The sequence below is a fragment of the Capra hircus genome, chromosome 23 (assembly GCF_001704415.2).
Source record: "Capra hircus breed San Clemente chromosome 23, ASM170441v1, whole genome shotgun sequence".
NCBI lineage: Eukaryota > Metazoa > Chordata > Mammalia > Artiodactyla > Bovidae > Capra > Capra hircus.
Genome location: NC_030830.1, coordinates 43,964,306 through 44,195,914, shown reverse-complemented (window position 1 = coordinate 44,195,914; position 231,609 = coordinate 43,964,306). Strand labels below are relative to the sequence as shown.

At 38.3% G+C, this 231,609-nt stretch overlaps 1 protein-coding gene across 1 annotated transcript; it reads left to right on the top strand.

Moving 5' to 3' along the window:
• On the top strand, window positions 21,486–161,885 carry BMP5 (bone morphogenetic protein 5). Its single transcript, XM_005696188.3, has 7 exons — window positions 21,486–22,718; window positions 98,137–98,329; window positions 116,983–117,131; window positions 140,355–140,549; window positions 153,123–153,199; window positions 155,002–155,112; window positions 159,873–161,885. The coding sequence occupies exons 1-7, from the start codon at window positions 22,229–22,231 to the stop codon at window positions 160,020–160,022; spliced, it is 1,365 nt and encodes a 454-aa protein (XP_005696245.1). The 5' UTR covers window positions 21,486–22,228; the 3' UTR covers window positions 160,023–161,885.

The following is a 231,609-nucleotide window of genomic DNA, read 5'->3' as shown; positions in this document are numbered from 1 at the left end:
TTTCAGGGCATTCTTCCAGCTTTTGTAATCAACTGCTTTTCCATATTCAGAGGAAACTTCCCATTTATGGTTCTTTTCAATGAGGGAGCAATATTCTAAATGGTACAAAGATTTAAAGTGGCAGAATTTAGAAAAATAAAATGGTTTTAGCACAACTCTTACCCCGCTGATCACAATTGTCAGTTTCAGTCTAGGCATTTCAATTTTGAAAAACAATTCTAAAGATTGCTGTGATGTACACACAAGGCTGAGTACTATTGTTAAGTAATCTCAAAGAAAAAAGGAACAAGATCTTTCTTTAATGATCTACATTTTGTTCAGGACATAGCTTAGAGACCATCCTTTCAGAAATTCTAGATTATCTGAAGTCCGAGATATGTACTCACAGCCATCTGGGCTTAGCTCTACGAATTACACTAGATGGTATATTTTTATCTTCACCAAACCTATGGTAGGTAGAAACTATGTCAGTTGTTAAGATAGAAATTGTATCACATTTTGATATTTCCAAGACTTTGCACCAGAGTGGAGAGCATTTACCAGGCAGTTCCTATTGTCTATGAGTGGCTTTATGGAATACAGGGGATTCTTGTTTTAAAAGAGAATGAATAAGTTTCATTTTTTACACAGTGAAACCAAGGTGTCATTGGTTTCTTCCAGTTTTAAGTACTCAGTGGACAACTGGAGATGTAGAACTTGAAGTTGAGAAATAATTCAGGACTAAAAATATTGGTTTGGTCATAACCTTCAGGATGGTGTTAGCTGACGCATGAAAAGTAGACTTTATCTCTTTGGGCAAAGTGAAGCTGAAAGAGGCCAAATAACAGAAGTTTGAGATAAATACATATATGTATGTGTGTGTATATATATATATAAAGCATATTATTAAATTATAGGCATTATATATAACATACTATATTATTACTGTAAAATATATATATATAACTGAATGTAAGTAAAATTGCATACATTGTATATTATATTCAGTTCAGTTCAGTCGCTCAGTCATGTCCAACTATTAATATACTATAAAATTCTATATAATTGCATATATATATTGTATGTGTTTACAGAAACAGTGGAAGACAAAGAGGTAGTACAAAAGGCCAGAAACTTTCCTAAAATACAAAGAAGAGAATCAGTCCCATATAATTCAGCAGAAGAAAAAGTTTCATGTTGTAATAATGGGCAAACATTGTTAAATACTATAATTATAGTGTCAAATGCTGTTGCAATCTATCTAAGATGTTAAGAATGGAGATAATCCATGTTTCGTATAATTAAGACGTTAGAGTTGACAAGTAAGGAAATAGTTTCAGCTAAGTAGTGGAGACAAATCTTAATGTCATAGTTGACAAATGCATAGTGATATAATGGTGGGAGTCAGACTAGGAGAAAGATTGAATGGTAAGGGATTGGCAGGTGACAGCAAAGAGTTTGGATCATATTAAGACCAATATATATTTGGAAGGGGTGTGTATTTGTTCAATGACTGACAATGCTGATGGTAGAAAACCATCAAAAAGCACTGAGTGGGCAAAGTAGGATGCAAGTGCAAGCGGAGGAAACGGGAGGGGCTCAAGGCACCTTTTCACAGGACGAGAAAAAGAGAAAGAAAGTAGACGGAGGCGTGCAACCATCTTGGGGTAAACTGAGGACTCATTTCAGATTTGTTAAAAGTTCTCCATAAGTTATGATATCAGCTGAAGATGGGCAAGATGAGTGCAGACGTGGAGTGGGAGGCTGAGGAGACGAGACCAGTGGAGGAACCACTGGGAACACATCCAACACAGAGTCAGCAATCTGGCAATAAATGGCTGGTGGTGCAGTGATGAGGGCCCAGTTGATAGAGCATGGTGGTCTGAAGAGAATCTGAGAACAGGCAGTGGACGTGACCTGAGGAAATAGATCTGCTTGATGGGAATGTTAATTTAAGATGCACCATTGATCTTTCTGTCTTTGTGCCAGTACCTTATTGTTTGGGGTATTGTAGCTTTGTAATATAGTCTGAAGTCAGGGAGCATGAGTCCTTCAGCCATGGTTGAAAACAGTAAGGAGGTTTCTCAAGAAATTAAAAATAAAAACTACCATGTGACCTAGCAGTTCCATTCCTGGGCATATATCTAAATAAAAGGAAAACTCTAATTTGAAAAGATACATGCAACCCAGTGTTTGTAGTTGCGCTTGCCAAGGTATGGAAGCAACCTAACTATTCGTCAGTAGATGAACGGATACAGAAGATGAGTATATATAAAACTGTTCCTCAGCCGTATAGAAAGATGATATCTTTCCATTTGCACCATCATGGACAGACTATGGTGGGCATCATGCTTAGTGAGATAAGTCAGACAGAGGAAGAGAAATGCTGTGTGACATCACTTATACATGGAATCTACAAAACACAGCAGACTAGTGAGTAAAGCAGAAAAGACTCAGGCTCACAGATGTAGAGACCAAACTAGGGGTCTCCAGTGGAGAGCGGGTGAAAAGGACAGGCAACATAGTAGGGGTGGGGGGAAAGGGTTATTAGGGAATGACATGAAATCATGTGTGTGAAACTTTTGAAAATTGTAAAACACTATAGAATTGAAATAACCTTTCATTCAATTAAAAAAATGGTAAGGAGATGCAGATAGTGGCCCTGAAGTAAGCGATCTTTTTAACTATGAATAAGACAACAAAGAGTGAATAGATTGAGAAATACGGCATAGAAATCAGCTGCAAAAAATAGGAAAAACACAGGATAACAGGCAATAGTATTAGTGGAATGAGAGTAGCTTTGTTGTTTGATGAGTATTTTTCTGTGTTTTAGCTCCTCCAGTGGCCCATATGAAAATGTTACTCTCAGATTCTGTGTGACTCCCAGGTTTTTAGATTTCACAAACCAAGAAAGTTTCAAATTTGACTGACATGAAGTTGCCAGATTTTAAATTTTTTAACTTATTTTTAAGAAATAGGCTCCAATTTAAATAAATGTATTAATTTAAAAAATTTTAACAAAATTAAAAAAAAAAAACCCCGCCATATGCTTTCACTATAACGTGCTAACATAAAAGTGCATTTTAATATAAAAAATCAGAAAAGGCAAAACCTTAGAATGAGAAAATGAAGTTTCCCTAGCAAAGTACATTTTGAAATTATATTAATCCCTGAGCTTAAATATATATGCCCATTCAAATGCTTCTATCTATCTATCGTCTGTCCTTATTGTTGTATCAACATTTCTGTAAATTATTTTCTGTTTAATCTGTCACAAAAGCTCATATATCCACCCAGAACCTCAGAATACCTCTATCTTTGGAAATGTAAATTCCCTGGTAGATAAAATTAATTAAGATGAAGTCATATAGGATTATGGCTTCTAAGATCTGTCTACACAGCCAGATCACTGTTTAGATAACCTTTGTGGGCTGATCCATAACACAGTTCAACGTACTATTTCTACACCATTTGTGGCCCAAATCTGTCCTATAGAAAATCCTTAAATAGCTTTTACTTTATTAAATTCTTGGAATAATAGCCCATCTCAAGTCAGACACTCTCCTTCCTTTTCCCATCATTGGATAAATTAACCAATGGTTTCTTGCCTTTAACATTTCCTGGATGGGAGATGGAAAACTCAACAGTGGCCACAGGACTGGAAAAAGTCAGTTTTCATTCCAATCCCAAAGAAAGGCAATGCCAAAGAATGTTCAAGCTACTGAACAATTGCACTCATTTCACACGCTAGCAAAGTAATGCTCAAAATTCTCCAAGCTAGGCTTCAAAACTATGTGAACCAAGAACTTTCAGATGTTCAAGCTGGATTTAGAAAAGGCAGAGGAACCAGAGATCAATTTGCTAACATCCGGTGGATCACAGAAAGAGCAAGAGAATTCCAGAAGAACATACTTCTTTTTCATTGACTATGCCAAAGCCTTTGACTCTGTGGATCACAATAAACTGTGGAAAGTTCTTCAAGAGATGGGAATACCAGACCACCTTACCTGCCTCCTGAGAAATTTGTATGCAGGTTAAGAAGCAAAAGTTAGAACCTGACATGGACCAATGAACTGATTCCAAATTGGGAAAGGAGTACGTTAAGGCTGTATACTGTCACCCTGCTTATTTAACTTACATGCAGAGTATATCATGCGAAATGCTGGGCTGGATGAAGCACAATCTGGAATCAACATTGCCAAGAGAAGTATCAATAATGTCAGATAGGCAGATGACACCACCCTTATGCAGAAAGCAAAGAGGAATTAAAGAGCCTCTTGATGAAAGTGAAAGAAGAGAGTGAAAAAGCTGGCTTAAAACTCTACATTCAAAAAATGAAGATCATGGCATCTGGTCCCACCCCTTCATAGCAAATAGTTGAGAAAACAGTGACAGACTTTATTTTCTTGGGCTCCAATAATCACTGCAGATAATGACTGCAGCCGTGAAATTGAAAGACTCTGGTTCCTTGGATGAAAAGCTATGACCAACCTAGACAGCATATTAAAAAGCAGAGACATTACTTTACCAGCAAAGGTCCATCTAGTCAAAGCTATGGTTTTTCCACTAGTCATGTGTGGATGTGAGAGTTGGACCATAAAGAAAGCTGAGCACTGAAGAATTGATGCTTTTGAGCTGCGGTGTTGGAGAAGACTCTTGAGAGTCTCTTGAACTGCAAGGAAACCAAACCAGTCCATCCTAAAGGAGATCAGTCCTGAATATTCATTGGAAGGACTGATGCTGAAGCTGAAACTCCAATACTTTGGCTACCTGATAGAAAGAACTGACTCTTTAGAAAAGACCCTGATGCTAAGAAAGATTGAAAGCAGGAGAAGGGGACGACAGAGGATGAGATGGTTGGATGGCATCACTGACTTAATGGACATCAGTTTGAGCAGGCTCTGGGAGATGGTTGAGGTCAGGGAAGCCTGGAGTGCTACTGTCCATGAGGTCGCAAAGAGTCAGACACAACTGAGTGACTGAACAACAACAAGATGGGAGTAACACACCATCTACTACAACCCCCAGCTTTAAGGAACACATATCAAGTTCTCTGATAGATTCACTGAAATCTCTAATTCAGTTTGACATAGAAGCAGACCCATGTCTGACTCTTCCCTCTGAAAAGGAAGGACCCTCAACACACCACAGTTTTCTCCATTTTTGACCACTGACTACTCTTGGGTTGAAGGACTTTAGGGATGATTAATTGATGTTTGTAGACCTCCCTTGAAATATTTTACATTTGATGTCTGATATTTGTCATTTAAGGTATTGATTAAAACTTCCACCTATTGTCTTTTAACTTGTGATCCACTGTTTAATGTTTGCTTCTTCCTTAAACATATTTTTTTTCCTAGCAAATGTATTCCCAGTATGGACATAAATGCCTAACAAATGGTACCATAAGGTAATAAATACAATATTTATTGAATAAATGAATCAGTGTAGTTACAGAAGAAATATTTTCCTTAACTGCTAAATTTTAAAGCTTATATTTCACATGATGTTTTAAGAGGAATATATAGAGACATGGACAATGTTCTCAACATCAGTATCAGAGAAGTTTTATTCTAAAATAGTTTATTTTACACCTCATGCTTAAATCAAATTTTCTCAAGGAGTGAATGGATGACATGTCCATTAGATGATTTTTTTTTCTAAATTAGCTTGATTCCTTAACTATTTTTACAGACAAGAAATCAGATTTTGATATTAATTTATTTGAAGAATTGATATCTGTAAAGCTGATTGGTGGCTGATCCAAACCTTCAGAACTAGACTCGCAGGTGATAACATTTCACATTCCATTTTTGATGTTGAGATACTGGTACCAGTACCTTTTCTAAATTAAACGACATCTTGCCCATGTAAGTAACTACCCACTGCTACATAACAAATAGCTCCCCAAGTTAGAAGCTTAAAACAAAAACATTTACTATTTCATAGTATTTGTAGGTCAGAAATCTGACCCTAGCCTAAATCGATGTCTGTGGCTTGAGATCTCTCATGATGATGCAGTTCACCTGGTGGTCGTGGCTGTGGGATCCTCTGACGGTTTGATGGTGATGGATGAGGGGAGAGAGATGCCTCTACTCTCACTCGTGTGGCTGCTAGAAGCTCTCAGCTCCTTACTTCATGGACCTCCCCATAGACTGACCAGATGTCCCTACAGCGGGGCAGCTGGTGGTTCAAGGGAGAGAGCCAGAGAGGGAGAGAGAGCACCTGCACAGGATAGTTTTTTATAACCTAATATTAGAAGCAAGATCCCATTACTCCTTTTTTTTTAAACCATATTAATTTTATTATCTATTCAGAATTTAAAATTTCCCAGCAATACAAATAATGTTTCAGATTTGAGATGTTAATTAAAACTATACAAATATATATAACCTTTACCACTAATATAAATTACTCTTTAGATTCGAATGTGTTTCAAGATAGTGGGCTGAGTCTTTGTACAAAAATATCATATTCTTTTTATTTTGTGTAATGTCCATAAGTTGATATCAATTGCATTAGCATTTGTTAAGTTACAAAGTCATGAAATACATAAAATGTCAGCAGTTTGATGACATTATTCTTTAAAAGGAATACCCAGTCTGTAAAATGACAGGCTTAAATAGGGTTGCCTTAATTTTGAAATGACTATTTTAAATATCATCTCTTTTTCTTATAAAAGCAACTCAATATGTTCAATCCACATTTTCAGGGAAGCTGTTGCACTGGAGCACAAATACAGAAGAAGCTATTTTAGAGACTGCCTGTCATATTTAGCGGACTTAATGGCAGAGCTAGAATTATCTTGAAGAATTCAAATTTCTACATTGTAGAGCATGTAAAAATTCTTAACTTCAGTAATTTAAAAAACACTCATTATTTGGCAACTTGTACATAAATTCTTTTTTTATTATTTCAAGTAATATTTGAGAGTAGAGCAGTGGTGATAAACAGAGGGGTTATTCCTGAAATCTGCTTATAAATTTTTCATTGAGAAAAAAACACCCAAAGTTTGTTGAAGAGAAACTTGCCATAATAGTTTGCAGAGATTTCCAGCACTCCCTTTCTGCCTGTGTTTCTCGCTTTGTGTTTAGTAGGCCTTTGGGCAGGCTTCCCAGCTAGATCTTCTAGTTCATCACTGTTCTTTCAGTTGTGTCTGGTTGGTTGTTGAAATCATTCACTGATTTTTTTTTTAAAAAATAGTAACAATGTATGGCAAAATCAATACAGTATTGTAAAGCAAAACAAAGTAAAAATAAAAATTAAAAAAAAAAGTGAAAAAAAAATTTCCCCCCTAAATCATCATATTCTTTTTTTTTTTATGTCCTGCTTTTAAAAATTATGATTTCTATTTCTTCTGTTACCTCTTTCACCATTTTAAGCATATTTTAAAACACTGTATTTCAGACGGCTTCACTTCCTCCAGGCTGGCATGGGTGTTGCCTCTAGCTGTTTTATTTAAGGACGCCTGCTAATTGTTAGATTGTTTGCTTGTGCAGTTTGCAATTTATGATTCTGAAGTTCTCTTCAGTAAGGAGTTCCTTTGTTGCAGTATTGTGTACCTTAGGATATGATATTATATACTCATGTTTGCTCAATTGGTTTCACACTAGGTTTTTTTTTTTTTTTTTTCCCTAGACTTGAGGACTTCACTATCATCCTTGGGGATTTGGACACGACTGAGTGACTGAACTGAACTTGGAGATTAGTATTGTGAAGTTGTTTGTTTTAATTTTTAAAAGGGAATATTGTTTTCCTATTTAGATCCTCTAGCAAAATTAAATATCCTTGTTACTTTCCCAGTGTTTTTTTCCCTCTCCTCTACCACTCAGGGCTTCCCTGGTGGCTCAGCTGGTAAAGAATCTGCCTGCATAGAGGGAGACCTCGGTTTGATCCCTGGGTTGGGAAGATCCCCTGGAGGAGGGAAGGACTACCCAATCCAATATTCTGACCTGGAGAATTCCATGGACTGTATAGTCTATGGGGTTGCAAAGAGTCAGACACGACCGAGCAACTTACACTTTTCTACCACTCAGGAGTCATTTTTCCATTCTCCTAGCTTTTTACAAGGATCTCAGGTCCTTCACCTAAGCTCACATATGTCCAAGGTCATGTTCTTATCCCAAATAGACATTTAATCCATTGCATCTAAGAATGAGGTTTCATTTGGATCTACTAACCCCTTCAACATCTACTGAGTCACTTTACAAAGCTTTTGTTTTATATTTCTTTGTTGCTGGCTCTCAGGGATTTCTCTTTCTTTTCTTTAAACTCAGTAAATACATTGTTAATTGCTCATTTGTTTCTAACTCTTCCTGACCCCATGGAATGTAGCAAACCTGGCTCCTCTGTCCATGGAATTCTCCAGGCAAGAATATTGGAGTGGGTAGGCCTTCCCTTGTCTGGAATATCCCACGGACGGAGGTGCCTGGTAGGCTGCAGTCCATGGGGTCGCTAAGAGTCGGGCACGACTGAGCGACTTCACTTTCGCTTTTCACTTTCATGTATTGGAGAAGGAAATGGCAACCCACTCCAGTATTCTTGCCTGGAGAATCCCAGAGTCAGAGGAGCCTAGTGGGCTGCTGTCTATGGGGTCGCACAGAGTCGGACATGGTTGAAGCGACTTAGCAGCAGCAGCAGCAGCAGCAGCAGCAGCAGCAGCAGCAGCCCTTCCCTTCTCCAAGGTAGCTTCCCAACCCAAGGCTTGAACCCGAGTTTCTTGCATTGCAGGCAGATTCTTTACCATCTGAGCCACCAGGGAACTCATATGTGTATTTTAATTATTATTTTGATTATATGTTACATACTGTTTTTCCACTTTTATAGCTAGAGGACTGAGTAATAACTGGACTGAAAAAATATAGTATAATATACTGTTCAACTGGGCTTCACTTGTGGCTCAGCTGGTACAGAATCCGCCTGCAATGTGAGAGACCTGGGTTCAATCCTTGGGTTGGGAAGATCCCCTGGAGAAAGGGAAGGTCACTCACTCCAGTGGGCTGGAGATTTCCATGGATTCTATAGTCTATGGGGTCCCAGAGTCGGACACAACTGAGTGACTTTCACTTTCATCACTTTCATACTGTTCAACTACTTCTTTTCTTTACCGTATTTGTTGTCTGTCTACTCTTCCATTCTTTATTTTCCTTGTTTTGTTCTCATGCTTAGAAAAACATCATAATTTCAGATCTTGCCCTACATGAACTCTATGTCTCCATGTAGCCCTTCATTTCTTCTCACCCACCAATTATTCCCTATACGCACCTAGGCACCCACTGTTTCATTTCTTTTACCCTATAATTTAAAACTGTATACATAAAACACTTATGGGTGAGAAGACATAAATCCTTCTAGCTGAAAGAAATGCAATTAGTGATTTGGGGAATTTGAGTGTGCCATTTCAAAATCCTCTTCCATAGAGTAGCGGTGTGGTTTGGTACAAAGAGAAATAAAAGGAATATTCACAACAGAGCCCTGGGATATAAAAGTCTCATTGTGTTTTTCATTACTGGGTCATTACTTGCCATTTTTTTTTTAAACAAAATAAACAGGAAGAATTGTTTCCAGGTTTAAAGTTGAAGAATTTGGGGACAAGCTTGAAAAATGGAGATTGAAATGCCTAAAAAGTAAAAGACGAAAAGAATAAAAGTCTAAAGATGGGTGTTTTCATGCTAACAGAGAGAGCATTACTATTTCTAAAAGATGGAAGTATGTCTACATATTTAGAATGAAAAAAACTAGCACTGAACTCCTGCAACTTTACAATTTATATAACCAAAAGGTGGCAGTGTTCCATTTGGTTTCCTCCTGAGCCTCATTTTTCTAGAGGTAAAATTTTTAGATATATTCTGTCTCTAATTTACTTTTAAAACAAACATTAAGCAATATTACTATTATCACATGCGCCAGAAGATAATTATGATTGAGAAGAAAAAAAATTTTTTTTGACAACAGGAACTTTAAAGGATTTATTGTATAGAATACTTTAATCTGGACGGCCAAAATTAAAAAAAAGGATAGACATTTTAAAGATCAGCCTATTGGTGAGTCATATCTCAAATATTTCATTTGTTATTTGATTACCTCTTTGGTCTACTCTCTCTTAAATATTGATTGATTGATTGATTTTATAACACTGTGGAAGATCGATTTATTTCCAGGTCTCACAAATTAACGAGGGAAACGATTTGGCTTTTGTGTTTACAGAAGACAATATGTTTTCATCACCATGATTAAAAATTTTCTTCAAGAAGCAAACAATAAATATTTATGGCCATTGACAAATAGGTTGAAAATATATGCAAATATATTCTAAGCTATTAATATTACAATGAAAGCAACTACAATAAGCAATTGAAAAAGCTTTCATCCCCAAATCCTAAATCTGCTCCAAAATCTTAAATGAAAGCTTACACGAGGCAAAAATTCTTTTATGGGTGTATCCTGGCAAAGAATTGACCTAACAGTCAATTATTATAAACAAAGTCCAGCTTTCTTAATTAAAATACAAAATATTGGCTGTCGTTCTTAGCCTGAAATAAGTTCTGTCTTAAGGAAACTGCAATTATGGTGGCGCCTTCTATTGCCACTGGTGGTCAGATCCTGTCAGTATTTGTATAAAACCCTCTGTTTTAGAACTTTGCAACAGTGCTGCGGATTGTTACTTCCTTAGCTAAAGTTTGGCATCAAAATTCTAAAACAGAAGTTTAGGAATTTTGTTTTGAGTTTGGTCTGAACACCAGAAGACTGTCGTTTTTATTCTCATAAATGTGGGGGAAAAATACTCTTCTATTTATTATGGTTACATTTTTGGACTTGGAGATTTTATCTCTGTTCACCTACTATATATAAAAATATATATAATTGGTTATATTTGGCAAATAATACTGAATATAAATTAATGAAACATTCATAGTACTTTTCACTTTAAAATGACTTTTAAGGACAGCCTTCAGGTAGTTAAATAACAGCTATTTTTAGTTGGTAAACCAAATTAGTTTTTATACCTGATTTTATCAAGATGAGTAAACATTTATTTTCCAGTTATCTGTGTTAGTGGCAAAGTCCTTTTAAATGACTTGACTTATTCCTTTGAAGCTCCTTTACCATCTAACCTAAGAAAAAATTTGTAGGACAGAACAGGTTTGACTGATTTTTATTCCATTTTCTTCTGAGTCCTTATTTCCCAATTGAAAGAATGCAATGATAGTAAAATTGACTCCAGTTTGTCAGTGAGAAGAAGAGGAGTGAAAGTCACGCACTGATGTTTTTACCTTATTCTCATATTATGACTGTTTTTTTCCCCACGGAGTGTTTCTCTGGGTATTTATACAATTAAAAAAAGTAAAACTGTCTTTCCAACACAGGAACACTACTGTTAAAGGCATGTGTTTCGAGATTCTTTTGTTATAGCTCATCCGTCGCCGTTGACTAGTGATGGTACAGTTCATATCGGCACAAGAAAATGTCCTTGAGGAGATAAGCTTTGGGCCTTTTGTGTATTCAGCTGTGGGATAAACTTCGTTGTGCTTTGTTGTTTCAATGTGAAACACTTTTGTGGACCAGTCACAATCATGGCCTATAGTTAGATTGCAGCTATGTGGGTCAGGTAATTAGATGCATAAATACCTGCTGATTTAACACTGTCATTTACCTACAGATATATGCTTAGTAAACATTTTTGAAACAGAGGAATGAACATTCATTCTATTGGGTATTTATGTGCCAAATGCTGTGTACAGGCATGGAGGAGGTGGTGTGGGCTGGGGGTCTTGTGAGACACGAGAAGAAAGCCCTGAAGGCTGTCTTTTCACCTTGCTTATAGTCTCCTTTGTGGTGCAGAAGCTTTTAAGTTTAATTAGGTCCCATTTGTTTATTTTTACTTTTATTTCCAATATTCTGGGAGGTGGGTCATGGAGGATCCTGCTGTGATGTATGTCAGAAAGTGTTTTGCCTATGTCCGGGTTTGATGTCCGGGTTTGATGCATGATACCTGATGCTTGGGGCTGGTGCACTGAGACGACCCAGAGGGATGATACAGGGAAGGAGGAGGGAGGGGGTTTCAGGACGGAGAACACGTGTATACCTGTGTGGATTCATGTTGATGTATGGCAAAACCAATACAATATTGTAAAGTAATTAACCTCCAATTAAAATAAATAAATCTATTAAAAAATAAATTAATTAAGTGATTAAAAAAAAAAAAAGCCCTGTCCTCCAGAAACTGGTCACTAAGCAATGAAATCTAATGGCAATTGGCATTTATCATTCATTATGTGCCAGGCCCTATGCCAAGTCTTTTTATACTTATATACTTGTTTAATCCTTATAAAATCCTTGTAGGAGGAAATTTGATGAACCCCATTTTACAGATCTTGATACTGAGACAAAGTCTGTTTACACAGCTAGGAAATAGTGGAGCCAGGAATCAAATTCAGTTTGATTTCTGAGGCTGGACTCTTGATCACTGTTTTATCTTGCCTTTCCAGTGATAACAAGGCACAGATTAATTCTTTCCCAAAATGTGCTGTTTGCAGACCAGTCTTAGGATGTGTTTTGCAAAATAGTAATCAGCTCCTTAGAAAAATGGTAACATTTGCTTGGAAAATACTGTATACTATCACTCCTCTTCATCACCAGCACTATTAAAATATCCTCGCTTATTCTATTGCTAAATACTTCGGGTCGTCTCTCTGTAAAGGTGTGAGAATTGTCAGCTCATTCTCAATGACGGCATTCTGAGTAGCAAATGTGGTGTCTTTTTATTTTTTTTAAGGTGAAATAACTGAGGAACTTTCTTGGTGATCCAGTGATTAAGATTCTGAGCTTCTAATGTTTAGGGTCACAGGCTCGATCCCAGGTTGAGGAACTAAGGTCCACATGCCAAGGGGCACAGCCAAAAAAATTTTTTTAAGTTAAAAAAAAAAGATGAGGTAACTGAAGCAGGGGTGTTAAGCGAGCTTTCTTACCTGGAACAAAGTGGGCAGCCCAGAGACCTCTGCTTGGCTTAGTTCCCCTGAGTCAAAGCACGCTGCTCTAGGTTGTGTAAAGCAAACCTCTCCCCAGCCTTTCATCTGCGCCAGTGTGCTCTGGACTGCCCTCTGTCCAAGTCCTCGGTTATGTGTTGCTTATCTGAGTCAAAGGTGAACAGGCTAACTCTCCCTATCTCTTCACTCACCAAATTTCCATTAACATAAGCAGAAAACCTCAGGGTAGAGGTGCATTTTACACTCTCTTTCTTGCGCAGTGGAGGAGCAGTTAGCCAAGCAAAGCTCTTGTTTTCTTTTGCCACCGCACTGGGATACTAACCACCACGATGGAAATGGACGGATCAAAGGAGGAGTGAGAAGAGGATGTCACCAAGGAGAGAGACGCTTCATGGCTTTGTGGTGGTAGGAGATTGTGGATGAAATTCCTGGCCTTGCCTAGCTTTGTCTATTTGTAGACATCACAACCTTCATTGAGGGAATGATCTTTCTATAATAATTCTTAAGTGATTTTCCTCCCCATCCAGTGATTCAAATAGGAATACAAACATTGTCTCCATTTATCAATGTGCATCGACCAGTGGAAAAGCTTACAGATGGAATTCTTTTGGGCTATGTGGACATGATGAGTTAAGAAATATATCAACCTTTATGAACCATTTATTCATGTAGTCTCTTCTTTAATGGGCTCAGTCTTACCCACGGTGAGGTGGTTTTGTTGTTTTTTCTTTTTTCCCCATTTCACAGATGAAGAAATTTAGATTCTAAAAAGTGACTCCTTCCTGTTTATTCTCTGATTGGATGATTTCAATTTGACCTTCCTAAGATCATTCAGACAGTTAAAGTGGCAAAATCAAGATCTAAATCTAGGTTCCTGGCTGACATTCTCTGAGCATGAGTTAAGTAATAAAATATAGTGGATCCCCAGGAAAACATTCAAACATCCATTCAAGATGACATTTGGAAACTTGCCAAGAAAATAGCATACAGGTTATGGGCAGTGAGATTTAAGCTCATACCCTGTAGTTATTGATTTTATCCTTATAAGTGGTTCCAAATAATTACTTTCTTTTGGTAGAGGGATTATGCCAACAAATTCCCATAGAATCAAACATCCATTAACATCTATAGATTTGGAAGAGAAAAGTCAGGGTGACTGAGCTTCTCCAGACTTCCAAGAAAATAACTTTTGCCATCTAGAAAACACTCGAAAAGCTTAAGGAGTCCTGAACGCTGCATTTAAGCAGCTCTGTTTAAAGAAGGGATCTTATCAGATTGATCTTTACCTAATGAGTCTTTCACTGATTCAGGAAGCTTGTTTGAAAATTTATGTAAATGAGCTTTATATCTACATATAAGGGATTCTTGGATTATGTGAGAAATTATATATGCTCTGGCTTAACTTTATTTCCTCAAAATAATTGGAACATATCATTGATAAGTATTATATCTAGATAATTTTATAGAAAAGTATTAAAAGGCATTTTAAAAGATAATATTAAATTATATTACATACAAAGCCTCCTATTAAAAAAAGTGTATCTCATGTCAGAATATATATAGACATTGAGACTAAGAAATTAATGTTTTGGACTCAAAGGTAATTATCCATTATGTGAGATATGGACTGGCAGTGAGGTATAATTTCTGTAGCTATTTAGATTATTTTCTTGTATTTTCACTGTAATACTGAACACACATTCAAAATCATAATTATTATTATTGTTTTTAACATTTTAGCCAGAAATAAACTTGTGAATGTAAAGTGTTTGTGTCTGCATCTGAAAACACTGATGTGATGGATTGACAGGCTACAAAATTTACTTCTGGTTCTCCTAAAGCAACCTAAAAGTAAAGTGAGTTTGTCTAATGGGAAGAATATTATTGTATCACCATTTGATGTTATCACTGCCTTGCTAATGAACATGCAGTGATGGAAAATGCAACTCTTCTAGAAGGAAGAAAGAAGTGGAGATTAGGAAGGCGGGGGAGCAGGATTACCCTGCAGGAAGAGAGAGGTGGTGAAAGGTGAGAGATAAAGGAAGCAGTTACACACTTGAAAGAGAGTTCTAGATAAGGAAACCAGGCAGGATAAGGTTTTTAAAAATGGAGACACTGAGATAAAGAGTTTATTGTAAAATGGAAGAACAAAAGATATCAAGAGAATGCAAGGGTGACGAAGAAAAAATCAATAGCTTTTAAATATAGAAAGTATCTGGGAAAGAAGACGACAGAAGCCCCAGTGCCAGAGGGAGCTTCAGAAGTGCATGTGCTCCCCTGAGGAGCGCCATGGCCTCCATACACAGACACAGGCACACACAACTCTCTAACAACAGCAGGCGTGTTCAGAACGGAACCTGCTGCGGACAGGCATGAGGGGCATCACTCTGTGGTTTAAGATGCCTTTTTTTTTTTTTTTCAGTTGAATTTTAAAGTTACATAGTGGAGCAGGCCTTGCTATTCACCTCACATTATCGTACAGGAAGGAACTGGAAATGTGAGCTAAGAGGAAGGTGTAATAAACAGATACCATTTTGAAGGATATATTCTTTCCGTCTCTAAGAAATTGCATTTTACGCTCAGCATTCAGGTATAAATACTCAAGGAAATCATTCTAGAAACAACTAACCTCCCAATTTGGAAAGATTGGAGCCTGTGTGTTTTATTCATTGCCATAGCAGATGCTGAATAAATTGTATTTAGTATATAAATAAGTGCAAATGTTTTTCTGGATGCAAGCATTGTGTATTTCTTTAAACAATTTATCGCTTACCTGGGACTCTTAGCAGCAATCAAGGACAAATCAAAAGCCTTGTTCTAATTTGGAAATGCTATTATGATACTGAAACATCCTCATGTGTGTAATGGGTTGGAAGCTGCCAAGACTATTTGTTAGGGGTTCTTAAGTTTGGCTGTTTATTCATCAGTATTAAAAAAAATACTAGTGCCTCCTTAAGAGATACGATGTAGTTGGTCTTCTGGCCTAGTCATACTAATGACTAGTGACCCAGTCATTAGTATTTTTTTTTTTTCTTTTCTAAATTGAGGCATAATTGATATACATTACATTAGCTTCAGATATACAACATGATTCAATATTTGTATATATTGCAAAATGATCATTAAAGTCTAGTCTAGTAAGATCTACTCCCTTAACAGCATCAGTAGTATTTCTCAAAAGTTCTCTCTGCTCCCCATTTGTGGTTATGTAACCTGGTTTGAGAACCTTTGTGTTACACAGCTAGTGTTATACACTTACAACTTGGATATTAATCATTTTTGTCCATCCTCCTCATTATTAGCTATATTTGCTTGTCATATTACATCTTAGGGAACAGAGTTTGTAACCTCTATTGACACAGAATAGGAATGGGTCTTGGGTGATATATACACAGGTTTTTTTGTTGTTGTTGCTGTTGGACACTTTTTGTGGTATAACTGGGGCTAATTTGTGAGGCTCTAAATTTATCCTATAGCTTTACCCTAAAGCTATTGATGGGGATGCTATGAAATAGTGTCTGTTACCTTAAAAAAGACAATATGGAAAAGTAGGGCTATTTAGGCTTCCCAGGTGCCGCTAGTGGTTAGAAGATGTAGGAAACGTGGGATCGATCCCTGGGTCAGGAAATCCCCTGGAAGAGAGCACAGCAACCCACTCCAGTATTCATGCCTAGAGAATCCCATGGCCAGAGGAGCCTGGCAGGCTACAGTCCATAGGGTAACCCGAATGGACTGAAGTGACTCAGCACGCACACAGGGCTATTTAATTAAAGCACTACTGCTATCAAGGCATGTTTGCATTAGGTAAAGTACTTTAAAAATTTCCTTTGAACTGTCTCATTTTGAATGTATCAGTGGGAAGAACATTTATAGGTTATATCTTCCACTGAGGACTGAAGTACCACTTGTGGGAATTACAGGGATATGTTGACAATCGTGCCTTTCATTCATCTGTGCTGCTGCTGCTGCTGCTAAGTCGCTTCAGTCGTGTCCGACTCTGTGCAACCCCATAGACGGCCTCCCACCAGGCTCCCCCATCCCTGGGGTTCTCCAGGCAAGAACACTGGAGTGGGTTGTCATTTCCTTCTCCAATTCATTCATCTGCGAGACACCTACAAATTTTGAATTGGTTAGTATGCTGGTGAGATACTTCTAGAGTCTTCCACCTGCTAAAGTGTGAAGGATGGAAAACATGGGTTGAAAGACTTTGACTTTTGGACACCCAAACCTGCTTTATCAAATGCCCCTTCCACCCTCCACGTGTGTTCAGACTTCACCTCATCCCAGTGTGTGTCTCAACACTCTACACCTACTTGAATCTTGGCAGGTGTGGTGTCCACTGCTAATGTCTGTTAAACAAAAAGTGGTCGCCTTCAGGGCTTCTTGTAATTTGTGTCATAAAACAGCACCCAAACTCAAAACAAATAAGCCATTACAAGCCAAAGGTGGTATTAATTGACAGGAACAGAAGTTGCTCTTTTGGGTGAAGGGCCAGTTTAATTCAGTGGGCACTCACCTCATCAGAGCTCCCTGTGATGATAGATATTTTGTAAGTGCTGACACAATTCACTGTTGTTTAGTCCCTAAGTCATGTCTGACTCTTTTGCGACCCCACAGACTGTAGCCCATCAGGTTCCTCTGTCCATGGGATTCTCCGGGCAAGAACACTGGAGTGAGTTGCCATTCCCTTCTCCAGGTGATCTTCCTGATCCAGGGATCAAACTTGTGTCTCCTGTGTTGGCAGACAGATTCTTTACCACTGAAACACCAGGGAAGCCCTAATGTGACTCATTATATGATGCTTTTAGATATTTGCACTCTGATTCTTGGCTGTGGGATGAGGCCTATAATAGGCTAGTTTCCTTACAAAAGGAGACTTTGGTACTGTAGGTGAGCCTTCCTATTAACAGATAGAGGAACTTGTCGGTGAGTATGTCTATGAACCCTTACAATTTATAATGCTTCCAGAGAACACTGCTCTTTGAAAGAATTCCCTGAAATATTGTTCATCTTTGTTAAAAAGTCAGTTGTTCAACAAATATTAACTGAGCTGCTAATATGTACTGTTTAACAGTGATGAACAAAATTAACTCAGCCCCTGCTTTTATGGTGCTTGTATTCTAGCTAAACTCTCAAGAAAAAAGTGAAATTACCTTTTGAGTAACAATAACATTTAAATAATAACTTTATGCCCTTAAATCAACTGAATCTATAAAACATGATTGTAAGCTTTCTGAAGACAAGTATATTGTTTGATTTGTTTTTACTGTATAAGCAAAACAGATAACACATAATAGTCATATATAGGCATTCAATAAATGCTTGTTGAATTAATAAATTATTCCAAATGTTCAGTCATTGTGAATGAATTTTTAAAATTATGAAGCATACTCTATAAATGAAATTATTCTTTAATGGTTAACTAAATAACAGCTTAATGCTCAATCTACCTATGTAAATAATCTGTCAACTTGGATGACAGATAAATCCTCTGCCTTAGTAATTTGTTTTACCAATCTCTTAGGGTCAGTTAATTAGAGCCTGTTTGTCAGATGAATCCTTAGATAACTATTTCATTAACAGTTTTTAATTTCTAATGATTAAATGTTGGTTCATTCTTCCTTAAGTAACTACTAGACTACCTACACTCATGAAATAAAATAAAAAAAAACTTAGGAACATGGACTAATACCAAAGTGTATTGATGTATTTCTGTTCACTTAAAAATATTCAATAATGTCACCATTCATTAAAAATAATACCAACCAAAAGTTTCAAATCTTTTGGGTAGCTATCTTTCACTATTCACATTCAATATTTCTTTAACAACTATTAACCCAGCAGAAGGTGGAGGCTATATCCACAATTAACATCGCTTTTGGGTTATTGCAGGCGTGTCCAAGTCAGATGGAATGAAACAGAAAGACCTTTCCAGAACCACACAGATTTATAGATACTGCAACCTTCTTTTGAAAGGCTGGGGAAAATGGATCTGTCTACTGAATGCTGTTGGTTTGCATATCTGTGGACTAAATGTGTCCAATTTTTGTGAGGGATAGAGAAAAATGAACAGGAGGGACTGTTCCCTCCTGGGAAGGACTTCTTCCATGTATTCAATCATCTCTGTTTCCAACCAGAAGGCCACTTATATTAGCATATACCCCAGGCAAAGACTACTCTGTGAGAGGTGGGTTTTTACCAAGGCCTCTCTTCTTGGAATGTGCTTATCTTTAGGAACGATTCTTGTGATGCCGTGGATTTTTCTCCTGTCCCAACTTCTTCCATACTGAGTGCATTTCTTTGGTCTGTTCAATGACTTATGCAGCTTTTAAATATATGCTCTGAAATTTGGAACATTAATACGTTGCCATTGAAAAATGCTTAATCTTCTAAATTGCCTTCACATACTTAGATACACACCCACCCGGAAATCCAAAGATGTGGGATAACACCTTTACTTTTAAGTTGAAATAAATCTAGCTTTTCGCTTGATGGTTAGCATTTCCCCTCTCTTTCTGGTAGGTTTTTTTTCTTCTTTATTTTCTTTCCCTCTTTACACATGTTGATCCTTTTGAAAATGAATGTTTGCCAAATCTAGTCTGAGTTGGAAGGGAGGTGGGGAAGAGTTGATACCAAAAGTTCTGACTAAGAACGCTAGCAACTGATTTCCAGTCTAGAGGTGGGCTCTGTGCCTGGTTAAGCAATTAAATTACAATTATACTGATTGATATTATAAATCAGACTTTGGGAAAATGAATTTGGGGACTGGTGACATCTAGACTCATTTTTATTTTTCACTTGCATCTTAGGGAGAAAAATCAGCACCTGTGGAAGATAAGAGTTGTTTCTTCCTCTAGGGTAGCCAGTTTTCACTTGTAACTCTAAGCTGTGCTCTAGAGACAGGAAGCAAATTCATAACCTTGACCATCTCTTCTAAAATGTAAAGAGAAAAACTGCAGTATCTTTTATCTGGGGGCATGTTAAATAAATTCAGGGGAGAAAGTTTTTATCTCCAAGTAATTGATTTGAATCCTCACCATTGGCCAAAAAAATCTTAGTTTGTTTTGGATGTGAAATCAAGGAGTTTAGTGGTTTCAATCATTTCATACTGAAATGGTATTCTTTAATTCACTTTCAAGCTGCACTACTGCTGTTCATGGGATAGCTATGTTATAAAAGTGTGTCAGTATTTGGGTCTGCTACTGTGGCATGCTACTTGGCTGTTAATAAAGTATTGTCAGTAGGGCAAATATTCAACAGCGTCATCAAGTTTGAATGCAATAAGTTTGTGTTAGAAAAATGATGCAGACAATAAGATTCCACAAGCCCTTTTGGTATCTTGCCTTCACCAATAAATTGTAGAGTTATGAGAAATATGACTTTGCTTTAAACCCTCAGAGGAAATATTTAAAAAGAATTAAATAAGAAACCAGGCGCCTCTCGGTAAAGGAAAAACATTAAAATATCATAATAGTTTGAGAATTTGTTTGATAAATCTACACTGGTATCAGAATATTCTCCCAGACAATGAAAGCACTGTGAGCCCTAAGGTTAAGGGAGAGCTTCTAAGGAAAATTATAGCTGCACAGAAACATTGTAGATTTCCAAATTTTTTAAGGCATTAAACATTAAGGATAAACACGCACTTCGCTCATTTCCCTGGATTAAGTGTGGTATGTTAGAAAGGTGTGCGCTTTCCCCATTATACCCATCAGATTTTGAAAATGCAAATCTGCATATAGTCAGAAAGCATATTTGACTTCTGTTTATTTGTACGGGTTAAGGCAAATCAAAATACTGAGTACAACATATGGGAAATATCTAATTTGTAAATCTGCTTATATTTCAACTGAAATGACTTGAAAGTTAAGAATCATGACACCATATCTTAGGCTATTTGTATTTCAAATGCGCTGCATTAACTAGAGAAGCATGAATATACTTTGCTGCTTAAAATCATGATATTCAAAGATCACTAAAGCCGGGCTCTCTCATCACCATTATTGAATTATTATAACTACGGCTTTGGGAACTAGAATATATTTACTGATGATGAATTCTCTACTGTATTTTATTCTGAAAAGATCTGGCTGTCATTAGCAAACAACAAATTAACCTTCATTTATGAAACTTCCTTTTCTTTGGTAAGAAGTAAACTTTTAACAACTTGTAAAAACTAGAAACAATCTCAAATATAGGATAGAGACATCTCATGTTAATTCAGCCACAACCTGAGACTTAATATAGGAAATGTACTAAATGTGTACTATTAGAAAAAAAAGAACTGAAAGGGTCCTCTATAAAACTGGTGACCAAATTTTCAGCCTGCTGCTTGAAAACTGGCTTTCCCCCACTAGAACTTACATGCTCCATGCGTCCCTGTGCTGTGTGAGATGCGTGTCTATGAAATTGTGAAAATGGAGGCTTTTCTGGTAGCAAAGGGGTTAAGTTCTTTTTGCTTTACCAGTTTCAAATTACAATGAGAAGCCTCTTCTTTCCCAGCAGGGTTGTGCTTACATTACTCTTTAGATCTCCCTTGAAGAGGGCTGGTATATTTGTGTCTGCTGGAGGTGGAATTAACACTAAGAAGGAGAAAGAGAGTGAAGGGACTTACAGGAAGGTTTGCAAGTAAATTCAGGAAAACACATTGACTTGAATAGTACAACCTTGAGTCTTGTTTTACACTAAGACGACACAAAAGATGTTAAAGTTATCACCAAGCTGCCGGACAAATATATATTCCAACACCAAGGTGCAGATCAGCATAGATCTGTGATTCAGAAATCAGGATTTATCTTGGAAAGAGCTCAAGGGTTGAGAAGAACTCAAGAGCAAGTGAAGATCACTGTGGGAACTACAGTTTATTAGAAGATCAACTTTCGTTCATTCCAATACCAAAGGCCTGATTATCATATACTGATATAGGAATGCATAGGTCATCTGATCAAATAATATTAGCCGCCTTCTGCTCCATCCATGCAGCAAAAGCTCTTAACAACTGTGGATAATTGGAAATTCGAGTTTCAGCTTTCTTAGAAATAACTACTCTTGACATATTTCAAAATACTGAAAATAGAGCAGGAAAATCAGTGAGGATGTGTGTTCAGAAATGTCACTCTCACTTCAGAAATGAAGAATAGGTAAATTTGTTTTTCAGCTACTGGAAAAATATACCTCCTAAGAACTTAGAAATTTTTTTTTTTTTTCTTTCTGGTAAGAGGACAAGAAGGACTAAAAATATCAACTTTTGCTTTTGGACAAAAATGCATCTGACTGTATTTTTACTTAGGGGTATTGTGGGTTTCCTCTGGAGCTGCTGGGTTCTAGTGGGTTCTGCGAAAGGAAGTTTGGGAGACAATCATGTTCACTCCAGTTTTATTTATAGAAGACTACGGAACCACGAACGACGGGAAATACAGAGGGAAATTCTCTCTATCTTGGGTTTGCCTCACAGACCCAGACCATTTTCACCTGGAAAACAAGCTTCCTCTGCACCTCTCTTTATGCTGGACCTGTACAACGCCATGGCCAGTGAGGAGAACCCCGAGGAGCTGGAGTACTCCGTGACGGCGCCCCTGGCTGCAGACTCCCGGGGATCCAGGAAGGGCTCCCCAGCCTCTCCCAATGGGTACCCTCGCCGCATCCAGTTGTCTCGAGCGTCTCCCCTGACCACCCAGAGTCCTCCGCTAGCCAGCCTACACGATGCCAACTTTCTGAATGATGCTGACATGGTCATGAGCTTTGTCAATTTAGGTATGTTGTTCATTTATTTGTTAATCTATGTTATTGCAACGTGGACGTTTTCCTAATGGCTAAGTAGCTGCTTGGTAGGTGGTCATGTTTATGTAAAGTCATTTTCTATAACTCTCCTCTCCAGCTTCTGTTTCCTTTTTTTCGTTGATGTAATATCAGATTTTGCTTTAGGCAACAGAGTCATATGTACAGATATATATTATTTTAATATAAATAGTTAAAATTAAACATGTGGTTTGGGTAGATTTGGGTCTTTTCACATCTTGTTAAAATTTCAATTTTGTTTAAATGTATGAATAAATAGGCAATAGTCTGAAGAATTTATGAAGACAGCTAATCTATGGGCCAAATAATAATAATGCAGGTATTTACAGATGGAAAGGTGAAAGTGACATTCTGAACCTTTTTTTTTTTGGTTAGTAATTTAAAAAGCATATAAATGTAACTTAAATGCCACTTAAGAACTCTCATTTCAGGGCAGAAACTACTGTGAAAATATTGATGTGAAACTAATTAAGATCAAATAATATTGTAAACGATTACTATCAGAGACTTTCAGGGACAGATTCTGAAATTCTGTGAAAAATATTTTGGAAAAGAATTTTAAATCTAACATTTTTTTACTAGAATGATTAAAATACATCATACTTACTTGCTTTTTTTCAGAGGCAAGAGAAATGTAAAGCATGCTATGATGGTCTTTACCTATGTAAAACTTTCCTTGTCATTTAAGATAAAAATATGTCAATCAAAAAATTATTTAATTAAAAGAATTCTTAAAGAATAATTTTTAAATTATATTTTACTGAGTGCTGATACTGACAATACCAAAAAATTGATCTTGGCAATATCAAATGATAAATTAATGCCTTGTTTTCATCTTGCAATATTATTAAAGAGTCTTCACTTTAAAATGATTTTACAAGGGCTGTGATTTTCCTTAAATTTTTTGGTAGCCACTGAAGGTAAAAGTTTGTTATCTTTAGACTCTAAAAAAAGGAACTAAATAGAATCAACAAATGTAATCAATTCTTAATGTTAGAGTGTTTAAAACTTAAAGTGCAATCTCCTTGGAGTTAAAATTGACATGTTCTATTAGACACTTAATTAAAAACTTCCTCATATATTAAAAAAATATTCTTTGAAAAGTCAGATAGCAACAAATCTTAATGACACATGAAGCTTTTATAATATGTGTTGCTTAATATGCCCCGTTCATTTGCTCTGAGCAATCCTAGTAGGAAAGATAAGGTGCCTGATAAATCATATGTTTCATGTTATGAGACAAAGCTCTCATTATAAGCTGTAGTAAGTCATTGGTGGTTGCCTTAATCAAGTGTCCTGGGGGCCTTTTCTTCTCTATGTAATTAACAGGTTCCGTTTGGAACTTTCAAGCCATCAAAATATGTCTTAATTCTAAATTAGTTTGATTGCTTTTTCCTCATAAGAGTGACATGCAAATATGACTCATGGTATATTTGACTTTGTAGCAATTTCTCAAGATTATTCAATAACAACTTTCTTTTTAACATTTTTATAGAAAAAGTACAATCTAGCATGATTTACATATTCATAAATCACTGAAAAAGCAGTCATTACTTTATTGATTTATAAAACAATAGCTAAGTCTTGAATCTGTCCTAGTAATATATTATATTACAATTGAATACCTTGATCATTCACAAGAGAAGTGTATTTGCTTTTTTAGAAAGGGATGAAATACTATTTTTGAACCCTTGTTCCATTGCTTTTTATAAATTTACATAGAATAAGAAAGCCAACAATAATAATAAACAGTTTTATTCAGGGACTTCTGGGACCATTTTTATCACTGAAGCATATTTATATTTTTAGATCAATAAAATTTTCATTACTTGGATTATAATTACAGAGTAGTAAATTAATTATATTATGAAATATAAGTACTAATTTTACACTAAAGAAACAATACTGGGTATGAGTTTCAGAAAATGTTCATTTATTTATTCATATCATGCTTAACTTGCTGAGTAGTGATTTATCTTAAATAATAAACTGCGTTGCTTTTTCTTTAAAAATTCCAAACTAAATGTCTCACATGAAATTATTGACTAATTAATTGTGATACTAAGTGAGTTTTTCCTAGGAGTCTCTGAGGAAAATTAAACCCCAATTTTATTTTATTCTCTTTAGACCATGCCTTCTAACACAGCCAAAGCTTGCACTCAATCACTACTTAGTAAAAAGCTTTGACTCCTGTATTTCTTCCATAATAAAACAGGTCAAAGCATACTTATTCAGTGTTTCTTACGGTAACATTAATTAATAAAGACTCAAGAGGATTTTTTTTTTTTTTTAGTGTCTTTAAAGATATATATAGAGTGGAGACTGAGGGCAAATGATCAAATTAGCAAGAGGCAAGGGATCTGTATTGAGGAAGCCACCTGATATTTAAATATGTGAAAAGAATCTGTTGACATTTCCCATAATAAGTTGAATTATATAAAAAGGCTCTAGTAGCATCCTTGTTATTCATGCCTGCCTGGGTCATTTTCAAGTTACATAATGGATTTTCTACAATTATCTTGTCATTTAGAAACACTTTTTTTTTTCCCAACATAAGTTTTGCTCCCCAAGAACAATTAAATTTAATTCAAACTGTGATCAATTTTATGTTCATAAGCAGAAAACAGATTGGAAATTAGTAGAAGGAAAACATAAAATGTGAATAAGTTGCCTCAAAGGCAATATAATAACTAAATATGAAATTAAACACATTATTCTATTCTGACCTTTAAATTATTTTTTGTGATTTGTTCACTTTGAAGAAACAATATTAATTATTGATTGTGTGAAGAGAAACTTTCCACCTAATTTTATTCATTATTCTTAGGCCAGCTTTTGTCAGTCTCCTAGTCAACAGCTTTTACAGATTGATTTCTTTGGTTTGTCCTTAAAGCTATTTAATATCAGTGGAATTTTGCTTATTCAGTTCCACATTATTTTGTTAGTAACAAGAACATCATTCTGGTAATTTTCTTTTAGCTATCACTTTTTCAAAAATGTTAAGGGTTAGTTTATATATCAAATATCTTTGCAAATGAAAGGAATATTAGGTAGCTTGTTTGCAATATCTGAGTACATCTCTAGTTCACATAAAGACAAACAAGCAGTGTATTTCTAAGACCTTTTAGTTAGAAACTAACTTCACTTGATTACTTGGTTACTGTATAATTAAAATGATGTAACATTTGTAGACATTTCAGAGTAAAGTACAGAAAACAGCAAACACAGGAAATTCACTTTAATATTACTCTTTGTCTACATGTAGTTCCCTGATAAAGAACTTTAGGTTTATTAATGGGCTTTGATCAGTTGGCTTGGAGTCCAATACTTAGGTACAATTCAAGAATGTAAACTCATTCTCATGCATAAACGTATGAAAATGTGGTGCTTACATTTTTTTGTTTTTATTTTATAACAACATGTTTAGCATGTTAAGGTATGAAATAGAAAAATAGTTTCACAATTTGAAATGAAAGCCTTCTCCCTTACTCTCCCCAATCATTAAACTCTCCTGGTCCTGGAAGAAAAAAAATGTGCTTATACTCTCAGTTGACAGATTTGAAAGACATCATTGATATTTATTGTTGGTTTTGGCTGACTCAAGTGCCCAGCGGAGAGGAACTTATACACAGATCTACCTAAAGAAGCCTATCCATGTAGTCCCTCCAACAGGGTTATTAACACTTGTGTAACATAAACACACCTATAAACACACGCAAGTTTTTTTTTTTTTTTTGAGGAAGGGGGGATGGGAGGAAAAAATATCTAAAACCATTATAGTACATATTCAAGGTTTATGCCTGGAATAACAAACGCAAATAGCGGGTGAAATAGTCATTGTTTCCCCACTTTTCACTTTTGAAAATAAGTTGCTGAGGGTGGAGACCTCTATCTTTCTTCTCTGTGAACTCTTGGCATTCTTGACCATGCCCCAGGGGGGAACCCTGTTCTTCTCTAATGCTATGTCCTTGTTGATGGATGACATGGCTGCAGAGATAATTATAACCATAGTTTAATTAGAAGTGTTTTGCAGGTTTGAATGGTCACTCACAAATTGCTAGTTTTAGAAGTTTGATCAGGAGTCCCTGCTGGAGAGAAGGTATTGACATGACGACACTCTCTGGAAGGGCTTGGGGCGGCTCACCTGCCGCCTCCAGCTCCTTCCTTTGCATCCTTCCATTTCTGCAGTGCCACCGCCCTCTTCTTTGCCTCCTCCTCCCCCACCCCCGTCTTTCGGCCTTTCCCCTGGAGTTCTAGGGCCTCTCCAGCTCCAGGCTGTCTTGGCTTCCCTCTCCTCACTGCCCCACCTCTCCTGGGGTCTGCCTTTGGTCCTCCTTTCTTCATGGCTGGAGGCTTAGATGAGCTGAAAATCAATTTGTCACAGCTCCATAATTGAGGTACAGTCTCCTGTTTTCTCTCTCCTCGAGAAGGAAAAGGATACTAAGGGCCCATGGCAGCCTCCGTGCATCAGGAGCAAAGCTCCCCAGGGCGTCGGAACCTCTCCAGCAGGCTGTTGAGGCCACTTTAATTGCTCTCTACCATCCCCATTCTTCCTTGCCTCCTCACCTCTCCCTGAAGATCTCCTGGACTATATTTAATTGTTTGTGCCTCTCCTAATTTATAACACGATTAAAATTTAAAAGGGGGAAATTCAAGGACAAGTGTTACAAAAGGGAAAAACCGCATCCCTGAACAAAACTCATGCTCATCAAAAATGCAACTCGTTTTTGAGTTAGAAAACCCTTCGACTGATAGAATTTTTGTGGAATACTCGTCGCGTGCCTGTGAAGAGTGATGGTTTCCTTTTTTAAGTTGAGGAGAGATGTTGAGAAAATATAAAGAGATCAGGAATAAACTGGTGGAGGCAGGGAATAGGGAGGATGAGACGGAGACAGAAAAAGTATTTTTCTAAAGCCCTGTAAAGGAGGAAAATGAATGGAATGAGTGTGAGGGGCCGTCTCTGGGCCTCGCAGGTGGAGGCTGTGGGGAAACCCTCTGTCCGCCTCATCCTGAGATGGCAGCTCACGCCACATCCCCAACCGCATCAGCTCCGGGGGAAGCCCTTTCATCCTTGCAGACTGAAAAATACTGAAATACCGAAGCGGGGCGGAGGGAGGGGGCACTCAGTGTGTGTGTAGGAGCACACAGACGGGCCACTCACATTTGCAGTCATAAATAATGTAGTAACTCAGCTTGAAAAAACCACAGGTTCAAGGAAGAGGCTTCCCTGACGCAGAGAGGGGCTGAGATCAGAGGAGCCACTGAAAGGGTGGGAGGGAGACAATGCGTCCCTTGTTCTAGGGAATATTTATGAGTGCTTCTTTGCACCTTCAGTTCATATTTTATTGGCCGGGCTGTGGGGTTTCCCCATTTGCTCATCCCTTAAAATAATACCCTTGGCTAAGATAGCCTTTAAAATACACCAGTTAGTCCTGACAACTGGCTCGTTTATTCGGGGAGAGGGAAAGGGAGCTGCTGATCTGTCCATGCCTGATGGGGATGTTTAGGTTACAGTCGTGGATCTTAAAAATTATGACTCAGATAAAAATCGTAGTGGGAGTATTCACCTGCCATTTTCAGAGATGTTTACAAGAATCTATGGAACCAAATAGCAACCCACGTTTGTGAGAGTCTTGTTTTAATGGCTGTGATAAAATTGATAATATAATAAGGTATTATAGACACAAAATCTGTTGAAAAGTACAGTGTTCAAAATGAAAAAATAAAATCATTTGTAAGTTAGTAAAAAGTCTGCTTAGTGGTTTGAGGAGAAAAGGAAATAACAAACCTTCATAACCAAAGAGAACACATATATTATACTTGGAAAGCAGTGAACTACCCACCTATTGTAGAAAATGTAGAAACCCAGATCTTGTATAAAGTTGAATTGTTTGGTTGGTATAGAAATTAAACCAAGGTTTAATTATTTTATAATTTCTAAGATGATGAAGGTCCTTGGCTTCACAAGGATGTGTCCTTTCACCTTATTTTCCCTAAACAAGGCAGTCTTGGAAACTGCATTACAAAAAGAATGCTGCGTTTTAGAAATAAATCCATCTAATTACATTATCTCTTACATATTGTGTTTATTTAACTTCTTTCTGGAAGTAAAGAACAACTTTTATTGTGCTTGTGGTTTAATTGCTTTCTTGAAGTTGTTTGCAATAAAGAAAATAGTTTAAAGAGGTCAGATGCAAATCTCATTTAGATTTTATGCAGGCCTAGAAGACATGTCAACATTAAAAGATTTATTAACATTTACAAACCCCTTCAGCTATGCTGTCTTGATATGAGAAATTCAGTATTATTTGTTGTGCACAGATTTCCTGTCCTTAGTGTAACTTTGCAATTAGCCTTCCTATGCAGGGAGATGGAATCTATTTGCAGAATCCTAAAGTCCATGGTATATTACTGCTCAAACAGCTATTAGGTTTAATTATAAATGAAATCTAACTGCAGAATAGCAGAAAAGAAGCCAGAATGCCTGTATTAGAATCCCATAGGCTACACTTTCTTTCAGGGTGACCTCCGGGAAGTTATCAATACTTACATTCTTGAGGTGCCTCTGGTTCTTTGACTAAGAAGTTCTGAAGATAATAATAACACCTTCTCCCTGAGTGTTGAGAGAATTAAATGAGTTAATTACATACAATTTTAAGAAGAGTATTTGGAGCATGCTGCAGCTAAGTCACTTCAGTCGTGTCCAACTCTGTGTGACCCCATAGACAGCTGCCCACCAGGCTTCCCTATCCCTGGGATTCTCCAGGCAAGAATACTGGAGTGGGTTGTCATTTCTGTAGACCTCTTGAAATGGCAGTGATTGTTGTTGGAATTATATTTGTAGCCAACATCTGTCTTGCATTTGCAGGAGCAGCTAAGTAATTTGTGGAACTCAATGTAAAATGAAAATGTGGGGCCACTTGTTTAAAAGTTATCAAGACTTCCAAGATGGTGGCTGCAGGGTATTAGACCCAGCATAGGGCCCTCCTAAGTGCATATTTGATGACATGTAACACTAGCAGGAATCAAGCCCTATTCATCCATTTTTATCCCCAGTGGAAAGAGACAACTTGCACAAACTGAGGCATTTGTGGGGAATTTAACTAAGGTTATAATGTTTCTAATGTAGTGGGTGGGGCTTTCTGGAAAAACTGGAGATAATGCGGCACCTGGACTTGAAGCGGAGCCCTCCTCCCCAACTGCTGGGATGGGATGGGAGCAGAAACAGCTACCAGCAGAAGAGCTGTAGGGGAAGTCACCCTAATGGGACTCGTGGTCTTTGTGAGAGGGGTGACAGGCAGCCAACTCTAGGTGCTCAGCAGGGAGCGAGGCCTGGGAGTAAACAGCACGCTTCACTCCTCCGCTGTATCTCCTGTTGGCTGATCATCACTGAAAGCCCAGGGTCATGGGGCCCATTGGGTCGGCTCCCGAAAAATCAGCCTCTTGGTGCAGACAGCTGAGCAGAGAAATGTGGAGAGTGGATCTTGAGGCATTAACTGAAGATCTCTGGGACAAATGGATAAATGTGTATTGAGTGTTTAGTCAACAAGAGTTCTAGAATCACGTCAACTTCAGTGCAACTTACTGACATGTTCGTTAATCCTTGTACAGGTTAATTACAAAATTTAAGAGATAATGATTTATTGTGAGAGCTGATTACATCACAAATTCATTGAATGGTGAAAACAGGCATGGGATGCTGAAAAAAGTTCTTAAATTGTATCTGGATCTGTAATTTTATATTATATATTTAAAGTATTGTATAGCAAACTAAAATTAAAATCAAAGACCCACAGGAACTTCCCTGGTAGTTGAGTGGTTAAGACTCCAATTTTCCAGCACTGGGGGTGTGGGCCCTATCCATGCTGGGTAACTAAGATCCCAAGTGACAGGTGACGTAGCCAAATTTCTTTTTTAATTAAAAAAAAAAAAAAAAAAAAAAAAAACAGAAAACAAACCCACAGTATAAACAGTAGACTACCATTGCCAATCACAAAACTGTATAGAAAATGCTAGCATAAATGCAGGGAAAATATAAAGAGCAGTATATGTTTGCAATCTCAGGCTTGTTAATTCTCAATCCTATGTCATTCTTCCTCACATGGCCCATGAGTGTGTGACAGGTTTTTGAATTCTGAGTGGAATCACGTGATGCCATCTACAGTTCCTGTTGCAGGCAGAAATCATTTCAGGTGGAGGTAAATTGGAATAATTGTCTTTTCCTTTGCTACCTCTCTTCCCCTCTGGCAGAGTTCCTGTGACTCCCAAATGTGTAATTTCATGGGGGAACAGGTGTGTCTGCTGTTTAGTTCTCATAAATAACCAACTTCTAAGCCTGGAGGCCAGAGCATCCCCTATCCTTTAATCCCAGATGAGCATCAAGTAGAAGTGCTTCTTCCCAGTATAGACCCTCAGTTCAGTTCAGTTCAGTTGCTCAGTCATGTCCGACTCTTTGCGACCCCGTGAATCCCAGCATGCCAGGCCTCCCTGTCCATCACCAACTCCCGGAGTTCACTCAGACTCATGTCCATCGAGTCAGTGATGCCATCCAGCCATCTCATCCCCTGTCGTCCCCTTCTCCTCCTGCCCCCAATCCCTTCCAGCATCAGAGTCTTTTCCAGTGAGTCAACTCTTTGTGTGAGGTGGCCAAAGTACTGGAGTTTCAGCTTTAGCGTCATTCCTTCCAAAGAAATCCCAGGGCTGATCTCCTTCAGAATGGACTGGTTGGATGTCCTTGCAGTCCAAGGGACTCTCAAGAGTCTTCTCCAACACCGCAATTCAAAAGCATTAATTATAGACCCTGCTCCCCTTTAAATCGCCAAAGAATGGTTGCTTTTAACCTGAGTTTACTTCTGTAGTTATCAAAAGCAGAGGAAGAGAGAGTTACATTTGGAAACGTTGTAGGCTTCTCAGCGGATAATCTTGATGTAGACATTGACAACTAATTTCATGAGGAAGAAGTACAGGTCATCATTTATATGGGCCTTATGGTTAATATTTTGCAGATGTTTTCTTTGCTGAGAGTGAGGACAGGTTACTTGGTCTCCTAACCATCTCAGTAAAACATTTTGGAGTCAGAATGGCTTGAATATCAACTTTGCATTAATACGTGTGTATGTTGCTTCCCTGGTGGCTCAGATGCTCAAGTATCTGCAGTGCAGGAGACCTGGGCTTGATTCCTGGTCGGGAAGATCCCCTGGAGAAGGGATTGGCAACCCACTCCAGTATTCTTGTCTGGAAAATCCCCCAGACAGAGGAGCCTGGTCGGCTACAGTCCACGGGGTCGCAAAGAGTCAGATACGACTGAACACTAACACACACACACATCTTTGAACAAATTATTTCACATTGTTGGGACTGTTGCCTTGTCTGTAAAGTGGAGATCATGATACAGAATTGTATTAATAGTTAGAACTTAACAAGGTGGGGTTATAGCTCTTTGAGCCAACATGAGTTTAGTTAACAGCTATTGTAACAACTTCTGCTGGAGTAAGGTCCACGGGGTTCTAATGCTGGAGTTGGTGTTTTAAGCCCAGTCCACCAGATCTCATCAGATCGTTTTCTAACTGAAACTGTGGGACATTACCCACATGAATTTTGCTCTATCCAAAAAAAAAAGAACTTGAATTTTCAGGGACTCTGTTTTCAAGTTGGACAGTTGATGGACTCTGCTCGGTCCTTGGGGTGTCCAGGGAAATGTCAGTTCACAGCTGAACTTTTGGGTAACAGGCAAGTCTCCCTGTGATCATCTGAAGGCAACACTTTCTGGGAGGGGCTACTGAAAGATGCTTTTTAATTACTTTTGGACCCATTCCTAGAAGGAACCCAACATTTTACTTTCATTCCAGATAGTCCCTGTTCCATTTCCTTGCTTGTTGTGGAGAAGGGGAAATTGCTGGTAGGCCAGTGTTGTAATGAAGATGTGGTCACTCTCTAAAAGACCCTTTGAAAGGATGGAAAAAACTCTTGAGTTTGAAAGTTTGTTTTCAGAAGCTAGCATTTTTGTTTTGTTTTAATTTTGAAAAAAAGTTGACTCATGATGAAAATCTTAGTGAATAAACTTCTGAACTCTAAAAAGGAAAACCACTCTGTTCAAATAATCATGCAATCCTGGTGTTTTGAGTGTTATCTGTTTCTCAGATCATGTTTGGATTTATGATTTTCTAATTTCTAGCTGTTCCCATTACTGTTTGTATCATTGTTGAAATTTTGTTTCTATTTTACACAATCCAGCCTGAAGCATTTTGACTTTTCTAGACTATGAGTTTGAATTTTGTTTTGTTTTCTTTCTTTCCTGATGACAGTTGGATCTTTTTATTAATTTTTCTTGAATTGTTTCTTGTTTTAATATTTTAAAGCAAGATGGGAATGCATGGATTTTATCCAAAAAAGTCACACAAAAGGCCTTGCATGAACTGTGGACCTCTTCTGTTTACACTATCCATATTGTAAAGTCATCACATGGACTTTTGTTATTTCCTGATATGTTGAGTGGAAAAATATGGATTTATTGTTTTTTCATTATTTGATAACATGCTGAAAGATAAGTCATCATGATGCTCTTTGCTAAAGTTTTCATTGTGATGAGTTAAGTTCTTATAATATGGATTCCGACATGTTCTGACATGTGCAAATCAACAATTAAGATTTTTTTCTTCTACGCTGTCATATCAAAAATGGTCAGCATTTTACAGTTGTTCACTTGGAGGAAGAATTTATCAGAATTACGCAAGCTTGTTATCGTTGTTTTTTGTGTACGTGATATATATAAAGTATACATTTTCACATAATTTTATTTTACTTAAAAAAAATCATTTATGTATTTTGCTACACCAGGTCTTAGTTGTGACATGTAGGATCTTCAGTTAAAGTAGCATGTGAACTCTTAGTTGTTGTAGCACTTGGGATCTGCTTCCCCAAAACCAGAGATCGAATCTGGGTCCCCTGCATTAGGAGCACTGAGTCTTAGCAACTGGACCAGCAGGGAAGTCCCTGTCACATAATTTTAAATGATAGTATAATTGTAGCAGTAGTCTTTAAATCAACAATAACAACAATTAAATATAATTCCTCTGCCTGGACTGGGCTAAGTGATTCACATGCTTTTTTTCGGTTAATCTATGTCTGAAACCCACTGTTATGGGTAAATATCTTTCTGTTCCCATTTTTTTTTTTTTTTTTTTTTGGTGTGAAGATTGAGACTTGTTAGAAGTTAAATAACTTACAAAGTTCACTCAGCTGATAAAGGCAGAATCAGTATGGGGAGCACAATCTGTCTGGCTATGCATTTTTTTGTTCTTTGCTACTACTCTTTAGGTAGGTAACCTACTTTTGAAATATATAGACAGCAGTGCAACTTCTAACAACAACAATAATCATGGTTTGCACTTTTGTACATCATCCTTGCATCCAGCACTCAGGGAAGCAGATAGGACCACAATACACATCTGTGGGCTCTAGAGAGCTGAGATGTTTGTTACTCATTCAGTGACTGGGCCAATGCAGCTGACTACTGGCTGTTGGGTCAGGCACTGTGGAGAGGCTCTGCCTGTCCCACTGCCGAGATCACAGGGCAGGGGAATCGAGGTCCAGGCCCTTGATTCTTATGCCAGGATTTTTCTTTTTTCTTTTTTGCTTAATGTCACCTTTCAAAAAATCACAAAAATTCCAGCACCAAGTTAAAAAAAAAGCATTAACAAACATTCTCTAAAACGGTGTGTTCCTTTGTTATTGAACTAACCAGGTAGAATTAACCTCTTGTGTACAGAAAAAAGTTTCCAAAGCCCCATCCCTTTAAAGAAAATTTTTAAAAAGAAGAGGAAAAAAAGCTATAATCTTATCAGCAAACAGAACCTAAGGAAGCCCGTTAGTCCAAAAAGCATAATGCAGGGGTAGACCGAGGCTTCAGCACAGCTTAGAGGCTCTCTCTGAAATCTGCTCTGTATCACATAGGACCTTACTATGTGAAAGTCCAGTGATTTTAGGGGCGATATATTTTGCACCACATGCTTACTGTATGTTCCAGAGAAGTGTGGCTTAAACATTTATTATTTATTGTGCTGTGCTTGGAGAAGGAATCGTGCTGTGATTAGAAAACAGGGGTAAAGATCACACAGTTTTTCAACATTAGATTATTGGATCTGTCTGAATTTTCACCCCAGACCCTACGTTACTTCTTCACATGTGTGCTAACAAGCTTGTGTTTGCTCTCTCCTCTGTTATTATACATATTGCACATAGTATGGATTCAAGATATAATCAGTCACTGAAGACACACTTTGTCACGTGCAGAATAACGGAAATTCAAAAAACTGGTATACACAACTTTTGGATATGCCGCTTTGAATCTTCTCAGGATCCTGGTCAGTAGACCATTATTATTTCAACTTGATTATTGAGAAACATTGCTCAGTGGTTTACCACTGCTTGACTCTTTCCTAGTAATCTTCTGTGATCATGAAATGAATATATACTGCAAAAAGTGAATCTAAGTCTCCTGGGACACCATCCCTGTGATTGGTGCTTACCCAAGAATTCATATCAACACAATACCAGATCGTCAAAGTGAAATCGTAGAGGAAGGACTTAAGACTTGCCCTGATTTCTGCTCTAGCGGAAGGCACTGTCTTCCTCGGCTAACTCTTACTCGGTGCTGCTAAGGTGCCAGCCAGTGTGCCAATAGTATTTCAAGTGCTAACATTTAATTGCCACACAATGACCTTATTTTACAAATGAGGGAACTGAGATCCAAAGATGTCACTGGTCCAAAGCCCTGCATCCTGTAAGAGGAGGAAGTGGATTCAGAGTGCAAGCTGCCCCCTGCTCCGCTGTGTCTCCTTTGTAAATGCTGTCAGGAAGGCTGTTGGTTGGGACATGGTTTGAACTCTATCAACTTCTGTAAATTTTTCCAACATTTCCCATATTGGACTTGGGATAGTTTCACTTCATTAGCAATGCTTTAGATTTTAGAGGGGAAAAGTCCCTAGGAATGAGCTTACTAAAAGTCTTCTCCCTGGAGCTGGGCTCCTCTAAGCCTTCTCCTGAATGGGGAGGCGTGGCCTTTTGAAGAAGGCAGACCCTCATGACACTCGCAAGGCAGAGGGAAGCAAGTGCTCCGCAGGCCCCAGGGATGCTGACCTTTGTGGCATTTGACCAGCTGGCCAATAATGAATGAGGGAAAGGGGATCCGTGTTGAGTCCTACCTTCAAAAGTCAGACTTGAGAGGAACAGGAGTAATGTTTGGCCAGAAAGAAGAGAGGTAGACTAGCAAAGCTGTAAACACTAATAGGCCTCAAAAGCAGAGGTTGGAGGGTGGAATAAAATTCATTCATTTGGATCCTGGAAAACTACCAGATTGCTGGTCAATGTCGAAGGGCACATAACAGGTCTGCCCTGCAGCTAGGATGAAGGCCTTGTCACAGCTTTTGTGACCCAATCTTGGCCTGGCTAGCAAATGTCATGCAAATGTCACCTATTAAACTAGAAGTTTCGGCTGCAGGACCACGTGAACCTACAAGTTAGGAAATCCCTGCTATTGCAGATGGGAGCCCTGGCAGCTAGCCTCTGCTCCATCCTGCTGGTTATGGCTGAGGTCTCCTCTGTGTTCTATATAACACTGAACACTCCACATAGAAAGCACGTCTCCTGGTTTGTAGCAGCTACAGCCCTAATCTCTTGCACGTGTAAAGTGAGTGCATTTCACGCAATTCATTCATGGCCCCTACATCACACCAAAGCTAAATCTATTGTTTCTGCTTTTCACATAGCTTATGAATTTAAAGCTAAGGCCTTGGGATATTTAGGGCTTCCATCTGGTGGCTCAGATGGTAAAGAATCTGCTTACAGTATGGGAGACCCAGGTGAGATCCCTGTGTCGGAAAGATCCCCTGGAAAAGGGAATGGCTACCCACTCCAGTATTCTTGCCTGGAGAATTCCGCAGACAGAGAAGCCTGGTGGGCTACAGTCCATGTAGTCGCAATGGGACATTTAAATAAATAAATATTTGTTTATTTAAATAAATATTAAATGAATATTAAATAAATAAATATTTATTTATTTTCTCTTGTTTTCCAAGAGCAAATATTTTGGGGACAAGGTGCCTGGGGACTCTCAGCTGCCCCCAACCCTCAGTGGGCTTCCCTGGTGACTCAGATGGTAAAGAATCTGCTTGAAATGCAGGAGTCCTGGGTTCGATCCCTGGGTCTTAATACCAAGCCAAGAAATCAAAAAAGGACTTGTAAAAAGCAAGGGATGTTTATTTATGTATTAAATTTCAGCAATAAACCTGAAGACTAATCTCTGCTTTGAAAGGCAAATCAAGAAGTAGCTGCAGCATAGAGGTGAACATTTAGGATGGAACCTACTTATTTTCAAAAGTTCTATTTTCTTTCTCTCTCTCTTCTTCCCTTTACCTGACCATTCCCACCCAATCAACCCACAGCCTGTTTGTAACCTAAGGGGAAGTATGAACAATCTCAGTATCTGATTTCGAATTATTTAGACTGAGATATACTTAGAAGGTCAGAAGATAAAATTATTGTTTATGACTGGGTCATAAATCATATTTAATTTTAATTCCACTAACTTCATTGATATACAATAACTCAGTTCAGTTCAGTCGCTCAGTCATGTCCTACTCTTTGCGACCCCATAAACCTGGGGTTTACCCAAACTCATGTCCATTGAGTCGGTGATGCCATCTAACCATCTCAGTCTGTCATCCCCTTCTCCTCCTGCCTTCCATCGTTCCCAGCATCAGGGTCTTTTCAAATGAGTCAGCTCTTTGCATCAGGTGGACAAAATATTGGAGTTTCAGCTTCAACATCAGTCCTTCAAATGAACACCCAGGACTGATCTTCTTTAGGATGGACTGGCTGGATCTCCTTGCAGTCCAAGGGACTCTCAAGAGTCTTCTCCAACACCACAGTTCAAAAGCATCAATTCATCTGCGCTCAGCTTTCTTTATAGCCCAACTCTCACACCCATACATGACTACTGGGAAAACCATAGCCTTGACTAGATGGACCTCTGTTGACAAAGTAATGTCTCTGCTTTTTAATATGCTGTCTGGGTTGGTCATAACTTTCCTTCCAAGGAGCAAGTGTCTTTTAATTTCATGGCTGCAATCACCATCTGCAGTGACTTTGGAGCCCCCCCCAAATAAAGTCAGCCAGTGTTTCTGCTGTTTCCCTGTCTATTTACCATGAAGTCATGGGAGCGGATGCCATAATCTTAGTTTTCTGAATGCTGAGTTTTAAGACAAAATTTTCACTCTCCTCTTTCACTTTCATCAAGAGTTCCTCTTCACTTTCTGCCACAAGGGTGGTGACATCTGCGTATCTGAGGTTACTGATATTTCTCACGGCAGTCTTGATTCCAGCTTGTGCTTCATCCAGCCTAGTGTTTCTCATGATGTTCTCTGCACATAAGTTAAACAAGCAGGGTGACAATATACAGCCTTGACGTATTCATTTTCCTATTTGGAACCAGTCTGTTGTTCCATGTCCAGTTCCAACTGTTGTTTCCTGACCTGCATATAGGTTTCTCAAGCGGCAGGTCAGGTGGTCTGGTATTCCTGTCTCTTGCAGAGTTTCCACAGTTTATTGTGATCCACACAGTCAAAGGCTTTGGCATAGTCAAGAAAGCAGAAATAGATGTTTTTTGGAACTCTCTTGCCTTTTTGACAATCCAGCAGATGTTGGGAATTTGATCTCTGGTTCCTCTGCCTTTTCTAAAACCAGCTTGAACATCAGGAAGTTCACGGTTCCCATGTTGCTGAAGCCTGGCTTGGAGAATTTTGAGCATTACTTTACTAGTATGTGAGATGAGTGCAATTGTGAGGTAGTTTGAGCATTCTTTGGCATTGCCTTTCTTAGGGATTGGAATGAAAACTGACCTTTTCCAGTGCTGTGGCCACTGCTGAGTTTTCCAAATTTGCTGGCATATTGAGTGTAGCACTTTCACAGCACCATCTTTCAGGATTTGAAATAGCTCAACTGGAATTCCATCCCCTCCACTAGCTTTGTTCGTAGTGATGCTTTCTAAGGCCCACTTGACTTCACATTCCAGGATGTCTGGCTCTAGGTGAGTGATCACACCATCGTGATTATTTTGGTCATGAAGATCTTTTTTGTACAGTTCTTCTGTGTATTATTGCCACCTCTTCTTAATATCTTCTGCTTCTGTTAGGTGCATACCATTTCTGTCCTTTATTGAGCCCATCGTTGCATGAAATATTCCCTTGGTATCTCTAACAACTCAAGCCCCTGCTGAAACATGATTGTTTAAAGCTGTTGGGTGCCTTCAATCACTGACTGTTTTAAATCAGAATTCTTAGCATTTGTAAGGTGATTTTCTTGAACGTGTTTTAAGTTCTTCCCTAAGGGGTAGATCTGAAATTTTACAGTCAAATAAATTTGAACTGTGCTGAGAAACAGTCATTATAGGTTTGATATTTCTAGGAGAAGACTTTTCAGTCTCTTTATTATGTTAATGAGCATTGTGCATCTCTGCAAGGAGAACATGGGTTATGAGGTTTCCAAGGCACATGAACTCTGGAGCTCTCCTGACAGAGCCATGGATGCCCAGTGTTACAGCAAACTCACTCTGAGAAACACTCCTCCATGAGAAAATTCTATTATATGAAATCATTTTTGGAAACAATGGCAAGCAAAGTATTATGATAAGTTAGTTTGTTGACACTATGACCGCTTTATTTCCAAAATTAAAAAGAAGCGGCAAAAAAGTTTAAATCTATTATCTAGAACTGCTATTGTTGATATTTTAATATTTCTTCCCATACTTTTCAAGCATTCGCTTTTTTAGAATTAAGCAATGTTTATGCAATGTTGTGCCCTTAGTTTATTCTTGATTTTTGAAGTGTATGACTATTCTCATTTTTTCATGTGCTCTTTATGAGCATATTTTTAATGACAATATTTCAGCTGAATAATTACAGTTGGGCATGTAATTTTTCCTTTTTGCTGTTGTTGTTTATTGCTGCTGTTTAGCTGTGTCCAACTCTTTTGCCACCCCATGGACTGAATACTGCCAGCCTTCTCTGTCCATGAGATTTCCCAAGCAAGAGTACTGGAGTGGGTTGGCATTTCCTTCTCCAGGGGATTTTCCCAACCCAGGGATAAAACCTGTGTCTCCTTCATTACAGGTGAATTCTTTACCACCGAACTACCAGGGAAGCCCTTTTCCAGTTTTCACTATTATATAATCTGTTGAAATGAACATCTTTATATATGTGTTCATAAACATTTTTGACAATTTCTGATCGGTTTCTTAGAATCTGTTCTTTAAAATTGAGTTAGAATAAAATTATCTTTTAAATCTTCTGAAAAATATTACTAAATATTACTAAATTGTTTTTCAGTCAACTTGTTTCAATTACTATTTGCACCAACCGTAAATGCTAGTACTATTTTATCGTGTGTGTGTGTGTGTGTGTGTGTGTGGTGTTAGTCGCTGAGTTGTGTCCAACTCTTTGCGACCCCATGGACTATTGACCGACCACCAGGCTCCTCTGTCTATGGAATTCCCCAGGCAAGAATACTGGAGTGGGTTGCTATTCCCTTCTATAGACTATTTTATTATACTGAAATCTAAATTAAATCTAATATATTTACATTCTTAACTATCTTAAACCTTTTTTCTTTCTGAATTTGTATTTCTTCTGAATTAAAAAAAGTTCAGAAAAACTGGAAAACACTTCCATTATTTAACAGTTTGGGAAATATTTCATCCACATCCCTCTCCAGAAATAACTGCTTGAAGGTGCCATGTAGCTGATTACTGGAATGGAAATCACTAAGAATGGAAAGTACATAGTCTTCAAGGAACTATATTTTAGAATAAAATTCAGCAGAAGAAATAAATTTTGGCCGAAATAAACTAACGCCCTAATAATCTCCTGTAATTTAATTATAAACCATGCATTTGTAGCTAACCTAAGAACAGGGGTGGCAGAGGGGTGTAAGTATCTCATTGATTACACTATTTAAATGTGGCATTTGGGAACTGGACGGAGGAGCACTAAGTAAACACACAAATGAAAAAAAATATTGTTTTATTTTTGGCTGCACGCGGGCTTTCTCGAGCTGCAGAGAGCAGGGGCTAGTCTTCCTTGAGGTGCGCAGGCTTCTCAATGCAGTGGTTTCTCTTGTTGGGGCACACAGGCCTAGCTGCCCTGTGACATGTGATATCTACCCGGACCAAGTATCAAACTCGTGTGGACCACCAAGGTGGTCTCTACACAAATTATTTTTAATTGATTATCCATTGCCTGCATTTACCCACAAATTACATACCTTCTAGTTTAGTATCAAGTTTGATTATTGGTCTAAATCTTTTTCACAGAATCGCAAGATGTTTTGGAATCACTTATTGCTATCAGCTGTTGTTTAAATGATCATATTGATGAGGAACATTCATGACCTACTTTCATCAACTGGCCTTTTTAGCAGCTTCTAGGCTGATCTGAGGTTAAGGAAGTATAGGATATGCCTACAGATTTGTTTTGGCTAAATCTGGTCTCTAAATCATGATTTTTCATTACACATGTTCATCATCTTACCAACATCTCTTAGCCCTGAAAAGTTCAATGCTATATCATAGTGTAGTCTTTAAAAAAGACATTTATGCAACAGTTAGAAATCTAAGTATTAGTACAATGGTGTCCTAACTGCAAAAATAACTCAGCTGAAGTGACAATATCAAATAATTAGATAAATTCTGAATCAAGAAATAGGTATATCAGAAACATACAAGCAAAAGAAATCAGGGGTCATAATTTTATGTTAGCAAGTTTAAGATGCAAGGGAAAATGAATGACATAAAACAGAGCAAGTCAGTATAACACAGACTGTATAAAACTTGACAGAGCTCCAGGTTTGCCAAATCTTTGTATGAGAAGTAATAAATCAAAATGCATGGAATAAAAATTGTTAGACGTGTAAGTAAAAACTGAAGCAAAGTTATAGTATGAAAACTTACTATGCAGTTAAAACTGCATAATAAAATACATACATATACAAATATAAAACAATGATGTACTTGAATAACACAGCCAATAAAGTTAAGTTAATTGAATTACCTCAAGGGCTGTACTTTGAAATATATTTAGTTGTATCAAGTTGTGTATATACTTTTTCTAAAATTTAGTGGACTGCGTATATAAATCACTAATTGGATAGCACGTACATTCAAAATATTACAGTACTTATTGGTAGATGATAGGCACAAACCGTGTTCACCATCATCAGTCATTAGGGAAATGCTAATTAAAAGCACAGTAAGATAGCACTACACATCTTAAAAAAAAGCTAAAATGGAAAAAGGGGAAAAAAAACAACAGCAAAACCTCCCTGTGCCTGCACTGGTAAAGATATGGAACTCTCATAAATTGCTTATAGGAATGCAAAATGACACAGCCTCTTTGAAAAAAATATTGGTAGTTTCTCATAATATTACACATACAGTAGCCCTGTGACCCAGATATATCACTTCTAGGTATTTATTATAGAGAAATGAAATCTGTACCTGAATTCACATACATAAAAATCTGTACATGAATGTTTACAGAGACTCTCTTCATAATTGCCCCAAAGTACAAAGAATTTAAATGTTCTTCAATGGCTTAACCATCTGTTCAATGAAATTCTCAACAGTAGAACTATTTATACATGCCAAGATTAATTAATGGTTAAACATCTATTCAGTGGAATTCTCAGTGATAGAACTATTTTATACATGCTAAGATAGAGGGGCTTCCAAGGTGGCGCTAATGTTAAAGAGCCCACCTGTCAGTTCAAGAGACACAAGAGACCCGATTTTGACCCCTGAGTTGTGGAGATCCCCTGGAGGAGGGCGTGGCAACCCATTCCAGTATTCTTGCCTGGAGAATCCCATGGAAAAATACCACATGACTGAAGTGACTTTACGTACTAAGATACAGGTAAACTTAAATTACATTTTTAAAGTGCAAAACCACCAGACCCAAAGGCTACATACTGTATGATTGTATTTATATGTAATTCTAGGAAAAGCATGGAGAAGGAAATGGCAACCCACTCTGGTACTTTTGCCTGGAAAATACCATGGATGGAGGAGCCTGGTAGGCTACAGTCCATGGAGTCACAAAAAGTCAGACATGATTGAATGACTTCACCAGGAAAAGCAAAACTATGGAGATGGGGAATAGATGAGTTTTTGCCAGGAATTAAAGATAGGAAGTGTTTGATTACAGAGAAGCTACAATACTGAAAGCACTTCTGTGAATCTAGATTGTGGGGGTGATTACAAACCTCTGCATTTGTCAAAAGCCACAGAGCTAGTAGCAGCTTATTTGTGAAAATAAATTGCAAGCAGGCAGATAGTTAATATGTCATATTTATAACTGAATATTCATAGGCCATATAATAACTATATAAATTTCATGACTAAATTAAAAAGAAATTAGATGTTTAAGGAATCAGTTCAGTTCAGTTCAGTCGCTCAGTGGTGTCCGACTCCTTGTGACCCCATGAATTGCAGCATGTCAGGCCTCCCTATCACCAATTCCCGGAGTTCGCCCAAACTCATATGCTTCGAGTCGGTGATGCCATCCAGCCATCTCATCCTCTGTCTTTCCCTTCTCTTCCTGCCCCCAATCCCTCCCAGCATCAGGGTCTTTTCCAATGAGTCAACTCTTGACATGAGGGGGCCAAAGTATTAGAGTTTCAGCCTCACCATTAGTCCTTCCAGTGAACACCCAGGACTGGTCTCCTTTAGAATGGACTGGTTGGATCTCCTTGCAGTCCAAGGGACTCTCAAGAGTCTTCTCCAACACCACAGTTCAAAAGCATCAATTCTTTGGTGCTCAGCTTTCTTCACAGTCCAACTTTCACATCCATACATGACCACTGGAAAAACCATAGCCTTGACTAGACGGACCTTGGTTGACAAAGTAATATCTCTGCTTTTTAATATGCTATCTAGGTTGGTCATCAGTTCAGTTCAGTTCATTTCAGTCGCTCAATCATGTCCGACTCTTTGCGACCCCATGAATTGCAGCACTCCAGGCCTCCCTGTCCATCACCAACTCCCGGGGTTTACCCAAACTCAGGTGCATTGAGTCGATGATGCCATCCAGCCATCTCATCCTCCGTCATCCCCTTCTCCTCCTGCCCCCAATCCCCAGCATCAGGGTCTTTTCCAATGAGTCAACTCTTTGCATGAGGTGGCCAAAGTATTGGAGTTTCAGCTTTAGCATCAGTCCTTCCAATGAACAACCAGGACTGATCTTCTTTAGGATGAACTGGTTGGATCTCCTTGCAGTCCAAGGGACTCTCAAGAGTCTTCTCCAACACTACAGTTCAAAAGCATTAATTCTTTGGCACTCAGCTTTCTTCACAGTCCAACTCTCACATCCATACATGATCACTGGAAAAACCATAGCCTTGAATAGACGGACCTTTGTTGGCAAAGTAATGTCTCTGCTTTTGAATATGCTATCTAGGTCAGTCATAACTTTCCTTCCAAGGAGTAAGCCTCTTTTAATTTCATAGCTGCAATCACCATCTGCAGTGATTTGGGGGCCCCCCAAAGTAAAGTCTGACACTGTTTCCACTGTTTCCCCATCTATTTCCCATGAAATGATGGGTCCAGATGCCATGACCTTAGTTTTCTGAATGCTGAGCTTTAAGCCAACTTTTTCACTCTCCTCTTTCACTTTCATCAAGAGGCTCTTTAGCTCCTCTTCACTTTCTGCCATAAGGGTGGTGTCATCTGCATATCTGAGGTTATTGATATTTCTTCCGGCAATCTTGATTTCAGCTTGTGCTTCATCCAGCCCAGTGTTTCTCATGATGTACTCTGCATATAAATTAAATAAGCAGGGTGACAATATACAGCCTTTATGAACTCCTTTTCCTGTTTGGAACCAGTCTGTTGTTCCATGTCCAGTTATAACTATTGCTTCCTGACCTGCATATAGGTTTCTCAAGAGGCAGGTCAGGTGGTCTGGTATTGGTCATAAGTTTTAATAAAAACACCATTTATGAAAATTTATCAAAACATAACAGTGGTTGCCATAGCTATACTCTAGGATAAATTCATGCCTTTATAGCTTTAACACTAAAAGGAAAAGAATAGAAATGAAGGTAGATTAATGAATTAAGCATTTTATTGAACATGCCCCATTAAGTCCTAAAAGGATAACATATAGAAATAAAAAAAATTCACTGAATAGAAGACAAAGTATGAATTGATTAATTTAAAACGATTAATTTGAAAGATGAAGTAATCAGTGAACTTCTGATAAATATAATTAAAATGGAAATAAAATCGATAAATGACATATAATTATTTATCAAATTTAATTTATGGAGTACTACATTAATTCTATGCCAATAAGTTGAAAATGAAATACCTTAACAATGAGAAGTATGAATAGGTAAGCATTGGTAATTATTGAAAATTTAATCAAAATATTTTTTCAGGGAATTGAAACTCTGTCATTGGGGCAGAGGAGTGAAAAAATTAAGAAACAGAGAAGCAAATGCTAATAAACTGGTCCAGAATACTAAACAAAGAAGTCATCGAGTAATTTTTAATAATTTAACAAACATAGATAGAAAATATGAAACAGAGGTTTTTTCTTAAAATTTCAATTAAAATTACTTGCAAATCAAATTAAGAATCCTGTGGCAAAATTTTAATTAAAATATGTGCAAATTGAAATTAATTTAAAATAGCCATATATCTTTATGAAATGAGTTTGATTCTAAAAATGAATTGATATTTAATATCAGAAAATCTGTCAATTCAAAGAATTACATAATCTTGATTGATGGCACGCATAAAATGCTGACACTCAGAGTACATGATACCTAGCTCCTCTGACAAAATATATTCAATAGTAATCATGAAATTAATTCAGCAAAATAAGACCACAAAGAAAATACAGTGAACAATTTCCTTATTGAATGATACATGTGATCTATGTCACTAAAATAATAAAAAAAATATAAAAATAGTAAGAAAAGAGGTACTGGATTAACACTTTAAAATTGCATTAAAGAGTTTGTTGAAATAAAGTGAAGTGAAGTCGTTCAGTCGTGTCCGACTCTTTGCAACCTCATGGACTGTAGCCTACCGGGCTTCTCCATCCATGGGATTTTCCAGGCAAGAATACTGGAGTGTGTTACCATTTCCTTCTCCAGGGGATCTTCCCAACTCAGGGATCGAACCCAGGTCTCCCACACTGGAGGCAGGCACTTTAACCTCTGAACCACAAGGAAAATAAAAATACTGACCAATATCAGTATTATATTTGGTAAAATCTTCTGAAATTCATAATGGTTCAGAATTTTTCAACCTCGATCTAGGTTTTACTTATGTCGCCAAGTCATGTGGCGCTATATAGTCTCCATTTAAATAGTGGATTTGGTATAAATGTACAGTGAATGTAAAGAAAAATATGTAATTGAACTTAATTTCTTACTCGCTCAAGTGCATTAGGGCTCACTGTATAAACAGTAGTTCTTCACAGTAACATCCACAGAGTAAGATGTTTATTTAAGGATACATAATAAAATGTGCTAATTTGAGGCTTACATGTGTATTATGAAAATGCAACAGTAGTAATGGCAATTTTTTGAACACTGATCAATACAACATTTTTTCTATGAGGCGTATTCTGTCACTGACACTGTTTAGAATTGTGAAGCGTGGTGATAATAAAAAGCAGAATGACTTATAGTGGGTTTTATTATTATCCTTAATTAATACCTTTCTTTCCTAGACCCACTGTAGATTGCTCTAACCGCCTGCTCTTGGTACACCAATGATCTTCATAAAATTAATGGTGTACAATAAAATTCAATTCCCAATCCTATTAGAGAGCAAGAGGAAGAGAGAGAGAGCTGAGAATAGAAAGATATTTTACTCACATGATAAAATCTATCACAAATCAAGAACAACATTTTAATACTTTAGTCCTTTTTTTTTTATGAACAAACTAAACAGGAAAACCACAACAGCAACAACAAACATTGTGCTGGTTATGATCATGAGTAATAAACAGAAGTCTGGGAGTTCTGGAAAAGCAAAGTCTAACTATACACCATTAACATTATTGCTCACTTTAGAAATCAGCTGAAAAGGTACCAGGATAAATTGCTTCGGCTAAATGAACAGAAATAAAATGAAAAATATGCATACTTCTTGAAAATAACAACAGCCAGTTAGAATCTATAATGAAAAATTATATCCCAGTTACGGGAGAAGTAACACCACACACCAACACAATGAGGTAAAAAGTTCAGTGGAACCCTCAACTGAAACATGTGCAACCTTTGTGAATAAAAAGCTTTACATAAATTAAAAAATAGTATTAAAAAATATATAAATCAGTTCAGGGACAAGCTGTTTCCTGAATGAGGAGAGATATAAAGAATTGTCTTTTACATACACATAGGTTTATTATTAACTGTACTCACCATGCTGTACACATTAATGTTTACTTTGAAGGAAGAAGTTCTGCTCTTAGTGGGAGTGGAAAAAAACTTGGAAAAAAGTAAGATTTAACTATATCACAAATGAGCAATTTCTCCACCTAAGAAAAGGGAAATAGAAAAAGAGGATCAACAACCAATTGGATTAAAAAAAATTGGAATCAATATAAAATATAAATTTTGCATGCTAGCTATATAATGAGCTTATATAAATAAAAATAAACACCAAGACTCTAACTGAAAAAAGAGGGAATATATTATAGATATGGATCAAACTACTGTTATGGAATATATAACTACTTATTAATAGGTTTTAAAAATATATTACAGAATGCCTAAAAAAAATGAACCAAGCTCTTAAATAGATTAATCTCTGGAAATTAAATCAGTGATCTTCTAATTTTATTCTTTATATACTTTGTTACTGTTTTTTCAAAATATAATGAGGTTGTATTTTTATCATTACAAATAATTTTTTTTTAATACCTACACCAAAATCTCTTTCAGTCCAGTTCAGTCACTCAGTCATGTCCAACTCTTTGTGACCCAAAGGACTGTAGCACACCAGGCTTTCCTGTTCATCACCAACTCCCAGAGCTTGCTCAAACTCATGTCCATCGAGTTGGGGATGCCATCCAACCATCTCATCCTCTGTCATCCCCTTCTCCTGCCTTCACTCTTTCCCAGCATCAGAGTCTTTTCCAGTGAGTCAGTTCTTTGCACCAGGTGGCCAAAGTATTGGAGCTCCAGCTTCAGCATCAGTCTTTCCAATGAATATTCAGCACTGATTTCCATTAGGATTGATTGGTTTGATCTCCTTACAGTCCAAGGGACTCTGAAGAGTCTTCTCCAACACTGCAGTTCAAACTCATCATTTCTCTGGCATTCAATTTGTTTATGGTCCAACTCTCACATCCATACATGACTACTGGAAAAACCATAGCTTTGACTAGATGGACTTTTATTTTACTTTATTCTAGAAAAATCTCTTTACTTTCTCTATTTTATATAAATTCCAGAGTTTACTCCATATCTTTTTCCTTCTATTTTTTTCTTCTTTAATGATCACTTATTATTTGCAACTGTATAGTAATTTCAACAATCTTTGGCATTGCCTTTCTTTGGGATTGGAATGAAAACTGGTCTTTGCCAGTGGTGGGGCCACCACTGAGTTTTCCAAGTTTGCTGGCATAATGAGTGTAGCTCTTTAACAGCATCATCATTTAGGGTTTGAAATAGTTCAGTTAGAATTCCACCGCTTTCACTAGCTTTGTTTGTAGTAATGCTTCCTAAGGTCTACTGGACTTCACACTCAGGGATGCCTGGCTCTAAGTGAGTGACCACACCATTGTAGTTATCTGGGTCATTAAGATCTTTTTTGTGTAGTTCTTCTGTGTATTCTTGCCACTTCTTCTTAATATCTTCTGCTTCTGTTAGGTCCATAACGTTTCTGTGCTTAACTGTGCCCAGTTTTGCATGAAATTTTCCCTTGGTATCTCTAATTTTCTTGAAGAGATCTCTAGACTTCCCCCATCTATTGTTTTCCTCTATTTCTTTGCATTGTTCACTTAAGGCTTTCTTATCTCTCTTTGCTATTCTCTGGAATTCTGCATTCAGTTGGGTGTATCTTCTCCTTTTTCCTTTGTCTTTCCCGTCTCTTCTTTTCTCAGTTATTTGTAAGATCTCCTCAGACAACCACTTTGCCTCCTTGCATTTCTTTTTTGTAGGATGGTTTTGGTCATCACCTCCTGTATAATGTTATAAAACTCTGTCCATAGTTCTTCAGGCACTCTGTCTCTAATCCTTCAAGCTAGGCTTCAGTAGTACATGAGCTGAGAATTTTCAGGTGTACAAGCTGGATTTAGAAAAGACAGAGGAACCAGAGATAAAATTGTCAACATCCATTGGATCATAGAAAAAGCAAGGGAATTCCAAAGAAAATCTAAATTCTTTTACTGTGTGGAACACAACAGACTGTGGAATATTGTTGAAGAGATAAAAACATCAGACCACCTTACCTTCCTCCTGAGAAACATCTATGCAGGACAAGAAGCAACAGAGAGAACTGAACATGGAACAATGGACAGATTCCAAATTGGGCAAGGAGAACATCAAGGCTGTATATTATCACTCTGTTTATTTAATTTATATGCAGAGTACATCATATGAAGTGATGGGCTGGATGACTCACAAGCAATAATGAAGATTCCTGGAAAAATATCAACAACTTCAGATATGCAGATGATATCACTTTAATGGCAGAGAGTGAAGAAGAGCTAAAGAGTCTCTTGATGAAGGTAAAAGGGGAGTTTGAAAAAGCTGGCTTAAAACTCAACATTCAAAAAACAAAGATCATGGCATTCAGTCCCATCACCTCATGGCGAATAGATGGGGAAACGGTGGCAACAGTGACAGACTTTATTTTCTTAGGCTCCAAAATCACTACAGATGGTGATTCAACCATGAAATTAAAAGACACTCTCTCCTTGGAAAAGAAGTTATGAACAACCTAGACAGGATATTAAAAAGAAGAGACATCACTTTGCTGACCAAGGTCCTTACAGTCAAGGCTGTGATTTTTCCAGTAGTCATGTATGGATGTGAGAGTTGGACCATAAAGAAGGCTGAGTGCTGAAGAATTGATGCTTTCAAATGTGGTGTTGGAGAAGACTCTTGAGGATCCCTTGGACAACAAGGAGATTAAACCAGTCAATCCTTAAGGAAATCAACACTGAATACTGATGATAAGGACTGATGCTGAAGCTGAAGCTCCAATATTCTGGCCACCTGATGCAATAAGCCAAAAGACCTTGATGCTGGGAAAGATTTAAGGAAAGAGGAGAAGGGGACAATAGAGGATGAGATGGTTGGTGTAACACTGACTCAGTGGACATGAGTTTCAGCAAACTAAGGGAGACAGTGAAGGACAGGGAAGCCTGGTGGGCTGGAGTTCATGGGGTCGCAAAAAGTTGGACATGACAGCTACTGAGCAACAAATTATTTCAAAGCAAGATTTTATACATTTACTGAATTGGATCAGTTTCAATATAGTGAGGGCAGATATATAAACATAAACTTTTTCTTTTTTATGTTTTTGTACTAAAGATGTCTAGTACTTAAATTTATTTTAAAAATTTGATAAAGAGATATGAAATTTTAAGTGTCTTTTTTTCTGAATTTATTGGGAAATCAATAGAATCTTCAACTTTTTTGTAAATTTATGCTCACAGGATATCTTTGCAATAAAATATACTTCTTACAAATATGACAAAGCCCAATCTTAAAGGTTTTTATAATTTTAAAGTCATTTTTAAATTTACTGTAGGAAACAGGTAGACGAACTCTTTTTAGATGCTTTCTATGACATCTGATCAGTGTCATAACACTATAGACATGATTAGGGCTTAAAATGAACAAGTACCTTTGGAATTCTTAATCCTTCTAGGTTGATTTTGGTTTTTACCAAAATTATACATGCACATTTTAAACCATGATGCAAAGTCCTGTTAAAACCAAAAACATGCTCTATTTTCCAAGCCCACAGGTTCCTATAAAGTGCAATGTCCCTGTGCCAATCTGTCTCTTGAGAAAGATTCCAAGAACATTCCCTGGGATTGAAAGCCCACTTTCCATACCCCTTTCAGTATGTTACCACCTACTGGCTCTAAGAAGGACCTGGCTCTGGACTCCTTCCACTGTCTTGGGGAATCTTTCTGCTCTGTCTGTGGTGCCTGTCCATCTCCATTCAGAAGCATTTTTTTAGCCTCTGTGTCCTCATATCTGACATACTTAGCATAGTCCCATCAATACCATTAAGTTATAAGCCTAAAAAAGCCAAGAAAGGATTTTTGTTTGTCTGTCATAAAACACAGTCATTCCCTGAAAGAGAAGTTTGCATAAAGCTCTACATAGCTTCTTGGAATGGGGAGAGGAAAATTAAGAGAAGAAAATTATGAACGGCTTTATTTTTTTCTTTATTAAAACAGAAAAATATGCAAGCAAAACACAACAGAAAGATGCAAACTATAACTTTGGTAATAACTACCTGATAACATGCCCCTGGCTTTGCAATCCACAAAGTGACTGATGCTGCAGATACATCTTATCCTTTGAACCAGTTCCCATCCTGTTATGTAAGTCCTGGTGCTTATGCGATATTTGCAGAGGAAGGAGTTGAGGCTTGAAAAGGCCAGGCAAACTGCCCAAAGTCATACTTCTCATAGATTAAGAAGATGGGATTGGAAATTATTCTACCCATTCCCATGGCAGACAGCCTCGAGATATATACATTGAGTCGATGCTAAATAAATATTTGATGAAAGAATTTATGATAATAAACACATAGCTGATAGCATACGGCAGTGCTGCTATCAAATATTTGTGAGTGCTTTTGTTGGAAAAGAGCATCTGCTGTGAGTAGGCAGAGGAGATGGTGGAAAACACACACTGAATAAGGCTAACGTGAGGTCAGGTTTAAGGTGGATGGGAATAGCAGAGCTCTGTGGGGTAGAGTGGCGTGGAAATAAAGGAGTGTTGCATGTGTGATTGGGGCCAGCACCCCTGCTTAGGGATTTACACGGGGGAGTGATAGATTTTGATATAAAAAAATCTGAAATGCAGATGTTGTCTGTAAGGGCTTGCCAAGTGGTGTTAGTGGTAAAGAATCCACATGACAGTGCAGATACCAGAGACGTGGGTTAGATCCTGGGGTCAGAAAGACTCCCTGGAGTAGAAAAGGGCAACCCACTCCAGTGTTCTTGCCTGGAGAATTCCATGGCCATAGGAGCCTGGTGGACTACAGTCCATGAGGCTGCAAATGTTGGACATGATTGAGCAACTGAGCACATTATCTATTCAGTTCAGTTCAGTCACTCAGTCGTGTCCGACTCTTTGAGACCCCATGAATTGCAGCATGCCAGGCCTCCCTGTCCATCACCAACTCCCAGAGTTCAATCAAACTCGCATCTGTCAAGTCAGTAATGCCATCCAGCCATCTCATCCTCCATTGTCCCCTTCTCCTACTGCCCCCAATGCCTCCCAGCATCAGAGTTTTTCCAGTGAGTCAACTCTTCGCATGAGGTGGCCAAAGTACTGGAATTCAGCTTTAGCGTCATTCTTTCCAAAGAACACCCAGGACTGGTCTCCTTTAGGATGGACTGGTTGGATCTCCTTGCAGTCCAAGGGACTCTCAAGAGTCTTTCCCAACACCAGAGTTCAAAAGCATCAATTCTTCAATGCTCAGATTTCTTCACAGTCCAACTCATACATCCATACATGACTACTGGAATAACCATAGCCTTGACCAGATGGACCTTTGTTGGCAAAATAATGTCTCTGCTTTTGAATATGCTATCTAGGTTGGTCATAACTTTCCTTCCAAGGAGTAAGCGTCTTTTAATTTCATGGCTGCAATCACCATCTGCAGTGATTTTGGAGCCCCCCAAAATAAAGTCTGACACTGCTTTCACTGTTTCCCCATCTATTTCCCATGAAATGATGGGACCAGATGCCATGATCTTAGTTTTCTGAATGTTGAGCTTTAAGCCAACTTTTTCACTCTCCTCTTTCACTTTCATCAAGAGGCTTTTTAGTTCCTCTTCACTTTCTGCCATAAGGGTGGTGTCATCTGCATATCTGAGGTTATTGATATTTCTCCTGGCAATCTTGATTCCAGCTTGTGCTTCCTCCAGCCCAGAGTTTCTCATGATGTACTCTGCATATAAGTTAAATAAGCAGGGTGACAATATACAGCCTTGATGTACTCCTTTTCTTATTTGGAATCAGTCTGTTGTTCCATGTCCAGTTCTAACTGTTGCTTCCTGACCTGCATATAGGTTTCTCAAGAGGCAGGTCAGGTGGTCTGGTATTCTCATCTCTTTCAGAATTTTCCAGAGTTTCTTGTGATCCACACAGTCAAAGGCTTTGGCATAGTCAATAAAGCAGAAATAGATGTTTTTTTGGAACTCTCTTGCTTTTTCCATGATCCAGCAGATGTTGGGAATTTGATCTCCAGTTCCTCTGCCTTTTCTAAAACCAGCTTGAACATCTGGAAGTTCATGGTTCACGTATTGCTGAAGTCTGGCTTGGAGAATTTTGAGCATTACTTTACTAGCGTGTGAGATGAGGGCAATTGTGTGGTAGTTGGAGCCTTCTTTGGCATTGCCTTTCTTTGGGATTGAAATGAAAACTGACCTTTTCAAGTCCTGTGGCCACTGCTGAATTTCCCCAAATTGCTGGCATATTGAGTGCAACATTTTCACACCATCATCTTTCAGGATTTGAAACAGCTCAACTGGAATTCCATCACCTCCACTAGCTTTGTTTGTAAGTGATGCTTTCTAAGGCCCACTTGATTTCACATTCCAGGATGTCTGGCTCTAGGTGAATGATCACACCATTGTGATTATCTTGGTTGTGAAGATCCTTTTTGTACAGTTCTTCTGTGTATTTTTGCCACCTCTTCTTAATATCATCTGCTTCTATTAAGTCCGTACCATTTCTGTCCTTTATTGAGCCCATCTTTGCATGAAATGTTCCCTTGGTATCTGTAATTTTCTTGAAGAGACCTCTAGTCTTTCCCATTCTGTTGTTTTCCTCTATTTCTTTGCATTGATCACTGAGGAAGGCTTTCTTATCTCTCCTTGCTATTCTTTGGAACTCTGCATTCAGATGTTTATATCTTTCCTTTTCTCCTTTGCATTTCACTTCTCTTCTTTTGACAGCTATTTGTAAGGCCTCCCCAGACAGCCATTTTGCTTTTTTGCATTTCTTTTCCATGGGGATGGTCTTGATCCCTGTCTCCTGTCCAATGTCATGAACCTCATTCCATAGTTCATCAGGCACTCTGTCTATCAGATCTAGTCCCTTAAATCTACTTCTCACTTCCATGTATAATAATCATAAGGGATTTGATTTAGGTCCTACCTGAATGGTTTAGTGGTTTTCCCTACTTTCTTCAATTTAAGTCTGAATTTGGCAATAAGGAGTTCATGATCTGAGCCACAGTCAGCTCCCGGTCTTGTTTTTGTTGACTGTATAGAGCTTCTCCATCTTTGGCTGCAAAGAATATAATCAATCTGATTTCGGTATTGACCATCTGGTGATGTCCATGTGTAGAGTCTTCTCTTGTGTTGTTGGAAGAGGGTGTTTACTATGACCAGTCAATTTTCTTGGCAAAACTCTATTAGCCTTTGCCCTGCTTCATTCCATATTCCAGGGCCAAATTTGCCTGTTACTCCAGGTGTTTCTTGACTTCCTACTGTTGCATTCCAGTCTCCTATAATGAAAAGGACATCTTTTATGGGTGTTAGTTCTAAAAGGTCTTGTAGGTGTACATAGACCCGTTCAACCTCAGCTTCTTCAGCATTACTGGTTGGGGCATAGACTTGGATTACTGTGATACTGAATGATTTGCCTTGGAAACAAACAGAAATCATTCTGTCGTTTTTGAGATTGCATCCAAGTACTGCGTTTTGGACTCTTCTGTTGACCATGATGGCTACTCCATTTCGTCTAAGGGATTCCTGCCCACAGTAGTAGATATAATGGTCATCTGAGTTAAATTCACCCAGTCCAGTCCATTTTAGTTTGCTGATTCCTAGAATGGCAACATTCACTCTTGCCATCTCCTGTTTGACCACTTCCAATTTGCCTTGATTCATGGACCTGACATTCCAGGTTCCTATGCAATATTGCTCTTTACAGCATCAGACCTTGCTTCTGTCACCAGTCACACCCACAACTGGGTATTGTTTTTGCTTTGGCTCCATCCCTTCATTCTTTCTGGAGTTATTTCTGTACTGATCTCCAGTAGCATATTGGGCACATACCAACCTGGGGAGTTCCTCTTTCAGTATCCTATCATTTTGCCTTTTCATACTGTTCATGGGGTTCTCAAGGCAAGAATACTGAAGTGACTTGCCATTCCCTTCTCCAGTGGACCACATTTTGTCAGACCTCTCCACCATGACCCTCCTGTCTTGGGTGGCCCCACACGGCATGGCTTGGTTTCATTGAGTTAGACAAGGCTGTGGTCCTAGTGTGATTAGATTGACTAGTTTTCTGTGATTATGGTTTCAGTGTGTCTGCCCTCTGATGCCCTCTTGCAACACTTACCATTTTACTTGGGTTTCTCTTACCCTGGACGTGGGGTATCTCTTCACGGCTGCTCCAGCAAAGTGCCGCCTCTGCTCCTTACCTTGGACGAGGGATATCTCTATAAATGTACCTAAATCCATCCCTATATATGTATAGGCTTCATGTTAGGTGACAAGAGTTAACTTTTATCTACTGCTTATCATTCATTCACTAGGCATGTTCTAAGCAATTTATATCTACCATCTAAATCCTCAAGAGCATCATTATTATATAAATATAATTGTTAATCTTCATCTTACTGATAATCAAAATGAGATTGGAAAAGTTGAGTCATGGGAAATGCCAACTAGTAAATGTCAGCTCTGATTTGAATCCAAGTCCTCCAAGAAAAGGAGACATATTCAGGAGAAACTGAAAGCTTCACTCTAGGTTGAAAACAAGAAGCAAAATACAGCACCTAGAGATCTTGACAATTACCATGTGTGTTTCAAAAGACTCCAGAATGTTCTTTGACTCCAAGCTCAGTGAAAAAAAACACTTGTTAGAATGTAAATGTGATTTAATGGAATACAATTTAAACTTTATTTATAGAGTAGATTATCAAAACTTGGGTGGAAATAGTCCTATTCTATGTGCTTCGCAGGTAGTGCAGTGGTAAAAAAAATCTGCCTGCCAATGCAGGAGACGTGAGATATGGGTTTTATTCCTGAATGGGGAAGATCCCCTGGAGTAGGAAGTGCAATCTACTTGAGTATTCTTCTGGGATATTCCATTGACAGAGGAACCTGGTGGGTTACAGTCCATGGGGTCACAAGTCAAATATGACTGAGTGACTGAGCACACAAGGCCTATTATAGTTTTTGATCAGAGTAATTAGTTTTGTTTTCATTACCTTTCAGTCCCCATGATTTAAAAGACATGTAGAGATAGTTCTGTAAATTCATGGGAGATCACTGCTGGATGTGAGCCTGTTCTAAGCCATTTTGTTAGTTCAGGAGAGTTTGAAGGAAATCAAAAAGCTTTCCATTACAAAGAATAAAATTTAAACTCCTCATCTGTTCAAAAAGACTTTAAGTAATTCATTTTCTGGCTTGTTTTCTTACATTTTCCTTTGACTCTTCCTGCAGTTCACTTGACCCTTGTCTGGTTGCCCTTGAGTGAGTCAAACACCATCGTGCCTCAGGACCTTTGCACCTGTCATTCACACCACCTAAATATTCTTCCCCAAATGTATGTATGTGGCTTATGTTCACCTTACTAAATTGCCACTTCTACAGAGAGCCCTTCTTTTACCAGAAAAAAAAATAGCACCTGTATTACTGACTATTCACTTATCATTTGTGAATGTATGCATATATACATGTATGTATATGTACGCCCACAAATTGCATTTATCACCATCTGATGTTATTTCTGCATTCATCAATTCTTAGTCAATGTCATTGCAGCTTTCACTAGTGGAATATGAACTTGAACCCCATAAAGACTGGGATTTTTCATTGTTCCACCCCCTAAAGCTATTTTTCCAATAATCATGTATGGATGTGAGAGTTGGACTATAAAGAAAGGTGAATGTTGAAGAATTGATACTTTGGAACTGTGGTGTTGGAGAAGACTCTTGAGAGTCTCTTGAACTGCAAGGAGATCCAACTAGTCAATCCCAGAGGAAATTAGTCCTGAACATTCGTTGGAAGGACTCATGCTGAAGCTGAAACTCCAATACTTTGGCCACCTGAAAGAAGAACCAACTCAATGGAAAAACAAAAAAAAACCTTGATGCTGGGCAAGATTGAAGGCTGGAAGAGAAAGGGATGACAGAGGATGAGACGGCTGGATGGCATCACTGACTCAATGGACATGAATTTCACCAAGCTCGGGGGGTTGGTGATGGACAGGGAAGCCTGGCATGCTGTAGTCCATGGGGTCTCAAAGAATTGGACATGACTGAGCGACTGAACTGAAACTGAATCACCCCTCCAACCCCCAGAACTGAGTGTGGCACACAGTGAAGTGAAAGTGAAAGTGAAGTTGCTCAATCGTGTCCGACTCTTTGCGACCCCGTGGACTGTAGCCTACCAGGCTTCTCTGTCCATGGGATTCTCCAGGCAAGAATACTGGAGTGGGTTACCATTTCCTTCTCCAGGAAATCTTCCTGACCCAGGGATTGAACCCAGGTTTCCCACATTGGAGGCAGACGCGTTAACCTCTGAATCACCAGGGAAGCCCTACTGTGTGGCACACAGTAGGCTCACAATAAATATTTTCTGGAGGAATAAATAACTGATCAAATGATTAGGCTGGAGTAGGTAAAATGCAGCATTATCCTTAAATATTTGAGTTGCTTTTGTACAGATGTATAATCTGACATAATCAGATTATATAGTTGAGCTCAAGATGAGGAAGCACTCTAACAGTCCCAGCTGTCAAAGATGAAATGCACTGTTAGGGGAGTGTTTGTTCCCTGTTACCAAAGATATTCAAGCAGTGTCTGCCTAATTTCTTAATTAAAATTTACACACGATCCTGCTCAGACTAGAGGAACATTAAAAGCTCATTTAATCACCAGTCTTTTATGACTGGGTAGAAGAGGAAAATGCCTTCCACAGCACAGTCAGAACCATAACAGTTTAGGGCTGACAGACAAGACAGATCTTATAGAAAATTAAGTTGCAATCCCTCTCTGGCCATCCACCAACCACAGATAAAGTCCTGGCTCCTCACTCAACAACAAACATTTATTAAGCTCCAATTACACCAGGCGTTGCTTTCCATCCTGGGGTTGCAGCAGGGAATGAGATAAACAAGAACTTTCTTCTCATTGAAATTCCATCCATTGTTTGGTAGCCAGACTTACATATGTGTGCAAAATGTATGTGTATAATTATACGGAGTTTATGAATTGGATGAATATATCAGACTATAAGTGGTAGACAAATCAACTCAACTTTGTGTGTTATGATGAAACAAAAGATAAAGAATAGAATGTAGTGGCTGGGATGCAGCGTTTTCTCCGTTTACAGATTTGCATTCTTTTGGCCTTTGAATGATTACACCAAAGTGACAGCAATTGGTCAACCAGAAACCAGGAGTCAGCTGAATTTTCACAGGATATTTATTCGTACATTAGGGTGGTCTTCCAGGAAACAGAACAACAAACAGAACGTTTTACAAGCAGCATTATAGAAGTATATACAAAGAAGCCTTCTGGTTGGAAAGCTGAAACTTGGTTTCACACTGGGAAGTCTAAATGGAATTTAGGCTACCCCAGAAATTTTGACTAAGAAAGTAAATAGGTTCAGTTCAGTTCAGTTGCTCAGTCATGTCCAACTCTTTGCGAAAAGTTATGACCAACCTAGATAGCATATTCAAAAGCAGAGACATTACTTTGCCAACTAAGGTCCATCTAGTCAAGGCTATGGTTTTTCCAGCGGTCATGTATGGATGTGACAGTTGGACTGTGAAGAAGGCTGAGCACTGAAGAATTGATGCTTTTGAACTGTGGTGTTGGAGAAGACTCTTGAGAGTCCCTTGGACTGCAAGGAGATCCAACCAGTTCATTCTGAAGGAGATCAGCCCTGGGATTTCTTTGGAAGGAATGATGCTAAAGCTGAAACTTCAGTACTTTGGCCACCTCATGCGAAGAGTTGACTCATTGGAAAAGAGTCTGATGCTGGGAGGGATTGGGGGCAGGAGGAGAAGGGAACAAGAGAGGATGGGATGGCTGGATGGCATCACTAACTCGAAGGTTGTGAATCTGAGTGAACTCTGGGAGTTGGTGATGGACAGGGAGGCCTGGCATGCTGCGATTCATGGGGTCGCAAAGCATCGGACACGGCTGAGCGACTGAACTGAACTGAACTGAATTGCAGCACGCCAGGCCTCCCTGTCCATCACCATCTCCTGGAGTTCACTCAAACTCATGTCTGTCGAGTCGGTGATGCCATCCAGCCATCTCATCCTCTGTCATCCCCTTCTTCTCCTGCCCCCAATCCCTCTCAGCATCAGAGTCTTTTCCAATGAGTCAACTCTTCGCATGAGGTGGCCAAAGTACTGGAGTTTCAGCTTTAGCATCATTTCTTCCAAAGAACACTCAGGGCTGATCTCCTTTATTTATTTATTTGTTTGTTTGTTTGTTTATATTTTAATTTTTTAAAAAATATATTTATTTTAACTGGAGGTTAATTACTTTACAATATTGTATTGGTTTTTGCCATACATCAACATGAATCTGCCACAGGTATACACGTGTTACCCATCCTGAACCCCCTCCCTCCTCCCTCCCTGTACCATCCCTCTGGATCATCTCAGTGCACCAGCACCAAGCATCCAGTATCATGCATTGAATCTGGACTGGCGATTCATTTCATATATGATATTATACATGTTTCAATGTCATTCTCCCAAATCATCCCACCCTTGCCCTCTCCCACAGAGTCCCAAAGACTGTTCTATACATCTGTGTCTCTTTTGCTGTCTTGCATACAGGGTTATTGTTACCATCTTTCTAAATTCCGTATATATGTGTTAGTATACTGTATTGGTGTTTAGAATGGACTGGGTGGATCTCCTCGCAGTCCAAGGGACTCTCAAGAGTCTTCTCCAACACCACAGTTCAAAAGCAAATTGGAGTCTTTAAAAAATTGTTTTAAAAATAATCGCTTAAGAATCAAACCTCACACATTAGAATCATTTATCCTTCTAAGGAAAATTAATTGGAATAACATTGAAAGTACTCTTTATTGAGAATATTGGTGATCTCTATGAAAAAACTATCAGTTCAGTCAGTTCAGTCACTCAGTCACCTCCAACTCTTTGCGACCCCATGGAAGGCAACATGCCAGGCCTCCCTATCCATCACCAACTCCTGGATCCTGCTCAAAATCATGTCCATTGCATCAGTGATGCCATCCAATGATCTCATCCTCTGTTCTCCCCTTCTCCTCCCACCTTCAATCTTTCCCAGCATCAGAGTCTTTTCAGATGAGTCAGTTGTTCGCATCAGGTGGCCAAAGTTTTGGAGTTTCAGCATCAATCCTTCCAATGAATATTCAGGACAGATTTCCTTTAGGGTTGATTGGTTGGATTTCCTAGCAGTCCAAGGGACTCTCAAGAGTCTTCTTCAACACCACAGTTCAAAAGCATCAATTCTTTGGTGTTCAGATTTTTTTATGGTCCAACTTTCACATCCATACATGACCAGTGGAAAAACCATAGCCTTGACTAGATGGACATTTGCTGGTAAAATAATGTCTCTGCTTTTTAGTGGGTTGTCTAGGTTGGTCATTTTGAGCATTACTTTACTAGCATGTGAGATGAGTACAATTGTATGGTAGTTTGAGCATTCTTTGGCATTGCCTTTCTTTGGGATTGGAAAGAAAACAGACCTTTTCCAGTCCTGTGGCCACTGCTGAGTTTTCCAAATTTGCTGGCATATTGAGTGCAACACTTTCACAGCATCATCTTTCAGGATTTGAAATAGCTCAACTGAAATTCCATCCCCTCCAGTAGCTTTGTTCATAGTGATGCTTCCTACGGCCCACTTGACTTCACATTCCAGATTTCCCTGGGTGAGTGATCACACCATGATGGTTATCTGGGTCATGAAGATCTTTTTTGTACAGTTCTTCTGTGTATTCTTGCCACCTCTTCTTAGTATCTTCTGCTTCTGTTAGGTCCATACCATTTCTGTCCTTTACTTTGCTCATCTTTGCATGAAATGTTCCCTTGGTATCTCTAATTTTATTGAGTAGATCTCTTGTATTTCCCTTTCTATTGTTTTCCTCTATTTTTTTGCATTGATCACTGAGGAAGGCTTTCTTATCTCTCCTTGCTGTTCTTTGGAACTCTGCATTCAAATGGGTATATCTTTCCTTTTCTCCTTTGCCTTTAGCTTCTCTTCATTTTGCAGCTATTTGCAAGGCCTCGTCAGACAACCATTTTGCCTTTTTGCATTTCTTTTTTTGGGAATGGTCTTAATCACTGCCTCCTATACAATGTCATGAAACTCTTTCCATAGTTCTTCAGGCACTCTATCAGATTTAATCCCTTAAATCTATTTGTCACTTCCACTGTATAATCGTAAGGGATTTGATTTATGTCATACCTGAGTAGTCTAGTGGTTTTCTCTACTTTCTTCAATTTAAGTCTGAAACTTGCAGGATCTTAGTTTACCAACCGTGGATTGAACCTTTACCCCTGACAGTGAAAGTGCAGAGTCCTAACTGCTGTATCACCACGGGTGAACTTTAGAATGCATTGACTTTTCATCCAAGCTTCAGAACTTTCTAGTGCAAACCTCGACAAATAAATCCCTTGGAACCTCAGATTCTACACCTATAAAATAGAAATGTAATTCTCACTATAGGAGATAATGGAGTTGTGGTTACACAAGGCTGGGGACATGCCTGGTCCATAGCTAGCCATCAGGGGTCACTTCTCCCTACTTTAGACAAGAGATTTCATCTTGAAATTACCTTTTAACTCTAAATATTTACTTTTCTGGAATGAAAAGCATCTCAAAACATAATCTGCTGCTGCTGCTAAGTCACTTCAGTTGTGTCCAACTCTGTGAGACCCCATAGATGGCAGCCCACCAGGCTCCTCTGTCTCTGGGACTCTCCAGGCAAGAATACTGGAGTGGGTTGCCGTGTCCTTCTCCAATGCATGCATGCATGCCAAGTTGCTTCAGTCATGTCCGACTCTGTGTGACCCTGTGGACAGCAGCCCACCATGCTCCTCTGTCCACAGGATTCTCTAGGCAAGAATACTGGAGCGGGTTGCCATTTCCTTCTCCCATACCATAATCTACCTACACCTAATTATAAAATGTCAGCAGATGTTTAAATGTGGTTGATATATAGGAATAATAAAATGAAAACTTCCAAAATATTATATATTTAGATATATAAAACTTGAGTCTTGCTTCAGTAGATGAAGCAATAAAATCGGTGCTTGAACTTACTAGAAATGAAAATATTGAAATTGAAGAGACATGATGTCAGAAGCTATTCCATGGGGAAAAAAGTAACCATGTTGAAATAAAAGAAGATATTCAGGGAAAGAGGAGCTGGTTAAGTAAAGTGACACAAAACTGAACCATGTGCACAAGATAAGAGGAGGAGGATGGTCATAAGTGTGTGGCTCAGAGTTCAGGTTTAACTGAAGACAGAATACACACAAAACAATTACCAACTGTTGATAGGGAGAAAATGAGGGGCTATTAAAATCTTCCCAGTGAGAACGTAAACAATGCTCTTGTGAGCCTCTTGGGGTGCCGTCTGTTCTAGTCTGCCTAAGGTGGTCAGCATTTCTCTAATAATGTAGTGAGGATCCTCCCAAACAACTATCATGTGACCTCATAATAGTAAGCAAAATATGAAGAAAGCAAAATTTATCCAATTAAACTTGCAATTTCCTTTCTATTTTATTTTACCATCAATGCATAGCAAGTTAGATTATACAATGGCTACAGTATAGAGTAGCAAGTCCATACTTCACTAATTTCAAGATATTGCCTTTATTCCACTTAGACTTCCCTTTCTGTGTTGAACTTTTGCTGAATTGCTGGTGTTTTTTGTGTAAGTAGGACTTCCCTTGTGGCTCAGATGGTAAAGCGTCTGCCTACAATGCAGGAGACCTGGGTTCGATCCCTGGGTTGGGAAGATCCTCTGGAGAAGGAAATGGCAATCCACTCCAGTACTCTTGCCTGGAAAATCCCATGGATGGTAGAGCGTGGTAGGCTACAGTCCATGGAGTCACAAAGAGTCGGACACGACTGAGTGGCTTTAATGTCAATGTCAATGTCAATGAAGATAATGGTGACCTTTTCCCATGGATTGAGCTATGGATCTACGCTGACTTGCTTTAGCATCATCTGTGTGCACAAGTTCCCTGAGGGCAGTAGCAGCTATGAATATAAACTTGAATGTTTTAGAATGATCTCCATAGTGTTACTGTGGCTAATATTTATCAATCTTAACTTCAGTATTAACTTTACAAATTTATGAGTCAGATAGGACTGAAGCAACTTAGCACGCAAGCAATGAAACAATATACGCTTTCCAAGAAGACTGACCCTGGGAAATCCAATACATTGAGCGAAAAGGGTACATAGTTTTCCCTCCAAATTACAGAAGGATGGAAGCAACATAGCCTTGTCCCTGTATGAGAGAAAACCCAATTCTCACTTTACATGAGTTTTTCTGAAAGGCTTCTTACTGTGGTTTTGTGATATATGTGTTAGTCACTCAGTCATATCCAATTCTTTGTGACCCATGGACTGTAGCCTGCCATGCCCCAGGCTCCTCTGTCTGTGGGATTCTCCAGGCAGGAATACTGGAGTGGGTTGCCACTACCTTCTCCAGGTTTGTGATATGAGCAACCTCATATTTTAATCCAAATAAGTATTTTGGCTATTTCAGTAATTTTCAAGTAGCAGTACACTATTGCTATCATCTGTAGCTCTGCTCAGTAAGTGAAAATCATCTTAAGCTGGTAGAAGATGCTCATCTTCATAGTAAATGAAGCATTGTGTATCCACACATTCATGGAAATCCCTCCATATTCTGATTGCATCTCTCCATCAAACCATCCAGACCATAACTTGGATTCAAGAGTTGCTTTACAGACTCATTCAACTTTTCAGGTGAACTTGCTGCAGGATGACTCAGTTACTTACAGATGTCAAATAATTTGTATGGTAAAATTTTATCTTGGAATAATTTATAAGGTTTCATGTTTATTTTTCATTGTCTCAACCTATCTCACTTGTTGTGAAACTTGGATTTCTTGGCAAAAACAGAAATCTCATTATAAATGTCCATTGAAGTAAATATAACAGCTCTGTTTCTCATTACTAGCATGTGCAGTGTAAAGACATTAGCCGTAAAATTTGGTGAACGCCCTCTAGGGATTTCAAATTTTACTATGTTTCAAATAACTTGCAGAATAGCATTTGTTTATAGTTTTTCATGTGTATAGGAAATAATAAATACAACTGACAGTCATGTACATGGTGAATTAAACTGAAGCTATGTGATATATACAAGGTGTCATGCTTTGGCTTTTGGAATAAACTTAAAATGAAATTAGCATGTCAAAATCACTATTTCAAAATGTACCTTTTTAGCTAAACATTTAAGTCTTCTGGAAAATATTTTGGTAGGTGTTAAACAGCATTATCGCCTTTTTTTCTTAGATAAGTTATTATTTGGTATGAAATCATAAGTATTTATCTGTATAATTTCAAAATTGCTTATAGGAAGAGTTAGACCGTACATTTACTAGATTTTAAAGGGCAAGAAAACAAAATTTCAAGGGATCACGTAATTTATAAAATTGTTAACAAAAAGTATTACTATTGCATTTATTGACAAGCAATTGAATTATAACAATATGCTGTGAGCTTTTTTGGAGTTTGAAGTTTGGAAAACAATGTAATCTCCAATTTGAAGAACTAAAAATATCACTCTCAAGGAAAAAGGTGATCATAAAAAGGAAACTGCTTCTAGTTTAAATACATAACCTTAAAAATTAATTCAGAAATACACATAATCTGTTGCAGGTATAAAATTACATAACTTCATGATACTGTGTCTTCCCTCATCTGATAGTTTTGTTTGAATTTTGAAAAAGTTTACACTTTTTAGATTGATGTCACAGAGAAGGAAACCTGAGGATGTTTTTATTCAGTTATCCAAGTCAAAATCAGATTGATGAGTCATGGTGATAGCAGTGCAGTTAAAAGAACTGATAAATTATCAGTGGACTGTCTTCCAAACTCTGGTTGCAAAACTTATGAACACAAAATCTTAGTGGGGAAAGTAACTTAATGGAGAAGACAGAGCAATCAACTCCTTGGCTCCTGCTGTGCAGATAAGTAATAAGATGCTTTATCCAAGGGCAGATGGAAACTTCATTAAACTAAAAGCAACTTATCCTGTGGTGTAAATACTGATTCCGCTAAAGACTCCCCCTCTGCCCTTTCCCTCAGTGTATGTGTTGGTAGAGACATGAAAAGAGCTACTGAGGGTCAAGTTTGGCTTTCATTAAAAACCTGGTCACTAAGACCTAAGTAAATTAAAGGATTTCCTTTTTTACTTAAACACAAAAGTACAATAATCTGAATTTTAAAACTATTCAGATAATTCAAGCTTCTTGCAGGATATTATTCATGCAGGATTTTGAGTCATGCAAACCTCCTTTTGAATCTTGGCTCAGGCAGTATTGAAAAGTCTTGTCAATTTATTCAAAATTCATTCATTAAGTGAATGCCATGTATCAAAGATTGCACTTGGTATGACAGAACACCAAACAAATCATTTCTATTCGAAATTAGCTTTTTTTTTCTGAATATCAGATTACTCCACTGTATACTGTGAATACTAATTCCTCCATTTTATTAAATAAAATAATTATATAAAGCCTTAGCTCAAAACTAGTGCCTAATTGTTATTATTATTAGAATTTAAAAAATTCACCAAAGTAGATACTTGTCTAGTATCCATTTGTGTTTTTCAGTTAGTGATGTTGAAATAACAAAACCTATAAAATTCATATAGTATCAAATTCATATAGTGCTCAAATTATCTTTAGCAGTAACTTGACTTATTACAAACACTTTTATCCAAATATATTTATATCTATTTAAATTTTATAGCTTTTAATATTTTTAAATGATTGAACTTAGGAATCATGTCATTCTTTAAAGCAGTCTAACCAATGTGAAATAAAGGACATATATATTACAGTCATGCAGAAAAAATATAAATTCCGCACTTGGGAGAAAAACATTACATCAAGCATGATCAAACGGTTTTGCCAGTATGTAAGTAATTGAAGTTTTTGCTCCAAATGTCATTATAGAGATGTACACTTATGCTTTAGTTGGCTATATTTCTTGACTGCAGACATGTATTAATTTATACAGTTTATAACATGCTTAAATGCTTAACTATTTAAAAGAAACTTAAAAAAAATTATACTTGTACCAAGCAATCCAGTGAATCAGCCAGTCTGCTTTCAAAGCTAATCTTTTATCAGTAAGTCTTAAAATCATGTATGCGAACTGAGGATACTTAGAGAAAAAATGAAAAGGTGTTTTTACATGATGGAATGTTTTGTCGTTCTTGTTGTTCAGTTGCTAAGTCACGTCTGACTCTCTGTGGCCCCATGGACTGTAGCACACCAGGCTCTCCTGTCTTCCACTATCTCATGGAATTTGCTCAGATTCTTGTTCATTGATTCAGTCAATGATACTGTTTAACTATCTCATCCTCTGCTGCCCCCAGTTCCTTTTGCCTACAATATTTTCCAATCAATTGGTTCTTCACATCAGGTTGACACAATATTGGAACTTTAACTTCAGCATCAGTCCTTCTAATCAGTATTCAGGGTTGAGTTCCTTTAGGATTCACTGGTTTGATCTCCTTGCTGTCCAAAAGATTCTTAAGAGTCTTCTCCAACATCACAATTCAAAAGCATCAATTCTTCGGCACTCAGTCTTCTTTATGGTCCAACTCTCACTTCTGTATCTGCCTATTAGAAAAACAGTAGCTTTGACTCTAGGGACATTTGTCAGCAGAATGATCTGTCTGCTTTTTAATATGCTGTCTAGGTTTGTCATAGCTTTCCTCCAAAGGAGCAAGCGTCTTTTAATTTCATGGCTGCAGTCACCACCTGCAGTGATTCTGCAGCCCAAGAAAGTAAAATGCATGACTGCTTCTACTTTTTCCTCTTCTGCTCGCCATGAAGTGATGGGATTAGATGCCATGATCTTAGTTTGTTGTCGAATGTTGAGTTCAAGCCAGCTTTTTCACTCTTCTCTTTCACCATCATGAAGAAGATCTTTAGTTCCTCTTTGGTTTCTGCCATTAGAATGGTATCATATAAAGAGCCTCTTGATGAAAGTGAAAGAGGAGAGTGAAAAAGTTGGCTTGAAACTCAACATTCAGAAAACTAAGATCATGGCATCCAGTCCAATCACTTCCTGGCTAATAGATGGGGAGACAATGGAAACAGCAAAAGACTTTATTTTGGAGCTCCAAAATTACAGGCAGATGGTGACTGCAGCCATGAAATTAAAAGACACTTGTTCCTTGGAAGGAAAGTTATGATCAACCTAGACAGCATATTAAAAAGCAGAGACATTACTTTGCCAACAAAGGTCCATCTGGTCAAAGCCATTGTTTTTCCAGTGGTCATGTATGGATGTGAGAATTGGACTATAAATAAAACTGAGTGCAGAAGAAATGATTCTTTTAAACTGTGGTGTTGGAGAAGACTCTTGAGAGTCCCTTGGACTGCAAGGAGATCCAACCAGTCAATCCTAAAGGAGATCAGTCCTGGGTGTTCATTGGAAGGACTGGTCCTGAAGCTCCAATACTTTGGCCACCTGATGTGAAGAACTGACTCATTTGAAAAGACCTTGATGCTGGGAAAGATTGAGGGCAGGAGGAGAAGAGGATGACAGAGGATGACATGGTTGGATGGCATCACTGACTCAAGGGACATGGGTTTGGGTAGACTCCGGGAGTTGGTGATGGATAGGGAGGCTTGGCGTGCTGCAGTCCATGGGGTCACCAAGAGATGGACGTGACTGAGTGACTGAACTGAACTGATCTGCATATTTGAGGTTGATATTTCTCCTTGACAATCTTGATTCCAGCTTGTGATTCATCCAGCCTGGCCTTTTGCATGATGTACTTTGCATATAAGTTAAATAAGTAGGGTGACAATATATGACCTTGTTGTACTCACATAAATCACTTTCTTTTTTAATTTAATAAGTTTATGGAAAAAGAAAATTTTGAAAAATATTACTTTAATTTTTTGGCTTTAAAGCTTTCATAAGAAGCAATATCAATGTCCATGGGATAGATTTAATGATATGTATTCTTTTTTTTAATTTTTTTTTGTGATATGTATTTTTAAGAGACTACATCTGGTACAGGCAAGCAGTTAGGTTCTTTTCAGCCTCATAGCAAAGAAGTGAGTGGATGAGTGAAGAAAATAACTCTTCAATATGATATATATTATTTTAGCTGGCCATTTGAAAATCACATAAGTAATATATTTTTTCTTTAACTATAACATACTAACTGCTATTAGATTTAGAGCTTTAATGTTGAGAAACAAAATATAACCAAACAAAGTAACCTATAAAACTGGGAAAAATACATATAAGGCAACTTGTCCTAGCACTAGACATCAGGCGGTGGAAGCTTATGATCACCAGTTGAACAGGGAATACGTAAGGGAAACTCACACCTGGTTCTCTGTGTGGAGCATTACGGGGGCCTTGATGCAGGAAGATGGAGTTCAGGCCGAGAGCAGCAGCCTGGGCACAGAGCGGGGAGCTTGGAGTCTGGGGCCCCTAGGGCAGCTGCAGTTTTCAGGGAAAAGCTGGGTAAATAACTGAGCTTTGTGGAGGTGCTGAGCTCCCCTCCAGAACTTGGTCAAATGTTGGCCTCTACATGTGCAGGTTGAGGTTCTGGTTAGACAGCTGAAAGCAGCTGCCACCGTTAAACCAGACACTAAGTCCTGGGCAGCTCAGGAGATCCAACCTAGCCAGTGTGGAGAGACCTTGTTAGGACCCCAAATAAGTCATACCTTAGGAGTAAGGATGCTTAAAGTAGGGCTCACATCGTAGAACTAAGGACAAACTAAGATCTACTCTAAGAGATCATGATTTCTTAATCATGAAGTCTGATAAGTCTATCAGATTTATCAGAAATTTAATTTTCTATCGAAACAAAACTCAACAGCTTTTAAAGAATGAAAATGTACAGGCTCTTTATAATGCATCATTCACAATGATGGCTAAAATAATGATATATTTTAAATAAAGAGGAGATAGTTCAAAGCATCTTAAGAAATACTAGAAGAAAATAGCCAGGGTCAGGCAAATGATATCACTCTTATGAAGGACATCTGCATAAAAGCTACAGTTAACATTACAGGAGAAGGTGAAATTCTGAGTGATTTCTAAGTTAGGAAACAAGAATGCTTCCATTGTCTAGTCAACATTGTTACTGTAGTTCATAGCCAGGAAATAAGCCAGGAAAAACAAAAGAAACAAAAGATTAAAAAGGAAGGAGTAAAACATCCATTATTTGCAAACAACATCACATTGGACAAAATTCCTTTAAAAATTCTACACCATCACTAACAAAAAAATGAGTGGGATTAATAGTCACAGAATATAAAGTCCGTATAAAGTGATAATTGTAAATTCATATCCTGGCATCAAATAGTTGAAAAATTAAAATTTAAAACAGCATTTGCTGTAACATCAAAAAAAAATTTAGCAAGACATATGACCTCTATACTGTTTTTGTTCTTGTTCAGTCGCTCAGTCATGTCTGACTCTTTGTGACCCCATGAACTGCAGCAGGCTAGTTTTCCCTGTCTCACCATCTCCTGGAGCTTGTTCAAACTTACAGTTGAGTCAGTGATGCCATCCAACCATTTTGACCTCTGTCATCTCCTCCTCCTCCTTTATTCAATCTTTCCCAACATCAGATTCTTTTCTAATGAGTCAGCTCTTCCCATCCGGTGGCGAAAGTATTGGCGCTTCACCTTTAGCATTCATCCTCCCAATGGATATTGAGGATTGATTTCCTTTAGCATTGACTGGTTTGATCTCTTTGATGTTCAAGGGACCCTTAAGAGTCTTCTCCAACAACACAGTTTAAAAGCATCAATCTCTCGGTGCTCAGCCTTCTTTATGGTCCAACTCTCACATCCATACATGACCACAGGAAAAACCATAGCTTTGACTGTAAGGACCTTTGTCAGCAAAGCAATGCCTCTGCTTTTTAATATGTTGTTTAGATTGGTCATAACTCTTCTTCCAAGGAGGAAGCATCTTTTAATTTCATGGCTGCAGTCACCATCTGCAGTGATTTTGGAGCCCAAGAAATAAAGTCTATCACTGTTTACATTGTTTCCCCATCTATTTGCCATGAAGTGATGGGACCGGATGCCATGATCCTCATTTTTCGAACATTGAGTTTTAAGCCAGCTTTTTCACTTTCTTCTTTCACCTCCAGCAGGAGACTCTTTAGTTTCTGTTCACTTTCTGCCATCAGGGCGGTGTGTCTGCATATTTGAGGTTATGGATATTTCTCCCAGCAATCTTGATTCCAGCTTGTGTTTCATTCAACCCAGTACATCCATCATGTACTCTTCATATAAGTTAAAAAAGCAGGCTGGCAATACACAGCCTTAATGTACTCCTTTCCCAATTCAAAACCAGTCCATTGTTCCATGTCCAGTTCTAACATTGATTCTTGACCTGCATACAGGTTTCTCAGGAGGCTCATAACGTGGTCTGGTTTCCCATCTCTTTAAGAATTTTCCTTAGTTTGTTGTGATCCACACAGACAAAGATTTAGCATAGTCAATGAAACATAAGTAAAAGTTTTTCTGGAATCGTCTTGTTTTTTCAGGGGTCCAACAGCTGATGGTAATTTGAACTCTGGCTCCTTTGCCTTTTCTAAATCTGTCTTGAACATCTGGAATTTCTTGGTTCACGTACTGTTGAAGCCTCACTTGGAGAATGTTGAGCATTACTTTGCTAGCATGTGAAATGATTGAAATTGTGAAGTAGTTTGAACAGTCTTTGGCATTGCCCTTCTTTGAGACTGGAATGAAAACTGACCTTTTCCAGTCCTGTGGCCACTGCTGAGTTTTCCAAATTTGCTGGTATACTGAGTGCAATGCTTGCACAGCATCATCTTTTAGGATTTGAAACAGCTCAACTGGAATTCCATCCCCTCCACTAGCTTTGTTTGTAAAGATGCGTCCTAAGGCCACTTGACTTTGCACTTCAGGATATTTGGCTCTAGGTGAGTGATCACACCATAGTGGCTATCTGGATCATTAAGATCTTTTATATAGTTCTTCTGTGTATACTTGCTACCTCTTCTTAATATGTTCTGCTTCTTTTAGGTCCATACTGTTTCTGTCCTTTATTGCGCTCATCTTTGCATGAAATGTTCCCTTGGTATCTCTAATTTTCTTGAAGAAAGAGATCTTTAGTCTTTCTTATTCTAATATTTTCCTTTATTTCTTTGCATTGTTCAATTAGGTAGGTTTTTTTTTTTTTTAAATCTTTCCTTGCTATGCTTTGGAACTCTGCATTCAGATGGGTATATTTTTCCTTTTCTCCTTTGCCTTTTGCTTCTCTTCCTTTCTCACCTATTTGTAAGGCTTCCTCAGACAACTATTTGGCCTTTTTGCATTTCTTTTTCTGGAGATGATTTTGATCATTGCCTACTATACTCTTTCACAATTTCACACTTTCCAGTGTTACAAATGTCCATCCACAGTTCTTCAGGCACTCTGTCTATCGGATCTAACCTTTTATTATTGTATCTATCAAGTATAAATCGGGAGTTCCCAGGTGGTGCAAATGATAAGAATTTGTCGGACAGTGCAGGGGACACAGATTCGATCTCTGGTCTGGGAAAAGGAAACATGCTGCAGAGCAACTGAGCCGCCGTGTCCCAACGACTGAGCTAGCTCTCTGCAGCCTGTGAGTCACAGCCAGTGAAGCCCCAGAACCTACAGCCTGTGCTGCACAAGACAAGCCACCAAAGGAAGAAGCCTGTGCACCGCAAAGAGGAGCAGCCACGGCTTGCCACAACTAAAGAAAACTCATGCAAAGCAGCAAAGACCCAGTGCAGCCAAAAAGAAATTGATTTAAAAAATCTGTTTAAGTACATAGCTGGAATAAACAAATGAAGGGCTAGACTGACTTCACCGAAATCTCAATATTGTTAAGACGACAATCTTCCCCTACTTGAATTATATAGTCAACATTACAACAAATGGAATACCAATGGTCTTAAAAAATATAAATTGACAAACTGTTTCTGAAATGTATATGGAAGCAGAAAAGACCGAGCATGGCCAAAATGATCTTGGGAAAAGGAGAAACAAAGACGGAAAGCTTGTATTATTCAGTTCAGGCTTTAGTGTGAAGTCACAATGATCAGGGCTGTGTGGTACTGGAATAAGAAACTAACAAATAGAGTAAAGGAGCAACAGATGCTGAAACCAACCCACAGGATTACAGTAAAGAGTGTTTGACAAAGGCGCCAAGGAGAGAAGGAAATTCAATGAAAAAGGATAATTCTCTGGACAACAGGACTAAGACAATTGGGAAACATTTAGGAAAAATGAGCTTCAATTCCTGTCTCACGCCATATAATAGTAATTGATAATTAAAAATGGATCCTAGAATTGAAAGAAGTTAAGTTATCTTGCTTCTAGCCAAAAATAGGACAGCATCTTTATGACTCTGAAAGAACTATGTAATTAAACCCCCTATCTCTCTTTCTATAGATTATGTGAATGGGTGGTTAAATCCCCCTCTACCATTGATGAAAACAAGCATGTTGTTAAGAGTGAGACTACTCATGTACTCAGAACAAAATGTTTTAAATGAGATTATCAATATGTAGACTTTGGAATAAATTTTTCTACAAAGAGACTTCCTTTCTAACTCACACACACATGTGTGTGTATATACATATAAATATATATGTGTGTGTGTATGTATATATATATATAGAGAGAGAGAGGGAGAGGGAGAGAGAGGGAGAGATGGGAGGGTGGAAGGAAGAGGAGTGGAGAGACGGCAAGAGGGAAGGAAAGAGGGAGTTATTTTGAGGGTGGATGGCCTATAGTAGCTTTTGAACGAATGAATAAGAGTAAGTGTTAGTCTCTTAGTCATGTTGACTCTGCGACACCATGGACAATAGCCTGCCAGGCTCCTCTGTTTATGGAATTCTTCAGGAAAGAAAATTGGAGTGGGTAGCCATTCCTTTCTCCAGGGGATCTTCTTGACTCGGGGATCAAACCTGGGTCTCCTGCTTTGCAGGTTGATTCTTTACCATTTGAGCCTCCAGGGAAGCCCCATAGTAGCCTCTGCTGCTGCTGCTAAGTCACTTCAGTAGTGTCCAACTCTGTGCAACCCATAGATAGCAGCCCACCAGGCTCCCCCATCCCTTGGATTCTCCAGGCAAGATCACTAGAGTGGATTGCCATTTCCTTCTCTAATGCATGAAAGTGAAAAGTGGAAGTGAAGTCGCTCAGTCGTGTCTGACTCTTGGCGACCCCATGGACTGCAGCCCTCTAGGCCCCTCCGTCCATGGGATTCTCCAGGCAAGAGTGCTGGAGTAGGGCCAAATACTGTTGTCTTCATCATTTCAGGTTTTCCCTCTGTTTCGTGTTAGAAAATATTTAAGGCAGTCTAATCAAAGAGACAGGTTAAAACATCAAATGGAATAATAACTGTTAAAGAAGCTATGGTGAACATGTTACACTGGGAAAATTAGTCAATAGTCCCATAAATACCATAGTACACTTCAAACACTGAAGGATTTTCTTTTCAAAATAACTCAATCTAATGGTACTATTCTAAATTTATCCTTGCTGTCATTTCTATACACATAGTTTTTAAAGCTTTCTTTATTTTTTTTGAGTTGTATGAAATTACAAAATGCAATTAAAAGGAAAAGGGATATGGAACATGTTGTTATTTATAATTTATAAAATTCCACAGAAATGCAGCAGGAAAAGCATGACAAAATATGTGATTTATTGATATTTCTTTGAGCTAATAGTGAGACAAAGAAATATATTTTTAAAAATATGAATAACTTGGAGTTATAGATCTGGAGAACATCTCCAGAATTTCTGAAAACATTATTTAATGTGACAGCTTAAAAAGGTTGGACTGATTTAGTTCAAAATAACTACCTATCTTATCTATATTTCCATCTTCTATTTATCCATTCATCTATCTAACATCTATCTATTCATTTACCTGTCTAAATTAGTTATAAGATGTAAATGACTATTTAAAAATGAATTTTCAGTATTTCTTCCCATACTCTCAATACCAAAAAAAGCACAATTTGCTCTAGTAAAGAATTTTGCTTATAGTGTATTTATTCTAGTTTTCTACAATATTTTTTTCTGATTTGATTTTTTGTAAACATCAAGTACAATGGAAAAAGTGTTTTTTAAATTGTGCTGTAAAATGGTACTTAAGGTAGGTCTGTGAACATCCTAACACTGATGTTTCATACTGAAATAAAAAATTACAAAGTCCAGCCACATGAGTCCAGAATTGACAGTGCTTTCTGAAATGTTGGGGTTTCCATGGTAAAGAATCTGCCCGCAAAGTGGGTAACCAAGTTTGATCCCTGGGTTGGGAAGATCCCCTGGAGAAGAGAATGTCAACCCACTCCGGTTTGCTTGCCTGGGGAATTCCATGACAGAGGAGCCTGACAGGCTATAGTCCATGGGATCGCAAAGAGTAGGACACAGCTGAGCCACTAACACTTTCACTTTTCTGGAATGTTAGTTGGCATCAGGCTGAAGGAAGGAGGGCAAACTAGATGATCTGGGAGGTCTTCCAATGAGTGATATCTACTTGTGTGTGTTTGCGGGGAGAGAGGTTAAATCTCTACAGCCTAGAGCCTGTCAACAGGGAATCTGGTGTCAGTGGACAAAAGTCTCATTCTTATTATTGATTCATCATAAAACTTCATTCACCAAGATTAGATTAGATTTTCAGTCTGGTGATTGGTACTCTGAGTTTAAGACCTAAACCCGCTACAAGGATGGAGAAAGGTGCTTATTTGTTTTGCTTTCGAAATACGCACTCCAGTCCTTGCAGAAAGTTCTATGCGTGTAGAAGGTCCAGGACGTGGTTAATGTTTACTCTTTATTGTTAACGGTTTTGCTGCAAAAATGTCATAGCAATCACTTTTAAGGTTACTTTGAATTTTATAGATTTTATACAGTATTTAACAAAAAGGCATTTTTAACCTTTAATTCATGGCATAGTTTAAATGCTGAATAAACACTTGTAATTATAATAATTATTCATTCCATGATTTTTATGAACCTTTCTAGGTATCAAAATCAACTTCACAGAGTGTCAATTGGACATTTGTTTTTGCTTTCTTTTGTTTTCGTTGGAAATACTGAACTCTGTAGGCTATACTTAAATAATTAACATTGCAGTGTTATTACTCCACTTACTACTGAAGGAAGAAAGAACAGAATCAGTACTTTATTTGTGTAAAATCAAAATGTATTGCAAACATACCAAGAGTGATGTAGATGATATGTCTTTTTTTTTTTTTTTAATTTCTAAACTAGCGCCATTTACCTTTAAATTCAGCTCTAACTTTGGCTTTAAATTTAAATTGAAAACTGTTTGTAACACTTTCCCCCAAATAGTTTCTGACAGAAAATTCCTTTCTCAGTCCCTTGCCACCGAAGTGGTTTTCAAGTGTTGCAACTCTGCTCTCTCTGCTGCCTTTACTCTTGAACACCATGAAGGCTGGAGCTGGCATTCTGGAAGGGAAAAACAGGTTCCTGAGAACTGGACGGAGACTCAGACAGAGGGAGGCGGGAAAATAGAACTGTATACCCTTGAGCCCTGAACAACGTAATTTAGTCTCGAACCCCAAAGCAGTGTTTATAACACTTATTGCACTGCCCCTTCTGCAGCTTCAAGCTGAGGAACTGATACCAAATAGGTGCTAAGGAAATACGAGTGAAATTCACTTTGCCACTTATTTTCAAGGTAGTAAGTAAAGCAAAAGGTAAAACAGCATCACTTAGCCAAATCCAAGTTGTCCTGTACACGTGCATTTACAGTCAAAGAGATCACCCCTGTTCAATTAGGAAGTTTTGCCCCAATCCATGTTACACTTGTTTTTGATGAAACCTTGCATTCTCTTACGTATTCATTGTTCGGAATTCGGTGGAGGGAATTTGGAACAGGGTCTTGGTTCTCATACAACTATTTTTTTAGATGGTAAATTAAGTAAACGGTGACTATTTCCCTGTCAATTAGGAAAATTGTCCTAATCGTCCCTGTGTCAGAAACAGGAGACTAATTAGGTTAAACACAGGAGGCCTTAGGCTTCACTTACCCATCTAATCTCCATAACATCAAGAATATTTACTTTTATTGAATTCTTTTCTCTGAATATAACTAGGAGGGAAAGAAAAGCAGGATTCTAGGACAAAGAAGAGGCAGTGTTTGGGCATGAAATCTAACTGAAAGTAGCCCTAAGTGAACACACAATTTCATGTTTCAATAATCAAGGGATTCATCACAGATGGAAAAAGTGCTCTGATTTAATTAACAGGAATTTCCTGTTTATTTCTGTGATCTTTATTTCTTCTGGACTTCCCTGGTGGCTCAGACGGTAAAGTGTCTGTCTACAATGCAGGAGACCAGGGTTCAATCCCTGGTTTGGGAAGATCCCCTGGAGAAGGAAATGGCAATCCACTCCAGTACTGTTGCCTGGAAAATCCCATGGACAGAGGAGCCTGGTAGGCTACAGTCCATGGGGTCGCAAAGAGTCGGACACGACTGAGCGACTTCACTTCATTTATTTCTTTTAGTCAAAACAACGTTGGAGTATAAGAGACACTTACAGGCAGATAACATTTAAAAAGCTTTATTTTATTGGCGGACAGTTGGTGAACAATGTTGTGTTCATTTCTGTTGTGCAACAAGGTGACCCAGTTTATACATATGTATGTATACACACATATGCATATGTGTTCTTTTTCATATGCTTTTCTGTTACAGTTTATAACGGGTTGCTGAGAATAGTTCTCTGTGCTCTGCAGTGGGGCCTTGGTGCTCACCCATTCTGCATATGATAGCTTCATAATCAGGGTTATTAAGTCATCTACTAATCCCCGACTCCCAGTCCATCTCTCTCCCACTTCCTGTCCCCTCGATATCTACGAGTCTTTTTCCATCGATAATTTTTGGTTTCTACCTTCTCCTTTCTGTCTGTTCTCCTTTCTGTTCCCTAACTGTCTCTGCTGAAAATGGTGACTGAATAACAAGCATTCAATTAATGTTAGCTGAATTTCTCTCTTCTCTCACTAAATACATATTGCATTAAATAAGATTATGTGCATTGGGTATAAAGTCTCATAAATGTTAGTTATAAGTTCATAATAATTATTATTACTACTTAGTCTGAATAGTCTAAGGCTTTGAAGCTAATCTTCATAAGTTCATCATGATTGCATGATTGAATACAGAGTGTCCTGTATGATTTGAGTGAGAAGAAAGGCGATCCTGACACAGACACTGCTTTATTTTTTCTGTGTTGCTGTTGATTGACATATTCTTTTGACATCCTTGCTTGAAAGTATCAAGTCGTGAATATTAATAACCCTTATTAACCTCTTACTCTCTCACATGCAATTTCTCTTTCAAATGGGTTCCTCAACCATTTCCATGACCATTGTCGGCTCTCTTTAGGTGAATGATTCTTTCCATGGTTATTTTCAATTTTAGCTGGTTTCCTTCAGAAGCAAAAAAAAAAAGTAGGTAGTTTAACTGGAAATGTGTGAAACATTTTAGCTTTGGGATTGCTTTTGTTCTCAGTGTGTTAAGAGCAGTGCAGAATAAAACTGCTTGGTGACATTCCTATGCTTTCAGAATTATGCTTTGGTTGCCCTTGTGAATGTGCATCTAAGGATGAGAAGACAAAACAGAACTTCAAGTGTATTTTCTGTTTGCATGTAAGAGCCACTCTTGGTGTACTTAAGTGTAATTTAGGAATCACACTTGCATTTTGCAAAGTCTAAATATTCTGTGCTGGGATCAGTACATGAGGATGGCTGAAAATCCTTCCTAGTGTTGGATATTCCAAATCACACTATGGTTCCTTTATAAAGGAAATATGTCCAAAGGAAAAGTGAGGAAAAGTAGAGTTTTGGAATTAATATAAATACTGGTGCAGAGGATAAAGAGAAGAGTTCAAAAAAAAATTCTGTAGCCTCTTGGAACTTTTCTTAAGAGGTGCTGATGTGGTTCAACCTGCCTTTGAATCCATGCTTTAAGAATCACTGTATATGTGAACTTGAATGAATATTTTTCTCTACCTCAAAGAGAGTTTCTATTTTAATTGGATATATGTCACATAATAGCAAATATAAAACCAATTATTATTAAAACTAGTAGGAAACACAAGCTCCTTAGTTAAGTGGAAGCGTTTTGGTGACTGTTGACAGAAGATGAGCTAAGCACGCCTGTGAGTAACTTATGGTTCATTTGCTTGGCGGTTTTTAAATGCCCTTCCTAGCGAGTGGTGTCCTGGGAATCTGGGCAGCTGTAAGGTGGGGAGGCCGGGTATGACCCAGTCCACTGAAGCCAAGAGGGAGTATGGGCTGTGATGTCATCTCAGCTTCCAGGTTTAGTGTCAACCGCCAATTTGGAGGAATATGGCAAAAGAAAAAAGGAAAACTCAAACTATTTTTATGGGAAAAGTGAGTATTCTCACGTGACTTGGGCAACAGGACTTTGAAGAGAGAGCAGGAACTTCATAAATACATGTCAGGAAGGCTACGTCTGTGTCCAAGTGTGACTCAGGCTCACTCAGACTTTGTTAAGGTCAAAGGCTGGCACCAATGGGAAAAGAGATCTTTAGCCCTAAAGTGTCTTTCTGTGGAGTCACACTGCTTCAATTCGGACTGTTCGCCTCTGTACCCAGAGCACAGCTGTCATCCCGGGATTTCCTTCATCGTCATTCTGGGAATTATCTTTGCTTCTCCCACATCAAGCCTCCTTTTTTCCTGTAGCCTATGCCTTCACCTTCTTTCTGGCTGATGCTTTTTTTTGTTTGTTTCTAAGATTTTTTTTTACTTGAAAAGAACTTTTTATTTAAATTTGTTTTTATTTTATTCAAGGATAGTAGGTCTTTGTTGGTTATCTGTTTATTTATTTTTTAATATAAATTTATTCATTTTAATTAGAGGCTAATTATTTTACAATATTGTATTGGTTTTGCCATACATCAACATGAGTCCGCCACACGTGTACACATGTTCCCCATCCTGAGCCCCTCTCCCACCTCCCTCCCCATATCATCCCTCTGGGTCATCCCAGTGCACCAGCCCCGAGCATAGCAGTATATACATGGCAATCCCAAACTCCCAATCTATCCCTCCCTTCTCACTCTTCCCCTGGTAACCACAAGGTTTTTTGTTTTTTTTTTTTTTAATATCATATCTCTCTGTGTCTGTTTCTGTTTTTAAGTAGATTCATTTCTATCTTTTTTTTGTCTTTTAGATTCCACATATAAGTGATATCATATGATATTTGTCTTTCTCTGTCCAACTTCACTTAGTGTGATGCTTTTGATGGACCAAAGTCTTCAGGTAATTCCTAAGAAATGTTTTATGGGAATCAAATTTTCGATCCCCTGCACATCAGGAAGTATCCTTGTTATACCTTCATTTCGATGATGGGTACTTGAGTTGAAATACATTCAACTCAAAATATATTCAAAATATATTTTCATCGTGATTTTGAAGTCATTGTCTCCTAGTCTTGTAGATGGCAATGTTGTTTTTGAAAAGTCTAAATCCTTTTTGATTCCTGATCCCCATGTATGGAGCTTATATTTTGTGTCTGGAAACATGTAGAAACTTCTCTTTGTTGACAGAGCAGACATTTTCAGTCTTGAAACTTTTGCATTTGGCTCAGTGAACTGAATTATTTCTTTTGTGATTTCATCACTTCCTAACCTCTCTTTCTGGAACCACTATTATCAGGGCTCATTCTGAACTACTCCCCTAATTTTTCCTTTCTTAATGTCTTCCTTCTTTCCTTTCTTTCTCGTCTATTTTTCATTCTTTTGAATAATTGCTCTCCTTTTTGAAAATTTCTTCAACTCAATCTTTCAAGCTGAGACTGATTTTCAGCTTCATTTTCAAGAGATGTTTTGGCATTGAATATTTGTCTTTCATAGCATCTTGTTTCATGGATGTGAAAGCGTCTCTTAACTCTCAAAGGCTGTTTGGTATTTTTTAGTAATGTTTTTTTAATTGAAATACCTCCAAGTTTATTTTTAAAAAATCTCCTCGTCTCTATATTTCAAGGGAGAGAATTTTCTCAGCTATCTAGTGATCCTTGCTTGTTAGCTCTTACTTAATTTCAAGAGATTAAAAAGCTGATGAGAGAGTGGGTGGCTGAGTCCCTGATGTCTCAAACAGTGAAGTATCCACCTGCAATGTGAGAGACCTGGGTTGGGAAGATCCCCTGGAAGGGGGCACGACAACCCACTTCAGTATTCTTGCCTGGAGAATCCCCATGGACAGAGGAGCCTGGTGGGCTACAGTCCTTGGGGTCGCAAAGAGTCAGACACAACGGAGGGACTAAGTACATCTTAGAGACTCAGCATAAGGGTGGAACTTGGTATTATTTTCCAAGATATTTTTGCATTGCCATTTTGTGGAGACATTTTTTTCTTCTAGGAATGGTCAGATTTCAATAAGAGGGCTCTTTTATTCTCTTGTCTGGAAGGCATGGGCCTGGTTGTCAACATTCTGGAAACTGAATGGGGAAAGAAACCCAGGACTCAGCATCAGTCTGCATGGGTTGGTCTAGTTCCTCTGTTTGCAGAATACTACATTCTCAACTGTGCTGGTGATGCCAGTTCTCCAGAAAACTTCCAAACTTCTCCCCATGTGGCCAGAGCACTAAGTACCACAGGTGTGGAGGGTGATCTAGACCCCACCAGCTTCTTAAACGTCTAATACTCAACCATTCTTGCTTTAGCCTCATTCTCACACCTGTTCTGTGCACTCACTTCCAGGTACTAGGTCTCACCAAGTGCTGCCATTTGGAGGAATATGTAGGTTAAATGAGGTTGATATACAGCTTTTCTCGTAGCTGAATTTGGTTCTTTATGTGACAGCATATATGGGTAGTTGGATGGATTATGAAATAACATTCAGAACAAATCAAACTATTAGCAATAAAAGCATCAGAAAACAGTTCATCTGATAATTAATATAAAATTGAATTGGAGACTCAGGAAGTTATTAAATTTGAATCTAAAATGGGATCGTCAGAGCTGGATCTCAGAAGACTTATTTTCTCTCCAGGTGTGCGTCCGAAGAATCTTGGAGGCTTTGTATAGTTTGAACTCAAAACCAGATACTGCTCAATGATTCTTCACTGAATTTTGCTCTGAGTTTTGTGGTTGACCTGAAATCCCAAAACAAAGGAAAAACCCAGGAGTGTGAAACCAGATCAACCAAAATATGAAACTGTTCATATGAAAACTCTGTGACCTGAGACCACTAAGAATCCCTTGACTCTAATTACAACGTGGTCTCATTCCATAAATGTGGGAAGGTCATGTGATTTCTTTATTGATTCTGGCACCTGTTACATCTTTATTAAATCTAGCACATGTTCTTAAGTAGGTCTCCAATTATAAAAAGCATTTTTAATACAATGTATTGATTCATCTAACACAATTTTAATAATGTGTTGCAAAGAAATGTTTAAACAAGTCATGTATTATGTATTCCAGTTCCTATCTTTAAACACTCAGACTGATGAAATGAACTTTCACTTTCAAGGATGATGCTAGAAAAACATACCAAATAAAAACAGTTCTAATAATTTTTATAATGAAAAAGAAACTAAAAAAACAAAGCATATTTCTGAAAGAAGCAACTATTTTCATTATTTTTGGAAGAAGATTAAAAATATTATGAACATGTTACCAAATATTTGTTTATATTACATATTGCAGAGGAGAAATTCATGTTTTTATAGAAATAGAGAAAAATGAACAGAATATATAAATTATTATATTAAAATACATAAATGTTCTTTTCTACAGCATATGATTCATTTTGCAAATTATTTTAAGTATAATTTTATTGATAACCATAAAATATACCAATGTTAATTTTTCTATTACCTTTTTCTTCTTTCATAAGAGTAATATATATCCATTGAAGAATAAGAGATTCTATTATTTCAGCATTTGTCTTTAAGTATCATTCTAGTTGGTGGAAACAAAATAAATATAAAATATTAGGGTTATAAGTTATCCTTATTTATGTGAATCCCTTTCAAAGAAGAAAGGGAAAAGAAATACACCATTAGGAAGAATACTATTTTGAAACATGAGCAAGACTCATTTAAGAATAAATGGTTAAACTGTAAATCAACCAGACTTCAATTTTTTGAAAAAGAACAAATGGTTGAGGGGCTCTTGGCTTAGTTGGATCAATGGAAAAGTGAAAGTGAAAGTCGATCAGTCATGTCCAACTCTTTGAGACCCCATGGATTATACAGTCCATGGAATTCTCCAGGCCAAAATACCAGAATGGGCAGCCCTTCCATTTTCCAGGGGATCTTCCCAACCCAGGGATCGAACCAAGGTCTCCTGCATTGCAGGCGGATTCTTTGCCAGCTGAGCCACAAAGGGAGGCCCAGTTGGTTCACTTTTTGGAGTTTGTATTTATTCTCCCTCCTGAAACAAGCAAAAAGAAACAGAATCGGACATAAATGCCTATATTCTCATATTTATTCTCTTCCCATGTATATTCCTCACCTACTGTGTATCAGAGATTGGAGAAGGAATGGAGTACACAGCAATGAGACAAGCAGAACTATTGTTGTCAAGCTTAAAATCTGGTGCCAGGGGCAGCAATAGCAACTATAGGAAATAAACTTGGGCCCCCATGACCACGTATGGGCTTTGCCTAAGCAGAACAGATGAATTAGTTATAGAGCATATAGGTAATACATTCATATATACCATTTTATTCCTTTATTAAAAACCTATACAACCACATAATTGTGTTTCTGATAACTTCATATGGCTTTAAGTCCAATCACATTTCTCTGTGTCCTCCTTCCTGTACCAAACTTCATTGATGCAACCCATTAGGCAGAAAAAATATAGTTCGGCTTGAACCACAGATTGAACTTGAGTGAACTCTGTAAAAGTTATCATATTGATTTCAAATTTAAAGCAGCTCACTCGAGAAACACATTTATTTGTTCAGCTACAGAAATTCTCATATCCTTTAAACAATGCAAATGTCTTAAACTTCCTTCATTTCCCCCCATAGAGAAATTTTGAACACACTTAATGGCAAGTTTTCTAGTTTTCCTTTTTTTCCGCTAAGGATGATTGTTATTCTTTTCCTGGACAAGATGTTTCTGAAATTCTCCAAAATGAACAACTGAGTACACTAAAAATGTGATATGAAAACAGTATTTCTTTATTGTATAAATAAAAACTTGCAAACCCTAACGACTGATACACTAGGGTGAGTGGTTTCACTTTGACATCGCATGTATCATGGCATCAGGATATCTCTCAATTATAACCAAAACAAGTGAGAATGGATTTCAGGCCTGGAGAAGAGCTCTTAAGGGGATAATAGACTTTTGATGTTTGCCTTTTCACAGCAGCACAATGGCTAATTCCTGTACCTCCTGACCTTGTAGTGTCTCCTAACCAAGTATTGACATTAATCTACTGCTCTTCTGTCACCCATCGCATTTGGGAGTCCAGCCTCTGTTTCCAATTATCAGTCATTAGCGAAGACCCTGAGCAATTTCAGAGAAAACTCACAAAACCTTTGACCTGTTTTTGTCAGATAACTACAAGTATTTGCTGTAGATAAACTATCATTTCATTTCGTGGTATCCAAGATGTAAAAGAGGGCTCTTTGCTGTATATCATTTACTGTAACCTCCGTCACCTTCAGGTGGTTAAAAATGAACTGTGTTATTTTACCGATGGAGCAGACGGATTCATGAGGTCATTCAGTGAAACCTGGTGCGATTGGGATGGTTGACCTCTAGCTGCCAGGCAATCTACAAGGTCCACAGATTTTTCCACTAAAGAACACAAGATAAATATTTACCAAAAGGTGATTATCAGATAGTTGTGTTTTTACATTGACTTCTTGTAGGTAAACACAAAATTTCTCAAATATTTGTACACAGTTTAACTGAAATCCATTATTTACATACTAAGTATATTCACTCATCATTAAGTAATCATTTTTTATTACACAGAATGAATTAATCAGGTACCATCCTCTGGGGATATTAATTCTAAACTGACTTTTGAAGTTTAATATTAACATCCAACCCACAAAAGATGAATATTTGTTTTAAAGTCCAAATAATTATTTCCTGTATAAAACATCTATAATAAAAAAGCAACAAAATGTTTTCTACATGTCAGGATGCATTATTGTCTTCAGGGTAAAAAAGCTAAGTGACTTTCAGACTCCCTTAAAGAGGAAATGTTTCAGGACTGCTAATTTGACTGGATTGATGAGTAATGAATCTCAAATGAGTATGTTGAATGAGTATGAATGTCAAAATGTATGCTGCTGTGTCCTCTATCTTGTAGATGTGAAATATTTAAAACAAGATATCGAGTAAATACAATTATTTTCTAACTACCCACGGTTGTAAAAATCTAGCCTGATTTTCTTTGTTGCTGTTGTTCAGTCACTAAGTTGTGTCTGACTCTTTGTGAGCCCTGTCCTTCAGCATCTCCCAGAGTTTGCCCAAACTCATGTCCATGAATCCATGATACCATCAAACTGCCTCATCTTCTGTTATCTCCTCATCCTCCTGCCTTCAATCTTTCCCAGCACCAGGGTCTTTTCCATTGAGTCAGCTCTTCATATCAGTGGCCAAAGTATTGGAGATTCAGTCCTTCCAATGAATATTCAGGTTGATTTCTTTTAGGATTGACTGGTTTGATCTCCTTGCTGTCTAAGGGACTCTCAAGAGTCTTCTCCAGCACCACAATTTGAAAGCATCAATTCTTCAGCACTCAGATTTCTTTATGGACCAACTCTCACATCCATACATGACTATTGGAAAAACCATAGCTTTGACTATATGGACCTTTGCTGACAAAGTCATGTCTCTGTTTTTTAATATGCTACCTAGGTTTGTCATAGCTTTTCTTTTTTTTTTTAATTTTTATTTTTACTTTATTTTACTTTACAATACTGTATTGGTTTTGCCATACATTGACGTGAATCCACCATGGGTGTACATGCGCTCCCAAACATGAACCCCCCTCCCACCTCCCTCCCCATAACATCTCCCCAGGTCATCCCCGTGCACCAGCCCCAAGCATGCTGTGTCCTGCATCGGACATAGACTGGTGATTCGTCTTCCAAAGAGCAAACGTCTTTTAATTTCACAGCTGCAGTCACCATCCTCAGTGATTTTGGAGTCCAGGAAAATAAAGTCTGTCACTGTTCCCATTGTCTCCCCATCTATTTGCCATGAAGTAATGGGACTGGATGCCATGATCTTCGGTTTTTGAATGTTGAGTTTTAAGCCAGCTTTTTCACTCTTCTCGTTCACCTTTATCAAGAGGCTCTTTAGTTCCTCTTTGCTTTCAGCCATTAGGGTGTTATCATCTGCATATCTGAGGTTATTAATATTTCTCTCCTCAGTCTTGATTCCAGCTTGAGCTTCATCCAGCCCAGCAGCATCTCACATGGTGTACTCCGCACAGATGTTAAATAAGCATGGTGACAATATACAGCCTTGATGTACTCTTTTCCCACTTTTGAAACAGCCAGTTTTTTCAAGTCCAGTTCTAACTGTTGCTTCTTGTCCTGTATACAGGCCTTTGTTCTGCATACAGGTTGCTCTGATTTTCTTAATGCCACTACAGCAACATATGAAAATTTAATTATATAACTATAACTAAACAAATAAAAGTTAAAAGGAACTATTACACTGTAACAAAATTACATAGCAAAATTAGAAACCAAAAAAATGTGTCTTTTCAATTTGATAACAAGTTAAACATTATAACAAAATTAAAACATTATAATAGTCATCACCTTTATTAATATGTCTATAGTCCAGATATAGAAATGGACTTTTTGATCATCAGCATGGCTGTGTTTCAGGCCAGGTAGCAATTTTGTGCAGTTAAATTTTTATTGATCATTTACTGTTTTTGTGATATATGTATAAATACAAAGAAAAGGGACAAGACAAAATGGATATTCCTCTAAACTATCTGATTCAATGGGATTAATATAAAGTGACATAATAATTATAATGTAAATGGAAAGGAATTCACACGAGACCTACTTCTTTTTGAGAAATTGCTCTGTTTCAGAAACTATGTAATGATCCTCTCTCTCAAATATTATTTAACCTCTGTAGTACACTGTGGAGAAAGCCTTTCCTGATCGATCTCCATGTTAAAGACAGATAAATAAAGTCTCAGGGATGTTGAAAATCTCTTCTAATATCACCAAAGTGTTAGAGTGTCAGTCCTTCCAATGGCTATTCAGGGTTGATTTCTTTTAGGATTGACTGGTTTGATCTCCTTGCTGTCCAAGGGATAGATTGGGGAACTAAAGTGAAAGTGTTAGTCGTTCAGTCGTGTCCAGCTCTTTGCGACCCCATGGACTGTAGCCTGCCAGGCTCCTCTGTCCATGGAATCTCCAGGCAAGAACACTGGAGTGGGTAGCTATTTTATTCTCCAGGGGATTGTCCCCAGCCAGGGACTGAAGCCAGGTCTCCTGCAATTAAGGCAGACTCTTCGTTATCTGAGTCACCAGGGAAGAGCTAGGAAACTAAGGCTTCCAGCAGGAGAAGTTAATTTGGGGGAGATTTCGAAGTAGTCTTTGAAGAATTCGAACTAGAGATTTTAAGGTCAGTTCAGATCAGTTAAGTTGCGACCGCATGGACTTCTGCACAGCAGGCCTCCCTGTCCATCACCAACTCCCGGAGTTTACAAAAATTCATGTCCATTGAGTGGGTGATTCCGTCCAGCCAACTCATCCTCTATTGTTCCCTTCTCCTCCCACCTTCAGTGTTTCCCAGGATCAGGGTCTTTTCGAATGAGTCAGCTCTTTGCATTAGGTGGCCAAAGTATCGGAGTTTCAGCTTTAGCATCAGTCCTTCCAATGAATATTCAGGACTGATTTCCCTTAGGATGGACTGGTTGGATCTCCTTGCAGTCCAAGGGACTCTCAAGAGTCTTCTCCAACACCACAGTTCAAAAGCATCAATTCTTCACTACTCAGCTTTCTTCATAGTCCAACTCTCACACCCATACATGACTGCTGGAAAAACCATAGCCTTGATTAGATGGATCTTTGTTGACAAAGTAATGTCTCTGCTTTTTAATAGGCTGTCTAGGTTGGTCATAACTTTCCTTCCAAGGAGCAAGCATCTTTTAATTTCATGGCTGTAGTCACCATCTGCAGTGATTTTGGAGCCCCCCAAAATAAAGTCAGCCACTGTTTCCACTGTTTCCCCATCTATTTCCCATGAAGTCATGGGACCGGATGATCTTAGTTTTCTGAATGTTGAGTTTTAAGCCAACTTTTTCACTCCCCTCTTTCACTTTCATCAACAGGCTCTTTAGTTTTTCTTTGCTTTCTTCCATAAGGGTGGTGTCATCTGCATATCTGAGGTTATTGATATATCTCCTGGCTATCTTGATTCCAGCTTGTGTTTCCTCCAGCCCAGCATTTCTCATGATGTACTCTGCATATAAGTTAAATAAGCAGGGTGACAATATACAGCCTTGATGTACTCCTTTTCCTATTTGGAACCACTCTGTTGTTCCATGTTCAGTTCTAACCTGCATACAGATTTCTCAAGAGGCAGGTCAGGTGGTCTGGCATTCCCATCTCTTTCAGAATTTTCCATAGTTTGTGGTGATCCACACATCAAAGGCTTTGGCATAGTCAATAAAGCAGAAATGTTTTTCTGGAACTCTTTTGCTTTTTTGATGATCCAGCAGATGTTGGCAATTTGATCTCTGGTTCCTCTGCCTTTTCTAAAACCAGCTTGAACATCTGGAAGTTCATGGTTCACGTATTGTTGAAGCCTGGCTTGGAGAATTTTGAGCATTACTTTACTAGTGTGTGAGATGAGTGCAATTGTGCAGTAGTTTAAGCATTCTTTGGCATTGCCTTTTAAATAGAAGATTTTAAGGATATCTAAGTAGGAGATTTTAAGAAGTGGAATGTGGACTTTGAGCATATGGGAAGCATCTTAGAGGATCTTAGGTCTAGGATCTAGGTCCACCCTCAACCCACCGTGTGCAAGAACAATGAACTATTTATTATTCACTCCTGTGGCCCTAAATTTCACATCTAATTCCACCTATACAAACTCCTCTCTCTACGTGGTGATGATTCTTTAAGGCCAAGTTCAGAATGACCTCCCCTTGAAGCCTCCTGCACCCTGTGTTGCTCCTTCCTTCTGGCCCCACACATGTCTTCCTCAAAACTCCACCCCACTGTGCCGCATGGTGCTTCTCCACGTCTGTTCTTCTCATCCTGAGCTCCTAGCTCTTTGCTTCTCAGATCTCCTTAACTATTAGGGTCTGACCCAGAGCAGTTATGCAATGAATATTTTTGGCTTGAATAAAGTTAGAGGTAGCACCGCGGCTATTTTCAGGATAATCAAGATGTGTGTATATGGAAGGCCAGAGAGAGAAAAGCAGCTCCCTGACAGCCAGAACTGGGACTGGATCAAGGAAGGGAGAAAAAGTTTAAAATGAAAATGTCTTAATCTTATGAAATCAACAAGTACTTAATTTATTGCTATTACTGTTTATTATTTAACATATCAGTTTTTATTCCAATTCTTGATTTAGCTATTATTATTGAATTCTAATAACCACTGATGGCTGAGTCCTGGGCCCCATCCAGTCTGATAAGTGAGAGGAAACCTTAAGACAATCTTCCTTCCAGTTCCAAAGCTCTTTTTGTAGAAGACTTAATGAACTATAGTTGATTTACAAAGTTGTGTTTAATCTCTGCTCTACAGCAAAGTGACTCAATTATGCATATATATGCTTCCTCATATTGTTTTCCATATGATTTATCACAGGATATTGAATTTTGCTCCGTGTGCTCTACAGCAGGACCTGTTGTTTATCCATCCTGTATATAATAGTTTGTACCTGCTAATCCCAAACTCCCACCCCCTCCCTCTCACACCTTCCTCCTACTTGGCAGTCACAAGTCTGTTCTGTATATCTCAGGTTTAATTCTTTGGGTCCCTAAATTGCTCATATTTTTAAAGCAAAGTAATATATAAATATTGGATCAGTAATTTGATTTTGTCAATTTCAAAATTGTGTGCAGCATTCTTTTAATTAATTCAGGAAATTTCTTTACCTATCGCAGGACAAAATTTAAATAATTTAACCATCTCACAATTGTTTTGCAATTTTCCTCCTTATCAAACTCTATTCATGAAGCATTTATGAGCACCAGTAGGAAGACTTCAACTATAGGACATTCAAAAGTCAACTGAAATTGCTCTTCCCAATAGACCATTCCAGGGGACGGTTTTCCCTTTTTCAAGTCACACATGGCTATGGTATTAAGAGGCTCTTAGGGTTTCTGGAATCTGGAGTTTACCACACTCTCTGGGATGGTTATCCTTTCAAAGAAACATGTAACGTGTGCATTCACTGACCAATGAATAGGCCTTTATAGGCCCAAGTTTATGTTTCTCGATGGACTAGTCAGTGAGGAATGCCTCGCAGAGTGAGACATCTCGGGAGTCACATGACAGCTTTGCTTTCTTTTTCTCACTTTAAAATGTAATACAGATTAATAATTCTATGAGTAATCTCTTAATGATTTTTTGCACTCAGCAGCAAACAATGATCTGTATTCTTTCAACAGCTGGCTGTGCTCCTGGGAAAATGCTATCTTTGCCTTGCAGCTACTGGTTCTGTTTGAATCTTCCAAGTTCCAGCCCTGTGTGGGAGATTAAGATTGATTACCCATGGATGCATCCCCTTAAAACGGCAGATAAATCACTAAATAGATAAAACTGCAATTCTCTGTTAATTAGCCCTACTCTTCAGATATTGCAGACAGCAAAATATTTAGTCAGGACATTTCTATCCAATTTCTACTTATGATAAAGTCATTCAGAGAGGTGTCTGTTTGGAAAAAAGGGAATGCCATCAGTCATTGGCTTCTGTAGAGTTATATCTCAACAAGAAAATGCCTCAGTGTATGTCTTGTCTTTGAACACAAGAAGCTTAATCTTTGCAGAACTTTGGCAATTTAGAGCATTTAGAATGTCATTTGGGGCTTCTATAAAGGCAATCCTGTTTCTTTTCACTCTCAGCCCATTACTCATGGAATGTGAATCTTCTGATTCATATATTACCTCTTGCATGCTTTGATGTTGCCACTTTTAAAATAAACTATAAAAATAAATCCATTCTCTGTTTCTGTCAGTGTAGGTGACCTTTCAGTTGTTCTAGGTGGTTTGTAGATGGAAGGGTTTGGAAGACACAAAACATGCTTTCTGAAAGCAGAAGGAGGTACATTTCCCATCATCATTACAATTCTGTTTTGAGTGGTAAGCTGTATTAATTCTGCTGACTTTTTGATGTTTTTTCTGTGAGTTGGTGTGTGTGTGTGTGTGTGTGTAGGAAGCAAATCTTTCATTTTTGTAGAGAGCGCTGTGGGCCACCATCAGCTCAAATGTTAAATAAACAACCCTGTGTTGATGCACTTGTTTAATGTACGGTGATCATCGCTGGTTTTCATGTAACAATCTTCGAAACAAGAGTGTATCCCAAACAACAGTGGGAGAGGAGCCTGTGGCATTTGGGTTGTATTTGCATGGCTGTTTGGCAAAATATAGCCCGTTGATCTGGTTAGATACATAGCAGATAAGAAAATAGAAGTCTAGGCAGGTTGTCTTTTTCTCTTTTTAAATACAATTTTCAAAGGTGAATCAATTGATAAAGATGTATGTTTTAAGTCTAGCTATATTTGTTCCTAAGGGCTTCCCAAGTAGCTCAGCTGATAAAGAATCCACCTGCAATGCAGGAGTCCCTGGTTTGATTACTGGGTTAGGAAGTTCCCCTGGACAAGGGACAGGCTACCCATTCTAGTAGTCTTGGGCTTCCCTGGTAGTTCAGATGGTAAAGAATCCACCTGTAATGCGGGAGACCTGGGTTCAGTCCCTGGTTTGGGAAGATCCCCTTGAGGAGGGTGTATGAGGCAGCCCTCTCCAGTGTTCTTGCCTGGAGAATCCCCATGGACAGAGGACCCTGGTGGACTACATTCCTTGGGGTTGCAAAGAGTCAGACATGACTGAGCGATTGAGCACATATTTTCCCTATACTCTCTTGTGCATTTCATATGAGAGAAACAGTGAAGTGTTGTGGGATGAAGAAATGATCCCCACCAGAAACAAGTGTTAACCTCCTGGTCTCAGCCTGTTTCAAGCCCTGTGTCATTTTATCCCCATGGACAAGTCTTGGTGTGACTTGAGTGAGCTCACTGTTTCACTTTTTGTTTTTATTTGTCTTGGCTGCCAAGGAGATCTTTTCTACTCTTGAATAGGAATGTATTGACAATTATGGTTTTTATAAGATCTGGCAGATCTTAATCTTGTAACACAGACTTTATTAGAAATGATAATAAGGTTGTATTGGAAACTCATGCATAGCATTTGTTGATGTAACACAGAAGTAAAATAATGAATTGTAAGATCCAAATATTTAATACATTGTGAATCAAATCAAAACCTCCAAATATTTTGTACACATTGTAATGATTTTTCTACTTGTTTATTATCTTTTAGGCTTTCCAAGCCATTTACAATTGCATTGAGTTATGTAGCACAGTGTTATATACAGAGAAACACAATATATTTAATATAAAAGTAATCACAATATGAACAAGGCAAAGATGGCTCCTGTAAAAAGCTTACATTTAAAGAATATGAAATGTAGTGTTCTCATTCATCTATTTTGGAAGTGTTGCTTTGGTAGTAGTTCTGATGGAGAAATCTAAAAGCTAGTGAGTTACAATTATTTTAAAATGTAGTTGTAGGAAAAGGATGACCTTGTTTGCTAATAGATATATTATATAAAGACTTTTCTGGCAGTCCAGTGGTTAGACTCTGTCTTCCACTTCAGGGAACCCTATTTGGAGAACTGGGATCCTGCAAGCCATGCAATGTGGCTACAAAAAAAAAGAAAAAGAAATATTATATAATATTAATTCAACTTGTGAATACAATTGCTTGCTTGTTCATAAACATCTCCTTGGATAAGAAGTGGAGTAAGTATTAAACAAGTGAATATAATATAATGTTCTCTAAGATAAAGGTTGGAGGGAGTGATTTCTAGAATGAGTGGAGTTCAGAATGTAAGGCATCCTTTCTGGGGTAGGAACATCTCATAGAGGAGAATGAAAGCATTGAAAGATCAACTCTCCTGAGGGATAATTAGACGAAATGAACAAACAAAATGACGTCCAGGAAAAGCAAACACACAGTGTCTTGCTGGGGCTTGTGAAGTTGACATCTTGCTCTTGGGTTGAAATCGGCTCTCTCCCAATTATAGGCTGTGGGCCCCTGAGCCAGTAAGAGAAGCTTAAGGACATAAGTAAAGTTGCGAGGAGTAAATAAGATATATGTCCCCCTCCCCCCAAATGAGAGGCAAATAAATCAGGATGCCCTCAGTCAGTGGGAAATGTGGCTTGATGGTGCTGAAGGAAAAGACGGAAACAGCCTTTCATCTATTCATAGTCTTTCATTCAACCAAAGTTTATTAGGAGATTTCTTTGAATCAATATTTTGTTGGGTTAGATGCTGATTATACACTGGTGATCAAACCCTTGCTACTTCACCTGTCCTCCACATTCTTGTGTATTGCTCATAAAGATTGTTGAAATATACAGTTGACCCCCAAAACAACACAGTTGGAACTGCATGGATCCACTAATATGCAGATTTTTTCAATAAACATATTGGAAACATTTTCGGAGATCTGAAGCAGTTTGAAAAAGCTCAGACATGAACATAATGACCTAGAAAAATCAGAAAAATTAACAAAAGTTAAGTATGTCATGAATGCATACAATATACATAGATATAAGATACAAAATATGTGTTAATCAAAAGTTTATGATATAAATAAGGCTTCCAGTCAACAGTAGGCTATTAGTAGTTTTGCAGAGTCAGACTTACACACAGAATTTTGACTGTGCAGAAGGTCAGTTTTCCTGGCCCCTGTATTGTTCAAGAGTCACCTGTACTAACAATGAATGAGTCCCTAAGTAGGATGTCATTATGTAGGTGGTATGGACATTGAACAAAGATTTATAATGAGCTTTAGAAGACGGACATCTGTTACTGCCTAGCTGTCATCACCCAATTTCTTATTCTTAAGTTGGGGATATTAGTACTTGACACTTCCCTAAGTAACTGAGATTACCTTGTGAATATTTGTGAGCATCATTAGGAGTGCAAGGCTATATAAATACTACTTTTATTCCATTACTCATTGCAACATGTCCCCTGGAATTTACTGGTGCAATTATAATTCAAAGCAGTAGGATATAGGAATTTGAATTGCTGGACAAATCTGCTCTGCAACTTTATTCTGTGTGGTATATTTAATATAAAATTTTATTAAACTCTTTGAAAATCTGCCCCCTTAAGGGGTTAGGTTAAAGAGCCTGGATTAGAAAACTGAAATTTTATAATAACAGCTGAAACTCTAGCTTTCCACTTTATTACACTAACATCTCACAGGGGATTCCAGAACAGTAGATGACTTTACATAATATGAATTCAATACTTGTCCGCATCGTGCAGGTGCATGCTTTAGACTGGACCGTAACAACCTCATGTCAAAGTTCTGATGTCCAAAATTACAGTTACTTTTGTCTAAATTTCAAAAGCAAAATTGATTGTTAATGGAAAATTGAATAACGGTTGTTATCACTCAGAATTTTGAATATTGACTTTCAGAATAGAGAATATATACTTTGGAATGACTGATGAGTACTTAGAGTCTAAAGTGTGGAATTTCTCAAGCAGAGTCTGGATCAGTGCCACCCACTCAAACAAATAGAACATTTCTGCAGCAAAGCAATAAATATAAAGTGGGGATAAATGGGGACTTTAAAAATCATCTCAAATTGGTTAATTTTCAGTTTTTCTGCCAGTTGAAGCTAAAGCCAAAATTTCAGTTTACAGAGGTTTTTGGATTTTGGACTTGTAAATGCAAAATTTCAGATCTTTTATTTCCTTTTTTTTAAAAATGAAATATTGTTTATTTACCATGTTGTGTTAGTTTCAAGTGTGCAGCAGAATGATTCACATATATATATATATATTCTTTTTCAGATTCTTTTCCATTATAGGTTATTACAAGGTATTGAGTATAGTTTCCTGTGCTATAGAGTAGGTCCTTGTTGTTTACCTGTTTTATATATGGTAGTGTGTATCTGTTAACCCCAAATTTCTAATGGATCTGATCTTTATTAAAGCATAAATAGTTAGGACAAAGTAACACTCTCTTAGCACAAGCAGCCCAGCCTCCTGTTAAGAATCACAGTTCGGTTCAAGTGCTTGGATCTATCAGGTCAGTTTATTTCTCTTCCTCGGTTCTTATCTTGTCACAACAAAAATTTGGAGCAATGGAGTAAAAGGTATAGAACAACAGACAAGTTACAGCTCAGTTCAGCTCACAGATCTTTTATAAGACAGACACTCCTAAGACATGGGAGCAGGCTGACCCCAAAGCAGTTCTCCTCCTTCCTATTGATCCCTCTTGGCTTCCCCCCTTTCATACTTTCAGTTCCTACTTTTGTCCATGCCCTGTGCAAAGAAGGACTTGTACCCACCACCAGTCAATTAAAGGGAATTCAAATGGGCCTACCCCCAAGGCCAATTGAAAATTGCAAGTTATATAACAACAAGCTGTGTTGTTTATGTCTTCGCATAAGATATAAACAAGCTGTGTTGTTTATGTCTGTTATAATTAAATGTAAAATATTCATGAGCCCTTAATGGACTCCTTTGCCCAAGGTTCCTTAGAGGTTATTTTGCACCTCCTGTGTACCTAGGGTGCCTGTGCAGGAGTGGAAAAAGTCTCTGTAGTTACTTTGAAGCATATCTGTGAGCCCTCCTGGGTGTGCCTGGCATGGAGTTTAGAGATCAGCCTGCATCCCTTTTAGACAGGCCACCCCTTGTTGCTGATGCCTAACTTTCTACCTAACAGATTCAAATTATTTGGTAAAGTTTCTTTACTCTGCCTCCTCAGTTTCTTCATCTTCAAAATTAGGATGATAATAGAACCTACCCCACAGATTGTTGTAAAGTGTAATGTGTTAATGTTAATAAAATGCTTAAAACAGTTTTATTTTTAATATGTTTCATTATGTCATCTGTTTTGTCTCAATTAGGATCAGAAAAGAAGAAATTTACAGTGAATTAAATGTAGTGCTATGTAAAAAAAGAGTTTTGGCTAATTTTAAATTCATATGTACACTCTAGCTATAAGAAATCCTGTTTGTAGGTAATTTTCTGCCCTTACACTTTGGAGGGGGAGACTTGTTCATAGCAGACTACACTATAGCCAGCTGAAGTTTAGACAAAAAAGCGATTTAATTTATGGAACACAATAGGATATTAAAAATGCAGTCTCTTCCTTATTTAGGGAAAGGTAAATTAATTTCTCCAGGAATGAACCTCTTTTAGGACCAGTAAAAGTTGCTAAGTCATGTTCAGCTCTTTGCAATACCATGGACAGTTAATGAAATTCTCCATGCCAGAATACTGGAGTGGGTAGCCTTTCGCTTCTCCAGGAATCTTCCCAACCCAGGGGTCAAACCCAAGTCTCCCACATTGTAGGCGGATTCTTTACCAGCTGGGCCACAAGGGAAGCCCTTAGGACCAAGATAATGATATTTAAATAAAACAAAAGTTCATGAGTCATGGGAGATAGTGTTGGTGTAGCCAGGCAGCCTGAGAGCACTGTTCTCTCCAAGTTCATGGGATGAAGATGCCTCCAGGCATAGCTTACCTTTTCCTTTTTGCTGGGCTAGGTATCTAAGGTGGGAGTGGGGCTGAGCTTCTTGCTCTCCTAAACCACCTGCTACTCCTCTAGGGAAAATAAACCAGAGATTATTTTTGAGGATAAAGGTGAAGAATTGTGGGTGTCTTTATCATGAGCTTCCTCTCAGACTTGGAACCTGTCTGATGCTGGTACTTAAGTGTCCAACAGCCTTGATTCCCCAAAATCACTCCTCAATGATCATGACTGCCTGCTCTCTGTCTTAATCCTGACCTTTTCTCTGGTTTAGGACCCCAATGTCATAAATTTCCAGCAACTTTGGTAATGACATTTCAATTAATCTCCTAAAAATATTCTTGTATCTTAATGCCATTAACAAACTTTGGGAGTCGTTTTTATAGCATACATCTTTTATCTTCTTTAATGACATTTTAGCAATGAAATATCACTGATGTATGTAAAAAATATTATTATAGGTTTGTGAGACACTTGGAACACAGTACTTTGCAGTGGATTTTTTGTAACCTGTCCTACGCATGCTAAATTGCTTCAGTCATTTCTCTTTGGACCATCATCTGCCAGGCTTCATTGTCCAATATTATCTGAGATAACTGAGATTGTAAGAAACCTACCAATGCTGCAAAACTTAAATTCCATCAAATGATACGTCATTACTAAACATGTGCCCTTTCATTAGGTGGCTCTTTAAGAAAGACTTTGGTACCCAGCATGAGACAAGGTGGGATGCAGGCCTCCTCACTGCTGTGCCTGCCCCTGGACTGGTCTTCTTGAGGAAAAAAAATACAAAGAAACTATAAGGGGCTAAAAATAACTATGTGTATGCCAGTTGGGGCAAAATAGAGACAACCAATACAAAAAGATCAAAAACTCAACTGCCACTTCTAAAGAGCCTGGAGCAAAAACAGGGTGTTGAGAGCAAAAGCAGGGTCCTACACATGCCCTCTGCACACAGCACCACCTGAGCCATCCCTCTGGCCTGACCCGGGACCCACTTCTACCCTCAGCTCATATAAGGAGCCAGCTCACTGCCACCCTCTGCTCAGCACCAAGCAAGGGCATCTGTTGCTTTTGCTCCCTGCTGCTGTAACAGGGGCCCCAGTAAAGCCTTGTCTGACCTCTGATCAATTTCTCTTGATTAGGGAAGGTCAAGACCCCTGGTGGATAACAAGCATAGACTGTATCAAGCAATACAGCATTTTATAAAGCCAGATTATGTAGTGATATGCCTGACACTTCCTGTCCTGAGTTCAACACTCCTTCACATTCCCAAGAGGAAAAATTCTCTGACCTCTTTTGGTAGGAAGGTTGCCGAAGGCGGAATCGTTCCTCTCTCAATTACAGAGCCTAAAAACAGGCGGAGGGCTTTAGGAGACTGGATGCTGCTGCACCACTGGTGCAGAGGCCAGGGGCGCGGGGGTGGGTGGGGGGCGATTGGGGAGGTTGCACTCAGTAACCACTAAGAACTAATGAAAGTGCATTAAAAAAAAAAAAAAAAGAGCACTGCATTTGCTAAAAGGAGGAAAAAACTCTCCTGGGAAGACATTTTAGAAATAATCTTCCTTGTGAAAATGAATTTGTTTTATTTCCTTGACCTCTAAAATTTCATAAACACAGTCCCGCTGTGCCGGCAGCTCCCTGGGCCGCCTTCCGATTTTCCTCTCTTGGCTGTACTAAATCTCACTGCTGACCTCACCTGGAACTCTGGAGCTTTCTATCACAGAGTCTTAATTCTTGTATGAAGCCTCCTCTGTTCCGGTACTGGATACACACACTAGTAATAACTTCACAACCATCCCTTTAAAAAACATTTTTGGATAACCTTTCCATTTAGGAGCCAGGAATTTGTATAAAACCGCAGAGGTTATATTGCTTTTGAACTAAAGGCTGTTGGTTTGTGGAATTTCCTTTAACTAGAAACACGTATGAGTCTGTGGTTTTAGTGTTTTCCCAGTTTTATAACATCCTGCTTGTTTGTTTTCCAAAGTGAAAGAATTTACCATTAATTTCCATACTTAATAAAGGACTAACATTTTACTTCCTTTTGTGTTTGCTGGTTTCAGTTGAAAGAGACAAAGATTTTTCGCACCAGCGAAGGCATTACAAAGAATTCCGGTTCGATCTTACGCAGATTCCTCAAGGAGAAGCAGTGACGGCTGCAGAATTCCGGATATACAAGGATAGGAGCAACGGCCGGTTTGAAAATGAAACGATTAAGATTAGCATATATCAGATCATCAAGGAATACACAAATAGGTATCAGTATTTCATTTGACTTACCATCCTAGCAGATGCACGTTACACGGTAGTAAAATCCGTTGATAACCTGTGTCAGGGGTCGAATCATGCTTGTTTGCATGTGATGGCACCAAGGCATGCATAGACACGTGGAAGACGCATGTAACTGACTGAAACGTGCCTCGTATATTTCACAGCTTTTTCGTACTCCCGACGCCGTGTCTTATGCTCCCCTGTATGTGTTCTCCAGGCCCGTTTCCTCGTTTCTAAAATGAGAAAACTTCCATTTTAATTCTGCGCATATGGAATGTATGATTAACATTATTTAAATCACTTGTCTTTTCAGTAACAGTGACTTTATTTTTTCCTGGTGTTAAGTGTAAACTGTGTATACTTGTTAAGTGGATTTTGTATTTGCAGTAAATTCGGACAGCTAATCTGTATGTCTTCTGTCTATAAAATGCTTAATTCAAAATGGTACAAAAATGGACAGAGAATCTGAAATACTAAATGTATGAAAACCCCAGCTGATAATTACTGCAAATGAGCTATCAAGTGTAAGAATTAGAAAGAGACTTTAGTGGTATTTTCAGACCTTCCACCAATATAGAAATTGGTAAACCTTTTATTTATATAAAACGTTTGACAACTGATAAGCACTTTTGTTGGACTGCTCTTACATTTTTTAAAAAAATTCTAGTTGAGATATTATGTTGAGGTGGATTTTGTTCTCCATTCATTAAATCTAGATTTCCACTTTGATGAAATATTACGTCCTTTGTTGACAAGACAAACATTTAGAAAGACACCTGTCATGAACCTGCGGAGGCCTCTCTCTCCTTATTGAATATTTCTAGCTCCTGACATTTGCTTTTTTGTTTTTTTTGGTGTTAGAGTGTACAGGATTTTCCAGTGAGTGTTCCATAGAAACTAACTCCTTATAATACTCAGTGAAAGAAGAGAATAAAATGCTCCTGGGGTCAAATGCATTTCAAAAGTCTACTTGTCTGACTGTGTTTTAGGTGCTTCACCATTAATATCAGAATAGTAAAGTCTTGTCAACAAAGAAACCTGTCAATTTAGTTTTACCTGGTCTTCTTCAAAATTACTCAACTACAGAATCTTTTCCTTTGGTTTTGCTTAATATCCTATGAAACGCTAATTCAACAGGACACACCTTAATAGAAGCTTATCTCTGTACACTGTTATTTTCTGAGCAGTGATTTCAAAGCAGAAACATCTCTGCTCTTTTCTCAGCTGTAACACATACGAGCTACTTGTTTATGGGTGAGTTTTTTGTTTGTTTTTAAATCTCAGTCTGGTGGTTCCATTTATAAAAAGATACTAATTATTTTCTCACTACTTTATTCTTTAAAAAATACTAAATAATGGTGGTCTTTTAAAATTAAATGACTAGAATTGAAAATAATGATCCAAATACTATTTAGTTACATTGCCATAGTTAATAAATCCTTCATTTATATTTCTCTTGTAACTATGTCTGTTTTGACGTTTGGGCTTGTGACATCCTGAAAGAAGGAACAGTGTCGTAAGTAATTTTTTGTTTTTAGAATCAAAACTATGAATTTGTTTGATATGATTTACAATTTTGAAATTATCATTAGCCATGAATGGGGTACTTCCTCCATGCTGCTGCTGCTGAGTCACGTCAGTCGTGTCCAACTCTGTGCAACCCCATAGATGGCAGCCCACCAGGCTCCCCCGTCCCTGGGGTTCTCCAGGCAAGAACACTGCAGTGGGTTGCCATTTCCTTCTCCAATGCATGAAACTAAAAAGTGAAAGTGAAGTCGCTCAGCGACCCATGGACTGCAGCTACTTCGTCCATGGACATATCCTAAAATGCTTGAATTATCTTACTTTTTGACTATTCGCAATATATTTTTATGTATGTTAAATCTGTACTTGGTTATTCAACATGCCAAGTATTTTTTACAGGAACAATTTGTACACCAGGCCCCTATTAATTTGTTTGAATCTAAATATAGACATTTACACTGACCACAATTAAAGGTCCTAACTTTTATTTAGGTCCATTGCTCTATCTGCTCAGGATATTTTTGAATGTCCTCCACTGAACTAGCTATGCTTTGAGCTTGTTTTCATTCTATGTTGTAAGTATGTTAACTACAGTTACATAATTTAAGACATAATAACAATGATGAGAATAAAGGACAAATACACTTGTAATTAGAAAATAATGCTAATATTTATAATTATTTAATAATTATTCATTGATATTTATAGGTTTATTTATAAATGAACATATGCTGAGTTTTATTAATAATACATTTTGAAATATTTATGACTATTGATGCTTAATCAGATATAATAGTTTTGGAAAATTTCATTTCTCTCCAAAAATAAAACATCTGTCTATTTTGAAACTATGGTATTTCTCTAATTATAACTGGTAAACATGTACTCTGTCTGACTGCTCTATCACTATTCTTGGGTATAATTTGGTTAAATCTTTACTTATTTTAATATGTGTTTAAATCTACTATAAGATCCAGAATTTCACTGATATTTTTCCTAACTCTTTGAAAATGATTTCTGAAATCTATACTACATGTATCTCCTTGATTGATATTTTCTCACCCTACCATTCCAGACTCTAGAATGGCATAACTTGGATAGGATTCTATTCAATTTAATGAATATTATTTTGAAATATCTAACTCAGTGAATTCAATTGAATATTAATTCAGTTCTACCAAGTTCACATTTTTTAATATTTACTATTAAGTACTGTTGCTGCTTTGTGATTTTGTCCTGTCCAGTTCAGTTCAATTCAGTTGCTCAGTTATGTCCGACTCTTTGTGACCCAAAGGACTGCAGCACTCCAGGCTTCCCTGTCCATCACCAACTCCTGGAGCTTGCTCAAACTCATGTCCATCGAGTTGGTGATGCCATCCAACCATCTCATTCTCAGTCTTCTCCTCCTGCCTTCAATATTTCCCAGCATCAGCGTCTTTTCAAATGAGTTAGTTCTTCACATCAGGTGGCCAAAGTATTGGCGTTTCAGCTTCAGCATCAGTCCTTCCAATGAATATTCAGGACTGATCTCCTTTAGGATGGACTGGTTGGATCTCTTTGCAATCCAAGGGACTCTCAAGAGTCTTCTCCAACACCACAGTTCAAAAGTATCAATTCTTCGGTGCTCAGCTTTCTTTATGGTCCAAATTCACATCCATACATGAAAAACCATAACCTTGACTAGATGGACCTTTGTTGACAAAGTAATGTCTCTGCTTTTTAATAGGCTGTCTAGGTTTGTCATAGCTTTTCTTCCAAGGAGCAAGCGTCTTTTAATTTCATGGCTGCAGTCACCATCTGCAGTGATTTTTGGAGCCTAAGAAAATAGTCTGTCACTGTTTCCACTGTTTCCCCATCTATTTGCCATGAAGTGATGGGACTGGGTGCCATGATCTTAGTTTTCTGAATGTTGAGTTTTAAGCCAGCTTTTTCACTCTCTTTCACGTTCATCAAGAGGCTTTTTAGTTTCTCTTTGCTTTCTGCCATAAGGGTGGTGTCATCTGCATATCTGAGGTTATTGATATTTCTCCTGGCAGTCTTGATTCCAACTTGTGCATCATCCATCCTGGCATTTCACATGATGTACTCTGCATATAAGTTAAATAAGCAAGGTGACAATATACAGTGTTAACATACTCCTTTCCCAGTTTGGAACCAGTCTATTGTTCCATGTTCAGTTCTATCTGTTGCTTCTTGACCTGCATACAGATTTCTTAGAAGGCAGGTAGGGTGGTCTGGTATTTCCTTCTCTTTAGGAATTTTCCAGTTTGCTGTGATCCACAGTCAAAGGCTTTGGCATAGTCAATAAAGCATAAGTAGATGCTTTTCTGGAACTCTCTTGCTTTTTCTGTGATCCAGCGGATGTTGGTAATTTAATCTCTGGTTCCTCTGCCTTTTCTTAATCCATCTTGAATATCTGGAAGTTCTTGGTTTTTTCCTGTAGGGTTGTGCTATACTTATTGTCTTCTGTATATTTGCTAATGTGTATGGAATTTGTTCCCTATTTGTTTAAATCACTAAAACATACAAATGTACACGTGCGTACCTGACACTTCAATTTTATGTATCATTCTCCAGGTGGGAGAATCTCTTGCAAAATGCCTTCCTTATATGTGAAAAAAACATTCATCCACTGCCAATGGTTCATTAATCCAAAGTGTGCAAGTGTGCTAAGTCGCTTCAATTATGTGCAACTTTGTGCAACGGTATGGACTGTAGCCCGCCAGGCTCTTCTGTCCATGGGATTCTCCAGCCAAGAATACTGGAGTGGGTTGGCATGCCCTTCTCCAGGGGATCTTCCAGACCCTGGGATGGAACCAGTGTCTTATGTCCCCTGCATTGGCAGGAGGGTTCTTTACCTCTAGCGTCACCTGGGAAGCCCTATCCACAGTGCAATAAAATGCAATCCTATGCTGTGCCATTGTCTGTAAATCTAGGACCCCCTTTTTGGACTCCGGTTTCTCTGCCAAAGAAAGACATTTAAGGGCCAGAAGCTGCAGAAAGGCCACATACACCTCGTAGTGTATTTCACGTTTCTATATAGGATTTCAAAGTCATTGTAGACGATGGTAGTGTATAGTAATAAGAGCACAGTCTTCAGAATTCCCATATGGAGAAAGTACATCTTGAAGTTTCAGTTTATAAATGTAACCAAAAATAAAAGCAAAAATAAGCATTTCAGAACAATAAAAATATTTCAGATGTTGTTGGAAAGACTGGTGCTTATCACAGTGCTAAGACCAGAGTTGATACTTAATAAATATATCAACAGCTTTCTAGGATCATCTATTTTACTAGGATTTAGGGAGTTGTATACAAAGGGTAACAAAAAGTAGGTGGTTAGTATAATAACAGTAGCTACCTTTTGCTATTATTTATATCAAGATAAAGTAAGCAAAATGATGATAGTTGATTTTCTTTAAAAAATTACCTGATCCTTGATTCCTATGAAGGGAATTGGCACATTCTTAAGTCTAATAATACAATGAACACCATCCAGCTTATGAGCAGTGGAAGCTATTTGTGTGCTTGTTCCTGAAAACCCAAGTTTTAAATAAATAATCTAATTGCCCTGTAAAATACAGTCAAAGCGGGTGAGAGACTGCTTATCCATGAATTTATTTTACAGAAATATCAGAGATATAGAAAATTAGACAAAGATTCACATATAAATGTTTATCACAGTATTATTGTTTACTATTGCCTAAGTTGAGAATATTTCAGTTTTAAAGAGAAGAGAAAAAGTTGTACTTTGTTTCCTGAAATGTTGACATGCTACACTTTATACAGCAAATAGAAATTATGTTTTAAAGATATTTTATTTAATAGTAACACTGGAAAGTGCTTAGGCTGTAATGTTAATTCAATGAAAGTGAAAGTGAAAGTCACTCAGTCATGTCCGACTCTTTGCCACCCCATAGACTATACAGTCCATGGAATTCTCCAGGCCAGAATACTGGAGTGGGTAGCCTTTCCCTTCTCCAGGGAATTAAATAAAAGTATGAAAGAAATTTTATTTATACATTATACATATATTAGTTAGAATAAATTCATGTGCAAAACGAAGGAAGCAGCAAGCTTTCATTAACCGCTCGGTGGTAACTTTAAATTTTAATTCAGCCCCCTTTCTGTACTTTCTAAATTTTTATAGTAAAAATTATTTTTATAATCAGAAGCAAGCATAAGCATCGTTGAGTGAAAGAAGATAATGAAACAGCTTTACATGTTTCTTCACAAAATAACAATCCAACATTTCCAGGCAGAGGCAAAGAGCTAAACTAAACTGAACAAAACACCAGGATTTAAATTAAAAAAAAAAAGTTTCTCTTATTTTTCTTAGGCTATGAGAGGCATAGGATGAACACAGATAATTTATTTCTTTCCATTTTTTATGGAAAATGTTCTTGACAATTAAAAACCTTGTCTGTAATTCTCTGAAAGTGAGAAGAATGTATTAAAAATACTTCATTTATTTATCAGGTGATCACAGTTAAAATGCAAAGAATTTCAATTTGAAAAACTAATTTTAATACTGAATTGCTGTTATTATTTCTGGAGTGCTAATTATTTGTGGCTTCATATATTTCTCAACTTAAGAACTGAAATGGGAAAAGAAACTAGTACCTTCAGACAGTTTCAAGTCTTGGTCACCTCTTAAAACTCTTGTTGTCAAGCATGTGGGTTTTATGTATGTACTTCGTTGTTGTTGTTCAGTTGCTCAGTTGTGTCCGATTCTTTGCGATCCCATGGACTATAGCACGCCAGGCTCCCCTGTCCGTCACCAACTCCCAGAGCTTGCTCAAACTCATGTCCATCGAGTCAGTGATGCCATCCAATCATTTCATTCTCTGTCTTCTCCCCCTGCCTTCAAGATTTCCCAGCATCAGGGTCTCTTCCATTGAGTCAGCTCTTTGAATCAGGTAGCCAAAGTAATGGAGTTTCAGCTTCAGCATCAGTCCTTCCAATGAATACTGGACTGATCTCCTTTAGGATGGACTGGTTGGATCTCCTTGCAGTCCAATGGACTCTCGAGAGTCTTCTCCAACACCACAGTTCAAAAGCATCAATTCTTCAGCGCTCAGCTTTCTTCACAGTCCAACTCTCACATCCATATATGACCACTGGAAAAACCATAGCTTTGACTCTATGAACTTTTGTTGGCAAAGCAATGTCTCTGCTTTTTATATGCTGTCTAGGTTGGTCATAACTATACTTCCAAGGAGCAAGGGTCTTTTAATTTTGTGGCTGTAGTCACCATCTGCAGTGATTTTGGAGCCCAAGAAAATAAAGTTTGTCACTGTTTCCATTATTTCCCCATCTATTTGCCCTGAAGTGATGGGACTGGATGCCGTAATCTTAGTTTTCTGAATGTTGAGTTTTAAGCCAGATTTTCACTTTCCCCTTTCACTTTCATCAAAAGTCTCTTTGGTTCCTCTTCTCTTTCTGCCATAAGGGTGGTGTCCTCTGCCTATCTGAGGTTATTTATATTTCTCCTGGCAATCTTGATTCCAGCTTGTGCTTCATCCAGCCTGGCATTTCTCGTGATGTACCCAGCGTATAAGTTAAATAAGCAAGGTGACAATATACAGCCTTGATGGACTCCTCTAGTGTTTTTTTAGTTTTTTTTTCTTATTTAAATACAGTTGGTTTACAATGTTGTGTTAGTTTCAGGTGAACTGCCAAGTGTTTCAGTTACACATTTGTACGTACATATATGTTGCTGTTTAGTTGCAAAGTCTTTTCTGACTCTTTTGTGATCCCACAGACTATCGCCTGCCAGGGTCCTCTCTGTCCATGGAATTTCCCCGCTAAGAATACTGGAGTGGATTGCCATTTCCTTCCCCAGGGGATTTTTTCAAGCTGGGGATCAACCTGTATCTCCTATTTGGCAGGCAGATTCTTACCTCTGAGCCACCAGAGAAGCCCAACATGTTCGTCTACATTCTCATCTATTACAGGTTATTAAAATATATTAACTGTAGCACTGTTCTTGGGCTATGCAGTAGGTCCTTGTAGGCTGTCTGTTTCATATATAGTATAAGATGTAATAGTGTTTTGAATTCAACTAAGAAAAAATTAACTTCTCATCTATTAAAAGGAAAACTCCTACAATTATGGGGGAGGATCTATATGGTTAACACCATGCTATGGTCATTTAAGTTTAAAGGCTCCCCTATGTTGGGAATGGTTAAATCATACTAAAAATGATCAACCTGGTAATTATGAGACAAGGCTGGGTGCTTTATGAACTATGCCTGTTATAACCCTTAGAGAGAGTGATTGGTAGAGAACTCAGTGGATTTGTGGCACTCATTTATGGCCTTGACATCTACAGGCATGATACGAAGGTGTAGCCTGGGATTCCCATGAATTTAAGGTCATACATGTTAACAAATTACAGGTAACCACAACCAATCTACCATTGGTATGATCCCAGTGGGTCAAAGATCTGTATTCTACTGGTATGACCATTTAGAAGCTTGTGTGTGTGTGTCTGTGTGTGTGTGTGTGTGTGTGTGTGTGTGTGTGTGCCTTCAATGGGGTTGGAGGATGTAATTGACCATATCTAAGCCTCGACAACTTTCATAAGCCTTAAATGATAGTAACCAGGCTATTAGCCTATTGAATTCTGAGATCCCTATGATGAGAAAGGCAGTGCTACACAACTGCAAGACCCTTGACACCTTACAGCATCTCAGGGACATATCTGTGCTATTCAGTTCAGTTCAGTCGCTCAGTCGTGTCCAACTCTTTGCGACCCCATGAATTGCAGCACGCCGGGCCTCCCTGTCCATCACCAACTCCCGGAGTTCACTCAGAGTCACGTGCATTGAGTCGGTGATGCATCCAGCCATCTCATCCTCTGTCGTCCTCTTCTCCTCCTGCCCCCAATCCCTCCCAGCATCAGAGTCTTTTCCAGTGAGTCAACTCTTTGCATGAGGTGGCCAAAGTACTGGAGTTTCAGCTTTAGCATCATTCCTTCCAAAGAAATCCCAGGGCTGATCTCCTTCAGAGTGGACTGGTTGGATCTCCTTGCAGTCCAAGGGACTCTCAAGAGTCTTCTCCAACACCACAATTCAGAAGCATCAATTCTTCGGCACTCAGCTTTCTTCACAGTCCAACTCTCATATCCATACATGACTACTGGAAAAACCGCAGCCTTGACTAGACAGACCTTTGTTGGCAAAGTAATGTCTCTGCTTTTGAATATGCTATCTAGGTTGGTCATCACTTTCCTTCCAAGGAGTAAGCGTCTTTTATTTATTTATTATTATTTTTTTTGTATGTTGAATTATTTTATTTTATTTTTTAATTTTTTTTAATTTCATGGCTGCAGTCACCATCTGCAGTGGTTTTGAAACCCCCCAAAATAAAGCCTGACACTGTTTCCACTGTTTCCCCGTCTATTTCCCATGAAGTGATGGGACCAGATGCCATGACCTTCGTTTTCTGAATGTTGAGCTTTAAGCCAACTTTCTCACTCTCCTCTTTCACTTTCATCAAGAGTCATATAATTCAAACTGAATGCTCTATTTTTTTACCTCGTAAATCCTTTAATGTAACACATTTGAACCACATGAAAAATCAGAGATCTGCTCTAAGTGACCCATTCCCTAGTCTTGACAATCTTTAAAAAAACACTCGTGTGGGAGGCTCATGGCTAAAATATTTACTTTTAATTCCTCTAATGTTATTAACTATACCATTTGTATTTTGCTTGTTTCACAAGATTATTATTTCTTGTATTACCAAGTATATGACTGACCCTTCAACGGAAATGATGACTAGACTTGAAGCAGTTGATCAAAGGTATAGTTTGATATATGGTTAATGATTGTAATAGTGTACCTCTAGAAGGCAATGGCAACCCACTCCAGTACTCTTGCCTGGAAAATCCCAGGGATGGGGGAGCCTGGTGAGCTTCCGTCTATGGGGTTGCACAGAGTCGGACATGACTGAAGTGACTTAGCAGCAAGAAACAATTGAAAAGTCAGTGCAGGCTGTACTCTTTAAGGCAGTGCCTTTGATATTGCAAATGTGCACGTGTGTGTGTGTGTGTGTGTGTGTGTGTGTGTGTGTGTGTAGGTGTCTGTGTGCTAAGTTGCTTCAGTCATGACTGACTCTGTGACCGTATAGACTGTAGCCCGCCAAGCTCCTCTATCCATGGGAGTCTCCAGGCAAGAATACTGGGATAGGTTGCCATGCCCTCCTCCAAGGAATCTTCCCTCCAAGAATCAAACCCACATCTCATGTTTCTTGCATTGGCAGGCCAGTTCTTTACCAGTAGCGCCACCTGGGAAGCCCATGTATGCATGTGCATATATATAATTTCACATATTTAAAGCTTACTTCCCCTAAGGTACGTCTAGGAGTGTCAGGGTGGGGGTCCTTGCAGTAATTTAGGTTTATGCTTTATCGATATATTTTATGTTCAAGACACTGTCTGATCTATTAACCCTCTACTCTATAAATACTTTGATAGTGTTATGTAATCAAATATGAAAGAGACAGACACATGATGTCATCTCTTTTCACACTTATTTATCTTAGCAAGACCCAAAACTCTTAAAATTATATATTTTATTCCTATCATCTCCCACCTCCTTCATTTATTCATACTGCTATTTAAATGTGTGCCATTTAAAAGGGTGTTCTGATATTTATCCAAATCTTTATTTTTCTTGGTAAAAATTTAACATGCTTTGCATCATTTCACTTATTTAATCTTTTCGTGTGAGGCAGACAGCCTCATATTCTGTATAGAAAGCATCACTTTTCAGTCACACCTCATATATCTGGCCTTATTGGGAAATGAGGTTTCCACATGATTGAATTTTCCAGATAATACATCTGAGTTGACCAGGCTTTTGCTGAGCACCTTGCGCATGGCCAGCACAGGGCACACAAGGCAAGTAAGTAAGATTCCCACAGTTCATAGCCTGAGGCTGGGGGTGAGGTGGGCTTGCCACACACAGGCTTTAATAACTGTAAAACAATGCGCTAAGCAGTATGATGTAAGTATGTACTACGCGTTGTGGAAATACAAATGAGGGTAATTAATTCTTCATGTTGGAGGGTGAAGAACCTTGGGGAAAGCCACTGGGAGGCATTTACTCTTGAGCTGGGCCTTTGAAAATGAGTAAGAACTTTTTTGAATGTCTAACTGTATTTTTCTGACTCTTTATTGAAGTATAGCTGATTTACAATGTAGTGTGAATTTCTACTGTGCACTAAAGTGACTCAGTTATGTGTGAGTATATATATATATATGTATATATATATATATAATTTTCCATATCCTCTTTCATTATGGTTTATCATGGGATGTTAAATATAGTTCTTTGTGCTAGACTGGAGGACCTTGTTGTTTATCCATCCTATATATAATAGTTTGCATCTGCTAATTCCAAACTCCACTCCTTCCCCCACCCCGAAGTCTCCTCAACCTTGGCGACCACGAATCTGTTCTCTATGACTGTGAGTCTATTTCTGTTTCATAGATGGGTTGATCTGTGTCATATTTGAGATTCTGCACATGACTGATATCATGTGGATTTGTCTTTCTCTTTCTGGCTTACTTCACTTTGTATGGTATTCACTAGATCTATCCATGTTGCTGCTGGTGGCACAAGTCTGTTCTTTTTACAGTTGAGTAGTATTCCATTGTATCTAGGTACTACATCTTCTTTATCCATTTCCTTATCAATGGACGTGTAGATGGTTTCCATGTTTTGGCTATCGTGAACAGTGCTGCTATGAATGTATGGGCACATGCATCATTTTGAATTTTAGCTTTTTTTCTGGATATATGCCCAAGAGTGGGATTGCTGTATCATATAGTAAATCTATTTTTAGCTTTTTGAGAAACCTCCATGCTGATTTCCACAATAGCTTTACCAACTTATATTCCCATCAATAGTGTAGGAGAAACTTCTATACTGAGAAGGAGTGGGGTGGTGGTTGGGAGAGATGTGAGAGAGATCCTAGGAGAAATATTCCTAAGCACTGACATGTCTAAGTACATAAAGAGTTGAATAATTAAATGGTAAGAACAATGCCACCAGTCCTGCTACTAAGCAAAGCAGTCAGCACTTGTCCACTTGGGGGTGCTCACTGTGTGTCTAGCACCGTGCTAAGTGCTTTCCTTGAGTTAATGTTTTTCACAAAGAGATACATTTATATATTCCCCGAAGAAAATGTGCTGTGTAGAATTCAACCCCGTCCTAATGTTCTACTGTGAATATAAATGTCGGTGCCCCATTGCAAAAGCATTTTAAGCCGGCCTGCTGGCTGTCATTCGCCACCTTCCCTACTTGGATATCTTTAGTTGAGCTGTCATCATTCCAATCCACAGTCAGTTTCACGTTGACATCATCTCACCCTCCGGCTTCTCTAGGATTTGTGACTCTTCTGTGGACGTACTTCAGGATGCACACTGACGGTAACACCCAGGGGACCTCATGGGCTCTTGAGAGCAGTGGAAATAACACTCAGATGGGCGGTGCCCTTGGCTCTGAGGATACAGGACAGCGCCCAGGCGTGACTTGCGTTCCTGCACTTGCAGAGATCAAGCTCTAGCTCCAGTTCTCCACCGAGGGGAGTCACCCCCAGGAGACGTTTAGTGATGTCTGGAGGCATTTTGGGGTTTCACTGTTGGCGAGGGTGGAGGCCTACTGACATCCAACGGGTAGTAATACTGGGGTAACGAAAGATGCTGCTGAAACTTCTGCCATAAACAGGGTACCCCCACCCAACAGAGAACGGTCTAGTCAAAATTTTCCATAATGCTGAGGTCAAGAAATGCTGCTCTAGCTATAGATTTACGTTATAAAGCTAAAAATGGGAATAATTCATGCTCTAAAACCTCATTTTCTCCTTGACTATTTCATATCCATTGGGGTCATAAGAGTCATAGCATAGAAGAATTCTTAGGAACTTGAACTGGGCATATCATTCATTCATTAGGGAACTTAAAAGTAGTTGGTTTGTGTATGTAACACTTTCACTTCTTTGTTTCTTGTTGAGTGAGGGACTCTCTCATGCTGTGCGTGTGTGTGTGTGTGTGTGTGTGTATTCAGTAGCCCATGTATAGATCTCTCTGCAAGGGAAAAATATGAAATGGTGTCGTGCCGGGAAACCTACTAATATTATCAGTATCTTGGCAATTTAAAAAAATCTGCAAAGAGAAAAGTGGTTGAATTTTCATAATGGGAATTCAGCTTGTTTTCCATTTTTGCCATTTGAGTCCATGTTATATTACTATTTTACCAGTTTGCATTGATACCTTTTCAATGTAAACACAGCATTGAATTAGATAATCTGAAAATGGGTGTTCTGTGAGATTTACAGAAGCTTATTATTTCTTATTTGTTTTGGGAGAAACAAAAAATTATTATCTGAAAATACCAAAGTCAAATTCTAACACTTTTAAAGTTGCTCATGATAGAAACTATCGACATTATAAAGTCCAGAGAATAACATTTGCATCCATTGTTAATATGTCCCATGCTTGAACTGTATGTCACATTCCTCAGATGGTGTGTATTTATGGTCGGACACCCAGAAAAAGATGGATGCTTTCTTCTTAGGTGGTCATCGTTACATTTCTACTAACCATGGAAAGCTATTCAGAGACAAAGGAGATGAAAGGAGTTGAAAAAGTTATAATGGAGAAAGTTTGGGAAAAGTGGAGATATCACTGTGCTCTGTAAGGTTCTTGCCTCATGGAAATAGAGTATTTTAACTTTTGCCTGGAAATTTATCTCTGTATCTTCTAGACAGTTTCCCAAAAACTTTTCTTGACCAGATTTAGAGCTTTTTGGTTAGACAGTAAAATGTCTATGCTCCTGGATAACTGCTTCTTCTTCATCTTCTCTCTGTCACTCTCTCTTTCTCTCTCTCTCTCTATATATATATGCATATTTGTGTGTCTATATATATATACACACACATATACATGAGTACATATGATTGAAACTGTAACAATATGAAGACTATGTCTCTTTCACCATCTCATTGTTGATTGCATGAATAACTTTACTTTGGATGTTTTCAACTTCATTTTTTCCTCTTGTGGCAAAAGATTCAACTATAATTTCCCTCTCTTCCAAACAGAGATCCAGATTATATTACATTTGGTCTTCAAACACTTTTTTTAAAGCAGGGATTATCATACTCTTTTTCTGCATGGGGAAACTGAGGCTGAAGAATTCCTTAATTGTTCAAGCTCCGTCTGCTCCCTACATCTTTATTTACTTCATTATAATACATTGATATTTATATAAAGATGATAAAAACTGTTTTAGCTCTTCTGATGTCATAGTCTTCGATGTGCATGCATGCTCAGATGTATCCAGCTCTTTGTGATCCCAAGCACTGTAGCCTCCCAGCGCCTCTTGTCCATGGAGTTTTCTAGGCAAGAATACTAGAGTGGATGACCATTTCCTGCTCCAGTGGGTCTTCCTGACAGCAATCAAACCCATGTCTCCTGTGTCTCCTGTCTTGGTAGTTGGATTCTTTACCGGTAGCACCACCTGGGAAGCCCAATGTCATAGTCTTAGATATGTAAGACTATTTTCAGATGTGTGGTTTTAGGATGATGATAACTCAACTCTTACTGAATTTGGCTCCTGCTGCTCAGTCCTTAGCTGAAGTTCCTACCCTTTTGGTATTTCAAGACTCCCAAGGCACCTTTCCTCTGTCAGTAAAATAAACTGTATTCTTCTAAACTATCATATTCAAGCCCACCAATTTCCCATGAATAGACATGTTTAAACCTCTGGTCATGAATGTAGTAAGATATGCTCACATGTATTTGTACCAAACTCTAACTGTGTCTACACATTTACATATTTTTTTTCACCTGTAATTACATTTACTATATCTATATATTTCATATCTAATATATCTATTTGCTCTGCAAATCCTTTATCTGTCTTGTGTGACTCTATATTTAACAACTGCATGATAGCTTAATTTAGCTTTATGAGGAATATGTATGCAAATCTGTATCATACTCAATACAAAGGTTCAAATGTTACCTGAAAAATAAAAATACAAATTTTAGTCATTATGAGTTATTTTGGTCAATGTAAATTGACTTCCATGTATTCGTTTTTGAAAACATTTCAGTGTTGATTATTGCTGTAATGTCAATAAACTGAATGCTCACATCTAGGATTATTCCTGCCTTTTAAAATTTTTTTCAAAAAATAGTATTATGGGTTAAACTCTGCTCGCCTCTTTGCCCCATCCATATGTTGAAGTTCTAGCCTCTAGTACCTCTGAATGTCACATTACTTGGAAACAGTCTTTAAAGAGATAACTCAAATATGCTTTAAAGAGGTCATTTTAAAGTAGTCTTTAAAGAGATAATTTAAAATATTCTGCTATTTCCAGGGAGTTAAGTGCTGTTCTTTAGTGGACTAATTTTATATTTCTAAAGAAATCACATCTCAATTTCTATAGAATAGATAGGAATTTATTTTTAAGATGCTGCTGTGAAAGTTGCTGTATGACTGAAAACGATGTAATTATTAACATCGTGCTTGTTAAAAATAGATTTGATTCTCCTAAAGCATATTCTCTTGTCTGTAGTTAATGCAGAAGAGTTCTTTATGCAAAAAGAAAGAGGAGAAATTTAAAAATAGAAGTTAAGGGTCAAAAATAAAATAGCTTTACTCAAGCTTATGAAGGTAACTGAATGTTTATAACTTTTCAGAGGTGGACTAGAAATATATAGATTTTTCAAATCATACTATTTACCTAGATTTACCTTCTAATGCCTTGCGATTTGCATCACAGAAATTCAAGTATGTAGGCTTTGCTTGGATCTGATGGCTGATGCTTCTTCTAAGTATTTTTAAAACTGAAACTATTTTCCTCATAGACTTGCTTAAAAGTTTTGAGACTTGAATGTTAATAGTTTGGGAATTCTTTTTTTCTGGAAAAGTAGCACAATTTAAAAATAATAACTACCTACCTAAAGGTAGAGCTTCCCTTGTGGCTCATCTGGTGAAGAATCCACCTGTAATGCGGGAGACCTGGGTTTGATCCCTGGGTTGGGAAGATCCCCTGGAGAAGGGAAAGGCTAATCACTCCAGTATTCTGGCCTGGAGAATTCCACGGACTGTATAGTCCATGGGGTCGCAAAGAGTTGGACACCACTGAGCGACTTTCACTCTTACTTCACTTTCACCTAAAGATATTTGTTAACTAGTTGAAATTGCTCTCAGAACTTACCTCTTTGTTCTGTTTTGTTGTTCGAATATTTATTTATATCATGCCAAGGATTGGTAATGCTTTGCAGGGTTTATTAGAATAGCTTTACCACATTTCAAATAAAATCAGGGTAGCACTTGAGTAGTTTCAAACCTACAAGTTGGATCCTTCTCTTAGGAAGTTAGCAATGTGATTAAATTAATTCCAAGATAACAGTCTCAAAGATAGTTTTAAAATATATCAAAATTTTAAAGATAATCAATATTTTCTTAGATTCGGTTTATTTGGTAGATTTTTCAAGTTATGAGAGGCACGGAGAATTTTACTTTTGTTCAACCACAGTGTGAATATGATAGAGCCTTAAAATTCAACTGGGGACAAAGTAATCTTTCTTTGCATTGTATTATATGCTTGTTGTATGTCTGTAGTAATTCAAACTGAGTCCTGTATTGGACGTGAAAAAGTGTCTGTAACCCTTCTTTAGTAAGAAAATTGTGAAGGAGAATGAAAGCTGCATTTTGGGGTGTATGGTAGCTGGTCAGTTTAATTGATTGTAACATTAATACGTTTATTTTAACTTCTCTAGTTTAATGGAAGGATGATTTAAATCAAGTTTAAGTAAAGAAATGGAGCCTCTAAAATATTGACTGAGATTCTTTACTTCTTTTACGGTTCAATTTTTAATGATCACTGATGACTTTTTTCCTAAGGAAATAATAAATGTACATGATTTTATTCAAAATTAATTGTTTAAATTTTGTAAGCCATTGTTGAAGTGACTTCTAAGATACAGATTGATGGAAAATACAATAGAACAATAGAGCATAACTTATTATGACAGCTCTGGTCTTCCTCATATGGATGACATGCCGCCAAATGCAGCAGTCATCAGTGCATAATAGTATATTTCTATTCTACTTTGATGGATTTCCTTTGTTTTTACCACCAAACTTCCCTAGCCTCAGTTTCATCAATATAAGAGATCTGTAAAGACTAAATGTCCGATAGAGCACAGGTTTGTGATTGCCAAGAATGAGGGGGAATGGCAGAGGGATGGAGTGGGAATTTGGGATTAGCAGATGCGAACTATTGATATAGAGAAGATGGATGGACAACAAGATCCCACTTTATAGCAGGATCTTGCTATATGAAAGAGAATATTTATACAGATATATATAAACATATGAAAAATAATATATATGAAAAAGTGTGTGTGTGTATATATATATATATATATATATATATATATATATATATAAAACTGCATCTTGTTTCTGTATCAGTTCAGTTCAGTTCAGTTCAGTCACTCAGTCATGTCCGACTCTTTGCGACCCCATGAATCAAAGCACTCCAGGCCTCCCTGTCCATCATCAACTCCCGGAGTTCACTCAGACTCACATCCATTGAGTCCGTGATGCCATCCAGCCATCTCATCCTCTGTTGTCCCCTTCTCCTCCTGCCCCCAATCCCTCCCAGCATCAGAGTCTTTTCCAATGAGTCAACTCTTCACATGAGGTGGCCAAAGTACTGGAGTTTCAGCTTTAGCATCATTCCTTCCAAAGAAATCCCAGGGTTGATCTCCTTCAGAATGGACTGGTTGGATCTCCTTGCAGTCCAAGGGACTCTCAAAAGTGTTCTAGCAGAAATTAAAAGAACACTGTAAATCAACTATATTTTGATAAAATAAATTTAGAAAAAAATTAAATGTCAAAAATATGTAGCATTTGCCTCAGAGACTGCCTATAGCAAGGAAATAATAAAATAATTCATTATACAGATACTCATACATTTGTAAAGTTAATACTAAAGTTAAGATTGATAAATATTAGCCACAGTAACACGGTGGAGATCATTCTAAAACATAGAAGCTTATATTCATAGCTGCTACTGCCCTCAGGGAACTTGTGCACACAGATGATGCTAAAGCAAGTCAGGGTAGATCCATAGCTCAATCCATGGGAAAAGTGAAAGTTGCTCAGTCATGTCTGACTTTTTGTGACCCCATGGGTTATACAGTCCATGGACTTTTCCTGGCAAGAATCCTGGAGTGGATAGCTTTTCCCTTCTCCAGGGGATCTTCCCAACCCAGGGATTAAACCCAGGTCTCCAGATTCTTAACCAGCTGAGCCATCAAGGAAGCCCAAGAACTCTGGAGTGGGTAGCCTATCCCTTCTCCAGCATATTTTCCTGACCCAGGAATCGAACTGGGCTCTCCTGCATTGTAGGCGGATTCTTTACCAACTGAGCTACCAGGGAATCCCCAATCTATGGGACTTCTCCCTTAATCCAGTGATGTATTTGATGCCCTTCTTTTGGCCTCTGGTATCCATAAAATAATTATATAACAAAAACAGAAAATGAAATAAAAATGGGAAAAAGCATAAGAAAGTGGAAATGAAAGAAAAATGATCTCTAAAAGAGAAAATGATCTCTGGAAGGCTTGTATCACAGACTGCCTGCCCTACACCTCCATGGAGAATCCACAGCCACCCAGACTGGAGCAGCTGTTGTCACTTCCACTCTGTTCAGCTCAACAGTTGCTCATGAACTTGCCAGTGTCCTGTTCCTCACAGGTAGTGGTTTGGGGAAATACTGATTGCCAGGGACTAAATCAAGACCACTAATCCAGTTTGTAAAGGAAACTTGACAGTGAAGAGCAGGAAAATGGAAATTACTTTCAGATATTCCTAATCTGCCCCAGATTTGGGATGGGATTCTAGCAATAAAACGTCCTATATCTTATTACTCATCACTTGAGTCATTTGTTCCGCTTGTCCATTAATCAACTCTTGTCATTTTAAGAGTGGTTTTATAGTTTTTTCACTTAAGTGTAGGGAATGATGATTTTCATTCAAACCTGTAACTGTTTCTGTTGTTGTTTTCTTTCTCCTTAGGGATGCAGATCTATTCTTGTTAGACACAAGGAAGACCCAAGCTCTCGATGTGGGTTGGCTTGTCTTTGATATCACTGTGACCAGCAATCATTGGGTGATTAATCCACAGAACAATTTGGGCTTACAACTTTGTGCAGAAACAGGAGATGGTAAGCACTGAATTTTGTACTGGTTTGTGCACATTGAGAGTTACAGCTGTTTGTGGGGTTTAACCAATGTATTTTTTATACACACAATGTGCAAAGTGGTGCATTCTGTAAGACAGAGCAATATATTGATTAGTTAATTGATTTATAACCAACATGCATTTATTGTCAGGCTCTGCAATGGCTGTGGGAAGTGAAAAAAACTTAAGCCTTATTCTTGCTCTTGGGGTTTTTATTGTGTTGAAGGTCTGTATGTAAATACGCAGCACAACTGTAATAGAGCAATACTGAAAGAAAGCGCTGTGTGAAGTGCTGTGGGTCTATGTCTTAACTGTGGTGGTGGTTACACAGCTATGTAATTTGTAAAAATGTATAGGACTGTACTCTAAAGAAGAATAAATATGACCATAGTCACAGAAAATCTCAAAACTTGACTTAAAAAAGAAATATATATCAAAGCAGGTGATAGGGAAACAGACAAATGACCTACCATAATACAGAGGAGGATGAGAATGGAACAAAAGACTCACGAAAATATGCAGAAGATGTTATCGAGTTAGATCTTAACATACTGTAATATTTGGTCAAAAAACAAGAGCTCCAGGATCACTTCTGGGAGAGATTTGTTGACTTAAAAAAAAAAGAAAAATGCAACCTAAAAGTTGAGAGTTATGTTTTACTTGGTGGACAAAACCGAGGACTTAGGCCTGGGATGCAGCCTCTTATATGACTAAGTTCAGTTCAAGTTCAGTCGCTCAGGCGTGTCTGACTGTTTGCGACCCCATGGACCGCAGCACGCCAGGCCTCCCTGTCTGTCACCAACTCCCGGAGTTTACTCAAACTCAGGTCCATTGAGTCAGTGATGCCATCCAACCATCTCATCCTTATATGACTAAGGGACTGCTCTAAAGAGGTAAAGGGGGAGCCAGGATATACAGAGATTTTTTTACAACAAAGACCACATAGTTGGAACATCAAGGGATTACTGTTAATTAAAGAAAGCAAGACATCTCAAGTTAGTGAATTTAGTGCTTTTCTATGTATGGGACGATGCAAGGGTCTGGGTTCATTGAAATCATTCCTCTGATATCCACATCAGCTATCGGTGGTGGTCGGCGGGGGGCAGTATCCTGTACTTTCTTATCTGAAGCTCCTCAGGTGCACTGCTGTGAGGGTGGGGTGGCTGTGGCGGCTGATAGTTTGATAGGGAGGCATCCTGTTTCCCCCCCTGAGTTCCCTCAGGGCTCATCGGGGCCGCTGTAATGGGATGGCTTGATTCTGCAACGACCTCTATTTACTGATACGGCAGGTGGCATTCTTAGTGCACAGGTCTATAGGAAATCTTTTCTGAGAAGCTTCAGAAGTTATTTTTATGCTCAGAAGTACTCGTTGAATAAGGATGTGCTATGTGCTTGTCTTAATGCTGGAGATAAAATGGTGAGCAAGTGTAGAGGTGGCTTCCTGAGGCTTGCAACTGAGTGAGGCAGAAGTAGTCCGCATGTAACATCACTGAGTGCATGTTGCTACATGCTGAGTGTCAAACAGTGAGAAAATTCTAGCTGCAATCATAACGTTAAGGAAAACGTGATTGCCGAAGAAACTGGAGGGCAGGCATTTTGGGCAAACAAAAGAGAGTTCACAAAGTGATGAGAAGAATTTTGGCCTGTTGATAAAGAGGTCAGGGAGTGCAAGGCTTTGTTCACCTTTGATCACTCAGAGTCTAAAATTTTAAATTCAAATCTAGGCTTCCAGGTCATTTAAAATTATATTTGCCGCAACAGGAGGATAAAACATCGTTTAATGATTTGTTACCTTGATCAGTACTTTCAAAATATTCAGAAGTCTACCAAGTGGGCCTAACTTATGCTTTTGCTCCACACCCGAAAATAGTAAGATCATGGCTGCAGAGGGTGGTTTTAAAAGTGATGATTTATTAGAGAATGTGCCCTATTTTAGTTTACTGTCTTTAGTTTTTTGCAGGATCCAGCAATAGAAACATCAGCCCTAGAATCTGTCTCCGTCCTTTCTCCTTGCTCTGTTACACTAAAACCTTGCTTAATAAACTGCTGAGTGAAGTAGAAGTTGTTAGGTCTGCCCTGGGTCTTTTTCAAGGTGGATCATTACTGATGCAATTGGACTTCATGGTAACATTGTTTTACCTAAAACCAGATTTGTAGCCTGAGAATCAGACCATGCCCAGTGCTGTTACTCCAAAGATTGCGTATGTGGAGTGAGGTTGACAGACACAAATCAAATATATTCCAGAGTTTGTCTACTGAACATTTCACGTGCCTCAGATCTTGAGCTAGAAAAGGAAGGCTCTTATTGAAAGTGTTACAGACCAGTTGAGACATCTGCTCCCAACCCCTCCCAATCCAGACTTTTTCATAGATTTTAATTACATTGCTGACGTTTTAAATTTTCATAAGCAATTAAAATATTTTGAATTATAGGATATTTTCCATAATGGCTTTGAGACTATCATTAAAGATTTTCAGAGTTCAGTCACTGTAAATGTAGACAGAAAGGCATACATCTAAATAATCTCCCTTAAATTTTTACAGTGCTCAACTATTCTACATTTATGGTCAGAAATGTGACAGGGAAATGTGCCCGGAGGGGCTGAGCCAGGAGTCTCTTCCCTGGTATGTGGTCCAAAGAAGAAAAATTAAATTAGTGGTATGTGCTTCCCCCAGTCTTTTCCTTGGAGATATGCTGAAATGTCTAACTAAACAAAACTCAGGAGATCTGTGAAATATGACCCCTGTTTCTTTTTAACTTCCTCACCCTTCCCTCTCAACCAGAAAATTCTGAAATTTCTCCTCTATTTTTTTTACTTCTTCTCTTCTGTTTGTTCTCTTTCCTTTACACTCTAAACTGTTTAGTTCTTTCTTGCTTCCAATTTATCCTTTCCTTTGAGAACTACTTTATATTTTGTTTATCCTTTTCCTTTGATTGATTTCTCTTATATTTTAGGAGTAATTTTACTTTAAATGACTCATATTATTTATGGGTCTTTTTTGGAGCCTAAAATAAACTAACATTTAACTTATTTCAAAGGTTTCCAAATTCTTTATTTAAAAGTTAGGCTTGAGATCGCGTTTTGTTGCTTTTCTTTGATTTTTTAATATCGTCTGATACAAAAATGTTAAAAGGATTAAATATGCTAGGCAACCTGGCCTTTTGTATTTAAACGATACTTAACTTTTAAACACTTAACAGATTTTAACCAGCCATTAGAGCATATATGGCCCTGGGAAAGCAAGTGACCCTCTGGGGTCATCTTCGTTTTATTAACTACAGCATCATGGAAACTAGGCTTGTGGCATGCTTCTGTAAACATAGATAACCAGATGCCCCAGCTTACTGCTCCCTCATCACTGCTGATGTTTTCAGTGTTCTATTGGAATATTGCTATTGGAATATTGCTTCAAACGGATTAGACAGGCATCTTTTATTTGCAATAACGGATTCTGAATATGTTTACTTCTCAGCAAAGTAATTGGAAATCATAAAAACATGAAGCTCAGGAAAGTCCGAGTCAGCTTTCAAATGCTTTTGCTGACTATTATTCATTTATTGATTTGTTCGGCACAAAATCTTCCAGTGCCTAGACATGCAAGACAAAGTGTTGGGAACGTCCTGGCAGTCCTGTGGTTAAAACTACAAACTTCTAACGCAGGGGCCAAGGGTTTGATTCCCTACTTGGGGAACTAAGATCCCACACACTGTGTGACACAGCCAAAAAGTAAAAAAATAAATAAAGGCAAAGTGTTAATGAGACTATGAACTGGGAGATAGACATTTGTAGTTACTTTAGAACGAATAAAGTGCCTTAAATCCTAAAAATAGTAATACAATCAAGACACTACAGGAAAATGTGAGAGAGATGGTTAAGTGCAAATGGAGCGAAAAGCACCATGGCCCAGGTGACTTTTCTGGGCTCAGTCACTTGGCTAAGATTTCAAGAAATGAAGATGAGGAGGGAGTGGAGGTGGTGTAAGGAAGGAGGAGTGAGTTAGTTCCTGGATGAGGAAACAGTGTGAGTAAACACGTAGAATGGCAAAATGGCATGGTATCCTTCAGAAAAACCAGAAGTCCAGACTAGGCTAGAACAGCTTTCATGTATTTCTACGGTTGCAAGTGCTGTTACTTTATGAAAATGACTGGGAGATCAGTTATGGACAAGCTGTGACATTTATGTCTATATTCTTGTAGCTTGACCACAAGTCACTGAAGAACTAGACTTGCTGCTTTAATCAATCAGAGTAACACTTTCATGATTACATATTTGAATATCTGTTTCCTAAGATCCTAGATGTGTATTTCTGGCTCACAGTGGTACCGTTGGTATTTGGTACTGTGCAGGTTGTAGGTATTAAAAACATGTTCTGAAGGATCACTGAATGAATTTGTGAAGGAAAAGATTCTTGCAGACCACCTGTCCTTGAACATGTTATTCTTTTTTTTTTTTTTTTTAAGTTGAAGTATAGTGGATTTACAGTGTGTTTGTTTCTGGTGTGCAGTAAATTGTTACAGTTATATAAATATGCTTTTTCATTTTCTTTCCCATTTTGGTTTATTACATGATATTGAATACAGTTCCCTGTGCCATATAATAGGACCTTGTTGTTTATCTATTCTACATACATGAACATGTTACTCTTAAGAAGAAATTCCAAACTATAAATTTGGGTTGATTATTAACCAAACAATTTTGGTTTAACACAGGACAACTTTATACCACAAACCACAGTACAGTAGTTAAAACTGCTTCAATCTTAAAGTGAGGAGGAAATCACTGATACGGATTGTTAAATTTTGTTTATTCTGCTTTCACAAAGAAAAAACAGCTAAGAAGCCTAAATATATTTTGGAAATCAAAAGACTGTTGAAATCAAAAGTAACATCATGATTCCTCAGAGGACATGTGGAAAGTATGTCAGTTTGTAAAATATTCTCTTTAGTAATTTGATAAATGAACTGCCATGGATTTGGCAGGAGAGTTTAAGGATATTCTATTGATTTTTTTCAGGCAGAAGAAAATTCCCTGAGTTCCATATGTCTGTTTCAGCTAAACAAAGCAAACATATGAGCAAGCAAATGGAAAAGAAACACTGCTACTTCTTAACAGCAAAATTTAGAAATTCCATACAAGTGGTTGTACCAATTGTGCTAAATCAGTTTCAGAATTCTCGAACACTCTCTCATAGTAGTCAATAACCTGGTAAAATAGTTACTCTCTCTTTGTGTTTTTTAGCAGGAAATGAGTAGGTTTAGATTTATCTTAAAATTTAAGATTTTCAGTTCCCTGATTTATAAAGATACATTAATTGCATGCCTTGTTAGATCTTTATTAAAATTGCTAGTAAATCTGCAGTAATTATGATCATTTACATATATAAATATGTACATACTCACGCACATATGCAAACGCATAGACAAATGTGTATGTACACAGAGTTTATTATCCAGAGAGCAATTTACTCTAGCTTTTAAGACTTGGGTTTTCTCTGCAAACACTATAATTTTCCATTGTTTGATGCTTTATATAGTTTAAGCCTTCCAAGTAAATTAATTCTTTTTTTTTTTTTCAAATTTGGGTTTATAGAATAATTTAAAGATGGAAAACAAAGATAGTATTTTGGGGACCATTAGAATGTCTTTTTAAAAATCCTATGTTTTCAGACGTTTTAGGTTTGGCAATACTCAGGGTAAATTTTGCCAATGACTTTTTCCTTTCTATTCAAACCCACTTATGTGTCAAGGAAAATTCAATCCGTATGTTTCTGATTCATTTGTATTCAAGTCATCAAAATGTTGTTCTGTCAGAGTATTGTTTAATGTCCAAGAAACAGTATAAGGTTCTTTAAAAAAAATAAGACTCTAAAATCCGTTTTTCTTTGAACAAAGTTTGTGGCATAATTTCCAAGTGTATCAAGGTAAAAAATCAGATTTTAAGTCAGGGATTTCAAAGTTTTAGTAAATTTTGTAGCTAAATCAAGGGCAAGAAAATTTCAGAGGTATGAAACTATCAAATTAGATTCATTATAATGTTTAATATAATATAAAGAAATTTATAGGCTTTTTAATGATAACTTAGATTTTAAGGTTTTGATACTTAGTTTAAATAAGGAGGATAAACAAAGTAGAAAGCTCCATTCTGGAAATACAAATTCTAGAAAGAGATCATTAGGAAAACTAGATTAAAATCTTGGCTCTGACAAACTATTTTACATTTTAGCCATAGCATTAGCTAAATGAGTGAAATGGTAACAACTTTCAAGACTGGTGCACAATTATATTAGGCAATAGTACCTGAAACATGGTACGACAAGAAAAAAATCTCTGGGTTGAATTGGATGAGAAAATACACAAAGACTTACTCCACATGACACTGTTTTAATTTAGGGTCAGTTCTTTTATTGTGGAGATTTTACAGATGATTTAATAGGGTTTCAGATGAATTCACAAATTATAGTCCACTGGAGAGAGGCTGCATTGCAGGAGGATTCTTTACTGTCTGAGCCACAAGGGAAGCCCCAAGATTATTGACATATGTTCTTAAATCTTGAGTTGGAAGCATAGTGTATTAGGTGCATGTCTAATAACTTCGGTTAACATAATGATTATTGGTCGGAAGCTTTTAAGTACATTCAGATCTAGGGTATGAATCCAACAGAAATGAACATTCAGTGATATGTGCCATGATCAATTGAATGCTTATATTGGCTAGGTCTTCATAGGCATCAGAAAATATCAAGTTATTAATACTTAATATGATAGCTTTAAGAGTCAACAATTTAATTCTTAATAAAAAATAATATAGTTATTTGGGAAATAACTAGTTACATCAATGAATATAAGGGAAACAACTGTGTTATAGGGTAATGTGTATTGTACAAGCATAATTGATTAAAGGCTGAAAAGGCTGACCTATATAACTATAAGAAAAAAATTTCAGCCCAGAGATACATCAGTGTAAATTACTATCATTTGGCTTCATAACCCTTCATAAAACTATTAACAAACCTTGCACATCAATATGGCTTCTTTCAAAGACAGTTGAATTACAAACAGTATTTTAATGGTCATAGAACACATGATTAAAACACGCTGGTTGTCTTTGTTGAAGAGTTGGGCCCAAGAGCTCCTAATGTGTTAAAATTTTTAGCAAATTGTATAAAATCCCCACTACATAAATAATATTTTCCATTAAGAAAATCAGAAAACTGAAGATACTCTATGCATTGATTGGAAAAACATCATAGAAGACCTCTCTGAAAGTCAAGGAAACGAACTCTTGAAATTGTTGCTTTCTCAGGTTATAACCCATATTTGTTAGCAGCTGTAATTCCCAGACATCGTAAAGGGGTAAAGTCATGGCTTAAAACATTTTTTTTCTGCTTACTGTGTGCTCAGTCTTGTTTGACTGTTTGCAACCCCATGCAGAGAGCCCAGGCCTGCCAGGCTCCTCTGTGCTTGGAATTTTCCGGGCAAGAACACTGGAGTGGGTTGCCGTTTCCCTCTCCAGGGGACCTTCCTGACCCAGGGATCAAACCCGTGTCTCTTCCCTTTCTTGTGCCACCTAGGAAGACTGTTTTTCCTGCTTGTTGGTACACAGAAATTTCTCTATTCCATGTAGAGAAGGCTGAGTGTTCAATAATTGATGCTTTCGAACTGTGGTGTTGGAGAAGACTCTTGAGAGTCCCTTGGACAGCAAGGAGATCCAATCAGTCAATCCTAAAGGATATTAACCCTGCATATTCATTGGAAGGACTGAAGCTGACATTGAAGCTTCAATACTTGGGCCACCTGATGTGAAGAGCCGATTCACCGGAAAAGACCCTGATGCTGGGAAAGATTGAGGGCAAGAGGAGAAGGGAGTGACAGAGGATAAGATGGTTGGATGGCATCATTAACTCAATGGACATGAGTCTGAGCAAACTCCAGGAGATAGTGAAGGACAGGGATACTCCATGAAGGATACTACATGGCTTTCTGTAGTTCATGGAGTCCCAGAGAGTCAAACACGACTTGGCAACTAAACAGCATCAGAGCTTTTCTAAAAACACCAACAATTTAATCCTCTTTTATTTTCACCAACATAATTATTCAAACTATAAAAAAGGTCTTGAGTTAGTGCAATTAAATTGAAAGTGCGTATTTTTCAAACTTTTATTACCCAAGTTTTCACCATGCTCTCTACTCTTCACTTGTGGAAATTTTAGGTTTCATTCCTGGAAATTGATAGCTGCCACACTTACACAGATAAGAAATGGGATTCCATTTGTTTCTCCAAAAATATGAATGGGTTGCTTATTTCTATTGTCGCTTCTTAGGTGTAGAGTAATTTAACATACTGATAAATTTTTCTTTTCCAAAATTGCAGTATTTGTGAGGTCTTCTTAATGTGTTATCTTAAAAAATTAGATTTTGCAAAAATTCCATGATATATTTTGAATTAAAGAATATGTACTCGTAATTAGAAAAATCTATTCTAGTATCTAAAGTTTTCATGTCACCATACATTAAGCAAATGTGGCATTCTTTTCCTTTTATTAAATGTGAGCATGTCTGTCTGAGAGAGATGTGGCGTTCTAAATGTGATATCTGCTTAAAGTTAGTAAGTCCTGGAATCTGTTTCTTTTCAATGCAAGTATCTGATTAAATAAGTTTGCTGAGCTATCCCTGGATTCCCTAACACAATCTTTTGTACTTCAGGGGGAAATTTTCCAAATTAAGCCCCTGTGTTGTCAATGACTATCTATCTGTGTTAAGGGTCAGATGATCTATATGGGTGCTTAATCTGACTATCAGCTGACATGGTGCTAATAAGTAGCAGAAGAAATTCAGAGATCATGTGTGATATTTTTCTTTTTGTCCTGCTGTTTTGACTACAGTTTCTCACTATTATGCATCTCACTTCAGAAAGTTGAGGTATTTCCCCTTATCAGAAGATCTCTTAAACATTTTGAGATTTGATAATAGCTTTTCCCTTATCTGAACTTGACATTTTAAAGCAATTAAGTCATTTTTGTTCATAAAACCATATGCTTCCCTGCTGCTGAATTTATAGTGATGACAATTGGTTTCTGTCTACTTCCAAGAAAATGTAAGAATCACATATCTTGCTAAATGTTCTAATAGGAAAAAGGAACATAGAGTCCTATGATTTGTTTTCAGTAAATATGACTATAAATGAAGTGGTTCTTTATGTACTGTTTACTGTTGAGGATAATTAGAGCATACTTGCTTGACTTTAGGATGAACATTTAAGAATAAATTAGGAAGATAGTCAAGGAATGCCTGTGTGTGTGCTTAGTCGCTCAGTTGTGTCTGACTCTTTGCGACCCCATCAACTGTAGCCTGTCAGGCTCCTCTGTCCATGGGGACTCTCCAGGCAAGAATACTGGAGTGGGTTGCCATGGCCTCCTCCAGGGGATCTTCCCAATCAAGGGATCTAACCCAGGTCTCCTGCATTGCAGGCAGATTTTACTACCTGAGCCACTATGGTTAGTCAAGGAATCTTCAAAAACTTAAATGCAATGAAGAAGTAAAATTAAAATTTCCCCTTAGTTCAGAAATTAAATCCGTGTGTGAAAAAGGGCAGGTTGAAGGCATTAGATTAAAAAAAGTGCCCCAAGACCTGGGTGTTAATGGCTATGGAATTGTTTGTATCATGAAGGAGTGAGTTCATGTGACTAGGAGAATTCACTGTTTATTTGACCTTTGTCTAGGGATTATTATATCTCCTGAGATAATTTCTCAGATAACTGCACTTTATAAGCATATATTTATACTTTTAGCATGATACATATATAAATATTATATTCAGAGAGGGTATAGTAAATAGATATATACCACCTTAAGGTGTCTAGTATCAAATAGTTCCATTCAAAACAAAACTCAAGATATTATATAAAGTCAGAGATGGAGAAATAGGTAAAGGGTAATAAATGTTAGATATCCCATGAACTGTCTTTTGGGGTAAATGTGTGTGTATATGCAAAGAGGGGGGATACTTTGGCATAAACAGATTCCCAGCTAATCATGTGAAGGACCAGATAAGCTCACAGTTGAAAGTCTATAATTATTAAAGTATCTAGAGGGCTCTTATTACAGCATTGAGTAGGATTATATTTTTTCTTTAAGTGCCACAATGGAAACCTAAATTTCTCCGAAACATTTTAAAAAGGCTTCTATTTCTATAAATTTTAAAACATTAAAGCATAAATACATCTATGGCAATATGTCATTTTTCAATTTTTTTTTTTTAATAAATCAAGCCAAAGTGAGATTTAGAAGATAGCTAAACAAAACAACTGCCTAGGTCAATTCGTGTGAATGATTTAGAAGAGTTTCCATTGAGAAGATTTTTTTTCTGTATCTTTATGGCAAAAATGACTAGATTTCTACTAAAAATAAATATGACATAGATTTCCTTTGGGGTTTAAGATCAGTATTTGTTAATTTTCCAAACCCATGTAAGCTGTGACCTATGGATTTTCTAACTTGTGTTATGTCTTAAACACATCAGAGAACATAAATCTTTCCTGGCTTTAGATTTTTGCTCTTTTCCCACTGCATAAAAATGAGCAAAATCATCAATATGCCTTTCATGGCTAGGGTAACTAAACAGAAACATTGAAACACTGTTAAATTTCTACCTTGTTCAACCTAACATCTTATTAATTCTCTTCTTAGTCATATACTATTTTTATAAACTATACTTTATGTATTTTCAAATTGACTCAACCTAGTAAAACGTTTTCTGTCTATGCAAAGAACTGCTTTTTAATAATCTGATTTTGTCAGTGTGTTGAATAATTCCATACTAATATTTTGTATTTTTTTAGTTTTCATGATCAATTCCGGTTTTATTTCCTAGGTACATCTGTAGCTCATATAAAATAAGCATTCAAACCATGTATTTGCTGTGGTGGTCAACCAACATAGTTTTAATAACTTATGGAAACTAACATTTCCTGAGAAGGTGCTAGATGTCAGCCCATTTAGTGAGATTTTTAAATGGAATGTCGGCTTTATTTTCACTATTTTCTCATTTTGCACACGAAGAAAGAGTCTTACAAAGCTCAAGAATCTTGCCCATGAATCTAAAAATGATTCGTCTTCCAAGTCAGACCTTACATACTATGACTCTCACAAATGAGATGAATTTTATATAAATTCCAAACTGAAAAACAATGCATTTTTATAATTTCCAAACAGAACAGTGGATTAATCATGTTTGTTATGGGACAAAATTGACCTTTATGTTGGATTGTTGGGAATTACCTTTGGGTTTTATATTGTCTGCCTGGAATCTAACTGTGATCTGACCGACAAAAGATAACTGCATTTTTGGCCATTTTTTTGTTTTTTAAAATCTATCTACTTCAATATTTCTTATAGCTCCATACATAGTTACTGTTAACTTGATAATTTGTAGATTGAAAAAAAGAAAATGTAACTTTTTCTGCCAGTGATCAGCTTCAACATGTAATTAAATTTAGTCAAATTTCATTTCTTTATTTTGATAACAGACGTCTCCTTTTCTTTGTGCCCTGGGTTGCTCACTAATGTATTTTTCTAGGTTCTCCCTCCCACTCCTCGTTTCCTCTCCTTCTGTTTTTGTACCCTTAGTCCAAACTTCCCATCATGGAATCCTCAGGTCTGTTTTCCCATCATCCTTTATTAAGTCTCAACGGGTACCCAAGTTTGTAGTTTCAATCACGGTGCAATGAACTCACTTGAGGTCAGTCAAGCATGCAGTTTCCACCGTTTATTAATTATTTGCAAAATTTCAGTATGAAATTCGTCCTGTGTCTTACCTCACCAATTCTCTTCCCAGCATCTAGGCTGATGGTGACCTGTTATTATTCCAGTCCTAAAGAGGATTCCCTGAATTATATTATGGGGAGCAACAAATTGGGATAAAATTTTCCCCCAAAATTGAAGAAACCAAAGTATCTGGCAGTGAATCACATTTTTAATTTGTCAGTGTGCTTAGCTTTGCTTTCTAAGAGTTACACTGGGTTAGCCATAAAAGCTTTTCTAAAAACATGATATTTTGAACAAAATTGTTTCAATGTAAATTGCACATCCCTTAGTTCTTTTGGATATAACAACTCATGCTGCTGGTTTCTTTTTAAATATCTATTTTGCTAACTCTATTATTACATTTTTATTTAGTTGGCATCTGAAATGAGCCTCCATAGCCTAGTTGAGTTTTGTCTAATGATCAGTAGAGGGAAAATAGCTTTTCTTTAAAAATAGATTTGACTGTAGTATATATTCAGTAATAAATGGAAAATCTTGATTGTGGTGTTTTATGTCCACTATGTATATAGTGTTTTAAAACCAAAATTTAAATCAACTTATTTGTTTTATTTTATAGTATGTTTATATCTGAATAAGAGCCACTTGGAAACATCATTTACTTATCCAAATTTTAGCATCAAACTCAGAAACACACATGAAAAATAGTTTTGAAATCAAACAGGAGTTAGTGCTGCTTCGCTACCTGGTGAAAGAGGTATTTTACCATTTTTTAGATTTCCCTTAATGAAAAGGGAAATGGAAGTGTTTGGCGACATCTGTACTCCTGGTTTTGATTTTCCCTAATTCAAAACAGTAACTATGGAGCACCCATCTTGCCAAACAAATGCCAAGGTCAGGAACATACTCCAGTTTTTCTACACTCTAATTCTGCTTTGACTGATGATCTGAAGGGTGAATATTTTCATGGTAATATTTCATTTAGGGGCATGAAGAATATGAGATTACCCTATTCTCATCGTGCACAGAAGTTAACTCTGTCTCTTCCATTGTTCTTTCCCCTATAAGTTGAACATTGTTGAATGCATTTCTTAAAGACATATTGCAGAATAAGGGCAATGCTGGTTTTACATCTTGAGTATGGAGTACAGTGGGAAGAAGTTAGATAATTAGTTCAGTCACTCAGTCATGTCCGACTCTTTGCAATCCCATGGACTGCAGCACTCCAGGCTTCCCTGTCCATCACCGACTCCTGGAGCTTACTCAAACTCACGTCCGTTGGGTCGGTGATACCATCCAACCATTTCATCCTCTGTCGTCCCCTTCTCCTCCCAACTTCAATATTTCCAAAATATTCCAATATTTCTAAATCCACCTTGAACATCTGGAAGTTCCTGGCTCATGTACTATTGAAACTTGGCTTGGAGAATTTTGAGCATTAGTTTGCTAGTGTGTGAGATGAGAGCAATTGTGCCGTGGTTTGAACATTCTTTGGCATTGCCTTTCTTTGGGATTGGAGTGAATACTGACCTTTTCCAGTCCTGTGGCCGCTGCTGAGTTTTCCAAATTTGCTGACATATTGAGTGCTGCACTTTCACAGCATGATCTTTTAGGATTTGAAATAGCTCAACTGGAATTCCATCACCTCCACTAGCTTTGGTCATAGTGATGCTTCCTAAGGAGGCCCACTTGACTTCACATTCCAGGACGTCTGGCTCTAGGTGAGTGATCACACCATTGTGATTATCTGGGTCATGAAGATCTTTTCTGTATAGTTCTTCTGTGTATTCTTGCCACCTTTTCTTAATAACTTCTGCTTAGGTTAGGTGCATATCATTTCTGTCCTTTATTGTGCTCATCTTTGCCTGAAATGTTCTCTTGGTATCTCTAATTTTCTTGAGTAGATCTCTAGTCTTTCTCATTCTATTGTTTTCCTCTATTTCTTGGCATTGATCACTGAGGAAGGCTTTCTTATCTCTCCTTGCTATTCTTTGGAACTCTGCATTCAAATGGGTATATCTTTCTTTTTCTCCTTTGCCCTTTTTCTTTTCTCAGCTATTTGTAAGGCCTCACCAGACAACCATTTTGCCTTTTTTCATTTCTTTTTCTTGGGGATGGTCTTAATCACTGCCTCCTGTACAATGTCACAAACAGGTCCATAGTTCTCAGGCACTCTATCAGATCTAATCCCTTGAATCTATTTGTTACTTCCATTGTATAATTGGAAGGGATTTGATTTAGGTCATACCTGAATGGTCTAGCGGTTTTCCTTACTTTCTTCAATTTAAGTCTGAATTTGGCAATAAAGAGTTCATGAGCTTAGGAAGAAGAGAGCGCTCTTAGTCCATGAAAGGCATCAACAGTCACTGGCGATTTGGCTAAACTTTGGCTCACTCACAGGAATAAAGGAAAATCATAACAAACTAAAGCATCACCCACCTAAGTCAACAGTGTGTATTGTAAGTGAGGATCAAAACTTGAAATTAGAGGGAAGATGCTTCAATAGGAAGATTACAAGTCCCTAATCCTTACACATGGGTTATAATTTCTCTGTAGTTAAACTTGTCAAGTTTTAATTTGAAGGGAATGGAAAGCGGTAGGGGGGCACCTGTGTTGTTGTGGGTAGAGGAAGTGTTGAGTGGTCTTCCCCTTGATGTTGTTGTTGTTCAGTTGCCAAGTTGTATCTGACTCTTTGTGATACCGTGGACTTCAGCACGCCAGGCGTCCCTGTCCTCTACCTTAAACTTCACAAAACCAGCAACTAGCACGGCATCCTTGATAGATGCAATGTAGATGTCACTGCCAGACCCAGGAGATGTTTGGATTTCCTCCAGTCTTCTCAAGGTGGGGATCAGAGACCCAAGAGGAAGGCATTAGCCCTAAAGAATCTCTAACAAAAGGGAACTCTGTGTGCTGAAAGGGATAGAGTGGGCAGGGGTGACTTAAAAACATGACCCTTCTCTGACCTTCATTTCTTCCTTTAAAAAGTGTAATCATTATTTTACTGGAAAGAATACATAAGACATTGTGTGTAAAACAACCGTTGAATTACCGAGTGTCAATATGGCAGCTACTGCTTTCTCTTTTACTGCAAAAAGGTTGAATCAGCTCCTCTCCTCAATACCCAGTTTCCCTGACCCCTCTGAAAGGCTTCCTGGTTGTGACTTTCGGGTATCAGCACTATTTATGAGTGGAGGTACTCACATGATTTCTCTGTGAGGTGATAAAATGAGAGAAGCATGACAGTTCAGGTGTGTTTCTGACTCGAGAGGACCAATAGGTAAACACCTGGGAAGTACCTGTTATTTAGCTTCTAGACGGCTCAGTAGGATGCTTTTGCTCTGGGGGCCACCATGGAATCATGAGGTCTCACTTGGTCCCTTATGTGTAAGTAAGTAAGGCTCTACTTTTCTTCACTCAAAAGAATGGTTAGTGATCCAACCATCATATGTGAAGGATTAAACTAAGTCCCAAATATCTTAACTCCATTTTTTTCTTTTTTGACAAAAAGTAGACACTTATCATGGTATATACATTAGGTATTCAGTATCAGGCCCTCACTATGTGTATTTTGGAAAGTATCTTTTGCTCCTTTCACTCTTTCTTTTTATTAAGTGTCAGAATGATTTATTTCTCTTGCATTTTGGTAGTCCTGCACTATTCTAAGGCTTCTAGAAGTAGCTTATGATCATTTCATAGGTTCATGTATCAAATTGAAAGGGAAGGTCAAACATTTAATGAACTATGTTTTTCTGTATGATAAAAGTTCTTTTTGCATAATCTGTCATATAAGCTGGTAAAAAAGAATGTTTCCTTTAGAGACTCATAAATTTCCCAAGTAACTGCATTAAGTTCATTGCAAAGACCACTTTCATCCACTACAGATAAAATTCAGCGTCTGAAATTAATTTCAGTGCTATGAAACAAACCCAAACGAGCTTGACGTCTAAAAGCTTTTCTTCACTGATATCTTAACACGTAGTAATATATAGTTTTTAAAAACTTTTTGGTTGATTTCTGCTGAAATCCTGCTTTCATTATAGTTTTATTGAACTCTCCTGTGATTTTAAAGGAAAGAAGTGCATGTGTGTGTACACATTTCTTATTTCAAAAAGTCACATAAGAACTGGAAAAGATACTAAAAATAATTCACTCTTCCCATGGTTTTGTGAAAAGAATGTTTCTGCTTTCTTAAAATAAATGAGACCTGTAAGGCCAACTGTAACCAAGCTTTTGGGGGCGTGTGACAGATGATGTCTGTAAAACTCTTAGGGCCCCAGGGGAAAGGCTCTATATATAAAGAGAAGAGCTATTAAAAAGTAAGTGCTTATGTGAAGGTAAACTACAATTCCTAGTTTGAGATTCATATTTCCACTAGCTGAAAAGAGAGCCTCAGTAAAAAGCATTTGTGAGACTGGACCTGCCTGAGACGGTGAGTCGCTGTGTTTCAGACAATGTCCCTGGAAGGAGACTAATCCTTTTCCATCACTCAGTCCCACCCTAAGCGCAATAAAACATTTGCGCATTCTGGAAAGCTTCCCCCATGAGGCACAAACCTCTGGCCCTGCTCCTTTATGTTTCTCTTCCTTTCTTCCTTCTGCCCCGGCCCCCCTCCAGAAGCCTCTTGAACTGCAGGTCTCAGCTGTTTGAGTTTCCTTCTATCTTGCCTTGAGCCATGATACCCATATTTCTAACCAAGCATCCCAATTTCTTTTCTCATCTCCATGATTTTCTCAGATGGTAGATGATAACGATTCCTTCCACAAACTTTTCACAAAGAATTGAAACTGCCTAAAAAATCTTTTCCTCCTTCAAACTTCTCTATCCTTCACATATCCCAATCCTAGAGGAAAATGAATTTCTTCCATTGCAATGTTACCAAAAATTGCAACCGCATTTCTTGTCTGCCGGTATAACTCAACCCCAGCTCATGTGGGCTCCTCAGGAGCTGGTCCCCAGCTGTCCTCTGTGGACGTCATACCTCCAATGTTATATTTTCGTCTTTATCATCAGCCACAGAATTCTTTCCTTATTTGCACACGTATTACATGTGACCATTCTTTTGTTGTTGACACTTTCTAGTAATGAACATATATATATATAATTGCTGATATATAATACTTAATATAAGATGAAGTAGTTATTTTTAATTTACTCTTTTAAATTTAGGTATAGCAAAGGGATTGCACGAAGCGCCTGGCTTGCTAAATAGTGTTAAATAGAAGCTCAGAATCACCATGAAGAATCACTAAAAATTCTAACCACCTTGCACTCTGAAGTTCAAGAATATATATAATTTACCAATACCACATTACTGGGAGTTTTCAGTATCACTGAAATAGTTTAAAATCCCAGCTTTTCCTTGTTTTTGTTTGAGATTACAAGGCAATGTAAACCATCTTCACAACAGGAAAATTCTGAGCATGAATGTAAAATTCTTTTTATGATACTTCAAATATCTGGCAATAGGTCTGTGCTTTTACTATAAAAATAGAAACTGCAAATTTTTCATCAAGTTATAACACAGTTGAAATTCATAGCTAGATTAAAAATTGCTTAGTTTAAGATTTCACTGAGTTAAAATGTATATGAAATTTAAGTAGACAAAATTCTATCTCCCCCACATTCCTTAAAATCTGATATAAAAATGATTTAGTCTATATGCCTGGTAGAGAATTCTGCACATTTTAAATCATCTGTTTCTAAAAAAGGTACAATTCCAGTATAATTTAGAGCCAGGGAACTATAATTTAAGAGCACCAAAATCAAATTTAATCACAGATTGAAACTAAGCAAAGAGCAAGAGAGTATGTGAATGAGAAACAGGGCAGTGATTTTTCTGTGAACTAGCCCACAGCAGATGCTGTGAGCTCTTCTGAAGTGAAGAATAGGTAATTTGTGCACAAGTTTCATCACAGGTGTTTTGGGTTAAGCATTCAATTACTGTGGGTTTATAGGGGGAGAAAAAAAAAGTGGAATTTATGCTAACATCTTAGAGTGATATCAATGTTTGGGCTCTGATAAATCCTCAAATGAATGTTTTTCAAATTGTGTATTCTGGAGGGAAACTGAATGCTCATATTTGGAACCACTTATCCTTATAACATCAACATGTCTCTAAAGAGCTGTTTTATGTCAGAGGCTCCTTTAATAACCCTGTTTTTAAAGAAATAAACATTTTGAAAGTCACATTTTCCCCCCAAAAAACAGTCTGAAATACAAAATGAATCAGTTGGGGATGGATCCTTGGTTTGCCAATGTACCTTCTCCATGATTTTAAACTTTAAATAGTTGTGTTCAGAGGCAGACATGAATACAATACTCTGACACCCAGGACTTATATAAAGTCATGCAGATCAGGGGAGCAAATCCGGAAATCTTGAATCTTTACCTTCAGTTATGGCAAAACGTGTAGGTTAAAGCTCCAGCATCACATACTTTCCTGTTGATTCTTGTGTGAAAAGAATAATTATTTCCTTAGAAGATACTATCCTAATTCCATCTTTATTCATTTTGCAGTTAATAAAACTGAGAAATGTGCCAATATTCACTTCTCAAATTCTTTCTCTTCCCTTGATACTGTACAGCAATTTTGGAATGAAAGCAAGATGGTCAAAACAGGAATAGTTCTAAAAAAATTCTCATGGAAAGATTTAACGGGCATTCTTTGTTCAAATGTGAAAGATGATAACTCTGGACTCCCATATTTGTCCTCATCACCCTTTTTATTTTATAATCCAAGAATTCTGTGATACTTAAACCTGGGATAATTGGGTACCATGTTCCTTTGGGTCCAGTTGCCATCAGTGAAATCCCTGAAATGCTGATATATCCTTCAGAGAAGCTTTTCTATCTCCTCCCCCATTTGCGTGGGAGATTCCAAGTGATTTTAAACTGGAACAAATCCCAACAATCAAGTTCTTCTCCCTTTCTTGCTCTCACCCTGCCCGGAAATTTCCTCTTTCCAGTGAACAAGATCAGGACATGGATATGACGTAAAGAAAGTGTCTTCCTGTTCTAGGACTGTTTATTCCCATCACTTGCCCTGCCCCTCACTTTGGGACAGTTTTGGATCTACCTTAAAACCTCCAAAGCCATCAGATTGCTGCTTGGCTCACCTCTGAACTGTTGGAACTCTCTGAAGCTGATGCTCTTATAGTAGATCATCTGAACCCACCTATATCCTGGGGCTACCGTCTTGTACCAGTGTGGAGCTACTTGGAAACAACTTTTCTAATGTAGGAAGAATCTTTGGCCATCACTTGTGTTACATCATTAACCAAACGCCAAAGTAGGGCTCCCTTGCTCTCTCAGGATTTTATAGGAGCTTTGGGTAAAAATAGGTCTGTTAGATTTCCGTGTATCCCCTTGGTTCTTAAGGAATTAATCCTGCAAACATTGGAGCAAGGCCAGAAGGAAGACTGAGTTACAGACTCAAAATCCCTGCTTCCTTATACTCACTGGGACATTATTCTGAATTTGTACTCTAGGGGTTCACCTTTTCCTTACAATGAGTTCTCTCCCTTTAAGTCTTTCTATTCTCTTCCAAATATATGCCTGGTGAATTAAGCTTACCCATGTTCTTCTAGCTATGCCTAGACTTGTCTGAATCCTAAAATGATTAAGCTTGGATTCCAAGCTGGTGTCCCTTATCACCATTTTATTACTCTTTTTATTTACCCAGGTCATTTTTATTTCCAGTTTGTATTCTTTTATATTTTTATTTTTTCAGTTATATATATATTTTCTTTATATTTCTTGTCTGGAGAGTCCCATAGATGGAGGAGCCTGATAGGCTGCAGTCCATGGGGTCACACAGAGTCGGACACGACTGAAGTAACTTAGCATATATAGTATATAATGTATATATTTACGTATATATTCTTTTTCATATTCTCTACCATCATGGTTTATCACAGGGTGTTGAGCATAGTTCCATGTGCTGTACAGCAGGACCTTGTTGTTTCCTACCTACGTTTTCTAATGAGAAGTCAAAAATAAGGATCAGCTTTGAAAAATGAAACCACTGTAATACACGTCTACGTATATAATGGTTTTCCTAAATCACAATGGTTTAGATAGGTTTCTTTACTGATATATTTGCAGTATCTAAATTATCCTGTATCTTTAATAATAAAAGTCAGCGTTGTTAAATAGACTTTATGAAAGATTCCCTACTTTTAATACCTGCAATAGAGTCTGGATTTCTTTAGCACTTCTAAGGAGAGCGACTGTTCAGCCCTATTCAAAAGGTTCAGTCAACATCATCAGTGGAGGTGTAATGTGTCTGAAGGAGAAGGCCAAATAATGCTTCCATGGTGTGGCTCAAGATCAAGACCCACTGAGAAAGTATTAACTTATGGAATCTTAATAGTCACCTCATTGCTGAAGTGGAAAGGAAACCAAGAGGAAACTTAATAATATCAAAAGTTATTTTAAAAGGAGTTCACGTTTGTTTGAAGGGGACTTTGCCTCACACACAATATCCCCCTTTGTAAAGACCAAGAAATCCGTATTTGTCACACATACACACACACATCTTTATAGTTTTCAAAGTGTAAATCTTGAGAGCAATCTTCTTTCTCCAGAGATAAAAATCAAAATATTGAAAGTCTTTCAAATAATTACAAAAGGTACCCTCTTATAAACCAAAGAAATTTGGAACTTTGGGCTCACTGCTTATTTAATGAGAAAAGGGTCAGTGTGTTGTAATGAATAGAAAATTGATTTTATTGTATTCCATTTGTGCATCGTGTGGCAACCTATTTCAATATTAGAAAGATCATCTATTAAAAATGATTTCTACAGTTATCCATGTATACAAGTAAAAAATTTCGTTCCTGTTAAATTAACACTTCATTAAAACATCAAACTCAAAGCTCAACAAATACTTTTTATGTTGTGTTCCAGGATAGGAAAAAAAAAAAATCCAAAATTTAAAGAACAGATTGCCAGTTATTCTAGCCCATCACAGTCAAGTTTCTCAGTTCTGTTTTTCTTTTTTTCTTTTGCTGTGCTCTCTGTCACTGGAAACATCTTAAACCAATTTCAAGTGCTACACCTGAATAAACATGTTGTAAAAGTGTTTATGTATTGAGGTGGGTCAGTTCAAGGTATGGTATTTGGCTGGAACTTCTAATTTCTCTTTTTACAGCAAAAGGGCTGCCAGAAGGAGGAAGTCTGAGCTGAATTAATACATTTGTTACAGTGGAAGTAGAATGGAAACTACTCTGACCACAAATCAAGCTGCCTCTTTCATTTATGCCAGTGATAGAGTTTTTCTAAGAAATATAGACTCTGGCATGGAGCCACTGTAAGTTTGCATTTAAAAGAGAAACCCATAGGCTTATTTGTTTAAGGTTTACTGCTCCGATTATTTTGAAGTTCTTTCTCTGCTAGGATGGAGTGGAGTGGCATTTGGGAAGGGAGCGGCTATTTTCATGTTTGTAGGAATGTAACAAATTTTCCCAATGAGCAATTGTTGAGGACACCGATGAATGCTGTCTGCATTGACACACATGCATTTTTTTCAACCGATATCTCCACGTTTGAAGGACTGCTGTGTCCCTTGCAACAGCTGCACCACCTCACTTAACACAGTCTCGTTTTCTGGCTGTAGAAGGTCCCTGCACAATACAAGTATACACAAAAGTGTTTATGCTGCCAAAATAAATTGTGTTAAGAGCAAGAGTTTATTTGCTAAAATGCCATTGATGCCATTTCAAGGACTTGATTTCTTTCTTCCAAGGTGGGTTAGGTCTTATAATGCACTGAAGCTGCTGCACAGCCTTGACTGAATAAATATTTTTAGAAAACTTGCACATCCCTCCAGGGGCAAGGCATGGCCAATCATGCACGTATTTCTAACCACATGATACATTACTCTGAAAAAATTGGTAACTTTCGTATCTGGAGTAGAATTGTTTTTTGCATGAGCTTTGAGTAATTTTCAACTAAATGTACAACTTAAAGTTAAATACTTCATTCTCTCTGGGTAATTTTCATTGAATTTTTTATCAGTCAATGGTTTTCTTTATATATATGCACATATATACATACAAACACACACATACACACACACATATATATATGTAATTTTCTGGGATATTTATTTTAAATGAGAAGATCATAACAAGAGTGAATTGTAAAATGTATAACAAATGCCTAAGGTATTTGTGAAATCAAATCAAATAATGCATGGAAACCACTAAGAAAAATGCCTATCACAGAGTTAGAAAGTATCAGGGTAGATGCCAGTGGCTGCTGGTGTTGGAAGAGATGGGGTAGGGGAACGGGGACTAGCGTTTAATAGTGACACGAGTTTCACTTTAGGAAGGTGAAAAATTCAGGACATGGATGATGGTTGAAGTTGCGCAACAGTGTGAATGTACTTAGTGCCAGTGAACTGTGCAAGGTATGGTTAAAATAGTATGTTTTATATTAATATTATGTGACTTTTATCACAATAAAAATATTTTAAAAAGAAAAGAATACCTAGTGTAAATAGCAAGTGCTCCAAATGCATTTGATGTTGTTATAGTGATGAGTATTATTTTTGCTACTCCAATGGGAGAAGCACTTATCAACATCTACTTCTAGTCTCTAGGGCAGCTGACTTCTCATCTACTAGAGCGCAGGCCCTGGGCACACTCCTTTTCTGACCAACAACCACCACAGTGGACTCAGAAGGGTCTAGGACACAGACTGCTTTAGACTAAGCTCATCTGGAATTTTTCTCCTTTCTGAGCATTTCCAGGCTTGATCTGCATCCTCTGAAATCCTTTCAGGAAACATCATTCAAGTGTGTCCAAGTGCAGAGAAAATTTTGAAATTTTCATGTTTGCTTCGAAATCCTTTACATGGAGAAAGAGCTGGAGCTTAAAGTAAAGCTCCATGCCCAGCAGGGGCCTCTGGAAGGATCTTTGAAGTGCTTTAAGTGGATCACAGCTTTGTAAAGTTTGCTGGGCACAGGTCCGAAGCGAGGAGGGGTTTATCAACCCTGGAAGGTCCCCAAAGAAGCAGGGAAAAGTAAAAACACCCAGCCAGCTATCCAGCTTTAATCACACGAAGGAAAATTATAAGGCATTTAATGCAGAAGCGCCCGTAGCTAATATTTCTGAAGTCACTGGTTGACACGGACATTTCCAGGCTGGTGGTGGTCAAGTCATTTAGAACATTACCAACTTTCAGGTCTGAGAAAGAGCCCATCAGTGAAGGCCTGGGGGTGTTGTGTGGCTAAAGAGGGATATGAAATGGAAAACCAAGACTGGATAATCGTCTGTAACAGTACATTTTCCACATTTATGAGATTATTTGGCCTGCAAATAAAAGGTTCTGATAGTGTTTTCAAACACTTACCTTTTCCCACGGACCCTCTGAGCTCACCCCTCAGCAGGTGAACTTCATCTCTTCTTGATAAACCCAGTGCCCCTTCCTTGGTTCCAGGTCACAGCATCAACGTGAAGTCGGCCGGCCTCGTGGGACGACATGGGCCTCAGTCAAAACAGCCATTCATGGTGGCCTTCTTCAAGGCGAGCGAGGTACTTCTCCGATCTGTGAGAGCAGCCAACAAGAGAAAAAATCAAAACCGCAATAAATCCAGCTCTCATCAGGACTCCTCCAGAATGTCCAGTGTTGGAGGTAAGATAAAACCAGAGCTGCAGTTCTGCACAGAGAGTTATGGGGTCGTATGTTGCAAATCAAGAAGCCACAGTAAATTTACCCTCTGGTATACCCTCATTTGGTCTATTAAATCATCCAGCCGTCTTTCTTGCGTCCCCCGAATGTTTCATTAGCGAATCATGCAGCAATTCATTTTAAAGTAAGTGGGACTTACCTAAATCTGCTGAAAGATGCAATTCAAATTCAAATCAAGCTGGCAATAATAAAATTATTACATGGCTACATCAGCAAAAGCTAGTCTAAACTGAACTCCACAGCTTGTGAGCTGACCTTTCCCAGGAATCTCACATATGGATGGGTAACAAGTAAATTCAAAATAAAATATCACTTTGGTACTTAAAACAGTACATGTGAATCATGAGCTTAATTTTTCTGACAAAAGAAGCAGGGTAGACTGTATGGAAATTAAGATAATATTTATATTCCCATTAATTATTTAGAGGGATGTTATGTAGATAATTTGCTTTGAGTGTGTGTATATATATACATGCTCATATGAAATCAAACAAAATGTTGTAAATGCGCAGTTGATCCCACTGTGCTTGCAGTTTAATCTATTAATTGATAGAGAGATAAAAAATACACTTGATCTGAACTCATCTAACTGAGAAAATCTGAAGGAATTTAATCATATGCTTTGTACCAGTGAGTACCTTGTTTAGTTCTAGTTGCAAACAAATTTTTATAAGCTGTTCTTAGATGAAAATGATGGCTGTTTTATTCCTAGGAGTTGTCTTATCTATGAAAAATAAACCTATTTGAGGGAGAAAACTTGCCCTAGAACATCCCTAGTTAGTACGAAGTGTTTGTTCATTTGTAAGACGTGTATTCTTCTGTGTTGATGGCCACCATATGCAGTGTACTTGGGAGGCACCGTGAATGAGCTGGTGAACAAAACAGATATGACCTCTTCATAGGTATTTCAGCAAATACAAATGTTTTGCTCTTCTAAACAGACACATTCACACAGTGTTTGCCATTAATGATTATAAATGAAACAAAAATATATAGAATTTTTTTTGATCCTGGGACTCTTAGAAAAAATACCAAGTGGAATTCATTGGAACCCTCCTAGAGTGAAGGCACAGGAGAAGTGTGTTAGAAAGAACACACTTTTATGTATTTTATGTATCTAGCAACAGAAGCGCAGGAAAGAGTTCTATGAAATTGCATTATAGTAAATTACATTCTACACAGAAATCATGCTTTAAAATAATTTTCCATCAAATAAGCTTCACTGTCTTTTTCACTTGAAAGTAAATGTGACATTAGTGCCTTATTACAAGGCTATTTTATAAAGATCTTCATAAGATATTTAGTTTGGCGAAAATTTTAATTGCTTAATATGAAAGACGGAGAAAAATAACTTTCTAAGAACTTTTCTTCCTTGTAAATACTAGCCTGTCAAAGTTGTATATTTTTCTTTTCATATAGAATGGTTCTGAAATGGGTTGAAATGTTTTTAATTTAATGTAGCAGATTGCATTAAGAAAAAGATTTGTTAAATCTTGAATAGAATAGTAAATAATTTTTGAGAAAATTTCAAAGGGAAAAGTCGCCTGCGTATTATTAGAGCTGGTAATGACTCTGGCAGAGGCATTCCAGCAAATGAAATCATCTAAGTCTTTCTCCCTATTGGTGAAATCTATTTATCTTCCCTTCCTGACCACAAGTAACAAATGTGCTTCTATAACTAGAGATGAATAAAACACATGAAGCAGAAATCACGTAACTTTTCACCAGTTTCCTAACACCATTTAGAGTACAAAATTATTCTAATATAGACCAATATTTTCTTTTTAAAAAGTGTGTCATTGGCACCCATTTCTGTGAAATATGTAGTAGGTGGTTTTGGAACATGTTCATATTTTGATAATAAGAAGAAAGAAAGTAGTTGGTCTGTGTGTACGAGACTTAACCTTTCAATAGGTAGTAATCAAGCAGGCAGGAAAAAGTCTCGTAGGATTTGGTCCAAAAGACAGGGGTTTAATATAAACATAAAATCTGATACTTAGGAGACTTGAAATGCTAGTGAAATTTTAAAATTATCCAAATATAAATAGCAAATGCTGTAATACTACTAGGCTTTTACATTAAAACACTGTGTGAAGATGCCGTAACTAAGAAGGGGGTCAGTAGGGAGTAGGGAGAGTTGTTAGAAGTTTGCTTGGTTGCAGGTTTTTTTTTTTTTTTTTTTTTGCAAAGCATATTCTCAAATGTTAAAAATCTCCAACAGTGCAGAATCCAGGTCATTCTTGCTGTCTTTACCTCATCCCTTTCTCCTTTCAAAGAGTCCTGTCTTCTGACTTCTCAGTGCCCTTTCACTATTCTGTGCTCCTGTGGGAGAACCTAGAACAGTGTCCAGCACAAAACAGCAACTTCACCAACACACACTCAGGAGGTTAACATGGTCACTGTATGGGAGAACTAGCTTCCTTTTTCAGCTGTGTATACCGAACCACTGCCCCTAGATTTTCTGCAGAAGCCCTCTATCTTTGCTGCTTCTTAGGTTTTTAGCAAGAACTTTGAGCAGACACTTTGTGAGAGATGTTACTCATTTTACAATGAGCCAGCACAATTGATTTTCCTTTGAACTTGGGTTTAGAGGAAAGGATATGTAGGCAATAGCTAAATATTAACGTTGCCACCCTTTGGGTTGGAGAGGCACTAAGTTGGTAAGATTTTAAAGAAACCACCAAGAGCAAGATGCTATTTTAAGGACTATATCAGTATGCAAAAACAATAGAGCATTCAAAATTTAAAGTATTTGCAAGGCACAGAGCAAGTTCTCATTTACTGCAGAACTGCTTGAAAAGGTGCTTATCACAAGCTTGGTATCATGACCATTGGTGCCCTGCCTATAACTCCCAACTCTGACAGGTGTTATATCTTGCCTAGTGGATACAATGTAAAGTCATTCCTCTTGAACAAACATTTTAATCAAAACCAGAAAGAACAATCTGTTGAAATTATTTGTTTAGAGTGTGTTGTTATGTAATTAATACATAGTGTTCTTTTTTAAAAATAATCATAAATAAAGCTAAAATTCTCCTTTAATCACCCAATTCTTTTAAGATAAGTTATGCTGATACACTGTTATCAACATAATACAAGTACTTCCAAGTTTTTTCCTCCCTATATGCGTCACTTTTGGAGAATATGATTTTATTATGTGTTATATAGATATATATTCTTTTTCAGATTCATTTCTCTTATAGGTCATAATAAGATACTGGATATTGCTCTCTGTGTGGTACAGTAGGTCCTTGTTATTTATCTGTCTTATATACAGTAGTGTATATCTGCTGATGCCAAACTCCTAACTTCTCTCTCCGCTTCCTGCCCCCTTTGGTAACTATAAGTTTGTTTTCTATATCTAAGTCTGTCTTTGTTTTGTACATAAGTTAATTTGTATCTTTTTTTTTTTTAGGATTCCACATATAAGTATATCACATAATATTTGTCTTTCTCTGTTTTGCTTATTTCAGTTAGTGTGATAATCTGCAGGTCCATTCATGTTGCTGCAAATGGCATTATTTCATTCTATTCTACGGCTGAGTAATATTCCATTGTATCAATACATGTTTACTACTTCTTTTTTTATCCATTTGCCTCTTGTTGGACATTTAGACTGTCTCCATGTCTCAACTTTGTAAACAGTGATGCTATGAACACTGGGGTGCATGTGCCTTTTCAAATTAGAGTTTTCTCACTCGGAAGTGGGATTGCTGGATCTTTTTAAGAAACTTCCAGACTGTTCTCCATAGTAGGCACCAATTTACATTCTCCCCAACAGTCTGGGAGGGTTCCTATTTTTATGAACTTTTTTAAGAGCAGTTTTAAGTTCACAAGATTGAAAGGAAGGTACATAGATTTCCCATGTACTCCCTACCCCACAAATGCATAGCCTCCTCCGCTATCAACATCACTCCCCATGGTGGTGCATTTCTTACCAAAGATGAACCTACACGGACACATCACAATCAACTACAGTCTATGGTTTACCTAATGTTCACTCTTGGTATCATATAGTTGGTCTTATGGATTTTTTAAAAAACGTATTTCAGCCATATTTCAAATTAGTGACTTCATTTTTTTTATACTGCTACAATATATTCAATACTGCTTTTGTCAGAATTTATTTAGTCGTGTCACTCTGAAGAAGACATTTTGGCTGTTTTTAAATTGGAGCTTTCAAAATCAATGCTGCAGTAAAAATCCTGCAAGGCTGCACCAGTGAGAACGGTTTTAATCCACATGGTTTTTATAGTAATTAACACTAAAAGCTGTTATCTATGCTCTGAATATGCAAAATTTTGAAAATCCCTTCTCAAATGATAGTTATCTTGTTACATAGATCTAGTTCGATCCATCTTTTTATCTATCTTTTCATCTGTGTGTGTGTGTGTGTGTGTGTGTGTGTGTGTGTGTGTGTGTGCCCGCGCATGCGCACACGCGCTCAGTTGTGTCTGACTTTGCAACACTATGAAATTATAGCCCTCCAGGCTCCTCTGTCCATGGGATTTCCCAGGCAAGAATATTGGAGTGTGTTGACTTCCTGACCCAGGGGGATCTTCCTGACCCAGGGATAGAACCTGTGCCTCCTGCTTGACAGGCAGATTCTTTATGACTGAGCCACCTGGAAAGTGTACCTTTATCTTTCCTTCTATCATTTAACCCTGGGTCCAGTCCATGGGGTCGCTAAGTCAGACATGACTGAGCAACTTCACTTTCACTTTTCACTTTCATGCATTTGAGAAGGAAATGGCAACCCACTCCAGTGTTCTTGCCTGGAGAATTCCAGGGACGGGGGAGCCTGGTGGGCTACCATCTAGGGGGTCGCACAGAGTCGGACACGACTGAAGCGACTTAGCAGCAGCAGCCGCCTCTTAGTAGCTGTGTAATCTTGGACAGGGCATGTCACATCTCTCTATTTCTTCATCTGGAAAGTGGGAACATTAATGATACCTGCCTCACAGAATAAAATTACATGAGTTGCAAGGATTAAATAAGTTAATGGGTATAAAGAATGGAGAACACTGTGTATACTTATTCAGGGTTAAACATAATGATTATTACCAAATTATGGTTTGATTTTTCTGAACTGCTGCCTAAAGAGTTCAGACTTGCATCAGTGCCCATTCCCCTGATCACTTATTGTCAAGTTTCTACCTAGAGAGAATTCTAGAGATGATATGTCTGGGTGTGGTTTATTGCAAAATATTTATTCCTTGTTAAATAAGCACCCACAGTGTGCACACCATTAACTATATAATCATGCAAGATTGGTAGCGTCAGAATCTTGCTTCTGAAAAGGCATTCTCTCAGACGGTGGCAAAGACATGCATGTTAGTGATTATCAGGAGATCAATTCCACTAGAGCAGGTACAAGGAAGTGTGGCAGCAGTAAGGATAGAGCATGACCCCAATGAGAAAAATAGACACTTTTCAGAAATGGAGGTGAAGCCATTTCAGAACTTATATGCAGTTACACAACCACATAGCAGTGTCTGATGGCCACATTGTGCTAGTATTGTTGTATAAGAGCAGTGTGATATCAGCTAGAACATTTTGCAGGGACCAAGTCATAATGGTCAGTAACTGTGGTGTTTCCATGCAGGCATTTGGAAAAAGGAGTGTCACCATCAGATACGCATTTTTAAAAGTTCAATTTGGCATCAGAAAGAAGGATGGGATGCCAAGGGGAGAAACTGGATGCCAAAATCTGATTAGGAATCTAGTCTAACACTCCAAGCAATGAAGATTATAGATTGGAGACAGGGGAAGTGGGAAGCAAAATACATGGAATGGAGCCACAGGACTCCAGAGATGGGTGTGTGAGTGGAATATATAGGACGCAGCCTTGAGCACAGTGGTTAGATGAAGCACAAGACTCAAAGCTGCTATAGAAACTGGAGTAAGAGAGAAACATTAAGGATGGATCCTCCACTGGGAACATTTGTACTTTAAGTAAAGACAAAAGAAAAAAAGCAATTCCATCAACAAGGCAAAAGACTTAAGGTCAGAGAGCAAAGAGGAGTCAGGGATGAAGGGTTATCCTAGGACCAAGTTCCTAAAAAGGATGTTGGGGGAGTATGAGGTAACCAAGAGTGCAAAGGACTTCTGATAGGTTAACTAGGCTAGAGGTTGGTCGCTTAAAGGGACTGTGGATGGATTTAACGTAGGGTAGGAGTGAGAATGAAAGAAAATCAAGAAATGTATTTATTAAATTTTCTGGCTTGAGCCACTAGAGCATGTTAACCAAGTAGAAGGAATGGAAACAGTATGAGGTCAGAAGCCAAAATAGTGAGTTGGAGGCATTTGAGAAACTTTCATGCAGAGACATCTTGCAGGCATTTGGAGACAGGTTTGTGGATGGATTTTTATGTCAACAGGCTCTAAGGTGAGCACGTCCTCTGCATCATCCACAGAGACACATTGCTGAGCAGAGTCAAGCAAACACACCAGACAGTTGTTATGTTGTGGTGTCTGTTCTGTGTCACGCATTTGTACACAAATCCCTACACAAATAAATAACTGTAATTCCTACTGGGTTATATGTCAGTTCGGTGAGGAGTTCCCTGGATGTGGGACTTGGGGATTAAACTAGGGTAGCAGTAGCGTTTGAAATCCCTCATCTTCGGGAGTGGTGTTATTTGTTTGGGATTTATCATGATTTTCTCTACCGCAAAGGCCGTGTCAAAATTTACATTATTGAATAGTCCACAGTAGCACTGCACCTGCCATTTTATAGCCACTTCATACTTCCTTCATTTGACATTTTCATTTTCTATCAATTAATGAAATATCCTGCAGTGTGGAGACTGATGTCTGTGACCTCCCCCAGGGTATTAAGCAAGAGATGTGGAACGTCTCCTCCTCTGTTTTGAGACACAGCATCTCATTATATTTGGCTTGTTTAAGCTGCTGATTGTTTAAATGTTAAATTCTATTTTGGACTTTTTCTTCTTCTCTTTTACAGATTTAACTATATTTTATTCCTCAAAGACACTAATGCTAGATTTTAAAAGACAGAGAATCCTGTACCTGTTTGGGAAGTTTTTTTGGATTTTCTTTCGTGCTCTTCACAGCTTACCTAGCATGTGTCCATTTATCTGGTAGTTTCTTCAGGGACTAGTGGATAAACCATTGAGGCCATGTGTAGACCTCAGAGGTTTTATTTACCATGCATTTCACTGTTTTTCTAACACAAAATGAATTTTAACAAATCAAACTAAGACAAAGATGAAATTTGTATTATTGAAATGAGAAGAGGGAACTGGAAGAAGGCGGTCAAATAGTATAAACTCCCAGTTATAATAGAAATACTAAGGATACAACATGATAAATATAATTAACAGTGTTGTATATTATATATGAATGTTGTTGGAAGAGTAAATCCTAAGAGTTCTCATCAGAAAACAAGAACATCTTTTATTTCTTTAATTTTGTATATATCTGAGATCATTGTTCAGTAGCTAAGTCATGTCCGACTCTTTGTGATGCCATGGACTGCACCACACCAATCTTCCCTGTCCCTCACTGTCTCCTGGAATTTACTCAAACTCATGTCCATTGAGTCGGTGATGCCATCCAACAATCTTATCCTCTGTCGTCGCCTTCTCCTCCCACCTTCAATCTTTCCCAGTATCAGGGTCTTTTCCAATGAGTTAGCTCTTCGCATCAGGTGGCCAAAGTATTGGACTTGATCTCCAGCATCAGTCCTTCCAGTGAATATTTAGGGTTGATCTCCTTTAGGATGAACTGGTTTGATCTCCTTGCTCTCCAAGGGACTCTCAAGAGTCTTCTCCAGCACAGTTCGAAAGCATCGATTTTTTGGTGCTCAGCCTTCTTTATGGTCCAATTCTCACATCCATACATGACTACTGGAAAAACCACAGCTTTGACTATATGAACTTTTGTTTGCAAAGTGATGTCTCTGGTTATTAATATGCTGTCTAGATTCGTCATAGCTTTTCTTCCAAGGAGCAAGTGTCTTTTAATTTCATGGCTGCAGTCACTGTCTGCAGTGATTTTGGAGCCTAAGAAAATAAAATCTGTCACTGTTACCACTTTTTCCCCATTTATTTGCCATGAAGTGATGGGACCAGATACCATGATCTCGGTTTTTTCCATGTTGAATTTTAAGCCAGCTTTTTCACTCTCCTCTTTGTCCCGCATCGACAGGCTGTTTCGTCCCTCTTCACTTTCTGCCATCCGTGTTGTGTCATCTGCATGTCTGAGGTTCTTGATATTTCTCTTGACAATCTTGATTCCAGCTTATGATTCATCCAGTCCAGCATTTCCCATGATGCACTCTGCATGCAAGTTAAATAAGCAGGGTGACAATACACAGTCTTGAAGTATGTTGACTCCTTTCCCGATTTGGAACCAGTCTGTTGCTTCATGTCTGTTCTAACTGTTGCTTCTGGACCTGCATACAGGTTTTTCCGGAGGCAGGTCAGGTGGTCTAGTATTCCGATCCTTTTAAGAATTTTCCACAGTTTGTTGTGAGTCACATAGTCAAAGGCTATAGCGTAGTCAATGAAGTGGATTTCTTTCTTTTTTTAATTCCATTGGTTTTTCTATGATCCAGTGGATGTTTGGCAGTTTGATCTCTGGTTCCTCTGTCTTTTCTAAACCCAGCTTGTTCAGCTGTAAGTCCTTGATCATGGATGTTCACTAAATTTACTGTGGTGATTATTTCATGATGGATGTAAGTCAAACAATTATGCTGTATATCTTAAAGTTGTACAGTGCTGTATGTCAATTACATCTCAATAAAACTGGAAGAAAAAATAGTCAAATAGCTTGTAAAACATAAATTTGCATTTTTTTCCAGAAATTGATCATAAATTGGCAAGAAGTATTTAACAATAGTCATTATTTTGGCACTGGTCTCCCAATATTATTGCCATTAACAGGTAAAACAGAAATACTGTGTCTGTGATACCTGCCTTGTGGTTGAGGAAGGCTTTTCTAGTGTTGGCTCTGACTTCAGAATGTGTTGTGGTTTCTGGTGATACTCTTGAATTCTAGGCAGGTTTGTCAAGAGCAGCATCATGTCCAGCTCATTTTCATATTTGAAGGGTTGCCGATCAATGTTTTTTAAAAATATAAATCTAATTTCTTTGCCTTTCCTCTCAGAGGTTTTCTGCCAACCATTTAGTAAAGCTAACTACAGACTGCTGGTTTGGGTACAACATTTACTCAGTATCCATTAATTTTTATTTCTGACCAACTAAGCATATGGTCCTAACGCTCTATGAAATCAGACTCTTGGAACCAGATTCTGTTATAAATTTCATTGCTCGTTACCTTTATGTGATGTTGCAATATATACATCACTTAGCCTGCATGAAAAGCTGCATAGATGGAACAGATCTATTTTGACTTTTAAGTTTTACTTTCTTTTTTTATAAACATGGAATTCAAATGGTCATAGACATAGTTATGGTTTTTCACATATACTCAAATGTGTTATTGGATATAAGGTCTTTATTCATATTCAGTGTTTTTTATTAAGACAAGGATGGATGAATAAATATTCCCATGACTGTCTGATGCAGGGTTTGGCAAAATAAGCCATTGCCTGTTTTTGTACAACCTAGCAATGTTTTCTGCATTTTTAGATGTGTGAAAAAAACACCTAAAATAGAATAATATTTTGTTTCATGCAGAAATCATGTGAAATTCAAATTTTAGGATCCATAAGCAAAGTTTGTTTGAAATACAGTCACATCCATCCTTTTATCAATACATCCTAAATCCTGCTTTTATCCTACTGGGGCAAAGCTGAATCATTGTGAAGGAAACCCCATAGCCTGAAATATATATTATCTGTCCTTTTTGAGGAAAAATAAATTGCTCTCCCTTGCTCTAATGCATAGCTGACACTTTAAAACTTTTATTTATTTATTTAAAATGTCAAGAAGTTTATGCAGTCAAACTAATACCAGACTTGAGTTCTTCCTTTTCCCTAGAAATGATACAATGTTCAAACCTATCCATTTCATGCTCTTGCACTTACTATTACTTTATGCTGTTTCATTGCTTGGGCGAAGTTAACTTTTTTTGCTATGTCAATTAAAAGTTTACCCAAAGAAGAAGAGTGCTAAATCTCAAACAAATTCTCTTTCCTCCATTTTCTGTCATTATCTATCTATTTATTTTTTTCAGATCTTTTAGTTGATTGTTAATGAAACAGTGAGCATCTTAAGGACAGAAATTGTCTTCATTCTCCTGTGCTCAGTGTTGGCATGGAGGTGCTTACTAAATGTGGTTAACGCATGATTGATTGTATGCGTGCATGAACACAGTGTCAGAGTTTCCTTGCTCGAGTTTTCTGTGTTTTCTTTGACTGATGTGTTTTTGTGATAGGAATGTTTTTTTAACTTATTTTAATTGAAGGATAACTGCTTTACAATATCGTGTTGGTTTCTGCCATACAGCAACATGAATCAGCCATAGGTATACATATGTCCACTCCCTCCTGAACCTTGTTCCCACCCCACCCCATCCCACTCCTCTAGACTGTCACAGAGCTCCGGTTTGAGCTCCCTGAGTCACAGCAAATTCCTACTGGCTCTCTGTTTTACATGGTTTAACGAACGTAGTCACACATAGGAATAACACCGGTCTAGAAGGAAAAGGGTTTCTGCATTCAGACTGAACCTTCTGTGCTAGACTCACATTAATTAAATAATCAGCTGATGTCACTGTGAAAGGCAGATGACAGGATCTGTTAAGACAGGTCTCTTAGATCTTTGACGTGATTTCATTTTCATTAGAGGTTGAGGATAATTAAACTGGAAGGTGACACCTTATGACAGGCTGCTTTTTATAGCAAACTTCTATGTTGATTTGCTAGAGACAACTGTCAGAGTGAAGGTAGTATTTATTCCTAGAAGAAAACATTAGCTGTCTTCTTTTAAAATAAATTATTTCACAGTTCCCATCACCCTACATTTTTTTTCTCTTTCATTTTTTTGGGTTGGAAATAATTAAAATGGGTTCCGTTATAAGGCATAAATAGACATTTTCTGTAATGCTCTGTTTTTCTTTCGTATTTTACTTTTTCCAGATGCAAGTGGAATTCTTCATTTTTTTCAACAATTATCAAAGGTTATGGATTTTTCAGATTATATTCCAAAATAAGTTACGGAAAGTGTGTATCTCCTTTGCTTCAAGCCATTTCTGGAACATTCTGAAGCATCCATTCTTCAGTTCCTAATTATTTAGTATCTACTGTATGCCAGGCCCTGTTTCTGACGTTTGAGGTATCAGAGAACCAAATGGGAGCAGGCAAGATATTTACCCCTAGAGAGCTGACACTCTAGAGGGAGGAAACAGATAAGAAACAGGGTACATGGTGAATGAGTAAGTGGTGTAACATATTAAGGGATGGTAAGCAAAATGGAAAAAAAAATCAGAGCAGGAGGGGAGAGAAATATGAGAGTAAGGGTTAGGATATGAAACAGGGGAGTCAGTGAAGGCTTTGTTGACAAGATGATGCTTAAGAGTTGAGGAAGCTCTGAGCGTTAGCTAAGTAGATATTCAGGGGAAGAGCATTGCAGGGAAGGGTGGGGTTGTCGAGAGTAAAGGAGCTAAGGTGAGAGAAAGCAGACTGTGTGCAAAACAGCGTGGAGGCTGTTTGGAGTAGAGTGAAGGAGAGCAAAGGGGCCAGAGGGTGATGGGACTGGACCACGCAGAACCTTGGGAGCCTTGATGATGCAGGAACCACCGTGAGACTTTATGCTGGAGCGTGACACTTGGTCCGCTTGGCTGCTTTGATGGGATGGGGACGGTGCAGAGCCGGAGGAACAGCAGTGAGGATGTGGCAGTGATTCAGGAAAGAGAGGATAGCGGCGTGGACCAGAGCCGGTCATGGAGCTGGTGAGGGTGGCCGAATTTCAGATGAAGGTAAAATATGTAAGGATTTCCGGACAGATTAGATGTGGAGGGGAGAGGCAAGAGTGTGTTTTAACTACAGTGTTTGTTTTGCCTGGGAACTTGTTCGCAGTTATCTGCAGGTGAAATTGGTCTGGGGGAAGGGGACAATCAGAAGCTCCACTTTGGGGATCCTGAGTTTAAGATACATACTAAGATAACATGTACTTTGGAACATCCCAGTTGGTACTTTCCCAGTGCCTGCCTTATGAAAGAATACAAAACATAGTGTTTGAATATTTTATATGCTTAAGCATAGTAAGCACAACGGTGGTTTGAGTTAGTTAATGAATGAGCACTCACTGAGTGGAAGGTATCAGGCTGCTGTTGTCACAACACAAAGGATCCAACCTGATCCTCGTCCGGACCCCTCAAGGTCTGCATTTTACAGAAGCAGAAACTCAGCACAAGTGACTTGCTTGAAGTTCACATAGTTAGTAAGCGGCTTTCACTTTGAGATTCAAACTCATGTTCTACAAGTTCAACTACAGCCTCCTTTTGACTTTATAAGTGACCTCACAAAAGAAATATTAATATACCCGATAGACTGCCATTTGTTGACAATCTGATTTTCACTTTCAGATTATAACACCAGTGAACAAAAACAAGCCTGTAAAAAGCATGAACTCTATGTGAGCTTCCGGGATCTGGGATGGCAGGTAAGAACGGTCGGTCAAATTGGTTGCTTCTTTTCTGCTTTGCATCAATCCTAAATCTCTTGTAATCTTTGTAGTCTTTCCTATGCAGTTTGTAATTTATTTTACTTTTTATTGGAGTATCATTGCTGTTAAAATAACGTGAATCAGTTATCCGTGTACCTGTATCCCCTCCCCCTGCTCTCCCTCCCACCTGCCCCCAGTCACATCTGGGCCATCACGGAGCACTGAGCTGAGCCCCCTCACTGCCCATTCGACAGATGGTAGTGAACATAGGGCCGCGCTGTCTCTCAGTTCGCCCCACCCTCTCCTTGCCCCGCTGTGTTCACACACCCTTTCCCTCCATCTATGCCTCTATTGCTACCCTCAGGACAGGCTCATCTGGACCATCCTTTTAGATTCTGTGTATGGATACTTGTTTTTCTCTTTCTGACTTCACCCTGTATAACAAACTCTGGTCCATCTGCGTCACTACAAAAGGCCCAATTCTGTTTCTTCTTTATCCATTCATCTGTCAATGGACATTTAGATTGCTTCTATGTCCCGGCTATTATAAACAGTGCTGCAATGAACATACCAATTATTTTTGACATTGACTGTTCCATATAAGGATCATTCACATCATTTTTGTTTCTGCATTATCCTTTCACTATTGAAACATAATTAATAAAGTTTATGGTAAAAAGAAAAAACTTATGCAGAAAGAACAAATGCAACCTTAGGAAGTGAAAAAAAGAAGCCCTGTTGTTTAAATAGACCCCAATTTCCATTTTAGTTCCCATTTTTCAGAGTAACTCAAGCAATTTCCATTTGCCTTCTACAGTCACAAATTATTGGTATAGGAAGCAGAATCCTTGACTATGTCTATGGTAAGTTAGACGTAGAGAAAAAAAATTTTCTTCTGCTTAGAAGTCGTATTGCTATGTTTTACATAAGCTTCACAAACACAGTGAGGAGGAAGATTTAACCACAATAATTTTCATAACTATGCCAAAAGAGTTTAAATTGTTAGCTTAGATTATTTCATTACAATGGATCCTCGGAATACAAGCTATTATATTGAGAAGTGATAGTAACATGTGAGCATTTTCAAATTTATGATAAACCTTCAACATTAATTGTTCAATAATTTTACATCGGTGACAAGTTTTACATCTCTGAAAAAAAATATCAGGGCCACCATCTCAAGTGCCAACATTTTAGCTTCCTAAAATTTTTCATATACAATGATTAGGATTTTTCTCCAACTCATTTCTTCTTAAGAGACTATAAAGCTAACACATGATTGGAAAGAAAAACAGGGCAAGGAACAAATCTTAGAGCCTTAAGAGGTTGTCAAGCTTCTAAAGCAGAAATGAGTTATTAAGAAGTAATGAGAATTATCTCAATTAAGTTTATTCTTCTTTTCCTTTCTGGTTCAGTTGAACTTTGCAGAGTTCATCATTTCCTGTTTAAACAATATTTAGAATGCTATTTCATGATTGCAGCTTTTTTCATGAATATATGGGCTAATACAGGCTGGGGATATCTTACGTAGTGACCTCTGGGAGAAATTACAGAGGACAATTCCTTGTGAAAATATTTATACTTTTGCTGTAAACTTTAACTTAATCATAAATTAAAGGCTTGGAGGAGCCTGTCTTATTAGAATAATTGTTGAACCAAAAAGAGAAACCAATCCAGAGTATTTAATTTCATATTATAGTATATTGAATTATATTAATTATATTTAAGTATTCTTTAAGAACTGTTTTTCTGTGCTTTTATGTTGGTGATATTATTTCTTCTGCTTTCATGCATTTTAGGACTGGATTATAGCACCGGAAGGATATGCTGCGTTTTATTGTGATGGAGAATGTTCTTTTCCACTCAATGCCCATATGAATGCCACCAATCACGCCATCGTTCAGACTCTGGTAAGTTTTCTTTGTGTAGAATAGAAAGTGGTTTATGATGCAGGCTTCTTATAAAGTTGCTTTAAAGAAAAGCATCTATTTGGAGTAAACAAATGCATTTTCTTCTCTTCTCAAACTCCTAACGTAAAAATTGTCCCAGAGTAAGAAATGTGGATATAGTCAGGAAATTCAGGCTGCTCTAAAGAAAAATCCTAGTTCCAAAATGAGGAAAGATTCAGCAAGGAAAATTGGAGCAATCACACAAAATGGTCATTTTGCACTGATTTCTTCAGTAGACAATATGATTAACCACACAGGGGCTGTTTCTAACCTAACCATTCATTAGCAGTCATTACAAAAACTTTGAATAATAGCTGTGCTGAATTTCATCTGAGGGCTTTTAACTCCTTATTTAAGAATGTTCCATAACATACTTTGGTATCATGGAAGCTCTTCAGTGTAGAATATAAGTAGAAGATTGGTTTCCATTTTTTTATATCTTTTTCATTTGTAATCATTAAGGTGGACATTAACCTTCCCTCCCATACTTAGGAATGTACTACTGATTTAATCTCCGCTAATGTAGGCTAATTTTTGTGAAGGAGATAATGAAATGTTAATCTCATGGTCTCTCAGTGATTGTACTTATCTAATGAGCTCAGGAAAACCCTTGAGAGTCTGACTCCAACATCTGTACCTTTTAATGTGATGGGGGAATGGCTTCTGGCAGACGAGGAAGAGGTTCTAGAAGATGCATAGGCTGTGTGATGTGACCGCACATCAAAGCTGGGTTCACAGGAGCATTTCAACTATAAGTAATCATGACAGAAGGAAGAGAACAAATAATTTTGGACTCAAGACACTGATGGAAGTAGCGTTATTTGGTAGATAACAGTAGGAGAGAAGTAGCTGTTAGAAAAAAAAAATCTATCTTTGTGGGTGAGTCTTATTTATGACCAACAGAAAGAGCAGCTATTAGAATGTGTGGAGAGTTGACTCTTCAGAAGGTTATCTTCTTTTGCAATTTATTCAAAACTTAAAGTTGATGGAAATAACATCCCAGTTCCCTTCTGAATAAGAACGGTGTATACACCTTGACAGATGAAATCCTTGACTTGATGTTTCACTGGCGTCTTACTGACCTCAGAGGTACTGGTGGATAGCTAGACCGCAAAGATGCACACCTGTGGCAACTAGACCACAAAACTTCGCCATGTGGACCCCAAAAGGCCCCACCATCAAGATTTGTGTGGGAGATGCAAAGGCAAACGCCTATCCTGTGACAGCACTTTCAGTTTCAAATATATCATTGAAGTGATATATTTGGCCTGTGCTCAGTTCGTCTCCATGACAATGCCTGATCACACATTGTACAACCGACTCTTCAAAAGTTGAATGAATAGGGCTACAAAGTTTGGCCTCATCCAGTATTTTCACCTGACCTCTTGCTAACTGACTACCATTTCTTCAAGCATCTCAACAACTTTTTTCAGGGAAAGCACTTCCACAACCAGCAGGAGGTAGAAAATACTTTCTGAGAGTTGGTCAAATCCAGAATCATGGATTTTTACTTTACAGAAATAAATAAACTTGTGTCTTGTGGCAAAAAAAAAAAAAATGGTGAAAGTACATCACCTCTGGCTTCAGTCACCACATCACCTCAGATTGGATATAGATATTTTTGAACAAAGTTCCAGAACTCTGAAATCCAGGGATGCTGCAGGCCTCTCCCAGCAATGTCCTTCACTTTGGGTCAGTCTCCTGGGCCAGAGGTGAAAGTGCTTTCAAAAATACTGCCATTTCCCCAGCACAGTGTCTTTGATTGCATCCACATATTGAGTTAGAACCCAGTACACCCAGTAGTAAGAGGCTTCCGTGGGGCCCAACTGAAACGCCATGATGACTGTCAGACATCAGCTATAGAGCACAGCTTTTGTCAAAGACTTTGGAAATAACCTTGGAGTAGAGAGGAAGCAGAGAACTAAAACAAATATGTATTTTGAAAGGTAGGCACTTGTAAATATTCTTTTCTCCCCCAAGTTTGAAGAGAAACGTTTATTTCAGAATACAATCATGTAAAATTATCAAGTTGCTTTTTAATAACGAATGGAAAACAGTTGCTCATGTCTATCCTTCCCCAACACTGATCTTTACACCCTAAATTTCTTTAATATATCATACTCAGCAAACTTATAGGTGTGGGGAGAAACTATTATTTCTTTCTTGATTGCAAAATTTATATAAAGTGAAAGAAAACCTTTGTTTGCTACAGCTCTTATTTCGCTGTCTAAAGTGAAGAAATGGAGTCTAAATTTCAACCAGCATTTTCTTTCATGCTTGCTTTGTGCTGCCAATGCCACAGAAATATTCTTCTTTTTGTTGATTTTTGACCAATGAGGTTCCCTTATGCATGTATAGAATCAATTCCTAGGGGTATTCTAAGTTTTGATATGTCCATGCTATGTCTATGATATGTTTTTATGCTATCCATAAAAATAAGCACTTCTTTAAAAAAAATTGTGTGGTTTTTTTTTTTTTTTTTGCCTGCCCTGGTTGTGCACTGCTGCACTTGGGTTTTCTCCAGTTGCCTCAAGTGAGGGCTGCTCTCTAGCTGTGATGCTCAGGCTTCTCATTCTGGTGGCTTCTCGTTGCAAAGCATAGGTTCTAGGTGCGTGGGCTTCAGTAGCTGCAGTGTGCAGGCTTAGGTACCCCTTGGCATGTGGAATCTTCCCAGACCAGGGATTGAATCCCTGTCCCCTGCTTTGGCAGGTTGATTCTTAACCACTGAACCATGAGGGGAGCCCTATAAGCACGTCCTGATATATGGTATCAGTGTTGGGGCAAGAAAGCAGGTATGCAGCACAAGAAAAGTTGTTATATTCAGATGTCCTCCAGTAAGATGAATGTCTGGGGGGGTCCAGCCTTCTATCAGCTGAAGGCCCATTGCAGAGAGAAGGATGTTTCTATTCCATCTGTAGGGCCGCAGCAGAACAGCCACTATTTATAGAGAAATGCCACTTAATTCCCCAGAAATTAAGCTCTTTGTACTGTCATTTCAATGACTCAGAGAGCTTTCGCTGTTTCCTTAGATATGCATCTAACACATTCAGGTTCACTCAGGCTATGCAAAGCTTAATTACTGAAAAAACACTGTCAAATACCCCTATCTCTTTTTTTTTCTTTTTTTAAAAATAAATATATAATTACATACCGTCAGCTTTTAGGACTGTAGTCTAGAAGGCAGCGTCTAAAAACAAACATTTTTTAAATCGCTGACAGGGAGTTGGAACAGGCCCCTCGTCTGTATCGCTGTCCTGGGATGTGGAGCGTAAGTCATCACAGAACTTGAAGGGAACATGGGAAGTTTGGTGTTTCTGTTTTTTTTTTTTTTTCCTGGCATTGTGCATCCTCTGCTTATTTTGTGACGGACATGAAACAAGAACACAGGCGCATTTGTTGTTAAAGGAAAGCAGGTTTGTGCCGAACATGTTTGAGACATGATGGAAGAACAATCTTATTATTATTATTTCTTTTTTTCAGAACAATGGCTGGGTGAGGTGATCCTTGAGGCAGGGGGTTATCCATCCATCACGGGTGAGGGGGTTGAGGAGGATAAAGCCAAGGAGGGCTCCAGGCTGCCTCTGAAATTTGGAGAACCATCCAGCTTGCAGTTTTGTGAGGTCTTAGGAAATTTCACGTCCGTGTCGGATCACCTCATTTTTCCTGCCGTGTCTGTCCATAGGCAGGACTCCTATATCATTTCAGCCAGGGTTTTGCAGCCAAGATTCTAAGAGCTGTATTTTCTCTTTGTCGATCCCGGAGGACTCTGCAGTGGGACTTCCCATAAACTCCTCTGGGGGAAGGGCCGGGGGAGGAGGGTGGAAAGCGGGGAACCGAGTTCTGGCTCCTTCTTTGATTGTTGAAGATCAGAGGTAAACGTGCCAGTTTGACGAAAATGAGAACAAATCCTTTACTTAAGCATTTTACTGTCCATGTTCAGCTACCTTTTCAGGCTTTGTAGAGAGAGAGGTAGGGATGTATATTCAAGTTGTAACGTATCTAGGCTTCTTTCTTCTGATTGAACTTAGCTTGATTTTTGGCGCTTGTCTAGGGGAGAAAGCAAGTCAAAGGATGTTAAACTCTGGCCAATCTGGTAAAACATTATGGGGAGAAGAGTTGAAATCATTGCTTTAAAGCAAGCATTGGGTTTTTACCTGGAGTTTATTTTGCTGTGATTTTTATGCTTCCTTCACCAAAGGAAATGAAGAATTTGCACGCTTTTAATTTTATTGTTTAAAATGCACTGATTTAGTGTTTAGTTATCCTTTTACGAATAATTCTTAGATCCAGATCTTTCTACAGTCAAGTGTTGCTGCTTTGTTGGTTTTGCATTCATCACGTACGTGTTTCTCATGATAGACCTAGAAGTGGCCATTTTAACTAAAAGCAGCCCAGTCCTAGTTGCCATGTTCTTTCCTCCAGGAAAATTTCCACTGAATATTCCATAGAGAGAGTTTTCCTTCCTTGGTAGAATGTTTTCCAAAGCCCCAACACGTAATTAGAACCAGTGGGTCCAGTCTAGGTGTTAATACTTAGGGATACATCCTTCACTACCAGCTCCCACCTCACTTCACCATGGAGCAAAAACAGAAGAGAGGGAGGTAACTTAAGAGAGTGCCTGATTGTCAGTGATAAAACAAGAATGTCACCTTAAAACTGCAAACAAAATATCTGTTTTATTTCTTAAAGAGTAAATCATTTTCTTCCTCCCACCCAACCAGGTTCACCTGATGTTTCCTGACCACGTACCAAAGCCTTGCTGTGCGCCAACCAAACTAAATGCCATCTCTGTGTTGTACTTTGATGACAGCTCCAATGTCATTTTGAAAAAGTACAGAAATATGGTCGTGCGTTCGTGTGGTTGCCACTAATAGTGCATAATAATGGTAATAAGAAAAAGATCTGTATTGAGGTTTATGACTACAATAAAAAATATCCTTTCAGATAAAAGGGGAATTTAATAAAATTAGTCTGGCTCATTTCATCTCTCTAACCTATGTACAAGAGCATGTATATAGTCACTTTTATTTATTTAAAGGTATATATATTCTCCTTTGTGGATGCCTTTGCAGTAAAATGTATTTTAGGTCACTTCATTATGCAAAAAATTGCCCAGTCTAATTTTTAGTAGGATATGCTGAGTCCAATTCTATTCCACTTCAATATTTTTAACGTAATTTTTATATGATTTTCTGAAATTAGACAGAACTCCTTTGACTGTTAAGTATTGTTGAAGGAAGCTGAATGCATTTGGTTATGCTGTGCCAATGTAAACTGATAGGATATTTATTGATATTTAGAATGAAACTTAAAAAAATAACCAGCCAAAACAAAAATGCTTGGAGGAACACAATTTTTCTTTGAGAGTTTCTGCTACTTTAGATAAAGTGAAATGTTGAGCTCGATTTGAGTAAATAAACGGGAGCAGAACACAGAAGCTGAAAGATTGCACATAATTATTTTAACTGTTTGCTTGAACAGAATTGGTTTCACTGTAGAAAGCGTTCCTTCTTGGCTCACCGGTTGTAGATTTTGCAAAGAGCTCAAAGCTTCAGGAATTCTGTGGAGACAGACTTGAGCCTGTGTCCATAATTTTCCAAGTTAACACTAAAAAAGCATAGTACAACCTTCTTACCTCAAATAAATCATGTCTGCCTATTATCTAGAACACTACTACTGCAGTTTTTTTTTTTTCAGATTTAAAAACAGTCCAAAATAAAGAAACATTTACACGTGCTCCCCTTCCCTCCCCACAGATGAGAGTCACTGCATGCATAAAATATACCCGAGCAAAGCGACCGACAGAGCCGTTTTCTGTAGCTCTCTTTTATAACTGAGTTTGCTGATTGATGTGATGCAAGGGATTTTATTTAGGGTAAAAGCACTGAAACTCAACTGGAGGAAATTACCCCAAATCCCAGAATGGCTTTGACAGAATTGCCATTTCGAAAGAACAGCTGAAATCCATTTTTCATATCTTGGAGAATGAGCTCATTGAAAACCTTATTTTGGAGGGGGATTTTGTAAACCTTCCTCCAAGCACAAATAATTCCAAGTGGGAAGGTTCTGTTGTGTGTATGTGCCTGTGTGTTCTTCCCTCTGAAATTAATTTATTTTCTCTCTCTGTTTCTCTCTCTGCCTTCTAAGGCTTGTCTTTAACCCACTGACTTTTGGAAGAATGACATTTAGTGCATAAGTTGCTATTTATGTGGGCTCCACGGCTAGGATTATTTACAGTTCATCTAAAATACTCATAAAGCATCATTTATTAATCACCCTTTTGGACTTTTTAAGTAAAACTTGTATCAAAAATAGCTTAAAAATGTTATGGGTTTGTTCAGATTCAGGAATATTGCAATGTTGTTTTAAAATACAGATTATCTTAAAGTAAACTTGATAATAACTCTATTGGAGGTACATTAAGTAATATATTTTTGAATTAATGGTATACCGTTGTAAGAATAAGAAATGAAAGTCTATTATATTATTCTTTAAATGTGCTGTTTAAATATATTTCTATGTTTTAAAATATATTAAACTTGTGATGCTAGTTTCTATTGTGCTTCTTGATTTGGCTTTTTTTTTTTTTTAAGAGGGATACAAAATATAAGTATGTCCTAACTGAAACTATAAGCGTATCAGATCTAAAATGTTTGTGGATTACATGATTTTAATTGCCAAAACTAGTTTTTCTGTTGTTGATAAGTAACTCACTATTAAATGAGCAAAGAAACCATCCACGAGTTAAATATTTTCTTAATCTGTTCCAACAATAAGGAAAATTTTTAAATAGCAAAAAAATAAATGATTAGGATGGGAATTGACCTTATTTATTCTCTTTCATTTAAGAAGGGAGATATTTAGCATGAGTATTTTTATATTTTCTCAAAATATGTATGCATATATATATCTGCACATATGGTCAGTCACATTATTTTCAAATAACTATTAGAGTAAATGCTTAGTATTACTTTGAATACTCAGACTATTACAAGGAATCAGAATAATTTGGTTTGTTTTAACAGGATCCAAACTACTCAGGTCTTTTTGGCTAGTTATGCATTGACTCTTCTGTTGGTGTGTTTTTAATTTTTCTGCTTTGTAAAGTGGTCCTAATCATTTTTGATACTAGAAAGGCAAAAATGACAAATACTCATTGTTTTAAGGCAAAAATAAATTTGTCTGTATTGAAGAGAGAAACAAACACAGAAAAGAAAATGCAAAAACATTTCTTTTCTCATGTAAAGAACTGTCATTTAATAATTCCTGCATCACCAGTGTTGAATCTAAACCAGCATCTAGTGGTGACTGTATAGTCTGCAAATGTCATCTCTCGAGACATTTACAATAAATAGGTAGCTTATAGTGTAACTTCACTCAAGGCAGAAGAAATCGTCATTCCCAAACGCAAGTCACTGTCTCATAACAATTCAGTCAGTTGTGCAGTCGATATGTGATCTGGCTCTCAGATTACCTGCTTTTCTGTGTTCTTCCTTTTGCATTTTTGGGGGAGGGGTCTGGTGCTTTTCAAAGTTACAAGTGAAGAGACCTTTGTTGATAAAGCATATATATCACTATGTATTTATCTATAATCTGTATTTTATCATTTGCTTTCTTTTTAACCAAAGGAAAAAGTAGGAAGAGTAACAATCATTGACAATATTTTTTTAATATAAATTTATTTTAATTGGAGGTTAATGTATGACAGTATTTATTCATATGTAGGCAGAAAGGTGACAACTCTATTCAAGTTAACAATTAACCTATGGCGGATTCATGTTGATGTATGGCAAAACCAATACAATATTGCAAAGTAATTAGCCTTCAATTAAAATAAATAAACTTAAATTAAAAAAGTAAAGACAGGAAACAACAACAAAAAAAGAGCCAAGTTTTGCAAGATTACTTCCAAGTCTGTTGTCATACTTGTTAGAGGTTGTTTGAAAGATGGAGATTTCAAAGACAGAGGAACCAGGAATCATACAGCCTTTAAAAGTACAAAGAAACTTCAGACTTTGAAAAACATGCACTTTAACCTTTGCATCTTAGTTTCAACTTTACAGAGGCAGCTAGCCTCCAGTCGGTGGGTAGAGGATGGGGACAAGCAATTCAGCCTCAAATCCAGCGGCTCGAGTATAGGAGGATGAGAGGAAGCCCTGCAAAAACAGCTTCCAGACTAAGCATCTGGAAACAAGAGCAGAGCTGATGGTTCAGCGGGGTGTGGCTGGTGTTTTCTTCCCAGTTCACTGTGGCTCTGATGACATGATGAAATACAATAGAACAAACCTAAAAAAAAAAAAAAAAACCCAAACAGAACTAGACTGGTTATTTTCCTGTCAATACCTATAGGAAAAGCCCAAAGTAGGAGAATAATTTTCTACCTTGAGCCACAGGCCAATAAGATGTCTCTGATTATCTTTACTCTTTCTTCGTTAAAACATACTTATTACACAGTCACTTATAAATAAGTGTATTTATTTAAACAAAATGCACACACTCACATATTTATAAAGACATATTGTTTTAAAGAAGAGAGAGTAAAAACATGAATGTGAGTGTGTGCTCAGTTGCGGCCAACTCTTTTGTGACCCCATGAACTGTAGCCTGCCAGGTTTTTCTGTCTATGGAGTTTTCTAGGCAAGAATACTGGAGCGAGTTGCCATTTCCTACTCCAGGGGATCCAACCCATGTCTCCAGCGTTTCCTGCATTGGCAGACAGATTCTTTATTGCTGGCTCACCTGGGAAGCCCGCAAAAACATGAATGCAAAATGTTTTAGGAACTCGCCTGACGGTCCAATGTTTAACACTCTGCACATCCGATGCAGGGGCCACAGGTTCCATCCCTGGTCAGGGAACAAAGATTCCACATGCTAACAGGGCGGCCGAAAAAAATTTTTTTAAAGCAAAATGTTTTAAATGAAAAACAGAACTTCTGTGAAGGAAAAATATAATACTGGATTTAAACTTTATAGGATATGTTATGGGAAACACAGTGGGTGGAAAGACAGATAAGAAAGAATTATCCAGAAGACAACATTGAAACAGATAAAGTGATGGAAAGTCAAAAAGAATTTAAAGTTAACAAAGTTGTAATATCCATTTAATCAATATTGCAGTGAACTGGGGACAATTTAGGGGCAAACAGCAGACCTGTGAATCAAAGCTGGCTTCTCAACTTGGAAGGCAGTGAACAGACAGTCACTATCTTCAAACTGCTCAGGAAAAATAGCTGTCATTTGGAATTCTGTATCCAGCAACTCTGTCTGTATCCAACAAAACATTAGGGCAAAAAAAAAAAAAAATTCCTAGGCAAATAAAAATTAGAATTTGCCATCAATGGTCAAGCCACTGCTAAAGGTTTTACCTCAGGAAGAACCAAAATTAACCCCCAATGGTAATGTATACAAATATAATGAACAAGAAAATAATAAACATGGGGTAGATAAAAATTTTATTTACAAAAACAAGTTGTGAGTGGGATATGACTCATTGGCTATTGTTTGCTGACCTCTATTCTAATCCAGTAGACGGAATAATTGCAACGTGGTAAAATGAAATCAGTTCAATAAGATGAAAGAAAAAAAGAGAGAAAGGGATAAAAAGAAACATAACAAAAAGAAAGTATTGCATATAATAATATGATAGAATTACATCCAACATAATTGTATAATATTAAATGTAAATGGCCTAAAAAGATCACTATTAGCAGATTGGATTTAAAATAATAACGTTAACAACTAGCTACAGTCTGTTCAAAAGAGGCACACTTGGGAGGGGGGTTCATGTTTGGGAACGCATGTAAGAATTAAAGATTTTAAAATTTAAAAAATAAAAAAAAAACTTAATAACACAGGAAGGTTGAAAGCAAAATGAAAGTAAATATATATCAGGTAATACACATCAGAGGAAAACTGGATAAGCATATTAAGCCTTCAGGGAAATGAGATGCAAAACATATCAGTAAAATTTTAATCACTATTGTCATTTTTCAGCTTATTAAGTAAGAGAATTCTATGTTTTAGAACCACATAAATCAAAAATTGATAGGATTATTAAAAGAAATTAAAACTGCACCTTTTTAGTGAGAAATTTTAACAAATCTCTCTGATCAGTTGACATACTAAGGAAAAATAATCAGTGAAGCTAGAGCAGATATTGGAGAAGGCAATGGCACCCTACTCCAGTACGCTTGCCTGGAAAATCCCATGGACGGAGGAGCCTGGTAGGCTGCAGTCCATGGGGTCCCTAAGGGTCAGAGACGACTGAGCGACTTCACTTTCACTTTCATGCATTGGAGAAGGAAACGGCAGCCTACTCCAGTGTTCTTGCCTGGAGAATCCCAGGGACGGGGGAGCCTGGTGGGAGGCCGTCTATGGCGTCGCACAGAGTCGGACACGACTGAAGCGACTTAGCAGCAGAGCAGATATACCCACTTAACAAACATTGACTAATGAACATGTACAGAACATTTAAAAATATACATGATTTTCCAGAAAATATGGAAAATCTTTGAAAATTGATCATTTCAACCAACTTTAAAAAATAAGGTTCCTAAGTCAAATCACTTTGGTGACAAGAATATTGGAAGAATTAATCTCTTCCTTGTCTGTCTTCTTTGAGATGTGCAGGTAAATAATGAAGAGAATATATCCTTAGAAAGATTGCAGCTTTGGGGATAGATTGCCTCCTTTTCTTTTGAATAGAAGGACATATATATTGTTAGACTAATAACTGTTTTTCTGTCTCTCCCCAACCCCCCCCCCACCCCGCCACACACACACTAAATTCCTTCAGAAGGATATTAGTTAGTCGCTGAGTCATTTCCAGCTCTTTGCAACTTATGGATTGTAGCCCACCAGGCTCTTCTGTCCGTGGGATTCTCCAGGCAGGAATACTGGAATTCGTTGCCATTTCCTTCTCCAGGAGATCTTCCCGACCCAGGGCTCAAACCCAGGCTTCCCACATTGTAGGCAGATTCTTTACCCTCCGAGGATGGGAAACACATTATTATACTTTGTGCTTCCTCCATTCTTCAAAATCATGGTGTATTACTATGTATTTTTTTTTTAATTTAGAAGTATCTTCAAAAGTTTAATTATAGCATTATTTTAGGAAATAAGGTAAAAAGAAATAAAATGATAACTAAAATGCAGAATATAAAAGGACCTACTCTTTTTGCCTATTCAACTTTTGATATATCTTCTTGTAAAATAAGAGAAGGAAATTAGAGAATGAAATGGCAACCCACTCCAGTATTTTTGACTGGAAAATCCCATGGACAGAGGAGCCTGGTGGGCTACAGTCCATGGGGTCGCAAAGAGTCGGACACAACTGAGCTACCTCACTTTTTTTCTCATAAAATAGTCTCTGGAATGCCTTTTAAAATTGCCAGTTTAAAATGGGTAAAGAAAAATGATTTTAGTTTGCCATATACTATCACACTGTTAAGGTTATTAGAAAACTACTACGTCATTTGAAAACTACTTGTCTTTGAGATCAAGGTCTATAATATTCAATACCTGCTGATGTTAGTAAGTCTTTCTAAGTTATCCTACTTAGAACATGAAATAAAGCATTAAAAAATGAACAAGCAATTGTCCAAAGATGTCATGATAAAAAATAAGAATAGTGTAAAGTAATTAGCCTCCAATTAAATAAATTTATATTAAAAAATATATTTGAAAAGTCTTGGTTATTGACTACAATGAATCCAATGAATCTCATCTCATACTAACCTCCTAGGGTTATTATTAAGTCAAAATAAAGTATTCCCAATACTTTTGTATTCCCAGTACATTCCCAATACATAATACTTTTGTATTCCCAATACATAAATAGATTCTGGACCTTGATAACAACTTTCCATTCCTGGGAAATATCTTCCCTAAATTCTGCTCACTGATATTCTGCCAATTCCTGAGGGCTCTTCTCATTTGCCATTTTCTTCAAAAAGACCAAATACACGAAACCACATGTGTTTGATCTGGCTAATAAGCCACTGCAGCCCCCTTGCTTCTGAGACATGCCAGTTTCTATAGTTATTTGGGAAAACCTTATACTCCTAAATTGTAAGATAAAGAAATTTACCATATCCATTTTGAAGAATTTATTAATTCCTTAAAAATTATCATAAAGATATTCTTGGAGTTGATGTTCTACAAATGACTTGGAAAAGCATAGCTTAATGTACTGCTTTACTGGGAAATAAGCAGCAAAGCATAAAGACAGTACTGTCAAAATTGAGATGGTAAAGGTACAAGAGTTCTTATTTTATAAAGAATGCCCCTAAAGTATCTTTCACTTTTAGGGCATTTGAACCTCCATTTTGTCAAGGTTTTGTCTGAGTTTTTATCTTGTTCTTTTGCTAGGAATGTATTCTTCTGTTTCTTCATTTTGCTTGACTATCTGTGTAGGTTTCTGTGAATTACATGAAATAGCTGCCTTCTTCCAGTCTTGTAGAGTTGGTGCTGGATAGAAGATGAACATTGTTATTCAGCCCTGCCCTGGCTCTTGGCCATCTCTCAAATTTCTGTAATTTCTCAAGCAACATATTTTACTTTAATTGCTCCTAGTAGTTGAAGGTGAGCCAAGATAGTCAGTGTCCCAAAGGGGAAGATCTCAGTCAATACCTAGATTCAGGCAGATTGGCAGCTTGACCTTCAGAGAGGAGCTCTTAAGGGATGCAACTATACACTGTCCTGTGGGACCAGAAGCTTAAGCCCTGCTGGCCACTAGGGTCAGGAGATCTGGAGCTCTTCCTTGGCAACAGCGGCAAAAATCTGGGCTCCATAGGAATGTGTAAGCTTCTTTCTGGGAGTGAGCTGCATTGAGGCAGAGGGAGAGTGCAAAGCTGGCATCCCCTAGCCCATGTTCTGAGAGGGCACTCTTGTAGCCTCTAGGCGTCTGTTGCCTCTGAAGCCTGCCCCTCAGGTTAAGCCAGTACCAGCAGGTAGAAAGGAAGGTGTGTGGTCTGGCTGCTTTCTGTGCACTGGCCTGGGGTGGAAGCCAGTCAAGAACTCTCTGCCAGTTTCAGTCCCATGCAGCCCAGGAAACACAAGGCCCCCCTGGGCACCAGAGTCAGATGACATAGATGCATCCCCTGCAGCGGCTGCAAAACTCAAGGCACCAGACATATACGAGCTCCTGTTCAAGAGATGTTGTGTTCCGAGGCAGAGCAGCTGACATGAAATTGGTATCCACCTTCTGAGTTTTCAAGGAAGGCTTACTGTCAGCCCTCAGATGTGTGCTTCATTAGGAGCCTACTGATGCTGGGCCGTGAAAGATGCTGGGATTCTTGGTCTCCAGAGGAGAGGAATTCAATCCAGGGCCAGTGATGAGGCTTGATCACTCAGAGTTTTGTGTGATAAAGTTTTATTAAAGTATAAAAGGGATAGACAAAGCTTCTGACATAGACATCAGAAGGGGGCAGAAAGAATGCCCCTTTGATAGTCTTCAGCAGTATGTGATATACCTACCAGCAGGCTGCTAATTACAGAAAGGAAATGTCTCAAAACTCAGAGAGTGGCACCAGACCCCTCACCCGCAACATGCATTTTGAGATAACATTGGCACAAGGTGAATCATCCTGGGCCATGAAATGATTGACATGAATCTTGAAGAAAGGCAGGTTTCCAAGCAAATATATAGTTTCAGTAACATAGATTAGGATGAGTAAAATATACGGGTTTGCTGAGTTACTATCGGTTCTGAGTCTTAGGTGGAACCGACTTGAAGAAAGACAGAGTCTAGGGTAAATACATAGTTCATTAACATAGCTTAAGAAAAACACTTTCATAAGAAAAATGCATTGGTTAGCTCAAGGTCTGAGAAAAGTTAAGTTCAGGTGGAACCAGGTGTCCTCATGACAACAGAGAATTTTTAAAGAAACCTCCTTTTAACTTTGTATAGAGAATGGGGGAAAAAATCTAACACTTGTAGTTTGTTTCCTCCTTCTGCTTAAGAGAGAGAGAAAAAATGTCTGACACTTGCAGCCTATTTCCTCGGTTTGGAGACCCCTAGCCTTCCTGCCCATTACCATCTCAATGCCACACAGGCGGCAGCTATAGCAACAGGGTAACAGGTTTCATTCACTAAAAGACAGCTCCTGTGTCTGTGGCCTCTTGCTGAACCCTGGGGCTGCTAGACTTTTGATACTTCCTTCTAGGAAGCTTACAGTCCTAGGACCCCCTCAAGCTTAAGCCTGCCGGGCACCCAGAACAGAAATGCACAGGTGAGCCTTGGCAAGCCCCCACAGCAATCAGAGCATCAGACGAACTCCCTTCTGCAGAGAACAGAGATGGCATCCAAGGCCAGGAGCGCCTCATGGGACCCCTAGAAGAGACTCCCCAGAAGAGCTCCAAACCAGGAGCCTGCCCCCCAGGACAATGCTGCTGGATGAAAAAGAGGCTTCTTTCTCAGAAAGGCTGGTGTATATCTCAGGCTCTGCCTGTGCAGCGCCCTGGGTTTGCAGCTGGCCAAGAACTACCTTTCAGATTGTCGCAGTCCCCTGAGATCCAGGAACATAAGCCCCCAACTACCACCCCCCCTCAGGCCTCCAGAGCTATGTGATGAAAGGGCATCTACTGGGGGGCAACCATGAGATACCTGGTCACCAGATGTAAAAACTGGGACACCAGACATTGGAGATATTGGAGCTCGGGATGGTGTGGAGATGGTGACCATTGGCTAGAGGGAAGCAGGGGGGCAGTGCTAAGATGGCCCTCAATGAAAAAAGGGGAAAAGAGTAAAAAAGAAGAGGAAAAGGAAAGAAAAAAATGGAAGAATAAGAAAAATAGAGGGGAGGAAAAAAGTAAAAAAGGAAAATCATTTGGGAAAGAAAAGGAGAAAGAAAGAGAGAGATGGTCCCTGCGGGGTGGCCCAGGAGCAGGAGGTGTGCCCCTGCCTCCACCGTGGAGAGTCTCAGCAGGGCCCTGCCTCAAACCGTTGCTTCAGAATGAGCAAACACGTCTCTCTTGGATCAAATCTGAGTGGTTTTCTTGGGCTGCCTCTGACTGGGCTGAGTCTTTGGCAGCCTGGAAGAGGCGTTCTAGCACACCATGGGCATGGGTTTCTGTGCCGGAGCCACTTAATCTTAAAACCCTGCATTCTGTAGGCTCCTATCTCGAGAGCTGGGTGTAGCGGAGGATGCTTTGCTCTTGGAGAAGCCATGGTGTGAGCTCCCTGCCAACTGTGGGCCCTGCACCTGGGGAGGTCAGGGAGAGACCGCCTCAACCACTTATACCCCCTTCAGAGAGATTTCCCTCTCATTTGCCCCATGTGTAGGGGCTACTCTACCAGTTTTTAGGTCTTTTTCAGTGAACATTGTTCCCACATAGCTGTGGATTCAGTGCACCCCAGGAGGAGGTAAATTCAGACTCTTACCTGTCTTGAACCAGAACCTGTAATTCTACTCCGGGTAAAACAAAAAGAACAAGGAGCCCGCAGGATGATTATTTCTTAATTGTAGGAGCAGAGAAAGACCTCCATAAAGGTAGGAAGAGCTAGCTGGTTCCTACAGAGAGAACACACAGACAGGAGGAGTGAATTCTATAGTCCGTGGGACGAGAGCTCCAGGTTCTTTCTCCCATGAACACAGCCTGGGTAAGGGGAAAGGAGCTGGGGAGGATTTCCCAAGCTTCAGCAGAGGCTGGATTGCACCATGTTCTTGAGAGTGTGATTTCTGAGTGAAATGTCCAGAAAGATAGTTAAAAACGGGAGACCTGAGATTTCTAGACAGGGCTGACCAGACATAAATCCATAGGTCATCAACAGGGGATGATGTTTAAAACCACGTCATCAGAGAGATCCCCACTGCAGGTAGAAACACTGCTGTGAGTGAGACCCTCCCCCAACTTCTTACCCACAGCTCGTTCATACCCAAGGTCTATCTTTGGGAATCAGGTACAAGAAGTTCCCTTTATATGACTCTTCAAGTTGTGACCTTTCAAAGATGTGGACACGTGTTTCTGTGTCCAGTCATGTAAGTTCACGTGTCTGGTGTACTTTGTCACGTGCATGCAACCTCTGCAACTGGTTGCGCTGTTGTGTACTCTTCTGTACAGTGCTTGTATAGCACGGGGCTTCCCTGGTAGCTCAGCTGGTAAAGAAGCCACCTGCAATGCAGGAGACCCCAGTTCAATTCCTGGGTTGGGAACATCCACTGGAGAAGGGATAGGCTACCCATTCCAGTTTTCTTGGGCTTCCCTGGTGGCTGAGATGGTAAAGAATCCACCGGCAATGCGGGAGACCTGGGTTCGATCCCTGGGCTGGGAAGATCCCCTGGAGGAGGGCTTGGCAACCCACTCCATCTTCTTGCCTGAAGAACCCCCATGGACAGAGGAGCCTGGTGGGTTACAGTCCATGAGGACACAAAGGGTCTGACACAACCAAGTGACTAAACACAGCACAGCGTTATACAGAGTACAGTATCTTTATTTCAAGCCCTGAATGTCCTGAAGCAAGCGTAAAAGCAATGGTGTATAGCCATTGTGTTAGCTGGGTACCTAGGCTGACTTTGTTGGACTTAGAAACAAACTCTCAGAATGGAACTCAGTCATATATAGAGGACTTACTGTACTGACATGAAGACAATCACTGCTCTGCTTCTGTCTTCCAGGGGGCTTTCTGAATCACATTATCTCTGTTTGTAGTCAATTGGAACTCACTGAAATCTATGCAGAAAATAGAATGTAGGTATTAATTTACTAAACATATATACATTTTGTGATAATGTTTGCTGTGCATTTAAGAGTCCAAGGAGCTTTGGGATCATGAACATGGCAGTGAGATAATACAGATATTAATAAATGAAGCTCAGTATCTGGGAACGTTGGTATAAAACGTCATTGATATAAATGCTATATGCATATGAGTTCTTAATAAAGGACACATTAAAAAGTAATGCATCTTGGCACTAATGAACCTATCTACAAACCAGAAACATATTCACAGATATAGAGAACAGATTTGTGGTTGTCAAGAGAGAAGTGGAGAGGGAGAGGGATAGACTGGGAGTTGGTGGTTAGTGGGTGCAAGCTGTTGCATTTAGAATGGATAAACAACAGTGTTCTATGGTATAGCACAGGGAACTATATCCAGTCTCCTGGGACAAACCATAATGGAAAAGAATATGAAAAAGAAATACACACACACACACACACACACACACACACACACACACACACAAGCTTAGTTGCTTTGATATACAGCAAAAATTACCACAACATTGTAAATCAACTATACGTCAATTAAAAATGTTTTTAAGGAATTCATTTTCTATCAGTTCTGTATATGTAATAACAAGGGGAAAGAGCTTTAGTGATAGCATTAAAGGTTTAGGAGAGATATATAGGAGGCTTTAAAATTCTACTGAACACTGAAAAGGTTCTCCAAGAAAATACTTTGGAAGACTATAGAAGTACTGTTGAATTTTCATCATCCCTATCTCTCAACTTTTAAAGAGTACAATTCTGACTTTTTGCTGTAAATTTCTTTGTGTACTATTAAAATTTCTTTTATTTACCCACTTTTATTTTGAACTAAATTTATAGCTGTTTGCTGAAACTTTTTCTGCATTAAGACCTACTTAGTAAGAAACTTTGTTTTTTTATAAAACTGAATATATTGATGCAAAAGAATTTATAAGGAAACAATGTAAATATCAGCCCATTTTTTTCTAGCTATTGTAGCATTAGTGCAACTATCCTGTAAGTGAACACTATTATTGTTGGGTTAAGGAGTGTTATTTACCATTAAAAATAATCACATATTATGTGTTAATACTAATTATAAAAATAGAACATACGGATTTTTTCTGATATCTTTCTTGAATATGTGCTGGTAGCTTTTATTTCAGTTTTACTAGCTTTAAATAGCAATGCTTCAGCTTTTGTATTCAGAGCCTGGAGAAGTCTTTAAAATATATTCTGTATTTTATTTGTTTTATTATTCTATATTTCTAACAATTCTCTTAGGAGGTACTTTATCCTACGTGATATCATGGGAGTTGATTTAGAAGAGTTTAGCTGAGTGTGTTGAATGTTTAACTAGAATGAACATTTTGAAGAAGTCTCTTTTCTCTCTTTGCCTTTTAAACCTCTCCTCATGAAGATGTGGAAAGAACCAAACCATCAAATCAGGACAAATGCTTTAACTGTTTGGAAATAAGTACCACAAGCCCAAGTATTATCTGTGAAAAAAAAAAAAATTAGAAAAATGCTCATGCTGAAAGCCTGTGTAAATTGACATGCACCATTCTTTTTTATTTAGGTCTTTTAAAAATTTTTATTTATTTTTAATTGGAGGATAATTACCTTACAGTATTGTGTTGGTTTCTACTATATATCAGCATGAATCAGCCATAGGTATACATATGCTCCCTCCCTCCTGAACCTTCCTCCCACCCCTCTAGTTTGCCACAGAGCATCAGATTTGATCTCCCTGCATCATACGGAAAGTTCCCACTGGCTGTTTTATATATGGTAATGTATATTTTTCAATACTACTCTCTCAATTTATTTCACTCTCTCTTTCCCCCACTGTGCCCACAAGTCTGTTCTTTATGTCTGCATCTCTATTGTTGTCCTGCAAATAAGATCATCAATACCATCTTTCTAGATTCTGTATATATGTATTAATATAGCATATTTGTTTTCCTCTGACTTACTTCACTCTGTATAATAGGCTCTAGGTTCATCCACTTTATTAGAACTGACATAAATGTGTTCCTTTTTATAGATGAGTAATATTCCATTGTATCAGTTCAGTTCAGTTCAGTTCAGTTCAGTCACTCAATCGTGTCCGACTCTTTGCAACCCCATGAATCGCAGCACGCCAGACCTCCCTGTCCATTACCATCTCCCGGAATTCACTCAGACTCACATCCATCGAGTCAGTGATGCCATCCAGCCATCTCATCCTCTGTCGTCCCCTTCTCCTCCTGCCCCCAATCCCTCCCAGCATCAGAGTCTTTTCCAATGAGTCAACTCTTCCCATGAGGTGTCCAGAGTATTGGAGTTTCACCTTCAGCATCATTCCTTCCAAAGAAATTCCAGGGCGGATCTCCTTCAGAATGGAATGGTTGGATGTCCTTGCAGTCCAAGGGACTCTCAAGAGTCTTCTCCAACACCACAGTTCAAAAGCATCAATTCTTTGGCACTCAGCCTTCTTCACAGTCCAACTCTCACATCCATACATGACCCCTGGAAAAACCATAGCCTTGACTAGACAGACCTTTGTTGGCAAAGTAATGTCTCTGCTTTTGAATATTCTGTCTAGGTTGGTCATAACTTTTCTTCCAAGGAGTAAGTGTCTTTTAATTTTATGGCTACAATCACCATCTGCAGTGATTTTGGAGCCCCCCAAAATAAAGTCTGACACTGTTTCCACTGTTTCCCCATCTATTTCCCATGAAGTAATGGGACCAGATGCCATGATCTTTGTTTTCTGAATGTTGAGCTTTAAGACAACTTTTTCACTCTCCTCTTTTCCTTTCATCAAGAGGCTTTTTAGTTCCTGTTCACTTTCTGCCATAAGGGTGGTGTCATCTACATATCTGAGGTTATTGATATTTCTCCCGGCAATCTTGATTCTAGCTTGTGCTTCTTCCAGCCCAGCATTTCTCATGATGTATTCTGCACAGAAGTTAAATAAGCAGGGTGACAATATACAGCCTTGACGTACTCTTTTTCCTATTTGGAACCAGTCTGTTGTTCCATGTCCAGATCTAACTGTTGCTTCCTTACCTGCATATAGGTTTCTCAAGAGGCAGGTCAGGTGCTCTGGTATTCCCATCTCTTTCAGAATTTTCCACAGTTTATTTACCACAATTTCTTTATCCATTCGTCTATTGATAGACATTTAGGCTGCTACCATATGTCATTCTTGATGGTCTAGGAAAAGCTTTTCTTGTGGAAGATTTTAAGTTGCTACTTATGAAACATACATGAGACACACTCTAAAGATAATAGAAATGAAATGAGAGTCCTCCTACTTTTCTGTATATTCAGTCTATTAATTTTTGAGAGTTTGATATTGAAACTCCAACTAAAAATCTTTATTTATCTATTTAAAAACAATTGCAATACATAGTGGAACTATGTGTAACTTTGTTCTGTATTTTCCAAGTCTCCCATAAATGTGTTGTCATACCTTCCTAGAAAACACCCTCTTCCAAAGACATAAGAAATGACTCTACACATGGACATCACCAGATGGTCATTATTTAATATTAAAATCAGATTGATTATATTCTTTGCAGCCAAAGATGGAGAAGCTCTATACAATCAGCAAAAACAAGACTTGGAGCTGATTGTGGCTCAAATCATGAACTCTTTTGCAAAAGTCAGACTTAAATTGAAGAAAGTAGGGAAAACCACCAGGCCATTCAGGTATGACTTAAATAAAATCCCTCATAATTATACAGTGGAAGTGAGAAATAGATTCAAGGAATTAGATCTGATTGACAGAGTGCTTGAAGAACCATGGATGGAATATTCATAACATTATACAAGAGGCAGTGATCAAAACTATCCCCAAGAAACAGAAATGCAAAAAGGCAACATGGTTGTCTGACAAAGCCAGAAAAATAGCTGAGAAAAGAAGACAAGTGAAAGGCAAAGGGGAAAAGGAAAGATATACCCATCTGAATCTAGAGTTCCAAAGAATAGCAAAGAGAGATAAGAAAGCCTTCCTACGTAAATAGTGCAAAGAAATACAGGAAAATAATAGAGTGGGAAAAACTAGAAATCTCTTAGAGAAAATTAGAGATACCAAGGGAACATTTCATGTAAAAATGGGCAGTATAAAGGACAGAAACAGTATGGACCCAACAGAACCAGAAGATATTAAGAGAGGTGACAAGGATACACAGAACTATATAGAAACGGTCTTAATGAATTGGGTAACCATGATGGTATAATCACTCGCCTAGAGCCAGACATCTTGGAGTGTGCAGTTAAGTGGGCCTTAGGAAGCATTACTATGAACAAAGCTAGTGAAAGTGATGGAATTCCAGCTGAGCTATTTCAAATCCTAAAAGATGATGCTGTTAAAGAGCTGCATTCAATATGCCAGCAAATTTGGAAAACTCAGCAGTGGCCGCAGGACTGGAAAAGGTCCATTTTCATTCCAAACCCAAAGAAGAGCAATGTCAAAGAATGTTCAAACTACTGCACAATTATATTCTATTCATATGCTATCAAGGTAATGCTCGGAATTCTTCAAGCTAGGCTTCAATAATATGTTACTGAGAACTTCCAGATGTACAAGCTGGATTTAATAAAGACAGAGGATTCAGAAATCAAGTTGGCAACATTCACTCAATCACAGAAAAAGTAAGAGAATTCCATAAAACCATCTACTTCTGCTTTATTGACTATTTCAAAGCCTTTGGCTGTGTGGATCACAACAAACTGTGGAAAATTCTTAAAGAGATGGTAATATCAGACCATCTTACCTGCCTCCTGATAATCCTGTATACAGGACAAGAAGCAACAGTTAGAACTGGACATGGAACAGACTGGTTCCTAATTGGAAAAGGAGTATGTAAACATGTATGTTGTCACTCTGCTAATTTAACTTATGTGCAGAGTACATCATGAGAAATGCTGGGCTGGCGGAAGCCCAGGCTGGAATCAAGATTGCCAGGAGAAATATCAATAACCTCACATATGCAAATGAAACCACCCTATGGTAGAAAACAAAGAGGAACTGAAGAGGCTCTTGATGAAGGTGAAAGAGGAGAATGAAAAAACTGGTTTAAAAACTCAACATTCAAAAAGTAAAGATTATGGCATCTGGTCCCATCATTTCATGGCAAATAGGTGGGGAAACAATGGAAACAGTGAGAGACTTTATTTTCTTGGATTTCAAAATCACTGCAGATGGTGACTGTAGCCACTCGATCCTTGAAAGAAAAGCTATGACAAACCTAGACAGCATACTAAAAAGCAGAGACATCACTTTATGGACAAAGTTTCTTATAGTAAAAGCTATGGTTTTTCAGGCGTCATGTATGTATGTGAGAGTTGGACCATGTAGAGGTTGAATGCAGAAGAATCGATGCTTTCAAAGTGTGGTACTAGAGAAGACTCTTGAGAGTCCCTTGGACTGCAAGGAGATCAAACCAGTCAATCCTAAAGGTAATTAGTCCTTAATATTCATTGGAAGGACTGAAGCTGAAGCTGAAGTTCCATTTTTGCATCCACCTGAGGCAAAGAGCCAACTCATTGGAAAGATTCTGACGTTGGGAAAGATTGAAGGCAGGAGGAGAAGGGGATGACAAAGGAGGAAATGGTTGGAAGGCATTACTGATTCAATGGACATGAGTTTGAGCAAAGTCCAGGATATAGTGAAAGACAGGGAAATCTGGTGTGTTGCCGTCCATGGGGTCACAAAAAGTTGGACAAAACCAAGAGACTGAACAAAAACATACTTTTATAACTTAAAAAATAAAAGCTAAAAAAGGAATACAATATTGGGGATTTCTCTGCAGAAAGAAAGAAAATGCAATGAGAATAACAGTTGAGAAAACGAATAGAAACATCTAGCAGAAAAATGAGTAAAAACTTGAACAGGCAATTCCCCCAAAAGGAAAGAGTTATGGCAAAATAATATGTGAAACAACGTTCAGCTTCACACCATTTATCAAAAGATAAATAAAGACCACTCTGAAATAACATTCATTTCACACCAGATCGCTAGATAATTTTATCAAGAAATGTTTTAACATTGACTGTTGCAAAAAATATGGATCAGTATGGTGCTAAAGGGAGTGTAAATTGGTAAAAATAGTTTTGAAAACAATCTAGCTTAATCGCATAAAGAATATTCACATATTCTACCGCCCAGTGGTTCCTTTTCTAAGCGTTCACCGTGGAAACACTTTTGGAGATGTGAACTAGGAAACTGTCTTGTTGTTTAGCTGCTGAGTCATGTCTGACTGTTTGGTGACCCCATGGTTGTAACCCGCCAAGTTTCTCTGTCCTTCGGATTTTCCAGCAAGAATATTGGAGTGGGTTGTCATTTCCTTTCTCCAGGAGATCTTCCTGACCCAGGACTTGAGCTCTCATCTCCTGCACTGCAGGCAGATTCTTTACCATTGAACTGCTGAGAAGAGAAACTATACCAGAAGACTCTGTGACAAAACTATTTACTTTAGCAAACAGTAATAAATAACCAAACAAATGGCTGTATGTTACAGCTAAAAACCTGGACACAGAGATGTTTATTTACAGAAAATGGACAGATAAATTGTATTGTACTGCAGGGAAAATGAATAAGTGGTAACTTTATAGATAACTCTCATAAACATAATGTTGGAAAAACAAAGTGCATTGTAAAACACTATAGTTTGATGCAAATTTTATAAATCTCAAAGTAAAATAATTCTAAATGAAATATTTGTAGGTGTAAGAAAATAGTAAAACAAAAATTCAAAATTCAAGAAAACAATTATCCCAAAGGGATGGGAAAGTAGTTTTAATTGAAATAGAGCCATCTGTAATGTTACTTTTCAATATGAATAGTAGTATACATGATTGAGGGCTTCCCAGGTGGTGTTAGTGATAAAGAACCCACCTGCCAATGCAAGCTATGTAAGAGACACGGGTTCAATCCTGGGGTAGGGAAAATCTCCTGGAGGAGGGCATGAAAACCCACTCTAGTATTCTTGCCTGGAGAATCCCATGGACAGAGGAGAATGGCGGGCTACAGTCCATAGCGTCACACAGAGCTGGACACAACTGAAGGGACTTAGCATGCAAGCACGCACATTTATGGGTGAGTTCATTAATATTTAAAAAAATGTATACATACTCCGTATTTCAGTTAGCTTTTGCTATGTAAAAGAACACCCTTGCATCTTAGTGGGACACAACAATGAACTATTAACTCACAGATTTGTGGATCAGTCCATTCAAATAGATTCAGCTGTGATTGTTCTACTGATCTTGCCTGAACTCACTCCTCAGTATAGTCAGCCTATGCATCTGCTGGGGTTGAATGTTCTGTGACAGCTTCATTCCTGTCTGGTAGTTAGTTGATGCAAGTTCCTTGGTCGATGCCAGCTCCTTTGGTCAGTGCCAGCCGTCGGCTAAGAGTAATATGGTGGGCAGGCCTATGTCTCTAGCAGGCTAGCACAGGCTTGTTTTCATGCTGATAGGCACAGAATTCCTAAGAGATCATGTGTATAACCTCAGATACCACGTTCCCTTCACCACTTCCCCAAATAGGCTTTTTGGAAGAAGTGTTTGCTCAGTGGTGTCTTTATGGATCAAGAAGGATTTGGTCCTATTTAAGTTACTTGTGAATGGCTTGAGCGATGCATGGTATGTCTAAAAGCAAATGAAAACCAGCAGTAACAAATGTGAAAGCCCTCAGGCCTGTGGAGTCAGAGAAGAGGAAGGAAGCCAGAGGAGAAGCTGGAGCAGACTTCCATGTGCTACAGCGGGGGTTACGGCAGATGGTGTTAACAGATCCACTTACCACCACCACCACCACCCCAGAATCCACATCTTGTGTCATGAGACTCTGAGGTTCCTCTCACTAAAAGGTGAGGTATGTTTCTACATTCGGTGCCTTTGAACTTGAACCCGTAGCTCATGTTGTCTAATGGATGATTGGTGGATGTGATATGAAAAAAAGTCATTGGAATCTACTTGAATGATTGGGTTTTCTCTATTGCTCCCCTGCCATTCCCTGAGGATGTGTTTAGGCTAGCTCCCTCTCCCAGGAGAAGGGTGTGTGCTTAGTCACTTCAGTCGTGTCCCACTCTTTGCAACCATATGGACTGTAGCTGCCAGGCTTCTCTGTCCATGGGATTCTGCAGGCAAGAATACTGGAGTGGGTTGCTATGCCCTCCTCCAGGGGGTCTTCCTTGTATCTATCCCTACAGGGATCAAACCAGTGTCTCATGCATCGCCTGCATTGCAGGCAGATTATTTACCACTGAGCCACGAAGGAAGACCCAGAGAGGATAAGAAACTGAGAGCTAGGAAACCATGGAAACACGAAAGAGCCCAGTCAATACCAAAAGAGCTGCTAGTCTTGCCCAGTTTAGATCAACTAACCTACAACTTGGAAGAGACTCTTGAGAGTCCCTTGGACTGCAAGGAGATCCAGCCAGTCCATCCTAAAGGAGATCAGTCCTGGGTGTTCATTGGAAGGACTGATGTTGAAGCTGAAACTCCAACACTTTGACTACCTGATGCGAAGAGCTGACACATTTGAAAAGACCCTGATGCTGGGAGGGATTGGGGGCCGGAGGAGAAGGGGACAACAGAGGATGAGATGGCTGGATGGCATCACTGACTCAATGGACATGGGTTTGGGTGGACTTCGGGAGTTGGTGATGGACAGGGAGGCCTGGTGTGCTGCGATTCATGGGGTCAGAAAGAGTTGGACATGACTGAGCAACTGAACTGAACTGAACTGAACTGAACCTACAAATGACCTGCAGAAGCATGAGTCCTGTATGCTGTTGAGATGTTTGTGGGTGAATTTTAGACAGCACTATTATGAAATTAGCTCACTGAATCAGAGCTATAAATATTTGGAGTTTTGTTCCGAGTTCTCTCTTCTCTTCCCTGAATAAACTACATTTTGTTGATTAGGCCTAGTGTGAGCATCACTATGCTCTGGTTTCTCAGAAATGTTAGTTCTGGGCAAGGGCAGATATCTGTTTTGGCTTTTATTTGTTTCTTTGCTTTTTAAAGATTTCTTTTTTCCTTTTTATGTGAATCATTTTTAAAGTCTTCATTGAATTTGCTACAATATCGCTTCTCTTTCTTTATGTTTTGGGTTTTGTTTTGTTTTTTTTTTTTGGCTGCAAGGCATGTAGGAGCTTAGCTCCCAGACTAGGGATAGAACCTACATCCTCTGCTTTGAAAGGCAAAGTCTTAGCCCCTGGACCACCAGGGAAGTCCCAGAGATCTGTTTTGTATTGCTCTTTCTAGAATGTATGTCAATGTCCAATATGTCTCATATGCTTATTTTTTTTGAAGGAAATTAAACTCAAGGTTTACTTTTAGAATCACATCTCATGTTACATTATGATAAAAGAGAAAGAAACCAAATTTGATTTTTGCTATACATGTCAGATAATTTTCAATAAGGCTATTAAATCACAAAGGTAAATATTATTATATTCTTTAAACAAACACCATTTACTTGCTGTTGAAATTATTTTCAATGTCAGTTCAGTCACTCAGTTGTGTCCAACTTTTTGTGACCCCATGGACTGCAGCAAGTCAGGCATCTCTGTCCATCAGGAGAGCAATAACTTAATCACAATTTTTAAATATCTTTTTTAAAAAATTAAAATTCTATTTGAAAAAAGGGGGTAGTTTGTAGTTTGAGTACAACTAGTAGAAGAATAATGATTCTTGTATATTTTCTATCAGCTGGTGCATTTTGTTTTATGAACATCTGTACAGCTATTGGCCATTGTTCCTTATATGTTTTAATGAACATAAGATTATATTTTGACAAAAATGGTTATTTATCCTCTGATAGCACAAGCTGGAATCAAGATTGCCGGGAGAAATATCAATAACCTCAGATATGCAGATGACATCACCCTTATGGTGGGGAAAGTGAAGAGGAACTAAAGAGCCTCTTGATGAAAGTGAAAGAGGAGAGTGAAAAAGTTGGCTTACAGCTCAACATTCAGAAAATGAAGATCATGGCATCTGGTCCCATCACTTCATGGGAAATAGATGGGGAAACAGTGGAAATAGCATCAGACTTTATTTTTGGGGGCTCCAAAATCACTGCAGATGGTGACTGCAGCCATGAAATTAAAAGATGCTTACTCCTTGGAAGAAAAGTTATGACCAACCTAGATAGCATATTCAAAAGCAGAGACATTACTTTGCAGACCAAAGTCCGTCTAGTCAAGGCTATGGTTTTTCCTGTGGTCATGTATGGATGTGAGAGTTGGACTGTAAAGAAGGCTGAGCACCGAAGAATTGATGCTTTTGAACTGTGGTGTTGGAGAAGACTCTTGAGGGTCCTTTGGACTGCAAGGAGATCCAACCAGTCCATTCTGAAGGAGATCAGCCCTGGGATTTCTTTGGAAGGAATGATGCTAAGGCTGAAACTCCAGTACTTTGGCCACCTCATGCGAAGAGTTGACTCATTGGAAAAGACTCTGATGCTGGGAGGGATTGGGGGCAGGAGGAGAAGGGGACGACAGGATGAGATGGCTGGATGGCATCACGGACTCGATGGACGTGAGTCTGAGTGAAGTCCAGGAGTTGGTGATGGACAGGGAGGCCTGGCTTGCCGCAATTCATGGGGTTGCAAAGAGTCGGACACGACTGAGCGACTGAACTGAACTGAACTGAGGATACCTATGAAAAACATTTCATTTTAGAAATGCTTGTAACTGAAAATGTTTCCAAAAGGGACATACTGTGATGAATAACATACATTAGAAAAGTAGTTGCTGTGTTGTGTCGGTCAACCCTGAGAAATACGATAAAGTAGGAGAAACTGCCCTGCCCTTCACCTGTACGCATTCCTCTTCCTCAATATCTCCTTCTGAGACTATCATACCAGTCCTGGCTCAGCTCTCGTTACTTCTCTCCCAGGTATATGTACACCCACACCCCTCAAGAGTTCAGTTTAGACATGCCTGCGTAGGTCCCTGATAGCAGAAACCTCTTTTGTCTCTTTCTTGTTCTGCTGAGGCAACCAAATACCATATACTAATGGTTATCATATTTGTTTGGTCCTGCTCTTCTTGCATTTATGTCTGGGAATTCATGAGGGTGGTGTCACTAGTTTAATGTCTTGTCCTAGCTCAAGTAATATATTTCAGCTTCCACAGACTGAAGATTTCATTGGTGGATACAAACTGTAGTTACAATATGAAAGGAAGTGGTTTGATAATAGGAATTACAGAAACTACTCAGGGAGGAAGATATTTTTGTATAGGGGGGTCATATGCAGCCACTTACTGTACTTTCCTTGTCCAGGGCTCAACTCTCAGAGACTTATGCTCTGTAACATTGGCCTCGAACCACTGGCTATAACACCTTGCAGTTAAAAAAAATGACATTTTGTATGAAGTTTTCTAGGACGCAAACAATATTGACAGCAACAGTAGCAATAAATAACCTCCAAAACAGCAGCAGCAATTCTCAACTATTGAGATTTAGTTAAAAACTCTGTATGCCATATGAAACCAGGAAAAAGGGAGTTCAATAAAAATAAGTGCTGTTAACAGTTTTTTATATATTATTGCATGCTGAAGGGAAGGGTGTTAGATGCAATAAAAAAAAGAAAGAAGAGATCGATAACTGACCTATGTATCTACTCTACCAAGCATCTCAATTAGTTTAATTGAGATGAGAGTCTTTTACAAATAATGTATTAAAATTTAAAAGTTTTGACCAGAATTTCTCCCTCACAGAGAATCAATGTAATTAATCACAATTTCTTGCATCTGGATTTCAGCATATCTACCAGAACTGACAAACCAGAGCTCTAGGGCTGATTTATAAACATTTCATTAGGACACTAAAACTTCCATTTTACCTTAAAATTGTCAGATTCAATTTAAATTCCAGGAAAATTAAGTGCTTTGGATTTAAAATTTAACCTTGAATATCTTCAAGGAAAATCCTAATAAAGAAATGTAGCTTCTATTTAGTCAATTACACTAAATAGATAGAATTTGAGGTTGTTTTTTAGTTGGAATATAAATGAGTATAGTTTATAGGATAGGAAAATAGTTTTATTTTGAAAATGGGATTCTTATTTAAAATTAACAACTTTAAGATCATATGAAGTGCTAATATGAAAAATTAATTTCAAACCTCATCTCCAAAACCAATGAGAGTTTTTAATTCCCATCATGCAGTTACCCAAGTTCCATAGTAATTGAATAGAAAGGAAATGGAATATGAGTGAAACAATGAGCAGCTGGTTAAATCTTTACATGTTCTAGCTCCACATTGATCTAATGAAATAGGCAATTACTTTTTCACATGGTGAAGATGATATATAATATGCTTTTCTATAAAAGCTGGTTAGAAATATTTTGTGGAATCAGAAGCAGTGTGTTGGTGGAAAGGAATTTGCACCTAGATTGCAAATTTTGACTGCCCCATAGTTCCAAGGTAATTCTTTAACCAAACGTAGTATTTCTTGAGCCAATTTATCACTAATGATTAAATTGCTGGAATTATATTTTTTATCAATGGTAGTCTATGAGAATTTAATTGATATATCTAATGCATTAAATATCATATACATATATACATATATATATACACACATACACACACACACACACACACATATATATATATATATCTTATCTTTAGGATTCTATGTCTGTCCTACAGTATGGGACTGTAAGCTTCCAGAAGGCAAAGACTGTGTGGGTGTGTGTGTTGAAGTATCCCTGCTATTTCTAGCAATGATCCAGGTGACAAGATATCACAGACAACACTCAGATGTCAATGAATTGATCAAAGAAAGAATGAATGGAATCATCTGTCTCATTTAGGTTTTTTCACTTTTTAGGTAAAGTGCAGTGTAAGGATATGTGTTACTGGAATTATTCTTTAAGCTTATAATTTAGTCTTTAGATTTGTGGGTTTTTCCCCTATAAAATTTCCAAATCCAGATTAACTCCTCACGTTTTAGTCTTTAATTTCTCTACACCATTTATACTGTTCCTTAGTTCTATAGTAACTAACTATAACCCCAGATCTTTGCCTCCAAAGGATGCTTGATAACTGATGTCCTTAGATAATACTTTTAATCAGATGCAATCACTTCATGTTGAGATTTGTTTCATTCCAACCTTGAAATATTAATGAGACTGTTGCTGCCTTCTACCCCATTTCAGTCATATGCCCAATACCAAATTTTTTTACATTTTTTGAAGGTTTTTTTTTTTACCAACCATGTTGTGCAAATCTTATGTTGCAAAAAAATAGAAACTGACGTCTTAAGGGAAAAAAAAAAGACTGTTCAAGATTGAAAACTAACAACATCATAGAAAGTCAATTGATTGCTGAAGAGTGAGACTTGGAAAATGGATGTTTAGAGAGGTGTTACTGCTCTGAAATCCTGAAAACACAATGGATGATGAGGTGAAGAGGAGTATAGTAAATGTTGTCAGTGCTTATCCGAGAACCCTTTCTACAGTTCTGTGTTTTCCTCACATCAGGCAGAAACCAGAAGTACCTGGGGATTCACACATAAACTAAGAAACAGCAAGGGCAGGCGAACATCTTCAAGCTGCAGGCCCCTGTCGGGTGAGGCGGTTCCAGCACTGCAGGGACACCCGCGGGGCCAGGCCAGAGATGCTCTCTGTTGGGCTTCCCTGCGCTTTCCCCACGCTGATGAATGAGTTTCCCATTGCCCTTCACAGATGACCACAGATTCAGAGGCTTAAAGCTACACAGGCTACACATGATGGGCTCAACACTCCGGGCTAATGGAGTGTTAACAGTGCTGCCATCTGCCAGGAGGCCCCGTCCTGCTTCTCAGCTTCTGAGCCCTCCCTTCGTCTTCGTCGTCAAGGCCATCTCCCAGAGTGGTCAGCTCCCTCTCAGTCTCCGACTGCTGTCTCCATCTTTCATTTGCAAAGGCCCTTGTGATGGCATTTGGCTCACTTGGATAATCCAGGTAATCTCTCTGTCTCAAGATCCTTAATTTAATCACTGCTGTGAAGTTCCTCCTGCCATGTGATATACCATACTCATAAGCTCCAGAGATGGAATGCGACGTTTTTGAGGGGAAGGGGTATTATTTGCTTATCACATTTGCCATCCTTCATCCTTGACCGTCCCCTGCCCCCAACTCTCATACAAGTTCCCTCCCACCCGAGCACCGTTTCCTCAATAAATCACTTACATAAGAATCATTGTCTAAGGATATGTTTTGGGGAAACATGACCAAATACAGGGCAATTGGAAATAAAAAATGATGACTATCCATTAAAGCCAAGGTTTGTAATTTATTCAGGAAAGCTTCCGGTATACATAAATACCTCCCCTCCTACCCGCAGTTTCATGAAAATGATTGGAATCAACATTTTACAAAAGCACCCAAACACAATCATGTTGGAAAACAGGAAACAGAGCTACCAGTGGACCAGAAAGTTTAAACAAACCCTGGAAGCTAAAAAAACAGGTGGGATGGAATTAATGGGGAAAACAGAGCAGGAGAATCGAAGCCAAGATTCCAGAAGTGAAAGCAATCAATCCTAATGGAGCCCATGAGAAATTCTAAGATCAGAGACAACGCAAAGATGAGGAGAGGGTCCTGGGAATCATTGGGGAAATTAATTAATTAAATAACTGCTTTCGAAACAGCAGGGCCTGAAGAAACGTATTCCTTCTCCCTTCTCCTTTGCCATATTTGCAGATAAAATGACTGCCAGCAGCAGTATTTGCCTCCAGGATAGAACCTAACACCTGTCTGGGGAGGTATTCTAGAATGAATTTGGGCCCGTGAGAGAAGTAGAGATGGTTTTGAAATGACTCCAGACCTTTACATCAGACACTGAGAAAACACTAAAAAAGAGAGGGTGAGAGAGAGACAAAAAAAGAAAAAAAGCTCAATCTGGTATGAAATACAGTAAACTACTTTATCCCCAGAGAAAACTCTCTTTAAATTGACAATAATTAGTTTGCCTGCTCTATAATCAAGCACTCTACAGTATATTGACCTGTTGATATGACCCTACTCTCTAACAGAAACCAATAATTAGGTCTCTCAGTCAAGCTCCTGGGATAATAGACAACACAACCCAAGAGAAAAGCCATGAAATAACTATGAACTAAGAACAAAGATCAACACATATTTGGAAAATACACACACAGATACACACACAAATCATAAATAGATAGAAGAAAGTATTACAACTGATTCCAAAGGAATTCAAAGTGATATATGGAACAAAGGTAATTTTCAGTTTCTAACAGGTACATTCCCATGTTTCTCAACTTTGGTACTATGGACATTTTGGGCCAGATGCTTCTTCTAGTGGGTGTTCCTATACATTTTAGGATATTTAGCAACACCTCTGACCTATACCCACTAGATATCAGTTAGTAAATCTCATCTGTGATGAGCAAATGTTGTCAAACTTCCCCTGGGAGGCTAATTCATGAGCAACACTGGGAGGATTCAGAGCGAGTTGGAAGAGTATATATAAATGAATTAAGAATTGATTGCTACTGAAGAATGAACAATTTAGAAATCAAGACAGAAATTTTAAGCAATGAATACCTTTTTCTCCCCCAAACTGTAACACGTTAAGTGAACCAGATAAAGATTAAAATGGTTCAGGTTAAAAAACCAAATGAGTGATCTATCTTAAAGTATGGAAATTCCCCATAATGCAGAGCTAAATAAAAATTCGAAAATGACATGAGAGGAATCTGAGAGAAGATTGAAAATGGAGGTGTTTGTTAAATAAAACATGTTCAGAAGCAAAGTGAAAGAGACAAGAAGATGGAATAAGACAATCAAATAGATAATAAAAGAAAATGTCCCCAAGCTATGGCAAGACATGGTTCTTCAAATTCAAAGGACCCAAAATTGCCCAAAGGAATGAAGGAAAAAGGGTATACGCATGCATAGTTTCAATCCCAATGAAGAAAAACATTCCAAAATCTTGCCAGTAAATTGATTAAACACAAGAAATTGATTCCACACAGATGAGATCAATCAGTGGGTCAATCAATGGACCAAAGATAACATCAGGTGATAGGATACAATAGAGCAATTATTTCAATTTCTTTTAAACAATATTTTCAACTTAGAATTCTATACCAAACCATGTTATCAAGAAAGTAGGAGGACAATATAAACACACTTAAAACTAAGAATATTTTGTGCTCATGTGTCCCTAAGAAAGATAATCTCTCAAGTAAATTTGAGAGCACAATAAGAAGAGGATGCCTTCAGATAAGAGTGACAGCTGATGATGACTATGAAAACCAAAGGAAGCTGAAAAGCCTAGTAAAGAGTGTGTTGGGCTTTGGTGTTTGGCAAATTCCCCTGTGGGTTTCAGGGACTTAGTGACATAGGAATGCACTTTCTTCTCTAAGCATTTCATTCCATTTCTTAATTTTGCATTAAGGTTCAGTTCAGCTCAGTTCAGTAGCTCAGTCGTGTCCGACTCTCTGCAACCCCATGGACTGCAGCATGCCAGGCCTCCCTGTCCATCACCAGCTCCTGGAATTTACCCAAACTCATGTCCATTGAGTCAGTGATGCCATCCAACCATCTCATCCTCTGTCATCCTCTGCATTGATATATTTATATAATTCTAATATGCTAAATTTTATTTTTATTCTTTATATATGAAAGTGGTCAGTATCATACCATCTATAAACAGTGACAATTTTACTTCTTCTTTTCCAATTTGGATTCTTTTTATTTCTTTTTCTTCTCTGATTGCTGTGGCTAGGGTTTTCAAAACTATGTTGAATAAAAAGCCGTGAGTATGGGCATCCTTATCATATGACCCAGAAATTCCAATCCTGGGTTTATATCCAAAAACAAAAACACTAATGAAAAAAGATGCAGCACCCCAATGTTCATATGTTCATAGTAGCATTATTTGCAATAGCCAAGACACGGAAACAACCCAAGTGCTTATCAACAGATGAATGGGTGAAGTATATATATATATATATATATATAGTCCATGGGGTCAGAAAGAGTCAGACACGACTGAGCAACTTTCACTTTCACATAAATATATATATACACCTACACACAGTAGACGCTTAAAAGACACTTGCTCCTTGGAAGGAAAGTTATGACCAACCTAGATAGCATATTCAAAAGCAGAGACATTACTTTGCCAACAAAGGTCCGTCTAGCCAAGGCTATGGTTTTTCCAGTAGACATGTGTGGATGTGAGAGTTGGACTGTGAAGAAAGCTGAGCGCCGAAGAACTGATGCTTTTGAACTGTGGTGTTGGAGAAGACTCTTGAGAGTCCCTTGGACAGTAAGGAGATCCAACCAGTCCAAGCTAAAGGAGATCAGCCCTGGGTGTTCATTGGAAGGACTGATGCTGAAGCTGAAACTCCAATACTTTGGCCACCTCATGCAAAGAGTTGACTCATTGGAAAAGACTCTGATTCTGGGAGGGATTGGGGGCAGGAGGAGAAGGAGACGACAGAGGATGAGATGGCTGGATGGCATCACTGACTCGATGGACGTGAGTGTTAGTGAACTCCGGGAGTTGATGATGGACAGGGAGTCCTGGCATTCTGCGATTCATGGGGTTGCAAAGAGTCAGACACAACTGAGTGACTGAATTGAACTGCACTGGACATACAGTGGAATGTCACCCATAAAAAGAATGAAGTGTTGCCATTTGAAGAATATGGATGGACATAACAATGGGCAGTGTTCTAAGTGAAATAAATAAGTCAGACAGGATAACAAACTTATTAAATCACTTATACTTGGAATTTAAAAATACGACAAACTAGTGAATATAGCAAAAAAAAAAGAAAAAGCAGACTTCAAATATAGAGAAGAAGCTAGTGGTTGGTTGCCAGTGGATATAGGAAGGACAACATAGGGGTGAGGAATGGGAGGTACAAACAACTAGCTGTGAGATAGGGCCAAGAGTACATTGTAGAGCACAGGGGATATAGCCAATATTTTGTAATAATCATAAATGGAATATAATCTTTAAAAATTATATAAAAAATAAAATCAGAGAAAAACATTCATCAAATCCAACAAAACTATGATGGAATTTCTGACCAGAATCCTGAGACAATAGCACTGAATATAAAATATAGATATAATTGTCCCAGTCATCTATTGTTGACCCAAAACCTACTGGCTTAAAACAACAAGCATGTTATTATTATCTCTCATGGTTTGGGTATTGACTTGACTCAGCTACTCTGGATTTCTCAGTGATGACTGTCACACGGTGACTGGACTTCACAAAATCTCCAAGGCTTCCTCGTGTGTCTGGAGTTTTATCCTGGCTGTCAGCGAGGACCTCAGCTGCGTTAGCTGGAACCCCTACACATGGCCCGTCTTTGTCGTCAGCGTTTCTTCGGCATCTGGCGGGTGGGTTCCAAGAATGAATATCCCAAGAGAATCGTGAGAAAACTGTGTTGTCTTTTATGACCTACCCTTGAAGGTCACGCTACACTACTTCTGCTGTTTTCACAAGCATGTGAGATTCAAGGGAAGGGAATGAACATCCCACACCTCAGTGGAAGGAAGGGGAGTCAGCATCACACTGTCAGATAAGGGATGAAAGATCTCATCTCAGAAAATAATATCTGCCATAGTTACTTGGGATGTGAGTGAAAGGAGGCAGGGGAGTGCAGTTTCAGTGAATTCCTCCTTCTTCACAGTGGCATAAGCAATAGGTACATTCTGCATCAAAACAGAGAAATATATTATTTAAAGTCATAACTATAACATTGGGATGATGTAAACAGGAGAATTTGCCAGTTCTGGGAAAGCACCGAGGGGTAGGAAATGGGGTGATGGAGTGTTGTCATTTTTTTTTAATGTTGCCAGTATTGCTCTTTTACAATGTTATAGGAATTTTTATTTAAATACATACTGGAATATAATAAGTAATATAAACTTTTATTAATATAATGTGGTTTTATAAAAGACAACTAAAAATGATATAAGGGTAGTATTTGCCAATCCTGGGTATTTATGTCTTCTCAAACAACAAATATTCATTGGGTACTAACTGAACATTTGTCCTGTGCAAAAGCCAGGAGATTTTAAGTATAGACACAGAACTGGAAAGAAAGTTAATATATATTTGGTCTAACTTCTTAATTTTGCAATAGGAAACTGAGTCTAAGGGAAGGCTCTTTCTTTGCCCAGTATCACACAAGTTTTTCCTAGTAAAATTATTATAGGCAGAATTCCAAAGTTGTGTTCTCTTCCCAAGCTTTCCTTGCTTGGGTTATTTAATCATGAATGAATTTAGGCACTACTGTTAAGAGACTTTGCATATGAAATTAAGGTTGCTAGATAGGTAACTTTAAAATAGGGAGATTAGCTTGGACTATCAGGGTGTAACCAGTGTAATCACATGAACTCTTAGAAGCAGAAGATGGAGACAAAAGAGGCAGCCAGAGAAACGCAGCCAAGAGGAAGATGGACAGGGGTGGTGGGAGGAGGAAGGTAAATGAAGAGAAGCCCTCGACCAGTTTACTGGCTTGGAAGATGAGGAAGGAGGGCATGAGCTGGAGAATATATACAGCCTTTAGAAGCTGCAAACGATCACAGCTGATGAACAGCAAGAAGATGGGAACCTCAGTCCTACACCCACAGGGAACAATCTGTGTCACCCTGGATGCAGATCCTTTCTTGGACTCTAAGCATCCTAGTAAGAGCCTATTCTGCTGACACTTTGATTACAGCCTGTGAAAAGAAAGGAGTTGACACTCCTGAGTTACAAAATTCAGAGCTAATAAATTTCTATTAGTTTAAACTAAATTACTAGAGAGCTCTTCAAGAAAATTAGAAATACCTAGGGAACTTTTCAAGCAAAGATAGGCTCAATAAAGGACAGAAATGGTATGGACCTAACAGAAGCAGAAGATATTAAGAAGAATACATAGAAGAACTGTACAAAAAAGATCTTCATGACCCAGATAATCACGATGGTGTGATCACTCACCTAGAGCCAGACATCCTAGAATGTGGAGTCAAGTGAGCCTTAGAAAGCATCACTATGAACAAAGCTAGTGGAGGTGATGGAATTCCTGTTGAGCTATTTCAAATCCTAAAAGATGGTGCTGTGAAAGTGCTACATTCAATATGCCAGCAAATTTGGAAAACTCAGCAGGGGCCACAGGACTGGAAAAAGTCAGTTTTCATTCCAGTCCCAAAGAAAAGCAATGCCAAAGAATGCTCAAACTATTTCTCCAAGCCAGGCTTCAGCAATACATGAACTGTGAACTTCCAGATGTTCAAGCTGGTTTTAGAAAAGGCAGAGGAACCAGAGATCAAATTGCCAACATCCGCTGGATCATTGAAAAAGCAAGAGAGTTCCAGAAAAACATCTATTTCTGCTTTATTGACTATGCCAAAGCGTTTGACTGTGTGGATCACAATACACTGTGGAAAATTCTGAAAGAGATGGGAATACCAGACCACCTGATCTGCCTCTTGAGAAACCTGTATGCAGGTCAGGAACCAACAGTTAGAACGGACATGGAACAACAGACTGGTTCCAAATAGGAAAAGGAGTACATCAAGACTGTATATTGTCACCCTGCTTATTTAACTTATATGCAGAGTACATCATGAGAAACGCTGGGCTGGAAAAAACACAAGCTGGAATCAAGATTGCCGGGAGAAATATCAATAACCTCAGATATGCAGATGACACTACCTTATGGCAGAAAGTGAAAAGGAACTAAAAAGCCTCTTGATGAAAGTGAAAGAGGAGAGTGAAAAAGTTGGCTTAAAGCTCAACATTCAGAAAATGAAGATCATGGCATCCGGTCCCATCACTTCATGGGAAATAGATGGGGAAACAGTGAGAAACTTTATTTTTCTGGGCTCCAAAATCACTGCAGATGGTGACTGAAACCACGAAATAAAAAGGTGCTTGCTCTTGGAAAGAAAGTTATGACCAACCAGGACAGCATATGAAAAAGCAGAGACATTACTTTGTCAACAAAGGTCCGTCTCATCAAGGCTATGGTTTTTCCAGTAGTCACATATGGATGTGAGAGTTGGACTATAAAGAAAGCTGAGTGCAGAAGAATTGACGCTTTTGAACTGTGGTGTTGGAGAAGACTCTTGAGAGTCCCTTGGACTGCAAGGAGATCCAACCAGTCCTTCCTAAAGGAGACCAGCCCTGGGTGTTCATTGGAAGGATGGATGTTGAAGCTGAAACTCCAATACTTTGGCCACGTGATGCAAAGAGCTGACTCGTTTGAAAAGACCCTGATGCTGGGAAAGATTGAGGGCAGAAGGAGAAGGGAACAACAGAAGATAAGATGGTTGGATGGTATCACCGACTCAATGGACATAAGTTTGGGTAAACTCCGGGAGTTGGTGATGGACAGGGAAGCCTGGCGTGCTGTGATTCATGGGGTCGCAAAGAGTCGGACACGATTGAGTGACTGAACTGAAGCTAAATTTGCGGCAATTTTTATGGCAGCAACAGAAAATAAACACAAACACTAAAACTAAAATCAAGCGCTTCTGATAGTTCATTTTATTTTCTTTTCAATGAACAAAGACTAGAAAAGATCGTATTTTTACTCAAATTTTTACAGTTCAGTTTGTTGGGGAAAAATAAACAGAGGTACATCTGAAAAGAAAATGTCAAATGAGACAGTCCAATGGACAGTCCTTTACATGCCAGACTTTCTATAGGTCACCCCTCACAAGCTCCTTTAGGCCCACTTGAGACAGCATTATGTGACCACTCACAATCCTTACTTCTCTGTTAGATTATAGAGTGAAATTATAAGTGAATTGACTATTTCTCGCACAGATTGGGGTTTTCCAGGTGGCACTAGTGGTAAATAACCCACTTGCTACTGGATTGAGAAGATCCCCTGGAAGAGGGCATGGCAACCCACTGCAGTATTCTTCCCTGGAGAATCCTATGGGATTGCAAAGAGCTGGGCATGGCTGAGGTGACTTAGCACACACACACACACACACACACACACACACACACACACACACAGATTATGTTTTCCTTTGTGAAACAGGCATTTTAAAAAACAAGGTCACAGCTATATAGATTACGGACATCGCAGTGAAGGGCATTCTATTTTTGCATGATTTATAGTCCAGTCTGTATTTTTGTACTACATTCAGTACATTGGGTACTGTGTGCATATAAATGTGCAGAAATGAATATAGTGTGATTTCAAGTCACTGATCTTCTAAATTAAAAAATAGGAAACTAATTTAAGTCAAAATCTGTAAATTATTGAAATGTTCACAGGGATAATGCTGGACATATAAACATAAGAAGTATCTGTGGATTTGACTATTTCTAGAGTAAACGTTACTAATAAATCATTTAAAAATGCTGACAAAAGTACTAAAATACTTTTGTGGGAAGCACCATGTTTGAAAAAAGCATTGCATCTCCCAGCGTTTAGAGATAAACTTATCTCTTTTTTCTTCACCCATAAACTTCATTTGTTCCATATCCAACTCTAATCCTAGTCTGTATTTATATTAATCATATAATTATGATTAATAATATTTGCACAGGAAAAAGCTCTGTGGAAAACAGGTTTCAAAAAGCAAAAGTATGTGGTTCACAAGTCTGTACAAAGCTAGATATTTTTCTTTCTTGTCCCATCTCTTCTCCTTTATCTGTTACAGAGAGTTTCTTACAGATAGTTTGAAATTAAGAATGCCTAATGCTTCCTCCTAACTCTTGGTGATTTCATAGTCATTCATGTTATACCTGTACTGATTTCAGGTGACTTAATCATTCAGAAGGGAAGAAAAGTGTAGTGCCTTTCCCATTATTCCTACTTCTTGCCTGGTGGCTCAGACAATAGAGCATCTGCCTGCAATGCGGGAGACCCAGGTTCAATCCCTTGGTCGGGAAGATCTCCTGGAGAAGGAAATGGCAACCCACTCCACTATTCTTGCCTGGAAAATCCCATGGACGGAGAAGCCTGGTACGCTACGGTCCATAAGGTCGCAGAGAGTCGGACAAGACTGAGTGACTTCACTTTCACTTTCTCATCATTAGAGATGTTCTCCTTGGTTTGATGCTTCTTTGAATGGAAGTTTATTTTCTTTTGACCTCTTCTCCCAAGGAACAAAATAAGATACACAGAAAACTGAAAATTGCTTCTTTTCTTTGTAGTATTGATGGTTTCTATGGGAGTAAAGAATTAAGTTTGAAGAATCTATTTTAATGCATTTGGACTGGGTCTGAATCAGCAGCATAAAGAATTCCAAAGTTGAGAATTCTATGGTGGTTAGAACTATTTGCAGCCTCTGCAGGTGGTGCGGGTTCGATACCTGTTCTGGGAACTAAGATCCAGGTGACCAGTGCAGCCCAAAAAAGGGAGGGGGGGTGGCTGCGAGACAGACAGACACAGAGAAAGAATTCCTAAGCATTCTGTAGTGAATTATGTTTTTGTGTTTATTTCTACCCCCCACCCCCTATAAATGACATGGTTGCATAAAATAACTCATTTTTTTGCATGTTAAAAAAAACACTCATCAAATAATATTTCCTGGCGCGCGCGTGCGCGCGCACACACACACACACACACACACACAAATCAAACTAAGCTGGTTTGCTATTCATAAATATACTCTAAGAATCAATCATTCACTGGTATTCATTCTGCTTTCTTATATAATTAGCTGATATCTTTTGAAGGAATAAATAAAGATAGCTTATTATTTGAAATTTATTTTGGTGTTTTATTCACCTAAAAGATATTTTCTTTAAATAATTAATCTCTTTGAGTTAATAAAATACATAATCTTAGTAATATCACAGATAATTAATATATTCATTGTTAAATTCATATTGACTCATCCCTACCATATTGGAGAAGGAAATGGCAATCCACTCCAGTGTTCTTGCCTGGAGAATCCCAGGGACGGGGAGCCTGGTGGGCTGCCGTCTATGGGGCCACACAGAGTCGGACACGACTGAAGCGAGTTAGCAGCAGCAGCAGCATCCCTACCATGACAACTATATAGACTGATTCTTCTCATGAAAGTAAAAGTTAGACTTCATTAAAATTAAAATTGTCCTACAAAGGTATGTGTGGAATGAATATACAAGACTCAGACTGGTGGAAATATTTGCAAAAAAAGAAGCATTTGATAAAGACCCATATCAAAAAATACAAAAACTCCTAAAATTCAACAATAAGATAAACAGCCTAATTTAATAAGTAGGCAATTGATCTGGACAGATCTCTCATCAAAGATGTAAAGGTGAATAAACATACAAAAAAATATTTAACATCATTTGTCTTTAGCTATATTTGTTTCCTGTTATTGCTATAATAAACTTAGTGATATAATCCAACACAAATTTGTTCTTTTATAATTTGGAGGTCAGATGTCCAAAGTGGATTTCTTAAATGATTTTAAAAAATTGGAATATAGTTAACTTGCAATGTTGTGTTATATATGTTCTTTCTCAGATTCTTTTCCATTGTAAATTATGAATGAGACTGATTTTTAAATGTCGTTTTATTTCACAACAAATGTTATCAACTAAAATTTTTCATTTACCCAAGTAAGTGTTTTTCAGTAATTCCGCAGTTTAAAAAATCGCACCCTTTAAGAACAGATTTTCTTTAAAAAAAGAGAATTATAATCCAAATTTGAAGCATAAAGTTCATGGCCAAATTTACAATCCTGCATGAGGTCAAAATTTAAAAGACAACTGATTTTATTATGTGATTGATGACCTATCCCTGGAGATATTTAACACCCTGGAATTAAATACAGAGACACTACAGCGGGCAGCAGACAATTGTGCTAAATTTATGAGTTATATTGATTTGATTATTGTAAACTGACTTTTTAATTTATAATGACTTTTAATTTATAATTTTTAAGTGACTTTTTAATTATAATCATTTTCAGACAAGTCAAACTGCAAAACCTTCTCCCTGTGAAAACTTACAGAGAACAGAGTTTACCTCTTAATCTAGAACCTGTGTTTTTAATACAAACAAATGACATTTTTCTACATGGGTAAATAATTTAACTATTTAGAATTCACTTCCTTTGCTTTAGGTGCAAATAGCCTACCAAATTACATACATATAATTATAGTTCATCCCCTTAATTGCTTTCTCTGAGTGCACATTTAACAACAGAAATGTTGCAACATAGCATTTCTTAGAGAAACAGAACAGAAACCATATCCACAGGACATTAATATGTGTTCTAGGAAAAAAGGGAGATATTTACATTTATGTTTGGGAAATATTGAGTTAAAGAAATTTAAATAGGTTTATTTATTGTAGGAATTCTCTATTCTTTTTAATAGACTAATGCACATTTTGAACTCCTAGTAAGAAAATATATACCACAAAAAATATTTGGCAATGATATTCTTTTACCATAGGCACTTTCAAAGATAGTATTAATACTATTCTTTTTTGAACACTTTGTGAAACACTGATATAAGGAATAAAGAATATATGACTAATTTATTTCTTTAAAAATAAATATTGGAACATCTGTTACAAGTTTAGGTGATAAGACATAGTCTCTGTCTTCAAGAATTTAGAGTTCACTGATTGAGATCAACACATAAACTCTTAAAAGAATCACTGCAATAAAAATAATAATATTTTGAAATCTAGTGAAACACAAAAGGAGAAAACAAAAGAAAGATGGGCTGAGTCTGGCTGAGGCAGACAAAGAGAATTTCATATGATAGTTGATATGTTGGCTGACTCTCAAATCATTTGCCAGGAAAAAAAAATGTACATGTTTCATGTAGGCAAATATAAAATATTTTGCAAGGTTCAGAACTACAAAAGACCTACCACAATAGATGTATACAATCTTATAAAGTACTGATCCTTCTAGGTTTGGGAGTTTGGGATCAACAGATGCATCCTATATGTAATAGGATGGATAAACAATGAGGTCCTACTGTATAGCACAGGGAATTCTATTGAATATCCTGTGATAAACCATAATGGAAAAAAACATGAAAAAGAATAAGTATGCATAACTGAATCACTTTGCTTTACAGCAGAAGTTAACACAATGTTGGAAATCAAAACTACTTCAATAGAATTCAAAAGAAAAACAGGAAGCATTCATCCTTCTAAATTCATTGCATTTCTGCTTGGAAATTCAGTTACTCATATAGTCTACATAACATACTGCTTTGTAACAAGTATTTCTAAGAGAGAAAAACCAGAAAATGTTTGTAAGCTCAAGGCAAGTGATAAAAATTCAGCTTAAGGAAAGAACCAAATTGTATGAACATGCAAAACAGTTACCTCATAAAGATGGTGTAAAAATACAAATCTGTGCGACAAAGGACATAGAACTCTAACAATTGTATAACTTCAGTTCAGTTCAGTTGCTCAGTCATGTGCGACACTTTGCGACGTCATGGACTGCAGCGTGCGAAGCTTCGCTGTCCATCACCAACACCCAGAGCTTGCTCAAACTCATGTCCATTGAGTCGGTGATGCCCTCCAACCATCTCATCCTTTGTTGTCTCCTTCTCCTCCTGCCTTCAACCTTTCCCAGCATCAGGGTCTTTTCAAATGAGTCAGTTCTTCATATCAGGTGGCCAAAGTATTGGAGCTTCGGTTTCAGCATCACTCCTTCCAGTGAATATTCAGGACTGATTTCCTTTAGGATGGACTGATTGGATCTCCTTGCAATCCAAGGGACTCTCAGGAGTCTTCCCCAACACCACAGTTCAAAAGCATCAGTTCTTCAGCACTCAGTTTTCTTTATACTCCAAATCTCATACCCATACGTGACTACTGGAAAAACCACAGCTAAAACTAGAAGGACCTTTGTTGGCAAGGTAATGTCTCTGCTTTTTAATATGCTGTCTAGGTTGCTCTTAGCTTTTCTTAAGGAGCAAGCCTTTTAATTTCATGGCTGCAGTCACCATCTGCAGTGATTTTGGAGCCCAAAAAATAAAGTCTGTCACTATTTCCACTGTTTCTCCATCTATTTGCCATGAAGAGATGAGACCAGATGCCATGATCTTGGTTTTCTGAATGTTGAGCTTTAAGACAACTTTTTCACCCTCCTCTTTCACTTTCATCAAGAGGCACTTTAGTTCTTCACTTTCTGCCATAAGAGTGGTGTTATCTGCATATTTGAAGTTATTGATATTTCTCCCAGCAATCTTGATTCCAGCTTGTGATTCATCCAGCCCAGCATTTCTCATGATGTACTCTGCATATATGTTAAATAAGCAGGGTGACAATATACAGCCTTGACGTACTCCTTTCCTTATTTGGAACCTGTCTGTTGTTCCATGTTCATTTCTAACTGTTGCTTCTTGACCTGCATATAGATTTCTCGGGAGCCAAGTCAGGTGGCCTGGTATTCCCAACTCTTTCAGAATTTTCCAGTTTGTTGTGATCCACACAGTCAAAGGCTTTGGCGCAGTCAATAAAGCAGAAGTAGATGTTTTACTGGAACTCTCTTGGTTTTTCGACGATCCAACAGATTTTGGAAATTTGATCTCTGCTCTTCTGCCTTTTCTAAATCCATCTTGAACATCTGGAAATTCATAGTTCATGTACTGTTGATGTCTTGCTTTGAGAATTTTGATCATTATTCTGATAGTGTCTGAGATGAGTGCAATTATGTGGTAGTTTGAACATTCTTTGGCATTGTTTTTCTTTAGGATTGGAATGAAAACTGACCTTTTCCAGTCCTGTGTCCACTGTTGAGTTTTCCAAATTTGCTGGCATATTGAGCACAACACTTTAACTGCATCATCTTCTAGGATTTGAAATAGATCAACTGAAATTCCATCACCTCCACTAGTTTTGTTCATAGTGAAGCTTTCTAAGGCCCACTTGACTTTGCATTCCAGCATGTCTGGCTCTAGGTGAGTGGTCACACCATTGTGGTTATCAGAGTCATTAAGATCTTTTTGGTATAGTTCTTCTGTGTGTTCTTGCCACCTCTTCTTAATATCTTCTGCTTCTGTTAGGTCCATACTGTTTCTGTCCTTTCTTGAGCCCATCTTTGCATGAAATGTTATCTTGGTGTTATCTCTAATTTTCTTGAAGAGATCTCTAGTCTTTCCCATTCTTTTTTCCCCTCTATTTCTTTGCACTGATCACTGAGGAACACTTTCTTATCTCTCCTTGCTATTCTTTGGAACTCTGGATTCAGATGGATATATCTTTCCTTTTCTCCTTTGCCTCTAGCTTCTCTTTTTTTTTTTTTTTTTAGCTATTTGTAAGATCTTCTCAGACAACCATTTTGCCTTTTTTGCATTTCTTTTTCTTTGGGATGGTCTTGATCACCACCTCATGTACAATGTTACAAATCTCTGTCCACAGTTCTTTGGCACTCTGCCTATCAAATCTTATCCCTTGAATCTATTTCTCACTTCTACTGTGTAATCATAAGAGATTTTATTTATGTCATGTATGAATAGTCTAGTGGTTTTCCCTACTTTTTCAATTTAAGTCTGAATTTTGTAATAAGGAGTTCATGATCTGAACTTTGTTCCAGCCTTGTTTTTGCTGACTGTATAGAGCTTCTCCATCTTTGCCTGCAAAGAATATAATCCATCTGATTTCGGTATTAGCCATCTTGCGATGTCCATGTGTAAGATCATCTCTTGTGTTGTTGAAAGAGGGTGTCTGCTATGACCTGGTAACTGATATTGATTTTTCTCACTACATGGGTAAGGACAAAATATCCAAATTTAATATTTTATGTGATTATAGGAAGATTTTTAGAACATTGGTCTCCAAACTTAAAAATCATACACTCATTAAAATTTTGTAGCATGATTATAATATATTGTATATTTTTGTTGCTGTTGTTCAGTTGCCCAGTCATGTCTGACTCTTTGCAAACGCATGGATAGCAGCACCTGAGGCCTCCCTATCCTTCACCATCTCCCTAAGTTTGTCCATGTTCATGTCCATTGCATTGATGATGCCATCCTCTGGTGCCTGCTTCTTCTGCCTTCAAAATTTCCTAGCTTCAGGGACTTTTCCAATGAGTCAACTTTTTGCATCAGGTGAATCACTGCAGATGGTGACTGCAGCCATGAAATTAAAAGATGTTTACTCCTTGGAAGGAAAGTTATGACCAATCTAGATAGCATATTCAAAAGCAGAGACATTACTTTGCCAACAAAGGTCCGTTTAGGCAAGGCTATGGTTTTTCCAGTAGTCATGTATGGATGTGAGAGTTGGACTGTGAAGAAGGCTGAGCGCCAAAGAATTGATGCTTTTGAACTGCAGTGTTTGAGAAGACTCTTGAGAGTCCCTTGGACCGCAAGGAGATCCAACCAGTCCATTCTGAAGGAGATCAGCCCTGGGATTTCTTTGGAAGGAATGATGCTAAAGCTGAAACTCCAGTACTTTGGCCACCTCATGCAAAGAGTTGACTCGTTGGAAAAACTCTGATGCTGGGAGGGATTGGGGGCAGGAGGAGAAGAGGACGACAGAGGATGAGATGGCTGGATGGCATCACTGACTCGATGGACATGAGTCTGAGTGAACTCCGGGAGTTGGTGATGGACAGGGAGGCCTGGTGTGCTGCGATTCATGGGGTCGCAAAGAGTCGGACACAACTGAGCGACTGAACTGAACTGAACTGACCATAATACTGAAGCTTCATCTTTAGCATCAATCCTTCCAACAAGTAATCAGGGTTGATTTCCCTTAAGATTGATTGGTTTGATCTCTTTGCTATCCAGGGGACTTTCAGGAGTCTTCTCCAGCACCACAGTTCAGAAGCATCAATTCTTGGTGCTCTGCCTTCTCTACAGTCCAGCTCTCACAACCATACATGACCACTCGAGTATATGGACCTTTGTCAGCAAAGTCACGTCTCTGCTTTTCAACATGCTATCTAGGTTTGTCATAGCTTTCCTTACAACAAGTAATTGTCCTCTGATTTCACAGCTGCAGTCACCAACTGCAGTGAGTTTAGAGCCCAAAAAGAGGAAATCTGCCAGTAGTTCCACCTTTTCCCCTTCTATTTGCCATGAAGTAATGGGTCAAATGCCACGATCTTAGTTTTGTTAATACTTACTTTGAAACCACGTTTTTCATTCTGCTCCTTCACCCTCATTAAGAGGATCTTAGTTCCTCTTCAGTTTCTGCCATTAGAGTGGTGTCATCTACGTATCTGAGGTTGTTGATGTTTCTGCCACCTATCTTGATTCTAGCTTGTAACTCATCCAACCTGGCATTTCTCCTGATATGCTCAGGGTACAGGATAAGCAAGCAGGATGACAGCAGGTAGCCCTGTCGTACTCCTTTCTCAACCTTGAACCAATCAGTTGTTCCACACAAGGTTCTAACTGTTGCTTCTTGACCCGCATCCAGGTTTCTCAGGAGATGGGTAAGATGGTCTGGTGTTATCATCACTTTAAGAGCTTTCCACAGTTTGTTATGATCCACACAGTCAAAGGCTTTAGCATAGTCAATGAAACAGAGGTAGATGTTTTTCTGAAATTCCTTTGTTTTCTCTATGAGCCAGTGAATGTTGGCAACTTGATTTCTGGTTCCTCTTCCTTTTCTGGACCCAGTTTGGACATCTGGGAGTTCTTGTTTCACATAAATGCTGAAGCCTAGCATCCAAGATATTCAGCATGACCTTAGTAGCATGGAAGATGGATGCAATTGTCTGATGGTCAGCACATTCATTAGTACTGCTCTTCTTGGGAACTGGGTTGAGGATTGACTATTTCCAGTCCTGTGGCCGCTGCTGGGTCTTCCAAATTTGCTAACATATTGAATGCACCACCTTGATGCCATCATCCTTCAGGGTTTGCATAGCTTTACTGGAATTCTGCTGCTTCCACCAGCTTCATTAACAGCAGTGCTTTCTAAGGCCCACTTGACTTCACCCTCCAGGATGTCTGGCTCTGGGTGACTGACCACACCATCTTAGTAATCTGGTTCATTAAGATCTTTGTTTTTACAGTTCTTCCATGAATTCTTTCCATCTCTTCTTCTTCCTTTTTTTTTTTTTTTGACATTTTATTTTACTTTTAGAAAGAAAAGCACCAATACAGTATACTAACACATATATATGGAATTTAGAAAGATGGTAATGATAACCCTGTATGCGAGACAGCAAAAGAGACACAGATGTATAGAAGTCTTTTGGACTCTGTGGGAGAAGGAGAGGGTGGGATGACTTGGGAGAATGGCATTGAAATAAGTATAATATCATATAAGAAACGAATCGCCAGTCTAGGTTTGATGCAGGATACAGGATGCTTGGGGCTGGTGCACTGGGATGATCCATGTCTTCTCGATCTCTTCACCATCTACTAGGTCTCTCTCCCTTCTGTCCTTTATTGTGTCCACCCGCCTTTGGGCAAAATTTTCTCTTGATATTTCCAATTTTCCAGAAGAGATATCTATATTTAATAAATAAATTGTATATTTATTCATATATAAATGATGTATATAAACCACTGGAATAGCAGACAATAAACATTATGCAGTACACAAAATACACATTTAAAAGGAGAGAAAGTGATAATTTAAAAATTAACAGATATATAAATAAATGAATAAATTTGGAATAAAAGTATATATTTGAATTAAATATTTTAATAAAGTTTTAATTTACTTTATCTGTTAATGGTAAAACCAATTTATCAATACTAATACTGCAGTGAGCATAATGTAACTGAATTAATTTTATTACTTTTATACTCTGTTTAATAATGTAGGACAACAATAGAATGTTCATACTGATTTCAAGTTTGTTCTTTTCAAGCTTGGTTTTGAAGCTGTCAGCTAGAAAAAATAATTCAAAATGATCTATAGATCTAAACTTTTTTATGGCAATAGGGTTGTTAAATTTCTATCTTCTTAGATGTCAGTTTTCTTATTATCATTACCATTTTGAAGTTTTATCTGTATCTCTTAGTGATTATAACAAACTGGTTAAGTTCTCACTGAAAATCTTCATGTGAAATGTTTTAAAAGTACTTAATAAATACCTTTTTTCACAACTTTTTAAAATATGTATGAGATGGACCTAGAGATTATCATACTAAATGAAGTAAGTCAGAAAGAGAAACAAACATCATAAGATATTGCTTACCTGTGGCATAGAAAAATGATACACATGAAGTTATTTATGAAATAGAGTCACAGATGCAGAAAACAAACTTACGGTTACTGGAGGGGAAAAAGGCAGTGGGATAAATTGTGGAAATCAGGATTGGCATATACACACTACATATAAAACAGATAACTAATAAGGACCTGCTGTACAGACAGGGAACTCTACTCTGTATTGGCCTATATGGGAAAAGAATCTGAAAAAGAGAGGCCATATGTATATACATAACTGATTCATTTTGCTGTGCACCTGAAACTACAACATTATAAATCAGTAAAAGTTCTTAAAAGTATATATGTATATAAATTTACAGATAGCACTAATTATGTTTAGTTATAAAAATCTTAGAATGGTAAAAACATTTTCTAAAATGAATTTTCAAAATTCTCTTTCTTTTTAAAAATATTATCTTTATCTTGAATGTCACATGAAACATGATCTTCATCACTCACTCCACATATACCTTAAACAACATGTATTATCAAGTGATTGTTACAGAAAAGGTCAGCAAACTGAGTACACTTGTCTTTTTGTAAAAAAACAAAAACAAAACTGTAATTCATTCTCATACTTTTTTTTCTCTCTCTTCTCTCTCCTTATTGCTTGGAGGGATACATATATTTTTAATTATGAAATATATCATATATGCAAAAGTAAATTAAAATGCACACATATAATTGAAAAATAATAAAAAGTATATATATCCACATATCCAGTGTCAAAGTGAAAGAATAGAAAAGAACGTTATTTCTAGAAGTTAATCACCCACTTTATTAGCTCTCTTTCAAAGTTGTTTATTACCCCCACTAGTTAGCAGCCATCATACCGAATTCACTTGCTTTTCTCACAGCATTTATATATATATATATATTTCCCCTGATTTTGACATTTATATAAATAGAATCATACTATATATTTGTGACTTCTTTCATGAAACAATATGCTTTTTAGATTCTAATCTATCGCTGCATGTTGTAATGAATTTTCACTGCTCTTCAATGTTCCATAGCATAAATATACCATGTCTTATTTTTTCATTTCATTAATCTGTTTACCTTGCCTTCACTTCTTCTGCAGCCCATGAATCCATTTCTATACTTTTCTCGAAAAAAATCAGCAAAGAGTTGTCACCAATGTTCATTACTTGTTGGTCTCTATTAATCAAAATCTTGGCAACTCTTTTTTTTTTTTTTTCCTCCCCACAGTCCTTTCACAGTTCCTCTAGAATGCCTAAGCTTTTCTTGGATAAATCAATCGACAAAGTTTATACTGCATATACTTAAAATTTTTGTATCTATTTTCCTATTTGCTCATTAGACACATGAATTATACTGAATATGTTATTTCATCTCCTCACTTACCTCTCCCCAAATACTCTGGGAAATGTAACTCCCATTTATGATTCCATCTTTGTTCCACATGGCTTTCTCAAATAAGCATTTTCATAACCTGGTGCTATTTCCTTGACTACAGTTGATTAGAACCAAGAAGGGACCCAAGGTAAGCTTCTCACTCATTAGCCTGTTGATTGATCTATAAGCTTTGCCAAAGTTAAACCAGTCAGGGCTCTTCTCTCTGCCTCTGGGTCCCAGAGAGTGGGGCCATTCTCTCTTCAGTGTGTGAGTCTGTAAGAATTTAAGCTCCAGACCTGTTGGCAGCCATGTGTACCAGTGCAGCTGAGGCCTTTGGTCTCCGGAGAGAATCAGAAAAATGAAGCAATGAAGCAATAAAGATAAAAGAAATGGAGTTGTGACACATGCTACAACATGGATGAAGCTTGAAAACATTAGGCTCCTTGAAAGAAGCCAGATGCAAAAAGCCACATGTTACAGGATCCTATCGATATGAAATGTCCAGAGTAGGCAAATCCATAGGGACTGAACGTGGATTATTGGGTGACTAGGGCTGCAGGGAGGGAGAATGGGGAGCCACTGCTAATAAATATGGGGTTTGTTTTGGGATAATGAAAATATTCTGCAATTAGATGGTGGGAAACTTGCATAATCTCGGGCACTGTACACTCTAAAAGGATGAATTGTATGCTATACAAATTACATCCCAAGAAAACTGCTATTAAAAAATGAATGAGGGAGACGTTTGAAAACAGATGGGAAGAAGATAAAGTTCTGGTAACAAACAAGTGACAGGCTTTAGGTGTATTTAAGATTTAGGGGCTCTCCTGATTCAAGACTGTGCCACAAATTGCTCATAAAACAGTTGGTTTTCCTTCATCTCAAGTGAAAGCATCTAGCTTATATCATTTTTATTACCCTCATTTTGCATATGAGGAAACTGGACTCAGGATAGCTTGAAATAAAAGAGAACATACTTTACCCCATATCCTTATTTTAATTTATTTATATTGCCCTCTTTACAAGTTTAAGCTTATTGTAAATATATTTTTTTCACATTTAGTATATTCACTAATTATTTAATTTAATTGCTTTTCCCGCTTCCCAGTGTAGGATTATTTTGTTCTTGGGATGATTTTTTTTCCTTCATTCCTTTTTTTTTTTGCTTCTGCATTCATCAGTAATCCTCCACCTAAGTTCTGCACTAAAGGTGCATTTTCTTGAAATGACTTCTTTAGGCCAAGTTCAAAGAAAGACCCAAGTAACAGATCGCGATGGTGCTTAGTGCTTAGTTTAATGGGAATTAATATAAGGGTACTATGTAATGTTTCCATACCTCATGGAGCCATTGCATCAAGTTATGGAAAAGGAAATGGCAATCCACTCCAGTGTTCTTGCCTGGAGAATCCCAGGGACCGGGGAGCCTGGTGGGCTGCTGTCTATGGGGTCACACGGAGTCAGACACAACTGAAGTGACTTAGCAGTAGTAGCAGCATGGAAACCAAAGACTAGGAAGCCATAACCTTTCCTGTGTGTATGTCCCTGGAGGAGACCTTTCCTCTCTTGCTCTGTAGACCAACTACCTCTTTTCTCCAGTCCACAAAGAATACATATCTTATTAATTCCAAAGATTATCCATTTCTTTAAAAAAAAAAAAAAGGGTATAGTGAGGCCTATTCTAGCTTAAAATGCCTAAGCCAGGATTTCTCAGCCTTCATACTATTAATGTTTTGGGTTGGTCAATCCTTTTTATTTTTTTAATTGAGAAAAAATTGACGTATAACACTGTATTTAGTTTCAGGTGCAAAACATAATGATTCAATATTTTTATATATTTCAAAATGACCACCACACATAGTTCAGTTCAGTTCAGTCGCTCAGTTATGTCCGACTCTTTGCGACCCCATGAATCGCAGCACACCAGGCCTCCTTGTCCATCACCAACTCCCGGAGTTCACTCAGACTCACGTCCTTCGAGTCAGTGATACCATCCAGCCATCTCATCCTCTGTCGTTCCCTTCTCCTCCTGCCCCAATCCCTCCCAGCATCAGAGTCTTCTCCAATGAGTCAACTCTTCACATGAGGTGGCCAAAGTACTGGAGTTTCAGCTTTAGTATCATTCCTTCCAAAGAAATCCCAGGGTTGATCTCCTTTAGAATGGACTGGTTGGATCTCCTTGCAGTCCAAAGGACTCTCAAGAGTCTTCTCCAACACCACAGTTCAAAAGCATCAATTCTTCAGGGCTCAGCCTTCTTCACAGTCCAACTCTCACATCCATACATGACCACTGGAAAACCATAGCCTTGACTAGATGGACCTTAGTCAGCAAAGTAATGTCTCTACTTTTGAATATGCTATCCAGGTTGCTCATAACTTTTCTTCCAAGGAGTAAGTGTCTTTTAATTTCATGGCTGCAATCACCGTCTGCAGTGATTTTGGAGCCCTCAAAAATGAAGTCTGACACTGTTTCCACTGTTTCCGCATCTGTTTCCCATGGAGTGATGGGACCGGATGCCATGATCTTCGTTTTCTGAATGTTACATACTTTATTTTATTCATTATGAGAACTTTTAAGATTTACTGTCTCAGAACTTGCGAATATGCAGCACAATATTAACTATGGTCACCCTGTTGTATATTACATTCAAGGACTTAGGTATTTTATAATTGGTAATTTGTACCTTTTGACCCTCTTTACCTATTTTGTCCACCAATCTGTTCTCTGTATCAATTATCATCAATAATTCTATATCTTAGAAGAATATGAAACCTTGTAAATTAAATTTAAAACAAACAAGGCAAGAGTTAATAAAAAGTAGGTAGAATTAACAAGTCTTAATATCTGGGAAGTAGAAACCAAAATATCAACTGCGGTCATCAAAATATTAACTGTGGTCATCTCCAGGTCATGGAATTACATATGAGACTTTCTTTGTACTTTTCTAATTGTTTTTACAGGCCATGTCTTGGATTTTAATCAACATGCAGTCATTAGCTTTGAGAAGCTAAATGAAAATATATTAATTTAATGAATTCTTTTGTAAAATGCTATCCATTTCTTAGGGAACATTTGCTTAGGTTAAATGTTTGGCAATCTTGAGCTAGTTTCAAGTAAGGTGTGACCTCTGGATGGTCATTTCTCAAGTGAGGAAGTAGTGGGGATAAGCCCTAGTGAACAATCAGAATGAAAACAATGGAGCTTCTGAAGTACTGCAAATTTATTTAGTCTGTGTCTGTGTGACACCCAGAGTAAAGGCAGTCCTGGCAAATTAGTCTGTCCAGGAGCCAAATTCAATAAAATATAAAAATCAGCCCCAAGAGGTTCTTGACAGTTGTGAAATCTAACCTGAAATTTCCTTTATCGCCTTGTGTTTGACTATAACCTAAGGAGATAGAAAAAAAAGTGTGGCTGGATAATGTATTTCTTTTTCAGAACAAGAAGAGTCTGTTAAGTGGTTTTTTAAACGCTAGAATAGGCCTCACTATACCTATTTTTCTTTCTTATTCATTAATTTATAAAGAGAAAGCTCTAGCCTTTTCATGCTATTCATGATCCATTGGGAGAAAAGGTTCAAAATATGCTTAGGAAAACCCACAATATGTGTAGAATAGAGTCAGATCTCCTTACCATAGTCTCTAAGGCACAGTGAAAACTACTGCCTGTAAGTTCTCTGAGCTCAGGCTATGCTGGTTTTTGTCTGTTCCTTAGACACATCACACTCATTCCCCACAGGACTTTCGCACTTGTCATTCATTACGCATATTATGACAACTTTTAACTCCAGTTCTCTCATGACTGATTCTTTTTCATCACTGAGTCTTACACAAGAAGACACCAATTTCAGGGAGGTCTACCTTGACCAGTACATCAGGATGCTCACCCACCCCAATCTCCCCACTGTTTCTCAGTTCTGTTGCTTGCTCATTTCCTCATTTACTGCCTGACTCTTCTCAGTAGCTAGAGTTACCCTCTGAGCCCATTGAGTTACCTTCTGTCCCGTTCACACTTGTATCACCAATGTCTAGAACTGTGCCCAGCATGAAAGAGACTCTAAAAAATATTTCTTGAATAAAGGAATAATCTCTGAATAATGACAGATAAGGCTATTGACAATAAAAATAAAATTTTGCACAGAATATTTTATTCATGTAGATTATTTTTCCTAAAATCAATATTAATAATGACATGACAAAATAAGGAAAATAAGAAAAGTCAATTTAACTATAAAAATTAATTTCATAGGTTACTACATCTTAAGTAATTTTCTTCTTATTTAAACTTTTGATATTTCCTCTGAATATTAACTTCTATTTAAAAAAGTTATTGAAACCAATGTCAAAATAGTATGTGTGTATTGTTTTAGTTTTATCTTCTACAACAGTTTGATTTGTACAGATGGGAGATTTCCTTTTTGCATTTTGGCCACATTCAACCCCGATTTGTTATTGTTTGAAATTCTGAGAATGTTTTACACACGTTTACAAAAGAGAAACATTTGGCCTCTGATAAACGAATGACGAGCATGATATAAACTCTCAGGGAAGATGCTTCAGAATCCCAGCAGGAGACGCACACATCTGTCTCCAGCTGTGCCACTACTCAGAACCAAATGACTAATCCTGCTCTGACCACAGCCAGTAATTATTTTTACTGTTGATCTGAAGATCAAAGGTTATTCCCAGGAAGTAAGGCTAGGGCATTGGACTTTGCTATCTAGTGACAGTGGAGATTTATGAAGCTATGGTGGGGCTCACGGCTTGCACTTAACCTGGCGCTAATGCATATGGACGACAGCAGAAATGTAAACAGCCTTGATGTGATATTCATTATAATTGGCTCAAAGTAAATGAACCTACTGGTCTTGAATCATCTTTGCCCTTTTGCCTGGCCTCGCATTCTGACCCCAAATGTTAGAAAAACTTACAGCAATTGCATCCCTCTTTTAAAAGAAAATATGTAACGCTCTGAATCCTTGCTCCTGTTCAAAAGGTTTTTTGGCCTCCTCATTAAGATCAGTTTACATCAAAAACTCTTACTTTCAATGACTTGCACAGGTGAGAACAGTCTAATCATCCTTATAAATTCCTGAGAAAGCCTTAAAAATGTAAGTGTTCAGTGTTACTTTTACACCAAGCAGAGCATTATCTCTTCCAGTCAGTTTGCGGTATGATGTGCTCTATATTTTCATTGTTCTCTGATATTGAGCCCGACCATTCTGCAGGGGATGTTTCAATAAGAAATCATAAAATTTTGATCAAGGACCTGCTCTACTGGGGCCACATTTATAAATGCACATATACCATGTCATGTATATTTTCAAGATATACATGTATCTTTAAAAATTATTTTAATCTTATCATATGTTAGACATAAGAGAAAATCATGTATGGTTAAGAATAAACATTAAAATTGTAAGAGTGTATACATTCTATGTATACAGCAAACTCTTCTGGTTTTGAAATTTTAACTTTATTGGTTTACAACATTGTGTTAGTTTCAGGGGCAGCAAGTTCCTCTTTAGTAGGAACGTTAGAGACTATATACACATTGAAAAGAGCATAATTATTTGGGCACATACCATACTTAGCAGGGATGTTTTTATTTTGCTACATTGCCTTGATGCATTAATATTTTGATTAGTTATCCCTGAAGAAACAGATGATTTATTGACCCCATAGTTTCATGGAGTCTTATTTACAAATTACTGTCACACAGTAGTAAATATATTAGGGATATACTCTATATTTAACTGTACAGAAATGATGCCAATTGCATTTAGTTCTCTTTAAAGTTCTATCTCTTTGAAATAAAGCAGCCCCAGACTTAACACTAATCTTGATGTTCATTAAACATCCAGGATAACAACCTGTACAGTGGGTATTTCTCAGCACTGTAGCTGGCTAGAACCATCACCTACTTGATGCTATTAAAGTTACCAAAAAAATCTAAAGCCCTCTCTTCTCTATTAGTATTTTATCCATTTGCTAGCTTTATGCTTTAAACTAAAAAGTCACTTATCAATGAAACAGCAGCTAATTCTCTGAGTTCACCATTTCAGAGATAACATTTGCTCTACGAAAGGCTGAGATTTAGAGAGCTACAATGATTTCTAGCTACATTTGTTGTTTTTTTTTTTTTTTGGCAAAGTGATACCAGCTAAATGAACATTTTTTTAAAATTATTTTTCAAGAGTTGCTGGCATTAGAAACATTTCTTATTGTTTTTCTTTGAGTTTTCTTTCTTTCTTTCCTTCCTTCCTTCCTTTTTTTTTAAGCAGAGGATGTTGAAAATCATTTAAACACTTGTTAACTTATGGACTTTCAATTGCTGTGCAAGTTTGGCATGGTCTCATGATCTCTTTCTCATTTTTCTCATTGGCAGTAAAGTTATTGAAGATCCCAGAGTTACAATCAGTGATGTAAAATTTAATGAGTAGCCTTTATATGAATTGAGGAAAGGGAAAACCATCAGGCTATTCAGGTATGACCTAAATCAAACCCCTTAAGATTATTCAGTGAAAGTGACAAACAGGTTCAAGGGATTATATCTGAGGGACAGAGTGCCCGAAGAATTATGGAATGAAGCTCGTAACATTACACAGGAGACAGTGATCAAAACTAGCCCAAAGACGAAGAAATGCAGGAAGGCAAAATGGTTGTCTGAGGAGGCCTTACAAATAATGGAGAGAAGAGAAGCAAAAGGCAAAGGAGAAATGGAAAGATATAGCAAACTGAACACAGAGTTCCAAAGAATAGCAAGGAGGTATAAAGAGCTTTCTTAAGTGAACAATGCAAAGACATAGTGGAAAACAATAGAATGGGAAAGATGAGAGATCTCTTCAAGAAAATTAGAGATACCAAGGGAATATTTCATGTAAAGATGGGCACAATAAAGGACAGAAACAGCAAGACCTAAAAGAAGCAGAAGATATAAAGAAGAGGTGGCAAGAATACATAGAACTATACAAAAAAGGCCTTGATGGCTTGGATAACCACGATGGTGTGATCACTCACCTAGAGCCAGACATCCTGAAGTGTGAAGTCAAGTGGGCCTTAGGAAGCATCACTACAAACAAAGCTAGTGTAAGTGAAGGAATTCTAGGAATTTCAAATCCTAAAAGATGATGCTCTTAAAGAGCTGCACTCAATATGCCAGCAAATCTGTAAAACTCAGCAGTGGCCACAGGACTGGAAAAGATCAGTTTTCATTCGAATCCTAAGAAAGGGCAATGCCAAAGAATGTTCGGACTACCATACACTTGTGCTCAGTTCACATGCCAGCAAGGTAATGCTCAAAATCTTCAAGCCAGGCTTCAACAGTACATGAACTGAGAAATTCTAGAGGTACAAACTAGATTTAGAAAAGGCAGAGGAATCAGAAATCAAATTGCCAACGTCTGCTGGATCATAGAAGAAGCAAAAGAATTCCGGAAAAACAACTTCCTCTGCTTCATTGACAATGCTAAAACTTTTTATTGTGTGGATCACAACAATCTGTGGAAAATTGGTAAAGAGATGGATATACTAGACCACCTTACCTGCCTCCTGAGAAAGCTGTATGCAAGTCAAGAAGCAACAGTTAGAACTGGACATGGAAAAATGAACTGGTTCAAAATTGGGAAAAGAGTATGTCAAGGCTGTATGTTGTTAGACTTTTATTTAACTTATATGCAGAGTACATCATGAAAAATGCTGGGCTGGATGAAGCACAAGCTGGAATCAAGATTGCCAGGAGAAATATTAACAACCTCATATATGCAGATAATCCTGAGAAGGCAATGGCAACCCACTCCAGTACTCTTGCCTGGCAAATCCCATGGACGGAGGAGCCTGGAAGGCTGCAGTCCATGGGGTCACTAGGAGTTGGACATGACTGAGCGACTTCACTTTCACTTTTCACTTTGATGCATTGGAGAGGGAAATGGCAACCCATTCCAGTGTTTTTGCCTGGAGAATCCCAAGGACGGGGGAGCCTGGTGGGCTGCCGTCTCTGGGGTCACACAGAGTCGGACACGACTGAAGCTACTTAGCAGCAGCATATGCAGATAATAATACCCTAATGGCAGAAAGTGAAGAGGAACTAAAGAGCTTCCTGATGAGGGTGAAAGAGGAGAGCAAAAAAGCTGGCTTAACACTCAGCATTCAAAAGACTAAGATCATGGCATCTGGTCCAATCACTTCTTGGCAAATAGCTGGGGAAAAAGTGGAAACAGTGGCATATTTTCTTTTCTTGGGCTCCAAAATCACTGTAGATGGTGACTGCAGCCATGAAGTTAAAAGACGCTTGCTCCTTGGAAGAGAAGCTATGACTAACCTAGACAGTGTATTAAAAAGCAGAGACATCTGCTTTTTAAAGCCAACAAAGGTCCATATAGTCAAAGCTCTGGTTTTTCTGGTAGCCACATACAGATGTGAGAGTTGGACCAAAAAGAAGCCTGAGTGCTGAAGAACTAATTTTTTCAAACTGCGGTGCTAGAGGAGAGTCTTGAGAGTCCCTTGGATAGCAAGGAGATCAAACACGTCAGTCCTAAAGGAAATCAACCTTGAATATTCACGGGACAGACTGATGCTGAAGCTAAAGCCAATACTTTGGCCCCCTAATGCAAGAGCTGACTCTTTGGAAAAGACCTTGATGGTGAGAAAGACTGAAGGCAGGAGGTGAAAGGGACGACAGAGGATGAGATGGTTGGATGGCATCATTGACTCAATGGACATGAGTTTGTGCAAACTCTGGGAGATAGTGAAGGACAGGGAAGCCTGGCATGCTGCAGTCCATAGGATTGCCAAGAGTTGGGCACAACTTAGTAAATGAACTCTGAAGGATCCGTAGGTGAGGTCTCAAATACAGATTTAGTTTGGAATTTGCCTATCAGTCTGTTGATTATGGTTAATTGCTCTTGTGTGATAGACACAGTGCTAGACATTTAATATCATTATGCCCTTCAGTACCTGCAAGTGAAAGTGGGCATTATCCTTTTTTACAGATAAATGAATTGAGATCTGCTCCAAATGATAAGAACAGGATTAGAACCCATATCTGCTCTGATTCAAAATGAATCTGATACAATATGGTCTCTGGCAAAGTCAAAATGATGATTTTGATGCTGACTTCTACAGTTACATGGGATTAGAAAATCTAGTCTGCTCTTCAGCAAATCTTCAGCATTTTCTTTGTTTTGAAACAATTACTGTTTTATGATTATGAGCATTTCATGAAGGATAAAAATTCCATGGGTGGCTAGACATTTTTTCCTGCAGCCATTAGAATATAAAGTTTATTTATATAAGCTTCCACATGAATTTCATCTTCTTGGGAGTGATAGTCTTTTATTTTAATGACTTTTTAAATTGTGTAGCCTTTATAAAAATTGCATACAAGAAGCACTCAATAAATTCAACAAATGTTGCATTTTTTCACAGATTTATACAGCAAATATCAATTCAGGTTGACTTGAGAAAGAGGTCAAGGCAATTAGAAAATCATTTGAATTTTTTCACAAACTATTTGTAATTGTTGACAGAAAATGAGTATATATGGGCACAAGATTCTACTGTTCATTCTGTTATTCACAAATTTATATCACTCTTCCAAGGACTTTTCTCTGTGAGGATGTCTTTGATTCTATTAAGTCCAGAGACATTTGGAATTGTTTGAAAAAGCGTATAAGTTTATGGCTTGAGAAAATTTTTGTGTTCAGTTCGGTTGGTCAATCATGTCTGACTCTTTGTGACCCCATGAATCCCAGCACGCCGGCCTCCCTGTCCATCACCAACCCCCGAGTCCACCCAAACCCATGTCCATTGAGTCGGTGATGCCATCCAACCATCTCATCCTCTGTTGCCCCTTCTGTCCTCAATCTTTCCCAGCATCAGGGTCTTTTCCAATGAGTCAGCTCTTCGCATCAGGTGGCCAAAGTATTGGAGTTTAAGCTTTAACATCAGTTCTTCCACAGTGAACACCTGGGGCTGATCTCCTTTAGGATGGACTGGTTGGATCTCCTTGCAGTCCAAGGGACTCTCAAGAGCATTCTCCAACACCACAGTCCAAAAGCATCGATTCTTCTGCACTCAGCTTTCTTTCCAGGGGACCTTGGTTTTAGATAGAGGTGAGGAAGGGAAAAAAACAGTGCTTACTATGGAACTCATTGTTTTGTGTAACGGCTTGTTAAGTAGTAAATGATAACTTCCTAAAGAAATAAGGCCAGTGCGGGGAAATTAACAAGATGGTGCTGGTCAGGCTCTCACCCCAGCTCTCGCACCCTTTTGCCCCATGTTGTGTAAACAAGGACTTTGCAAGGTTATGTAGCAGCTGAGATGACTTATAATACTGCACATGCAGGTCATGAGGTACTTGCTTGGCCACAGGCTACTTTTGTTCTGTAAGTATAAACAAGCTTTCCCTGGAAAGCCCTGAGAAGTTGTGTGGTTATGTTGTGTTATGTTATGTCTGCTACTACGGCTGCTATGCCAACCAGGACAGAATAAATGCATCTGCACTTCCTTTGGCTCCTCACATTTTCTTCCAGCCTCTTAACTCTCGCCTTGCCTACAATAGGTTCAGAGAACAGTGTGTACATGAGATAACAGTGAGACAACTGGTGCTGTGAGCAGGATCAGCAGTATAATTGGCATCAGTTCAGTTCAGTCGCTCAGTCGTGTCCGACTCTGCGACCCCATGAATCGCAGCACGCCAGGCCTCCCTGTCCATCCCGAAGTTCACTCAAACTCACGTCCATTGAGTCGGTGATGCCATCCAGCCATCTCATCCTCTGTTGTCCCCTTCTCCTCCTGCCCCCAATTCCTCCCAGCATCAGAGTCTTTTCCAATGAGTTAACTCTTCGCATCAGGTGGCCAAAGTACTGGAGTTTCGGCTTTAGCATCAGTCCTTCCAAAGAAATCCCAGGGCTGATCCCCTTCAGAATGGACTGGTTGGATCTCCTTGCAGTCCAAGGGACTCTCAGGCATCTTCTCCAACACCACAGCTCAAAAGCATCAATTCTTCAGCATTCAGCTTTCTTCACAGTCCAACTCTCCATCCATACATGACCAATGGAAAAACCATAGCCTTGACTAGATGGACTTTTGTTGGCAAAGTAATGTCTCTGCTTTTGAATATGCTATCTAGGTTGGTCATAACTTTTCTTCCAAGGAGTAAGTGTCTTTTAATTTCATGGCTGCAGTCACCATCTGCAGTGATTTTGGAGCCCCAAAAAATAAAGTCTGACCCTGTTTCCACTGTTTCCCCATCTGTTTGCCATGAAGTGATGGGACCAGATGCCATGATCTTCGTTTTCTGAATGTTGAGCTTTAAGCCAACTTTTTCACTCTCCTCTTTCACTTTCATCAAGAGGTCCTTCAGTTCCTCCTCACTTTCTGCCATAAGGGTGGTGTCATCTGCATATCGGAGGTTATTGATATTTCTCTCAGCAATCTTGATTCTAGCTTGTGCTTCTTCCAGCCCAGGATTTCTCATGATGTAGTCTGCATATAAGTTAAATAAGCAGGGTAACAATACATAGCCTTGACGTACTCCTTTTACTATTTGGAACCAGTCTGTTGTTCCATGTCCAGTTATAACTGTTGCTTCCTGAACTGCATATAAGTTTCTCAAGAGGCAGGTCAGGTGGTCTGTATTCCCATCTCTTTCAGAATTTCCCAGTTTATTGTGACCCACACAGTCAAAGGCTTTGGCATAGTCAATAAAGCAGAAATAGATGTTTTTCTGGAACTCTTTTGCTTTTTTTATGATCCAGCGGATGTTGGCAATTTGATCTCTGGTTCCTCTGCCTTTTCTAAAACCAGCTTGAACATCTGGAAGTTCACGGTACACGTATTGCTGAAGCCTGGCTTGGAGAATTTTGAGCATTACTTTACTAGTGTGTGAGATGAGTGCAATTGTGCAGTAGTTTGAGCATTACTTGGCATTGCCTTTCTTTGGGATTGGAATGAAAACTGACTTTTTCCAGTCCTGTGGCCACTGTTGAGTTTTCCAAATTTGCTGGCATATTGAGTGTAGCACTTTCACAGCATCATCTTTCAGGATTTGAAATAGTTCAACTGGAATTCCATCCCCTCCACTAGCTTTGTTCGTAGTGATGCTTCCTAAGGCCCACTTGACTTCACTTTCCAGGATATCTGGCTCTAGGTGAGTTATCATACCATCGTGATTATCTTGGTCATGAAGATCTTTTTTGCACAGTTCTTCTGTGTATTCTTGCCCCCTCTTCTTAATATCTTCAGCTTCTGTTAGATTCATATTATTTCTGTCCTTTATCGAGCCCATCTTTGCATGAAATGTTCCCTTGATATCTCTAATTTTCTTGAGGAGATCTCTAGTCTTTCCCATTCTGTTGTTTTCCTGTATTTCTTTGCATTGATCACTGAGGAAGGCTGTCTTATCTCTTCTTGCTGTGCTTTAGAACTCTGCATTCAGATGCTTATATCTTTCCTTTTCTACTTTGCTTTTTATTTCTCTTCTTTTCACAGCTATTTGTAAGGCCTCCCCAGACAGCCATTTTGCTTTCTTGCATTTTTCCATGGGGATGGTCTTGATCCCTGTCTGCAGGATATCCAGCAGGTAGGGGAATGTGAGGCTCCACTGGATGGAGGAAACCAGTGACCAGCATGCAGCACGTGGTACGGTGTGGTCGCGATCCTCTCAGCTTGAGCTCCAGTGGAAGACTGGGAGGTGATGGACAGTTCACCAGATAGCATTGAAAAAGCATTCAGACCTTGAGTTCCTGTTTGCTGAATAAGGTGGTATGGACTGCAGCTGGCAGTGTGGGGTGGATTTTCCTGACTGCTCCAACAGTGAATATAGATCTTGCCCTATGTGATGCAGTGCAGTGCACAATATGAAGAGACACTTGGAAGAACTGGAGCAGTGTATATTGGTGTTAGAGCAAAAACCCCGTGGCCCTGAGGAACCCAGCATCTCTGACAGCGAGGTGGTAAGTGACCATGATGATGAACGTTATGAGCCCGTGGGTCCCCGCTTGGCAGCGAGGCCCGCTGTGCAGAAGAAAGTGAAGCATGAGCAGCCTAAGGCCAAGGAGGGGGGCATCATCAAGGGGCCCCAGTGTGAGTTCATGATATATCGACCATATACTCAGGTGGAGTTGGTTGACTTGGGTACGCGATTTTGGCAAAAGCAAGGGGAACCTTTGGCAGCATGTCTCTCATGACTTTGGACACAAGGGTGGACAGTAGCATATATGCTGGGGATGAACTAGAACGGTTGGCATCCACAAAGGTTGCTGAACACTAGGTGACTGACACAAGGGGCACCCTAACCAAACGCGCACACTTAGGGAATGGATTAACGCTGCCGTCCACATGGTGCAGTCAAATGCGGGAGAGCCCAGATACTGTGAGTCAATGGCCTACCCATGCCGAGCTGACCCAAGTGGTGAGAGAACTGAGCACGAAGCAGTCAGTATTTAACCCAAACGCCTGAGGCCCAGATGAGGAGCGCTTCTGCCGCCGGCGTTAAGGATCCGCCGCCCCTTCTGCCTCGATCCCTGGCTGCTGTGCTTGTGCCCCGTGTGTGGCACCCCGTCTAGGTGGGGACCTCTGTCGGGGCTAGCTCGACAGAAAGAGGGGGACGGCCGCAGGCAAAGGGTATTGTAAGCGTGAAGACCCCGAAGGGGCCTGAGATGGTAAAGCCTCCATTTGAGCGATGAGAATGGAAATGTGGGCTGATTTTCTGGCCTTTGGAGTTGACAGAAATAAAACTGATAGACACCCAGGGCTCTGGACCTAGAGCTATGGAGGCAGCTGAAACCAGAGCAAGTTTACCAAGTTTGGGGAGCACCCACAGCAAGAGACATGGGCGGTTCAGCTAAAAGATTGCATGACACGCAAGGATGTTACTTTCGAGGATGCCCTTTTCTGCTTTGAAGAGGGCTCAGACCAAGGTGTCTTCCTGAAGAGCCCAAGCAGGGAGTGGAGGCCTCCCTGTAAAACTTGCAATTCTCTGGTCACCAGCTAACATACAGAGAGTAATGGCCCGGGTTGACACTGGTGCTGAATGCAGCCTTCTTTATGGCGAATCTGAGCAGTTTCCTGGCCTTAATGCATACATTGATGGCTATGGCAGCCAAATGACAGATTTAGGCTGTGTCCTGTGATGCAGATTTAGCAGAAAAGTGTACAGTAAAGACTGTGTCCTTTGATTTTCTTGCAGATTTAGAACAATAGGAAAGCATTTGGAATTATGTGGGTCAGCTGTAAATGCCAAAAAAAGAAAAAAAGGAAAGAAAAATCCCGTCTTTGAAGGGATGGGCTGAGTGCCTGTGGGGGATTTTGTGGGTCCTTAATAAAAACTCCACAGGGGTGGGGCTGCCCCTGTAGAGGCTTTCCTGCAGGTTCCCAAGGACAGACAGTGGCCTGAACTTGGCCCTGAAAGATAAAGGCACTCTCCATGTGGTGGGGGATTCTTCTAGCCCCATAAGGGCAGGGACTGCAACAGTAGTTCCAGGTGATACCTGGCATTAGCTTTTGCTGTGTATTGGGGATATAACTGTTTGTTGTTGTAGCTACTGTTGTTGCGGGCTGTGGGTTCAAGCGGCGGCATTGTGCACTAGGAGGATGCCGCAGAGGTTAGGACCTGCATAATCTGTGGGACAAGAGACCTTGAAGGGATGGAACGTGGGGAAATTAACAAGATGGCACCAGTCAGGCTCTCTCACCCCACGCTCCCATGTCCTCCCATGTTCTGTAAACAATGACTGCATGGCTATGTAACAGCTGAGATCACTTACAGCTCTGTGCGTGCACATCACGAGGTACTCGCTTGGCCACGGGTTACTTTTGTTCTGTGGGTGTATGTAAGCTTCACCTGGAAAAGCCCTGCAGGGTTCTGTGGTTATGTTGTGTTATGTTACGTCTGGCGCTACGGCTGCTGTGCCAGCCAGAAGAGAATGAACGCATCTGCAGTTCCTATGGCTCCTTGCATTTTCTTCCCGCCTCTTAGCTTGCTCCTTGCCTACCATGGGTTCAGCGAACAGTGAGCATAGTGAGAAAACAGCAAAGCAACTGGTGCTGTGAACAGGAGCAGCAATACAGACAGCTCATCTCACCTCCTCCTGCCGAATGCATGTACGCACGCGTGCACGCGTGCACACACACACACACGCACACACACACACACACACACAGAGTCCATGAAGCTTCTTACCCAAAGGCATAAACACCACAGGTTTTCCCAGGGACAGATTTGTTTGAGCTGATTAACCACTCTTGGGAGGAGGAGCTATATTCTCCTTTTCCATTCAAAAGCCATGAAGCATTCATTAATTATTGACTGGTGGGCATTGTGCCAAAGCAGGGGGCCCCAGAACAAACTACATGTGGCTCTTAAAGAGCTCCAAAGAGGAGACTGGATAGTAAAAAACTATTCCATAAAGACACTATTTAAAAATTCTATGAGCGATAATGATCAGAGCATTTAACAGGGGCATCTTAATTCAGGACCATCACTGAAGGATGATGCATTTATGCTGGATTTTGAACCTGATTAAGTAGACGTTTATAACTGCAGTGTTCAGTTCCTTTGAGTGACATCAGCAGGTAATGGAACTTTCTTGAATGGAAATTTTAGTTAAAGGAGGATGAATGCTTTTAGACTATGAAATGCTTCCCCAGAGCACCTCTTTATCTCCACACCAGCTTCCTGGACCTGGAAAGCATCTCTTCTGCTAAACGATATGAGCCTCTTTACTGGTTGCTTGAGGTCCACTTTGCCCCTTACTGCTTTTCCACACTGTAGTCAAGTAATGACCTGGCATGTTTGTCCAAGCACTTTCTTAATTCAAAAACTTTCAGGGATGCCCCCAGTGTCTTTAAGAGAAAACACCTTCAGATAGCCGACATCTGCCCGTGATCACTCTCTCCCTGCCTCTGCAGCCCTTCTGGCACCACGGTCTGGTCAGTTTGTACAGGTGGCAGACCTGCCCTTTGAGTGCACTGAATCTATCCATCTATCCAGCCAGCAGATGGCTGGATCCAACACTGTATCCATCCAGCCAGCAGATGGCTGGATCCAACACTGTATCCATCTATCCAGCCAGCAGATGGCTAGATCCAACACTGTATCCATCTATCCATCCAGCAGATGGCTGGATCCAACACTGTATCCATCATCTATCCATCCAGCAGATGGCTGGATCCAACACTGTATCCATCTATCCAGCAGATGGCTGGATCCAACACTGTATCCATCTATCCATCCAGCAGATGGCTGGATCCAACACTGTATCCATCTATCCAGCCAGCAGATGGCTGGATCCAACACTGTATCCATCTATCCATCCAGCAGATGGCTGGATCCAACACTGTATCCATCATCTATCCATCCAGCAGATGGCTGGATCCAACACTGTATCCATCTATCCAGCAGATGGCTGGATCCAACACTGTATCCATCTATCCATCCAGCAGATGGCTGGATCCAACACTGTATCCATCTATCCAGCCAGCAGATGGCTGGATCCAACACTGTATCCATCTATCCAGCCATCTGCTGGATCCAAGCCCCCTCTGCCATCTACCAGCTGTCTCTATGTGGGCAAGTTGCCTAACTTCCCTGTACTTTAGCTTCCTGTCTGTATAAAGAGGATAACAATCTCCCCATGTACATCATAGTGTGAGGATTATACTAGTAAACATGTAGATAGAAACATGATAGCAACTAAATGTTTTAAACTGTTATCATTTATTGAGAGCCTATGATATGCAGGAAACTCTGTGAGACATTTTGTATATTCTCTGCATTGTTACATTTAATCTTGATCCAGCCTTTCTTTCTTTACTTAGCTCTATTAATGCCCAAATTTCCTGTATACTGCATCCCTCTAAAGTGGAGGAAATCATGCCAAAAAAACAAGACAAAGCAAAAATTCATGAAAATCAAATGAGTCCTCAGACACTAAACAAAAAGTTACCCAACATTTTCACAATTTAAATGGCTAAATTACACATATGGTCCAAAGGTAGATAAAATCAAAACTGTTTATTTTCTTTAAAACTTTTCAGGGTTGAATTTTGCATTTGGAGAAGAATCTTGAGGGTCCCTTGGACTGCAAGGAGATCCAACAAGTCCATTCTGAAGGAGAACAACCCTGGGATTTCTTTGGAACGAATGATGCTGAAGCTGAAGCTCCAGTACTTTGGCCACCTCATGCGAAGAGCTGACTCATTGGAAAAGACTCTGATGCTGGGAGAGATTGGGGGCAGGAGGAGAAGGGGATGACCCAGGATGAGATGGCTGGATGGCATCATGGACTCTATGGACATGAGTCTGAGTGAACTCCGGGAGATGGTGATGGACAGGGAGGCCTGGCGTGCTGCGATTCATGGGGTCGCGAAGAGTCGGACACGACTGAGCGACTGAACTGAACTGAACTGAACTGAACTGAAAAAAATTGAAATATTGTTGATTTACAATATGTTAAATTTTTACTGTACAGCAAAGTGATGCAGTTCATATTTATATTTGTTTATATATATATATATGTATTTACTGTTTATATATATATGTATCAGTCCTGTCCGATTCTTTGTAACCCCATGGACTACAGCACACCAGGCTTCCCTGTCCTTACTATCTCATGGAGTTTGCTCAAACTCATGTCCATTGAGTCAAGGGTGCGATATATACATATGTATATACACACTTTTTCGGAGAAGGCAATGGCAACCCACTGCAGTATTCTTGCCTGGAGAATCCCAGGGACAGAGGAGCCTGGTGGGCTGCCGTCTATGCAGTCACAGAGTCAGACACGACTGAAGCGACTTAGCAGCAGCATACATACTTTTTAATATTCTTTTCCATTATGATTTATCACAGGATATTGGATATAGTTCCCTGTGCTACACAGTAGGACCTTATTGTTTTCAAAGGTTTTTAATATTACAGGCTTCCAGATCCAAAAGTCATCAGGCGTATATTGGCAATGGTTCCTGGCAAATTGAAAGAACATTTTCAAATAATTGTCAACATTTCCTTCTAGAAGTTTGTTAAGTACTTTTCAGATGTATGCTGCTAAGCTGCTAAGTCACTTTAGTCGTGTCCGACTCTGTGCGACCCCATAGACAGCAGCCCACCAGGCTCCCCCGTCCCCGGGATTCTCCAGGCAAGAACACTGGAGTGGGTTGCCATTTCCTTCTCCAATGCGTGAAAGTGAAGTCGCTCAGTTGTGTCCAACCCTCAGCGACCCCGTGGACTGTAACCTACCAGGCTCTTCCGTCCATGGCATTTTCCAGGCAAGAGTACTGGAGTGGGGTGCCATTGCATTCTCCGGTATAGTCATCTGCCTTTTCAGATGTATTGTCCACTATTATCCCCAAACTTCATTCTATGAAGCTTATTCAGACCTCCTCCTGACCAATATTTACCTACATTCCTGAAAAAATAAGCGTAGTTCCCTAATTAAGTATCAGGAAATTTGAAAGATACTATCCTGTTTTTAATAGAAAAAAGGGATCTAGTTACAAAACAGTCCACCTACTAAAAAATACCCTGGGGCTTACGTGCACTCATGAGTTTAAGTTGAACACTTTTTAGAGAAGTGCCATGAGAAAAGTTCAGCCATTGAGAAAAATTACATAACTCAGCATTAATTTCAAAGGTAATTTCAAAATCATTTAATCATAAGATTAAAATCATCCTTAAGAAATCAGCATGTGTGCCAATTCACAATCTTTTAATCATTGTGTGTGTGTGTGTGTGTGTGTGTGTGTAATTGCGAAGTGATCTTGACAACTACCTACAGGATTCTAGGAAACAAAATGCAGCATGCCCAATCCATCTTAATGCCTCTTTGCCTTCCTGTTTTGACTCTAAGGATGCTGGTGAGGTACATACCTCTGTCACTCAAGGCTGAAGTGGGTGTGGTACCAGGGAGCACTTCCTCTCTCTTTTCTCCCATTTGCCTCACATCTTCTATGACGCACCCACTGCCTCATCTGACTGTCTTGCTTGCCTCTACGACATTTTTTTACTGGCCTCAAGAAAACACTTCTCCTCATTCACTTCATGGGTAGAAGGCATAGATCAAATTGTTTAAAAATAGAGAATTTTCAAAATTAAGAGCATGAATTTGATCCATCATTGCTGTTGAACAGAATGGTACTCTATGAGGTTCAACATTAAGGCCACACTGTGGAGATTTGGAAAGGGCCAGCGGAAGGGTTTATCAATGTGGCCTTATATGTAAATTTCCCATGAGCCCTTGAATGGCGGCACTTTTCAAAAGGAAAAACTTAGTTTTCCTCTTTTTTTTTTTTTTTAAGTTTCTTCTGCTAAAAGAAGATGGGTTATCCACATGATAAGGTTTCAGCTCCTTTGAATGTGGTAGTCAGTGGCTTTTCTATGATAGAACTTCATAAATTCTCCATAATATATGTAAATACATCATTTATTATTTTTTAATACATCATTTAAAATTGAAAAAAAAAGTTGTGGAGAAAGTTCTTTTCCATTACTGCTTTTCAGTTCAGTTCAGTTGCTTAGTCATGTCCGAATCTTTGTGACCCCATGAACTGCAGCATGCCAGGCCTCCCTGGCAATGACCAACTCCCGGAGTCCACCCAAACCCATGTCCATTGAGTCGGTGATGCCATCCAACCATCTCATCCTCTGTCGTCCCCTTCCTCTGCCCTCAATCTTTCACAGCATCACGGTCTTTTCAAATGAGTCAACTCTTCACATCAGGTGGCCAAAGTATTGGAGATTCAGCTTCAACATCAGTCCTTCTAATGAACACCCAGGGCTGATCTCCTTTAGGATGGACTGGTTGGATCTCCTTGCAGTCCAAGGGACTCTCAAGAATCTTCTCCAACACCACAGTTCAAAAGCATCAATTCTTTGGCATTCAGCTTTCTTTATAGTTAAACTCTCACATCCATACATGACCACTGGAAAAACCATAACTTTGACTAGATAGACCTTTGTTGACAAAATAATGTCTCTGCTTTTGAATATGCTATCTAGATTGGTCATAAATTTTCTTCCAAGGAGTAAGTGTCTTTTAATTTCATGGCTGCAATCACCATCTGCAGTGATTTTGGAGCCCCCAAAAATAAAGTCTGACACTGTTTCCACTGTTTCCCCACCTATTTCCCATGAAGTGATGGGACTAGGTGCTATGATCTTCGTTTTCTGAATGTTGAGCTTTAAGACAACTTTTTCACTCTCCTTTTTCACTTTCATCAAGAGGCATTTTAGTTCCTCTTCACTTTCTGCCATAGGGTGGTGTCATCTGCCTATCTGAGGTTATTGATATTTCTCCGGGCAATCTTGATTCCAGCTTGTGTTTCTTCCAGCCCAGTATTTCTCATGATGTACTCTGCATAGAAGTTAAATAAGCAGGGTGACAATATACAGCCTTGACATACTCCTTTTCCTATTTAGAATCAGTCTGTTGTTCCATGTCCAGTTCTAACTGGTGTTTCCTGACCTTCTATAAGTTTCTCAAGAGGCAGGTCAGGTGGCCTGGTATTCCCATCTCTTTCAGAATTTTCCAGTTTATTGTAATCCACACAGTCAAAGGCTTTGGCATACTCAGTAAAGCAGAAATAGATGTTTTTCTGGAACTCTCTTGCGTTTTCAATGATCCAGCAGATGTTGGCAATTTGATCTCTTGTTCCTCTGCCTTTTCTAAAACCAGATTAAACATCTGGAAGTTCGCTGTTTACATATTGCTGAAGCCTGACTTGGAGAATTTTAAGCATCACTTTACTAGCATGTGAGATGAATGCAATTGTATGGTCATTTGAGCATTCTTTGGTATTGCCTTTCTTTGGGATTGGAATGAAAACTGACCTTTTCCAGTCCTGTGGCCACTGCTGAGTTTTCCAAATTTGCTGGCATGTTGAGTGCCACACTCACAGCATCATCTTTCAGGATTTGAAACAGCTCAACTGGAATTCCATCCCCTCCACTAGCTTTGTTCGTAGTGATGCTTCCTACGGCCCACTTGACTTCACTTTCCAGGATGTCTGGCTCTAGGTGAGTGATCGCACCATTGTGATTATCTGGGTCTTGAAGATCTTTTTTGTATAGTTCTTCTGTGTATTCTTACCACCTCTTCTTAATATCTTCTGCTTCTGTTAGGTCCATACCATTTCTGTCCTTTATCGAGCCCATCTTTGCATGAAATATTTCCTTGGTATCTCTAAGTTTCTTGAAGAGGTCTCTGGTCTTTCCCATTCTATTATTTTCCTCTATTTCTTTGCATTGATCTCTGAAGAAGATTTTCTTATCTCTCCTTGCTATTCTTTGGAACTCCGCATTCAAATGGGTATATGTTTCCTTTTCTCCTTTTCTTTTCACTTTCCTTCTTTTCACACCTATTTGTAAGTCCTCCTCAGCAGCCCCCCCCCTTTTTTTTTTTGCATTTCTTTTTCATGGGGATGATCTTGATCCCTGTCTCCTGTACAATGTCATGAACTTCCATCCATAGTTCATCAGGCGCTCTGTCTATCGGATCTAGTCTCTTAAATCTATTTCTCACTTCTACTGTATAGTCATACAGGATTTTATTTAGGTCATACCTGAATGGTCTAGTGATTTTCTCCACTTTCTTCAATTTCAGTCTGAATTTGGCAATCAGGAGTTCATGAACTGAGCCAAAGTCAGCTCCCAGTCTTGTTTTTGTGACTGTATAGAGCTTCTCCATCTTTGGCTGCAAAGAATACGAACAATCTGATTTCAGTGTCGACCATCTGGTGATGTCCATGTGTAGAGTCTTCTCTTGTGTTGTTGGAAAAAGATGTTTGCTATGACCAGTGCATTCTCTGGGAAGAACTCTATTAGCCTTTGCCCTGCTTCATTCTCTACTCCAAGGCCAAATTGTCTGTTACTCCAGGTGTTTCTTGACTTCCTATTTTTACAAGAAGAAAAAAATCTGTCTCTTGTTCCATGAGTTTTTACTACCATCTTGCTCAGGTAATCATTTCAAAGTTTTTAGAGTGTAATACTAGCTCTTCTTTTCTTTTTTCTTTTTTTTTTTTTTTTACCTTCTCTTCATTTAAAAAATCTAACCTGAGTTCCTGTTCTTAAATAAATTGAGAATATTTCAAATTTTAAAAATCACCATGTTGGATTTTATTCATTTACATGGAAAGGAGTTATATGAATGTGTATTATGAAAAAAAAAAAACTTAAAGAATGTTAATTTTTAAAAGAACTCCTCTGTCTGTGGGATTTCCCCAACAATAATACTGGAGGAATTAAGTATTTCTTAATTAGGAAATTGCCATTTTCTTCTCCAGGGAATCTGTCTGATCCAGGGATTGAACCCAGGTCATGTACATTGCAGGTGGTTTCCTGCATTGCAGGCAAATGCTTTACCAACTGAGCCAATAGGGAAGATAAACACTTTATTTAATGGACATAACCCCTCGATGAAAGTGAAAAAGGAGAGTGAAAAAGTTGGCTTAAAGCTCAACATTCAGAAAACGAAGATCATGGCATCTGGTCCCATCACTTCATGGGAAATAGATGGGGAAACAGTGGAAACTGTGTCAGACTTTATTTTTTGGGGTCTCAAAAATCACGGCAGATGGTGATTGCAGCCATGAAATTGAAAGACGCTTACTCCTTGGAAGAAAAGTTATGACCAACCTAGATAGCATATTCAAAAGCAGAGATATTACTTTGCCAACAAAGGTCCATCTAGTCAAGGCTATGGTTTTTCCGGTGGTCATTATGGATGTGAGAGTTGAACTGTGAAGAAAGCTGAGCGCTGAAGCACTGATGCTTTTAAACTGTGGTGTTGGAGAAGACTCTTGAAAGTCCCTAGGACTGCAAGGAGATCCAACTAGTCCATTCTAAAGGAGATCAGTCTAGGGTGCTCTTTGGAAGGACTGATGCTAAAGCTGAAACTCCAGTACTTTGGCTACCTCATGCAAAGGGTTGACTTATTGGAAAAGACTCTGATGCTGGGAGGGATTGGGGGCAGGAGGAGAAGGGGATGACAAAGGATGAGATGGCTGGATGGCATCACCAACTCAATGGACATGAGTTTGAGTGAACTACAACAGTTGGTGATGGACAGAGAGGCTGGCGTGCTGTAATTCATGGGGTCACAAAGAGTCAGACACGACTGAGCGACTGAACTGAACTGAACCCCTAGTAATCAGGAGTAATACTGCTGAAGTGAGAAAATACTAGGTCACATGAAAGAGGATTTTTAATTTTCTTAGGAGAAGCCAAGTCAAGTGTTATAACAAGTAAAAATGAGAATGTTGACTGTTTATGGTTGCTTCTAAAATAAGTGATCTGTGTTTCTCATTTTATGAATGAGGATTCATATTGCCTTCTAATATATTTTCACAAGGTCTTTTAGATCTGTGAAACTACAAAAATAACTTTAAAAAGTAGAATTTGGGAGAAGTATTAATATCAGGATGGAACTGTAGAGAAAGGCATCTATCAAGGGCAAGGGAAGCAGATAACAGCCAAAGGAAAGAAGGAAAGAATTGAATGTTCTCGCTTTAGGAAAAAAGGGCTTCCATAAGCAACAAATACGATCCAGCAAAAAGCAGTATTTCTATGTCATGTGACTCTTTCTGGGTTTAGTAACTGATCCTAATTATCTTTAAATCAAATTCCTTTCACTGAGCTAGAGGAAAGACTGATTTGAAATCATTACACAAGGGCAGAAATAGCCATAGATTGAATAGATTCAAGAGATTAGATCTGGTAGACAGAGTACCTGAAGAACTACGGACTGAGGTTGGTAACATTGTATATCAGGTGGTGACAAAAATCATCCCTAAGCAGAAGAAATGCAAGATGGCCAAGTAGTTGTCTGAGGAGGCCGAACAAATAGCTGAGAAAAGAAGACATGTGAAAGGCAAAGGAGAAAGGGACAGATATACCCAAATGAATGCAGAGTTCCAGAGAATAACAAGGAGAGATAAGAAAGCCTTCTTAAGTGACCAATGCTAAGAAAGAGGGAAACAATAGAAAGGGAAAGACGAGAGGTCTCTTCAAGAAAATCAGAGATACCAAGGGAACAGTTCATGCAATGGTGGGCACAACAAAGGACAGAAATTGTATGGGCCTAAGAGAAGCAGAAGATAGTAAGAAGACGTAACAAGAATACACAGAATAACCATGCCCCAAAATGTCTTAATGACCCAGATAACCACGATAGTGTGTTCACTCACCTAGAGACATCCTGGAATGTGAAGTCAAGTGGGCCTTAGGAAGCATTACTACGAAAAAAGCTAGTGGAGGTGGTGGAATTCCAGCTGAGCTATTTCAAATCCTAAAAGATGGTGCTACTAAAGTGCTATACTCAACATGCTAGCAAATTTGGAAAACTCAGCGATGGCCATAGGACTGAAAAAGATCAGTTTTCATTTCAATGCCAAAGAATGTTCAAACTACCATACACTTGTGCTCATTTCAGATACCACCAAGGTAATGCTCAAAATCCTTCAAGCTAGATTTCAACAGTATGTGAACCAAGAACTTCCAGATGTACAAGATGGATTTATAAACGTCAGAGGAACCAGAGATAAAATTGCCAACATTGGATCATACTTCTGCTTTATTGACTATGCCAAAGTCTTTGACTGTGTGGATCACAACAAACTGTGGAAGATTCTTAAGGAGATGGGAATGCTGGACCAATTTACCTGCCTCTTGAGAAATCTGTAGGCAGGTCAAGAAGCAACAGAATCAGACATGGAACAATAGACTTGCTCCCAATTGGGAAAGGAGTACATCAAGGCTGTATATTGTCACCCTGCTTATTTAACTTATATTCAGAGAACAGCCTGTGAAATTTTGAACTGGAAGAGTCACAAGTTGGAATCAAGATTGCTGGGAGAAATATCAACTATCTCAGATATGCAGATGATACCACTCTAGTGGCAGAAAGTGAAGAGGAACTAAAGAACCTCTTGGTGAGGGTTGAAAGAGGAAAGTGAAAAAGCTGGCATCTGCTTCCATCACTTCTTGGCAAATAGATGAGGAAAAAATGGAAACAGTGGGAAATTTTATTTTCTTGGGCTCCAAAATCAACATGGAGAGTGTCTGTAGCCATGAAATTAAGACTTTTTCTCCTTGGAATAAAAGCTATGACAAATGTAGACAGTGTTAAAAAGCTGAAACATCACTTTGCCAACAGAGGTCCATATAGTCAAAGCTACGCTTCCCTGGTAGCTTAAACAGTAAAGAGTCTGCCTGCAGTGTGGGAGACCAGGGTTCGATCCCTGGATTGTGAAGATACCTTGGAGAAGGAAATGGCAAGCCATTCCAGTTTTCTTGTCTGGAAAATCCCATGGACAGAGGAGCCTGGCCAGCTACACTCCACGGGGTAGCAAAGAGACAAACATGACTGAATGACTGCTGCTGCTGCTGCTAAGTCGCTTCAGTCGTGTCCGACTCTGTGTGACCCCATAGACGGCAGCCCACCAGGCTCCCCCATCCCTGGGATTCTCCAAGCAAGAACACTGGAGTGGGTTGCCATTTCCTTCTCCAATGCATGCAAGTGAAAAGTGAGAGTGAAGTCGCTCAGTCGTGTCTGACTCAGAGACCCCATGGACTGCAGCCCACCGGGCTCCTCTGTCCATGGGATTTTCCAGGCAAGAGTACTGGAGTGGGGTGCCATCGCCTTCTCCTTCACATCAGGTGAAAATTTACTAATTTCAGTAGACACAAAATTAAAGAGTAGAATACATTTTGGGATTAGAAGATACTTTGGAACTATCCAGGCTAAGGAAACTTTTAGTATTATTAGGAAGAAAGATATTTATAAAGGAAATACTCAGAGCTTCACAGCTTTTCACCTGGGTAATAATAAACAGACAGCAGTGGTGGCTTGGTACTAAATCAATAGTTGAAATGGAAAACAAAAGAAAAAACAGCTCAAGTTCCAGAGTTTGGGTGTTTGAGCTTGCGAAATGGCCTAATACCGTGTAGGTACGAAAACAAATATTCTCATTACAATTTATGTGGAAAGAAAGGTTTTCAGTGAGCTAATTTTACTCAGTAACAGACCGCAGTTTCTCAGTGCTTACTGTCAATCATCCGTCCATTTTGTCCCTTCACCACTTGAGATTTACAGATAGCAGGTATAACTGCAGCATGTTGTGCTCTGGCACTTTTATCTTTACATCTTTTAATATAATTGCAGTTTCTATTCTTTTTCTGAAACCAGGAAGCTTCCTCTATTGTATCTTGCAAGAAAGAGGTGAAGTCTTCTTTTGGCTTAATTTCTTCTTGTAATGCTTCCTCTTTGCCATATAATCATTTTCAAATAATTTCAACTGTGCTTTTTTTTAATGCAGATTTAAATC

Excerpts from the sequence above, each read along its gene's own strand:
- BMP5 (XM_005696188.3), top strand. The coding sequence starts at position 22,229 with ATGCATCTGACTGTATTTTTACTTAGGGGTATTGTGGGTTTCCTCTGG. Across the intron at positions 117,132-140,354 it reads TTGTGCAGAAACAGGAGATG|GTCACAGCATCAACGTGAAG; the intron begins GTAAGCACTGAA and ends CCTTGGTTCCAG. Across the intron at positions 140,550-153,122 it reads CAGAATGTCCAGTGTTGGAG|ATTATAACACCAGTGAACAA; the intron begins GTAAGATAAAAC and ends TTTCACTTTCAG.